The following is a 243793-nucleotide window of genomic DNA, read 5'->3' on the forward strand; positions in this document are numbered from 1 at the left end:
CTCCTCCTGTCCTCCTGATGGTAACTCTTCCTGGCCTGCCTCGTGAGCTGGACTACTACAGTACCGTTACCGTACTGTAACGACATCGCAAGGAGAACTACTGAGGTGAGTGAGTCACAATGGTGGTGATTACCGCCCTTTTGAATTGTATTTGAAACCCCCACCCGTTACGTGTTACCCATGATCCCACAGCTGTACCCCCCTGAGAGTGCCATGACGGGTTTGGGTAACTGGCATCGGTCGGTCTGTACGTTTTTTTTTGTAATTACAGCGCTTCCTATGGCAGCCGGTTTGATGTTTTGTACTGCCACTGCCGCGACTTTTGTTCCCCCCAGGACAGAATCGCCATGGCTGCTTTGTATTCTCAGCCCAGCCCTGTACATACAGAGACTCTCACGCGCGCTTACAAATGAGGCACGTGAGGTTCCCCAGTCGGCATTTTGTTGCATAATAATGTGGCCGGGGCTGGGAGGGGGGCGCGCGCGTATAAACAGGTCTGGAGTCTGGACACCCAGGTATTGGTTACCGTCTTCGTCCTTAAGGCACCACAAGTCAGCGAATCGATCAACTGGTCAAGTTGGAGTAACATTAAAAACGCGAGTGAAAATCGTGATTTCATTTATTGAAACAAAAATATACTCGGAAAGCCATGAACTGGCACATATTTGAATTTAGCAATCGATGAAAAGAACACACCGACATAATTTCTGTTAACACAAAGCCCTACTTCCTCTTACCAGTCCTTACTTACTACGAGATGTTTCCAACTAGTATAAAAAAGTTAAATTACAGAAATGAAGCTATCAACGAATAAATGAATTAATTAAGCATTCTATTTTTAGAAGTAATCTCAAAAGCATAAAATAGGAGGATTTTAAAATAAGATAATCATCGCCGTCATTTAAAATGTCCCTGCTCTTTTCCCGCTCGTCATCTCCTTTCATCGGTAGCCAACCTTTTGATTCAGTTGATTCATCCTTGCTTGGGCTGGCGGCTGAGCCTTCTGTGTACAGGCTGCTCGTCGCATCTTTGGTCTTTCCTTATGTTCCAATTCAGAAGGACTTTGGAAATTTAGCTGCACAGCCTCTAATTCACCCACTTCAGGAATATCTCCACCGTCTGGCCCCGTAGGCACTGGCCTACGGGGCCCACTTCTTTTAGGGGCCATGCAACAAAGGGTCGAAATGCAACTTTAAATACATAAAGCAGAGAAATAAATCAGATTCACAGAGCAGTTTGTCTCTTAAAAGCTCATACTGTGGCAGCTGTCAGTTTGTAAGAAAAATAACAGTGCATCGGATTTTAGGAGATAATTTGTGAGGAGGCCCTGAAATTTCGACTGCTTAGGGGCCCCCAGAAGATTTAATCCGAGCAGGCCAGGTGCCATTGCTCTGTGCGCTAAGGCCGAGGGGGAGCCATTTGAATGACAGGCTGAGGAGAGATAAGAACAGCCTGTGAATATGTTTTTATTTACTGCCTTTTTCAGGGAATAATAACAGCACGCGTACTCTGGTGATTGATGCACTTTGATGTTGAGAGCTGTGATCAATCTAGTGATAATTTTGACTCCTGCTAAAACAGCTTAGAGTGTTAATGTTCATGATGCAAAGCACAAAGTGTAGCATGCCTATCACAGATTTCTTTTTGTAGATAGCTCAGTGGGTTGCTGCTTTTGCCACAGAGATCAGTTTCTTGAACTTCATAGGTTACCATCCTTCGGACATAGCTCAGTGAATCATGACTGGCATCAAAGTGCTGCATGTAAACTGAAAGGCATTGTTTGAGAGGGGGGGGGGGGGGGTTGGGTGCGGGTGTTCGGGCACGCGCGCCGCGCTCGCGAGCTACAGTGTGGAAATCATTTTCCGCCCCACCAGGTTCAAATGTCACCAGCCGCCACTGAACACGAAACGTTACTGCATTTGATGTTATGCCATTTCATCGGTTGAATTGCGACATTTTCTTCATGCTTGATAGGGCATTATACTGGTTTTGGGCAGATTTCTAGACCAGCATCCCGCATGAAACCATCTATTCATTGCGTCACACAGTGCTAGTGAGCACAAGTTGGGTTATTGAAATTTTGTTCGGCTCTTTTTTTTATTATTGGGTGTCAGTTTGGCACTGTGTGGAAACATGCTGTAATGCTGCAGTGCAGCAGTACTGCTGCATGCTTAGCAGTCGAACGGGGGGAGTGTTACCTCCTCCTCCCAAGACCCACCTGCGCACTTCCGAATACAACAGTTCTATTACCGCATCGAGTTATTCCTCACTCAATTTGCGCTCGAATCTGAAAGAGAGTGCATTGAATATATAAATTGGCACGTCTTGCTTTAGCATAGAGGGCTGGAATGAGGGCAGGGGGAGGCGTCCATGTAAGCCTATCCCCCCAGCGGCCTTGCGTTCCTGGAACTCAGACCTTGGGCGCACAATGGCCGTGGGCGGTACCCCCAGGGGCCCCGGGCTCTCAGAAGGATCCAACGGCAGTCGCATTGTGCGCGAGGCTGACGTCACAGACAGGTGCTGTTCCCACCTCCCGCCATTGTCTAGTCGGTGCTGTGAATAGTATCAGTGACACGGTTCTCCTAATTTTTTCTCACCTTCGCATTTATAGAGCTGGTCGAAGACCCCGCTCCTCCCCCCCCAAATCCCGCACACCCCAAAGTGGGTCGAAGGGAGAGGTCAACATGGCCGTTTAACAGAGGGTCTTCTGAATGGTACGTGGCCAGTGCCTAATTAAAAAAAAAAACATATCTGGCTTTTATGCCACTTGAATACGTGTTGTTCAGATTAGTGTGGTGTCTGTAGTTGCATTAACGTAGCGGTTCATTCTCCTAAAGAGGCGTGAGGCACATTTCTTAAGGCATAGCCATACCTGTTTAAAAATGCGAGTGACGCCAGGCGCCTAAAAGTGTGGTCACATTAAGGTGAATGGCAATAAACCCGAAATAAAAGCACGTGCCCCTCACCAAATGCGGGTGAGTTGGCAGGTAAGGATAGCATGCGACTGTGAAAGTTCTTTGGATAAAAGAGTGTTTGTCTTGTGGCCTACAACTGGTTCTGATGTGATTTTGTGCAGGACCAGACTTTGCACCTATCGTGTTATGGATTGAGATATAGGATGCTGAAGCAATAAAGGTGGACGTCCATTACTTACCCCATTGGACAACCTACTTCTCCAGATATGTCCGTGGTAAGTGCCATATACTTAACCTTATAAATAAGGTCCAAAGGTGGGTTTTGGAAGCACCACTGGAAACAACCTATTCCTTGTGGGAATCTGTTAATTATCGGGAGTTTCGGACAAATGCCAGGCTGTAATATGCCACGGTTAGTGTAACCCCATCTTGCCCACCTCCAAATTGCCAACAGCCGCCCGAGATATGTTCTGAAGAGTGTACTTGAGAGCTGCATAGATCTACCTAGGAATGGAATTTATAAACCCACCATAAGGATTGATCCGGGAGGTTCACACATGAACGGCAGAGGAGCACCCCCCTCAAGTGTGCATTATACAAACAGCCCATTGGCATGGGCACTTGAAGACCAGATTAAACATATTTTTTGGGGAATACAACCAGGAGCGGCATTGGAGAAGGTGCTATTGTGTAAGCAGCAATAATATGTGCCTGATGAATCTACCCAGGGGCAGCAAAGGGGCAACCAGATACACGTCATTCTCGAGATATGGCTGAGGAACCCAGTTAGGAGCTGCTGGGAGCAGCAGTAGGGATGGGCTGTATACAAACCAGACAGGGCAGAGCCCAACCCTTACAAATGCAGCCCAGGTTTATATTATTATCAAGTCCACCCAGGAACAACCACTGTTTATCTCTTCTAGTAGAGGTTGGGCGTTACAGTAATTCATTGTGGCATTATCTTCGGAAGATCCAAGTGTTTATGGCCTACCTGATCTCCAAGTGGTCTTCTATGTTTCTTCCCTCTGCTGGAAAAGAGATCCACAGTTTTGCCCCTTGCATAGTGAGGGAGATTCAGTCGACGTGTTTTGGCATCATCTTGGGAAGAACCAATTATTTTCTGCCTTCCTTAATTCCGTGTGGTCTTTAATGTTGCAAATCTATGCTAAAAGAGTGTTGTCGGAGGTTGCTGAATGTCCAGCGGATGGGAGCCCCGCAATAGATTTCTTCTACGATGGAGGGAGAGCTAGATGAAGTGCATTTTGAGCGGAGATTTCTCATCAGTGAATATCTTATGAGCTATAATTGGATGTAAGCAGAGACTTTGCCATAAATAATACCCATACGGGTGATGCACAGAGTCTTGAAAGTTGAGGGCCTGACAGTGGTAAGCCAGTCAAATACTTGACAAGCCAGTCGCATAGAAAAACATTCAGAAGTTATCTTACCATGGCAAAGTGGATCATTTGTACTCATCGCATCAGTGAGAGCATGACCCACTGCAGGGGACATGCTTGGTTGTTGACTCAGAAGCAGTTGTATAAACTTGAGTTGTCAAGTTCTCCACAGGAATTTCCAATTTTAGGATATGTGTTGTCAGTGTAGCTGATGAATATCCGGTTAAAGGTTTTGCTACAATGTATAATGTAGTGGAGAGCGGAGGGAAGCCCTGAACAAGAATCAAGCAGTGATTGAGACTTGAGATATGCCTCCCTCAATGCTCAAAGAAGGCATGAAAATTATGCTTGATATTTTAGTGAGGTAACTGGAGATCCAGTCAATAATGCTTCGCTTGATCTCAAGTTACTGTGTCAAGGCCACTAACTTGTTACTTGATTCCAGAGCTACAGGAGTGGCATGGATCTGCCTATCCCCCACCAAGTAACACCCACCAGTCTTTGGTTCTTGAGATGTGTGTGCATGTGTGTGTGTGCTTGTGTGTGTTTGTGTGAGTGTCTGTCTGTGTGCAGGGGCGTAACACAGGCCCCGCAGCCCAAGCGGTGCGGGGGGGGGGGGGCCGAAGCTCCAGGGGGCCCCCTCGGCACTGCACTCTGTCCGGAGAGATCCTAATTGAGCCCGGAGGGGGCCCCTCTACATACCTTGCAGGGAGGCCCCCTCAATTTTCGTTACACCAGTGTCTGTGTGTGCACTCACAACCAGCTAGGGGGATGTGGGGTTTGGATAAGAAGGAAGTAGCAGAAGACTAGATGGCTTCAGGATTTACTTTCTGTGCTTAATCATAGTTCTCAACGTTTCCTCCAACAAGGTATCAAATACCTCTTTGATTATCCGTGAATGTTTTCTGCATGACAAAAAACTGAAGATGAATTACACTCTTAGCCATTTGCGCTTTTCATATTACAAAAACAATAAAAAGACACACAATTGATGGACAGAATGCAGAGCAAATCAAAAACATTCACCTCCAGTCAAGACATCTGGGTTAAATTCATCATTCTTTTGCTCACCATGCCACCCCAGTTTAGACCTGGCCAAATGCAAATCAGTCTTGACCCTGTGCCTCATGGGAACAGTCCAGCCCGAACGGCCAAGCCAGGTCCTCCCTGGAACGGACACAAGCATCCTAGGAACGGTTTCGGGGTTTCACCCCTCTTCAGCCAGGCTGGCTTGATTCCAATGGCACAGTGAGCCCAGGACCCATGTCTGGGCATACCTGGCGCACTTAGGGCGAGAAAGCAAAAGACTCACAATTGATGAACGGAATGCAGAACAAATCAAAACATTTACCCCCAGTCAAGATACCTGGGTTAAATCCATAATTTTTTTGCTCACCATGCCACTCCAGTTTAGACCTGGCCAAAGACAAATCAGTCTTGACCCTGTGCCTCATGGGAACAGTCCAGCCTGAACTGCCAAGCCTGGTCCTCCCTTGACCGGAAACAAACATCCTAGGACTGGATTCGGGGTTTCACCCCTCTTCAGCCAGGATATCTTGATTCCAGTGGCACAGTGAGCCCAGGACCCACGTCTGGGCATACCTGGTGCACTTAGGGCGAAAAAGCAAAAGACAAACAATTGATGGACGGAATCCAGAACAAATCAAAAAATTCACCCCCATTCAAGAGATCTGGGTTAAACCCATCATTCTTTTGCTCACTATGCCACTCCAGTTTAGACCGGGCCAAATGCAAATCAGTCTTGACCCTGTGCCTCATGGGAACAGTCCAGCCCGAACTGCCAAGCCCGGTCCTCCCTGGACCGGACACAAGCATCCTTGGACCAGTTTCGTGGTTTCACACTTCTTCAGTCAGGCTGGCTTGATTACAGTGGCACAGTGAGCCCAAGACCCATGTCTGGGCATACCTGGTGCTCTTAGGGCGAAAAAGCAAAAGACACACACCGAAAACAAACATCCTAGGACCGGTTTTGGGGTTTCTGTCATAGTTGCGGTTTTCTGCCGTTCCGGCGCCTCCCCTACAGACTTACAGAATTCCGCATCCTCACTTCCGCGCGGAAGTCGAGGTGCGGTCTAGTCGTTCAGAGGGACCGCCTCCTCTCCTGATGCGCTTCCGGGGGAATACGCTTATCCACCGCGGTTCCCGCCGGATCGGCGCTTCGTATCCTGGTTGGATCTACACTGAAGCTGCCTGCCGTGAGTCTCCGACTAGCAGGTATTTCGGAGGACTACTGCCCGTAGCGTCCTCTTACTTGTTTCCTGTTCAGATTTCACGACGCTGGAATACCTTCATCTGTTCCGCGTCCTGCTTACTCAGCGTTTCCTGCCTTGTTTTCCCCCACGCTGGAGCGCTGAGATTGTGTTCGCTGGGTAGAACACTCCGCGCTGTGGCGATATCTTTGGAGGGTTCTTGGTCATTTCCTAGGGGTAGGCATATCGCGCAGGAGCGCTTTCATTGCAGATTACACTGGGGGTTATTTGCATATCGTGCAGGAGCGCTATCATTGCCAATTACACTGTGGGTTATTTGCATATCGCGCAGGAGCGCTATCATTGCCAATTACACTGGGGGTTTTGCATATCGCACAGGAGCGCTATCATTGCCAATTACACTGGGGGTTTTGCACATCGCGCAGGAGCGCTATCATTGCCAATTACACTAGGGGTTATTTGCATATCGCGCAGGAGCGCTTTCTTTTTGTTTCCTTTTTCTGCGCAGGAGCGCTTTTCTTTCTTGTTACATAACCACGCAGGAGCGCATACTTTGGGGGGTTACACCGCGCTGGAGCGCATACAATAAGGGGTTACAAGACGTCTACATCCATAGTGCCAACCTCACAAGAACACCTATTCTAAGCCAGAGTAGACGGCTTCGGAGTCTGGACACTCCTCTACCAGGTAGTTGCCTTTCTGTATGTGTGTAGAGGCGTACGCTGGATTGGGAGGAATGAGTCTTCTCCTAACTGGGTGTCCCTTTTTTCCCACTTCAGTTGGTGTCCACGGTCCTACCCCTGCCCAGAGACGTTCCATAGCTACACCCAAGACACCAACCCATCAGTCTTGGCTCCCTTCCCCTGGTTCCATCTCATCCCTGTTGGGTACATCTTTAACTCCCACGGGGTCAGGTGGGTACAGGGGCGGTAGCTCTTGTCGTCCCTGCGAGAACACTCCGCAAGCAAAGGTAAGCCTTGTGGGGTACCTGACAGTTTCACCCCTCTTCAGCCAGGATATCTTTATTCCAGTGGCAGAGTGAGCCCAGGACCCACTTTTGGGCATACCTGGCGCACTTAGGGCGAGAAAGCAAAAGACACACAATTGATGAACGGAATGCAGAACAAATCAAAACATTTACCCCCAGTCAAGATACCTGGGTTAAATCCATAATTTTTTTGCTCACCATGCCACTCCAGTTTAGACCTGGCCAAAGACAAATCAGTCTTGACCCTGTGCCTCATGGGAACAGTCCAGCCTGAACTGCCAAGCCTGGTCCTCCCTTGACCGGAAACAAACATCCTAGGACTGGATTCGGGGTTTCACCCCTCTTCAGCCAGGATATCTTGATTCCAGTGGCACAGTGAGCCCAGGACCCACGTCTGGGCATACCTGGTGCACTTAGGGCGAAAAAGCAAAAGACAAACAATTGATGGACGGAATCCAGAACAAATCAAAAAATTCACCCCCATTCAAGAGATCTGGGTTAAACCCATCATTCTTTTGCTCACTATGCCACTCCAGTTTAGACCGGGCCAAATGCAAATCAGTCTTGACCCTGTGCCTCATGGGAACAGTCCAGCCCGAACTGCCAAGCCCGGTCCTCCCTGGACCGGACACAAGCATCCTTGGACCAGTTTCGTGGTTTCACACTTCTTCAGTCAGGCTGGCTTGATTACAGTGGCACAGTGAGCCCAAGACCCATGTCTGGGCATACCTGGCGCTCTTAGGGCGAAAAAGCAAAAGACACACACCGGAAACAAACATCCTAGGACCGGTTTCGGGGTTTCTGTCATAGTTGCGGTTTTCTGCCGTTCCGGCGCCTCCCCTACAGACTTACAGAATTCCGCATCCTCACTTCTGCGCGGAAGTCGAGGTGTGGTCTAGTCGTTCAGAGGGACCGCCTCCTCTCCTGATGCGCTTCCGGGGGAATACGCTTATCCACCGCGGTTCCCGCCGGATCGGCGCTTCGTATCCTGGTTGGATCTACACTGAAGCTGCCTGCCGTGAGTCTCCGACTAGCAGGTATTTCGGAGGACTACTGCCCGTAGCGTCCTCTTACTTGTTTCCTGTTCAGATTTCACGACGCTGGAATACCTTCATCTGTTCCGCGTCCTGCTTACTCAGCGTTTCCTGCCTTGTTTTCCCCCACGCTGGAGCGCTGAGATTGTGTTCGCTGGGTAGAACACTCCGCGCTGTGGCGATATCTTTGGAGGGTTCTTGGTCATTTCCTAGGGGTAGGCATATCGCGCAGGAGCGCTTTCATTGCAGATTACACTGGGGGTTATTTGCATATCGCGCAGGAGCGCTATCATTGCCAATTACACTGTGGGTTATTTGCATATCGCGCAGGAGCGCTATCATTGCCAATTACACTGGGGGTTTTGCATATCGCACAGGAGCGCTATCATTGCCAATTACACTGGGGGTTTTGCACATCGCGCAGGAGCGCTATCATTGCCAATTACACTAGGGGTTATTTGCATATCGCGCAGGAGCGCTTTCCTTTTGTTTCCTTTTTCTGCGCAGGAGCACCTTTCTTTCTTGTTACATAACCATGCAGGAGCGCATACTTTGGGGGGTTACACCACGCTGGAGCGCATACAATAAGGGGTTACAAGACGTCTACATCCATAGTGCCAACCTCACAAGAACACCTATTCTAAGCCAGAGTAGACGGCTTCGGAGTCTGGACACACCTCTACCAGGTAGTTGCCTTTCTGTATGTGTGTAGAGGCGTACGCTGGATTGGGAGGAATGAGTCTTCTCCTAACTGGGTGTCCCTTTTTTCCCACTTCAGTTGGTGTCCATGGTCCTACCCCTGCCCAGAGACGTTCCATAGCTACACCCAAGACACCAACCCATCAGTCTTGGCTCCCTTCCCCTGGTTCCATCTCATCCCTGTTGGGTACATCTTTAACTCCCACGGGGTCAGGTGGGTACAGGGGCAGTAGCTCTTGTCGTCCCTGCGAGAACACTCCACAAGCAAAGGTAAGCCTTGTGGGGTACCTGACAGTTTCACCCCTCTTCAGCCAGGATATCTTTATTCCAGTGGCAGAGTGAGCCCAGGACCCACTTTTGGGCATACCTGGCGCACTTAGGGCGAGAAAGCAAAAGACACACAATTGATGGACGGAAGGCAGAACAAATCAAAACATTCACCCCCAGTCAAGAGATCTGGGTTAAATCCATAATTTTTTTGCTCACCATGCTACCCCAGTTTAGACCTGGCCAAATGCAAATAAGTCTTGACCCTGTGCCTCATGGGAAGAGTCCAAGCCGAACTGCCAAGACAGGTCCTCCTTGGAACGGAAACAAGCATCCTAGGACCGGTTTCGGGGTTTCACCCCTCTTCAGCAAGGGTAGCTAGATTCTAGTGGCACCGTGAGCCCAGGACCCACGTCTGGGCATACCTGGCGCACTTAGGGCGAGAAAGCAAAAGACACACAATTGATGGACGGAATGCATAACAAATCAAAACATTCACCCCCAGTCAAGAGATCTGGGTTAAATCAATCATTCTTTTGCTCACCATGCCACCCCAGTTTAGACCTGGCCAAATGCAAATCAGTTGTGACCCTGTGCCTCATGGCAACGGGTATGCCCAGACGTGGGTCCCATGCTCTCCATGCCCCTGGAATCAAGCTATCCTGGCTGAAGAGGGGTGAAACCCCGAAACCGATCCTAGGATGCTTGTTTCCAGTCCAGGGAAGACTTGGCTTGAGTGTTCGGGCTGGACTGTTCCCATGAGGCACAGGGTCAAGACTGATTTGCATATGGCTGAATTCAAACTGGAATGGCATGGTGAGCAAAAAAAACAATGGATTTAGGCCCATATCTCTGGGGTGAATGTATGACAATGTTCTGTATTCTGTCCTTCAACTGTTGTTTTTGCATTTGTCAACCTGAGAGGGATGGGTATGCCCAGACGTGGGTCCCGTGCTCTCCATGCCCATGGAATCAAGCTATCCTGGCTGAAGAGGGGTGAAATCCCCAAACCGGTCCTTGGATGCTTCTTTCCAGTCCAGGGAGGACCTGGTTAGGCAGTTCAGACTGGATTGTTCCCATGAGGCACAGGGGCAAGACTGATTTGCATATGGCTCAGTTCAAACTGGAGTGGCATGATGAGCAAAAAACGATGGATTCAGGCCTAGATCTCTGGGGTGAATGTATGACAATGTTCTGAATTCTGTCCATCAACTTTTGTTTTTGCATTTGTCCCCCCGAGTGGGACGGGTATGCCCAGACGTGGGTCTCGTGCTCTCCATGCCCCTTGAATCAAGCTATCCTGGCTGAAGAGGGGTGAAACCCTAAAACTTGTCCTAGGATGCTTGTTTCCAGTCCATGGAGGACCTGGCTTGGCAGTTCAGGCTGTACTGTTCCCATGAGGCACAGGGTCAAGACTGATTTGTGTATGGCTGAGTTCAAATTGGAATGGCATGGTGAGCAAAAAAACGATGGATTTAGGCCCAGATCTCTGTACTGGGCCGAATGTATGACAATGTTCTGCATTCTGTCCATCAACTGTTGTTTTTGCATTTGTCACCCGAGTGGGACAGGTATGCCCAGACGTGGGTCTCGTGCTCTCCATGCCCCTTGAATCAAGCTATCCTGGCTGAAGAAGGGTGAAACCCTGAAATTGGTCCTAGGATGCTTGTTTCCAGTCCAGGGAGGACCTGGCTTGGCAGTTCGGGCTGGACTGTTCCCATGAGGCACAGGGTCAAGACTGATTTGCATATGGCTGAGTTCAAACTGGAATGGCAGGGTGAGCAAAACAATGATGGATTTAGGCCCAGATCTCTGTACTGGGGTGAATGTATGACAATGTTCTGCATTCCGTCCATCAACTGTTGTTATTTGCATTTGTCACCCTGAGTGGGGCGGGTATGCCCAGACGCGGGTGCCGTGCTCTCCATGCCCCTGGAATCAAGCTATCCTGGCTGAAGAGGTGTGAAACCCCGAAACCGGTCCTAGGATGCTTTTTTCCAGTCCAGGGAGGACCTGGCTTGGCAGTTTGGGCTGGACTGTTCCAATGAAGCACAGGGTCAAGACTGATTTGCATATGGCAGATTTCGAACTGCAATGGCATGGTGAGCAAAAAACGATGGATTTAGGCCCAGATCTCTGTACTGGGGTAAATGTATGACAATGTTCTGCATTCTGTCCATCAACTGTTGTTTTTGCACTTATTACAATAACAATGTCAAGGACTTCACTCAAAGTCTGATCATCTATTACTTACAGTTTGAAATTGATCTGTTATCCCTGTTGGTGCAAGGTCATGCAATTCTTCTTGGCTGGAGGGAGATTATCCAAATATGATCTCCACTCCTGGTAAGTTCCCAAAATGTTTTTTGAATAATGATCACGGTTTCCAAAACCCTACTTTGGGGGTTCTCCTTCACTTCTGCATATTTTATCTTTACAACGTAAGTACTTTAAGATTTGTTTGTTTTTGGCTTAGAATTGCTAACCGTCCTGAGCCGTGGCCCATGCAGGTAAGAGGGGTTGACGGTGGGGCTGGGTTGGGGGGGAGGCGGGATTTGAAAGACAACCACAAGGGAAAATTAAATAAATAATACATATTTCCTCATCGTTGTCTTTTGAGATCCTCCCACCCGGCCCCAAAGCTCTTACCTGCCGTCGTCGCGGCAGCCAACATTCCAATGTTCTAATTGGCTAGCACTTTTGCCATAGTCTAAAAGCATCTTTTAAGCACAATTGTGTTGCTCATAATAATGCTTTTCTTGTCAGTATTTTTAGTGGACTGTATCCATAGCGCGGGGACACACTGTATTAGTGTAACCAGGAGCTTTATAAATGGTTTTATTATTATTATTATTATTATTATTATTATTGTCTGTTTTATTTGCCGAACCACAATAGTAATTCATTCAGCTTGGTGTTCTTGGTCTATTACAGGGCGTTGACTTGACTGGGGAAGATGCAAGCCAATGCTGAAGAAACCGGAATCCAGTGTTCAAGAATCAGGTACGTTTTCACTGAAGACCTCCTTTCAGGAAGGAACGAGAAAGTCAAGCGACTAGCACGTGGAAGGGGGTGACTTTTATAGCCTCCTATTTCCAAGATGGCCAGTCAGTCAATGATCTAGGAAATCCTGCTGAAATTGCGCTAGCGCAATTAAACATTTTGTTTTCTTTTTTAACTTTCAAATGTTTTTTTTTGATCATACAATAATGATTGTTATTATGAAAAGTTTGAAAGTTGGGGAAATTACGGATGCAAATGGCAATACAAGTACTGTCTTCCTTTTAAAAACCCTATGGAAAGCAATTATGGCACCTTTTACGAGGAAGACAGGGCCCAGGAACCCATAAAAGTTGCGGTCATAGTTTTTAAGGATCAGTATACATTGCACGTCGAAACAGCACTCCCCCCGCCAAAGGTGAAACCATGGGTCTGGGCTAGTAGCATTCTTGATGCTGAAGGCACAAGCAAATCTAGGAGCATGCATATGTCCCAGAGATTCAATGCATTGCTCCTTGGGATCGTGACCCTCTCAAATAAATAAATAGAATAACTTTCCTGTGAAATATTTTGCATCAAGAATTGCCTCTGCTTCATGAGGCAAAATGGCGGCTGAGCAGTCGGCTGTTTATGCTTTCCAACTTGGCCAACACCTCCTGCCATGTCTCATACAGTTTTTGGAGTTGGACGTCCTGTCTTATGGCTGTAGAACACGATCTGATCTGTCTATAGCATTTATTTTCACCAGTGTCTGTTCCTACTATCCTGGCTTACCTGGTGCCTCCCACACAGCTTTTGATCTTTGCTCGATACATCCGGGCGCAGGGCGGCCTCCAACAAAGTCCTAATGCTGGGGAGGACCGCAAGAGGAGCCACGGTTCGCGGCTCGGCTGATGCTTCCTAGTCAGCGAAGGTTGACGGCAGAGTTCAGCATGCTGGAGCAGCGGCTGCATGCAATTCTGACCCAGCCTCCGAGAAAATGTGAGGCACTGGGCCCAGGAAGAAGTCCACCCTGACGTTCTTTCTCCCCATCAAAAAAGTAAGGAGGCAACTATCTATGATGGACAGTGGGGCTGCCGGTGATGTAGCTGAAAGTCGATCTGCCAGAATATGTGTTTATGAGAATTGGCTAGTGGAGGTCAGTGTTACCGGTCAGCACACCGAGGTGAGCCTATCTATTGGGGATAATTTGAACAAAGTTGCTGAGCACGAAACAGTGCCGAAGGGGTATATGGGGATCTCTGGTGGTGCAGTGCTAGGGCCTAAACTTGTATCCTCAACAATACTGGGCATACATGCAATTGACGAGTGTGAGTATTCAAAGGCAGCCCTGATAAAGGACATAGCCTTAAAAGCAACATCCACAAAGAGGTTGAAGAAGCCCAAGATGGGGGACTATAAAGGTCAGAGTTGGGTGGAGCAAGCTGGCATTCCTGATGTCATTCTAGGGAGAAATGTTTCTCCCTTTCGGATTCGTCTAACTCTTCCAGGGACGACTTCTCTTATGCCAGAAAGCGGTGTTCAGAGAAGAGACACAGGTAGTGGATAGAGCGAATCGACAGCCTACATTTGGAGGAAGAATACATTGGCAGTATAAATGCTAAATCGTGCACTGTACGAAAGAAGAAGGAAATACCTAATGCAGTGGAACAAAGAGACTTTGCTGGGGCACTTTCGTGGGACTACTCATTTTCTTCTGCACTTCGTGCTGAGGAGGCTTGCGTGCCAGTGCAGACTATTCCTGGTGCGTTTGAGAGATCAGAGGAAGTTTCACTCTCCGTTACCTATCAAAGCATTATGGCACACAGGAAAGAGACCAGGAGAGAGAGCCAAAAAACTCAAGTGGCTTGCCACACAATTTAGAGTTCTATTCATCGAGTTGCCAAGTAGTGCTCAGAATTTGCTGAGAGGATCAGTGAAATGGAAAACTGAATCTTAACACTAGAAGATGAGCTTGCAGCCCAGGAAACTTTAACTGATACACTAAGGTCTCAGAAGGACGATACGTAAGGGAAACTGGCGGATTTGGAGAATCGACTTAGGCAAAACAACCTCAGAGTTCTTGGCATACAAGACTGCGTGGAAGGATCGGATATTCATAAATTTATTGTCGAACTATTTACAGAAGCATTCCCCGAGCTTATGCAATTTTCCTGGGATCTGGAATTCTGAAAGCTCATCAGTTTCCATTCAAACAATACGATCGCTCAGGACAGACAAAACATAAACACAGGACAATTTTAATTTATTTGAAAAACTCTCTGGCTCGGCTTCCTCCTCATACCGACCCCTGACCATGATAAATTTAAACATAAAAATACTGTGCAAATTTTAGCGGGTAGGTTAGCCCCTCACATGGTGCACAAACACCACTGCGGATTCATACCCACCCGCAACACAGGCATGAACATTAAGCGGTTAATGCGCATTCTACATGAAGTACGGGGTAGAGATGATGATCTAGCCTTGGTCTCCATATATTTGGAGAAGGCCTCTGACTCGGTGGACTGGGGGTATCTGTTGGAGGTGCTCAGGATGGTGGGCTTTGGACCGCGGTTTAGACGCTGGGTACAGATTCTGTATACAGCCCCCACCTCCAGGGTAGGAGTGGGACATAGCAGGTCGAGCGAGTGGCCCCTGGGGAGGGGGATGTGTCAGGGCTGCCCGCTCTCTTCATTATTATTTGCACTGGTAATAGAGCCACTGGCAATTTTGATGCATAAAGACATGGGTCATTGGGGCATCAAAGTAGGTGCGACTTCTCACATCATATCTTTATATGCCGATGACGCTCTATTCTATGTCTCTACTCCACAGGAGTTGGGCCCAAAGCTCCTAAAGGTGTTGGAAGAGTTTGGTGGTTGCTCGGGATTGCGGCTCAACAAAACGAAATCATTGATATTCCCCCTCGCTCGCTTGCCGGGCGGGCCCGCAGATTCTCTCCTCAGTGTAGGTTTACGTTGGGAAACGGAGGACTTCAGGTACCTGGGCGTGCAGGTGGCAAGTAGGGACCCACAGGTATTGCAGCTTAACGCTAACAAGCTGATAGGTGCCTTAAAGGGGTCTGTGGGCTTCTGGAAAACACTTCCACTCTCCATACTAGATAGATTGGCAATAGTCAAGATGGTGGTGTTGCCCTGTTGTGTATATATGTTACAGAATGCTCTGTGTCCCATCGCTAGGCGAATATTTGGGGCGCTGGACTCTATACTGATAGACCTGTATTGGGAAGGCCGACGTAGTAGAGTGGTGCTTGCCACTCTCAATCGCACTTATGAGAGAGGTGGTCTTGAGGCATCTAGAATGGAGCTCTATTATTACGCCGCCCAACTACAACATGCAGCAAGATGGTTCACTGAGGAGGACAACTGGGAAAAAAGCTGCTCCGGAATAGAGTACCAATTGCGGACTTGCCATCCCTCCTCTTACAGGGCTCTGGTACTTCCGGTACAGTAATGCAAAGCTCCCCCCGCTTGGAAGAAGACTCCCTGGTGCACAGCACTGAAAGACCCGATGTGCCTTATAAACAGTTCATCAAATTAAATCCAAATGTTCAACTCGAAGTATCAAAGAGGTTCCATGATTATTTAATTCATATCATTTGAAGCGTTCATCAATATTCTGAGGCAACGTATACATCATCCAACTTAAAGGGTCATCCAGCAATTAATTGTCCCAATGCATTTTGGGCAGATGACTAGCCCTTCCTCAGGGGACAGCTCTACACATACAAAAAGAAAAAATAACCTAATGTAATAGAGATTCAATTACAGTTAATCTATCACATAGACAAGATCTAAAGTCATACGTGATAAAACACATGCGCGTGAAAAAACTGAATCGTGGGGTCACAAGAACCAGAATAGGTAAATAAAAGTTAGAAACCTTGATAACAGCAATGCAACTGATAAAAAATAACCAAGTACAGCCAAAGCGTATAAAGAGTGATTTGTGAAAAGAATTCAGAACCCAACCGCGTGCACTGACAAGAAAGCGAGTTAGAAAAATAAGTGCCAAATCAGATCTCATCACCCAGACTGCCAAAAGATTTCGAATCAACAAGGGATTCGTATTAGCCAACATACAATACTCACGGAGCTAAAACATCCGTGATATGATTTTCCGCCCAGTCTGTAAATAAAGCGCAAGTACATGCGGGTCATATAAAGAGAGTAAAGACGCTCGATTGAATGTTAGAGGTGGTCCCCCGTGAAGGAGTACTTACAAGTTAGCCGCAATGCGCTCCGTATCATAAAGACGCGATAACCAGGAACCCCGAGTGCTCTGATACCGGGTGAGTTAAAACGAAGGCGTGTCGCGAGAGTGAGGCAATAGAAAGAGGACTACGGGTATCATAAAGCTGTGAGTGCCATGTTGGAATGGTAAGAAAATGAAGCTGAGTGCTCAGGTGAAGATAGGGAATCGAGTAGACCACAAACAAATAAAGATAAAGTACAAAGGAGACCATGTATGGAAAATCTAGGAAATATTAACCAAAAATCCACAATAAACAAAATCACACGAATGTTCACATATGTCATCAGCATCAAATGTAAACAGAAATACAGATCATAGGTAACACAAAAATTCCATCCGGTCATTTAAACCGTGTGGTTGCATCGTCGCCATGTAGCGGATCCAAAAGTTTTCCCTTTTCAACAGAGTCTGTTTGTTGTTGTGTGTGGGTGTCACTTTTTCCAGTACTAGAAACTTGAGCTGGGCTACTGAATGTTTATATTCCATGAAGTGTACAGCAATCGTGGATTTTGTGTTCCCAGTCCTTATATTACTCTTATGCTCAAGTAAGGGGGTTCTGATTTTTCTCTCCGTGTGGCCGATGTAGCATTTGCCACAGGGACATTTCAACATATAAATCAAGTTGTTGGAATTGCAGGTCGCGTTCACTCGCAGTTTAATGGGATGACCCTTCATGGGATGGTTTGTGGTGTTGCCCTGGATGCAGTTATTACAATTGCTACAGTTGTAGCACGGTCTCAGGCCTTTGTAAGATTCAGATTCAATCTGTGCACTGGGTTTGGACAAGATTTCCTTGAGATTGCGACCCCTAGTATAGGCAAACATCGGTGGTTGTGTAAAAATTCCTTGAAAATCCGGTTCAAGACTGAGTAATGACCAATGTTTAGTGATGATATTCCTAAATCGGTTACTCATAATAGAATATTTAGACACTACAACCATCCGAGTATTGTCAGTTTTAACTCGTGTTTGTAACAGATCTTCACGTTTCATTGCATCAATGCGGTTAACAGCGTTCTCCAAGGTTGGTTGAGGATAGCCCCTGGATTTAAACCTTTCCAACATGTTGGTTATTTCAAATTGACACGTCTGCTCTGATGATACAATCCGTTTGACCCGCATAAGTTGTGACAAGGGTAAATTGCGTTTCAACCCTGGCCTGTGAAAACTTCGGTGGTGTAGCAGAGAATTGCGATAAGTTGGTTTGCGAAATATGGTGGTGTTCCACTTATCCATGTTCAGCTGAATTTCCACATCTAGAAAATGAATGCAATCTCTGTCAAAGTTCCATGTGAATTGGACTCGATCATTCATAGAGTTCCAAGTGCGCAAAAAGTCAGTTAAATCATGTTCAGTGCCCTTCCACAGGATAAAAATGTCATCAATGAATCTCAAATAGAGTTTCTCATGTTCCTGCCACGCTGTCCAATTCAAGATATGTTGTTCTTCAAAGGACTTCATGAAGATATTCGCGTACGACGGAGCCGCACAATTTCCCATAGCAGTTCCTCATAGTTGGTGAAACCATTTGTTGAATACAGTGAAGTAACTATGATAAAGTGTGAACGCCATGAGTTCCATCAACAAAAGCTGCAGATCCGCGTCAATGTCAGAATGGGATAGTTCATGTTCAATGGCCAACAGGCCCATGTCATGGGGTATGGAGGTATACAGTGAACATACGTCCACTGTACAAAGTAAGAGATCCTCTTCATCCAATTCGTTGGTAGCTGCTTGGAATTTGATCAGAAAGTCTGTGGTGTCTCGGACATGTGATCTGGTATTAGTCACAAAAGGTTGAAGATATTTATCCAAAAATTTTCCTATATGCTCGTGCATGCTTCCTTTGGTGGAGACAATAGGTCTTAGGGGAGGTTTGGTTGGGTGCTTATGCACTTTTGGTAACATGTATAGTCTTGGTGGTTTAGGGTTGTCAGGCATTAAGTACCGTTTAGCACGTTCATTGATAGTTCCATTGTCAAATGCCACCTTGATGATTCCAGCCAAAACAGTCATGAATTCATTAGTGGGGTCAGCCGGTAAAGCTGCATAGGTGTTGGGATCAGATGTATGTATTGATACTTGTTCTTCATAGAATGTTGCGTCCATGATCACAAGGGCGCCTCCCTTGTCCGCAGTTTGACAGACTATCGAAGAATTGTTGGCTATTTTATGTAAGGTGTTCTTCTCTTTTTTACTGAGATTCTCACGTTTCGCTCTCATTTGAAATGGTAATTTCGCAATGTCTTTCTTGACTAAGTTCTCAAACAGGTCGATGATCTTATGACTCACTGGAGCTAAGAAATTACTGGAGGGACGAAGGCCTCTCAATATGTCATCTTCGGATGTGGTGGCAGTTACAACATTCTGAAAATAGTGTCTTAATCTAATGTTGCGAACCAGTTTAAATGTACTCACTTCCAATTCAAGGGTATTAGTTCTTGTAGTGGGCACAAAAGATTGCCCTTTTTGCAAAACCTGTGTTTCTTCCATGGTGAGTTGCGTAGAAGAAATGTTGATCATTAGATCAGTAAAAAAGAGAAGAACACCTTACATAAAATAGCCAACAATTCTTCGATAGTCTGTCAAACTGCGGACAAGGGAGGCGCCCATGTGATCATGGACGCAACATTCTATGAAGAACAAGTATCAATACATACATCTGATCCCAACACCTATGCAGCTTTACCGGCTGACCCCACTAATGAATTCATGACTGTTTTGGCTGGAATCATCAAGGTGGCATTTGACAATCAATGAACGTGCTAAACGGTACTTAATGCCTGACAACCCTAAACCACCAAGACTATACATGTTACCAAAAGTGCATAAGCACCCAACCAAACCTCCCCTAAGACCTATTGTCTCCACCAAAGGAAGCATGCACGAGCATATAGGAAAATTTTTGGATAAATATCTTCAACCTTTTGTGACTAATACCAGATCACATGTCAGAGACACCACAGACTTTCTGATCAAATTCCAAGCAGCTACCAACGAATTGGATGAAGAGGATCTCTTACTTTGTACAGTGGACGTATGTTCACTGTATACCTCCATACCCCATGACATGGGCCTGTTGGCCATTGAACATGAACTATCCCATTCTGACATTGACGCGGATCTGCAGCTTTTGTTGATGGAACTCATGGTGTTCACACTTTATCATAGTTACTTCACTGTATTCAACAAATGGTTTCACCAACTGTGTGGAACTGCTATGGGAAATTGTGCGGCTCCGTCGTACGCGAATATCTTCATGAAGTCCTTTGAAGAACAACATATCTTGAATCGGACAGCATGGCAGGAACATGGGAAACTCTATTTGAGATTCATTGATGACATTTTTATCCTGTGGAAGGGCACTGAACATGATTTAACTGACTTTTTGCGCACTTGGAACTCTATCAATGATCGAGTCCAATTCACATGGAACTTTGACAGAGATTGCATTCATTTTCTAGATGTGGAAATTCAGCGGAACATGGATAAGTGGAACACCACCATATTTCGCAAACCAACTGATCGCAATTCTCTGCTACACCACCGAAGTTTTCACAGGCCAGGGTTGAAACGCAATTTACTCTTGTCACAACTTATGCGGGTCAAACGGATTGTATCATCAGAGCAGACGTGTCAATTTGAAATAACCAACATGTTGGAAAGGTTTAAATCCAGGGGCTATCCTCAACCAACCTTGGAGAACGCTGTTAACCACATTGATGCAATGAAACGTGAAGATCTGTTACAAACACGAGTTAAAACTGACAATACTCGGATGGTTGTAGTGTCTAAATATTCTATTATGAGTAACCGATTTAGGAATATCATCACTAAACATTGGTCATTACTCAGTCTTGAACCGGATTTTCAAGGAATTTTTACACAACCACCGATGTTTGCCTATACTAGGGGTCGCAATCTCAAGGAAATCTTGTCCAAACCCAGTGCACAGATTGAATCTGAATCTTACAAAGGCCTGAGACCGTGCTACAACTGTAGCAATTGTAATAACTGCATCCAGGGCAACACCACCAACCATCCCATGAAGGGTCATCCCATTAAACTGCGAGTGAACGCGACCTGCAATTCCAACAACTTGATTTATATGTTGAAATGTCCCTGTGGCAAATGCTACATCGGCCACACGGAGAGAAAAATCAGAACCCGCTTACTTGAGCATAAGAGTAATATAAGGACTGGGAACACAAAATCCACGATTGCTGTACACTTCATGGAATATAAAAATTCAGTAGCCCAGCTCAAGTTTCTAGTACTGGAACAAGTGACACCCACACACAACAACAAACAGACTCTGTTGAAAAGGGAAAACTTTTGGATCCGCTACATGGCGACGATGCAACCACACGGTTTGAATATTTTTCTAACTCGCTTTCTTGTCAGTGCACGCGGTTGGGTTCTGAATTCTTTTCACGAATCACTCTTTACACGCTTTGGCTGTACTTGGTTTTTTTTTATCAGTTGCATTGCTGTTATCAAGGTTTCTAACTTTTATTTACCTATTCTGGTTCTTGTGACCCCACGATTCAGTTTTTTCACGCGCATGTGTTTTATCACGTATGACTTTAGATCTTGCCTATGTGATAGATTAACTTCTTTGAATCTCTATTACATTAGGTTATTTTTTCTTTTTGTATTTGTAGAGCTGTCCCCTGAGGAAGGGCTAGTCATCTGCCCGAAATGCATTGGGACAATTAATTGCTGGATGACCCTTTAAGTTGGATGATGTATACGTTGCCTCAGAATATTGATGAACTGTTCAAATGATATGAATTAAATAATCATGGAACCTCTTTGATACTTCGAGTTGAACATTTGGATTTAATTTGATGAACTGTTTATAAGGCACATCGGGTCTTTCAGTGCTGTGCACCATGGAGTCTTCTTCCAAGCGGGGGGAGCTTTGCATTAGTGTTACTATTCACGCTGTATTGGTTCAGACAGCGTCCATCCCAGGTAGCACGCCACAAACTAATCAAAAAGTTCATAGCTTGTGTATACCCGGCTGTGCAAGTCCGATTTTCATTGATTTAGTTTATCACTTCCGGTACAGTGTCATACGTGGCCCGACAGACTGTGCATGTGTGGCAATTGTTTGTAGTGCGAATCTTGAAAGGTGCTCTGTGTCATCGGGAGCTGTCGGTGTGGTACATTGCGTTGGTTAGGAGTGTGATGTCCAATATGTAATTTCGGGTATGGAGGAAGTGGGGCTGTGACGTGCTTGCAGATCTATATCCATACAAGAGCTTTATTGCATTTGAACAAGCATATGATGTTTTTGAATTAGGGCATGGACAATATATTCAATATGCCGCTTTAGTTAATATATTCATAGAAATATGGCCCATGTACCCAGCGATACCTCAGCTCACGCAGCCGTGGACATCATACTCACATGTAGTGCGGGTAAATTCATGGTATCATTGCCATATAGAGCTATGCGGGAGGACTCCAGCGCCCCTCCCACTTAGGCTGTTACCATCTGGCATGCGGATCTGGGTCCACCTTTGGAGGACAAGGACTGAAGTGTGGTGGGCCAACTCACTCGCACGGTCTCCTGCAATGCCCGTTTTCGATTAATTGATTGTAATTATATGCACTGCACTTACATGATCCCGGAGAGACTACATCGCATGACCCATAACAGATCCAACTCCTGCCCTAGGTGCCACAAGAAGGGCGCTAGTTTCTTGCACCTGTCTTGGGATTGCCCTGAAGTCAGTAGCTTTTGGACAGAGGTGGTTGAGCGGATTAGAGGGAGCGTGAATAGGCGAGTGCAGCTGACACTCTCACATTGCCTGCTGGGCTTAATTCAGAAGCCCAAAAAGCAAAACAAGATAGCATACAGACTTCAGCAGTTGCTCTTATTCCTAGCAAGGCACAGAATAGCTAACGTGTGGATGGGGCTGCGTGCACCAGAGGTCTTGGCTTCAATAAGAGATTTGCACGAATGGACATTAGCTGAGGAGGTATATATATAGAGCAGCCACAAAGATGAAAAATTAGAGGATGACTTAAGACTCTAACCAGGGGTTAGAGGGGGCAGACCCGGAAGCTGAGATCGGCCCTGGACCAGGGTTCAATTCCCCGCCTCGGCGGGTCTTGGGCTCAAAAATTCCACGGACTCGATAATTCTCGCTCCGATGCCTTCTCGACTCACGGGTTCACACTCTGCGACTCTGGGCAATAGCTTGCTTAATCTCCACAACGGCCCCTCGCGGCGGGATGCCTGGCTTTCACCTTGTGGATACCCTGCCGGGGTTATCTCACAGGGGAATACCAGGACGGGTTCCCTAAGCAAGTGCCGGGAAACCCTTTGTGGGTAGCTGTGCGCTATATAAGCTCAAATACATTACATTTACATTACATTTTACTTTGGAGGGACCTCTGTCATTATCTACTTTCTAATGACCTGCAGTGTGGGTTGCAGAACGTTATCACCAGGGTGCACCCAGGCTGGATATGATGAAGATGAAGGGGAATAAATGTTTATTGTGCTGGTTAAATACTTGCCACAGGGGGGGGGGGGGCTGCGGCTGGGCCAATCCTTTAAAACTGCACCACAATGTTTTTTATGATTATATGTCTTATTTTTACTGGCATTGATTGCGCACCTGTTTTGTGTTATTCCATAAATCTTTAAATAAAGTTAAAAAAAAGCTTTCTGGCTCTGCAAGCCCTGTATGATTTAGCAAGGCCAGATAGGAAAAGGGTTGGGATGGGGAATGAGTTCTTCATCAGGCCAGATTATTGTCATATGGCAGTTGAAAAACACTGTCAATTTCTGCAATTGATTCCATTGTTTCGAAGTAAAGGGGCCCGGCTTTCCTGCTCAATCCTGCAAAACTCAAGGTTATACATAAAGATCAAACCCAGTTTTTCTCTTCCGAGGTGAAAGCCAAGGACTTTCTGCAGTCAATAAATGGTTACAGCTGAGATTCTGGGGCGGGGGAGGTAATGGCTCTGAATTTTGGCATTCGGTAGGATGACAGGAATGTATAAGACTTTATGATGGGTCTCCACGAGGTGGCATACTTTTAGTTTACCTCCCTCCCCCTTTCTTTTCCTTGTTTCTCTCTCTCTCCCTCTCTCTCTCTTTCTCTTTCTTCATCTTTTTTTCTTAATAGCTTGGTGTGGGATTCCCATCATATCAATCAATCCCTTGGGTATTATTGTCTCGGTGGTTGGGTTGGGGCGGTGGCCTCGCTAAAGGGTGGCGGGATTGGGGGGATTATGACGGGCAATGTGAGGGGGAAGTGTTGGAGTCACAGTGGTAGGGGACATGTGGTATTCATTGGTGGGGTGAAAAAATAAGCCATGTTGTGGTAAGGTTGAAGCAAGACCGCTTTATTTGGGCTCCTACATTAATTATGTTAAATTCATCAGTAGGGAGCATCCACGCTTTGGTAAGCTGGAGATGCAGTGATGTCTATTAGGCTTCGCATATGCGCCTTTAATGTTTGTGGTCTTAACAATTGGGCCAAAAGACAGAGAGTTGCTCCGGAGTTAAGAGTAATGCAGACTGATGTGGTGTGTGTTCAAGAGACTCATATCCCTTTGAGGAGGTGTAAAATAATCTCAGAATTGGGCTATACTCTACTAGCTTGCATGCAGCAGGGCACTACAACCCGAGGTGTGGCCATTCTCGCAAAGCAAACTATAAGTATTTGTCGGCAGGACATTTGTGGATATGTACGGGTGCTGGGTGATTGTGGTGATTGTGGAATGTGCTGCTGGTCTACTAAATTTGTAATATGCTCGGTCTATGGATCCAGTACTGACGAAGCACAGATCCTGGATTTTCTTAACATGGAACTTGCATCATGGCTCACACCACTGGTTTTATGTGGGGATTTTAATATCCATCTAGATGGTTCATTGGCATGAATAGGCAGGAGCAGGTACACGGGGAGGAAACCTAAGGTATTTAGGGCTTTACAGTGGATGTTGTCTGATCATGGTCTAATAGATGTTTGGTCAAAATGTAAGCATCCTAACCCTGGCATTACATACATACTACTGCTGCTCACATACTAAACTTGTTAGATTAGATTATTTGTTTATATCTATGACATATGCAGCAGAGCTTAAAATACACTTTTTCCTAGAGTCTCATCTGATCACAATCCTTTGTTGTTAGACATTCTGGTTCGGGGCTTCTCCCGGGCCAAGGATCTTTCTCTTTTTACAAGAAACCCCTGTTAGATGTTTCATTTGTTAGTAATATCAGGCAATGGATAGTACAATTATTGGAAATCAACCACAATACAGCTGCTTGTGCGGTGGTATGGGATGCCATAAAAGCATGTCTTAGGGGGAAGTTCTTAGCTTCGGTCTGCATATACAGAGACAGCATAAGCTCAGGGCTTATACGATGATCTCAGAAAGGCTGAGCTGAATTTAGTACAATGTTTGCAGGGGAAATTGGAACACAAATAGAGGTTGCCGCCTGTAGGGCCAGAATTAATCTACAGTGGTCTAAGGAAAATACTTGTAAATACCATTTGTTTAAAAGATAATGTTACGAATACAGTGAGGCCACAGGTAAATGCTTGGCAAAATTGATTAGTTGTAAGGAGGTTGAGTATGTGATAGCCTCCATTGAAGATCCTTTTGGCAGGCTAGTGGAGACACATTCTGAGATTCTCACAGTGTTTAGTACCTTTTATGAAGATTTGATTACATAGGGTGCAAAAAACGGGAACTTGGAGTACGATGCATTGATACAAGTTTGGTGTATAAAGAGTCTTAACAGTGAAGACTGTGAGCATTTGGATGCCCCTATCACACTTGAAGAGCTTGGGATGTACATTGTTACCACGCGATGTATTACATCGCGGTACTTTACAACGCGTCTTTTACAACGCAAGTCGTTACCACGACTTGCGCTGTAGGAGTGCTGGACTTAGGAATAGTTAAATTTACTATTCCAACACCAGCCTACGTACAGTAGGGAAGGTGTTGGAATAGTAAATTTACTATTCCTTAGCCTAGAGTGCCCTCCAGCGCAAGTCGTGGTTACGACTTGCGTTGTAAAAGACGCGTCGTAACTGCACTGCGGGGTAACATCCGTGTTGTAAAGGATGTTCCCCAGAGCTTGCGCATGCTATTAATTCATTAGCTATAGGTAAGGGTGCCTGGCCCGACAAGCTGCCTTTAGAATTTTACAAAACTTTCTTTCAAGAGTTAAAAATAGACATGCTGATAACTTTTCAGACAAAACAGGTGATGGACCGAATGTGGATCAATGTCACACATTCACCCCAGTCCAAAGATCTGGGCCCAAATCCATCGTTTTTTTGCACTCCACACCACCCTGGGTTAGACAATGGCGATATGCAAATCAGCTCTGACCCTGTGCCCCATGGGAACAGTCCAGTCCGAACTACAAAAGCCATGTCCTTCCCAGAACGGAATCAAGCATCCGAGGTGGCACAGAAGGGGCAGGCTATATCATCCTGGGATTTGGCGAATATTGTTATCTTAAAAAAAAGGGATTAACCATCTACATTCATATAGATCCATTTCCCTATTGAATTGTGATGATAAAATCTATGCAAAGATTCTGGCTATGCGTTTAGCTAGGATTATTACACCTTTGGTCTTGTTCGGGCAACATGGCTTCATCCAAGGAAGAGTCACTGTCAATCATAGTAGGGTGGTTACCTTACTTGATCCGCCTAATGCACATCAAGCTCTGCTTTGATTGGTGTTACTCGATGCCGAAAAGGCATTTGACCATGTCTCCTGGGAATTTTTGTGGGCAATTATGAGCCGGCAAGAATTTTGGCCACGTTTCATTAATGCAATAAGGGCTATGTACAGAACACCTCCTGCCCGAATCTGTGCTATGGGTTTAGAATCAGAGCTAGCACCTATCTCTAGGGGGGCAAGACACGTGTGGCAATTGTTTGTAGTGCGAATCTTGAAACGTGCTCCGTGTCATCGGGAGCTGTCGGTGTGGTACATTGCGTTGGTTAGGAGTGTGATGTCCAATATGTAATTTCGGGTATGGAGGAAGTGGGGCTGTGACGTGCTTGCAGATCTATATCCATACAAGAACTTTATTGCATTCGAACAAGCATATGATGTTTTTGAATTAGGGCAGGGACAATATATTCAATATGCTGCTTTAGTTAATATATTCATAGAAATATTGCCCATGTACCCAGCGATACCTCAGCTCACGCAGCCGTGGACATCATACTCACATGTAGTGCGGGTAAATTCATGGTATCATTGCCATATAGAGCTATGCGGGAGGACTCCAGCGCCCCTCCCATTCAGGCTGTTACCATCTGGCATGCGGATCTGGGGGCACCTCTGGAGGACAAGGACTGAAGTGTGGTGGGCGAACTCACTCGCACGGTCTCCTGCAATGCCCGTTTTTGATTAATTAATTGTAATTATATGCACTGCACTTACATGATCCCGGAGAGACTACATCGCATGACCCATAACAGATCCAACTCCTGCCCTAGGTGCCACAAGAAGGGCGCTAGTTTCTTGCACCTGTCTTGGGATTGCCCTGAAGTCAGTAGCTTTTGCACAGAGGTGGTTGAGCGGATCAGAGGGAGCGTGAATAGGCGAGTGCAGCTGACACTCTCACATTGCCTGCTGGGCTTAATTCAGAAGCCCAAAAAGCAAAACAAGATAGCATACAGACTTCAGCATTTGCTCTTATTCCTAGCAAGGCACAGAATAGCTATTGTGTGGATGGGGCTGTGTGCACCAGAGGTCTTGGCTTTGATAAGAGATTTGCACAAATGGACATTAGCCGAGGAGGTATATATATAGAGCAGCCACAAAGATGAAAAATTAGAGGATGACTTAAGACTTTGGAGGGTCCTCTGTCATTATATACTTTCTAATGACCTGCAGTGTGGGTTGAAGAACGTTATCACCAGGGTGCACCCAGGCTGGATATGAAGAAGATGAAGGGGAATAAATGTTTATTGTGCTGGTTAAATACTTGCCAGGGGGGGGGGGGCTGCGGCTGGGCCAATCCTTTAAAACTGCACCACAATGTTTTTATGTTTATATGTCTTATTTTTACTGGCATTGATTGCGCACCTGTTTTGTGTTATTCCATAAATGTAAATAAAGTTTAAAAAAAAAAGCTTTCTGGCTCTGCAAGCCCTGTATGATTTAGCAAGGCCAGATAGGAAAAGGGTTGGGAAGGGGAATGAGTTCTTCATCAGGCCAGATTATTGTCATATGACAGTTGAAAAACACTGTCAATTTCTGCAATTGATTCCATTGTTTCAAAGTAAAGGGGCCCGGCTTTCCTGCTCAATCCTGCAAAACTCAAGGTTATACATAAAGATCAACCCCAGTTTTTCTCTTCTGAGGTGAAAGCCAAGGACTTCCTGCAGTCAATAAAGGGTTAAAGCGAGATTCTGGGGCGGGGGAGGTAATGGTTCTGAATTTTGGCCCTCTGCAGGATGACAGGAATGTATAAGACTTTATGATGGGTCTCCACGAGGTGGCATACTTTTAGTTTACCTCCCTCCCCCTTTCTTTTCCTTGTTTCTCTCTCTCTCCCTCTCTCTCTCTTTCTCTTTCTTCATCTTTTTTTCTTAATAGCTTGGTGTGGGATTCCCATCATATCAATCAATCCCTTGGGTATTATTGTCTCGGTGGTTGGGTTGGGGCGGTGGCCTCGCTAAAGGGTGGCGGGATTGGGGGGATTATGACGGGCAATGTGAGGGGGAAGTGTTGGAGTCACAGTGGTAGGGGACATGTGGTATTCATTGGTGGGGTGAAAAAATAAGCCATGTTGTGGTAAGGTTGAAGCAAGACCGCTTTATTTGGGCTCCTACATTAATTATGTTAAATTCATCAGTAGGGAGCGTCCACGCTTTGGTAAGCTGGAGATGCAGTGATGTCTATTAGGCTTCGCATATGCGCCTTTAATGTTTGTGGTCTTAACAATTGGGCCAAAAGACAGAGAGTTGCTCCGGAGTTAAGAGTAATGCAGACTGATGTGGTGTGTGTTCAAGAGACTCATATCCCTTGGAGGAGGTGTAAAATAATCTCAGAATTGGGCTATACTCTACTAGCTTGCATGCAGCAGGGCACTACAACCCGAGGTGTGGCCATTCTCGCAAAGCAAACTATAAGTATTTGTCGGCAGGACATTTGTGGATATGTACGGGTGCTGGGTGATTGTGGTGATTGTGGAATGTGCTGCTGGTCTACTAAATTTGTAATATGCTCGGTCTATGGATCCAGTACTGACGAAGCACAGATCCTGGATTTTCTTAACATGGAACTTGCATCATGGCTCACACCACTGGTTTTATGTGGGGATTTTAATATCCATCTAGATGGTTCATTGGCATGAATAGGCAGGAGCAGGTACACGGGGAGGAAACCTAAGGTATTTAGGGCTTTACAGTGGATGTTGTCTGATCATGGTCTAATAGATGTTTGGTCAAAATGTAAGCATCCTAACCCTGGCATTACATACATACTACTGCTGCTCACATACTAAACTTGTTAGATTAGATTAATTGTTTATATCTATGACATATGCAGCAGAGCCTAAAATACACTTTTTCCTAGAGTCTCATCTGATCACAATCCTTTGTTGTTAGACATTCTGGTTCGGGGCTTCTCCCGGGCCAAGGATCTTTCTCTTTTTACAAGAAACCCCTGTTAGATGTTTCATTTGTTAGTAATATCAGGCAATGGATAGTACAATTATTGGAAATCAACCACAATACAGCTGCTTGTGCGGTGGTATGGGATGCCATAAAAGCATGTCTTAGGGGGAAGTTCTTAGCTTCGGTCTGCATATACAGAGACAGCATAAGCTCAGGGCTTATACGATGATCTCAGAAAGGCTGAGCTGAATTTAGTACAATGTTTGCAGGGGAAATTGGAACACAAATAGAGGTTGCCGCCTGTAGGGCCAGAATTAATCTACAGTGGTCTAAGGAAAATACTTGTAAATACCATTTGTTTAAAAGATAATGTTACGAATACAGTGAGGCCACAGGTAAATGCTTGGCAAAATTGATTAGTTGTAAGGAGGTTGAGTATGTGATAGCCTCCATTGAAGATCCTTTAGGCAGGCGAGTGGAGACACATTCTGAGATTCTCACAGTGTTTAGTACCTTTTATGAAGATTTGATTACATAGGGTGCAAAAAACGGGAACTTGGAGTATGATGCATTGATACAAGTTTGGTGTATAAAGAGTCTTAACAGTGAAGACTGTGAGCATTTGGATGCCCCTATCACACTTGAAGAGCTTGGGATGTACATTGTTACCACGCGATGTATTACATCGCGGTACTTTACAACGCGTCTTTTACAACGCAAGTCGTTACCACGACTTGCGCTGTAGGAGTGCTGGACTTAGGAATAGTTAAATTTACTATTCCAACACCAGCCTACGTACAGTAGGGAAGGTGTTGGAATAGTAAATTTACTATTCCTTAGCCTAGAGTGCCCTCCAGCGCAAGTCGTGGTTACGACTTGCGTTGTAAAAGACGCGTCGTAACGGCACTGCGGGGTAACATCCGTGTTGTAAAGGATGTTCCCCAGAGCTTGCGCATGCTATTAATTCATTAGCTATAGGTAAGGGTGCCTGGCCCGACAAGCTGCCTTTAGAATTTTACAAAACTTTCTTTCAAGAGTTAAAAATAGACATGCTGATAACTTTTCAGGTGGCACAGAAGGGGCAGGCTATATCATCCTGGGATTTGGCGAATATTGTTATCTTAAAAAAAAGGGATTAACCATCTACATTCATATAGATCCATTTCCCTATTGAATTGTGATGATAAAATCTATGCAAAGATTCTGGCTATGCGTTTAGCTAGGGTTATTACACCTTTGGTCTTGTTCGGGCAACATGGCTTCATCCAAGGAAGAGTCACTGTCAATCATAGTAGGGTGGTTACCTTACTTGATCCGCCTAATGCACATCAAGCTCTGCTTTGATTGGTGTTACTCGATGCCGAAAAGGCGTTTGACCATGTCTCCTGGGAATTTTTGTGGGCAATTATGAGCCGGCAAGAATTTTAGCCACGTTTCATTAATGCAATAAGGGCTATGTACAGAACACCTCCTGCCCGAATCTGTGCTATGGGTTTAGAATCAGAGCTAGCACCTATCTCTAGGGGTGCAAGACACGTGTGGCAATTGTTTGTAGTGCGAATCTTGAAACGTGCTCCGTGTCATCGGGAGCTGTCGGTGTGGTACATTGCGTTGGTTAGGAGTGTGATGTCCAATATGTAATTTCGGGTATGGAGGAAGTGGGGCTGTGACGTGCTTGCAGATCTATATCCATACAAGAACTTTATTGCATTAGAACAAGCATATGATGTTTTTGAATTAGGGCAGGGACAATATATTCAATATGCCGCTTTAGTTAATATATTCATAGAAATATTGCCCATGTACCCAGCGATACCTCAGCTCACGCAGCCGTGGACATCATACTCACATGTAGTGCGGGTAAATTCATGGTATCATTGCCATATAGAGCTATGCGGGAGGACTCCAGCGCCCCTCCCATTCAGGCTGTTACCATCTGGCATGCGGATCTGGGGGCACCTCTGGAGGACAAGGACTGAAGTGTGGTGGGCGAACTCACTCGCACGGTCTCCTGCAATGCCCGTTTTTGATTAATTAATTGTAATTATATGCACTGCACTTACATGATCCCGGAGAGACTACATCGCATGACCCATAACAGATCCAACTCCTGCCCTTGGTGCCACAAGAAGGGCGCTAGTTTCTTGCACCTGTCTTGGGATTGCCCTGAAGTCAGTAGCTTTTGCACAGAGGTGGTTGAGCGGATCAGAGGGAGCGTGAATAGGCGAGTGCAGCTGACACTCTCACATTGCCTGCTGGGCTTAATTCAGAAGCCCAAAAAGCAAAACAAGATAGCATACAGACTTCAGCAGTTGCTCTTATTCCTAGCAAGGCACAGAATAGCTATTGTGTGGATGGGGCTGCGTGCACCAGAGGTCTTGGCTTTGATAAGAGATTTGCACGAATGGACATTAGCCGAGGAGGTATATATATAGAGCAGCCACAAAGATGAAAAATTAGAGGATGACTTAAGACTTTGGAGGGTCCTCTGTCATTATCTACTTTCTAATGACCTGCAGTGTGGGTTGAAGAACGTTATCACCAGGGTGCACCCAGGCTGGATATGAAGAAGATGAAGGGGAATAAATGTTTATTGTGCTGGTTAAATACTTGCCAGGGGGGGGGGGCTGCGGCTGGGCCAATCCTTTAAAACTGCACCACAATGTTTTTATGATTATATGTCTTATTTTTACTGGCATTGATTGCGCACCTGTTTTGTGTTATTCCATAAATTTAAATAAAGTTTTTAAAAAAAAGCTTTCCGGCTCTGCAAGCCCTGTATGATTTAGCAAGGCCAGATAGGAAACGGGTTGGGAAGGGGAATGAGTTCTTCATCCGGCCAGATTATTGTCATATGACAGTTGAAAAACACTGTCAATTTCTGCAATTGATTCCATTGTTTCAAAGTAAAGGGGCCCGGCTTTCCTGCTCAATCCTGCAAAACTCAAGGTTATACATAAAGATCAACCCCAGTTTTTCTCTTCTGAGGTGAAAGCCAAGGACTTCCTGCAGTCAATAAAGGGTTAAAGCGAGATTCTGGGGCGGGGGAGGTAATGGTTCTGAATTTTGGCCCTCAGCAGGATGACAGGAATGTATAAGACTTTATGATGGGTCTCCACGAGGTGGCATACTTTTAGTTTACCTCCCTCCCCCTTTCTTTTCCTTGTTTCTCTCTCTCTCTCTCTCTCTCTCTCTCTCTCTCTCTTTCTCTTTCTTCATCTTTTTTTCTTAATAGCTTGGTGTGGGATTCCCATCATATCAATCAATCCCTTGGGTATTATTGTCTCGGTGGTTGGGTTGGGGCGGTGGCCTCGCTAATGGGCAGCGGGATTGGGGGGATTATGACGAGCAATGTGAGGGGGGAGTGTTGGAGTCACAGTGGTAGGGGACAGGTGGTATTTATTGGGGGGGTGAAAAAATAAGCCATGTTGTGGTAAGGTTGAAGCAAGACCGCTTTATTTGGGCTCCTACATTAATTATGTTAAATTCATCAGTAGGGAGCGTCCACGCTTTGTTAAGCTGGAGATGCAGTGATGTCTATTAGGCTTCACATATGCGCCTTTAATGTTTGTGGTCTTAACAATTGGGCCAAAAGACAGAGAGTTGCTCCGGAGTTAAGAGTAATGCAGCCTGATGTGGTGTGTGTTCAAGAGACTCATATCCCTTGGGGGAGGTGTAGAATAATCTCAGAATTGGCCTATACTCTACTAGCTTGCATGCAGCAGGGCACTACAACCAGAGGTGTGGCCATTCTCGCAAAGCAAACTATAAGTATTAGTCGGCAGGACATTTGTGGATAAGTTCGGGTGCTGGGTGATTGTGGTGATTGTGGAATGTGCTGCTGGTCTACTAAATTTGTAATATGCTCGGTCTATGGATCCAGTACTGACGAAGCACAGATCCTGGATTTTCTCAACATGGAACTTGCATCATGGCCCACACCACTGGTTTTATGTGGGGATTTTAATATCCATCTAGATGGTTCATTGGCATGAATAGGCAGGAGCAGGTACACGGGGAGGAAACCTAAGGTATTTAGGGCATTACAGTGAATTTTATCTGATCATGGTCTAATAGATGTTTGGTCAAAATGTAAGCATCCTAACCCTGGCATTACATACATACTACTGCTGCCCACATACTAAACTTGTTAGATTAGATTATTTGTTTATATCTATGACATATGCAGCAGAGCTTAAAATACAGCTTTTTCCTAGAGTCTCATCTGATCACAATCCTTTTTTGTTAGACATTCTGGTTCGGGGCTTCTCCCGGGCCAAGGATCTTTTTTTTTTTACAAGAAACCCCTGTTAGATGTTTCATTTGTTAGTCATATCAGGCAACGGATAGTACAATTCTTGGAAATCAACCACAATACAGCTGCTTGTGCGGTGGTATGGGATGCCATAAAAGCATGTCTTTAGGGGGAAGTTCTTAGCTTCGGTCTGCATATACAGAGACAGCATAAGCTCAGGGCTAATACGATGATCTCAGGAAGGCTGAGCTGAATTTAGTACAATGTTTGCAGGGGAAATTGGAACACAAATAGAGGTTGCCGCCTGTAGGGCCAGAATTAATCTACACTGGTCTTAGGAAAATACTTGTAAATACCATTTGTATAAAAGATAATGTTACGAATACAGTGAGGCCACAGGTAAATGCTTGGCAAAATGGATTAGTTGTAAGGAGGTTGAGCATGTGATAGCCTCCATTGAAGATCCTTTAGGCAGGCTAGTGGAGACACATTCTGAGATTCTCACAGTGTTTAGTACCTTTTATGAAGATTTGAATACATAGGGTGCAAAAAAAGGGAACTTGGAGTTCGATGCATTGATACAAGTTTGGTGTATAAAGAGTCTTAACAGTGAAGACTGTGAGCATTTGGATGCCCCTATCACACTAGAAGAGCTTGCGGACGCTATTCATTCATTAGCTATAGGTAAGGGTGCCTGGCCCGACAAGCTGCCTTTAGAATTTTACAAAACTTTCTTTCAAGAGTTAAAATCAGACATGCTGATAACTTTTCAGGTGGCACAGAAGGGGCAGGCTATATCATCCTGGGATTTGGCGAATATTGTTATCTTAAAAAAAAGGGATTAACCATCTACATTCCCAGGGTCATATAGATCCATTTCCCTATTAAATTGTGATGATAAAATCTATGCAAAGATTCTGGCTATGTGTTTAGCTAGGGCTATTACACCTTTGGTCTTGTTCCGGCAACATGGCTTCATCCCAGGAAGATTAAATTTAAGGTACGGGTTACGCACTCCACGTTTGGTTATTTGGTGAAAAAACTGTGGTGTGCATCAAAGATATCACTCCCCGACTGGAAAGTGTGGCAATCAATGAAATGTCCCTGGCACTTAGGCTAAGTGCCAACTCTCTGAGCACAACCTCTGAGAAAATGAATAACGTTTTTATCCAATTTAATTCCAATAAAGTTTAAACCAAAATTGCGTGGAATTATCTCATTGTTTATTTCATGTTGTTTTCACAAAGAGTTTCCAGGAAGAGTCACTGTGTTGTGTGTTTATCTAGGAACCATAATCAATATTACCTTTTTATGCCCGTACATGACTATACTTGATAATATCCATATAATGGCATAAGAAGCAGATCCAAAGCACGGCAAAAGCTACTTCCTTAGATTCCTAGAAAGCACAACGAGTTCTTTCAACATACCAAATCTCTAGCAACCTGGGAAATCCCCGTTAGCTTTGTTTTGATTTCGTCCTAGAACTCCTGCGAAGCACTGTAAGAACGGCCAGTTCTTAGTGACATCTTTATTGACGTCTTATGTCCAACCTTACGTCAAACCCGGCACCTTTCAGGTATAAATATGCCAACGTTGCCTTAAGAAAACACACGGTGGTGGTTTCGGAGCAGAGCAGCTAATCTACTTGCCGAGAGCCCAGCAGATGCGGAGAGCCCACGGACGCTGCCCCTCCTCTTTGACGCGCTGAGAAAGACGCTGTCTTTTCTCCTGCCGAGAAAATCCAGCTCCGGGGGTTCCAGCCTACCCTTGCGGGTGACTGGGATATCGAGTCCTGAGAGAGAGATACCAGACCTCCTACATTCTATTCCCAGGTACAGTGCTGACTAAACCCTTAGAGAGAATTCTTGAACAGATCCTTGGCAACAAACCTACTTTAACTTAAACTGCTACTTACTTACTCCTTCCCACGTATTAGGCTTAGGTCAGGTACACCGGGGTAGGCGTAGTTTAGAAGCACCAGTTGAGGACGTTAGCCTTTGTATATATGTATATATATTTTATCCATTTTTAAGTGTCTTATGGCTAAGAAACCATATCAATGCTTTTACAGTATTATTTCATAATACTCCTTTTACTGTACGTACTTTACTTTACATTAAGTATTGCAATTGTGGCAATTCATTTCTCTTGCATGAGAAGGAAGACTGCTCAATAAATAATACCTTTTATTGAAAACGCCCGTCTCTCTATTCTCTGCACCCTGGTGAAACTAAGTATGCACATCTGACTGAGTGAAATAACTGTCTATTGTTTCACACGACTCTAGAGATTGACTCTTATTCTGAGGGAGCAAAGTTGTCATGTTTATGCGGTTGTCGGAAGCTGAATCCCTTCTTGTCTGAGCCAGGGAAGCTGATCACTTCCTATTCAGTCAAAAAAGTTTCCAGTGACCTCTGAGCTAGCTGGCGCAAACCTAAATTAAGTCTCACATAGTCAGTAGAGACCTAGAAGACCTCAGTCCTACGTCTACACTGCTGTTTATGTTATTCCAATGCGCAGAGCCTATAGGGAAAATAGGAACTACACTACATGGCGCCCAACGTTTGGTAAGGCGATAAAACTAACGCAAGACGTTAGAGTAACTCAGTCGTGCTTTTTCACACAGACCCTTTTTCCCGTACATACTCCAATAGACGTCTGGAGTGGGTGAAAGGTTAAAATCCGCCGGAACTTAGTAGGAAGAGATCCCTATGTAGAGTTTCTGGTTTAGTCAACGTTGAAGGATACAGTGTTCCAAAATATTGTGCACCTAATCTTTTGTTTCCTTGAAACTTGATCTGCAACAACAAAAACCTTTCTGACAGTAAAATGCCAGACAGTGAAGACGACAGGGAGGCATTGAGATTAGCAAATCAACTCCTAGAGGACGACACAAGTCTCCTACAGAATGACCGGAATGCTATCCTCATTCCGGTCAACATAAGAAAAACTATAACTTTAAAACGTATAAAAAACGGACTGACAGCACGAGGTGGTACAGTCATTTTCATGATAGAGGCACACGAATATCGGCAGACAGAGGTATTCTATTCATGGATAAATTTTCCAGCGGCAAACTCTACAACACACGAATTCCACTATTACAAAATAGAGGAACCTCCGGAAGAATATACACCTTTCGAGGATATTGAAATACCACTAAATTACCAAGAGCACCTGCTCTGGTTTAAAGGCACCCTAAAACATACTGATCACATCACCAGGCTCAGTCCACTAGGTAGACCAGGAGCAACGTGGCCGGTTCTAGCCAGCTACACACCACATCCAGACATTGATAAAATGTCACGCGAAGAACTTTTAGCACAGCTAAAATTACTAATTAAAATTCACAGACAGTTAGTCCAATATGTAATGCGGACTGCAACAGTCCAACCAGCTGTTAATATTCCACAGCTGACCCCTCATCAGGGGAACACAAATAAAATTACCCCACAGAACATACATTCATGTCTAGGAAAAACACCCGCAAAACAGGAACAAATTCCATTCTAGCTGGCACAGAAAATAACTCAAATAGAGGCAGTCTTCCCGAATACTACCCCTATTGAGAAACACAGGATTCTGACCATCTGCCTTCCAATGGGGGTCGCACCACATGTGGAGGACTGTGACACTTGGGGCACAGTCTTTGCTCCATTTACACGAAAACACATGGTGTTCCGTCTCTGGCGGTAATACCAGATGTGCTAAAACAAATTCAGAATGAATACGGTCCAGAACCTGCTTTAACTCTTGGTATGAAATTACTGAAAGACTTCAAGGAGGTCTCAGCTATATTATTAGCCAACATAAAAGGAGAAGCAGCATCTGTGGCGATCCGCCAAAAATTGAAAGAAACAGATATAACAGATCAACCAATTGAACTTGCCAGAATCATAGAACAATCCTATGTAAAAAAAAAATGTAAAATGTAAATTGATACTTGTATAGCGCACTACTCACCCGCAAGGGTCTCAAGGCGCTTGTACGAATACCGCTGTGGAACCCATCCTGGCTTTCCCTGTGAGGCGTCCACTCCTGGGCACCCCCAAGGGGGAGGCCAGGCATCCTTAGCGTTGTGGGGGCCGTTGTGGAGATTAAGCAAGCTATTGCCCAGAGTTGCAAAGTGGGACTCCATGACTGGAATAGGCACAGAGGCGAGAATTATCAGGTCCGTGTAATTTTTGATCCCAAGATCCACCGAGGCGGGGAATTGAACCCTGGTCCCGGGTTAGACCTCTGCATCGAAGAACTATGTAGAGATAGTTTGGGTGGGAAACCGGTAAAACCCCAACTACTTGAAAATCCAGAAAAGATATTTATTAAAAATAATCAAAACACTCCAAAAAAGAGCTGGGATGGAAATAAACAATCCAGTCCCAAAGAAAAAAGATTCCAGTCCAGAGGAAGGTCTCCTCGGCGGAGGGAAAGAACTCCGAACCGAGAACACCAGTCTCCCCAGAGGGAGCGCTCTGAGAAAAGATATAACCTTAGAAATAGGGATAACTTGAAAAAGCCTGATAGATATCAAAGTAATGATACACGTCCCTCTCGATCTTTTTCGCAGAAATCGGAAAGAAGAGGACGGTCAGAACAAAGGGAAGACCACACCAAGTCCAAAGACAAGGAACCTGCTCAAAGTAAAAAATTACAATTTCCAAGTAAGAAGGTAGCCAGTATTAAAGTAATCGAACATGCCGAGAATACTGAGGACACAGCTGAAAAACGGAGAGTGGGCACAGACAATGCTAGACAGCGCAGCAGAAATCAGCATAGCTCGCAAGATCCTGATGAATCATCTGGAGACAGTGGACACGAATGAATACATTCAAGTGGAAACTGCAGATACCAGAGTTAGCAAACCTCATAAAATATACGAAAAACCACTGCGTATAGAGGGAGATAAGACTAGGAAAATAAGGGGTCTGTTTTGGGATAACCTCTCAAAAGGCTATGATATCCTATTAGCTGAAAAGGACTGGCCTCCAGAGTTTGTCAGGGAGTGCCCTCATGGCGAAGAAATTATTATGCCTGCCTTCTCAAATCATATTCCAATTCATAGAAAATATATATATGCTAGAAAATGGGCAGTACCTCAATCACCTGCATTATATAAGAATCATGTAGGATGGGATTAGGACTCTCCTCCTCACAAAATCCAGTTAAAATGTCAACCAACTGCACAAAGGCAGTACCCAATTAAGCAAGAAGCTAAAAAACAGGTCAGGGAGATTTTAGATCAACTTGAATACCAAGGGGTGATTGAAACATGCACCTCTCAAATGAACAATCCTTTGTTTCCAGTCTCCAAACCAGACGATTCATATCGTCTAGTCTTGGACTACAGACACCTTAACTCATGTTGCAAAACATTTGCGGTACAAAATTCGCACAGTGCGGCACTGATGAATAACATAATTCGCAAAAAATACAAAACAGCATTAGACATCTCTAATGGATTCTTTTGTCAAAATATTGCACAGGAAAGCAGATACTTGACCGCTTTCTCAATAATGGGATCACAGAAAAATTTCTGTCGACTCCCACAGGGATTCAAGAATAGCCCAGGATTATTCTCAGCAAGAGTAACAGAGTTACTACAAATGTATGATGATGAGGCATTATCTTATGTCGATGACATCTATCTCACAGACAACAACTTGGATACTCACTTGAAAAGAGTGACCACCATAATACTTGGGTTCGCGGCAGAGGGTTACAAATTCAACTTTAAAAAGTCACGAATTGCCCATCTGACGGTCCTGTTTTTAGGATACGAGTTATCAAGTGAAGGAAAAAGCCTAGCAGACAACTTTTTAGAGAAGTGCGCTGTACTCCAAGCACCAAAAACGCTGATGAACTTACAATCAATACTAGGCTTCCTGAATTTCGGAAGAACTTATATTCTAAATTATGCGGAGAGGGTTAAACCTCTCTACGAATTAATAAAACCTGATTTCAAACCAGTAAATTGGACTCAGAAACACACAGAAATTTTGAGATCATTGCAAACAGACATGTTAGCTAAAACATAATTGGAAACATGTGACAATACACGCAACCTTGTAATCCGAGTCATCCCAGGAAGATGCGGATTCACGTACCTGACCTCTAATGAGGGAGAAACGGTACCAATACCATACAAATCACATTTGTACACACAAACGGAAAAAACTTTCAGTCTTAAAGAAAATACTGTGAAGGCGGTACAGACTGTCATAGCAAAAGAAAGAGCCCTAGCCCAAGGCAAAAGGATAACAGTTTTTACAGCAGAATCAGCCTTTGAGCCGTTATTCAGCCCAGTTAATCTAAAAACGGTGGCACTAGATCCTAAATGGATACAGTGGGAAAATTCTCTTGCGGCAGAAGACGTGAAATACTATTTTGTCCCGGACATGAAAAAACGGAATGATTTGAAATATGAAGAAGAATATCCTTTGCCAATCGAAATTCTGCCTCTCCAACAGTACTCTTGTATAATCTATACGGACAGATTTGTACAACATTACAATGTAGATGATAACTCCTACAATGCAGCCTGCGCGATTGTTAAAGGTCGCTGGCTCTGCGGTAAATTCAGACCAAAAATAACAAAAACTGAATCACTGAGAAACTGTTCGGCTCAGCGAGCTGAAATCAGATCTTTAAAGATGGCGCTTGAGAATGCCGATCGTGAATTCCCGACACTAATAGTGTGCGATTCGCATTCCTGCATCAAATCTTACAATAATGATTTTCAGAAATGGGTTCAAAACAGTTACAAAGATGACACAGGTGCCACAATCAAGCATAAATTGCTTTGGGAACAGGTAGTTCTTTTACAGAAAGAACTACAAATGACTCACGTGATACACACATTGAGTCATCAACGTGATGGCGTTCACGTTGCAGGGAATTCATTGGCTAATGCAGCCACAGCGGAAGCAACTCAACCGGCTTCCGTAGCCACAAAAAAGCATTCAGAAAAATACATAGACGGGGAAACCATGCTGGCGCTAAAAACGTCTTCAAAAGGCAACTGTGCAGCACTACCCGTGAACTATCCACTCAATTATACATACATAATTGACGCAAATTCCGTTCCTTTTGCTCGAATCCCTGGAGTGGGGGATAGGGTGATTCCAAACACGAACCGGAGAGTCTTATTAATAGCGGATGCACATATGGGTGATGGTCCGAGGCACAACCAGATTAAGGAATCTCTGATAGAATTACAATCAGAATACTGGTGGCCGGGGATGAGCCTGCAACATTATACATTTGCAAAAAGCTGTCCAGACTGCAACAGAGACCGCAGTAACGAGCCAACCGGAGTATTGCCATGTCCATTTCTGTAGTTAGCATAAGGCTATCTATACGTAAAATCCAGCGTCTCATTAATTCCTTCTAAGACAAAAATACACTAAAAATGTAGAACACCAGCGCTCGGCTAACGCCAGAACTGTTATAAAAGATTTGCGAGTCTTTATCGGCACATACGCAATTGCCATGCTTCATTCTGACCAGGACCCTGCTTTTAGCTCTCAAGCTTATAAGGAGGCCATGACCAGCATGGGCATTGGGTTGCGGTACTCTTGTCCCTTCCATCCTGAGGGAAACGGGGGTGTGGAAAGAAAAAACCGAGACATAAAGCAATCTATAACGGCAAAGGTATTAGGTTCGGGTGATGGGTGGGTCCAGCATTTAACAAGTGTCCAACGTAGTCTTAATATTCTGCCAAGAAATTCTCTAAAAGGTTTCAGCTCGTACAAACTATTGTTCAGAACTAGAATGTATGTTCAGGACTTAGATAGTCATGCTTCAGTGGTAGAAGATAAGAAAAAATGCTTTGACATCAAAGATCGTTTGGCTGTTTTACAGGACTTAAATGAAACAAGAAAAGCCCTGAGCAACGTAAAATTAAAACAGCAGCAAACAACCACTGAAGACACACCACCTGTCCCAGCAAGAACTGTCTGGATTCCAAAGATTGGGGATCTGGTCAGAGAAAAGATCGCAGTGAAGAAGGAATTTGGGCCTTCTTACAGAAAAGCAGTACCGGTCTTAGCAATCAACGGAACAAGATCAGTGGTACTACCGCCCCTTGCTGGTAAAAAGGAGAACCGAGTTGTATCCATCGACCTGGTAAAACCACAATCATGTGGCCAATAATAAACAGTAGGCCCAGTGGACTCCCAAGAAATAGCAGAATACCCAAATTTGCTACAATCCAAGAGGTTCAAACTGAAAGACTAATCACATTTGATAAACCTGCAGTGAATAAAAAAGGACTATGCAACAATGCCATGGAACTTGTACCTCTTGAAACTCAAATTGAAACAGTTCGTCAAGAAACACCAGTCTACAATGAGGTAGCCTCAAAATGTGCTGATGAAAGACAAATTGGAAAAACAATCCCAACAATTGACAGAACTGCATCTGGCTACTTCATCAATTTCGATAACTTCTCTGAAGACCCAAGCGAACCAGAAGTAACGCCAGCAACAACATTTTTTAAAGACAAAGCCAAAGAACTCTGTCATCAACTCAAAGAAACATATCTGGTTTCCCCATGGATTGAATTCTGGACTGCGTTAGGTGTACTGTTCCTCATCATTTGGCTCATCATGGTACTTTGTTTGGGGAAATTCATTGAAGGAAAATACAGTACAATGGACACAGCAAGTCAGAACATCAACTTGGCCCTAAAGCCACACAGGTCATCTCACATCGAGAAAAGAGAACTATCATCAGTGAATGTCACAGCCATTCCAATACCCGGCGGGGTAGTTTGGGACAAAACGGATTACGAAATATATGGCCCGGTCGAGCTATTGAAATGTCCACATCAATTCAAGGTTTCATTAAGTGACTTTGTAAAGCCAAGTACATTTTCAGATGATTGGGACTTTGAAAGCATTAATAATATGATGTCAGATCTAGCATTATTAGCAAAATTTACAGAACATGATTATTTACAGGGGTCATCGAACTATGACCAGATGTATTGCTACAACCATTATGCACACCACTACTTGCATAAATCTGCACAACCTAAACATTTTTTTAAATATAATCAATGGGAACATTGTGCAACACCACCCAAAAGCATCTCAAAAACATTTTATGAGAAATTTCTATACTTCTCAGGGTTTAACACAAGTGATGCAGAAACATTTTATTATAAACTGTTAGATAAAACAGGGACAAAAAACATGCTGACAAATACTAAACTGATTTATTCGGAAATGTTTTATGAAAAAATGATTACTTATGGTTTTGATTTCTGGAAAAATAACATTGAAACAAAAACTATCTGGGGTACAAAGGAATGGCAGGTACAAGGCCTAGAAGCTTTATTTTGAGCTTGCATGATCCCAGAACAAATAATGTTCCTGAATGACACAATTCAACAGACTACCTGCCTTGGCCTAGCCAAGATCAAAGACTTAAACTAACAGTCTATTCCAAAGCCAATACCTGATAATACAACCACAGATATTGAGATAGACGTATCCAAAATTTTACAGCAAAATAGAACACATCCTGATTGGAAAAAGTGGTTAATCTGGCCAACAGACACAAATAAATGTCAAGATAGATTCCTGAACAAAATACAGGGGTTAAAAATGACCAGACCAGACCCTAGATACTCCCAGAGACAACATCCAGGGATAGTAACAACATACAGTGTAGGGAAACTATGCCTTGAATGGCTACAAACATCCACACTGGCAGAAATTAAGCAACACTTATCTTTACTTAAAGATGGTGCTGACTTGCGCGATTTCATAATGGGACCACGCAAACAGCGTCAAAAACGTTTCATAGCGGCCAGTATATATGCTGCATACAACGAAGCTTGGAAAGTGACTCAAATTGAGACAGCAGAGAAAATACGAGAAATTGATCGTATTCATTTGGAAAAATCACTTTCTGTTGTGGACAACGGGTTAATGACTCTGTCCTCCAGAATATATTCACTGGACAGTATTGTATCATCTGCAATCGATATAATAGATCAGGACTTACTAATGTTACAACATGGCCAGTCCCAGTTACGTTCTATTGTACAGCTAGGCTGGACGTTGCAAAACCTGCGTTCAGGCTATGTGCCATGGCGTTTAATCAACACAACGTCATTGTTTTCTATCTTTAACCTTACTGATAAACAAATCAGTTTGGCACAGAAAGGAGCAGACTATACAATCTTGAGCATTGAAAAACTTGAGAGATTACCCTTGACAATGTCAGAAAGACCTGTCATTGAATGGATAATACACGGAATAATCACAATTCCGATAACAACTTTCCAATTTAAAAATTGTCAAGAGTATATACCAGCAGGCCAATATGAAAGGTTGGGTAAAGGATACATTAAGTCATCATGGAAATTACCTTATACACACACATGTTATAGTGATAATAACAAAAATGTATTTCTTAGTGGTAATGAGTGTAAACAATCACTAAGCGGTATACTTTTGTGCCAAGGTATTAACTTGCATTGTGCCTGTGAGGGGACTTCAAATAACCTTTCATGCCACCAGCATGGCACACCTGCAACACATATAGAGCCATTCTTTAGACAACTTTCTAACGGGAGTTACGTTCTAATAACGGACCACAGCTGTTGTGGCATGGTGCCAGGGAAAGCATATCTCGTAAGCGTTACTTCCATGGTCACTTGCTGTATGCAAGCATTGTATCCAAACGGCCCTGGAGACTCAGAGGCTCTGATTTGGCCTCCGTTGAATATCTCTTCTATACAAATTGATATTTTAAGCAGAATGAAGTCTGTGCTTTTACAGACAACAGTGCCCATCACGTCATCAAAAGAGACGTATGATCTCCAAGTTGCAAGGACAACTGCAGAGATACATACACTTTTATCAACAAATTGCCCCGTGCATTTCGTAGAAATGTTAAGCCAAATCCTAAATATGTCAGATGCCAGTGGTATCTCACATGCATTTAAGACAATTTTTTCGGGACTGTTAACACCCTTCGAAGCAGTCCTGGGCATCTTTCCCAATTTTGTCCATTCAGTCTTTGGCGGCCTACCACTACTTTTGGGACTCGTAGCAGGAATATTATTTTTGACCCTTCTGCTCCGATATGGCAAGCCAAAACGCAGACATGACTCCAGCAACAATGGAAGAAACGATCCTAGCAATACGCTACCGGGACCGCATAACTAAAGTCCTTGGATTAGCCCGGCTAAGAGATCTGAATATGACCTGGTTTCTTTCATTCAGACCTATATGGCAGAACTGCATCTTACCTGTGCTTCAATGTATGCTATGCGGAGAAGAATGCGTGTTAGACACCTGTCTTACACTACAATCAGCAGTACCAATGGATATCGATACTTTGCTAAGTCCTGTAACGGCTCATGCATCGTGTTGTCCCCAGCGGTTACCAATCCTGATGAAGGCATTCGTTGAGACTTCTGCACTACGATTAGGTGGTGGCAGTGAAGCAAGAAATGAGAGCATCATCACCCAGGTACGACCTTCTGTGAGCATTACTGATCCCGACACCGATGATAGCAATCATTCTCACGACTGCCAGGTTACAGCATTATCAAACTTGGTCAAACTCTCACCTGAATATGTAGACCAATTTTTTGCAAGTCTGTCTGAAATGATGTTCTCCCCTGAACAGAAACAATAACTTTCTAACTAAAAAGGAAAAAATCCGGCACGCAGCGTTCCCCAGAACTCTGAATTTGGCCTTCGGCTTTGATAAACAAAAGCTACTGAAAAACATTTGGATCTATTTTTTCCCCTGAAAAAATTTTTTTTTTCTCCAAAAATTCCAAAATATTTACCTTTTTTTTGGCACTTGTACTCTGCTTACAGTAGAACTATTCATAAAGAACAGAGCTTCTATTTTTAGTAGATCTAGAGACAATATATTACCTCAGCCTCTAGCACATTTAAAGCAACTGCATTTATATGTGATGAAATGGTCTCAACCTTTTTATTTTCTGTATTAAGAGCCATTTCATGTGTAATTTTTGCAAATCGTTCAGTTGATATATATAAGCAATTTTTTCTGAATGATTATACTGCTTGAAAGCGTACAGTACCTATTATCATTTTCATGTATTTTCGTATACACCATTTCGAATGCAAAATGTATTTTGGGGTGGGTTGAAATACACATGCACCTTTATTGCATAGTTTTAGTAATCGATGGACATAAAATCGTGGAGTGGGTGTTGTGTGTTTATCTAGGAACCATAATCAATATTACCTTTTTATGCCCGTACATGACTATACTTGATAATATCCATATAATGGCATAAGAACCAGATCCATATTTTAGTAAATCGTCCTTGCAGTCCAAAGCACGGCAAAAGCTACTTCCTTAGATTCCTAGAAAGCACAACGAGTTCTTTCAACATACCAAACCTCTAGCAACCTGGGAAATCCCTGTTAGCTTTGTTTTGATTTCGTCCTAGAACTCCTGCGAAGCACTGTAAGAACGGCCAGTTCTTAGTGACATCTTTATTGACGTCTTATGTCCAACCTTACGTCAAACCCGGCACCTTTCAGGTATAAATATGCCAACGTTGCCTTAAGCAAACACACGGTGGTGGTTTCGGAGCAGAGCAGCTAATCTACTTGCCGAGAGCCCAGCAGATGCGGAGAGCCCACGGACGCTGCCCCTCCTCTTTGACGTGCTTAGAAAGACGCTTTCTTTTCTCCTGCCGAGAAAATCCAGCTCTGGCGTTTCCAGCCTACCCTTGCAGGTGACTGGGATATCGAGTCCTGAGAGAGAGATACCAGACCTCCTACATTCTATTCCCAGGTACAGTGCTGACTAAACCCTTAGAGAGAATTCTTGAACAGATCCTTGGCAACAAACCTACTTAAACTTAAACTGCTACTTACTTACTCCTTCCCACGTATTAGGCTTAGGTCAGGTACACCGGGGTAGGCGTAGTTTAGAAGCACCAGTTGAGGACGTTAGCCTTTGTATATATGTATATATATTTTATCCATTTTTAAGTGTCTTATGGCTAAGAAACCATATCAATGCTTTTACAGTATTATTTCATAATACTCCTTTTACTGTATGTACTTTACTTTACATTAAGTATTGCAATTGTGGCAATTCATTTCTCTTGCATGAGAAGGAAGACTGCTCAATAAATAATACCTTTTATTGAAAACGCCCATCTCTGTATTCTTTGCACCCTGGTGAAACTAAGTATGCACATCTGACTGAGTGAAATAACTGTCTATTGTTTCACACGACTCTAGAGATTGACTCTTATTCTGAGGGAGCAAAGTTGTCATGTTTATGTGGTTGTCGGAAGCTGAATCCCTTCTTGTCTGAGCCAGGGAAGCTGATCACTTTCTATTCAGTCAAGAAAGTTTCCAGTGACCTCTGAGCTAGCTGGCGCAAACCTAAATTAAGTCTAACATAGTCAGTAGAGACCTAGAAGACCTCAGTCCTACGTCTACACTGCTGTTTATGTTATTCCAATGCGCAGAGCCTATAGGGAAAATAGGAACTACACTACAACTGTCAATCATAGTAGGGTGGTTACCTTACTTGATCTGCCTAATGCACATCAAGCTCTGCTTGGATTGGTGTTACTCGATGCCGAAAAGGCGTTTGACCATGTCTCCTGGGAATTTTTGTGGGCAATTATGAGCCGGCAAGAATTTTGGCCAGGTTTCATTAATGCAATAAGGGCTATGTACAGAACACCTCCTGCCCGAATTTGTGCTATGGGTTTAGAATCAGAGCTAGCACCTATCTCTAGGGGGACAAGACAAGGTTGCCCTTGCTCCCCCTTATTGTTCGCTTCATATATCAACCCATTTTTGATAATGCTGGAACGTAGCCTGATTATTAAATCGGTTCAGGATGGACAGGTTGAGTATCAGGTGTTTGCCTATGCCAACAATGTTGCTATTGTCACTCCAAGACGAGCAGTGGCAATGGCGGAAATTGAGTGTTTGGCCCACCAATTCAGGCAGTGTTCTGGGTATAAATTAAATGTAGCCAAAACCCTGAACATTTGCACTAATCAAGCCCTTTTTAATGACCCAAGGATTACTGAGATAGTAGTATACCTCTGTATCAAAATCTGAATTTGCTTGGACAAATTGGTAGCTGCGAACTGGGTTCCTCTGTTGGTTTGAATTAAAAGTGAACTCAACAGGATTGAATGTTTTCATCTTTCGTTGGTCGGAAGCTGCAATGTTTTAAAAAGGAATGTACAACCTAAAGTACTTTATTATTTTAGGTTGGTACCGCTGGAGCTTAGCAAAATCCAGCTACATGAATTACAGTCGGTCTGTGGTAGTTTCTTTTGGGGCCAGAGGAAACCCCGCAGGGTGATGAAATATAGGATAGAAACCAGTGGGGTTAGACGATGTCCAATTTCACATTTTATCATTGGGTTTCTCACAGGTGAGGAAAATATAGATGTGGCAGAAGCCCCATTTATATATCAAATGCTATTAGGCTTGGAGGCAAAGAGGTGTTTATTAAAGATTGTCGAACCAAGTTATGACAGGAAGACCCGATTTAAGTTTCTTATGTCTCCCTATGAAGTCTGGAAGCAGGTTCGAAGATGTCTCCAGCTCGGCAGGATCTGCTAATATACACCCACTTCTGCATCATTATTAATACCTCTTATCTTCTGGGATATCATTACGGTTAGATGGCGACTAAAGGGGATAAGGAAATTAAGGGATTTCATTAATAAAGATTATATTTTGCCATTCTTCACACTGGCTGAAAAATATTCACTGCCAAAAACAGAATTTTTAAAGTTTTTACAGATCCGGGACTTTTTGGTGAGAAAGCTAAATAAGGCCACAATATCTATAAAACATCTTGATTGAGGCTATTAGACAGAGATACAGAATTGGTAGCCTATATAACTGGCTTATTGAAACTCAGGCTGATGATTTGGATGTTCAAAACCTTAAATGGAATTCCAGCATGAGTCAAGGCGGCAAACTTTCACAGGAATCTATTGTAATGGGGGAGAAGATTTTGATCTCTTCCAATTTGAAGGCACATCATTTTAAAACCATTTTTAATCTCTACTATACTCCAGCCAAAATATTTAAATGGGATGGGACCAATGATGGCAAATGCACCCTTTATGGGGCCGATCAAGCTGACACTCTCCACATGTTTTTTATGTGTCCTAAATTAAGACAGCTAATCTGGGGGATGGAGATTTTTTGACCAACATAATTGATGCAGAGATTATCATCAAACCCACAGCCATGCTTTTAGGTCTGTTAGATGAGTCTCTGACTAATCGGGCGGTGCAGCATGGCGGGTACTTGATCTTTATAGCAACTGCGGTGGCTCAGTTATGCATAGCCTCAATTTGGCTACAGAAGGAACCCCCGTCCTTTGAAATGTGGAGAGCAAGATTCTATTCCATTTGTAATCTTGAGCATAGTTTATACTCCCTCAAAGGGCCAACTAAATGCAAACTAGGTGTAAGGATTTTGGGTTTCGATGTTAGATCATATGAATTTTTACATGTGTAGCCAGTATAGAGGTTTAAGGCAAAGTAGTAAGACTTATGGTTGTGAATGAAATCTGAGTCTCTTTTTCTTGATCTACCCTCTCGTTGTGATGATTTTTAAAATTATGTACTCTATGAATTTTTAAGAATTTCTGCTATAATGTAATCTTGATGATTTTTTCTTGCTCCAAGCAGAATGTTTCGCATAACTGTGCTATTTATTGGCTTAAATGAAAATATTTAAAAAAATTAAAAAAGAATTGCTTCTGCTTCATATTGCTAATGTCCTCCCATCATAATTAGTGGAAGTGGGGGTTCTGTCCTGGTGTCAATGACAATAGACTTTAGTACTGAAACATGAAAGAGCAGGTGAAATTTAAAATCATCGCATTTGAGGTTAAGAAGTTACTATGTTAATCATCGGAAGCATTTTAAAGAGAAAAACAAATCGGGGATGCACTTTATGCAGTCCTTTCAGTCTTAGATATTTTTGAGAATAACCAAACTTGGTCTCCAATTTAACAGGAAGGTTTTTCTTGTCTATATCAGTTTTCTTTCATTATAACTCTCTCCGGTGTGGTACACAATTGCTGAATAGATTTTTGTTGAATATTTGTAAATTGTGAGGATGATCATTCACAGCTAGAATGTAACCAGACTTTTAGAGTTCCAAAGCAACAACGGCGGACCCCCTATGCCGCACCTCTTGCCAGTTCCTAAATGTATAATCGCTGTGCAGACTACCCCTACGCCAGCCGTTTAGTGGCATCACTGTGCTCCAGATTAAATAGTCATGTAACAAAGTGGGGGTGCGCAGCTTCAAAAAGTCCACTGAATCAATGTAGGTAGGAAAAAAGATTCTTTGTTCAAAAAATTACGTCCACGGCCTGAATACCGTGGATGTGGATGTGGACCCGTTAGGTTCATATGCGGGCAGTCGCCGGGACACAAATGCTCCTGGCGTGATTTCCCCCTGCCACGAGCCTAAGAGGCGTTTCTCACTTCTAACACTAATTCTGCATCGTTCACAAAGTGCAGGGAATACATGAAGAAGTCCCTGCACACCGATTACTTACAAGTTTGTAATTGTTTGTCCCGCCTTATTTGTTTGTGACGCCTTAGCGTGCGCCACCTATGAGGTGAGGCCTTTTTGGTCCTGAAGAATGCTGAGCTGAATTTGGGCTCCATATAGCAGAAACATGTCGACCTTTTTTTGTATGTTTATTTGGATAGGACATTTTGGTTTACATTAATTTAACCTTTGTGATGTCCGTCTTTCACCATTGTTTTTAATGGAGTCAGAGCTACCCCTTCATTAAAAGGATTTGGGGAGTAGCCTGTGCTCCTTTTAATTCACTGTTGGATATAATTTTTCCAAATAAGAACCCAATGAAGACAACTGGCAACCGACTTTCAGTTGGTGCCTGAGGGTTCTTTTGTCTACACTGTGTATGTACAACCCACTATAGTACTGTTCTTTTGGGTCTGTCATTTGGGCCTATCTTGTAGTAATCTCTTTAATTTTTGACTTTACTACTTTCTTTGTTTCTTCCTCTTTTTGTTGTTTCTAGTCACTCTTTTGTTGATTTGTATCATTATTTATAGCAGCCCAGGAGGGCGTGAGCGAAAATCTCATTTCTGGCTTAAGTTGCACAGGTCTAGATACATTTATGGGCAACTTCCCACCAGAATATTATTTGGCAATTTTAAATGATATGGTTGATACCAGGAGGAACAGTTACAGGGTAGAATGACACTAAAGTAATACACAATACTATAAATCATAGGTTAGAAGATATATATCAAATTTCTTTCATTTAATATTATCACATTTGAATTTTCTTTTTCTTTTAACCCTTCTAGAGAATTTAACTTGCTAATGCTGATCTCAGCCTACAATGGAATGCTGCAGAATCGATTGAAGCTATTACTCAGTCTTCAATTATTATTTAGAGAGGATTTTTTTTCTCCAGTTTTGTCATCCTCAGAAATCTTAATTTGGGATAAGGAATCTGCTTTTAGATTCATGTTCCTAGTAGTAAGGTAATTACAAAATCCAATTAACTAAAAAAAACATCCACCACATCCATCTGAGAATGTGAGCACTAGCCAATCTTAAAAACTGCTCATTCTTATGGTCAGAATAGATTGTGACATTATGGCAGTTCATCAACTAGTAATGCCACCATTTTTGGAACACCTGTTTGATGTCTAACAATTCCCACCAGGCAATGGTATAATTGTGTTCTGTCGCTAAAACTTTTTTTCCAAGGCAACACTTGGGCGCACTTTCCTGACTCAAGATTTCTTTAAATAGCACCCACACCACTGAATATTAGGAAACATTGGCCACTACTAGAAAAGGGAGAACTGGGTCTTGGTGATGCAAAATTAGTCCGCAGGTAAAGCTTCACTTCAGAGAAATGCATTCTTTTTTCTCTCAAATTCTTTTTATTGAGGTACTTTATCAGTACAACGTAATATGGCAGTATGATGACAACTTAACACATTCATCAGGATTGAGATAATACAGTAAAGACACAACAATCTGAGGGCGAATCCGTTGTGGAACACAGAATGAGTATGAGGTGGGAATGAAGGTAGGGGCAAACCACATACAGACCACCATTGGAAGTGTAAGAGTGTGAAGTGACTGTGTGGTCTGGGCCAAACATGAGAAGGAGGGTAGTGTTTCTTCATGGTGTTGATATGTACTCTTACCCACCCACAGCCCGTGCAAGTAAGAGCGGTGCGGCCAGGTAAGGGGGATTTCGATGGATGATGACGTGGGAAAAATAAATAAATACATAATTTCCCACGTCATCGTCCATCAAAATCCCCCCCACTCCCACCGCTCTTACCTACACAGGCCGCAGCTGCAGTTACCTCTAGAACAGTGAACTAGGGGAGGGGGAATAAGCACGAGTGTCGGTATAGTATTGCACCAGGGGAGGAGTCAAGACAAGGGGGTGGACAACCAATGAGGTGTCCGAGCAGGGAGTGTGATCCATGTCAAAGGTAAATGGAGGAGGGCATCATGGGCATCGCCTGGGGGTGCTGTGAGGGCTGTATTAAGTGGGTGCCGGGGCAGCGAAAATATGCAATATGTCAATCATGGGGAGGAGCGGAAGAAGGGAGGGGGCAGGGGGAAGGAGTGGGGGAGAGGTCCATTTCCTGGCTAGGAGTGAGGGTGGTTTATTCGCCTCCCACAATATTTCATGGAATTGCGTGAGCATGGTATCCCATGCATCTGCTATAGTCCTCTTTCGGAGGTGGCTGGCCTCCTCATGATGTAGGTTTGTGCTCTCTGCATCTTCCCATCGGAGAAGGGCACTCTGCCATTTAATCAGTGGTGGTGGCTGGGAAGCCCTCCGATGTAGGGTAAGTACTCGCTTGGTAAGCAGTAGTGCCAAATTGGCAAATCGGGCCTTGACTATATGTTGTGGCTCTCTCTTATAGACCCCTAAAGAAGTTGCCTCCCATGTATTGAGATATGTAAGTTCTGTAATAGATGTTAGTGCATTGTGGACCGCCTGCCAATATGTGGCAAGAGCAGGGCATTTTCACGGCATATGCCAGAGGTCCGCGGCATCCAAGTTACATCTGGGGCATGTAAGGCTAACAGTGGGGAAAAAGTGATTGAGTCTGGCCATGGACGAGTAAGCTTGTTACAAGATTGTATACTGAGTACATTTTAATTGTGCATTGCGAGAAATTACATCGTTGTGAGTCAAGTGCCTGTGCCCACTCCGAGTTGTGTAGTGGTCGTTCAATGTCACCTTCCCATTTCTGTCATAGGCGCGCCACGGAGATCCCGGTATGTTCTCTGATAGCTTTGTATAGCCAAGTGATCAGATGGCACCCAGTCCCCAGAGTGTGTAGTGAGTGGAAGAATGCATGTTTTCGGGGTCCTCATCCACAGTGTGCCATAACCTGCAGCACATCGCCAATAGCTGGCCATTTAGGAAGAAGTGGGCCAGGGGATAACATTATCTTGACATAGTTGGTCGTACGTTAATAGGTCATGATCCTGGAATAGGTCTCCTAATGTGTTGATCGACCTGTTATGCCAGGGGGATAGATCTGCAAGTGCAAATGCTCCTGGAAAGTGAAGGGGAATCCCGGGGACACAAGGCAAGATATGATGTGAATTGGAACATCCGTGCCAGGCGTTTGCGAGCTACCCATGTCAGCAATGACCAGGATCGGTGTAGTTCAATGGAGGGGAGCAGGAGCTCGTGGAGAACAATGCTTGGCAAGACATGCATGGTAACATTACATAAGCATGACATACCACCCTGAAAGCACATTGTAATTGCAACAGTGAATGATATATTTCTGTAGAAAATCCTATTATTATAATTTCCAAAAGTACAACCTAACGGAAGCACATAACATTGTACATTTTACCAAAATGTGAATATCTCGGTTTTTACACCTCAAATCCCATATTGGTCCTATCAAGTTAATTTACGACGTGTCACATTACCACAATGTTGGAATAACATATTATAGGTCTATCTGGGTAAATACATATTGGGTTAATAGCCAGACACTTATAAGAAATAGTGTTGTTACATGTTGCTGTGACATGCCATACAGTTGAATATAGTGGGTCAGGATCTCATCAGTAGGGATCTCCAACTTATCTGGTATGAAGTTAGGGGCCCTGACTCCAGTACTTTCCACTACAGCTTCCAACAGTTCAGGTGGAGCAGGTTTTTTGTGTATTCCGACTTGCCATCCCAATCGTAGCGTAGCTGTAGCCGCGGAAACTGACTGACGACGGAAGTGCCCGGAGAGAGTGTGAGCGCAAGACACAGGTGGGCGAGGTTACGACTGAGGGGAGGAGTTGGTGCACAGAGTGCAGACCGAGGCGCGGGCGGTGAGCACGGAAGCACCGGCTGCGTTTGTGTAACGGGCCAAGGTGCCGAGTTCTGGCTGCGTGAGTCCTGCGAGTTCTGCGGGGGTCGAGACCGAGGAGCAGGGGCGCTGACCGCTGTGACCTGCAACCCGACGAGGAAGAGTGGAGGTGGTGATTAAGGCATGGACGGTAAGGTTGGGGCCAGCAAGTACTTTAAGTGAGGGGAGAGTGGAGGTGGCTGCTTGTCTGTACGCATTTTAAAGTGCGCGCTCTGATTAAAGCGAGCCCCGGTGTAAACTCTTCTCCCGCAGGACGTTTCTGTGCTCCGCCTGCAAAACCGCCTTAGCCGCCTCCGAACCACTTTGAGTCTCTTTTACCTCGACTGGTACTGGTGCAGGTGCAGGCACCCTGCTTGGTTGCCCTGCAGTGCACCACTCAGCGATCGTCCCTCGGTATCTGACCCTAGCCGGGCTATCTTGCGCCCCTGTTCCTTGTTTCTGCTCTGTTTTGCCCTCGCCCCTCCCTGCTGACCTCCCCCCCTTGTCGCCTAGTCGCTTAAGGGCCTCCGCTGGCAAAAAACCTCTCAGTTTGGGTCCTGCTCCCCCCGCCCCCCCCCCATCACCCTCAGCCTGCCTCCATCACTGTTGGCACCATAGCCTCGGTCGCAACTGGGCGGCGTCGGCTCTTCTCCCCCATCATGTGACCCCTCTGGCAGTGGGGCTGCATCAGGGGGGAGTGCTTATCGCGGGCCAGAGGCGAGGGAGTAACAGGGACCAACGGATAGGTGCCCGCAGGTGGGGGACTGGGTAGGGACTAAGTTTGCGGGGGGTGCCCTTGCTTAAACTTGCTTAAACTCTGGCAACGCAACCTGGTTGGCTATGTTCATGTTTATGGCAACATAACTCCAAGACAAGTCAAGACCAGCAGCCCTTCTTGGAGTTACTCTATCCCTTTACGACCATTCAGGTCTTTTGACTAAGCATACATTAAGCAATTACATCTAAACGCTGCCGATAATACAGAGAGTGCCCTGAAGAAGCCTCCTCCCGTTCAAGCCTACATCCTTACTTACTTTGATCAGCCCCTTGAACTGCCCGTCCAACAATAAGAAGATGAGATCAGGGAAAACAAGAAAACCCCTGTCCATAACAAAACGGAAGAAACTCAAACATTCGGAAACCGCTGCCGACCACCCCCCTGTTGACCTTATGAGTCCACTGATCGCCAAGGCTGCAATGAAGGCCTCCAAATCTCCACAAAATGGATGACAATATTCTAATAACACGAGTACGGTCTCTTTATGTGCTCCATTCTCGAATGGCCCAAAATCCTCCACTCTTCTGGATTATTTTAAAAAAGCTCCGGGTGGGGCCAAGTCGACTTCTCCCCTTCAACCCTCAGAGGCAAACAAACCTTGCGATATTGAGCGATCTACAGATTCAAATCCGCACCAGTTTCAACGACAGTCAATATAAATCAATAAGCGTGCTCCTGCAATGGATGTGTATATTTCTGGCTCTCCACTCGTCGACCAGAACATCATCTCGGAGGACTTGGGGAAAGCCCTTCAAAATTCATCACCAGGTTACCAACCTGCTCCAACTCAGCTTCCTCCCCAATATGACCCCCACAAGCAAGAGGTTTGCCCTAGTCAATTACCCCCTCTGACTCTAACCCTCAACCAAAGCCCCCAAGCACGGCAACCCCAGCAATCAGAGATGTTTCCAACTTCTTTATCTCAAACCCATGGCGTGCTCAGGGAGGTTCCCCCAGTGCCACATTCGCACTTAATCTTTCCACAAATACATGCACAAAAGGATCCTGTATCCAACTTTGATATATTCAGTTCTCCCACTTGTCATGCCCCAAGCCCCCCAGAGGGAAGTTCACATTTGACAAATCCTCAACAACATTCTTGCGCACCATTAGCGGCAATAACAAGCCCTCCAAAATTGTCTCAAAAAACAGACTCTAATGACCAACTGTTAGCGGACCTGTCTTTCTTTTTTAAAAACCCTCAGAACTCGCCTAATTCAACACCAAAAATAGAGCCACAGCCAGACGTATCCACAAAATCGAGTATCTGGCCCCAATTACTACATACTTTCTAATCGCCCTAAATTACCATTTGGACAAATTGGACATGCAGGTTGACCTGCTGAACACTTTAGCACTGTTCACAGCAGGGATTGACAATAAATTGGACAAATTAAATAACCTAATTATAGGAGCACAATCATCCTCCAAATTAGTTCAATCGGTTTGCTGCTGCTCGCCCATCATCGACTCGCTGTCCTCGCTTCCAGCCTTTTTATCCATCGTTATAAGCAAGGTTAAGCAACTGAAGGGAGGCAATCAACCTGAATGTTTATACCAGTTACCCCAAAAGTCCTCAACTGTGAATTCTGAACCATTCAACCCCCTGCATGGCTCAGTGGCCGCGCCACAGCCGAGCGGGGTGTTGGAATCTTTGGAAATTGAGACTGACCATCAAGTAGTCCCCCACTGTTCCAGGCACCCCCCCCCAACAGGGCTGACCGCGCCACCGGTCATAAACATCGAGTCAGCAAACGGGCATTCGCACTCTATCAGTGCCAATGTGGCAACGGTGCTTGCGGACCAAGCCACTGCGGCCACTCCCACTTTAGATACACTGCCAGTTCCCCACCCCCTCATTAGTACGAGAGAGCGCAGCGCAAACACCAGCGTAAACAGAGAAACAAATTAAGATTAAATCTAACAACTGACCCCCCTAAATTATTCCCGTTATTTGTAAACGCCATCAATAAAAAAGTCCTAAGTGCCCCTCAATCAACATCTAGGGCAGTAACTCCTAGTAAAAACCCTCCCAAGGAAGATTCAACCCCGAGTGTCTGTCAACAGACTTTGGGCTGCAGACATGACTGTATTATCACATCTGCAGAAGCAGCAGTATCTGACCCTCAATCGTTCACTGATCCATTGAGGGTCAAATCTAGTGATCGAATTCAAGCAACGACCACAGTCATGATAACACAACCTCAACCTGCCCTTACTTCAAGCTCATCTTGGCAGGGTAAACCAAACATTGGACCCAGTTTTTCAAAAATAATCCATAATAACAAATCAATCTCACTTTCAAACACCCAGACATTGAGCAGAGGCCCACCAAACTTTTTTCAGCCTCGACTGGGCCCAGATGTAGGTTCTTTAATCGACACAACTCCCCACCTCAATGCAAGCCCAAGTAGTAAGGGAGTCAAATCCCACACTCAGGGTGCTAAAATACTCTTTGCCCCCGAATACACCTCAAAGGGCCGGCACAACACCCTTAATAGGTCAAATATAATAAAACTAGTGAATGGAGTACCGGGTTTTGAGGCCCTCACATCGGATGACATCGAGTCTATTGAGTTCCTCCCACCAAGAGGCACACAACCCTCTGAGGTAACTGTGGTGTCACTCAAATCAGGAACCTGGGCACGAGCATTCCTTGAACACAGGGCAATCTTTCGGGAATGGGGCATTAAAATTTATTCCCATAACCCCCCAGGCTATCCTACATTGCTATTAAACCACCTGGATACCTTGCAAAAAGGCGAATCAACTGAATCATGAGTCAAAATTAGGCCTTATTCAATTTTAAAAAACGCTCTAGGTATAACAGAAGCGAACTCAATTCCCTTGATTATAAATCCTAATCCGGATAAAACTCAAGATTGGGGATGGCTTCCGGCAGTCTTGTCCCGCAAAAAAATGGCCTGACCACCTGAAGTTCCTCCTCTAAATTCAAACTGTAAGGCCCCGGTCCAACCAACACCTCAAGCATTTTCATTCGTAAAGTCCTCAATCCCTGAGCGAGATTCTTCATTTACTCTGTGCTCATGGAACATTAGTGGTCTCCAAAACAAAAGCACCAACTTGGAGACACAATCCTTTGTATTTGGGCACACTGTAATAGCACTCCAAGAGACATGGGCTATTCAAAACAGCCCTGTGACCCGCTTCATTGAATTTTGGAAACCAGCAACTAGAGACTGTCACTACGGCCACCCTAAAGGGGGCCTGTCGATTTATGTTTCCAACAATCTAAAAGGTCCGATTGTCCCGCTAAACTTAGACGAAGACTGGCTACTGGGTGTCAAAATCAACTCTTGGAGTAAACAACGTCCACTCCTACTGCTCAATATCTACATCAACCCCAGCACCCACACAAAAAGAATCCATCTAACCCGCCTAATGAAAATTGTGCGTGGTCTGGCTGTGGAACAATCTCACGCTGACTGCATAGTCACAGGGGACTTTAATACCAATCTTTTTCAGGGCAACACTGAAGATTACGAAGGGCTAATTCCATTTGCACTCGCAGATGTAGAGGCGCAGTCTAAACCACCAAACCAAGCCTACTGTGGTCTGGGAGAATTTTGTGTGTTGTAACTTCACAGCGCAGGATTTCTGGTAATGAACGGAAGATCGACGAATGACACTCCACCAAACTGGTCCTGGACAAACGGGCGCAAGGAATCCTATTTAGACTACACCATCTGCAACTCGGCCCTGCTGAAACACCTGGGCAATTTTAGTATTCACCCGCAAACCGAAAGTGACTACCGTCCTCAGTCCGTAATTCTCAAAGTAAAGCCAGAGTTCCATAAATCTGCTCAAACTACATGCATAGGAACGCACTGTGACAACTTGAAACGCCTTAGATGGAGTGAAGACATAAGACCCTCTGTTACGGAGGCAACCCTGGCTCTCATTTCAGACTGCTCTGACTCGGGGTTCTCTCCAGTTGCGACATGGTCGACGCTCTGCGTTCAACTGATAACTCTTTTACCAACCAAACAGTATTCACAGACGGACTTTGCCAGTCGCCAGTGCACAATCTCAACAGAGACGAGGGCACTGAAGAAGTCCAGAAACAGTGCCCTGCGGTCCCTAATGAAATTTTCAGGAAACACCGAGCTCCTTAAGGCATATAAATCCGCTCAAAAATCGTTTAGGCAGGCAATACAAAAACAAAAGCAAATCCAACAAAACGAATTCTGGTGCAAATTAATATGGGAGAGTAAAAATCGCAATGCAAGAAAATTTTGGGCCTTAATTAACCGGCAAAATTCCAGCCAGTCCAGCTCTGGGTCAGCCAACATTCAAGAAGCCAGCTGGTTCGCTTTTCTGTCAGATCATTTCAGGTCCCCAGAAGGAATATTGCTTACAGACGCATGTACCTCCAGGCTGACGCAAACAAGCCCGAGCGAGAGCCGGAGTAGGTCTACTGGTTGCTTGGCCCCCTGTACTGACGATCTGCAGACCACTCAAGAAATGGTTACTAAAGCATTGTTAAAAGCAAGATCGGACGGAGCCCCCGGTCCAAATGGCCTACCACAGAATTTATTTAAATCAAATATAGTACTTTGGTCGGGTCATCTAACCAACCTTTTTAACTACTCCCTCAGAACCTCCACCATACCGGACTCCTGGCGTGGAGCAATAATCCATCCAATTTACAAATCAGGTTCCCACTCATCACCAAACAATTACAGATTAATTGCCCTCTTGGATATTGAGGCTAAACATTATGCAGGCATTCTCCTGGGGGAGCTGAGAGCATGGGCGGACGAGAACAACCTTATTACAATGAACCAAACAGGCTTCACTGCTAAATCCGGGACAATTACCAATTTATTGACACTGTCTATAATTGTCGACAAAGTCTGTCTTACATCTAGGTCTGTTTTTTGCTGCTTTGTTGACTTTAAGGCCGCCTTCGACCAGGTCCCCAGGGCTGCCTTATGGGAAAACTTAAAGAAATGGGGGATCCCGCGAAAACTTTTGGAGGCAATTATGCAGTTACATTCAGGCACATGGGTCCAAGTGAAGTTGGGGTCCGGCACACATCTCTCTCGGAAAATCATGACAACCAGAGGTGTTAAACAGGGATGTGTGCTGGCCCCACTTCTCTTTAACCTGTTTATAGCAGACTTGCCTACAGTCCTAGAAGAAATTAATAGTCACCCACCAAAGATGGGAGGCGTTCCCATAAGCAACTTGCTCTACGCCGACGATCTAGTGCTCTTTAGTCTTACACGAGTAGGTTTGCAAAGGCTTCTGGCTAAACTACACAATTATACCACTGTGAATCAATTAGAGGTTAACCTAAAGAAAACCCAAGTGGTTACCTTTGGAAGAAAAAGTAAAGTTGGGGGAGGATGGTCGTACAACAACATGAGTATTGCAGTAGGAAGCACATACAAATACTTAGGGGTCAACCTTGACTCAAGGGGTAATTTCGTTAAACAGCGCAAGGAGATATCAGCCAAAGCTGTGACCCTACAGGTGACCCTCTCCAAGCTTTCAAAAAAACTGTCTGGCCCAAGCTTATCACCTTTATTAGAGGTCATGAGAGCAAAAATCGGTCAGACACTGTCATACGGCATAGAGATCTTTAGGGGTAAATTAAACAGAATCCTAAATCAACATGTGACTAAAATCTATAAAAAAGCTCTCCACTTGCCTAAAAACGCCTCTGCTGCCCAGATCAGGCTAGAACTGGGCCTACTAAACTATGAAGTCTGAAGCATTGGCACATATTTAATTATTTGCCACAAGCTCAGACAAGCAGACATAGGCTAATTAGAGTCACTAGTTTGGTTAGATATCACTGAGAAAAATCCAAGGGGCTCGTATGGTCGCCTTTTTAAGGATTCTATTCAAGAATTGTTCGCGGGTGACCTATGGGCCCTCAACCCCAGTACGACAGCATTTAAAACTACCATTAAGAAATGTGTTAGAATGAGTTCCCTCATCATTGATAAAAAACATTTTTCCAAACGCAGACACGCATGGGCAATCATGAACTCGTACGGGCGGTTAGCTCCTGCAACCTATCTGTCCTGCACCTACTCCCTGCATCTAAAACTTAGCTTTATGGCCATTAGACTTGGTGACTGGCAATTTTTAAAAGATCTGCCAGGCTGGTGTCGTACGTCAGAAGTTTTATGGTGCAGAGGGTGCGGCAGGACGGTTGAAACTATGGAGCACGTGGTCTGTCTCTGCCCAGCGCTCATGTCACAGCGTAGACGCAAATTGAAAGCGGAGTGGAGCAGGCTGGGTATCCGGTCCTGTAGACAGACAATCATTGCGGCCTTAAGCCCTGAAAACACAGCTTTAAATATCGGCCTCACAACCTATATACGCCTTGCATATCGTAATTTTACACATGCACCCCTGTTGTTGGCAACAGTCTAAACCAAATCGCATCACTTTTAAGCTGCTAAAAAAAGTTTCCTTTTACTTTTCTGTATTTTTTCACAATTTGCTGCTATTGAACTGTGCTGCTATTTTTAACTGACTCACTTTTTTATATCTGTAACTATTTGTCGATCATCAGATCGTTTTATAAGCCTAATATGGCTAATCAACGGTACCACAACCTTCTTACTTTTTAAACCTCCGTTTAACGCTTTGTGGATTGTTCACAATAGGATGTTGCACAACGTAATGTGGAAAACCTGTATTTATCCACCGCAGTTTATTTGACGTTTGTTTTTAGCTTTTATAATGTGTATTGCCGTTGGTGCTCCTTTTAAGGATGTTATTTTATATCCAAATAAAGAATATTATTATTATTATTATTATTATTATTAGGTGGAGCAGCAACCTTTGAGGTAGTCAGGGCACTACCAAAGCTAGGAGGCAAGTGAAAACTGTAACTGAATGCGAACATCACTGCGATGTATACCCCATTTGATATTGACAAATCTCACCGACCCAAGCTCACCTATGGGTGTGTACTTTGTAGCTGAATGACGCATCGACTTGATGTATTCTGTCTTTCTATCATGACGTAGAGGTCAGGTAGTCGTCATTTGCTGAGGAACCATTTAGAAAAAAAATAGAAACCTCCCTAACAACTAAAAGGGTGGCTTATATGGCGAAAACACCATTAACATCGTAAATGCATTTCTTATAATGTCAGATGTTATATGTGCAATAGCATAAGTGAATTGTATTCCTAGATTGTACACTGTGCAATTTCAACCTCTGTTGACAGATGTACTTAAATTTAATTAAAAAATAAAAACACATATTTCAGAAGTTAATTTGCTCCATGCCTGATGCCCTTTTATAGAGTTTTTTTCATTATTGCCTTCTGGAAGCAGTAGTTCATTATCCCTTTCACTATATTGGAGTGTGCATTACAGAATGTGCAATGAAACACTATTTTGGCCCAAGGACATCAAAGATGTAGGTGAAAAACTCTACTCCTACGTATTTGTTGTAATGTCTCTACTCCTACGTATTTGTTGTAATGTGAGCGTAGATAGTAAGAACTTTATTATGCTTTTTCATGTTATAATTGTGGAAGTAAAAGTACAAGTGATTTTATTTATTTACTGTACATGTATAATTTTCTTTTTAAATGTTGTTTATCAGACACATTCTCCAACTTCCACAGAACAACCCTGCCAGAGTGCAAAGACGCCAACTTAGAATGTTCTGTCCTTTTCCTGGCACCGCCACCAGGCAAGAACATGAAGTCATAAAGAAAAATAGAATAAATGGGCAAACAATATTGGATTTCTGCCATTAACTTGACCCACAACTTCTGCCTCTGAACCTAAATTAATAAATCAATCAGGATTTTTACAGCACGCTACTAAGCACCTGATAGTGTATCCAGGTGCTTGCAGGTCCTGGAGTCTTAATTGAACAGTCAGGTCTTGAGAGCCATTTGGAATTCCGGAAGTGAGATGATGGTCTGGAGGAATGTGGGGAGGCTGTTCCAGGTCTTTGTTGCGATGTGGGAGAATGAGCGTCCTCCACTTCTACTTCGGTAGATGCAGGGAGTATGAGCAAGTGAAAGGGAGGTGGTGCATAGTCTTGGCGATGGTTGGTGGAAGTTGAGGCAATTGTTAATGTATGCGGGTCCTTGGTTGTGTAGAGCCTTGTGTGCATGGGTCTGCAGCTTAAATTGGGATCTCTTCTTTATGGGGAGCCAGCGGAGTTGCCTCAACTGGGGTGGGATGTGGGCTCATCGGGGAAGGCACAGGATGAGTCCAGCTGCGATGTTTTGTATGGTCCGAAAGTCTCTGGAGGAGGTGTGCGGCGATTCCTAAGTAGAGGGCGTTGCCGTAGTCGAGTAGGCTTGTGATGAGGGCCCGTGTCACGGTGCGTCTCAATGTGTAGGGTAGCCACTTGTAGATCTTCCGTTGCATGCGCAGAGTAAGAATGCAGGTGAAGGAGACGGAATTGATCTGTGATGTCATGGTGAGCTTGTTGTCAATGATGATTCCGAGGTTTCTAGTGCGGTCTGAGGGAGTCCTATGCCTGATGGCCACCAGGAGTCATTTCAAGTATTGCAGCTGTTGCTAAAGATCAGTACTTCCATCTTGTCTGTGTTCAGCTGCAAGCAGTTGTTCTTCCTCTACTTGACGATGTTTGTCATTCATCTGTGGAAGTTGGTTCTGGTGGTGGTGGGATCATCAGTGAGAGATAGGATGAGTTGGGTGTTGTCTGCGTAGGATATTATATTGAGACCATTGGATCTGACGATGATGGGCAGTGGGGTCATATCTGTATTGAAGAGCGTGGGGCTGAGGGATGAGACTTAGCAGACACCGCAGGTGATCTCCTTGAGTTCAGAGGTGAAAGGTGGAAGGTGGATTTTCTGGGTTCTTCCAGTGAGGAAGGAGGGGATCCATCTGAGAGTTTCTCTTTGGATGCCAATGTGGTGGAGTCTTTTGATCAGCGTGTGGTGGGATGCGGTGTCAAAGGCTGTCGAGAGGTTGAGGAGGATCAAAGCTGCTGTTTCTCCTCGGTTAAGGAGGGTTCGAATGTCGGTGGTTGTGATCAGCGCAGTTTCTGTGCTGTCCTACTGCAACCACACCGCTGGTGAAAACTATGGCTGTTCTCCTTTTTGCTGCCACTGAATCATTCCAACATAGTGTAGAAGACTTCAATCGGATGTCCCAAGTGACTTTTAGTAGTGTCCTACAAAAATGTATGGCAGTGATGATGGCCAACAGGAACAGCTTCATCCAGTTCCCAAGTACTGTTGATAAATTGAACAATATGAATGTTGAATTTGATGCTTTGGGCAGCATTCCACGTGTCTTAGGTGCAATTGATAGGACACATATTGCCTTGATACCACCATACACCAGAGAACAAGGGTACTACAAAAGGAAAAACTTTAATTTAATAAATGTGGATATGATTTGCGTACCTGATCTGTATATCACAAGGGCCTGTGCATACTTCCCTGGATCCACCCATGATTCTTTTGTGCTACGTAATAGTAGCATAAACAACAAATGGCACAACTTAGAAATCTGAGGACCTGGCTTGTTCGTAAGTGCTTTGAGTGAACATAAGTGAAAATGCCATCATATTGTTAAGTAAACCTTGCAAACTATTTTATATCTTATATGTTGTTCATATTTGATATTTTGTAGGAGATTCAGCTTTTCCTATTAGACTATGGGCTGTTGCCACTTCTGAAAAGTCCAACAATACCAGTGGAAGTCTGTTTCAATGAGGCATATGGTAGAACTCAGAAACCTGTGGATCATGTTTTTTAGGGCTCCTGAAAGCAAGATTCCATTGTCTGGATAAGCCTGGTAGAGCCCTCCTCTACTCACATGATAAGGTGTGCAAAATTACTATGCTCTGTTTATTGAATGGGTAGGATACCTTATTTGTATTATACAGATGTAATGTCTCCTCAATCTTATTTTTGTTGTGGTTCTAACAATAAAAAAATGCTGTCACTGCTGACATATATATATTTTTTACAGAGTTTTATATTGCGCAAACTTGACCCAAATGGGGTATCAGAGTGCTTTACATAGCACCAGTTGCATTACATGAGGACACATTCATTTTTGTTAGGCACAGGGAGATTAAGTGATTTGCCCAGAATCACAGGATGTTCAGCGTCATTGCCGAGACTCGAACCCAGTTTCCCAGATTCGAGGTCGACCACCTTGCAGTGTGTGTTTCTAGCAATTGCTAATACTCCTGTTTGTGAATGTACATATTTAATGTGATGGCAATTGTATATACCTAAAATCTGCTAATTTCACATTTTAGTATATACAGTTCTTCTAATGTATGAAGAATGTAACAGGATGATTTTGTCAAATTTAATAACATATTTTTTCTTTTCAGGAACATCAAAGTTTTTTTTTTGAGATAGGACCTAAACATGTATTTGAATATGACTATTTAATAATTGTAAAATGCTGTATGTGGAGTACCTGGAACATTCTGACAGTATAAGAACATTCTTTAAAACACAACATTTTGAAAATCCAGCAAAGAGTAGAAAACACACGGTTTAAGTGTAGTAATTTTTCTTTTATTCAGATTAAAACATATAATGATCAAGGTGGTATAAGATGTCAAGGAAAAATTTTGATTATTCCAAACAAACTGTTATATCTATCAAACACAGAATTCGTAGTGATGATGCATGAAATGTTTATGGGTAGAGCCACAATTATTTGGAGAACACGCCCAAAATACAAATTATCCTCAGAAGACAAATGAGTCGTACAATGTGTCCCCAGAGTTACTGTTTCGCAGAAGGAAATTACTTGTGCCTCTTAGTGATGGTTTTAGTGCGATCCTCTCCGACTGGCCCTGATGAACGACCGGTCCTCAGGTTGACTGCTGGTTCCACATTTGCCGGGTTGGAGGTGATGGTAGGTTGGGCATGGGGTTGCATTGTTGGCAACATCACACTGGGTCCTTGCACACCTGCAGATATTATTGTTGCCGCCAATACAGGAATCAGGACTAGGGTGTGCACTGCAGAGGTTGTTTTGGAAGTTGGGCTACAGAAAGCAGTGACAATTAAGGCCTGTTGTGGTGAGGGAGATACAAATGGGTGGTATTACGTCTGGTAGGCACAGTGAAGGTCACCCTAGTAGCCTGCCTAGACACACTTAATGGACCAGGCTGCTCTTCATCAGGACCATCAGGAGTTGTGTTGTCACTTAAGGCTTTTGCAGGAGTTGGAACAGTTGTAGAAGTTGTAAGTGCTGTTCCTGACCTTTTACTGTGGGAGCTGGTCTTACTATATGAAATTACATGATCATTGTTAGGACATCTGTGTGTAATAGTATACGGTTAATGGTAAGTGTCAGCCTTTTACACTCATAATGCATATTAAAAGAACGTGAATGTTGAAAACAGCATTGATAAACATGCAAAATTATTGGATGCTAAGATGGGCGAGTGTAAAATACACCTTTGATTATAGTAGACATTTATATTCCTTCAGTCAGACTTGTGATCCATCTGCCGAGAGTCATAACCAGTCCTTTATCATAATGAGTTTCCTTACTCAATCAGATATTGCAATACAAACTGATCAATTGCACATCGCAAAAAGTCCTCTTTTAGTCATTTGCTGTAAGCACATATAGAACCGATTTCTTTGTCCAAAGGAATCACGTAGTGTTTATCCAAAATCCAAGCTTTATTTCTTTTTTAAGACACAGTTCTTGACAGCCGACGCGCGTTTCGCCCCCTATGGGCTTTCTCAAGGCAAATCTTCAATTTATACAGAACTTTGTCTTCCAGTGCTAGAGTATGATCTGTTCCCTTTGAAGGGCGTCCGCCCAATCAACAATCTCCAATGCTCATAGTGCTCTAATAAAGGTTGAAGTAGTCCTTGTTTTCACTGTGGAGCCTTGATAAGTTCCAACTTGAATTTCAAACAACGTCTTCCACCGAAATCACTTTTCAAACCAGGTTTGAAAAGTGATTTCGGTGGAAGACGTTGTTTGAAATTCAAGAACTGTGTCTTAAAAAAGAAATAAAGCTTGGATTTTGGATAAACACTACGTGATTCCTTTGGACAAAGAAATCGGTTCTATATGTGCTTACAGCAAATGACTAAAAGAGGACATTTTGCGATGTGCAATTGATGAGTTTGTATTGTATATGAATGTAGCAACCTGCAACACGGCTGTGGGGCAGTTTGTACATGGGTAGTGCTTGAAGAGGAAAGGCACTGTTCATCAAGGTTGCACTCGAGAAACAAATATATACTCATTACGACATGTTCTAGAGTTACAAAGAGACTAATGTTGATGTGCATATCAAATATAGCAAATTCCTCTTTCTTTTTGAAAAATGCATATGTCAATCAGATATTGCCATTGGTATTTAATATTTGATAAGAACATCATATTAATTTCACATTTATATGACCGGAGACATAACTTGAAAGGGAAGAGACCACATTTAAATACTTCAGATTGTTAAATACACAATAACCCCCGTGGAACACATAGTAATACATAGGTTACACATTGTAAGTGTAAAACCACAGGCCCAATTAACCCTTTCTTAAACAATGTATGTTTTGTAAAGTGTGAACATGGCTTTTCAAAGTATATGACATTTAAGTAGGTGTTTTATGAGTGCAATATAAGGTATCATGAGAGTGACACCACATAAAGCAATAGTATATTTTTAAAGCATTATGGCAGCTGTAGTCATTGACAACTAACAGGGTAGCAGCTGTTGCGTACTGCACTAAAGAATGATTCCATGTAGGTCATGTAATTACTTAGAAACTTTCTTACAAAAATATAGTAATTGTTATGGTTTTGAAAGATAATGATGTGGACAAAGCCATGCAAAGCAAAGAACATGCATTTTATTGCTTTATATTTATGTGCAGGAAAGCAACCCTTACACACAACGGTTACTTGTTATATATAACAAATGTATGCATGAACTAAATATATATATATGGGTATTTTGATAACATTCTGAAAAGGAAATGAGGGTAATACATTTTGAGACATTATAGTTTAGCAAGAAAGGGTGCCTCAACAAGCATTTATCAGAACATTTGCCATACATTTATGGAACCATACAGGTGAAAAATAAATCTTTGGGTTTACAGGATACAATTCCATCTAGTATGATGCAAAGAAAAAATTAATAGTTAATGTATAATATACTGTAATTGTATGTACCCGTCTACACTCCACCTGGAATTCCTGAAAAGCCTTCAATATTTAGGATCTCATACACCTTTTCCTCTCGGGGCAAGAGGTGTATAAGCCTAGGAAAACCACCACCATTCTGCTGGGCAACTAGATGGGCTTTGTCAGCCAGGATCGTACCCTTCCCCACAGATCATTACAGTGCCTGTAAATTTCCTTCTGTGAATGCTTGCTCTTATATACAGCATTCACTCTTGAGACAAATCTCTCCCACGTTTACCTTTTATGAGTAATAGTAGAACTTTGGACAAGGAGTCCAAACAAATGTTGCTCTACCCTAATGATGTCATGCACCATGATTGTCAATTCAAATTCAATGTCTGTGAATCTGGGGTTTCTTCTGCAAGCTATGGTTTCAAAATTAGAAATTAAGAAACTAAGACTGAACAGTAAATGAAAAACGAAACCCAGGGAAAATAATTTAGAGTTAAAACATACTAGCTGCTGCTGGTTGCTTATAAGAAAGGCAAAGGATCATGGTGTGGCATAGGGGGTGTTTTTTGTGTGGTCCACATTTGCGATTGCCTGGCACACTCATCTCAGCGTGTGACTTATGCGTCTGTCATCAAGATGCCTCGATATACCATGCCCAAAGAAATTGGTGACGTATTTACTCCAACAGAACACAGTTGCGAGCCGACCCCGATGATGAACATACATAAATTTGGTGAGCGGAATGCCGCCGCGCCAACAAAGACGGAATGTTATCTGATGTCAGGTGCTTGATTCCCGTCTATGTGGTAGAACCACTAGTAGGATAGATCTACCTCTGCCAATACTGACAGTGGTCTCCTGTTCAATATATAAATTGAACATAAGTTATTGTGCCAGCCCAACAGATAGATGTATACCTCCGTCACAGGGGACGGACTGCCCGACTGCCAATATATACATAGGGCACATAGTCAGTTGTGAGCCCCAGACATTAATGGACATCTTACTTTATGTTAAAAGAAAACATGAAAATTCACTGAAAAAACAAAGGTTAAAGTATTAGGAATTTTAATAATATTTTACTTTTATATTTAAAAAAAATCATAGAACTTCAGTGAAAAAAACAAAGGTTAAAGGGACAATATAGTTAGCTGAAAATGTCAGTTAAAACATATTGTTTTCAACTAATAAAACTTCTAAAATTCACCTGTTATAGTTGCCTCAAGTAACTATAACTCGTGCCCTAAAGTATCCTACTCATGGTTTTCTGGACTAAATATACATATTTTCTTCTCTTCCGGTAAAAGTCAGACATGTTGAATAATAAGATGACCAAATTTGAGATGAGAGTCAAGGTAAAGTCAGAGATCTTTTAAAACCCAAGAGTTGGCAGACTGAGCAACATTCACTGGCATTGATTTAGCTAAAGGCCAATAAAGCATAACTCCCAAGGCAACTAGAAACATGTGTCCTGAATGAGTGCCTAAACACTGAAAAAAGCAAGTTTAGCTAAGCTCCTTTAATCTACCTTTTAAATATTTCAGCAAACTTTAAACATCCTGAATCACTTGTTTCCAATACAGAATAGAATGCTTTGTTTTTCCAAGTAAGTGATAAACACAAGCAGAGCAGTTCTCACAATCTTCAATGACAGTTGCGTAATTAAGGTTTAGGGATATTTGGCATCTGGTTTTTTTCAGAAAATGGCAGTGTCCACATGCGTTTCCTCATTGCAAAGCCTATGGTAGACCGGAAAGCTTAATTAGTTGTCTTTGTTTGTCACCACACCAAAGTGGCAGTGCCCTTGATTATCTGTCTGTGCTTTGGACAGTGAACAATCGAATCCATTTTTTTATTTACATCTCTTGGCACACTGAATATAATACAAACGAGTTCTGTTTAGTTGAAGGCATATTTTTTTATAGCAGATATGGTCTTGTTGGTTCAGCGTGTAAAGTTCATCTTGATATTCAGTAGCTTACTCTGAAAGATCAGTCATCACAACAATGCCTAAGGAATCTTCTTCATCTTCTGGACTCTTATAAACTTTAGGGATGAAATGCTTGTTCATAGAGATTCTTGTTGGAACTTTTGCACTTTGCACTTTTCCACAGTTATTTTCAGTTGCAAAACAAAAGGTATTTACAATGCAACTGCACATCCATGGGCTTTCCACGAGCTTCATCGTATGCCAATATCTTTATGGCAAAATTTGAGAATGATCATGTATTGCACCAGGGGCAGTGGCAACAACATATAGTAAGGACCAAAAGATTCATAGATAACATATTTCTAGTTTAATAATGCAATCGAAGCGCGCGTGAACAGAATAGAACCAGATGAAATCAATGCAACAATTACATACAATTCACACACCAGATTGATAAACAATGCTTTTATTTCCTGGGTGCATTAATACAAATCACTCCAACAGGGATCAAGAACAACGAATACACCAAAATCACAGATAGAAACAAAAGTTTACATTCTCAAAGTTTCCCCCAACCAACCATCAAACAACATCTATCTTACGTTCATCAGACTAAAGACAATTGTTTCAGATCCCCCAGATTTAGCCATTGCAAACACAAAATTCACCAGGAGATTTCAACAACAGGATTATCCACCGAGAGTGATCCAAGCATCATTGAATCGAGTAGTGCAATTGGACAGAACACAATTGTTAACTAAAACCATGAGAAAGGAAACCAAAGCCATGGTGTGCGTACTGAAATACTCAACCAAAGCCAACAGCATAAAAAAATAATCAATAAGCATTGGGATAATATTAAAAATTAACCAGATCTAAAAGATTTATTTCCCAGAAACCAATGTTTGTTTATAACCGTACCTTAGGGTTTATATTTGTAAAATAATGAGATGATTATTGTTGTATTCTTTTTTTATAGGAGTTAATCGTTAAAACATGATTTTTTATCATTTTGGTTTTTGTTTAGAGTCCCTATGGGGGTTAAACATTTTAGCATGAGGAATCTATCCCTTATTTAGATGTATATCTTTATGTGGAAGACGCTGCACATGGAAGTCATGTCCGCACTTTTTAAAATATGAGTACGTTTACCGGTATCCGTTCTCGACACTTGAGAGGGAATGCCACTCGCCTCACAGCGGCTTACACTGATGTTGGAGGCAAAACATGGGAGACGCCAATTGATTGACATTCAAAAATTAGTAAGCTTTGTTTGGGTTCTTACACGGAATACTACGCGTCACTATAAAGATGTTTGCATGAAACAGCAGGGGAGAGCGTGCAGGGTAACACACCACTCGCGTTTTCATTTATGTTGCAAAACATGACAGGATGAATATTGGCCAATATTGGTGATTCATGTTTCTGAAAATGTGGGGGCACGAGGTGCATGAGGATCACTTGGGGGTCACTTCTGATTTCGGTAAAATCCCCTACGAATCGCCGTACGGAGCGTTTTTCCCGTACGAATCATACACTTTCAACGTCCCCGTACGTACGATCAAGTACGATCCGAACCCAAAGCAGATCTCCATACGAATCGCACGAAAGACCATACAACTTCAAAATACGTATGAATCGCATTCGGAACACGCAGTACGCGACGTCCGTATGGATCGAAGCAGTTTTTTACGAACCAGCAAGTACGATTCGTTAGGACGACACTCCGTACAATTCTTTTTCAACAGGAGTTTAAAACGTCCATAAAAGCGTAGGGGTACGGTGCATTGGGGTACGGTGCATAAGTGTACGGTGCATAGGTGTACGGTGTGTAGGTGTACGGTGTGTAGGGGTACAGAGCATAGGGGTACAGAGCATAGGGGTACAGTGCGTACCCCCATGATTGCAGGGGTATGGTGCATATGTGAATGTGTGGATCTCCGTACGAATTGCTCATTCGACGTTTTCTGTACGAATCGCGTTCTCGGTCCCCGGTCCGGATCATACTTGTCGGGTCTTACAGCATGTTTACGATTCGTATGGTTCATCGTGAGGGTCCTGTGTCTTACGGATTTTCCCTTGCTTTTCGCACGGTTCACACACATTCGTACGTATTCTTTTACTACGGATTGTACTACGCGATTTGGATGGGTTTGTACGATTCGTTCGGAAATGGCTACAAATACGAATCGTTGTACGGATTTCACTCCCGAATCGGAATCGACCCCTTAATGTCACAAGGGCCATTTTGTTTGCTCTGGTTATTACAATTTCTTTACATACCTTGAACTCACCTTTGGGTATACATTGATTGCGGAACACAGAGTCGCAGTCTGTTCTAACATTAGAGATTCACTTAGCACAGAGGGTACCAATATGAACACCGATATGGACACATTGAGGTTGTTATTGACTATATATTTCTATGTGCAAGAGCTGTGTTGACCTGACATTCTTAACATTTGATTTTTTGGCATAGATGCCCCTGATCTAGGATCCATGACCTGAAATGCATTGGGCAGGTTTTGAACATTTGAATATCAATGAGAAAAGTTGAATAATCATTGGAAAATTTGATGGAAATAACCACAAAGGATTGAAAGCTTATGAAGAAGTGTGAATAAACACGGATATCAATAAGGAAAACTCATAGAGGAATGTTTTCGTTTCAAAAGAAATTTATGAAGTTATGATGAACAAGACCTTGCAGTTTTTAAGTGAAGTGGGATCAGGAGCAGAAAGTGGGGTTCCACTTCCAGCACACAGTTCCATACAAATCATCTCCTTCACACACACCACCATACCCTTGGATGGATAAGCACTTTTTTTCATCTTTACACACCCGCTCAAAATATCCGATACACCTGCATTTTGTTGCACTCTTCCACAATGGCAGGACATTGATCCGATGACGCTAAATTACTAAAACTGCCCCATCTACAACAAGTAATGGTTCTGTATATAATACGAAACAATTAATGACGCAAAAAAGAAGGACCCTCAGAGATTTCTTTAAGAAACGTGGAACCAAAGCCCAAACCTTAATTAACCCCAACAAAACACCGTCCCTATCAGTCCAGCCCCTTCAAACACCTCTTAATACAGACCCAGTTCAAATTAAAGTGCAGGCCTTGATTCACGAACAGCCCTACAACCAGGTCACCACCACGTCCCCAGATGGCCACCTTACTAGGGACAGATTTTTTACTTTTAGAAAAAATAGGCTAAGATCAGTTATTCGGTCAGGAGACACGCTTTTTCCTTCGCAACAAGTCCGGCAATCAAATATGGAAAAAAGCTCATTGCCAATAACTATTTCAAGCGACAAATTTCCCATCAACCTGAGATCACATTCACAGCAGAAAACCAACTTTCACATTAACAACATAGGTTCTCCTGGAAACAAGATAAACTCTACCCCTCAAGCTGCACAGTGGACCAGGACCTCCCCCAGTTAACATCAAACCACTGACGGCAACAACTCCTCTTGCCTTGGCCCATCATGAATCCCCCGAAACAAAGTCAGGAGAGCCTAATGATCGCTCTCTTTTGGATTTATCGTTCTTTAGGACAGAATTTAACAGGACACGATTGAAGGTCACGACTCAGCAGCGTTTGAACCCACTACTGTCTGGCCCCAGCTTTTACAAACCTTACAATATACAGTGTCTGCGCTAAACTATCATTCAGATAAACTTGACCTACAAGTCGATCTTTTATATACACTAGGAGTATATACAGCAGGGATCGACAACAAATTGGAAGGCTTGAACACCTCAATTAAAAAAGCTCAATCCAACGTCAACTTGACCCAAGCGATATTTTTCTGTTCGCCAATAGTCGATAGCCTGTCTTCGCTTCCCCAGTTCCTCACCTTGGTCCTGACAGAAATCAGGAAATTACCATCAGGTTCGCAAGGCCAACCACATCTCTTATGCTCACATTCAACCAATTTAACCACTCAGAAAGCCAAAGATCAAATCATAAATCATAACAAAACTAGTGAAGGACACAAGGTTTCACCAGTAAAAATTGACATTCGATCGACCGATGCTCCAGCTTCAGTACCGTCCCCAGACAATCAAGCAGCACCCAAGGAGTACGGTATTTTCCAAACTACTAAACCAAATAAAAGGAATAAAATTATGTCAAAAATAGAACTATTGTTTACGTAAGAGACAACGCAAAGTACCGACATCAGAGACGTTGGCCCAAGTATGGGATTAACAAATAAATCCCCTCAAAATCAACATCTGAGCAAAAGGGAAAGAAAGAGATTATGAAAAAAACACAATAAACGCGGCACAGTGACTCAAAACATGACCAGTGATCTCCCCCACACTGAAAAGGGTAACATACGACTTGGCTCAATCAGCTCTGCAAGTTCTGACAGCAATTCCCCTACCATCACAAAAATCACTTTCACAATCAATAATAGAGCCAATTAGCAAGGCGCCATTGGCATCCACCCACTGCAAAGACCACAAGGATCCACTCGGGGCCAGGGGAGAGGTTTCAGCAAAGACTCCAGAGCCCTTGATTTTAGGCGAGCCGGAAAAGGTCACTAAGTCAAAGCCATTACCTTATACCGTCAAGACCGGACTAGAAGATTCGACAACCCCAAAAAATATGGCAAATACATCAAAGGAGAGGAAAAACAGAGAAGCCACAGAACAGTATGAGGACGAATACAGGTCAAGAGGCAAGAAGAATTTTCAGATAACACTGCTAAAGAATCCGGACATAACACAAATGGGTAAACACCCCCCCCCCCAATACAGTGGACTACCAACCTCGAGGTGAACAAGAGGGACACAAGCAACAACTATCATACATTCAAAGGAGAACCGACCTACCCCAGACAACAGATAAAAGTAACCATATGATCTCCGGCCAGGATTCTACTACAACAAACCCAAAAGCTAAATTGTTATTTATCCCCGAATACCTTACTCAAGCACCACACGATATCTTGAACAAAGGGAACATCCTGAAACTTTTCAAATCTACCTCTGAACTGCGTCATATTGTATCTAGTAATATAATTTGAATTGAATTTAATTACATCAGAAGTAACCAACCCATCGAGTCAAAGTTAATTACCTTTTCAACTGTAGCAAATAAGGAGTAGGCATTATTAAGGTCTGACCTATTTAACAAATGGGGCATTAAAGTAGTTCCCCAAACTGAACCACGGTATCCATCGGTTTTTGCAAAATCCCCGGCCTCACTAAATAAATCTGGACCACCATCTTTTTCAATATTAAGATGAGCTAAAGACCGATCCCCCGGAAGGGCTATCCACCCTGAAATAAAGGAGTCCAAAACCACGGCGTTTGATTGGGCATGGCTGCCAGCGGCCCTGGATGGGGGAAACCACAATTGAACTGGTATTCAACCCGGTCTCTCAGTATGTTCGTGGAATATCAACGACCTTACCCCAAAACTTCAATCTTCAGATGTGATAACATTTTTAAATCACCATGAGGTCATACAATTGCAGGAAACATGGTCCCTGGCTAGCCTTCCAATAGAAGGATATTTGGAATATAGAACTCCGGTCCACAGGCTGCACAAGTCTGGCCGACCCAGCGATGGCCTTTCAATCTACTTTTCAGCCAAGTTAAAGGCTAATATAGTTCAACTGACATTCGAGGAAGACTGGATTTCCGGCATAAGGATTGATAACCCCAAACAGACTGAACAACTGATTTTGATTAACGTCTACATTTCACCAAGTGTCAGGAAGAAAAAATCCAAGTTCAACCATCTAATCCAGATTTTGTGTAACCCTACAAATTAATCACAGAAGAACAGCCTGCTTAATATCTTGCGACTATAATACAAACCTTTTTCAAGAACTTCCTGAAGAGGATGAGGCAACATGGCCAGATATTTTGGAATAAACAAAACCTACTGGTAACAAACATAGAAAACTCAGTGAATACATGGTGCTACAACTCAGTGTTCTGGGCTACACAATTCGGAACGGTCGCTTACCCATGGATAGTCCACCAAACTGGACAAGATATAATGGTCTTACTCATGCTTTTCTAGATTACACCATCTGCAACAAGGATATTCTCCCTTTGATCGAGAATTACACCATAGCTGCACGAGGAAACAGCGATCATCGTCCTCAAGTGATTACTATGTCATTCCACATAGCACGGCATGCCGCGACAAGCCTGACCTCAAAAGGTTGAAATGGTCAGATCATATTCTACCAACAATAATGACCAAATGCAGAGCCCTGCAAGGTTCAAGGAGCATCAACGTATTCCTGCCTACTACAGCATGGGAACTCTTCTCCCGGGAACTGCTTAAAAACTTCCCACGTACCACACGAAAAACAAAAAAAGGTAATTCAACAATGACAACAGTTGAAATTAAGAAATAAAAATCAATATGCAATAGTGCGCTAAGACAAGCACGTAGGCACCAGGGGGATGATCACATATTCAATACATATAAGCAAGCTCAAAAAGCACTTCGACAAGCAATATTCCTAGAGAAAATCAAGCACTCTGAGCAGTTCTGCCTAAAACTGATACATGCAAGTAAAAACCACAACCCAAAATCTTTCTGGTCGCTTGTTAATTCAAAAACACATAAACAAGGAGGACAAAGTATTGCTAACATCTCTGAAGCCGAATGGGTATCCTTTCTAACAACCCATTTTGAAAAACCAGAAAAGGAAGAAGGTCTACTGATCAAACCTCCAGCTATGGCCCGCAACGTAACTTATGCCAATTGCTAGGTACAACACATGTTGGGACACCCGAGGAACCTGCTGAATTGAACATAAGGATGCCATTGGCAACTGATACCAATGTGTTGCTCCAGCATTAAGAACCGCCTCAATGAGCACCCACAACACTAGAAATTCTAACGGAAAGAACAGCACAAATTATAACTGAGGGTCGCTCATATGGAGCTCCTGCACCAAATGGTTTACCCCAAGCTCTATATAAATAGGACACAGAATTCTGGGCCAAACAACTGCCGCCCTTATTTTCCTACTGCTGGACTAACCAGGTATTACTGGAATCTTGGCACAGCACCATTTTGCACCCTATTTACAAAGGCGGCAAGAGATCAGATCTGAAAAATTACAGGATGATTACTCTAGTGGATGTGGAATCGAAATACTACGCTAAAGTGCTCCTTCAAGATCCGGCGTCTTGGGCTACAAAAAAAATCTTATATCCTTTAACTAGACAGGATTTGTGCCAAAATCAGGTACTATAACCAACTTGCTTGCAATATCTGTCCTGTTGGACAAAGAGGCAGCGTCAGGAATGCTAATGCATGGCAGTTTTGTTGACTTCAAGGCCGCTTTTGACCGTGTACCCCGAAGCCGATTATGGCTCAAACTGCGGAAATTGGGGATTTCACCAGTACTCCTACAAGCCATAATTGCACTACACACTAATCCATATAAAACTTGGGGAAGGATCGTATAGCTACGAAAAATACAAACATCTTGTGGAGTAAAACAAGGTTGTGTGCTGGCACCCCTTCTTTTCAATCGCTTCATATCCGACCTGTCGGAGTCACTCGACAAAGTCAACTCTCATCCTCCAAAACTTGCCGGGGTAAGAGTTAGCAATTTACTGTATGTGGATGACCTTGTCCTGCTCAGCCACACCAGGGTCGGCTTGCAGAGACTACTCAATCGGTTGTCTCCTTACACCACTGAAAAAGAACTGGAACTGAACCTATCAAAGACAAGAGCAATCACCTTTGGGTTAAGGAAATACCAAGGTGGCGGTTGGCAGTTCAAGGGTAAAAGCATTGATAGGGCTGCTTCATATAAGTTTCTGGGGGTCCACATGGATAGAAGGGGTTCATTCTCCAAACATAGAGATGAGGTAGAAGCCACAGCTTTAACAATCGAGGTGGCATTTAAGAACCTCGCAAGGCAATTGTCCGGCCCAAACCTGACCCCTCTTATAAGTGTCATGAAGGCAAAAACCCTCAATTTCCTCACCTACAGCTAGGAGATCATGCAAGGGAAAGACAACAACCTCATGAACAAAACAATAACAAGAATTTTTAACAAGATCACCGAGCAGTAGGGGCTGGAGCATTCATCAGTCTGTGTAACAAGTTACGCACCTCCAGAGAAGGAAGCCTGGAGGTCCTTTTGTGTCAGGAAATCTCAGGCCATTCCTGTATCACTTGCCAAGTTGGCCCTGCACAAATACCAACATAATGTGCAGAGGGTGTGGGAGCAGCAAGGATCCAATCAAGCATGTGGTATGTCTTTGTCCTGCACTCCTTGACGATCAAAATATTTTGCTAAAGAGCGAATGAACAAACTTGGCATCTGCACTTGTCGACAAGCTATCCTTGCATCAATGAATCCAGACAACCCACTGCTTGATATCCGGTTCACCAAGTTCATCACAAGAACAGTAAAAAGACTTATAAACAGCAGGCTAACAATTGTTAACCATAACAGGAAGGAATAAGTCTGATGTTGTTTCGTCGATTTACTCACCTCACCGTACCACTTAACAGCAGTGGATTACGGCTTTTTGCACATTGTTTACTTGCTGTTCTCTGTCTTGTGCGACCCTGGAATTTTTAAATTATTGCATGTAGGGATTTTACTTTACAAATGGAATTGCACTATTAGTGGTTTAGCCATCAGCTTTTAATAATGACTAATGTCTTGTCTTGTGGCCTTAGCTGATGCCAAATTAGAATGGACCACCACGGCTCTCAACCATTTCTTAACTCTTTCTTTAAAAGTCTCAATTGTCTTGATGAAGTTTATATTTTAATACCATGAACAAATATAGATTTTAATTATTTATTGATGAACTTTACATTTTTCTATTTGCTTGCGAAGGTATCAGTGCACTAAATGGATGTATTTAGGCGGATCCTAAAAAAACTAGGAGGAAATAATGTAAGTGTAGGAGAGTAGGGTCTGCTATCCTATGGTCACCCCAAATTTTTGCTTTTGGCTTCACTGGTTTCTGACTTAATGTGGCTGTGGGCCTGCTAATCAGACCCACAGCCTGCTGTTCTCTCTCTAAATTACTGCCAATGCACTCTAGGTGCATTACGAATTGGAACTGGTTCACCTTATGAGCCCCTGTATAAGTGCACCCTAGGTGCCCAGGGCATAGGTGCATCCAAGGCCTACCAGGGGCTGCAGCATGTATTGTGCCACCCCTGGCCTGGCCTCCATATTTGACACAACTGGCTGATCACTCAGCTGGGGTAAGTCGGTGTAACCACCTCTTACTTAGGTACAGTATGTCTGTGCCTAACCCTAAACTGGACACATATGTTCCTATCAGCCACTCCTATGGAAGGCCTCATCAATCCAGGAGGCAGAGTGCTTGGAAATATGTGAGATGGTGCTCTGGCATGAGCTGAGCCTGTCTGCAGCTGTCGGGAACCACTCCCTAAGCTGTTCCGGGATATTGCCATACCATATACTCTTAAGTGCATTATAATCCTCGCGGTTAAATGCTATCTTTGGTTTGGCTTTATCAAAACATGTCGAGTAAGGTGTCATACGAATTGGAATACTATCCCCTCGCCAATTCTGGCGACGGGGATAGCATTCCACCCTTCTAGAGGGACACGACATGTGTGTAGCCTTAACCCCGGTTAAAGTTAAACAGAGCCTCAGCATCACAAAATGGACGCTGCCACCACAGACACAAGCCTGGCCTCCTGCTGCTGACCGAAACTCGGCAGATGGTGGCCTGGACAAAGGGTTTCCTGCCTTGGGAGGTGCGAGCACCACCCCAGACAGGATTTTGTGTATTGGGTAGGACAGGGCTGAATAGAATCAGACATGCCCGGGGCACACAAGGTGTCCCCGTGCATAGGCCAGTCCAAACCGGTTCTGGGGCCTTCCAGCCCCAGTCCTGGCGAGGAGCTGGACAAAGGAAAGGGGGTGTAACCGCCCCCCTTCCTGGTTCCTCCCAGAGGAGGGACCTAGTAGGTGATCCTCCCCTCAGATTGGGAATAAGAGTGGGAGCCGTGCCAGTGCACATCAGATCATCCTGAATCAACTTAAAACTAAGAAGACGACTGGACTTCGACATTCTGCTGCACAGAAGACTGAAGAAGAATCTCCCTTGTGGCCTAGGAGTGGCCACCCTGTGAACACAGGTACCAACCAGCGACCCAACGTCTGCTTTGCCGCCGCCTCCCGCCAGAGCCCGAGCCCAGAGCCCGACAAGAACCAGACTCCCAGACCTCTCAGAGCCCGATCCACAGTCCCTGCAAAGAAGGGACCCGTGGAGGCACCGAGTGACGTGGGACCGGACCTCTTGGAAGACACTCGAAAAGCTGACTGCGCAGCTTCTGAGGCATCCTCGACGTTGTGCTTTGGGGATTGAGAACCCCCACCACCGAGCAGCCCTTGCACCGAAGAGCAGCCCTCCAGCATCTCCACGATCTGCGTGGGGCCCTTTTGCATTGTGCCACTCGACGCGCCATCCCGGCCACTAGCCACGTGGTCAGTGGCCATCTTGGCGACGAACCCGAAGATTTACACAGCAGGTCTGGTTGATCCAGACCTACCCAAGCTCCTGTGAAAAGGAGCACCCGCTCTGACCTTGCTGGTCCGAGTGTTAAGCATCTTTCAACTTCTGCCTGGCTTGCCTTTGCCAAGGCCTGTTTGCTCCGATCGAGGTGCCGACACCGCCAACAGCGAGAAGCCTGCGTGGGACAGCTCGTGACCGACTCCTGGACGTCCTTGACCCCGGGTATCCACGTGGCTGCAGAAAGAAGCTACCCAACAACGCCTGTTTGCACCCGACATCGCCTGGTTCCAATCTGGTTCCACGGTAGTCACTGGCTAGTGACTTTGAACATTGTCCCCTCTGCTTTCAGGTCTTCACATCTTCAGATCCACCCTTGGATCCACCGGAACTCTTCTCATCGAGCCGCCTGCAGCATCTTCAGCTCCAAGCACCATCGACCAGCGTGACGAAACCCGACACTACTTCGACCCTGTGCACCCGCTTCCTGTGGGTGAGGTAACTCAGCTCCGCCGGTGCTCCTGCACTGGTACACATCCCAAGGGCCTGTGTTTTAAGTTTCAGCTCCGTAGGTCACTCGGAAGGTTCCTAACTTTCTAACTTTGTGCTTTTTACGCACCATAGACTTTGTATTGAAAAGTACGTGCACTTTGAACACTGCACCCGAGTCCCGTGGGCCTTTCCCGACTTAGTTATTTCCAGTCTCGAATAGCTCCAGCGATTCCCAAGGCCCTAGGCCTCTTCACTTTCCTATTGGTATCTCTTATACCACTTTCTTAGTATATGGTTTAGGTGGCCCCTAGGGCTCATCCATATTGTGCAACTTTTGTGTATTTTAAACTGTCTTGTGATTTAACGCTTGTGCTTCTGTGCTCATAAAGAGTCCAGGGGATTTTAATAGTTAATAAATCAATATATATTTTCAATATATATCTGTGTGGTGTCCCTTTCATTTGGTATTCAAGGGGGTTGTGTATGGTATAACAGCTGGCTTCACATGCCTTTCAGAGTTTAGCCTAAGACTGCTTTGTCCACGTTACCACTAGGATAACTGGTCTACAAGGTTGAATTACAACCATCATCATAAGGGTTGCTTGGCATGGTACAAAGTGATCACTAAGAATTAGTGAGCATTATATACCAGGCCAACTTCTCACATTGGTGAGCAGCGGATTGGGATCTGAGCTTGCTGTTGTTTTACCATTACAATCTTTGAGATTATCATTTGAAAGATCATACAGGTACCTGCTAGGTACATATAAAACAAGACTAGTATACTTAAGTTCTACTGAACTTAGTTGTTGTAGAGCAAAGGGAGTAGCACACCCTAGCTACAACTACTAGATAGGGTTAGTAGGTAAACACCAGTGTAGGTAGATTGCAACACATCCACCCACACTAGAGCAATGTCTGGAGCAGAGGGGTCCAGTGGACTTACTCCTGTTGAGAGTGACCCTCCAAGGGCACCATCCAAATTTGCTATTTTTTCCTTTAAGGAATTAAGACAGCTTTGTGTCTTAAGGGGTCTGAAGACAGGGCCTTCCCCTACTACAGACCACCTAAGAGAGCTCTTAGACCAGTCTGAGACTCTAAAGCCCTCTAAGGCAAACCCCACAGGGAATGCTGAAGGAGGCCATCCTTCAGAGGATGACACTGTAGACACCCCTGCCCCTATCATCCTGGTAGATGAGGAAGCCTCCACCACTGGAGCTCCTCAGGTAGATGTAGAGGAAGAAGAAGAGGAGGAGGAGGTGGAAAGCAGTGAGTCAGATGATGACAGAGATAGTCAGGTGCTGGTCAGTAGGCTGAACCAGGCTAACTTAAGCTTACTTGGGAATGAATCAGGTAACAACCCATTCAGACCCCCAGGTGGACTTAACCAGGGGCATAGGAGGAGGAGGAGTCACTCAGGTGAATCCAATACCTCCCATGTCTCTAGAGGCTCTCATGGTCACTCCAGGAAGGAGATGACTAGCCCTCAGAGAAGGGAACATGAGGCCAAGCTGAGAGAGGCTGAGCTTAGGATCCAGAGGCAAGAGTTAGAGGTTGCCCTGGCCAAGGAGAAACTTGCTAGAGCAAGACAGCCTAGAGAGAGTGGGGTAATAGAACCCACTGGTGGCAGCAATATCCACAAGGATAAAGACAGGTCTTTTGATAATAGAAACCTGAGTAAGATTGTGCCCCCCTACAAAGCTGGGGATGATATCCATAAATGGATTACTGCAATGGAGAGAGCCTGCAGAGTACAGCAGATCCCTCAGGAGCAGTGGGCAGCAATCTTGTGGCTCTCCTTTGAAGGTAGAGGCCGAGACAGACTCCTCACAGTTAGTGATGGGGATTCTAGAAACTACCTGGTCCTGAAGAATGCTCTGATTGATGGGTTAGGCTTAACCACTGAACAGTACAGGTTAATGTTCAGAGATACCCAGAAGACACAGACTCAGGACTGGTCTGAATTTGTTGAGTGTGCCACTAAGGCTCTGGAGGGATGGTTGCTGGGAAGCAAGGTTACAGACTATGAAGGATTGTATAATTTGCTGATGAGAGAACAAATTTTAAATAATTGTCAGAACCAGCAGTTGCATCAACATTTGGTTGACTCAGATTTGACCTCTCCCCAAGAATTGGGAAAGAGGGCAGATAAATGGGTAAGAACCAGAGTTAAGCAAAAGAACCAGAACCAGAACCAGGGTGGTGACCAGAAGAAAACAGACCAGAAGGGTGGGGAGCAGAAAGCTAAAGACCAGAAGTCTTCAACAGGGCCCCAAACTGAGACAGAGGGTGGGTCCCAAACTTCCAAGAAGAAGAAGAAAGAAGGTCAGAAGAAACCCTGGTGTAAAACTTGTAAAAACACCTCTCACTGGACAAGTGAGTGTAAAAAGGGTGGAGCCCCCAGCACTGCAGCCCCTAAGGCACCTGCACCCACTAGTACAGTTAGCAGTGCTGGTCCTCAAGCCAAAGGATTAGTGGGTATCACTTTGGGAACTGAAGGAGATTCTGACCTAGTCAGAACCCTTACACAGGCTGTTCTGGTTTGTGAAGGGGACATAGATTTGACCCCTGACATAAGTCCCAGTAACCTGGGCAAATACAGACAGACACCTTTGATCAACAACAAAGTGGCTCAAGCTTACAGGGACACGTGTGCCAGTGTCACTATGGTGACACCTAACTTTGTGGACCCTGGACAATACATGCCAGGCGATGATTACCTGGTGACCAATGCCAGCAATGTCACTACTACACATAGTGTGGCACTTGTTAACTTTTCCTGGGGAGGGGTAACTGGCCTAAAGAAAGTTGTGGTTAGTGCTGATCTCCCAGTAGAATGTTTGTTGGGCAATGACCTGGAGAACTCTCTATGGTCAGAAGTTGAGTACAGGACTCATGCAGAGATGTTAGGGATATCATCACATGTCCTTGCTGTGACCAGGTCACAGGCCAAAAAGTGCCTCTCTGAACCTCAGGTCTTGGATCCTGGAACAATGGACCAAGTACCTCCCAAGAAGAAGAACAGGAGGGTTAAGGCTGCGCCTTCCCAACTGCCTACAAGTGAGGATCAGGCTTCACAGGAAACTGATCTTGAGACCCCTGAAGGAACTGTCTCTGAAGAACTTGAACCTGATCAGGTTGAGTTTCTGGGGACAGGGGGACCTTCTAGGGCAGACTTGGGGCAGGCTCAGTTAACCTGTCCTTCTCTTGAACCCCTCAGACAGCAGGCTGCTGCTGAGGCTGCTGGGAATGCTCTAGGTGCCCATAAAGTATATTTGGACGATGGACTCCTTTATTCAGAGGCTAGAGACCCCAAGCCTGGTGCTACCAGGAGGTTGGTTATACCTCTGCAATTTAGGGGCTTCCTACTCACCTTGGCCCATGATATTCCTTTAGCAGGACACCTAGGCCAGAACAAGACTTGGGACAGGCTTGTCCCTCACTTTCACTGGCCTCACATGTCTGAAGACACCAAGGAGTTTTGTCGCTCCTGTGAAACCTGCCAAGCCAGTGGTAAAGCAGGTGGAACAACAAAGGCCCCCCTGATACCACTACCTGTGGTGGGGGTTCCCTTTGAAAGAGTGGGGATAGATATTGTTGGTCCAATGGATCCCCCTACAGCATCTGGGCACAGATTCATACTGGTGGTAGTGGATCATGCCACCAGGTACCCAGAGGCAATTCCACTTAGGACCACAACAGCTCCTGTTGTGGCCAGGGCCTTACTTGGAGTTTTCTCCAGAGTGGGGTTTCCTAAGGAGGTAATATCAGATAGAGGTGCCAACTTCATGTCTGGATATTTGACAGCTATGTGGAAGGAATGTGGTGTCAACTACAAGTTCACCACTCCTTATCACCCACAATGCAATGGGCTTGTTGAGAGATTTAACAAGACCCTAAAGGGCATGATTAAAGGATTACCTGAAAAGCTCAGGCGAAGATGGGACATCCTTCTGCCCTGCCTTTTGTTCGCTTACAGAGAGGTCCCTCAAAAGGGGGTTGGCTTCAGCCCCTTTGAATTGTTGTTTGGGCACCCTGTAAGAGGACCCCTGTGTCTAGTGAAGGAAGGATGGGAGTTACCTCTCAAAAAGCCTAAACAGGACATAGTGGACTATGTACTTGGTCTCCGCTCCAGGATGGCAGAGTACATGGAAAAGGCATCTAAAAACCTTGAGGCTAGCCAAGAATTACAAAAAGCTTGGCATGACCAAAAGGCTGTCCTTGTTGAATTTCAGCCTGGACAGAAGGTATGGGTGTTGGAGCCAGTGGCCCCAGCAGCACTCCAAGACAAATGGTCTGGACCCCATACAATTCTGGAAAAGAAGGGAGAGGTTACCTACTTGGTGGACCTAGGAACTCCCAGGAGCCCCCACAGGGTGCTCCATGTGAACAGATTGAAGGCATATGTCAGCAGGGCAGACATGGGCTTGCTCATGGCTACAGATGAGGGACAGGAGGAAGAGAGTGACCCTCTCCCAGACCTGCTCACTCAGAACCCTGAGGATGGCTCAGTTGATGGTGTGGCCTTAGGTGGCAGCCTCACTGAACATCAGCAACATGACTGCAGACAAGTTCTACAGGCATACAGGCATATGTTCTCATTGACACCCAGTCAGACTAACTGGTGTACACATGTGGTGGACACTGGTGACAGTCTTCCTGTAAAGAGCAAGATTTACAGGCAACCTGACCACGTCAGGGACTGTATAAAGACTGAGGTGCAAAAGATGCTGGAATTAGGTGTCATTGAGCCTTCAGAGAGCCCCTGGGCTAGCCCAGTGGTTCTGGTCCCCAAACCTCACACCAAAGATGGCAAGAGAGAGATGAGGTTCTGTGTGGATTACAGAGGACTCAATGCTGTCACCAGGACAGATGCACACCCTATTCCAAGGGCAGATGAGCTCATTGACAAGTTGGCTTCTGCCAAATATTTGAGCACATTTGACTTGACAGCTGGCTACTGGCAAATCAGGTTAGCTGAGGAGTCTAAAGCCAAGACAGCATTTTCTACCCCTAGTGGGCATTATCAGTTTGTGGTGATGCCCTTTGGTTTGAAAAATGCACCTGCCACCTTCCAAAGGTTGGTGAATCAAGTCCTCACTGGGTTGGATGACTTTTGTGCAGCTTATCTGGACGATATTGCTGTCTTTAGCTCCACCTGGGAGGATCACCTGGTCCACCTGAAGGAAGTGCTTGAGGCTCTGCAGAAGGCAGGCCTCACTATCAAGGCAACAAAGTGCCAGATAGGGCAGAGCAAGGTTGTATACCTGGGCCACCTTGTAGGTGGAGGCCAAGTTCAACCACTGGAGAGTAAGATCCAGACCATCAAGGACTGGTCCCCTCCAACCACCCAGACTCAGGTCAGAGCTTTCTTGGGCCTGACTGGGTACTACAGGAAGTTTGTTAAGAACTATGGGTCCATTGTGACTCCTCTTAATGATCTGACATCCAAGAAGATGCCCAAAAAGGTTCAGTGGACAGAAATCTGTCAAAAGGCATTTGATGACCTGAAGAAGGCCATGTGCTCTGCACCTATCCTGAAGAGTCCTGACTACTCAAGAGAGTTCATTGTCCAAACAGATGCTTCTGAGTTGGGAGTGGGAGCAGTGCTTTCACAGCTTAATGTAGATGGCCAGGACCAGCCCATTGCTTTCATTAGCAGAAGGCTGACCCCCAGAGAGAAACGTTGGTCAGCTATAGAGAGGGAGGCCTTTGCTGTGGTGTGGGCCCTGAAGAAGTTGAGGCCATACTTATTTGGTACTCACTTCAAGATTCAGACCGACCATAAGCCCCTCCTATGGCTTAATCAGATGAAGGGTGAAAACCCCAAACTACTCAGGTGGTCCATTTCCCTACAGGGGATGGACTTTACAGTGGAGCACCGCCCAGGGACTGACCATGGCAACGCAGATGGTCTCTCCAGGTACTTCCACTTAGAACATGAAGACACAACTGGTCAAGGTTAGTCTAATGTCCCTGCGTTTGGGGGGGGTTATGTAGGAGAGTAGGGTCTGCTATCCTATGGTCACCCCAAATTTTTGCTTTTGGCTTCACTGGTTTCTGACTTAATGTGGCTGTGGGCCTGCTAATCAGACCCACAGCCTGCTGTTCTCTCTCTAAATTACTGCCAATGCACTCTAGGTGCATTACGAATTGGAACTGGTTCACCTTATGAGCCCCTGTATAAGTGCACCCTAGGTGCCCAGGGCATAGGTGCATCCAAGGCCTACCAGGGGCTGCAGCATGTATTGTGCCACCCCTGGCCTGGCCTCCATATTTGACACAACTGGCTGATCACTCAGCTGGGGTAAGTCGGTGTAACCACCTCTTACTTAGGTACAGTATGTCTGTGCCTAACCCTAAACTGGACACATATGTTCCTATCAGCCACTCCTATGGAAGGCCTCATCAATCCAGGAGGCAGAGTGCTTGGAAATATGTGAGATGGTGCTCTGGCATGAGCTGAGCCTGTCTGCAGCTGTCGGGAACCACTCCCTAAGCTGTTCCGGGATATTGCCATACCATATACTCTTAAGTGCATTATAATCCTCGCGGTTAAATGCTATCTTTGGTTTGGCTTTATCAAAACATGTCGAGTAAGGTGTCATACGAATTGGAATACTATCCCCTCGCCAATTCTGGCGACGGGGATAGCATTCCACCCTTCTAGAGGGACACGACATGTGTGTAGCCTTAACCCCGGTTAAAGTTAAACAGAGCCTCAGCATCACAAAATGGACGCTGCCACCACAGACACAAGCCTGGCCTCCTGCTGCTGACCGAAACTCGGCAGATGGTGGCCTGGACAAAGGGTTTCCTGCCTTGGGAGGTGCGAGCACCACCCCAGACAGGATTTTGTGTATTGGGTAGGACAGGGCTGAATAGAATCAGACATGCCCGGGGCACACAAGGTGTCCCCGTGCATAGGCCAGTCCAAACCGGTTCTGGGGCCTTCCAGCCCCAGTCCTGGCGAGGAGCTGGACAAAGGAAAGGGGGTGTAACCGCCCCCCTTCCTGGTTCCTCCCAGAGGAGGGACCTAGTAGGTGATCCTCCCCTCAGATTGGGAATAAGAGTGGGAGCCGTGCCAGTGCACATCAGATCATCCTGAATCAACTTAAAACTAAGAAGACGACTGGACTTCGACATTCTGCTGCACAGAAGACTGAAGAAGAATCTCCCTTGTGGCCTAGGAGTGGCCACCCTGTGAACACAGGTACCAACCAGCGACCCAACGTCTGCTTTGCCGCCGCCTCCCGCCAGAGCCCGAGCCCAGAGCCCGACAAGAACCAGACTCCCAGACCTCTCAGAGCCCGATCCACAGTCCCTGCAAAGAAGGGACCCGTGGAGGCACCGAGTGACGTGGGACCGGACCTCTTGGAAGACACTCGAAAAGCTGACTGCGCAGCTTCTGAGGCATCCTCGACGTTGTGCTTTGGGGATTGAGAACCCCCACCACCGAGCAGCCCTTGCACCGAAGAGCAGCCCTCCAGCATCTCCACGATCTGCGTGGGGCCCTTTTGCATTGTGCCACTCGACGCGCCATCCCGGCCACTAGCCACGTGGTCAGCGGCCATCTTGGCGACGAACCCGAAGATTTACACAGCAGGTCTGGTTGATCCAGACCTACCCAAGCTCCTGTGAAAAGGAGCACCTGCTCTGACCTTGCTGGTCCGAGTGTTAAGCATCTTTCAACTTCTGCCTGGCTTCCCTTTGCCAAGGCCTGTTTGCTCCGATCGAGGTGCCGACACCGCCAACAGCGAGAAGCCTGCGTGGGACAGCTCGTGACCGACTCCTGGACGTCCTCGACCCCGGGTATCCACGTGGCTGCAGAAAGAAGCTACCCGACAACGCCTGTTTGCACCCGACATCGCCTGGTTCCAATCTGGTTCCACGGTAGTCACTGGCTAGTGACTTTGAACATTGTCCCCTCTGCTTTCAGGTCTTCACATCTTCAGATCCACCCTTGGATCCACCGGAACTCTTCTCATCGAGCCGCCTGCAGCATCTTCAGCTCCAAGCACCATCGACCAGCGTGACGAAACCCGACACTACTTCGACCCTGTGCACCCGCTTCCTGTGGGTGAGGTAACTCAGCTCCGCCGGTGCTCCTGCACTGGTACACATCCCAAGGGCCTGTGTTTTAAGTTTCAGCTCCGTAGGTCACTCGGAAGGTTCCTAACTTTCTAACTTTGTGCTTTTTACGCACCATAGACTTTGTATTGAAAAGTGCGTGCACTTTGAACACTGCACCCGAGTCCCGTGGGCCTTTCCCGACTTAGTTATTTCCAGTCTCGAATAGCTCCAGCGATTCCCAAGGCCCTAGGCCTCTTCACTTTCCTATTGGTATCTCTTATACCACTTTCTTAGTATATGGTTTAGGTGGCCCCTAGGGCTCATCCATATTGTGCAACTTTTGTGTATTTTAAACTGTCTTGTGATTTAACGCTTGTGCTTCTGTGCTCATAAAGAGTCCAGGGGATTTTAATAGTTAATAAATCAATATATATTTTCAATATATATCTGTGTGGTGTCCCTTTCATTTGGTATTCAAGGGGGTTGTGTATGGTATAACAGCTGGCTTCACATGCCTTTCAGAGTTTAGCCTAAGACTGCTTTGTCCACGTTACCACTAGGATAACTGGTCTACAAGGTTGAATTACAACCATCATCATAAGGGTTGCTTGGCATGGTACAAAGTGATCACTAAGAATTAGTGAGCATTATATACCAGGCCAACTTCTCACAGTAAGCAAAAACACAGGATTTAGATAACGCCTCCTTACTGTTCTACTTGTAAATATTTTAGCTATTGTTTGACATATGACTGATACATGCTCACCATTGTAATGATTTCCATTAATCAAACAATAACGTATTCTTCTTCTTCAAATTTTCTTCCGGCCTGCACATTTTTATGCACAGAACCATCCCCAACAACACACACTTCATCTGTCACATTTACACTTTTCACTATACCATCCTGCACAGACTTCATCCATTTCTCTCACTGCTCAATTGCTTTAGCAATAGTAATGGATCTTGTAATTTTGGTTCTCCCATTACCCGCAACTGTTCTTGTATATTCTCACTTTTTATATTTGCAATTATTTGGTTACTGATCATTTCCTCAGTAATATCTCCAAAATTACAGTGTATGGAAAGTGCCCTCAAGGCTGTGATGAAGTCATCAAAAGATTCTCCTTCACATTGAGCCCTTGTATAGAACTTGAATCTATTCAAGGCCACCCTGGAAGTAGGTTTAAACCTATGTTCCATTTGCAATAAAGCTTCCTCAAATGCATTAAGATTGCTTTCTCACTGAGAAACAACCTGTGGTAAAGTCCTAAAAGTCAGTTGCCCTTCCGAGCCTAAGCCATAAAGTAAAATGTTTTTCTTTCTTTCGGCCCCCATCCTATCCCTATTAAAGGGCTTCATAAAAGTTCAGAAACTCCTCCTTCCATTGTGCCCAAGGAATAGGTGATCACCCTTGTTTTGTAAAAACGTAGTGGGGGTTCATTGGGTAACAATAAAATCAAACCCCAAAATAAATTAAAGTCACCATATACCACAGTTCTTCAAACTGTGGGGCGCGCCCCCCTGGGGGGCGTGGATGGGTTCCCAGGGGGCGCAAAGGCCTCTGCCAGCACATATAAATGAAGACGCCTGGAATTGCAGCGATGTTTATTTGCTGCATTTCCAGGCTATCTCCAGTTACTCCAATGGCATCAGAGTGTCCCGGGGCCAGAGGTCAGTGGTTGTGCTGCTGGGGGCTCGACTGGGCAGTGTCTGGAGTCTTATTAAGACTCCAGAACTGCCAAGTTTTTCACAGGTCTTTAAAGACCATTTGCATACATTTGGAAACTGGTTACTTAAGCTTAGTTTTTTTTCTTTTTCGAGTACCCTGTGGGCCCTGACTCTGCCTATTCCTTACATTTGCATTTTAAACTTACTGCTGTAGTGTGAAAATGTATTTCATGAAAAGGAATACGAAAATGGGTTGCCACTAGAAAAAATGCCAGCCATGTATGTTTAAAGAGCCTGCAAAGACCTTGCTTTGACACTAAATAGGGTCTTAAATAAAAAGTATGTATTCATTTGTAATGTGACTTTCTGTCTGTTCCTTTTATTTTCAGCCATGATTCATTCAGGCAGCCCTAGAACACATTTAAAAGTACTTTATATTTGCTTTTCGAAGTACGCACAGATAAGTGCTGAAAATAGGGTTTTAGGTGACTGTTTATTTTTGTGCCGTCTGCAACGTCAAAATAAAATGAGCTGGCAACCCTAATAATAAGACTGGAAGTTTGTTGCAGGATCACCACATTATTTATTTCCTTCACCCTCGATTCCTCGATTAATTCCATAATAGTAATAGTTTAACTTATATCTGAAACCCTGCGGCCCGCCAATAACATGCTGATTAACTTCCAGTGTCTGGGAATTCACCCTGCATTCAGACACCTCATTCCTCATTCTCACCCTTCACTTTCATGCTCACCCTGCACTCACAGCGTATAGCTATGGTTTTCCCGCATTTGCCACATAATCCATCGTCTGCTGCATAATTTGCAGATTAAAAAATGCAGCGACACATGTTACCTCACAGTGAAAGGCCCTTTCTAAAGGTTGACTGGTCACCTTTCTGTTGCTTATTGCTATATGTGGGTGTTAATGTGGTACTTATGAGATGCAATAAAGGCCAGGACAATGTTAACATGTGTAAAAATAGCAAAATAGTGCAGTAATGCTATCACAAAATATGCAGCATAATTCGCCTTTGCTTGCTGCAGAATTTAGTCAACCATGCTGCATAATGTGGCCTTCTCCTGCCGCATAATTCCAATGGCCCTGTTTATAGTGCTATGAAGTCCCAGCCTGTGGCAGAAAGCACTGTGAATATGTAAGTCATTATTTTAAAACAGTATTTACATACTCTAAGCTAGACTGCTACAAAATGATGCAGTGATTGAGATAAAACAAGTTCTTACAAAATATACTTTTTAGTAACAAGTAATCAAACTGTATCTAATTCATAAACTTTTTTAAGTGTCTCCACTATTCCAGATCCCAGCTGATAACTCTGTTACATTACATCTTAAAAAGAAAAGATCTTTGGCACCATAAAGCTTTGAGCAGATCCACTGGAATTATTCAGCAGAAGAGAACAAAATTATGCGGCAGGTCTGACTAACTTATCCAGCAAGAAAAGGTACATTATGCGGCACAATGCGCCACATTTTGTAGTTGGCATTACTTCATTATTTTGTCATTTTAACTCACGGCAATGCTGTCAGGGGAAATATTTCACCTCATTAGTACCAGTTTAACACCCAAATACAGCAGTAAGCAAGTACAAGATTACCAGTCTTTGCAAAGGGCCTTCGACTGCTCCAGAACACTTTGTCACGCTTTAAGTAACTTTTGTTCCGTTTGAGCTAGACTCAAGTTTTTTGTCATTGAAATCTGCAGATTATGTAGCAAATGCAGTAAACTGATAATTATGTGGAAAGCGCTGCTGCTGCAGAAACTCATAATTCCAGTGGCCCTGGCTTTAAGGGACTCAATCAATTAATGGCTGGTAAGAAGGCCGGTTTCTTTTTTAACTTTCTGCACTACCACCACCCACTTCGATTTCAGGCACAGACATGTCAAAGTAAGTATTTACCATTCAGGGGAAGTTTTTTGTGTGAAAGCTGAGTCCATGGGGTGGCTGATAGAAGGCCAGCAGGGTTGCATTCAGATGCAGAGCCCTAATCCTCTTGATCCTCGGGCCTCACAGAAATGGTCTAGGAGACAGAGGAAAGGATCGAGATTCGTAAATATTGTCACAGAGAAGGCCCAGAATAGGGAGCACTCTATGCAAACTCATTTTTATGTTTACAAATGGCGGAGACCGCTTCTTTAGAGAGATACCCCAAAGAAGGGGACAATATAAGTGTTTTTTTTTTAAAGGGACATTAGTGAAGCTGCTACTGCTGCCAAGTTTGTAAGTGGCCACTGCTGGTTATCATAAAGGAGCAGATGCAGAAGGACTGGGTCCCAGGAATTTCGGGGGCCCACTGCATCACAATTATGACTGTCTACCTTTAAAAAAAGGGGCATCCAGGCGTATTGTCCTTTCAAGCATTAGGACAGAGGTGATGATCCATCATGGTGGGGCAGAGGTAAAAGAGGCAGAGGAGATAGCCTGCTACTCAGGACTGCAGTTATCATTAGTGCAGCAAGTATAGTTGCATTGGGGTCAAAGAGTGTGAGGGGCTCTCAACACCCCAATTATGTGGAGCAGTTTGTTTGGGATATCTGTTTTTGTTTGATGCATTTGCTGTTTTATAAGTCTCATATTAAGTCTCATATTTGGTGCGGTTCATCAGCTATAGAAAAAGTATTCCTGAAATCATCTCATAAGCCCTGCTCCCTGCACGCAGCCATGTCCCTCCCGCTCTCCCAATTCTTGCCATAAAGCTTTGGAGGGGGGCCCGACCTCAAAACATTTTGCTTAGGGGGGGCTCAGAGTAAAAAAAGTTTGAAGACCTCTGCCTTATACCATGGTCCTTGTGGTTCTTACAAATGTTGCACAGCCATGACAGAACTTTACTCATGTCAGTATCGATGTCAGGGAATATTTAGGCAAAGAACAGCCAGACCAGCAGCACTAAGATATAACACATTTGCGCAGCCATGTGCATCTGCATGATGAATAATCCAATGTCAGCCATGCACAATGATATTCCAAACCAGCCGTGCACATCAGCGTCGTGATGCAAAGCGATAAAGGAGTTGGGCGAATCAGTGTTGAAATTCTGGATTGCCCCCGATCAAAGATGGTGCGCCAGGTTGATATGGATACAGGCATCAGCGTTGCCCTGCGTAGCAGTGCGTGAGCGCGTCCTCGCCCTATGCCATTCCTTGAGCTTAAGATATCCTGGACAGCTTTGTTCTTTAGTTGCCGCTCCGCCGCAACGGCTTCTCGGACGTATCCCTCGACGTTGCCACAACAAATGCTACACTTCTTGGCAACGCATCCCTGAGCTTGCCAGGAACTCTTCATTTACTGATCAGCTCAGGACAGAGAGTGTGTAGCTTGGGACAAAGAGTGTGCCTCTCCTCAGCTTGAAAAATGCACAAGTTGTGGTAAGCCTTGTGAGAAGTTAGCCTGGCATATGATCTCCACTTAATCTAGTGGGCAGCTAGCACCAGTCTAATCGACCCCTATTGATGGTGGTTGTAAAGTCAACCTAATAGAAAGCTATCCTAGTGGTAGCATGGACCAGCAGTCATCAGGCTAAGACTTCAGAGAGCGTATTAAGCAAGTTCTTTTACAAATTATAATCCCTGAGTATTAAATGAAAGGACACCACACAAGGTATATATCAAATATATATGTATTTATTCTAAACACAACCCCTCTGCACTCTTTATGAGGTCAGAGGTAAAAATACAATACAAGTCACTTAGTTAATATACGATAAGTTGCACAGTATACGTTATGCCCAAGGGGCCTCACAAACCATATACTAAAATAGTGGTATAAGAACCACGAGAGAATTAGAAAGCAGGCCTGGGGCCTGTGGAATTGCTGGGGCTACTCTAAACAACTAAAGGTTACGAAGTAGGAGGCCCACGGGAGATGTGTGCAGAGTCTAAACACAGCCGCGGGTTACCATTGACTTTCTATGGGAAACGTAGAAGTTACAAATATACAATTTAAGGACACTTCCGGATGGACTACGATGGAACCCGTTTAAACTAGGACACTTTGAGAGTCAAGACCAATGGGAGCACCGGAGTACTCGTGTTACCTCACCCAGGGAAACCGGGTGCATAATTGTCTTTTCATGTCGGGTTTCGTCATCGTTTTCAATGGAGAGCTGCAAAGAAGTGCTGCAGGCGACCAGAGGAAAAATGTCCGGGTGGATCCAAGGGTGGATCGAATATCTGTAGAACCTGAAAGCAGAAGGGACAGAGTCTGGGTCACTTGCCAGTGACCAGGGCGGAGATAGGAAGATGCCACCAGATGTCAGATGATTTCAGGTGAAGAAGTGAAGTTTGTCTCTACAGCCACGAGGACCAGGAGACGTCGACGACAACCAGGAGCGGGATTCGAACTGTCCCACAAAGGATCTAGTTGACTGCGGTGTCGGTATCCAGACTGGACCCAACAAGCCTTGGCAAACGCAACCCACGCAGGATGTCGAGATTGGCTTTGGTGCAGATCCGCAAGGTCTGAGGAACTTCTCCTTTGTAGAGAAGTTGAAACAAGCCTGGAGCAACCAGAAAAGCGAGTTAGATGTAAAGGAAAGTCTTCAGGGGGCTCACTAGCCAATGGACTAGGAACCACAAAGACGTGTCGAGCTGAAATGCAAAAGAGGGGCCCACGGATCACTCGTGGAGTGGGGGCCTTTGAGCTTTGGTGCAAATTATGCTCGGGTCTGGGGCTTCAAGCACCCCAATGCATGACTTCGAGTAACCTCGTGAATGCAGCTTGCAAAATGCAGGATGTCCAGGAGTTCAGGTCCTACGTCTCTCATATCCACCACGGATCTCAGCTTTGCAATGAGCGAAGGTCGGGTCAGAGATGTCTGGAAGTCTGTGTCCTGTGTCACAGATTCTTCGGGTTCAGGCGGGAGCCTCGAAAATGCAGACCGGCAAAGTTGCTGTTGGTGCCTGTTTGAACAGGGTGGTCACTCCTTGACCACAAGGGATATGTCTTCCCTCTTCCAGTTGAAATGGAATGTCGAAGGTCCAGGATTTATGTTTCAGAGTTTCGTCCAGGGTAATCTAAAGTCCTAGGGACACAGCTCCTATACTTATACTGAGTTTAGGGGCTGGACTACCCTTAAGGTCCCTCCTATGGGTGGACCTGGGAAGGGGGTGGTTACACCCCTTTCCCTTTGTCCAGTTTCGCGCCAGAGCTGGGGCAGAGTGCCCCAGCAACCGGTTTGAACTGGGAAAAGCATGGAGCACCTTGTGTGCCCCAGGCAGTGTCTGGAAAGCATTTACTGAATGCAGCCCTCCCTGCCCTAATACACTCAATCCTGTCTGGGGAGGTGCCAGCACCTCCCTGGAGAGGAAACCTATTGTCCAGGCCTCCCCTGCCGGAGTTTTGTCCAGCAACACGAGGTCAGACTCGTGTCTGTGGCAGCAGCATCCATTTTGTGATGCGGAGGCTCTGTTTAACTTTAACCCTGGTAAACCAGTAACTACATGTCTTCTCCCTCTACAAGGGTGGAATGCTACCCCCGCCGCCAGGACTGGCGGGGGGCAGGGTAGTATTCCAAAGTGTTTGACACCTTACATGACATGTTTTGATAAAGCCAAACCAAAGTTAGCATTAACCGCGAGGATTATAATGCACTTAAGAGTATATTGTATGGCTATATCCTAGAACAGCTATGAGGAGATGGTTCCGAAAGCTACAGAGGGGCTCAGCTCATGCTAGGGCACCCTCTCACATAAAACCAAGCACTCTGCCTCCAGGATTGTTAAGACCTGCCATAGGAGTGATTTATAGGTGTATATGTGTCTATATGTATATAAAGATATAGGTATACTATATCTAAGTAAGGGGTGATTACACCACCCTTACCCAGGCTGGGTGAACAGACCTGTGGTGTCAGTTTGGAAGGCAATCCAGGGGTGGCACAGTACATGCTACAGCCCCTGGTAGGCCTAAGGTGCACCTATGCCCTGGACCCAGTAACCAATCTGGTATTTACCTAAAGTACATGGTATCAATTTAGGGAGAGAACAGCTGGGCTGTGGGCCTGATTAGCAGGTCCACAGCCACACTAAAGTCGAAAAACCAGAGAATCACAGCAAAAAGTGGGGGTAACCATAGGAAGCAGACCCTACTCTCCAACAAGCCTGGCTTGATATTCCCAATGCTTTTAATACCAAGTATTAATACAAGCACCTCAGTGGCTCAGCTTTCCAGAAATGAAGCAACTTCTTTTTCAAACGGCAACGGTTGAGCAGAGATAATCTTAAATGTGTTAAAAGAAATCCAAGAAAGCTGCACCATTCCTGTGCTGCGTAAATAGGTAGGAAGTTCCTCTTCTCCTCGTTGCCAGGGTTAAAATCCAAAATACAGAGTATAACTAGGTTTTCCAAGAGTTTATTGGAGAACTGCACAGTACCTACCTACCTACAGTCCAGTAAGACAACTCTCAACTTCCCATCATTCTAGAGCCAGAACCTATATAGCAGACACTCGCATGAGCTGAGAGTTGGAACAAAAATAATTCCTTAAAGTAACATGCATAAAGTATATATATATATAAAAAACATGCCTATATATTTCATATTGTAGGGGCACCTAAAGAGGTATGTCACATTGAATTACAGTTAGTGTTGCCCATTGTTCCCATGTGGTGTCAAGGCCTAGGTGAATAGTTTTTTTTGATGTGGCAAAACAGAATACAGAGCAGTTTCTGCATGAGCTGTAACGTTTGGGAGGACACACAAAGTGAGTTGCACCATATCTTCTTGTTCAGGTATTGTGTGGACAAGCATATCCATAAGGCTTAAATTTCTTTTGAAGGCAAATAATGTGTTTTCATAGTGTAGCTTTCAACTTTTCTAGATCTGTCAATGTTTTGTAACAATCTTTTTGACTGCATTTGAATTGATGTTATAAGTACTAACACAGGACAGTTGCGTCTTATCCAATGTCTGTCTATACTTTATTGATGTCTCTCTCTATGGTTATTGTGTGCTTGCATGTTTGGGTAATGTTGAACCATATGTTTTTCTGTTAGGATATTTGCCTCTGTCTTGTAATCTGTAAGGTCAGAATGATTTCTGCAGATTCTTAGGAACTTTCCTTTAGTTAAGTTTTCCTTAAGTGGCCATGGGTGTGAGCTCTCAAAGTCAAGGAGTCTGTTCCTATCAGTAGCTCTTTTTATACATGCATGTTTTCAGTTTGCCTCCTGTTGCAGTTATTTTGATGTCAAGAAATGGTGTTTCATTGTGATTTCTAGTCATTCTATATTTTAAGAAGCAGTTGCAATTATTTAGCCAACTGAGAAATTGCACTGCTTTTTCATCACTGCCCTGCAAGATGAATAGTATGTCATCAACGTAGCACCACCAAATGATCACATGCTCCTCAAATGGGCTGTTAGACCAAAAGTGATCTTTCACAAACTGATGAACATACAGACATGCTACGCTGGGAGTGAATGTGCTGCCCATCAATGACCCATGTTGTTGTTAGTTGATGGTACCTTTAAAGTCAAAATTTGTTTTTGCATCGGGCTAACTATGCAATTTATAGGAACTTTGAAATGCCTCTCACCCTCAGAGAGTAAATCCGTAATAACACATATGCTTTCCTCTTGGGATATACTTGTATAAAGTGATTCTATCTCCAGAGTTATAAGTAGCTATTGGTTACAGTCAAAATCAATACCTTCTAAGATTTTAAGTTAGTGATTAGTATCTTTAATATAGGATGGCAGCTGAGATACCAATGGGTGAAGAAACCAATCCACAAACTCTAACAATGGTTCTAGGATAGAACCTATCCACAAGACAATTTGTCTCCCCGGGACTGGTATTTGATGTTTGTGTATCTTCGGTAAGGTGTACAAATATGGGGTCTTAGGGTTTGGAAACATCAGAAATTCACTCCTTTTTGTGTCATCCATCAATTTTTCGTGGCTGTTTCAACTAGTGTTTTAATAACTTTTTGTTAAACCGGTGTGGGGTCAGAGCTCAAAACTTTGTAATTATGCTCTACTGTCAGTAAGGTCATACAAGCTTCATGATAGTCATCTTTTGTTTGGATCATTATTGTCCCACCTTCATCTGCTTGTTTTATAATGCAGTTTGTTCTTGTTTTTAGATGTACAAGACCTGTCATTTCCTCTTCAGAGAGGTGATAGCAATCCATTTTTTTAAGGTCTTGAGATTCAATATCTTTGGTAACCGCTTCCTCAAATGTGATTTTATCTGGCGGTATGGTAGTTTTTGAGGGGGTTAAAGAAGGACTTCTGTATCAACCATGTCTATCTTAGTTCTGTGTCTCCTGGTGGACTATTTTAGAAAAACGTTTTAGTCAAATATTACTGAAGAGTTCTGCCATCTTGCAGCAGTGTAATCCAAACGTATATGTGTAGGCTGTGGGAACGAAGGCAAGGCTTCTATTCAGAACTTTGATCTCTCCTTTCATCAAAGTTCCAATGGGCCCACCACCTCTGCCTTTCTTTCGGGGGGGAGGAGAACAGACTGATAGGTCCAATGGGAAAAACCAGAAACAGAGGGAATAAGAACGAGGAATAAAACACAGGAACCACAGCCAGGAACGAGCACTAAACGAGCATAGTGGTAAACTTTCAACAGAGACATTTACTGATAGGAGAGATCAAAGTTCAAAATTGTTTACCATAACATGTCTACAGAGGAAATTACAGTTTTCGCATGTCTAAAATCAAGAAGAAACTGCATTTTAGCTTGCTGACGACGTATTCTCGCCTTAGTACGCGCAGTTAGTGGTTTCCCCATCGTGTAACTGTTGGAGACTATGGACTTAAAGAGGCCCCAAAAAAAGCAATCCACGAACTAATTATGGCAATACTCGGCAGTTTCTAGCGAAAAAAAATAATGTGTCCAATGCAAAACTCACCAAGGAGTATTTTAGATGATTTCGGGCTTTTGGAGACAGGCAATTGAGAGCCCAGCCAGGAAAAAATCCTCCAGCTGCAGAGCACCAGACCCTCAGACGGTATCCGCACCTGCCGAGCTTGCCGCAAGGAATCCTGGAGCTTGGAGTCCCTCCCGCACTGCGACCGCTGCCAGATGTCCAAAAGGCTGCGGCGGCGGGGAGGGACTCACGCCAAAGCAGTAAAGCAGCGAGGACCCAGACAGGCGACAAGACAAAGCACGAAGCAACCGATCCAGATTCCGATCCAGGCCAGTCTCCGAATCTCCGAGTCGCACCTCCGCCTGCAGCTGATCTGGCTGCGAGTCAGCTCCCCGCTCCACTCCGACCACTACGCAGTCAATTCCATCTTCAGCATCCTCAGCCCTCGCCGTCCCCCACAGCTCCAAACGCCAATGTATATGTCCCTTCAAACCACACCAAAAACTCAGCAACTCAGCAGAACGCTGCCATCTCGCCGCCGCCGCCATCTGCCTCGTGGGAGGGGAGGAGCAAGGGAGGGGGAAGCCCAGGTGCTACGTGGAGGTGTGGAACTCCACCGTAGCGAGCGACGGGTCCGTGTCTTGTTACAGTTTGTCTGCCAAACTGCAGGTTGGAGATAGGCAAGGAGGAGACACCCGACGATATCTCTGAGAGCTCTGTGGAGGAGGATGAAGAGTCTCTCGAGGACTTGCCTGTTATGCTTATACAGCCTAATTCAGGAAATATCCACCCCAATTTGGGAAATAATTTCGTGCAAGAGCAAGTGTCATCTGAGGGGACTATGGACAATTCTAAGGTACTTAAAGACCTGAAGACCCCAGTGGCGGTTTTTAAAGCTCCTAAACAATTTCCCCTATTTGAGAACAAATCCGGTATGTCAGTGCTTAATAGTCCAACCCAGCCTGCCATGGTATTAATATCTTTATGCTATGTCAGAAAAACCAGCTACATCTACTGCTATGCTCCTTTTGGAAAATGTGGGCTCTGCCGTAAAATCTATTGATATCACCGAAGCTAATCTCTTACCTTCTCATGAAAAAAGCTCAATATCTGCTGTGAAAGAAACAGACGTTTCTGTAAACCCTAAAGATTCACAAGTTGATCTCAGATCTTCAGCTGCCATCGATCTAAATAGTCCAATCTTAGCGATGGATACTGAGACGACTGGGGATTTTCAGATATCCGTTAAAGATATGTTAAATCTGATTTTGGACGAGGTAAGAGAAATGAAGCAATTTCAAAAAGCCGAGCTAGCAGCTATTCATCAACGTTGGATAAAATCGAGGATTCTGTGTCCTCTTTTCCTGCTCGCCTACAAGAGGCAGAGACTAGAATTTCGGGTCTGGAAGACCAAATGGTTGAAGTCAAGAAAGAGGTCCAAATCATTTCCAAAACTTCAAAAGAACTAGAGACTAAACTGGACGATTTGGAAAACTATGATCGAAGATCGAATCTTAGAATTGTAGGAGTCCCGGAAAAAATTGAGCGGTCTGACATGATGCAATGGGTAACCTCTTTTCTTTGGCATGAAGTAATACCTGAGTTTAAAGGGGATTTAACGATCACCCGAGCTCATCGGGTTCCAGCTCAACCGTTCCCTAACTCCACACTTCCCCGTACTATTTTACTTAACTTTTCCGATGTTCGAGTTAAAGAGACAATTCTGTCTAAAGCCTTTAAACAAAGACAAGTCGCTGCTAATGCACTACGAAATGCCGAATCTATTCAGATATGTCTGCTGCAGCAGCCCGGAGGAGGAAGGAGTTCGTTAAAATCTTGCACCTATTCAAGGCCAAAGGGGCCCAAGCTATGATTGCCCAACAATCTAAACTCAAAGTTCTGGCCAAGGGCAAATTCTATATGCTGTCAGACGTGAATGAAGCACAGGATCTACTTAATCGGATCTCACAAAATTAGGAAGATTAGGAAGACCCTAATGATTTGACTTACCCTTGTCTTGCTACTATATTTCTGTTCGGAAAGACTTATTTGGCAACTATCTTATTTTCGCTTTCTTTGCCTTTTCTTTCTGGCTAACCTGGGCTTTTTTCCTTACTAGGAAACTACGAATAGATCTTACAAGTTCTTGTGAAAAGAGGAGGGGTAGGGTTAAGGGGGGGACCCAGAGGGTTAAGGGGTGCCATAACAAGGCACCTCTATGATAGGGGTTAGTACCTTGTGGCCAGAATGGGGGGGAGGTAAAGGAGTAGAGAAGGGCCATGGGGTAAGGAGTAGGAGGGTGGGGTGGGAGACACGGGTGGTGGGGGTGAAAAAATAAAAAAATATTGAAGTCGTTGGAGGCGGTGTTTTTCTTTGTGGAATTGAAGGTTTTCGCTATTATATGTTAGTAGTAAGAGAAAAACTGTTACGACAGAATCTGTTTATAATTGTTGAAATGTGTGTTTTTAATGATTATAATTTCAAATGTCTTTTAGTAAGGGCCTTAAAATAATTTCTTTCAATGTTAACGGTCTAAATAATAGGAAAGAAATGCGAGCAATTGAGTCATGGATTAAAACTGAAAATCCTGCGGTAATTATGTTACAAGAGACCCATATTTCTGCATCCAAAATGGATGAGTTCTCAATGTTTAAGATATGGGCCTCATTCCGGGGGTTTTCGTCCTCTGCATTGTCCCAACAGGGGGTTGCACTCTTCATAAATAATTTGGAGGCTGAAATTATACAATCAGAAGAAGGTGGCTCAGGCAGGTGGTGCTCGGCTACATGTCTAGTGAAGAATAGACATAGGCCGATTACCTTTGTTTGTTTCTATGCTCCAGTGGACGATAACCCTCAGCCTTATGAGGATTTGTTTCAATCATTGTTAATGGTGGGAGGGGATATCGTCATCGGTGGGGATTTCAATATTCTTATGCATACTAAATTAGATTCTACTACGTCCTCAAAAAAACAGCTTAAACCTAAATCTCGGAGATCAATCTCTAATAATATGACAATACTCGGTTTGTGTGACCTCTGGCGTCTACAAAATCCACAAAAAAAAGATTTCACCCGCTGGTCGGGTAGGTTTAAGTCCTCCTCCCGAATCGATTTTTTTTTTGTGCCTCAAGGCAGTTAGATTTTTCTTATCAGCAGGTTTTCCACAATGGTTTTTCGGATCATGCGATGTTAGCCATTGAGTTCAAATTGGGAGGGGAGTTGAGAGCCCCTAAGAGATGGATATTTAATAAGATGCACTTACAGAATGAAAACTTGGTCACTTTACTTAAACTGGAGATTACAGATTTTATTGCTTGTAATTCTGGTACAGCCCCTCTTCATAATATTTGGGATTCACTGAAAACTTTTATTCGAGGAATCATGATAAGTAAGGATGCAGCTGAACGGTCGGCCGCCAAGGAATCTAGGAATCTATTACAACAAAAAATTCAGGCCCTAACTTTGCAAAGGCAATCTAATCCCTCTGGTATTATCCAAAAGCAATTAAATGAAGCTAAACGAGAACTTAGCTCTGATCTATTCGCACAAAGCGAAGACATTTTTCGTAGACAATCTCAAAAAATCTATGAGGAAAGTAATTTTACTGGTAAATTCTTAGCCTGGCAGGTTAAAGAGCATGCAGCTGCAAATCAGATCCATTCTTTAAAATGCCCAATCACACATAACGAGATGTCACAGCCGGAGGAAATTGGTTCCATTATGTTGTCTCACTATCAAAAAATTTATAGCAAAGATCCCGTTATAGATCATCAAAAGCTTTCCAATTTTTTGGGTAGATATGTGATGCCCTCTCTTTCACAAATAGACCAAGAGACAATGATTAGTCCATTTTCTAAGGAAGAATTAGAGTTGATAGTTAAAGACCTTCCAACTGACAAGGCTTGTGGCCCGGACGGGCTCCCAGCTGAATTTTTTAAGGTTTTTTTCAGTTCTTCTTCTGATTTATTTTTGCAATTGTTAAATTCTATGCTCAATGGTGGGCAAGCTCCAGAGTCTTTTCGTGAAGGTACGGTGGTTAGCTTTCTGAAGAAGGGGAAAGAATCAAATGATCCCAATTCATACAGACCCATAACATTATTAAATTCGGATTATAAAATCACTACAAAATTACTATCAATTTGTTTTAATACTATTGCTGCTGATTTGATTCATCCGGACCAAAACGGTTTTATTGCGGGTCGTCAATTAATTACAAACACACATTATTTGACTGAGGCGTTAGATTATTTTGCTACACGAGGTGTTTCTGCTTTAATTTTACTATTAGATGCAGAAAAAGCTTTTGATTTGGTGGTTTGGGCAACACTTTTTACTATTTTAGCGCACTTTAAAATACCGCGACAAATCATTAAATTAATTCAGAATTCATACACCGGAGCCAAAGCCAATGTGATCATTAATTCTGTTGTGGTGGGATCAGTTCTAGTTAAACGAGGCACACGGCAGGGATGCCCTCCGTCTCCTATTCTTTTTGCTTTTTTTATTGAGCCACTAGCCATTGCTATTCGGAATTGTGCGAATGTGGCTCCCCCGATTATTTTTATGGCCAAAATTAAATTATACGCGGACGACATCATGTTATTAATTAAACCAGATCTACAATCTCAAACTAATGCTTTACAGATTTTTGAAGAATATGAGGCTTTAAGGGGATATCGCATTAATAAAAAAAAGACTGACATTTTGGTCTGTGGGGGCGGAGAGCCAGAATTACATCCAGATTTAAGTGGCTGTATTAATTCAAGGCCCAAACGATATTTGGGGGTCCTGTTTTCTGCCTCAGAACTAGATTTATATATACTTAACTTTGACCCTCTTCTTCAGAAAAGTTCGCTCTATGTTTGCTGGGTGGAACCCATTGCCATTATCCATCTTAGGCTGTCCGTACTTCCGCTTTTTAATTTCTTATTTTCCACCATTCCCTGTTTTTTGCCCGGCATCTTTTTCTCAAAAGTAGAATCGTTGTTTTCAGGTTTTGTGTGGCGTAACAAAACTCCTCGTATCTCAATAGGTACACTTTATGCAGATACAGATCAGGGCGGTCTCTCGTTACCAAATCTTAAAGATTACTACAATGCATATTTTGCACAATATCTAGAAAGATTTAAAAATGGATCTCATAGGCAGGATATATTTATAAATTTTTTTTTTGATCGAATCAGTCATGAGGCTCAAATTCCTTCCCCCCTCCAGGTACCTAAATCACCTAAACTTGTTTGATTTAAGATTATGAACTGGTTGTTTAAAAGACGGGAAGCCATGCTCAATAGATATTCTCTCCCCCAGAATAATTTAACGACCCCTTTAATGAATGTTTTTGTCCTAACAGGGATTAAAATGGGATTAGAAATAATTCAAAATTGGGAACGCGCTGGGTTCAATATACTATTAGATTTTTTAAGGGATCGAATGTGGATATCTCAGGGAGAGATGGCAAGATTAATCCCGGAAATTTTTTTGTTAATAAATTCTTACAGTTTGATTTATAAAACCTTGACGCAATTGGACCCAAGATACATGAGCCTTCCTACTCAGCTATGGAACGATCTCTTCCTGACTATAAGAGCTAGAAAACCCGGGGAATGGAAACGGTGCTAAGCACAGAGTAGGGAGGAAGACTTGAGCATAAAAGTAATTAAAAAATGGCAGGAACAAGAGAACCATCTATTATCCATCTACACCTGGAAGACTATTAATAAACTCAACTTTAGTGTATTGAGAGGCGCAAATTGGCGTAGAATGTTATTTTCTAGCAAATGGTTATTATATCGTACTCCGGCTGTTATCGCCAAAATGTATATTAACACTTCAGCTAACTGTTTCAGATGTTTGCAAGCCGCTCCGGCCAATTGGTCTCATATAATTGTACACTGTTGTAAAATCAAGCCATTTTGGAATGAGGTTTTTTTCTTTCTTCAAACTTATTTTAAGATCACGATCGAATCCAATGTTAAATTAATTTTGTATGGCTTTGACCCTGACCTTAAATTAGTAGACCATCTTGTAAAATTGATATATATAGCAATGGCAGTGGCAAGATCATTGATATTACAGAATTGGCGCTCAACACAGGTCCCCTTGTTCCAGGAATGGCTGCAAAAGATGAAGAGAGTTAGGAAGAGTGAATTACTATATGCACAACGAATTGGAGGGGTGAGAAAGTCCGATAAAACTTGGAGATTTTATTTTGATTGATTTAGGACAATATGTGTAATCTTACAAAGAATTTGTAAATCCTGTTATGTGTCTATATCCTGCAGTATATGTTGGTATGTTTTGCTTTAATGACCCCAAGAACTTCAATGAAATTTTTTTTTTTTAAATGAAACTGCATTATAAAACAGGCAGGTTAAGGTGGGGCTAAAGTGATCCAAACAAAAGATGACTATCAGGAAACCTTTATGACCTTACTGAGAGATGAGCGTAATTACAACGTTTTAAGCTCTGACTGCACACCCGCTTTGCAAAAAGAGTTTAAAAGTCTAGTTGAAAACCAAGGAAAACAGGTAAATAACACAAAAAGAGAGTGATTTTCTGATGGTTCCCTACCCTAACACCCCATATTTTTACATATACAAACAACCAGTCCCGGGGAGACTATTTGTCTCAGGGATAGGTTCTATCCTAGAACCATTGGCAGAGTTTGTAGATTGGTTTGTTAGCCCATTAGCACCTCATGGGCCATCCTATATTGAAGATACTAAACACTTACCTAAAATCCTGGAAGGCACTGATTTTGACTCTTAGCAACAGCTACTTATAACTCTGGATGTGGAATCACTTTACACGAGTATATCCCAAGAGAAAAGTATATGCATGATTGAGGATTTACTCTCTGAGGGTGAGTGGCATTTCAAAGCTTGGTTGAATTGGATACTGAGCCTGATGCGGTTGGCATTGACAAAACATTTTTTTAAATATGAAGGTACCATCTACCTACAACAACATGGGACATAGATGTGCAGCATCTACACTCCCAGTGTAGCATGACTGTATGTTAATCAGTTTGAGAAAGAACATATTTGGTCTAGCAACCCATTTAAGGTGCATGTGATCATTTGGCGGAACTAAATTGATCAAACACAAGGAGATGATGGACGGAGTGCTGAAACTTTTCAGACACTCATCCCCAGTCACAGATCTGGGTTGGATCCATCATCGTTCTTTAGCTCACTTTACCACTTCAGTTCAGACTAAGGGTGGGCATAGTGTGCGTAGTGGGGCTACGGGGAGTGCCACGGAGGGAGACGCAATCTCCGCACATGCCGCACACTCCGCGTAGCCCCACTATGTGCCACCCGCCTTCCTCCCGCCCTAATAACAATTAAACATAAACCTTGAAAAACAATATAAAAGTAAGTAAAACTGCTTACCTTAGCTGCGGTGTCCCGGGGCTCCCTCTTCCTCCTTCATCGCGACTTCTTCAGCAAAACTGCGCATGCGCGGACCTGCGCATGTGCAGTTTTCATGAAGAATCTGCGATGGAGGAGGAAGAGGGTGCATCAAAACTGCGCATGGGCGGGCCCGCACATGCGCAGTTTTCATTTTGAAGTTGCGATGAAGGCGGAAGAGGGAGTCCCAGGACGCCGCAGTTAATGTAAGACTTTCCTTACTTTTATATTGTTTTTCAAGCTTCTTATTTAATTGTTACTAGGGCGGGAGGGAGGCGGGGGCTGGTGGCAACTCCACTCCGCCGTGGAGTGTGTGGGATGCTGCCTATTACGCGAAACGCGGAGTAGGCACCACTCCGCACATTCTGTGGGTGGAGTGGAACTCTCCGCCCACCCCTAGTTCACACCCAGCTATATGAAAATCAGTCTTTACCCTGTGCCTCATGAGAACAGTAACACGAGGGAACCATCTTAGGATCCACCAGGCTGCATAGCCACATGTCTGCCTGAATCCAATGAATTAAATTCATATGATTTCATCTGCTTTCTTCATTTTTTCACCATTAATTTTCAACCTTTGTTTTGCTTAGTGTTCAATTCATTTTATTCAATCCATATTTAACCTCTATGTTCAGAAAAGGCTCAGAAGCGTATAATGGGTTCCATGTCATGATTTATTTTAACAAACCCAATGCATTTCGGGAATAGATTCCCTTCGTCGGGGGCATCTGAAAATACAAGCAAATATATACTTTTAACCAGGTCTTTCAATAAAGCATTTCACTGAAATCTAAACTAGCAGATAAACATGATGTTAGCAATGAGCCTGTCAATAAAACACGGAAAATTCGTCTACCATATACACAAAAAATTGTCACTTTCAAACTGTACCCCATCCTTTCTAAACCCACATTATTCATATATATTCAGCATGACACGATGACATCATAGTTTTAAGTGCATCAACCCCTTATCAATGATGAAAGCAGTACCTACTTCTAAGAACACACAAAAACGTATTTAAACTTCTTGGCGCTTACCATGACATGCTGTTACATCCTAATATATAAAAACGTGGTTCCAAAGTAACCAAATCCAATTTAAAATCCGTAGCTTCATATTTCTGCTATCCAGCGCACCGAGGCACGCTTGTCTCGTTTCAAAATGAACTGAATCTGATGCTCAGGAAACCACTGTGAAGTGTTTCCGCCCTTCTTAACACCCTGCAGGTGATTAATTGTGTATGCTGTGTCACACCCCACTTAACATCAAACCATATGCACAGCACTTTTGACTTGGATCTCCGTGGTTCTATCAGTACTACTACAAATCCCACAATTCACTATACCCATACTCTTCCACCTCGTGTAGATCGCAAAACCCACTGTTGCCGATTTTCCCCCCAAATTCATGTTAATAAAAGTAAAGCCACTCCTTTCCAAACTGCTATATGTCCGTTTTTATATTGTCCTTGTGAGCCCTCCAGGAAATGCTTCTGTGCGAAATATTTCCAACGTTACTCTTTCCATGAAAATGCTTGTGCTCTTTGCTTGTTCATAATAATCCAACACAGCAGGGAACCCGGCCTCTGGGTCATTCGTCATCAACTTGTTTATCAAATTCTTAGCTTGTCCTGTTGTTCGTTACATTTTAAACTTTTTATGGGTGCAATCTCATTGGAGACGAAAAGAATTCATACAATGAGCTAAATTGAGATGAGATGCACACCTTTGATAAATTTAGCACCTCATGAGAACAGCCCAGCCCGAACTGCCAAGCCAGGTCTTCCCTGAACAGGAAACAAGCACCCCTCATCAGCCAGGCTAGCTTGAATCAAGTGGCAAAGTGAGCAAGGGACCACGTCTGGGCATACCCTGCCAACTTAGGGAGAACAAAGTAAACACAAGGAGATGATTGACGGAGCGCTGAAACTTTTCAGACGCTCCCCCCCTGTCACAGATCTGGGTTGAATCCATCATCGTTCTTTAGCTCATTTCGCCACCTCAGTTCAGACCCAGCAATATGCAAATCAGTCTTGACCTTATGCCTCATGGGAACAGTCCAGCCCGAACTGCCAAACCAGGTCTTCCCTGAACCGGAAACAAGCATCCCAGGACCGGTTTCGGGGTAACACCACTCATCAGCCAGGCTAGCTTGAATCCAGTTGCAAAGTGGGCAAGGGACCCACATCTTGGCGTACCCTGCCAACTCGGGGTGAACAAAGCAAACACAAGAAGATGATGGACGGAGCGCAGCAACTTTTCAGACACACACCCCCAGTCACAGATCTGGATTGAATCCATCATTGTGCTTTAGCTCACTTCGCCAACAGCACTGGGAGGGGTAAACGATAGTGCTCGTAAATATCTATATACCGCTAAAGCTACAAACAAATACACTGCAATATTTGGGTCACATACTCACATAACTGCCTCAGACTCTGACTATAATAGAAGGGGATTTTCACATGGCGCTGGACAAACACTTAGACAGAACCACTGTCAAATCCCTAGCGGGGAAATTGACTCTTTCATGGAAGCAAGGGGCATGGGGACATCAGGTGAACGTTACATAAGACACGCATGGGCTACTCCTACTATTCATGAACACAAAATATGCCCTCTCTTATAGATTACTTATTTACTACAACCTCAACTGTACACAGGTTCACGGCGGCAGAGTACAAAGGCAACGGGAATATCTGATCACTCATCACTAAGCATCCAATTAGAAACTCGGAAGCCATGGAGGAAGGCAGAATGGGAAATGGCTGCATGGTGCTTGACCAACAAGAAAGAAATGGAGCGTCTGCACAAGGCCACCAAACATTATTTCAAAGACAAAACTGATACAGTGCAGGGCGCGTCCACTCAATGGCAGGCCACAATCTTGGGGGTGTTAATACCGGCGGAAGTGAGATATAAATGAAAGAGAGAAAGGCAATGCACAGTGGTGAAAAGGGAACTCTTTAATTTAGAGGTGGAATATATTCAACAACCCTCAGCGATAACGAAAGCCCACATTACACTACAAAGGAGGAATGTCATTCAATAGCAACCAACAAGGTTAAATTGACCTGTGTTCGAGAACACCAGTATGATTAAACGTGATCCGTTTTAATGCTGGCTTTTTAACTGTGAACTGTTTTTTAATCTTGTATAACAGTTATTTGTTACCACATGTGTATTAATGGTACCTCGAGTTGTTTTATTTTTTACGTCTGAATACATTTTAAATCTTGTAATGTTTTTTAGGCCGCCCAATTTATTAGTGAATTATATTGAAAGAGGTTTTTATTGTGTTGTGTAATATGGTGTATGTGTTGTACTTTTATGGTTTTTATTAACCAAATAAAGTGGTTTGACTGACTGACCTGTGTTGCAAAACAAAAATGCATCTATGAAGCTGGGGATAAGGCAGGGAAAATCCTAGCATGGCTTAGTAGCAGGGAACAAGATAGGACTCACATCTGAGAAATAATAGTCCCAGACAGCTCGACAATTCAGGCCAGTGAAACCTTAGCGACTGCAATGACAGATCATATGCAGAAATTCTATACAGAGAGGCTGCACCTATCTGAAATAAACCTTTTGTCCATGACTGCTCCTGCAGGCGGTTGATCAGTCATAGTGTACTGGCCCTAGAAGATGACCTAACAAGGGAGGAAGTGCAGTTGACACTCACACAATTTTAATCGGGAAAAGCCCAGAGTCCCAGTGGCTTCCCAGGAGAATTCTTGAAAAGGATATCAAGTGAGAAAATTGCACCACCATACAAGTTGTACATCTAGGCATACCATAAACGAATGCTCCCTAGAGACCTTGAAACTACGGCAATCATATTCATACGCAAAATAGGGAAACTCAGGGACCGATAGGATTCCTAGCAGGCAATATCGCTCCTCAACTTAGACACCAAAATACTAGCAAAGTTTTTAGCAAACCAACTGAGACGCATAATCCTAAAACTGGAGCACCCAGATCTGAACGGATTCATGCCCCATAGATCCACAAAATGTAACCTCCGCTGCCAAAACCAAAAACAACATCACAGCTGTGACAGGACTGAGCGCGCCATTGGCCGTAGTATCGTTAGACGTGAAGAAGCACCTCAGTGGCAGGGCCCTTCTTATTTGAGACCCTGAACAAAATAGGATTCGGGACAAAATTCTTTAAATGAGTCAAACTGCTATAAATGAACCCCAGGCCATGACTCAAAGGAAATTGGAACCTTTCTCTTTCATTCCCGATAAAGAGGGGCACAAGACAGGGCTGCCCCCTATCTCTGATGTTGTCAGCCCTCGCCATAGGGGCCCTAGCAGAATAGATAAGGGGGGACGCCAAGATATGGGGATTGAGATGGGAAACCACTTGGTAGGAACAGATATTGCTATATGTGGACGATATCCTTCTGTGTCTGGTGGACCTAGAGATATCCCAGACAAGAGTAGGCGAGATTTGTGTGATATACGGGAGATACTTGGAACTGAGTACAAATTTGGAGAAATCCCTGGTATTCCCAATGGATAGTTAGACCCTGCCAGAGCACCTACCCATGTCACTAAAGATTGCAGTCCATCATTTTAAATACCTGGGACAGTGGACATCCAAAGATGAAAGAACATATTATAATGACAATCTGGCCCCTACTACTTAGCAGGCTAGAAAAGGATATAAAACACTGTAGAGCACTACCAATCTCGCCGATGGGCCGGTTGCGATTTTTTAAATGATTACATTACCCAAATTCATGTATTTACTACAGAACAGTCCATATGCACTACCAAATTCTTTCTTCCAAATTCTAAATAGGTTTATAAGATCCCTGATATGACTTGATGATTCATCACGAATAGTGTTCCCCACACTCCAACGCTCAGTATACGTAGGGAGTATAGCACTGCAGAATATTCGAAAATATTATGAGGCAGCCCAAAGTCAGTATAAAGAACAAATGGGCATATGCCCCACTGGGCGACCCTGTACTTAGATTAGAATGAGCAGCCCTAGTTGAGAAAGGTTACCTCCACATCCTCTATGGCGGTAAGCTGGTCACGGATGCACCGCCAATGACAGCAACAGTGATGTACATCTGGCATAAGCTACAGAGAGAAATGGGATGAGAAAAAAGATTGACACCGAAGACCCCCTTATGGTTAGGTACCAAATTGGGTCCAGTGAATAAACTACTGGGTTCCAGAAAGTGGGACATGATTGACCTCTCCACACTTGAGAATGTATGGGACGTAAACAGCATACTACCATTCAAACACCTCAGGGATAAATATTACATGGCACCCACACAAATATTTAAATATCTACAACTGCTAGCAAGTATTCTCCATGGGAGGAAACCAAAGAGGATTCCCCCGGATGAGGGTTACTGGATGGGCATATAATCACAAAGGCAGTTTCCCTAACATGCAGTACATTGATGAGAAACACACAGCGTGAACCGGATATATTGCAGTCACAATGGCCAAACATCTAGGGGGGCTAGATGATGATGACTGAAGATTCACTGCAATTCCCACGAGAATTGGCGATCCAGGTGTGTTTCTGTCTAATCCAATTAAAAATATTACACAGGGTGTACTATGAATGAACGACTGACTGAGTTATTTGATAATGCTCATGAATCACTGTAGGAAAGTGGCTCTATATATACTGGACCAAAGTAAGGTACAGTGTGTATAGAGCCCCCAGTCCCCAGAGGTTTGGCAGAGGCTAAAGTTAGATATAACCTTACTCTCTAAAGTGGTAGCTTGGTCGAGCAGTAAGGCAGTATCAGAGGACAGTGTAAAGCATTTGTTGTACACAATCAGTCAGCAAATAGTCTCACACACTCAAGAACTGAACTCTAAGCCAATTGTTTTGTATCAAAAGATAGAGTCGTTTTATTTTAGAACCAACAAGGTATCAAAATATACTTTCTCAGGATGAGTTACTTTAGTTAAATACTTTTCAAATAGGCAATAGACTTTTTGAATGCAATAGTTACAATTTGTTGCAATAGGCAACACAATGCAACATTGAGCTCAATGGGAATTTCTAGTTAAATGCAATTAGTTACTTTGTAGATTACTTTTCTAACCACAGGACTGGATCCTAGATTCAGTCCCGGGACAGGAGCTGTAAACAGTTAAGTAAAAGCGTTATGGTTACAGTAGTGATTTTTATGGAATATTATTGTATTTTAAAAGATGACACTTTTTGCAGGGAAAGTATGCTCACATTACTTTTGTAATCCAGTGCTGGACTCCTAGGTTCAGCACTGGGACGTCTATCTAAAACAGGCAAGTAATTACGTTTTTATCGTTGGCACGATTTTTTGAGAATATTTGTAAGTTTCAAAAAATCGATACTTAGAAACTTTTTCAGCAAAAAGCAGGCAATAATATCCTATGGAAGGAAATTCAAGTTACTGGTAAGTACGGTTAGAATTACTTTTCAGGGTCAGTACTGGGCTCAAAGATGCAGCACTGAGGTCTCTCCTGATAACAGGTGAGTAAATCGCAATTCGTAGTTCGGCTGATTTTAGATGAATATTTTAAAGTTCCAAAATTCCAGACTTAAAAGAATGTCCAAGTGAAACCAGTCAATGTTAGCCTATGGAAGAAAAGTGAGTTATTGTCCTTTAGGTAAGTACCCGACTAGCAGAGTTAAGGTTCTGGGCATAGACTGAGGGGTCTACCAGGGTCAGATAGGTACAGTTGGTACACCCTCAGCGGCACAGGGGCAGCCGGGTGCAGAAGTAGTTAGGCATAATGTTATCCAATGAGAGGCAGGGGGCCTTCGGTTGGTGGCTGCTGGCTAGCAGGCCATGTGGCTGTGGGAGCTGGGCTCCTGGTCACTTGTTCAGGGCAAATGGGGAAGTAGGATAGGACAAAGGTTGACTGCCAGGGGCACTCGGGCGGCTGGATGCAGGGTGCTTTTGAGCCGTCCTGCGCTTGGAAACAAAGGATGCAGGCTCGGGGACAGAGGATCTTCTGGAGCGACCAACACTTCGAGGGGTAAGTTGAGATCTTGGAGGATAGGTAGGCACCCCCGAGTTGGGCACAGGCGGCCGAGGGGCACCGGGTGCAGGGGTGTCTTTGGACGTCGGGAAATCTCACCCTCTGCTGGTCACGGGTGGAGGGGTCCCTGGTTCTGAGTCTGCAGGCGTCATCTGAGTCGTCGAGGAGGGTCCTTGGGCACTGGATTCCAGGGCAGAATCGCCGGGGGGACATCCTCAAGTACAGGCCAGACTCGGCGGGTGCAGAGTGGGCTGGATTTGCGGTTCCTGGCTGGCACCAGGGGTATTGCTGTCTGAGCAGAACCACTGCTCGTGGGAGTCCCAGTCTCTAAGAGGGTCAAGACAGGCAGGTCCTCCGGGGTTCTTGAGGTGGATGTCCGCAGGAGATGCCGGAATTCAGCAGGAGCAGGTTCAAGGATCAACAGCCCTTTAGGGCTGGGGCCAAGTCAGTTGGTGTTGTCCTCTTGTTAGCAGCTGCACCGCAGGTCTTCTTCTTCTTGGTCTTCTTTCTTATTTCAAAATTGGGATCCGAGGAAGGATGGTTCAGGGTGCCCCTAAATACTAAATTTAGGGGCATTACAGGTAGGGTGAGGACAGAGACCAATAGGTCCCTTTTCCTGGGGTGGGTACACCCCTAACCTGCTCCTCTTCTGTGGGAGGGGGGCAGGAGCCTAGCTGTGAGTGGGTAGGGCTCCCCATCCTCAAAATGGCAGTATCTTGGAGTCGTGCTTCACCTCGCCTCTCCAACCTGAGGGGTGGAGTTGGCATAGGCTAGCATACCCCCTTTCCTGACGTAGGGTTTCCCGCCAGTCTTCCTGCCAGGGTCAGAACTGGTGGGGGCCGGTTGCTCCGTACAGCAAGTGGCCTGGAGAAGCTCACAAAGGCGGCATGCCTTTGAAGCTTCCCCCTGCCCATCCTGGGGGAGGAGACCTAGCGCCTCACCCAGGATGTGCATTGTTGCAGGCCCAGGAGAGCGGGTGCTCTCCACCCAGGGGTCCAGCAACATGTCTGCTGTGTGGCAGTGATGGAGCGGTAATTTCTTCTGGTAATTTCTCAATGCAAAACCCTCATGCTACCTCTAATTTACCGCTCAAAAGGTGTTGGGCCCTTCACACCATGTATTACCTTCAGGAGACTTAAATAATCCTGAACAGTCAAAAATGCAATTATTATTGTAAGCCAATAAAGAGAGTTGTTGAGTATTTAAAGGGTTTTATTTTCTAATCAAAAGTTAGGTTTTTCTGACCCTTTATTCATCAGTAACATCAATCAGGTTACAGAATTTGGAAAACAGGTAAAATAGCATTAGTACAGAACTTATTACAGTCTGCATATAAGCATTACATGTAGGAAGGAAAAATGTGGCGTAGAATGTCATACAAAACTTTTAATGAGTCTCTAAGAAAATAGTTTTGTAAGGGTAATCAATAGTCTCCCTTTAAGAAAAAATAAATGCATAAGTTGGACAACTCTTTTAAACCTAATTCTATCTATTCACTGCTCTTCTGCATTCTGTCCGTTTCCAAAGAGCAAGCAGCACGCCCTTCGCAGAGAGGAATGTGGCCTATTGTGCCAAAATATGACGTGCCAGGATTTTGAAATAATCAACAGGGAAACCCTCTTATCTGACCCTCCTCGGAACGCCTAAAAAAAATACCCGCCACGATCTCGTGCCTAACCCACAGAGATGCCTGTTCTAATCTGCGTCTCCTGTCAAGGCTCACACGCCCCCTCCTCCCTAATGTGCCCAGTGCCAGCTGGGTTAAAAGGAGCCGGTGGGGGAAAAAAAATGACAAAGAGCTTTGTAGCACTTCTCCTTATCTGGGTGCTATACTTAGAAAATTTGGCAGAGTGCTCCGCAGCACTTAGGCTCAGAGACCTCGTCCCGGGTCCTCTGGCAGGGTGACAGAGTGCTTCGCAGCATCTATCTATGGGGCCTATTGTAGAGCGGTGGGTCAGTGTCTGGTCAGCTAGTCAGCCCAGACGGACAATTTCTTTAAGCTAAGCTAGGCTATTTATACTCTACTGGGACCCCTAGACCACCCACAAATGTTGCAAGTGACAAGGTCCCATCTTTTGATTGGTCAAGGGAGGTGGTTAAGTCATTGTCACCACCTATAATTCTTCGTTCCCATAGTACGTGTTCACGTGACAGTACCCTCCCCTTAGAGTTTGGGTTCCCAGGCATACGTGTGGGAAAGGACAATAGAGCATGCAAAAGAGTGCAACATTGTATCATTATTAGACGTAAAAACAGCATCTTTTCAGGGGCGAAGGTGAGCGTTCCAGGAGAGTCCCAGCTTCGGTAGCCAACTGGCTAGGTTCCAATGCTGCAAGGCCCAGTTCTTAGGTCACGTGGGTTGGTCATGTGATGTAAACACATAATAAAAATAAAAAGAGGACATACTCTAGATACAGCACTAATGTGTACAATGTATACCATTTAATACTATAATGTTTACCTAACCCAGCTACTAATTTTAAAGCAGCTTTTTCTATTATTTATAATAACATGCAAAATAAATGTGCAATGTATAATAAAGCATATTATGCTTTAGTGTAAAATTTAAAAGCCCATACAGTTAATGTAACACACACAGAAACATGTTATCAATGTTATAGATACTTTTTCATGTACAAAGCATTTTAGCACCATGTGTAGTGTTTGGTGCATTATTATTTTCACACATTATAAAAAGAGGTGTTTTAAACTAAACACGTTTATTAAATATGTAACAAGCTAAAGTCTTTTAAAACAGGAAATAGTGAATTCAGATTGCAATAGATGAGCTGGAAAGAGAGAGAAACACATTTTATTAATCTTTAAAGCTAAAAAAGCCACTTTTCTTTATACTGTAAAAACACATGTTAATTCAGCACAAGCATTTCAGAAAGACTAGGTGTCACTTTTATATTTTTCATGTGCCTTTGGTTTTAACTTGCACCAAAAGGTGCGTGGCAATTTAAATGCAGTTTGTCTGAAGCACAAAAATAAAACAATGCCTGACTGCAGATGAAATCTGCTCCATCAATCCACCCTTCTGATAATTCAAATCATAATAAAATGATTTATAATTCATCACACATTTCCGTATTTCATTTTCAAAAGTGACTTTAAATTGCAAAAGCTGAGCATATAACAATTTTACTTCTATTTCTAAGGCAAACACAAGTCTATCTGTAATCAGATCATATATAGCCAACCTCAAATGTTTTAGTGCAGAGTTCTGTAAGTAGCACCTTGGAACAGTTAGTCTTCTTTAAAATAAGTAACTAAAATAAAAAAAAAGGAATTCAACAGGACAGTTTCAGCATTTCTTTGCTCTTTGTCATCAGCTTGCCATCAGAATGGCTCATTGGCATTCTGTACCTTTTTCAATGCAAATTAGACTACTTAGGTGCTGAGAAACTCGGACAGAGCACCATCAATCCTTTGCACTTTTTCAACCAATGCCTTTCACTCTTATCTTCACTTTGATCAGATTCAGATGATTCACCACAGCATCTCTAAAATCAAACTGTTGCACCATCCATTATGCAGATCTTGTGTAGCAGCTGCAATCTGGTGAGAAACTGCACACTGTACATCAACCAGACCTACACAGCCATGGCTAGTGTTCTCCTCAGTGTTTTCCACAAGTGCATTTGCATATGCATTTTCAAGCCACTTTGGTGTTGGTGAGACACCGTCTTTTGCAAAAGGTAACTCAGTGCTGCCATTGTGTTGCTTTATCATGCTTGACACTTCAGGCAGATAGCTGCAATCCATTCCTTGTCCAATCTGTTGTTCTGCACTCATTATCTTTGTGACCACATTATGATCTGATTTCAGAGAAACTGGCAATCTATACCCGGGCATCAGTCTTTGCAATAACACTTTTGCCACTTTGCATTTGTCACTTTTCCCAAAAATAGTTCTGATACAACCCTGTTGTGCTGCTTCAAAAACATTTTCTTGAGCCTCTTTTAATTCACCTGTGAAGATTCCATAGAATGTACATGCTAACAGAACACACATGTGTGCAACTGAATAAGCATTTCTCTCTCCCATGACAACAGTGACTCTCATTTGAGCAGATATACTGCATGTTATGGTAAGGGCAATCAATTTCGAATTTTGGACTGGGGCAACTACTGAAAGCCATGAAGCTTTGACAACATAATGTACAAGGAGCACAGCATGTGCTGCTTTTGATGTGTCACCTTTCAAACATGGGCCATCTACAAAATGGACATTGTTGGGCTGACTCAGACATTCATCATTAAAGTCTGAATTTGGCTTTATGCATATTTTCATGATATTTAGACACTCATATTCAGTTTCATCACAAACCAAATCATTTGCTGACATTTCTGTGAAGTTAGGGTCAAAGGTCATTGGGCAATACATCACAGACCTTTGAACACATTCATCTTTTTGAATAGGCAATGAGAGAGTGCAGCCCTCCCTCTCACTGCAAATTGGTATATTTTCTTTTAAATAAACTTTCATTCCTAGTGCTGGGGCACAACATTCTTTCTTTTTCAACTCTAGGAATGTTTTTGTGCAATTGTTGTCCAATGGAAGCGGATCAGACACACCTTTGTGTGTCAGCCTCAGTAAAGGCTTAGCCACTAGGGAAAGGTTTAGTAACCACTCTCTACAGCAGCTAACCATTCCCAAAAATTTCCTGACTTCTTTCTGAATTTGAGGTGGATTTTTCTTGGAAACCATTTCCACCCTTTCTGGTGACACCTTTCTACCTCCCTTTCCAATTTTGTGTCCCAGATATTCATCTTCTTTTTGACAGTACTCCTGACTATTCTCATGCAATGGCACTGTTACATGGACTTTGCAAAAATCAATAAAAGTAAGCCATTCTTCAGCACATGGAATGTGAAAAAATATATTGGCTGGATTCGGTACCACAGGACAACATGAAAAAAATATGCTTTTAATCTCCTGCACTATTCTGTTCTTTTCATTTATTTTCTGTGAGCCTGTGATCAGAAAGTTATACAAACTTCCAATCAAATCCATCAAAAATCCTTTTATTGGTAAAATTCCTGCAACTGATGGTGTTCCTGAATACATGTCATTTAGTTCTAATTTTAATAAGACATGTTCTGCAAATTTTTTTTAATCTGACATCCTTCTCTGTGAACTCTCTTATTTCTGTGTTTATTTTTTCCAAAGCAGAAGGTAATTTTTCAACTGTCTTTTCTGAAGATAATGCTACAGCTGTTTCTTGTTGGGCCATTTTAAAATGTACATCGTCATCAGGAATCTGAAAAATAACACTATCTGATATACAGTAATCTGTGCTGTTTAATTTGCTAAATAATTGTTTTCCTGCTAGGCCAGAGTCACAGACAACAGTTTTGCAATCTTCCTTAAATGGGCCTAATTTTGGTGCAAATTTTTCTAAAACTGGGTTTGTAATTTCTTTGTTTAAAACTCCTGCATTTAAATCTGGACTTTCCACTGCCTTCACAATGGACTTGGTAAATTCAGAATTGTGAGGGTTAAAACTCTCATTTTCAAACACAGCAACCTGTTGGACTGGGTTCTGTTTTTGTCTCTGGAAATAATTCACATTTGCTTCGGACAACTTATTTAAATTAATGTTAGCATTTTCCATATTTTGTGGGACCATCTTTGCTTGGAAAAATCCTGCCATAGGTACCTGTTTCTGAACTGACATTTGCATTTGCTTAGCTTGCATATTTCGCATCTGCATTTCTCCATGTTTTTGTGCATCATGTTTAAATTTATATTTCCTCTTCCAATGCTCAAATCTGCTAGAAAGATGGCAAAATGACGCATTTTCCAGCAGTACAACATCCATACCTGAATTTGCACAAACCAAACCAACTTTACTTCCATCCTGTGTTCTTTTAATCTGTACCCAATCAACATCCTTTACTGGCACTCCACCCTTCAGGAAAATAATCACTGCTATATTTTCCTCCATATCAACAGAAAATGATGGTGCATTCATGCAAACCCTTTTCATTGTCTCCTCACCTGGCCCTTGAACAACTTTAGATTCAAACCACAATTCATTCTGCATGACAATGTAAAAGAACATTTCCAAATTAATGCACAGCTCTTTTGAAATCTCAACAAAGCCATCAACTTGTGGGTACCACAGCATAAATTTGTCTCTCAATTGTGGGATTATGTTCAGAAATGCTGCAAGTTCACTGGTATTCTGTGGCATAGGAACATGTACTTCTCCCACTATTTCTCCCAATGAGTAAGCAAAAGCTTCTCCCTCATTCTGCTTATTATTTTTCTCAACTAAATCTGGTGGCTTCTTTTCCTTATCCAGTTTCCTAGCTAGGTCTGGTGGTTTCTTTTTCTTCTCATGTTTTCTTGCCCATTTGTCTCCTAATTTCTCAAACCCATTGCATTTAAAAATATATTTTATTTCTGCAATGTGCAATTGCATTCCTAAAGAACACATTTTCTCAATTGCTTCATCATCCATATGTACCCTGACACTTTTCTGAAATGGGAAACTTCCTGAAACATCAAATTCATAATTTTGAGCCAAATCTGTCAGGCCATTATGGGTAGTTAATGCACATGCAACTGTTTCCTTACTCAGGGAAATTAGTTCTTTTTCCTGACACTTGTTCACATTTTCATTATTTAAACAGCATGGACTGTTATTTTCTCCATGTTCAAGTGCTGAATTTAAAACACTACGCTGTCTCTCTTTTTCAGGGCCTGTGTTAATATGTTCTCCCATGTTTTCTATCTTTTTAATCACTGCTGCTTCCTCTAAGCAGGTTTGAAAAATAACATTTTCAATTACATTTATTTTATTCTGAGCTGCAGATGTTGTAAATACCATTTTTCCCTCACCTTTCAGTGCTTGGGGTAATTTCTGTTCAATAATCTGTGAATTCTGAGTTTCTGAAATAAACTCTGCCATAATCACTCCTTCTGCAGCTCTTTGAACCTTTTCAGTAGGGACCATATTAATTGGGACAGTCATAATTTTTCTATGCATCATCTGTGCATCTGCAGTTAGCAATTCTTGGACTGAATCAGGCACATTTGAAGCAGTAACACCTGGAGGTATCACTGTAAGTGCTGAATCAACAGGTAATGGGTCAATCTGAAATGTTTGCACAGTTTCCTCAATCTGTGTTTTTCTCTGTTCAACAGAAGCAGTAGCCACTGTAGTGCTTACTGGTACACTATTTTCAGTATTTTTAATGGGAACCACATAAAGTGGTGGACACTCAGTTAACAATGCATCCATTATTTTATCCCCTGAATCATTACTTATTTGAAGCACTTTATCATCATTAATTCTCTTCTCCTGCATTTGGTGCTTTACCTTTTTATCCTCACTTACTTTCTCTCTTGCTGTCTTTTCCCACATGCTTAAGGCCTCACATTGTGCAGCTTTAGATGGTGTCTTTATTTCACATAACACTTCCCTTAATTTGTCAATAATTTGCAATTCAAAAGTACCATCTTTTGGAAACCTCAAAGCACCCTCTTTTTCAGTAATCTTGCACCATTGGTGAACCCACATACATGTATTTTGTCCCAAATTGTTAGACATAAAATGCACAGGTGTTCCTTCAGGAGCATCACCAATAAAAAACGAATTTTTCACTTTACCTCCTAACAGCTTCTTTAAGCCTTCAAACAATTTCATTTTTGCAATAGTTCAATGCAATTTCTTTTCTCCAAAGCTGTCAATCTCAATTTTAGTCAGTTTCACTCCTACTACTGAACCTCCACAAAATCTTACTGCAATATTTCTCTGAATCAATACCTCTGTTAGTAACAACATAAATACATTCGCTACTCTGTCTGTTGTGCTAAATAAAGGATAGATTTATATTCACTGCGAGTAACACATTCCGCTTACCCTTCACAAAGTAAGACCTTCCGTTTACTCTTCAAACACTACAGGTAAATCCCTTCCGCTTACCTGTCACACAAGCTCAGAAGAACCTGCTACTCCTTTGGACTTATCCTTCAGGATATATCTTAGTCCAAAGTTTCACCAGCGAACCCTTTTGCTGTCACTCAAGCTCAGAAGAACCTGCTACTCCTTTGGTGTGACCCTTTCTAGGTGATATCAGACCAAAGTTTCACCAGCGAACTCTTTGCTACAATCACTCACACAGAAAATAGTCCCTAATTTAACACTGCCAGCCCTACCTAGCTTCTCAGTGTTATTCCCACAGACAAGTAACCTCAGTGCAGTGTGGCTTCCATTTACCACCCGCTATTCCTTCCCGGGATTCCACAGGTGTGCATACCTGCGTGTTCAGACAACATAGAACAAGACACTAACTTAACATAAAGAGTTAAAACATGTAATCAATAACCAAAAATGATGTCCTATGAAATTACCAATATAATCAATAACACCATCAATTCAAAATGAGCAAAATGTCACCAACAGTAAAAAAAAATCCTTACTATTTTCAACACTTCAAAAATACATACATGCTAGCATATTAACAACATTTCACAACCCTATTGATACTCACACCACTTCTTGCATCACCTGCCAGTACTGCTTTGCCAGTCTTCAGGTTCTGAGCATTGGAGTCAGGAATCAGGACTTGGACATTTATCTAACTTGGGCAATTATTTTATTTCCCTTCTTAAGGTCAATGATCCATTAGTTGAGTAGTTGATGGTGAAATCAATAATCATTAATCACCAAACTAATCAATAATAACCATCCTCTGCTACCAAAAACTGATGGAGCGGTAATTTCTTCTGGTAATTTCTCAATGCAAAACCCTCATGCTACCTCTAATTTACCGCTCAAAAGGTGTTGGGCCCATCACACCATGTATTACCTTCAGGAGACTTAAATAATCCTGAACAGTCAAAAATACAATTATTATTGTAAGCCAATAAAGAGAGTTGTTGAGTATTTAAAGGGTTTTATTTTCTAATCAAAAGTTAGGTTTTTCTGACCCTTTATTCATCAGTAACATCAATCAGGTTACAGAATTTGGAAAACAGGTAAAATAGCATTAGTACAGAACTTATTACAGTCTGCATATAAGCATTACACGTAGGAAGGAAAAATGTGGCGTAGAATGTCATACAAAACTTTTAATGAGTCTCTAAGAAAATAGTTTTGTAAGGGTAATCAATAGTCTCCCTTTAAGAAAAAATAAATGCATAAGTTGGACAACTCTTTTAAACCTAATTCTATCTATTCACTGCTCTTCTGAATTCTGTCCGTTTCCAAAGAGCAAGCAGCCCGCCCTTCTCAGAGAGGAATGTGGCCTATTGTGCCAAAATATGACGTGCCAGGATTTTGAAATAATCAACAGGGAAACCCTCTTATCAGACCCTCCTCGGAACGCCCCAAAAAAATACCCGCCACGATCCCGTGCCTAACCCACAGAGATGCCTGTTCTAATCTGCGTCTCCTGTCAAGGCTCACACGCCCCCTCCTCCCTAATGTGCCCAGTGCCAGCTGGGTTAAAAAGAGCCGGTGGGGGAAAAAAAATGACAAAGAGCTTTGTAGCACTTCTCCTTATCTGGGTGCTATACTTAGAAAATTTGGCAGAGTGCTCCGCAGCACTTAGGCTCAGAGACCTCGTACCGGGTCCTCTGGCAGGGTGACAGAGTGCTTCGCAGCATCTATCTATGGGGCCTATTGTAGAGCGGTGGGTCAGTGTCTGGTCAGCTAGTCAGCCCAGACGGACAATTTCTTTAAGCTAAGCTAGGCTATTTATACTCTACTGGGACCCCTAGACCACCCACAAATGTTGCAAGTGACAAGGTCCCATCTTTTGATTGGTCAAGGGAGGTGGTTAAGTCATTGTCACCACCTATAATTCTTCGTTCCCATAGTACGTGTTCAAGTGACAGTACCCTCCCCTTAGAGTTTGGGTTCCCAGGCATACGTGTGGGAAAGGACAATAGAGCATGCAAAAGAGTGCAACATTGTATCATTATTAGACGTAAAAACAGCATCTTTTCAGGGGCGAAGGTGAGCGTTCCAGGAGAGTCCCAGCTTCGGTAGCCAACTGGCTAGGTTCCAATGCTGCAAGGCCCAGTTCTTAGGTCACGTGGGTTGGTCATGTGATGTAAACACATAATAAAAATAAAAAGAGGACATACTCTAGATACAGCACTAATGTGTACAATGTATACCATTTAATACTATAATGTTTACCTAACCCAGCTACTAATTTTAAAGCAGCTTTTTCTATTATTTATAATAACATGCAAAATAAATGTGCAATGTATAATAAAGCATATTATGCTTTAGTGTAAAATTTAAAAGCACATACAGTTAATGTAACACACACAGAAACATGTTATCAATGTTATAGATACTTTTTCATGTACAAAGCATTTTAGCACCATGTGTAGTGTTTGGTGCATTATTATTTTCACACATTATAAAAAGAGGTGTTTTAAACTAAACACGTTTATTAAATATGTAACAAGCTAAAGTCTTTTAAAACAGGAAATAGTGAATTCAGATTGCAATAGATGAGCTGGGAAGAGAGAGAAACACATTTTATTCATCTTTAAAGCTAAAAAAGCCACTTTTCTTTATACTGTAAAAACACATGTTAATTCAGCACAAGCATTTCAGAAAGACTAGGTGTCACTTTTATATTTTTCATGTGCCTTTGGTTTTAACTTGCACCAAAAGGTGCGTGGCAATTTAAATGCAGTTTGTCTGAAGCACAAAAATAAAACAATGCCTGACTGCAGATGAAATCTGCTCCATCAGCAGCCTAGGCAGCCTCTCAGACATGACGCGGATTGTAGGTTAGGTTTCAGGGGGCATCTCTAAGATGCCCTCAGTAGTGCATTTTACTTTAAATCTCACACTGGCATCGGTGTGGGTTTAATGTGCTGAGAAGTTTGATATCAAACTTGTCACTCTTCAGTGTAGCCATTATGGTGCTGTGGAGTTCGTAATGACAACCTCCCAGCACCATATACTCTTAATGGCATCACTGCACTTAACAGTGCCCAGGAATGGCCCTAGGTACTGTAGGTTCTGTTGGGTAAAACAAAATTGCTTTAGGAATGCTATAAAATGCACTGTAGGACAGATGCTCTCAGATACACATTATTTAAAATAAAAGTTTAACAAAATAAATCAAAAGATCATTTGCTTGGCTGTACTGTATTACTTTATCAGAATTAAGTCATTCAATGATATTTCAACAATACATGGGTAGACTATCAGCATATGTGACATAAGTGTAATTTAGTGACAGTTGTGTTTTAAGAGCTCAATATGGTGAAAGATATGTACAGTGTAGACAATGTCATATATGCAAGAATTTAAGCGGCCAGCTAGTAATTTTTGACCAAGGTTTCCTATTTTTCTTGTTGGAATCCTGCCTGTGCTGGACCCCAAGAAAAGCGTCGATGTTTCGACCCTATGGTGCCTCAGTCGGTGGTCACGGCAGATCTTTATCAAGACAGGAGTGGGAATGAATGTTTAGGAATCATGGCCGGAGTGTCTCAGCCTGATCCTTTATAAGCACAGGGGCTTGTGTACCCGAAATCAAGGATAAAGTCGGGACGGTGGTTCAGTGACACATCCGTCAGGAGCTTTACAAATTCTTGTATATATCTGTATATATGACATTGTCTACACTGTACATATCTTTCACCATATTGAGCGCTAAAAACACAACTGTCACTAAATTACACTTATGTCACATATGCTGATAGTCTACCCATGTATTGTTGAAATATCATTGAATTACTTAATTCTGATAAAGTAATACAGTACAGCCAAACAAACGTTTTTTTCATTTATTTTGTTAAACTTTTATTTTAAATAATGTGTATCTGAGATCATCCGTCCTACAGTGCATTTTATAGCAGTCCTAAAGCAATTTTGTTTTACCCAACAGAACCATTTTCTTGTTTAACCATATACTACCCAGGTTCTAAGGGACACAGGGTTACCCCTTTTTCTTTAATCCTGGGTACTGTAGGGGCACAGGGATCATGCACCAGTGACCACACCACTGGCATAGGGCACCCAGCTATAGGAGTGACTGATAGATGCCAGGGCAGTGGGTTTGTGGGCATGGCACACAGGGATGTGTGCCAGGTCGACTCTTTGTTTAGTTCTGCACCAGGGCACTCAGTCTGCAAACGCAGAGTGTGGGTGTCAGGGTGCAGGGCCCCTAAGGGTGGCACAATAAGTGCTGCAGCTTTTAGGGGTCTTCTCCGGTCACAATGCCCTGGGTACCTAGGGTACCATTTACCAGGGGCTGACACGTGGCCAGAGATGCCAATTAGATTTTAGCTTCAATACAGTTTTAGGGAAGGAACACAGGCCCTGGGTACCTGATTGGCAGGAGCCCAGGGCACACTCCGTCAAAGCACATCAGCAATTCAGCAAAAAGTGGGGGCATGCCATGCAAGAAAGATGGCACTTTCTCACAATCACCCCCACATGGGTATCTCAGCGCACTATCCCAGGGTACTCTTACACAAATAGGCAGGGCAAGAGTCTACACACCTGTGGTCTGAAGGGCTTTCATACACACGTTATGGGATTGCAGGAATCTCCAACCATTCTGGGAGGGGGTATGGAACAGACTAGAGGAAGCAGCGGGCACATGAATAGAGAGGCAGGCACCCTTAGTGCTGCTTGGAATATGAGGGAATTTAGTTTTAGCTTTGGACAAGAACCTCCTTATCAACCTGGGTTTTCTATTAGCGAAAAGAAGAATTGTACATAAAAGGGGCAGTGCAATGCATCCATGAATAGAGGTTTGGATGTATATATGCCATGCTAAAGAAAAACTGGTATAGAAGGGAAGAGGATGCCCCAAGAGATAGGGAAAATATGGATGGTTGGTCCAAAGAAGATTAGAGATGTGGATTTAAGGGGAGGGAATACCTGGACTGATGAAGGAATCTAGGACACCTGAACTAGGCCAAGGTTCAACAGGGACAGACTGCAGGCACTAGGCTGCATAGAACAGATAATCAGAGTTGACAAGACCTAACCCTAATGGGATAAATGTGCAGGTACCATACTCAATAAGTTGTTGCGGGGTGGAGAGAATGAAGGGGTTGGAATGCACAGGTATCATAATGTATGTTTTTTTCTGTTTTCTTTGTTGTATATAAAAACTCAATAAAATATTATGCAAACATAATAATAACCATGCCCTTACAGACCCTTTTACCATGGAAGACAATTTAAAAATAATTTCTGTAAAATGAGCAATAATATCTGGTGTCCCTCCTATGCCCAGTAGATCCATGAGAGCTTGAGCGAGGCTGAGAAAAAATGATTACATTAATTACAAATAATTATCATAGTCTACAGATGGCAAAGAGTCCAAAAGCACAGTAACAGAAATTTTAGTCCGATAAATGAGCTATAACATCTGGTCTCCTAAAAGGCCCTAATTTACAATGTTCCCAGTATGAGGGGTTTAAAGGGTCACACTCAGACATACTCACACAAGCTAACACACACACAGACACTTGTTTTTAAAACATGGTAGACAAACTCTAGGGTTGGAAAGGAAGGAGAAGGCACGGAGTACAAAAGGGAACTGTCTGCCTAGGAGGCACTCATATGCTAGCTTCACAAAAGGGCTCAAGAGCACATGGCATCGAAAAGGGAGGCATTACCGGGCTATCTGCCCTTGAGTGTCTCCCAACCACCACCAACAACAAACAAATTCAGCTTTGCAGGGAAGGTTTACCCATGTGTACATACCCAAAATGTAGTTAGGGTCATCCAAGTAACCCTCCATCAGCCAACAGAGCTGCAGTGAGAATGTGTAAAAACAACTACACTTTAGTCAATATTACAAGCCAATACAATACCACTGGGCCTTCTAAGGGAGGCAAAAGAACGTAGAAACTTGCAAGAAAACATTAGAATTATTAATGCCCTCAGCAATAACAGTGCTAGCCAATGCCCTCAGTCAAAGAAATTTCCAAGTTGCGGAAAATACTCCTTATTCAACCATTTTCATACACACCTCACACGTTTAACAAAATGGTGCATGTACACACTGCAAAAGAGAGGAAGGCTGAGAACAAAACAAAACTGCTGTGTGTCTGGGGCTGGAGCCCCTCCTTTCACCATCATGCACATGCAGACAAATATACCCCAAACTCGGCATGTATTTGAGACCATCCACAGGCCTAAAACATCTCTAATACAGAGCAGTGATGCTGTGAAAGGGTGATTAAAATAACTTAGAAAAACAAACATGTTATACAGCAGACTATCATACGACAGTACAAAAACAATACATTTGGGTAAAAGCTAAGGAAACAAGAAGAAATATGTCCTCAGGTCTCCACCACCCCACAGGGGCGGCTCTAGGGTCATAGCGGCCCTGGGCAGGGCCCCGGAAGAGGGGGTTCGGGCGGGGCGGAGCGCGGAGGCCAGTGAAAAGGGGGAGGGGGGAGGGTCAGGGTGTTTGGAAGTGGAACAGAGCCAGAGGCCGCCAAATCCCTGCCAGGGGCCGCCACGCAAATATGTATCATCCTCAGAGGATTAATATATTAAGGATATATATTGGCGTGGTGGCCCCTGGGGTTTGGTGGCCCTGTGCAGGTGCACAGCTTGCACATGCCTAAGGCCGCCCTTGCACCCCAAAATGATCACTCTAGTTCCACCCTATCTTTTTCACCCCGGTTGACCTGGCCTTCATTCCCTAGTCCAGAATACAGGTCCTTGGGACACAAACAAAAAGAGGGACACTTTGTGATGCCTGCCCTTCCTCAAACCAAAATAAATATTTTCTGAAGAGCTGAACTGAGTTTACTTGATTTTCCCCAAACATCCAAAGGTGGATTATGAAGCAGAGATTGCAGTCAGAGGATGAATGATGCTTGATTGCAGTATCCAGTTCCAAAATGATGGAAGATTCAACAAATAACAGGGCCTTCAGAGCAGAACGTAGGAGTCAGTACTATCTGTACAGAGGTCACTCTCTACCACACTTACACTGTCAAAAATATGAATATCACCCTAAAAAATGTTGCTGGAACGATGCTTTTAAGCACAAAACCCCAATTAAAATGCATTTGGCTCAATATTTGGTGCCTGGCGGTGATACAAAAATGCACTGTACTTATTGTCCCGAATGAACTCCCTGATCAAGCAGTGTGCTCTAATGGCATTACATTGAGGATTTCTCAGCAGGTCTTTTGCTACACAAGTCTACACCATCATAATAATAATTGAAGAAAAGCGACCAGCCTGAGGTTCATATTGAGCCCCTTGATGAAGCTAATATTAGATATTCTAAGAGAGCAGATATCCTCTCCACTGATGCCTTTTCGGTTGTGATATTTCATTACAATAGATTAGTGCACCTGACTGCCGGTTTTAAGAAGTCTCGATACACTGGGCTTAACAGAACCAACCTTTACTGTCTCTAATTACATCTGGATAGGACACATTAATTGATTTCAGTTCTTGGGTTTCTAAGTTGACATCAGCTGTTTGTGACATACATTGGACAACATGAAGGTACCCTCCAATGACCCCAAATGTTACTTCTCTGGACATCAAATAGATAATTGTTCTATGTAAGTGGCTGACTTTTTATATATGTCTGCAGTTACCAACTCCCTCATCTTGTACTTTATAGATGAATGACAATATTACTGATGTGCATTTTTCGTTATGAATGGGTAATATTGCATATCCTATTTAATACTCCTTAATTCACGTTCAGTTTCCCTTCGATGTTTGTTCAATATGGGCACACTGCCTCTTAGAGCTCATGGCTGCTTTGAATATAATCTCATAAATGATCACATTGCCTTTATATGTTAACAGGATGGTATATAAATGCCTATTGAGAAATTATAATTTGAGTCTTATAAATTGGAGTTAGGTTAATGGACTGAGTTTTTTATGACTCAAAGCATAACAGTGTGAAAAAAAACTAGCGGGAGTCATTTCATTTCATTTGTTTACTTTATTTTGGTAAAACACCATTAAAGTAATACACAAACAGATTTTCCATGCAAATAAATAAAACATTGTTAAAAAACATCATACAAATCTCTAATGACAACATTAAGATTAAATCATAATTGAAGCATAAAAAAACATACTAAATAAAAACAAAAATAACTAAAACACCCTACGAAGGGGCAACTATTTTTTCCTCTTGATTCAGGGACAACATAATTTTCCAATGTATAGGCCACATACTTTCAAGGAACTTTGCAAAAGAAAAAAACTATTGTGGATGACATACTAGATCTACAAATCCTCAGGACTACTTTATGTTGGCGAACACCCAACAGTCGACACAAGCGGCATAGCATTTTTGCTGTTTGAGGTAAATAGGACAAAAAAACAATAAATGGCTGTCCGTTTCTTCAACCCCACCAGAGGCTAAACAGCTCTTACTACCCCCCATTGCACCATTCCACTTGGCGGTAAACTCTGCAAGTGGGAGGGTACCCACGGTGAAACGGATATAAAGAGAAGTTGTAAAGGGAGGATCTATTTATCTAGGGAGGAAAATGGCTTAAACTCAAAAAAAATTTGGTCATATGACCTCAATCAGGCAGATTAAGTGGTCTTTCCTCACCCTGTTTCCAATAGGTCACCTTCAAATGTTTTGCTGCGATGGGTGTGATGGTGTTCACATCAAGCCAATATTCTTGAACGCCTAAAGACTTATGGGCCTAATTACAATGTTGCTCTGAAAGCCTTCGATCACTGGTCGAAGGCTTTCCAACCGACATTGTAGGTTTAAACTCCAACCGCTGCATTAGGATGACAGCGGTCGAGGTTTAAACTGGTGGGGGACTGCGACTCGGTTCCAACTGGCTCAAGGAGCCTGTCGGTCAATCAGAACTGCACTATAATCTCTTTTTGCCGTCAAGATTATGATGCTGGTTTCCGACAGCTAATCCAAGTAGGCCTTTGTGACATGGACTGGCTGTTGGAAACTGACTTTGAGGGTCCCCAGCAGGCCCCCCTACCCACTGGCCCTCTGAATTTGGGCCTGGGGGGCACCTATGGTGTCCCCAGAAACATCCCTGCATCATGTGGCAGGCACCTCATGCCTTGGGCGTTTTCAGCCCGCCACACAAGCTCCCATTGAAAATGGAAGTTTGCGACTGCACCATGTGCGGTCGCATCCTAATGGGGTCGGGCGGTCCCTTCCCTGAAAAGGTGTCGGTCGGAGGCAATTAGGCCTAAAGTGTTTGTTTCACACATTTCAACCACAGTACCATATCCCTGCTTTGCTGCCCTGCTAGAACGTCTTTCAGGCCTTCCCTGTAATGGGCTTGTTCGGGGATCCACCAAAGTCACAACCAGAATAAAAATCGGTTTAAGGAGAATTAAGGGAACTATTGATTGGAATCCCAAATCTTGCCTAAAAACCAATGGGGATCTTAAGGGAAGTTTGAGTGCTGATCTAATAAAGGTATTTTCTGCACTCTATAAGACATTAAATTCAGTGTGACCCAACTATTCAGCACTATACACAGCAGCAGCAACAGCTTTAGCCCTCCAGACTTTGAGTAGGGGACAAATAGGATGGAAAGAGGTCTTAGAGGCAAAGTTAAAGAAAGTAGCACCCTTTGGTTTAATATGAGAACACTTTTTGTACCCTGGTCAGACCAGGCATTAGACCAAGATAAACGTATACCAAGGTAGTCAAAGCTGGGCACTTTCTCCAACATCTCCCCATCAAAGGTAAAAAAATAATTAAATTCTCTATAGAGATGAATGACCATGCACTTTGTTTTACTTGCATTGATTTTCAGACTGTGATCAAGACAATTTTTGTAAAAAAAACTTCAAGAGGGTTTTAAGGCCTTTCGTGGTTTTTGATAATAGCACTGTGTCATTGGCGGATAATAAGACTGGGCTTAAAACCCCAAAGTACTGGACAGTCATTGTCACAATCAGCTAAATAATCTATGCACTTGTTAATAAACAACAAGAACAATGTTGGGGCAAGTACACAACCCTGCCTAACCCTCTTTCTGACTCTAATGGGGTCAGTAATTTCCCCATTAGGGACCCAGCGGACTTGGGCAAAAGAGTCACAATGAAGCCAAACCATGATGTCAAGTAGGGGGCCTGGAAGCCCTAGCTCGCTAAGGGTGCTCCAGAGTTTAATCCTAGGTACCATTTCAAAGGCTGATTTTAGGTCCACAAGGGTGGAGTAGAGGCTTTCCCTCTTAAGGTCAATTTCCTTCCACCTAATTAACTTGAATCTAAAAACCTGGTCTACGGAACTGACCTTTGCTCGAAATCCTGTTTGAAACTGGGTCAAAATCCTATTTTCACTAACCCAGGTCATGAAATGATCCAGTACCAATTGCTGAATATTTTTGGGCTACAATCTAGCAAGTAAATTGGCCGATAACTAACAGGATCAGCTTTAGAGCCTTTATGGATAAGAATTACTTCAGCACCCTTCCATGATGCAGGGATATCAGCTCCCACCTTTAGTGCATTTGCTACCTAAGTAAGAAATGAGTCGAAATGTCAGATTTCAAAGTAAAGCGATATGCCGGAATTCGATCCAGCTTTACCAGATTTCTGAGAAGTGATGGCAAGTTTAACTTTTGTTACAGCAAGAAAATAGCAAGATGGAAAACGGGCTCGGTAGAAATTGAATTAGAAATATCAACCAACTGAGAAGCATAGTTAGTAAGGGCTTCTGTGGGGGTTTAATAAGGGGGACCGCTAGATAGATTCTCAAAATGAGATGCCCATTCTTGTTTAGATATAATAGATTCTGGCTTTTTCCTGGACATGGAGGACCCATGAGAAATAACATGCCAAAAAGCTGACTGATTTTTGGAATGCACCGCTGCCAAAATATCACACCAGATAGCAGTATCCAAGATAGTTTTAGCTTAATTTTGTAATATTTTATAGGTGGCTCTGGCAGATTGAATATGCTAATAACATTTATTAGGCGCAACAGCTGCCCCAGCAAAGGGGCGTCCTGGCGCCAGATCATGTACACAACACAACAGATCAAAGCTGAAAAGAAGAGAGATCAGATAACAGGGGAAAACAAGTGGGTTTTGATGGCACGTCTAAAAAGAGTCAGGCTATTGAGGGCGCGAATGTGCACAGGAAGGGAATTCCACAAATCAGCCGCCAGAACACGGAAGGAACGTCCACCCATCCTACTCAGCCTGAACCTAGGCTTACTCGCCAGATGAAGTGATTCAGATCTGAGGGACCGATCAAATCGATGGCCACTCTTGAGAGCATTGTTAAGGTGATTCGTTGCTAACCTGCATCTCTGATTAAACCATGTAGGATCCGGTTTCAGGGCAGGGTTCTTTAGTGCAGGTGGCTTAGTAAAAAATTGCATTTTCATTTCATATATCTACTTAGAATGTATATACATAATTAATTTGGGATGCAGCTCCTGGTCAGCAATTTGTGGAAGAATGGAGCACAAACCATGATATAATTTTTGCATGAGCATCCCTGTCTTTCACCGCACTGTCCCATTTAACCTTCCTACGATTATTGCTAACCATAAATCACCACAGGGCAGCTGCTGCTGGTTGCCTGCATTGACAGCATTACTACATAAAGTTAAAAGCAAGGGGAAATGGTCACTCTAAAATCTGGGGAGTACTTTCATATCCATAATCTTTTCACTAGATTGAAGGTCCACCATGATATAATCAATACGACTTTGATACAAGTTCTTTCTAAAGGTAAATCCCCCTTCTAGGTCTGACTTAGTTCTACCAATGCAGGTTCTCAATTGGAGACTTAAGCAGAGGTCCATCACAAGGGCCAGAAATTTGTGGATTACCTTGATATGGATTGTTCTCACCTGCAATTTCCTTCATCATTGTGGAAGGTTTGAAGGATACATTAAAGTCCCCTGCCACAATTACAATTGCCTTCTTCCTGGGCATCGCTAAGATAAAATCTTTCAACATACTTAGGGCGGTGGACACTACTGATTTAGGGCTGCTCCTACAATATACATTACAAAGAAGAATATTTATATCTTCCCCTACAGATAGCTCAAGCCCTAAGATATCAGAGGAATCAATTAGAAGTTGTTTCGCAAGGCAGCCCATCAAGATTTTTACCCAAACAGTTAAGGCACCTGAGGGTCTACTAAGCGTTGCCTTAAAGGCTGGGACATAATATGCCTGAAACCCTTGCCTACGGGAAGGTTCAATCTCCCAAGTCTCCCGGAATAAAAGAATATCAAGTGTATTTATGAATGCCCCCCAGTCAGTTTGAACAAATTTACTTGCTAGTCCTGCTATATTCCCCGAACACAACAAGAGGTTATTCCTATTAATAAACGTGGGCTGGACTAGACTTACCCAGTGGTGGTATAAGGGCAGTATTCTGACATGTAGTTGGATAAACACTAGAAATGTTATTATGATACAGAACTCCAACGGAAGTCCACATAATTATACGACTGCAGATAATACATTGCTAATATATAACATAATTCTTAAAAGAATATACATTCTCAGTCCATTTCCTCCTTTATACAATACAAAAATAACTTTCCTTTGTAAAGTGCAGCCTACTTAACACTAACTACAAAAACTACTATACAAAATACTGAGAAAAATGAAAGCAATTTTGTAACAGAGCAAAGTGCAAAAAACAATGAGCAAAGTGCACAGAAAATTGAGACAGTCCTAAAAATTATACATCACATATGCGCCCGTTTGAAAGCTAAAAATAAGAAAACAGTAGGTAACAATAAAATTCCTAATAAATATCCCAAAAAGTTTTTCAAAATTGATAGATCCTATTGCAAACCATTTCATTTGGGGGGCAAAATAAATAAACGGGTCTCCAAAGTGGAGTGAATAATACATTTGATGAACATCGGTCATAAAAAATAATGTCTACCATTTTGCAGCGCCGAACACAGAAACACATGATTGATATCTTTAATATGTTGGTGACACCACTCACAGATTCTATACTTTTTCTGTATTTTGTCCCAATTGCCAGTAATTTCTTGTAAGGGCAACAGGTGCACTTTCAAGGAGAGGATCAACCTTCTGATCCAATTGGGTAAATTCCTAAGGAAATAACCCCCAGATTCACTAAAGTGCAGTTTTGCGAGTCCTTAATAGCGATTATTAAGGAATCGCTATTAAAGACTCGCAAAACGGGATGCATGTAGAAATCGCAATATTTTTTGCGATTTCTACTGCTTCCTTATTTGCGATTCGGTAATTGCTAATCTCAAATAAGGAATGGCTTTCCCATTCATTCCTATGGGGAGTCATTCCTTATTTGCGATTAGCAATTAGCGAATCGCAAATAAGGAAGCGATTTTAAGGGTGCCAGGGTGTCCAAAGGACACCCTGTAGCACCCCTGAAATGCAAATGTACACTGGTGTTGCGCACACACATGTCCAAAGGACATGTGTGTGTGTAACATACAACTTAGAAAAATGCACTAAAGTGCATTTTTCTAATTTTTCGCTCTTTACCACGAAGTTACACTTCGCGGTAAATAGCGGCCCCATATTGCAAATTCGCATTTTTATAAAGGTTCATGAATAGCATTTAAGGAATCTCTAATTGAGATTCCTTAAATGCGATTTTTCGCAATTTAGCGATTTCTATAATTGTGATTTTTGCATTTGGGATGATGAATCCCTAATGCAAAAATAGCGCTCGCAAAGGGCCAGATTCTCAGAATCTGGCCCTTTGCGAGCCGATTTCAGCTTGATGAATCTGGCTGTAAGGCTGCTGTTTGTTCCCCAAAGTACTTCCACAAACAAACTCACTACGCACCTTTGACTGACTTAAAACAATATCTCTGGCCAAGCTAATGGTGGACACAGGGCTCTTTCTGCACATCTTCAAATTAAACTTTGACATAAAGGAGTCAGTATTCAAACCACTCCCAAACACTTCATTTGCTCACTCAAAGGACCTAAAAAACAGCTGACCGTTCTTTCAACATAAAAAAGATTTCAGCTCTCAAGGCTGCCCTAAGTGTCCCCTCATCCCCTCTAAGGAGTGAGTTAAACACTAGAATGGGAATCACATGTTTCTGAGTAAGATAAAGGGATTGAATTACACTGTGCCACCACAGATCACAATAGATCATTACAGCTAGGGTCAGGGAAGGTGCTTGCAGATGTTTGGAAAGAGTAGAATGAGGCTCTAAGGAGCCCAGTCAATCCACATTGGAAAGGACCGATAAATCTTGAGTTTGCTCATCACTCTGGGTTGTTGGAACTCTAGTTTTCAACTGGTTCTGCGATTCTGAAGGAATAAGGGCTTGCACCATCAAAAATAACAGGCCATCGACAATCGCAGGTGAGAGAATTGAAGTCTAATAAAGTCAGCGCTCTCTGAATTGGATACACGAGCAGCCCCAACTAAATCTGAGTGAGTAACACTAAATCATTACCTCACATGCCGCAGTAGCGGCTCCTGATGGGGAGTGCTGCGGGGCGGTGAGGCAGGGTGGGGGAGGGGCAGGGTGGGGGGTAGTGAACGCTGACATATGGACGAACTGAGTAAGTAAATCTGGTTAGTATTTTTTGAGAATTGAGAGTAAAATACTAGTTCACTAGCGTTTCTTGTTTACAGGTACATCATGTTGGATAATATTGGCAGTAGAAAAATTCTGTTTTTATGTTCCTAAAGAATATTTGGAAGATATTGTGCTTGTGCTATTTTTCAATCAGAATATTTTGCTTCCTAACTTTGGTGCAAGTATATAGAATTTGGCCGAGGCTTATTAAGGATTCAGTAATCAGATTTCAGATTCAGTAATTTATCAACCATAACTGCAAATGCATACACTAAGAGGAATCCCCCCCACCCCGTTAGGTGATTGCCTGGTTTATGATGACTCAAGATCTGTATTTTATTACAGAAGAAAAGGTGTGAACCAGGTATATGTCCAAGATCCTTTCCTCCTACAAGGTAGTGCAGATTGGACATATTCTTTAATGTTGGAAGACTACTGTCCATGTTTACCACCAAATCCGAACCATTTTACCTTAACTCCAGAACAATCCAGATACGTTGCTAAGTTATGCTTGGCAGTATGCTGGTCTACCTACTAGAATAGTATCATCTTGGGATCCACACCTCAGAACTGTAGTAAGTCATCCTCATGGTTCAAGCAACACAGTTCAAGCAAAATGTCACCTTCACTCACTATCGCCACTTGTGGGATATAAGAGACCATGGTTGAGGATAATATTATACCATTAATCATTATCTTTAACACTAGAGCACAGTGTAGCTCGAAAGATGTTGCAACCACAGATGCAGTGCCATTCAAGTCATATGAACAACTGTTAGTGGGCACAGAAGAACCCTCTTCACCCAGCTCCACCATCTGTACACTTATGGGGCTGCAACAGAAGTAGAAGTTCTTTCACCATCCTTTCCTCCCACAGTACGATGTGGCTGTTCAAAACCATCATAGGTATGGACAATCCTCCCACCACTTTGAAAATGTAAATGCATCCTTCGAGATATACCCTCCCAATGCTATGACTGTATGTGTTGCGGTATAGGTGTCATGCCTAAATGGCATACAGTCATGTTACTATGACTTAACATATCACCACATATACTGCATGCAAAATCTTTCACCAGTCAGCGTTCAACACATATGCATGACGTAAAAATTGTCACTATTTTCAATCCAGTAGTATCTTGTTACTCAGCTTCCAGAAACAGAATTGAACTCTAAAAGCCCCTGGGGTACAATTGTCAGGAGGGCACCTGTTAAACATGAATTACATAGTTTGGTGATCTTGGACTTGAAGAGTATGGCTAAAGCCCAGAACAGCCTGGTCTGTTGCCTGTCTCCCCAGTGTGGAGTAACTCTAAGTTGGTAGTGGAACAATAACACTGTACAGAACTTTGAGGAAATGTCCCCTTGATGCTGAATCACTTTTTGCACGAAATGGGAAACATTGCTGAGGGCCAGTCGCCGAGTGCCCCTCCTGGGGAGTTTGGGGGGAGGAAGCTGGGTACACACAGATTGACCAGCACAGTTTGTGCTGCAGTCCATGGTCCAGGGTTTCCAAGTATATATATTTGTGGGGCTTTCCTGGGGGTTGAGTGATGGCTTGGTTACTGGTGGGCAGAACCATGCATTTTGAATGAAGAGATCCTACTGACCAAATACCTGTTAGAAGCCTAGTGTTGTGCCCATTTATTAAGAAAAGGAATCTTATGCACAAACCTTTTACAGAGATGGCATCAAAACAAAAAGAAGCTCCGTTGGCTTGAAGAATAAAAGTGGAATGGATCTAGCGAGGTGACGATAAAATCAGGGTTTTGTTTAATCCAATTAAACAATCTATGTAGGGTGTACTACCCTGGCGTACTGAGGCTGATGACTGGGAGAGTCAGTACTGCCGACTTCCTCAAAGAATGCGAACAGAGGGGCACATTCATACACACTCTATGGGAGTGCCCTGACATATCTTCCTACTTTTCGTGAAGTGGTGGGAACCCTGGCAGCTGTTATGAGGCAGTTGCTACTCAGTAGTGGTGAACTTTGCACACTTGATGTATACGGGGATCAGATTGGCACTAGATACCAGCACCTATTTACAACCTGGGTTTAGTTTTAGCTAGACGTAATATACACAATTGTGGAGGTCGCTTGAAATACCACGACTGGAGAACTGGACTTTTAATATGGATTGATGTATGGGAGCTAAACGATTTGTGTATGAGGTTGCCCGCATACGTTTTATGCCTGGCAAGAGGGTTTACATGGCAGGTCGACATGACAGTGTAAAACTTTACACACGGGCTCTGTAGTGGAGGGTCTGTACGTGGTTATGGGTCTACTTATGTAGGTGGCAAAGTCAGTGCTAGACCCACTGGCAGCATTTAATTTACACTCCTAGAACACATGTAGTGCACTTTACTAGGGCCATATCAGTAAATTAAATATGCCAATTGGGGATGAACCAATATTATCATGTTTAGGGGAGAGAGCACAGATACTGTAGCACTGTTTAGAAGTGGAAAAGTATACATAGTCCTAAAGGCAACAAAAACTAGATCAGAAAAATGAAGGGAAGCAGGCAAAAAGTTGGGAGAAGACCACCCTAATGCTGTCAGGTCTAACAAGGTGCATATATAGTGGTACTCCATAAACAAGGTAGGTTTGTGGCCTGCATCCTGTCCTACTTTTTCCTTACAGTATTGATTATTCATATCAAAATATATCTGAAAATTGTGTCCAGTAGATTAAAGCCGATACCCAAACCAAGGCAGACAGACCTTTGATAATACAAAAGAGTTTGGTCTAGCAGGAAATGTTTGCGAACATTGACACACAATTAGGAAAATGTTGGATTAAAATTGCATAATAAAGAAGTAAAGAAAATGGTAAGTCTTATAAGATTTTAGGGGCTAGTGGACAGATGTAAGTGGAGATGATTCATTGGCATGTCTGACAGCACTTTTCCATTTATCTAAAAAAGCAACATAACCAACATCAGTAAGATGTGAAACAGATTTGGGCTGTCTAGCTGATAGTGCCTTGATAAAGACTGTCTAAATAGCAATCAGCAAAATGTGGGGTCATGTTGTGCCAGGCTAGTCCCATCTTTGGGTTGAAGTCGGTAGTGGACAACCACTTTGGACAATGGACAATGTATGATAACATAAAGTGTGGTTTGGGAAATATGTTATACAAAGAGGCAAGATCTTCCTTCATTATAAAATAAAGCTGGAATATGTCCAAGATCATTCCCTCTTACATGAAAAATAATTACACTAGAATAGTGTGGACTTGTCATGTTATGTTACATTGGGACCTCTGCTCTCCATCCCATGCCATGAAATCCAAACCCCTTTAACTTAACTCCTGCCCAGCCCCAATCCATTATTAAGTTATGATCAACTGCATACTGCCCTGCCCCTTACCTTAAGGAATCTCCAAAGATGCGAACTTCATGACATCTGTGGACTGACCAGTTCAATCTCAATACGGTCCGATTGAAAATAGTCGACATTTCAACCCCTATGCGTTAGATGGGGTCTTCATCAGGACAAAGTGGATGCCTCCACTAGCTACGGAAAAATAATAATATGAAAGGGAATTTGCAAAGGAAGGGTGTCACATAAATGTAAATATTTGCATTCCCATACATAAGGACATACTTTAGGTAGAAGCTGCAAGGTGGTCTACAACAAAGAAAAGGTCTGCGGTCACACTAAAGAAGGTACTCAAAGAAAAAAAGTGCAGTGATGAAAGTGGCAAAAATTGCTTAGATTAAAAATTTTCACCATGCATCTAAGAGCACAAACGCTGTGTGGTAGTCTACTCCAGGGCAAAGGAGGCATTAATTTACAAAAAATACAATAGACAAAGATAAGGGCAGTGAAGCTAGCTCAGAAAAAACAATACAGATCATCACGCACATGCTAAATATACTCACTGCCTTTCCGGTAATATGCTGGTTTCCTTTCACAGACTTCAGTCAACAGATGGATCCCCATAGCTTTTCAAAAAGAAGTTAGATTTGTTCATAAAAGTAGTTGTTCACAATGGAACAGGACGTCGTGGCAAGACTTTGAGTGGCCCGTCGATGGCGTATGATATGATAATCAACTGTCAGTGAATTGCGTTACAGCCTATCTTTACAGAAAGAAATATTGTCGAGGCACAGTAGGTGTACAATGAGCCTGCATGTGATGCAGTACATCCTTCATAATTACAACAGGTAACCAAACATGTTTACATTTGGAAAAAAACAAAATGGGCTACTCCATTGTAATTTAGGATTGCCATGACATGACGTGGTAAATATTGATTTATTTGCATTTTTAAATAGCGCGGACATGGCCCGGAGGCATCAGAGCACTTTCAAACAGACAGGTTGCAGGGTTACAGCGGGTTACAGTAATAGTAGGTAAACTCGGACATTTACATCAGTGGACAGGTACAAAAGTTCCCACATGAGACAGTTACATCAGTTGGGCCGAGGACATACACAGTTACACAAAGTCAGATCAGGACACAGTGGGGAAAGTACTTAACCCCTTGGGCGCGGCTGCGATTCTGCGCCTGTGCGGCAGAATCGCGAGTGGGCGGGTTCATGACGTGATGCCCCGTGATGCATGACGGCTGGGGGACGTCATCAGCATCGAAGGGGTTAAGTCTGGTCAAGGGCGAATTAACCAAGATGTGTGTCATACAAGAGGAACTTGAGGTTCTTTTTTTTAAGGTTGCTAGGTAGGTGGTAAGATGAAGTGAGGGAGGAAGAATGTTACAGATTCTAGCGGGGCTAACATAGAAAGACTAGTTCATGTATCGTTTTCAACTAAGGGTAGAAGGTTCCAGGAGAGGTGATTGGGCATTTCCGGAAACTCTATCTGTTCCAGAGATTTTCAATTTCTCGTTTAGGTAGGGAGGTGAGAAAAAGTGTAGCGCTCTGTGGGTAATGCAAGCATATTTGAATTGGGCCCGCGCTTAAGTGGGAAGCCAGTGGAGGGTTAGGATGGCAAGGGAAATGTGGTCACATTTCTTTATACCTAAGACTGTACGAAATAGGGCTGGAACAAACATAAATTTAATAGAAAAGTAAAAGGATGGTAGGTCAAGAATGTCCAATCATACTTGGAAGCACATAGCTGGATTTCTAGCTTTATGCATTGATATGATGCCTCAAGCAACTAATAAGAAGCAAAAAATGCTGCAAAGAATGCTTACTGAGGATACTTGCTCCAATTCTACTGGGTAAACACTTGTCACTGTGGGGGTGCAGACTTAATGATGATGCAAACAGCGGGGTATTCTGTCAGCCAAACTTCTGTGTCGTAAATAAATAACGAAAACTGCAAGATCATTTTCACCTCAGTTCGGAGACTGGCAACGCTGATGATACAGCCCTTATCAAGAGAATACTTGATTTAAGAAGTGTTTTTTTAAGCCCGTCGTACACCAGGTCATGATAGAGTACAGGGGGCGGCTTGTGGCATAGTAAGTTGATAATGGTTGGCAGATCTCAGACATCTGGTTGCTCTGTGTCGAGAGAGGATGATGACAATGTATGGGGGAGGCTGCAGAAGTCTGAGGACACGGCCCCTACAAAAGAGTCAAAAAGTAAGTTCTTTATTTCATGTTAGGCCTTTTGGTTAAAGAAAGAGCAGGTAGGTCCTGTTAGGGCTCCACCCTCCCTCCATCTGTCTCTATCTCCTGGCTTTCCCTCCGGACCACAGAGCAACATTCTATAACTTCATTCACTCTCAGCATTCCAGACACCTCTCATCGGAGTGATATACAGGGAATGGGAACACACAGGTTACTACATACTTCCCTTTCTTACACCCAAAAAACACAAAGCACAGACGTCCACTTGCATATAAAGTACAGAAACAATTATTTACAATTACCTAATCTCCAACATAAATATCTTAACCCCTTCGGTGCTGATGATGGCCCCCAGCCGTCATGCATCACGGTGCTCGTGTGCTGATGACAGCTGGGGGCCGTCATGAACCCGCCCGCTCATTAGAAGTGCCGCACAGGCGCAGAATCGCGGCCGCGCCCAGGGAGTTAAACACCCAAGAACAACCTTTCAAACTCTCCAAAAGCCCAAAAAGATACACAATGACAACAAATAGCAGTAATAGAAACTCTGCAACAGGTCAAAACATGAGGCTACTCATACCTCCTGGCAAGCAAAGAAACGAGACAACAACTAGGTTGTGACTACCATTGCACAATGGTCCAAGACATGCAAGACATCATTCACTCTCAGCATTCCAGATACCAACTCAGACAACCAGAGAATGAAGACACACAGGATACTACAAGGGCATGCCACTGATTATATAAAAACAAGGGTAATCCCGTTCTGTGTCCATCTCCCAGACCATCCATCATGTCACCCAGCCACCTATTCATCATCCACCCATCATACTTCACTCTACCCCTCCATTCATACACCCATCCAAACCAGTGTACGGCTCTCCATTTCAGCATGCCTTCCTTCATCAATCCCTCTATGTATCCATTCATCCAAATATTCATCATCCTTCTGCCCAATTGTCTCTTCGTTCTTCACTTCATCTACCATCCAACCATGTTTGTCAGTGTTGATTTCTCATCAGTTGTGCCTTCCATCCAGGCGCACACACACACCTATCTCCCTGAAAGTAGTTCCATCATCCACAGTTATCTATTCACTCATTAATCATCTGCTTTGTTATTTATAGATCCATGCATCTAACTGTTCATTCTTCCAGCCATCCAAGAATCCATCCATCCTCCTATTAATCCTTTAAGTTCATGTGCATTGATGCATATATATAGGCAGCCATTCTTTTCTCCATTCATGTCCACCTACCCTTCATCATCCATCCGTCTCACTGCCTGTACATCCCTAAATCATCCCATACACTAATCCATCTTGCTGTCCACCTTCCACCCGTCCATCCATCTGTTTATCTCTCCATCCTCTTTTCCACCCACTCAACTTTCATTATCCTTCTCTACATTGGTCTGTCAATCCATCTGTTTAGTCATTCACATTCACCCACACATTCATTCTCTCACCTATCAATCCCACCCGTCCATTCATCTCTCCATCCACTCATCTGAATTCCATGTGTCCATCCATGCATTTCTCCATCCATCCATCCATTCATTTGGCCGCACCATCTGTCTACTCCCCCACTGATCCACTTAATCAACAGTCCATCCCTCATCTTACATCTAATCATTCAAGCAACTTTACATCCTTTCATCTGCCCATCCACTCAATCACCTATCTCCTTGTCAATCTACCTATCCATTCATCTTCTTACCCATCTACCTAACACTCCCCCATCACGACCTCCGGCCCCCTTCCATTCATCCATCCATATACTTTTCTGCCACCCTTCTCATCCCCTCAATGGTCTGTTTATTTGCAGCCCAGCCATCCATCCATACACTGATCTATCTTACTGTCTTGGTATGCACGTCCATCCATCCAATAATCCATCCATCAATCCATTCGTCCAACAACCCATCCATCCATCCGCTTATGTATCCTTTCATACATCTACTCATCAAACTTTTCACCATTCTTTTCTCCAGTTATGTCTCTATATAACACTTCATCTGCCCCTCCTTCCTCCCACCATCCTTTCATACATCTATCCATCCCTCCATCGAACAATCCATCCATTCAGCAAACCCTCTCTCTCTCTGTCATCTACATTCTCTCTATTGATCTCACCAGCAGCCTGTGCGTCTCTCTGCCGACTTTTCTACCTTTCCTCCCACCCATCTATATAACAATTGTTTTCTTCATTTCTTGCTCTCCATCCACCGCCTCTCAATCTAGCCATCTTTCTCCTCCCATCAGTCTTTCCACCCATCCGTCTCTCCATCCACCCATTTCTTCCATCCCCCTGTGCCTCTAAATGTGATTGTCTGTCGTCTGCAGATACCTTAGAACTGTTCATCAGAGGCTGAGAATTTAGTCCTCGCCTCTCTGCAAGACTCTCCAAACTCTCCACTTAAAATTACATTTCTTGGTCGGAATTACTTCAATTCTAACCAGTGCATTATCCTCTGAAGATAGTAAATACTGCATGTGGTACAGCTTTTATTCAGAAAAAAGATTCAGAAATGTGGCTGCACTCAATAAAGGACTCAAATATCAACTCTGTCGGTTTGTCTACCCATCTGTCGTGTCGGTCTGTCTGTCTCAGTAGCAACCTGGATGGATTCCGTCTATATATAGATATATGCCAGAGCGTCGGTGGGCCACTTTGAGATAAGTCACCAGGGAGCGGCGAGTGGGGAGTTCTATGAAAGGGTGGGGTGCTTACTTTCTTTCTGGGGTGCTTGTGATCTGTGTGTGAATTCGGGCCGCACAAAGGAAAGCTTGCTGGGCCGGTCGGTTCCCAGCAGTGGGATGAAAGGAGCCGCTCGAGTCCAGGCCTCCGCTGGGGTTCGGGCGGGCCCGCGAAGCCACAAGCCCTTTTATCAGTGGAATGGGGTCAGCCTGTATAGCTATCATAACTCCCGGGTGGTGGGAGGCATTCACCTCGACGCATATAAGAGCAGCCATCAGATCGGGCAGGTCAAACCTCTCAGGCATTCTCCAGCAACAGCAAGGTAAAGCCTCCTCTGTCTCTGCACGCGGAACAGCTGAACTAAGGCAGGGGGAACGTCTGGTGCACGAGACGGGGGCTCGTGGAAGCACGCGCTGACGTGTGAGGGAGCGGGGAGAAGCCTGCGTGGCCATGCGCGTTAGGAAGAAAATCATGCGCAGGCTTAATTCCGAGGTCAAAGGGGAAGCGTGCGGGTATGCGCGTCTCACAGGTGGTCTGTGTAAGGTTGTGGACTGATTTGTGTACACGGTACGGGTGTGAGGTTGAACTGAGCCCGCGCTCACATGCACAACACAAATATTGGTAAGAACTGTGGAGCAAGAATACCAACTACAGATGTTGGTTGGTGGGACGGACATGCTTTAAGTTACAAATTAGACCTTTTGGTAACACAATGGTGATGCTGGTTTTAAAATAGTTGTATGTTGGTTTTCTGATGTCAACAATATCGATATATAATAATATTACATCCGAGAAATAGCCTACCATTACATCACCAAGGTAAGTATATACTTACTATTCTTAAATCCACCAATTCTTATCTTTGGAGGCAAGTATAGGTGGGTTCTAAACTTCCCTTACATTTCCATTACACACAATCTAAGTATAGATGGAGTTAATAATATTAGTTATATACTTACTTGCAATGCAGCAGCAGTTAAGGCGATGTAATTATGCAATATTATTGTCAGGATTTTATAGCGCATTTTAGTGACCCAGCAACTTTAGAACAGAACATAGAACTCTGCCTGCTGTTTTTAGAGTTTGAGTTCTCCCATTGCATGCCGCCATCTTGGTTCTTCTCAACATGCTCCCTGCATTAAATATTGTGCGTCCTTGTATTGGAATCCTGCATTCGCTTCTTCCAACAGTTGATTGTCCTCGAGATTGTCTTTGGCTTGTTTTTTACCACACTTTCTTCAGTGTTTGCTGGTAGAGGTAGGGTGTATGTGGGCTGCTTGTTGTCCTTTAGTGGAATCAGATCCAGGTTTGTGACAGATCAGGTGAAGGTTGTTATGTTTTGGTAAGTGAGATCTTTATAGAGTCTGTAATGTTAGAGCTTGGGACTTGGATACAGCACTGGTCAAGGCTGCTCTGCACTGGTCCATCGGTGACAGCTTAATTAAAGTCTCACTATCCATTTGGAGGACTTTATCTCAGCTGAATAGCGGAAGGTCTGATTAAAGTAAGAGGTGGCTTGAAGTGCACATCGAGGTTCTACATCTGAGACAGATCCCAACTGTATAGATGGCATTGTGCCCGAGCAAATTTTGTCATAAACATTTTCACCTTGTGAGAAACACAAAATTGAAATGTGTACCTGCTGTCCAAGGGGAAAGTGACCCTTTGTACTAGTCACCAGTCCAGATGTTAAATTGTCACCAGTCCAGATGATAAAGTCTAGTTGTTAAAGTCACGATCCAGATGTAAAATCCAGATGTAAAAATTCACCAGCACTCCCGAAATGTATGTAATCCAGATAGTTAAGAGCCCCGAAACAGTTTTGACTGATGTGACTCACCTGTAGCACCCTGAAAATGGGATTGATTCTTTGGGATTGGACCAGAACATGCATTACATATAAGATTCTTTGGGACTGAACCCCATGCCAGGCTTTACATCTAAGATTCTTTCGAATTGAACCAAAACATGCATTACATTTAAGATTATTTGGGACTGAACCATGCCATGCATTACATTTAAGATTCTTTTGACTGAGATTCATTTTGGGATTGTTTAGGTTGAAGAATGAACTGGAGTTGTAAATTAAGTGATACATTAATGTATTATTTGTCTTGGGGGAGTTGAAAGCCACTATGTATAGTTGTCTTCACAATATCGTGGTAGTCGTTATTCTCGATATAATATTTTGTCTGGACAATATTTAAAATTCAGTATAGTGGTAGAATACCAGGGAAAATTCATAATGGTGTGGTAATCACACCTCCAGTAAGTGGTATACTAGCTGCTAGATAAGTATTTTTCACCCAGGATTGGCGGCCTATTTGAATGGCTAGGTCTCACTAGCTGTTTGGGCATTCATTTGTCTGGTGCTTTCTTTTATTCAGGTTGGGGTGTTCCATGTACTTTGTCGAACTGGCTTTAGGCATCTGTATTGGTGGAGCAATATTAAGAGATTTCTCTGTATTTGAGAAGTTTACTTTGTTCAGGTTCACTCCTTGCGGTAATCTTTGGTTTGAGCATCACAGATTGTAAATAATTTTGAAGAGGCCAGTTTGAAGTTCCTGATTGACCTAGCCCTCAGTGTGGTATTTAAAAAAAAAAGATGTATGCATTGTAACAAATGCCACTGAAATTGTGCGGGAATCGAGGACCAAATTGTATGGCTTGGCTGTCTAAGCTATGCAGAAAGAAAGCGAACTATGCAGAATAATGCACTAGATTCTGTGTTGGTATTATTTCACGATTTTCAAATTTTTAAACCTGTTGATACTATCTGGCGGAAGATTTCAACTCATAAAGATTAGTTCAATGACTCAATTCAGCAATCACTGTCTTACTGAAAGGTAACTAGTGAACCTTTACAAAGGGCCTGTCACAGCACTGCACCTCGAGTGTTCTTTTATTTTTTAGAAACGTCCCATCCGTTTGAGGTAGAATTTTTTTTTTATTCAAATCTTAAACTTATGCAGCTGATGGTTGATGATGTGGCAAGGCCACAAAAACTATAGGTATGCAGAAAACACAGCAGCTTCAAAATCGGAGTGACGTCTCCTTTGTTGTGGGTGATGTGATCTCTGAGACCCAGGATCCGTGTGTATATGTGATGCTACTAGTGAGCAGTTGAGGGACTGAGGGCGAGAGAACTTGATGTCACTGAATTCCAAAGACTCAGAGTGTTTGATATCACTTACTCTGCTTCTCGAATTTGCTGAAAATACATTTGTGGCTAGAACCCACTTAGAGCTGTATCAGAGTGCAGGTTTATCACTGGTGAGGCGTGTCCCAACACCGCCGAAATGCAGCTATCCAGCCGAATTAAGACATGCAGAAGTTGCAATTAAGTTATACAGAAAGTTCGTAACATATATTGTTTTAAAAGAAAATACACATGCGTGCATTTTTTTTCAGTAGAGCTATTAAATATATAGCGCCTTATAAGGTTATGATGTGGCACAGTATGGACCCACCCCATGCATATTTTTCCACTGTTAGTATATGTTACTTTTATTGTTGTGGTGGATTATGGGAGGTGTAGTATCAGAATATCGTGAACTAAATATCTTCCGACCAAAATATTATGTTCTAAAGATCACTTAATGACCGCAAAAGAGTAAGATCCTTTTGCATTTATCCAAGAAAAACATGTGTGTTGTTTCTCCCTTTTGTCTGCTCTTGCATTTCTCATCCAAATCCCTTCCCTTCATTTTGTTTTAAACCTCTTTATTGAAAGGGTTTCTCACTGCATATACCTAGACCGATATTCGGCACATTTACAGTAGAATTTAGTGGGTGCACGTGCGGAAATATGTACAATGTACTCTGTATAAAATGTACCTTGGCAAATGCAACATATTCATTCCTTTCCACAGGTAGATCACATGATGGATAGGTGGGTGTTTGGTGGTGTCCAGCTTCTCCTGGCCTTTGCCTGTGTTGGAAATGCTTTGCCAAGTACCCCCGTTAGTGTGCTGGACCAAGCAGCCATGTGCCAGGAAGTGCTAAGCAGCAGTCCGACCCCGATGTCTGTGCCCTGGAGCTGCCTGTGCTACTCCTGCAAGGGAACGCAGGGTATCCCAGGGTTAAAGGGAGCCCCAGGAGCTGCAGGTAAGGTGATGAAAGGCACAATAGCCTAACGCTATCTAAACACATTAAATCACGAAAAAAGCCCCAGAAATTCACTGAAAAAACAAACTCATAAAGATTACTAACAATTCCGTGAATACTAACAGGAAAACCCCCCGAAATTCGCAGGTTTTTGTGTGCAATGCACAGTGTACACTATTGGCATATTTATAAGCCCCTATCGCTACCAGAACGTCACTTTTTTGACGTTGTGGTGGCGATATGGCCTTTGCCTTATTTACAAGGTCGCTTTAAGCCACTTCAAGTGGTTTAATGCTGCCTTGTAAATAAGGCACCCTTTCACGCTATACTTAGAGTGAACGGGGTGGGCAAGGGGTGTTGAAGTGGGTGTTCTGCCGCAACACCCATTGATTCTGACGCTGCCCCATATTTTCAAGAGTGACATAAATATGGGACAGCGCCAAAATTAAGACCAGGGAAAACCTGGTCTTAACAGGGCGCAACGAGGCGTAATGCTTTATTTCTCCTCAATGTTTGCTCTTTTTATGTGTGCTGCATTGTGCAGCACACATGAAAACAGCAAAATGCCATGCATAATTGTTTATGTACAGGAAGGTGCCCCTTCCTGTACATAAACATAAAGAATGCCCGTGTTGGCGCTAGGCAGCTGAAATTATTGCCAATGTAGGGGGAAATGCAGGGCTGCACCGTATTGTTGTAAATATGGTGCAGCCCTGCCTTTCAGAAGTGACAGAGTATGGTGTTAAGCCAAGAAGGTTAACGCCGCGCTCCGTCACTTCTTTGTAAATATGCCCCTGTATCTCATGCCATGCTCAGTACACCACTTTGCCAATACTATATGAACACAAACCAGTTTTCCAAGAGCAGTATATGGCGGGTGGAGATGTTTACATTTCTGTTTTCTAACCATATCAAACCTTTAACAGTTTTTTGTCAGTGAATATATATAATGAAAAAAGCACTTAAAAGTTAATTATGGTTCACAAAGCATAAAAGAGTAATAGCCATAACATTCTCCAGATGTGTCATGCAGTGCAAAATATATCCATAACTCACACCACCTGCCAGGTAGCGCATTTTATAAATTAGCTTTTTTTCACATGACATCGATACAAAGGTGTACTGAGAATGGCAGAGGAAGTGAGCCATAGTGTGTGCTATGCATTGCATACTATAAATGGAGAATTTCTGTATTTTGGGGTTTGTCTTCACTGAGCCATACCAAACCTTTATTGAATCAATTGCACTTTTTAAATAATATCTACATGAAATACCAGTATTTGTAAAGCACACAGCTACCTCCGAAGTGGTGTCCCAGCCCTGGGGGCTCTAGGGAAGATTAGGCAAGCTATTGCCCAGGGTCACATGGTGCTGGGCCAACCTACCGCCGGCACCGGGGATTGAACCGTGAACCCCGTAGTCTGGAGTCAGGCACCATGGCCGCTGTGCCGCACCTCTTCCTCATTCACCTACTATATACCCATTCTGCTCTGCTTAAGTTTGTCAGCCACACCCCTTCAGCATGTGCAATGGGGGCCGGCCACATCACCTGCCTGGCCTTGCAGTGGGCTTAATTTGCTGTCTATCAAATGCCATGCACATTTGGTATACAACATCAAAGCTATTAGTGAATTCAACCTTTATTGCCCCTCATTTAGATTTGACTCCCCAACAGATCTCCTCAAAACTTGACATAACCAGCACAAAGCTAAACATCTGTCAAATTTTGAATGAATTAGTCAGTTGAAGACAAAATTGTGATTAATTGACCTCTTCTTTGACCACTGTTTTAAATCTGCCCTCCTTTACGGACCTGCATGAAACTGAGAAAGCGAAGACTAGGCTAAACATGCTAAGTCTCTGCCAAATTTTGTGAGGATATGTCAAATTGTGCCAAAGGTATTTAGGGGCATATTAGCAAGAACCTAGTTAAAATTATCGCCATTTTAGCGGCAGGAAACAGCCGCTAAAACGGCGATAATGGGCTTGCTAATATGCGTTATAGATTTCCAACAGAAGCCCAGGTTAGATGTCCTACACATCTAACCTGGGCTTCTATTTGAATTCTATAACGCATATTAGCAGGCACATTATCGCCGTTTTAGCTGCAGTTTCCTGCCGCTAAAATGGCGATAATTTTAACGAGATTCTTGCTAATATGCCCCATGTAACTAAAAAATGGTTTTACTTTCCGTTTACCTCTTGGCCCTTCCCCTTGTTGGATTAGCATGAAACATTAAATACCTGCACTGAATGTAACTGCCTGACAAATTTGATGCAGATTCACGAAACAGCGGTAAGGTTAAAAGCAATTCAATATTTGATAGGCCCCTCCATTTAATTTTGTTGATCCCACTTTGATAGAGTGGTACAAAATGTGACCTCAATATAAGAACAATACCCCTAAACTTCTAATGAGTTTTGTGCAGATTTGACATACATTGCCAATGTTATTAGCAAATAAACACTTTGTTGCCCCCCCTCTCTTTTGAAGAGAACACCCTTGATGGATCTGCATGGATTTAAAAGTGCCTTTTAGCAGATTAAACATGCTAAATATCTGCCAAATTCCATGAAGATCCAGAAAACGGTGCCAACATTCTTAAAAAATCAAATATATTTTGGAACCCCCCTCCCCTTTAACTTTCGTCTTCGGTGGATCTGTACAAAACCTGAAATAACTGTACTCCCTGCCTCTTGTTAACTGCCTGCCACATTGATGAAGATTCATCAAAGAAAGCCAAAATTATACCCAAATGAACTTTTATCACCACTTCTTTGATTTCCCCTGAAGTTGATGGAATCTTGATAGATTTGCACAAAAGCTTACGAATCAATAGACAACTAATCCTTCCAAGTTTCTGCCAAATTTTGTGTAGGTTTACCGCACAGTACCAAGGTCATTTGAAAATTAACACTTTTACGCTTGATCCTTTTTAACTGCCTCATTTGTTAGTAGAGGTACACCAATCTGGAATGACTAAAAGTAACACAACATACTAAGAGTCTATATTTGTCAAACAGTGCAAAAGTTATCAGAAAAATCAAAAATTGATTTTCAACTGACAAGATATACAAGTGTTAACCCTTTCAAGCTCACTTGGCACCTTTCTCAAACTATAATATTTCAAAAACTGCTGAACGGATTTACACCAAACCACGAAAAGCACACTTCCTGGACAAAGTTCTACTTCTATGCTAAGTATAGTGTAAATATTTTAATCAATTTTCCTGTAGTTGTGCGCAAAACTTCATATAAGAGCTAAAATCAGGAAATGTCTTTTTTGACAACCCATTTAACTTTTTTCTTCTGCACAGAAGTGCACGGAAATTGGCATGCTGGGCCTTACTTCAGTACTCAAAGGTATAGGCTAATCAAAAAGTGCCCTTTCAATGGAAAGTGCACGTGAACCAAAAATACTCAGTGTCAGCTGCCACTATGAAATATATATTTCCAGAGGGATCATCTCCCTATGATTCACTAACCATCCCCCTGTATATCTTTTAATAGAGTTTACCGTCCTTGGATTCAGCTATAAACTCATTGTCAGTGCTCTCAAGAGATTTAAACCCATAGAACTCCTCACCTAGTCCCACTATGTATATCTTCAGAGGATAACACCCTTGTGACTCAACTCAGCAGTTACGCTGAAGTCATCCTAAAAGAGAAACAAGCCCGTGGCTGACATCTCAGGTCCAAATGTATGCATTCCCAGGGGGAAAATACATGGAATTTGCCTAGCAACCCTCAAGCCGAGCCACAGAAAGGAACAGACCCATTGAAGTTACAAACCATCCCAACCGATACCGCTTCAGATGATTTACAATCTTATCAGAGGCACCACAGCCATCCTGAACATACAAAAAATCATGAACTTACCTCCCCGTCCCACTCCAGTTATCCCGCTATTTCCTGAAACTTACTTTATAGTTCTAGTGCATATATACACCTAATGAAAACACTCTGGAACTCAAGTGTAATTTAAGACATAGTGAGTTTGAAAAGAACTCACCTATTCAACCACACTACAAGTATATAAAAAAGAAAAATACTCCTGCATTGAAACCATCATTGGAAGGACACGAATTCAAACAACACACCTCATTTCAGATAGCATGCTGCACACTGCCTAGAAGGAAATCACATTAGAACTCACCATATCAGCAAAAACCACAGTTATTCCCAGAAGGAAAATACCCTAAGTGTGTTATCAGCCGCCCCACTGGGGGATGACATGCATATGATTCACCTCAACGACACTGCTTCCTACACCCCCAAAAGGAAAACACCCCATTATATCAATTAGTCAATCTCATAACAAGTACCACCCAGGAAGAAAACACTCAATTCTAAGATCAGACTTTAAGACTCTGCAAAGGAGACTTGGGGATCATTATGAAATAATAGTAAGCAGATCTCTAGCCACACCTAAGGGATCCCCATGGGGAACATATAGAGGCAGATTTGCAAACAGATAAGAGCAACCTCGCACATGCAGTCTGTCAATTTCTTGACTGATCTTCACATTTAAACTGCGTGTGGTCTAGATAGCAGGCTGGGTTCTCTATACGCGGGACATATGCTTTTGGTCTCAGCAGGTTTTCTCCAAGGCTTATCCTAATAAATGAATTTCATAGCTTCACCTCCATCCTCATCACCCTATGGGAACTCCTTTGAGAGAGCACCCTTCTCCCTCTGAAGTGTGTATCATTGCTTCATGCCCCTCATTGTCCTTGCCATTGTTGCTTTTGCTGCATGTGTTAGGTCACTGTCTTACTCTCCTATTCCCCTTACAGGTAGTCCTGGAAGGCCTGGCTTGAGAGGTGCGAAAGGAAGCCCAGGAGTAGCAGGTCTACAAGGACTGCAAGGACCAAGAGGTAAGAAAACAAATTATTCTCTTCTACAATTCTATAGCCAACTCTTTCATGGGCACAATCACCACCAAATATTATAGTAATTCTTTAATTTCATGTATAAATTGTGCCACTATTCCAAAGGCCTGTTGCTGATTAATGGCTAAAATTGGAGAGCTCTCTCGGTCTACTGCATAAACAACAGAGCATTTCAAAACTTGCATTGATCTGCCACAACACATAGATGCTCCGTGAGCGAGTACCAGAGGACAGTGGTTGGGCTGGTAAAGCTTTTTTCCAAACTGCACTTGTCTGAAGGAGAAAACTTCAAGAGTACTCCTGAATGCAACTTCCAGGCTTGTTGTTATATGAATTTTCATGTTGTATCGTCCATTTCTTATAACCAATGGTAGCTTAATCGCGGAATAACAGAGAGGCTTACAACTTCTTTAGCCATGAACAAATTAGTGATGGGGACAGAAAATGTCCTCTATCCCTTCTATATGAGTGCTGCAGATTTTTGGGGAGAATTGCATGAATTACATCACCTTGGGCCATGGGCATAGAGTAGCCTGCATCTCCTCTAATCAAGGATTCTATCCATAGGAATAGGGCATGACATACATCATTCTCATTATCCTTTTGACCAAGGGCAGACCAGAGATGAAAAAGACATCGGCTGCATCTCCTGCAAGCGACAACAAGTAAGACATAGGAATAGAAAGCAGCCTATGTCTTCTCTAATAAGAGACACCCTGAGCATGCACTCTGGGAAGGACCTGTACATTCACTCCTAGTACATTTTGATTTGGGCATGACTAGTGACTAGTCAGTCTCTTCCTAAAAAGCCCTTCCTCTCTGTATACAAAGAAGGATCTGTACCACTTATGTTAATTAGCCCAGTCCAGAACAAATGTAGTGAACTGTATTCCTGATCTTAACTAACCTTCTACTGGGAAGGGAAGGAAGAGACATCTCTATATTTACTCCAAGGTTAGAGTACTCTGGGTGGGAGATGGTGGCCTCGCCACCTGAAACTAGCTGATGTCAGCTTGAACAAATAAACACTGGGGTATCTCACTCATCTCACCCTCCCATGTTCATAAGCAATGACATCCCCACCCTCAGTGGACTGCTCATCAGGCATAACATATGACTTGAGCAGCTGATCTTGGCTGAATTTGGAATCAGGAACAGAGATCAACCTGTGTATCAAATACTTGCAAACCTTTTCCTCTTCACAAAAAAGATCTTGGTATCCGATTCTCACTGGCCAGAGGACCTGTGCCTCTAACAATGCCATGGGCGGATTCTCCATTAGGGCTCTGGAGCAGGGCCCTACTCAATTTTTTCCTTCACATTCCTGTACAAATATTAAATAGACAGATTTATTTAGAGATATGATCGTATCTCCAAACAAATCAATGTATTTAAGTCTGGACTGTGTGCCCCAGGCTGGTTTCCCCACCCTGCTCTAATTCAGGAGACAGAAGCCAGGCAGTTAATCAACTTTCTGAACTGGGACCCGGGCTCACTGTTCTAAAGCCCTTCATAAAGAATCATTGCCTTTGTAGTGTATGGCAGTATTTCCTAAAGGCAGGCGACGTTGTCAGCATCATGGTTTGAGGAGTTGGAGTTTTCCTCCCTGTGTGAGAGCAGCTGTCCGTCATTTACAGACATAGATCCCACCCTTTCCTAGTCATCACACATAGGAGTGGATGCAAGCACTGGTGCATGTGTGTTTTGGTGCCTTGTTGCTGGTAATGGTAAGCGTTTCAATGCTAATCGTCTGTTATGAATGTTGTTCTGAGACCCCTCGCCAGTCTAACATCCCCCACTGTGACACCCCAAGCCCTGGCTGCACGTCACTTGCCCCGTTAGAAGTGGAGCTGCAGAAATTGTTCCCCCATGAAATATATGCAAAAGATGAGCAGGCCAGGGTTCTTGTTCCCTTGTGAAGTTGATACAAATATTCGAGTCAAAGACGAGATATGTGCTTACAGTAGACTGTTATCTGCTGTATGACAATAAAACTGGCACGATCTTCATGCTCTTAACAACATTAATGCCAAAAACATGGATTGATTTATGAACAAAAGAGTGTTATAAATGTTGAAGCAATGCATGTCAGCGATCTAGTTCCTCTCTTATTTCAACTTTTACTTAATCTTACCTCCCTCGAGAGTTAGCTATTTAATCATGTTGTTTCTTTCTGTATTTTCTCTGTGCATACTTTGAGCAGTGCAGGTGTTTATGAGGGGCTTTGATTAAGACCCTGAAGACAAAGCAAAGTGCCTTTCAGTGGGTTAGCCTCTCTGCAGAGCACACAGAACAATGGACATGTATGCCAGTTGTAATTGCAATTTTGTGAAAATATGTGTGAAAGGGTGAACAGATGGCAAAATATTTACAGGGCAAAAGCAAAGTAAAATAAATTGCTTAAATGTGAGTGAGTATATGTTTGGACGTGGTGAAGTGAGGGAGACACAATGATGTGCATTAAGTGAAGAGAAAAAAGAGGGTACTGAAGAGGAAAGAGAGGTGGTTAAAGATGTGCATATATATATTTTTTAATTCTTCTGGAGGAGGATACAGACTGGACCCACGTTTGTCCATTAAGCTTGCCTGGGTCACTCACTACATAAAAGTCATTCCAAACTTTTACACCTCACGACTTTTAAATATCACCAGCCGCCACTGGTTGGTGGCGGCTGGTGAAATTGTCTTTTTTGCCTCCCCATGACCGTATTTCTACATGAATTTCCTAACGATCATGCTCCAACAGTGCACCTCATCTCTCCATAGCCTCTCTCTGACATACATTTTATTTTTTTATATTGCTAATCATAGTTCACTCATACTCAGTGCTGTGATCTTCATGGTACACATTCTTTGCAGCAGGCACATTTAGCCTCTGCCATACTTTATGATGAGTCAAAACTGCTACAAGACATAGCACAGATCTCTCACCAGTAGGAACATTAATCACCGGAGTTATCTTCAAATTTTTATCGTTGCCTGAAAACTGCTGCACAAAGAAGAGGACGTTCAGGTGCTTTTAAACCCATGAGCTATTTTTAAACGCAGCCCCCCTGCACCAAAGTCAGTGTGTTGGGTGGCTGCACCGGTTGCATCACCCTAAAGCCGGCCCTGTGGGTCTTCTTTGGGTATTGTAACCTGCACGTCTAACTGACCTTTTCCGGAGAAAAAACAACAGGTTATTTCCATCACAGTATGTGTTGTTAACATGGAAAATATTGAACTTTAGTTTATGTTCTGCAGGCATGGGGTGGCCATTACTTCATGAATCAGAAACGTAATCATTATAAATTCTTCCTAAAAATGTTCAAAAAAATCGTCACTCTCTACTTTTTCTTCTCGCTTTGTGTTTCAGGCTTCAAAGGAGCTGCAGGAGATGCAGGAGAACAGGGACCACCAGGAACCATAGGATTGAAAGGCAATACTGGAGCGAAAGGTGAGCTAAGGTGAAGTAAGAAAAGGGTGGTTGCAGTTGTTAGTGTAACCAATGTCCTAGGATGTATTTGACTACTTCAAAGGAAGCTCCCACACCAGTGAAACACAGTGCCACTTCTTCATTCACAGGACAGCATCAAAAATAAAGTGCAGGGACCCAAGGTTTTTATTAGGTGCCTGCCACTAGTGCTGACTAATGGCAGGGTCACCAAATATCAAAGCTACGTAGTCTTGATTCTACCTCATGCCTCTTTCTTCCTCTGCAATACACTTCCTGCCTTATCTTGCTTGCAGTTCCTTTTCAATATTTCCATCTGAACATTTCCCATCTTTCTGTTCTTCCTGCTTTCTCCCTGTTCCGTTTTTCTCTATATATCTCAGGGCCAAAGTCAGATAATAAAAAAACTAGTCTGGATACCTAAAATGAGTGTTGGTGCCTACCACCACCTGCACAGACTAAACACTGTCAATATCAAATCTCAACTGTGACTGGCCACTTTTTAGTCTGTTTGTCTTTTACCCCAAAGTCAATAGCTTTATTTTCTGCTTGATTCACCCATATAATTCTGCCAGATTTGCTTGGGTTCCACATGGCTCTATCAGCCTTCAGTTACACCATTTGCGCCTTGGGGCAGGTAGGCTCCAAGCTAAAATCCCCCTGTTCACATAACTAACCTTACTTAATTTATATCAGTCCCAATGTTTGTTTTGTCCATTCTGCTTTAGTTATGGTATGTCTTAATCAGACTTAATGGTTGACCAATGCAAATATCACTTTTAGGGCTCAAGGGTTGCCTGGGCTTGTGATCACCACGCAAATCTGTTTTGTGCCAAGCCGTCTGTCCAAGCATTGAACTAGAATTTGCTCAGAAGCCATCCATGTTCCTTCATTTTGAGGCTCATACAATATTATCTTGGCTGCTTCTGCCATTTTTGGCTTTCTTGCGAGTCTAAAGGACTCTGTCGGACTGAATTCAGGTTTTCAATAACCTCAGGCAATGCCCCCTCTTCTTTTCCACCTAGGTTTACAGTTTACTCTTGAGTTTCAAGATACCAGCTTTTAGTTCATCAATCCTCTTTCTGGTCTCACCCATAGCAGAGAAAATGACCCTTAAATGCGGTTTGCGCCCTGAATATCAAGTCGGAAACATCATAGGGTTTTTATATAATCAACAATATTGAGGAAAAAAATATTGAAAGGGAAGTACGTATAGATTTTCAATATCTATATCCAATGTCAGATATATGTTTCTTGAAAATATAGATATATCTTCAAGGTAGATGTGGAGTTAAGAACAGTAAATCTATACTTCCTCTGTATGCACTATCTTCTGTTATTTCATCCCTCAATATTTTGTCTATGATATTAGTGTATCAGGGTATATTAATTCCCAATATTAAGTATTAGAACATTTGAATGTTGGTAGCTCCATTGAAAACAATGGAGTTCTCCAGGCTTATAATGGCTGGTATAAGCCCGGAGCTCCAACATTCCAATGTTTCTTTGTTCACACCTCTGACTATGAACAAAGGCTTCAGGGAGCCTGAGGGGATTTCAATCCCCTTGTGCTCCCTGAAGGCTTTGTTATATTTGTTAGAACATTCTGCCCTCTAGTGGCAGAATGTTCTAATAGCCTTATAGCCCTTCGTAGCAGGGCTGGACCGGCAATTAAAGACCCGCTGCTTTGTTAAAGAACCCTCGCCTTCGGCTCGGGCCTTTAACACTGGAGCGGGCCTTTAATAGCCGGTATAGCCCGCTACGGCAGGCTATAAGGCTGTAGTAAAATCTTACGTAAAAGATTCCCTATCATAAAAGCTAGAAAAAAACTGAATATTTTTCCCAGGACTAACTGTAACTCTCATATTATTTTCTCATATGTACTTTCTCATCTTTTTATTTGTATGGATTATTTATCATTCCTGCTTCCATTGTACTCCTTCCTCCACACTTATTGTAACTTTTACATATTTTGGATTCCATACCAAAATATAAAACATACTTATAAAATATGCAGATGTTCACCTATCCACCAGATACTTAATTGAATTCAGCATGATATCATGACTCATTCTTGGCAAAGTCTAATTACATTATTGAAAATTTAAAAATTATATAAATATAAAACTGGACTTTCTACAGAACGTAATATCATGTCCCCTGAGTATTGGAGTAATGCAATTGATGTAAATCATATGTCATGCCATCAAAAATTTGCTTTTAAGTCTGTTCCTTAGTGCACATCCCTATTTTAGGCGATAAACGTTTTCATAATGTGAAGCCACATTGCAAATTCTGGCAGTCGATCAGACTTCCTGAGCGCAGTAATCAGTGATCACTGACCAGCAATGAGCATTTTAAAAATATATATTTACAATCTCCTAGAACCCAAGCTGCCTCAGAAGTAGTTCCTAATATAGTCAATAGTTGAGGAGCACTCACCCATTCCAAACAAGATATACTATATAGAAAAATAATATTTCAAAATGTTTCTATAACTGGGCAGAATCAAGTTATACGTAAGGCCCTATCTCAATACTGATCTGATCACTTTATTTTAATCTGCTTTCTAATGCTATAGCACGAGGGGGGAGATACCTTATTCATGGAGAGAGGCGGAGATGAATATAGCGTTTACAATGCATGCAAGTACAATGTGGTTGTTACAACAACGCGTTGTTACATTGCAGTATATTACAATGCAAGTTGTTACATCGACTTGCTGTAGGGAGCGCGCTGGATTTAGGAATAGTATAATTTACTATTCCAACTTCAGTGTTCACAACAGTAGGGAAGGTGTTGCAATAGTAAATTATACTATTCCTTAGGTTAGCCCGCCCTCTACAGCAAGTCGATGTAACGACTTGGTTTGTAATGTACTGCGATGGTGCAACGTGGTCATTGTAATGACTGCGTTGTAATCGCATGCGTTGTAACGCATGTGATGTAATGGCTGTTTCCCGGCCGAGATTGTTACCATATACAAGAAGGGCGATGCATGCACACCCTCGAATTATAAGCCAATCAACCTAATTGACAATGCCCAGAAGAACTTTGCTAAACAAATCCTTAAAAAATTGCTCCACTGGATAGACGCAAATAATATTATGTCAGATCTTCAAGCTGGGTTTCGCTCTAATATGAGCACTATAGATCACATTTTTTAGATTCACCACGTTGCACTGGAAAGGTACCCCATTACAACAGCAGAATCTTAACATGGCATTTGTTGATCTCAGGGCTGCCTTTGATCTCATTCCCCGTACTAATCTATGGTCTGTCTTAAATATAATCTCATGTCCCAGCTGTATAGTAACAACTTTGCCCAGGTACGGTGTGGGCATGCGGGAGAGCTAACTAAGGGCATCACTATACAGCGGGGTGTACGACAAGAGTGTGTCCTTGCTCCTACGCTCTTTACCCTCTATATAAATGAAATGGCTGATATCTTGAAGAACTGTGGAAATGACTACCCTTCACAAAACAGCAATAAGGTACTGATTCTTTTATTTGCAGACGACTCCCTTCTCATTTTTAAAACTCCAATGGGTCTCCAGCTCCTTGTTGATAAATTTACAGATTTCTGCGTGTCAAGGGGCTTTGAACTCAATGTTAATAAAACCAAATATATGGCTTTTGGGAAGGGAGTGGTCAAAAATTCAATCATACGGGCTGGGGGAGAAGCGCTAGAAAGGGTGAGGAACTTCGATTATCTAGGAGTTAAGGTAATGGAGAGCCTGAAGTGGAATGATCAGCTAAGGAAAAACACACTATTACTTGAGCACAGAGCAAATGCTATTAATAGGCTGCATAGGCAAACAAGCTCCCATGCCGTTTCGCCAGCCCCAGAAGTTTACCGTGGCAAGGTGCAAGGGGCAGCGCTATATGGAGCAGAGACTTGGGGATCTACTGACGTCTCTCAACTTTCTGGTGCAGAAAATAGATTTGCTAGACGGATGGTCTCTGTCCCCAGTAGTACACCGCTAATCCCCCTGTTCTTCGATTTAGGGCTTAAAAGAATTGCAGATTTGGCCGCCCTTAGACCACTTGTTTACTGGGTTCAATTATGGGTTACTCTGTAGTTAAAGGGATTTAGAGATTGCCTCGCTGCATTGCTATGTTTTAGGGGTGCCAAGTCAATACCTTGGTCAAATTTGTTTCTGACTGATTTAACCCACAGGTTATGGATTAACCCAGAAAGAATGTGTAAAATTGATCTTAATATCATAAAAATCTAGTTATTGAATTTACATACAAGATACTCCTTTAAATAACCAATTAACTGGCACACTAACAAATAGATTTTTAGATATTGAACTGTTTTCCCGTTATGAGGAATTTTTAGATTTTGTTTCTTCCTCTCAAACCAAAAGTCTTTATATACGCTTTCGACTTGGCACTCACCCCTGAGATGAATAGCTAGCCAATGGCATAAGGCCCTTGACCCTAGCATCTGTCTGGTGTGTGGCTTAGCAGACGAAGATGAGGTACACATATTATTATTCTGTCCTAGTTATCATGGCCCGTGTCGGAAATTGATTATTCCCATATGTCAAAACTTGAAACTGACATGTCTTCCATATTGATAGACAGTGCTTGGTCTTTAGAAGCACAAACTCAGGATAAGAAACATAAACAGTGGTTGGGGTTGGCTTTACTAATAAGAATGTCCTTTTTAGCAACATTTTAGAATGAAAGACTGGGGCTAAAACATAACTTTGCAGCCTGTATCTTGCAGTTTGCTTGCAGCTCTCTGGTGATAGTTCATAACTCACCGTGCTGCAGTTTGATTGTAACTTATAAAATGCAAGTAACAAAAGCATCTCTGTGACACAACTAGTAACCCACTGAGCTCTCCACATTATAAAGAATTCTGTGATCTGCATGGCATAGGTGCTTTTCAGCAGCCATATTAACCCTCTGTGTGACAGTATGCTGAATCAAAACTGCCAGTAGACTCTGATATCTCTCAAGCAGGAACTTTAATCACCAGAGTTATCTTGACATTTTTTTTGTTCCCTGAAAATTGCTGGACACCCAAGGAATTCTGCAGCAGGGGTTTTAAATCCATAATATATTTCCAAACACAGCGCCCAAAATTGCCCCAGGAGGCATGCGGCCCCCACACTTAAAAAAAAAAAAACATTTAAAAAAAGGGTAGGCCCTGGGGGAGGAGGTCCCAGGGGCCAAAATCATCCGAGGGAAGGGATGCCACGCGGCCTCCCTTCCATTATAATTCTTTTACTTTTTAAATAAAGTAAAAGCCGAGGGTTGTGGTCCCTAAGGCTGTAATCAGCTGGGGGAGGAGTCACTTGGATCCCTCCCCTTTCTAAAGCGACCTGGCCACTGGGGATTGTGTCCACGAGGCAAAATCGTCCCAGGGAAGGGGGCCATGCGCCCCCCCCCCTTACTTTATAATAATAAAAAAAAAGAAAATGCTACAGGGAGGACGCCGGAGGTCCCACTCCTTTCTGTGCCACTCTGCAAATCGCACCTCCTGGCACATTGCTGGTTGGGGGATGAAGTCCCCTTGGCTGCCGGGGGCCAACAACCTCCTGTTACCTCTAGTAAGTCCCACACAGTAGGATCCCTGAGCGGTGGTCAGAGGCCACGCCCCCTTTCTCCACTACTCAACAAATGTGCCTCTCGGCGCACTGCTGGTGGGGGGGACAACCTCTCAGCAACCTCGCTATGTGGGGGTTACTGGAGTTAAAAGGAGGGGTAGGGTACTGGGGGCTTTCCCTGATTAACATTTTGAAACAATTGAACCAGAAAATGCATTTTAAAGTAAGGTTTTCAAATACATTTGCTAAAAAGCCACACGCTCTGCTTTTATTGAATTTTAAAGTCTTTAATGAAGTGCCATGCCAGTTTTACCTGATGCTCCCAAGAGTTTACCTAATTTTTCCCAAAATGTGCTAGAGGTGCTCCCATACGTCAACAATTCCCTCTATGCTGCCAGATCTAGCATGTTGTCATGTTATCATGGCTGTCCAACATATACCATGAGTGCTCCTTTAGTAGGTGGAGCCGGCACAGGTAAAAGTGGTGGGGTGGGGCAAGGGGGTAAAGGGGGAAGTCAACAGACGGTGGGATAGGTAAAATTAAAGAAAACATTTTTCAAATCACTTACTTTGCACTCAAGAGCAAGGTAAGTCGTTTTATTTAATTTTCCAAGGGTGCCCCAGGCCGCAAATTCTGTCCCGTATGCCAGTGCCAATATTTTTTCATCAGTGTACCTATATGCCAGGTATAATGTCTAGTGCGCCCTGGTTTGCTAGCCCTTTGTCTCAGGTGCTTGTCATGCTAAAAACTGCCTCCAGTATGCCAGTGCTAAAATTTGCCATGGGTGCCTGTTTAAGGCAAGAATTGCCTTCAGTATGCTGGGTTTGAGGGCTCACTCACAAGCATAACATCACATTCTCACTCATACTCACTTATATTCACTCATTCACAATCACACTCTCGCACATCATTCTCACAGTTGCACTCACCTATGGTCATCCACTCTCACTCATTCTTGCTTCCACTCACTCTCACACATTCTCATTCATTCTCACCCACATACTCCCACTTTTTTGCCGTCACTCATTTTCTCACTCACTTATTCATGCTCACTGACTCAATTCAATTCATGAAGCTTTATTCGGTGCATACAAGATGACCATAAAAGCACAACAGCAAATGATAAAAACAGGTAAAACATGATTACAATCAAAGATTAAAACATGATTCTTAAAATAACATACTTTTACGTGCCCTAATAGACTGGTTTAAAAATGTAGCAGTAAAAAAACAAATATTGGCAGTTTCCAGATTAAATAACAAACTCATTGCCTGGTTCACTGTACATACACCATGTTTTATAAACAAGGGCTTCAGGTAATCTATCCTAAAATTCATATACAATTTACAGATCAATAAAAACTGCAAGGTGCTTTGTTTGGTGATGCCATCACATTGTCACTCATTCACAATCACACTCTCGCACATCAATTCTCACTAAATTGCATTCATTCATTCTCACAGTTGCACTCACCTTTTGTCATCCACCCTCACTCATTCTTGCTTCCACTCACTCTCACACATTCTCATTCATTCTCACCCACATACTCCCACTTTTTTGCAGGCACTCATTTTCTCACTCACTTATTCATGCTCACTGACTCACTCATACTCACTGACACATAGGGCACATTTGCTAAAAAAACAGGCAGCACAACCAAAGTTGCTTCGCTGCATTGCGTGCTAGGAGCAGAGAGTATTGTAGAACCATATCTACTAGGATATGGCACTGGTGCTTTCCCCAGCACTGGTGCACAAACAGGCTGCCTAGAACTATATACAGATTCCTTTGCACCACGCTGCAAAGGTGTGCACATGATATCCAGCATAGGTGTTGTAATTGCAGGTTAACCTGCCAGTGCAAAGTAAAAAATACTTTTCTTAGACAAACTTTAAAACGTTTTACACATTGGATGGGCATTATATTGTGCAGCACATGTGCAGTGTGTAAAAAGGAATAAAAACATTTCTCCAACTTAAAACCTGCCTTAAGAAGGTGTTAATCTTTTGGTACAAAGCAGTGTCTAACATTTTTAGTAGACTGGATTTTGTGTCAAAAATCCCTGGGTTGGAGCGTGAGAATGCCCATATAGCACCCATGTCATGCCCCATGGTGCAAAAGTAATGCTGACCAGCACAAAGGATTATTTGTGCTACTTTGAAGCTATTTTCCAATTAAAAAAAAAACGTTCTACTGGACTGCAAATTATTTAAAAGACTTTGTATCAGTTTGCATCACTTTGTGTAAAACTGCCCCTGAACTGAATCTCTGTCATTCCACTGCCTATTACTCACTTTCATGAGCAAACACGGATACATTCTCACACATGCACACTCTTCTCTCATATAAACCAAATGTTACTTACCCACATACACACAACGTGCACAGCTGTAAGCAAAGGTTTTATTCCAGCTCCTGCTGCTTCATCTAATATGCCAATAGTGAATAAAAAACTATTTTACATTGCTATGGTTCAATATCTATAGAAAACAGCATGACTTAATTTCAGTCAACTCAGATAGAGCTTTAGTGGCCACCAGATTGTGTGTGGGCTTTTGGAAGGAATTGCCCCTCTCGCCCCTTGGGAAGAGTTGCCATATTCCAAATGATTCTTCTACTTTGTCTACTTTTGTTCTCCCAATTTGCATCTCCCTATAGATGAAGGAGTCCTGAGTGTGCCTGATTTTGAGACATACTACATTACTGAGGATCTCAACAGATTGTGCCAAGGTTAACATAAAATCAAACACATTAATCACAATATATCGACCCACATTGAGAGAAGATATAGCTGAACTTCTTTTTCGAGTGTGAAATCTCATGGATGGAACACCTTGCTTGTTGGTAGCAGCAAGACATTGTTAGCATAGGTACCTTAAAAAAATAAGGCATTTTACCAAATCAAGTAAACAACTAACTTAGCGATATGGAATACTACCAGTGTCAGATTTAGCCACAAAACAGGCTACGGCATCAAATTTAAAGTGGTCCGCATTAGTGAATTAGAAAGCTTAATAGGCTGTCCATGTTTTCAAATTGGGCCAGTTTTGAACCTGTAAAGACATTCTGTATAGATGTTTTGCAAAGTAAGGAAGATTTAAACTTGATGCAGGCAATGTTTGTTTTAATATCAGGGAAATCAACAGCAGCCGCGGTGCGTCCATTGGGGCGTAGGGGCGTAGCCCCACTAAGCCCTGGACGCACCGTGGCACTGCATTTATAAACAAACATACCGGCACGAATTCTTCAAATTAGCGCAGGAGGGACAGACGATCAGATGATCATGTCGATGCCTGTAATTGGTGCGGTCCGGAGTGCGCAGGGGGTGGGGGGGGGGACGGGTCTGCTGGTCTGCTGCAGCTGCGCATGAGGATTCCGGGCTGAGACTTGCCCGCGCCTGCGCCTTTGTGCGAAAAACACTTTCGCCATAGAGAAGGGGCCGGGGATGCGGCTTCAGCCGGCCGGGTGTACAAGGCTGCCCAGGGCGAGTGCACAGTGTGCCCCCTAGCCAATCCTGGTGCTGCATGCAGCACCAGGATTGGCTGGTCCACCGCGCATCCAATAATGGATGTTGCGCGGTGGACCAGCCAATCCTGGCGCTGCATGCAGCACCAGGATTGGCTAGGGGGGCGCGGCGTGGGTGGGGGCAGAGTGGCGCGACCCCGGGCAGGAGGAGAAGCAGACGGCGGTGAGAGCCCCTCATGTGCCATCGCCGGGAGGCGTGATGCTGCGGGTGAGCGGGTGATAAGGTAAGGCAGACTCATCTGTCTATAATTAAGTAGAAGGTCCGTTTAGCTAACAGCAAGCGTCATCCATGTCCAGCCAGCATCTTGCGCCCTCTCGCGCTGCTTGCTGTCTCCCAGACGCCCCCTTCACGCTCCCATGCAACCAAACTACCACGCTTTCATCTCTGCCCTCACCTGTGACAGGTCTGAAGGTCTGCAACCGAGGGTGCCGCTTCTGGCGGGAAGGTGTGACCGCAGCGCTGTTAATTAACACTGAGGTGCCATCTTTTTGTTGTCCTAGCGTAGCTAATCCACAAAGCACAAGAAAACTTGGAAAATACATCCTGGCCAAATGGGGATGTTTAACATGCACCCGGAAATGTGAAGGGCTTCCTACACCCCACGTGTAATCCCGGCCACCCCTGTTGGCGCGTAACGTGTCACAAATCTCCCTGTGTTCATTAGGCCGTGATTGATGAAAAGTAATGGGTTTCACGCTGCTAGAAATGCAAACGCGTTGAACTGGGACAAATGTGCTTGTGAGGACAGAAGGGCATCCCTTCCTAAAATTCTGACGTGTTATTTCTTGTCACGATCACTTGATTCCTCTAGTGCCTTTGAAGGCGGTTTATTCAAGCCACGAAAAGAAAGCCTCATTCAACTCCCCTGTCCAAACCTTAAGGCTTAAACTGACAGAGTAACACAAAACATATCAGGATTTCTGGTCTGACCTCTCGAAGGTCTCTTATTCTAGTTATTACCACCAGTGACCTAGCTAAATGGAGGAGACTACACCCCACCAGCAAGAGGACAGGTCATGTTCAGGTCTACCTTCACAAAATAAATGTGTAATTGTGCTTAAGTGCGTACTATAAAGCATAACTAAGACACAAAAAACTTAGTATAACAAGTGTGCTTACAGACACCTTACTTGAAAACTTCCTACTCCGACCTGTCTAAACTTCCAGTTGATCAGAACTGAATTTCACTAGAACATATCAGGTTTGGAAAATTGGCTGATATATGGCTTATTTCGACTTAAATATGTCAGTATCAATGGGATTTGGGGCCCACAGTACCAATGGCACTCAATTGAGTTCTGTTCACTCTTAAAACCCGCTGTGAGAGGATGGTAATGGCAAGTGCAAAATGGAGAAAAATGTCATAATACCTCACTCAAAATGGGCAGCAAGGTAGTTTGCTGTTAATATTGCACCTATCACTGAATCATTCAAAAAAAACTTGAGAGGATAGCTTGCGCCACCAAGGAGCTTTTGGACTCAATTTGTACCAGCTACCACAAAAAGAGTACTAGTTGGTAAATATCAATTTAAAACAGGGTTCGCCACATATTATGGGGGGGGGCGGTCTCTGATGTCTTGTTTCTTCTCTTTCTTATTGTATTTTGTCTTGTACCGACTCATGGAATTTGGGAGTTGTATTGCCTTTGTGGTGTGTATTTTGTGCAGTGTTTGCCTTTATTCCCTGAGTAACAGAGATGCCTTATACTCAGTGTCTGTGCAGCGATGGGGTACTATGATGCGTGCCGTCTTCCGTTTGGAATGTGAATATTTCTGTAGAATTTACTTTTCATATTACTGCCAGTTGCAGGAGGAGTCCTGCGTTATGAGCATGTTCTTGCTGCACCTGCTGCAGCCTCGGTGTGCGTGAGACTATAACATGAATATAATCTTACTTCAGCCTCCTTTGAGTACATAATAGACAAGATGATGACAAGAAATTACATACAAATCTGAAAAAACAGGTGTGAGAAGTGAAAGACAACTTTAATGGAATGTAACATTGCCTGAACCACAACAATGCAGTAGCAAAATACACACTACACTTGTTTTTCTCCTGACTTCCAGTAGCTGAGCTGTTTTTTTTGCTGTCTGTGGACTTCTGTCAGTACTGTTCCAGTTTCGGTTTTGATTTGGCCTAGTTTTAAACTTTCCTTTATTATCTCTGTTAGGGGCCCCCTTCCAGTGTTTTTACCCAGGGAAAGTGAGTGTGAAGAAGTGGCCATGGTCCTTGTGAGTGCAAAAATAGGATTATTACACGTGGAGCTGGTCAATAACGCTAGTATTGGGCTACACCCCACTTATGGGCTCAGATCTTTATCGAAGGATAATAAATATTGGTATTGACCAACTCAGAAGTCATTAATACTATTGCTACAGCAATGTGATAACAGTGCCTGACACACTGCTTTCCCTACCCCATGTCCAGGCCTTCAACCTCTGCTCTTTGACAGATCTTAAAATGAACAGTGGAAGGAGAGATCCCAAATCAGCCCAATGATAGCAGTTATTGACTGATTTCAGAAAAATCTGATTGGCTGGCTTGCTCTCAACATTGATTCCCCTGCTAGCATAGGTTTTTCTAGTCTTGTGCGCTTTATGCTTTAAACTGGGCTTCTCTCTACCGCTCAAGATCACAGCACTGTGGCTTCAGGTTTTATCCATGGCTGCATGCACACTGTGTATGTTTTGTTTTATGAATGCCTGTGATATTTGTTTTCTGCAGCCTTTGCTTTCGCTCTTTGAAACTTGCTCGGCAGGTTGTGTTTGCTCGGATGTCATCACTGCTGGCTATATTTGAAGCTACGAAAGCCAAGGTCTACCACTGAGCGGACATTCTGACACTCTAGCTACTGGTCTTCACGAGGAAGAGGGGAGGGGAGTGGGCATGGGGATGCCGTTGAGGTTGGCTGTGCTGTGCTGTGCCTAGGAGCTGGAATCTGTTACCCAAAATGCGAGCTGGGCCTAACAAGGATGGAACAGTGAACAGGAGGAAGAGGGGAGGGGAGTGGGCATGGGGATGCCGTTGAGGTTGGCTGTGGCTGTGCTGTGCCTAGGAGCTGGAATCTGTTACCCAAAATGCGAGCTGGGCCTAACAAGGATGGAACAGTGAACAGGAGGAAGAGGGGAGGGGAGTGGGCATGGGGATGCCGTTGAGGTTGGCTGTGGCTGTGGTTGTGCATGTAGTGTGAGTACATGACAAACGCCTGTAGGTAAACTATGTTTCCCAACTGCTGTGCAACTTCTTCTACTCTTATAGCTGAGATTTCCATGAAAGTCTTATAGTCTGAATTCAGCACCTGAGCATAATAGGACGGAATGTATGAAGCTCTGTGGTTATACTGAATAAGCAGCTACCTATGTTATGCCATCTATTAATTTAATAACTGCACTTTCACAATTGCTTTATTAACCTTCCTGCTTTCTCAAATTTGCTTCAAAATGCACGATTTTTCTTCTCTTTTTTCAAAATTTTCTCGGGGGGGGGGGGGTTCGGGGTCGCTCGCTCGCTACGGTGCTGTATACAAATCACTTTGCGCCCCACCACTTTCAAATGTCACCCACCGCAAAAACAGGCCCACAAACAGAGCTTTTACACCAGCCCTTTGGGTACTGCCTGTCCTGAAGGTCAGTCCGACCCTGAACACTACTACCATTATACACTTAGAACAGCTTTATTACTCTTTATAGTATGAAGGCAAGCATATAACATACCAGCTGGCCAGTTCTTAACACATTAACACAAGTAGAGTTAGAAAGGGTGGTTCAATTGCTCAAGGGCACATCCGATGAGAAACCTTCAACAAATCGAACTGTGCAGATACTCTTGGCATGAGGGGGAGTTCGCCGTGGTATCTCCAATATCTACTAATTCCCGGGCTTACACAAACCATAGACCCACCTAGGGTTCCTAAAGGGCTGTTGGGAGGGCGACCTAGTGACAGACATCATGGACATAAAATAGGTGGCCTCGCTCAGATATGTAATGCCAGTAAAAGGTCCAGGAATGTCCATCTGAAATTTCTACCATTCATCTACCTGCACCACACTTTTCTCACTCCCTTTAAATTGCACAGAATGTCTGCATCTAAACTACAGAATGAGATTTAGGGTGCTATGCACTAAAGCATTTTTCCATAGACACAGAATGGTTAAAAACCTTTGACACATCTGGAATTTAGATTTATTGATTTAGATTTCTTGATAGCTAAGCAGGCAATCACAGCCTGCAACGGAAATTACCAAATGGAGATCTAAGCTTTATAAATGGGCTCAAGCAGAGAATCTCTAACTAGAATTTTGCGATACTGTGCGAAGAAGCCGGATGAGTTTACTGTCTGGGACTCTCTTCTACTGGAAGTTAACCCACAATGATAGGATATGCTGCCATAGCTAGTCTATGGCACCTTGATGCCGTCAGTATCTCCAGTCATCCCAGCTGACTTACTTTTGGTCTGACATAATTTTGTTTACCGCAGCTCATGGTCATAACATTATGCCTACATGTAAGCCTCTCGTATTTGCTTGGTCTCCTTCCTTTGACTGCTAATGATTTATGTTGTACCACAACACTTCTCTTGCACATGCACACCTCCCGATTTGTAGGGCTAAACGTGTCTTTTTGCATCTGGTACTGCTCATATTTCTAATAAAGTAACAGATTTTTAAACAGATAATCTTAACAGCTAATCCTTTAACTTTTTCCGCTAAAAACACAATTTGGTGTGGATAAATTAAGTAGTAGTTGTTCTACAATAATCAATTTGTCATTTTGGCTCAGCCAGGTTCTGAGGAATGTAGGTAGGTTTCCTTGGTGTTTATATACTCTGTTGTGGTATAACAGAGATTTCGAAATCTTTATTCTGCTATCAGAAAAAAACAGCCTTAAAAGTACAAAGAAAATAGCACGTCTAAAACAGTTAAAACATTTGATACAGCATACAATTACAATTATAAAATTAATTCCATTTGTTGCACTTGTAGCATAATACTTTTCCTCGCATTAATCGATTTCAAAATAAATAGAGCAACATTATAGCATATAAAATGTCCTTGCTACTTTGTGTGACCTAATTTTTTGTGCAACAAACTGTGGTTTAAGGTAAAAACACTTACAATTCTGATAACATTTACAAAACAATAGACAGTGCAATGTGCATTGTTTACTTCTATTGTCACAGGGGCAAGGAGCCATACCGGGTGGGCGGAACTTCATAGTTGGGAAGGCAACTAGAAAGTGTACAATACCACATCTCATTCTTATCAGTAAAAAACGGTGCTGCACGTTGGTGACATATGACAAATAATCATTTCCTCCCTCCTCCAAATTCAAGGATATATACAAGGCAACCGTTGATTTATTCCGTTGTCCATCGATCGACAATCCAGTCTATGCTGGAGAAAGGTTTCTTTGATACTTTTCCTGGTAAGTAAAGATCCTTAATGGGGTCCGACCAAATAGGTATATTAAACAACCTTACAAAGGAGGAATTAATATACAATGGGGAATACTTAATACATCATTCAATAATAAATAAAAACAGTTTCTTTCTTGTTCCATAATGAGCCCCACAATAGCAATGGTCTAACCAATAAAAAATCCTCTAAAAACTTTAGTCCTACCCCATGATGTACAATAGTGTTTGATGCAGAGGACGGTAGATATAATAAGCGTTTTAAAAACAGAGGTAATGCATTCAGATGCTGTGCTATGAAGATGTATCTCAGCGCTGTCATGCGCTCTGTCTGTCATGTAACGCAGACATGAAGCAGTCACATCTTTGAAATATTATCAAAGGTGATATTTCCTCAGAATTGAAGCGGTCATGTCTTTTTGTTGTATCACCGCTGATGCAATACGGTTTTGTCTCCTTGATGTAATCTCGCAGCAGTAAAGCAGTATTGTCTCTGAATGGTATTAAAGCAGAAGTGATACAGTTGTGTCTGTGTATTGTGATCTATCGGATATAACGTAGTCTTGTGCTTTTTTTGTTTTTTATATAGCCCGAACTTGGCCCAAAGGCATCCAGAGCATATTAAATGAGCATCAAATTACTTTACACAAGGTCAGATTTATTCTTTAAGACACAGGGTGATTAAATGAGTTGCCCAGAAATCACAGACTGGTGAGCAGATGCCAGGACTCGAACCTGGGGCCAAATGTACTAACATTAGGAATATCGATTTTCTAATTACAATTTTCTGCAAATCGCAATTAGGAAATTGCTATTCCTACTGAATTAAAGTTTTTTATTTAAACTAGCAATTCCTAGTGGGTCGCATGTCGACCCAAATCATGAATATTATTGAGGTAGCTCACAATTTGTGAACCTTTAGGAATGATAGCCATTTCAGGGATAGTGGCCTGCTGGACCATGCCGGTGATTGCTTTTATATAAATACATCTTTTTGTCTTTGAAATAAAGCCCATTTCCCTTAAAGGGAAACTGGATGTGTTTCAAAAGAAAATATTGAAACGTTTAATATTCAGTTTCTAAGAGTGGCAGTGGTCTATGGCATCACTGCCTGCTCTTATAATTATTTGGGCCTCATTTACCACGAAATGATGCAGATTGGAGCAGCACACCATCTTGCTGCGCCACGCTGCGTCATTTTCAAAGCACAGGGATGCGTCATATTAACAAAAATAGGCGTCGCATTTCTGTGCTTTCCGCTGCACTCGCACACAATTGGCGGCCATGTGCCAGGCGAGGCACACTTGCATCATGTTGCCAGTGTGCCTACATTGCAGGTATGATTGTTTTCATGCAAGAAGAGACATCTTCCTGCACAAAAACAATAATTGATGGTGTTTTTGTTTTTCTATGCATGCTGCAGAATATAGCACACGTAGAAATAGGAAAAAACAAGGAGAAATAAAGGTATTTCCCCTCAGTGTATCTCCTTTCGCCCCCCTGGGGAGACATAGGATTGTGACGCATTCCCTGGTTTATGAAATGTTGGAAATGTGGGAATGAGGCAGAATCCATGGGTGCTGTGGGGGAACACCCACAGCAACACCCACGGGATGCCCCTTTCACTCAAAGTGATGCGCAAAGTGATGCGTGCCATATTTACAAAGTCATGAAAAGCCACGCAGGGTGGCTCTGAGTGGCCTTGTAAATATAATCCAGTGCTTCAAAAAAAGTGCTGCATCGATATCACTAGGGCCTTGTAAATAAGTCCCTTTGTTTTTACATTCTCAAAATGGAAAGGGGTCTGATGGAGACCCTTTCCACTTTAAGAAAATGTACCACTACGTTTTAGTAGTCGGTAAAATATTAATGTTTTGCTACCATAATTCTGTGTCAAAACATTAATGCATAGTACTTTAAATCAGTATTTGGAAGGGCTGTCCTAAACATGCCCCTTCCAAATATTGATTCAGAGCCTAAACTGCATTGACAATTTGGAGTTTGTACACACCAAAAAGCTCTTTTTGTGGTTGCAAACGTCCCGATTCTGCAATCCAGGTCATTTGCAACTGCAATGCTTTGTACATCTGCCCTGGTTCCCCAGTTCTGAAGTTAGTAACTGAGGTCGCTAGGCCACAGTACTTCCCCAATGTCTCCCTTTAATATCTTGTTGCTGATGTAGTCATGCCAAGTTGTAATTTAGCGAAGGTGGGGTGGTTTTATGCCTCTCCTTTAATTAGCAGAGCATATTCAGTGATGACATGCTATAATAAATCAGAGGTCCTCTGGACTTGGCACTATGCTGTAAAATACCATAGGTGACGCAGTCTTGTTTACGTGCTGTAGTACAGCTCAAGTGAAGCAGTTGTATTTCTGTGCTGCAATTTAACCCCTTCGATGCGGATGACAAAGCCAGCTCGTCATGGGCGTTACCTGCGCTGCGCGCATGACGAGCTGGCTTTGTCACGTAACCCGCGATGTTTAAATTTCAGCGCGCAGCGGGAAAACCCGCTAGCGCACATGCGGATAACAAAGATGATGAGGTGCTGTGCAATAACGATATGTCAACAGTTCTGAAATCGAAGCAGATGTCATCAGCAATCAACACCCTGTTTATCTTTAGCATCTGTAAAAAAATAATTAAAATACCTTGAAACTAAAAAAAAATGAAGGGACTGGTTATGGACTGGTCACCTGAATAAATATAACCACACTACTTTGCTGCTCAAGTACAGGGCAGCCTGCAAATTGTCTCTTTCTTCTCAGAAGGGGTGAGGAACCTGATGGGGACACAGAGTGGGGGAAGTCTGCCCTGAAATGTGTTTTATGTAAACAGCTCATCTTCTGCGCATAAAAAGATTTTTCTGCGAACTGTTCTGAGACCTGATGGATGAGAAAACGCAATAGGCCCACTAGCAGAAGAAAAGGTTATACGATAAACATGTTTTAATGTTTACGTATATATTTAAAATCATAGCTAGAATCAAAATAAGCAAGCAGAAACTTTTGGACCACTAAACATTTACATTGTAAGGCTACACACTCAGGACCATTTACAATTCTGCTGCTGCTGGTTTCATGACAGTGGCACAGGTGCATTTGTTACAAAATTGCAACATCCTATGAATACAATGCCTGCGGTGCTCTCTTTCATGGGTCATGTCACCTTGCTTAATGATGGAAGACTCACCTAGACCAAAGGCTCTACACTACAGTGTCTCTATACAGCCCAGTCAGAGACAGTCTCACATAGGAGTGTGGTAAATAGGGACCACACTGGAGTGATGTAGTCAACGTAGGTTTATTCAGGTAGCCGGTAGGCAGGTGATCAGGTAGAATAAATCCACGTATAATGCCACAGCAGCCCCACCGGGAGCAGCCTGCTAGCTGCTCAGCCCCATCCATCAACTGTCATTCCTCATTCAGTCATCCAAGCATTCCACTCAAAGCCCACACACCAAACATTCAATTCAGAACACTCACACAGGATGAACAGCCAGGGACTGGGAAACATTGGAGAGGCAATCCATAACATCAGGATACTACATACCTCTTCCCTAATGAACAGAAGGAAGATGTAACGTAAGCAAAGCATAAAAGATAAAAACAGCATTTAACTATAAACTTAAAATTACAGCAACAGTAAATAGGGAAAAAAAACATTGCAAGGAGAATATAACTAATCAAGATTAATCTAGAGCCCAGAACCAGGGATGGCGGGAAACACGCATCACTAGAGGGAAAGGAACAGAAGACTTTAGAGAAAGACGGATAAACAATAATACCCATCCCCCTCCTCTTATGAAGAAAAAAATGAGAAAACGCACAAATGTAACATCTCCATGTAAGGAGTGAAGTCAATGTGGACAGAAGGGATTAGTACCCTATGTCCTGCCCTTACCCTAAGCAAAGGACAACGTGTACGTGAATGAAGACTAGAGGGACTAATACCCAATGTCCTGCCCCCGTCGACCAATAGGGACAACCAGTACATTTGAAAAATGTTAAACCCCGTGCAGCGCAAGGCGTCTTATGCACGCAGGGACCCATCCCTGCAACAAAAGCCTGTGCAGCGCAAGGCGTCTTATGCACGCAGGGAACAACCCCTGCAACAAGTCAAATAAATTCCTAAAAGAGACCACCCTCACGTAAGGGTACAATGTAAACTGGCATACAATGGGACTGAAAAAAAAACCAAACCTTCAAATGAAGTACTAAATGTGTATATGGGAGAAAACTACAAAAACTTACACCCACATAGGGCCAACCCTCATGTAAGGGATAGCGTGAACACCATACAAATGCAAACCCAATACACAATTTACAAGGTAATGCTGCAAAACACGGTAACAATATGTATAACAAAACCCCATAAAAGGCTTTTGTCAGCATAGCTCTCACGCAACAGTGAATCTGCTACAATCATATATCAGGGTTATAGGCAACACCTGTGAGCGAAAACTCCGTAAATTAGAGAACATTCTGTGAAGATGATGTCTGGAGTTTCCAGTGTCCAACAGCTGTTTCGCCACAAGAACATACAGCTAACAGAATTTTACCAGACATCCTCCAAAAACTGCTCTTAGTAGCGAGAGTGTGTACTGACAAAGACAATGCCCAAACGAAGAAAATAACTTTTTCTTTTTCAAACACTTCGTAACGACAGCGTGCACTGAGAAGAGTAATGGCCAAATGAAGAACAAAACCTTCACTCTCACAAACACAAACCTCAGGGAAGCAGGAAGCGATGAAACAGCATGCTCGTTCAATCCTTAAAAGATATTCCTGTCAGTCTTCAAGCATCAATAAACTTTATTGAAACCACCGCACTTTTAAAATGGACGTGGTTGGCAGATTGTTGCCAAAGAAATGAGTGAAACAGCAGGCTCTACCAACTCCAAGATGGCGCCACGCTGGATCATATCATGCCGGGTGGCTGACGCCATGAGCGTGCTCCAAAGTCATGAAGGCATCCCGGTAGCAGAGGAGAAGAGTGCGTCACAGCCAAGACTCAGAGACAGCTCATGACTGTTAGATTTGGGGGTCTCTAGTTGACACAGGTAGGTACTTTTGACAAATAGAGACACTTGCCTGTAGTCAAGGTAAGGGGTACAATCCTAAAATAACCCCTGCTCACCCCCTTGGTAGCTTGGCACGAGCAGACACGCTTATCTCAGAGGCAGTGTGTAAAGCATTTGTGAACACATACAGTAATCAAGTGACAACACTACAGGTGAACACCACACAAGTTGTATAGCAAAAATAAGTATTCTTTATATAGACTTATCACAAGACCACAAACGACAAAATCCACAATACTGTACTTAAAATGGTAGTTTTAGCTTAGTTCTCTTTAGTTCTTAAAATGTGACACTTTGAGTCAATGTACCTTAAAATGCGACACACAGGGCAACAAAAGTGTTGCAAAGATGGAAATGCGGCAAAGATCCTGTCCAAAGAAATAGAGACGTCAAGTTCTTCCTGATGTGGCACGCTTCTCCGATGTTACGAGAAGTCTCAACTGGATGCGTCAGCTGCAGCGGCGACACCCTTGTTCAGTGATGCAACAACAGCAGCTTTGGCGGAGACCCTCTTCTCCAACGATGTGAGACACTTCCGCTCGATGCGAAAACTGCAGCGGCGACACCTTTGTTCAGTGATGCGACGGCAGCACGCTCTCTGTGGATGCGAGGTGCTCTTCTTGATGCGGTGCAATGTAACAGCTACAGCGGCGACATCCACGATGCGACGGCATGGCTGTGACGGCGACAAACTTCTTCCTGAAGAAAATAACTTTTTCTTTTACAAAGACTTCGTAACGACAGCGTGCACTGAGAAGAGTAATGGCCAAATGAAGAACAGAACTTCACTCTCACAAAGACAAACAGCAGGGAAGCAGGAAGCAATGAAACGGCATGCTCGTTCAATCCTTAAAAGATATTCCTGTCAGTCTTTAAGCATCAATAAACTTTATTGAAACCCCCGCTCTTGCAAAATGAACGTGGTTGGCAGATTGTTGCCAAATAAATGAGTGAAACAGCATGCTCTACCAACTCCAACATGGCGGCACGCTGGATCACATCATACCGGGTAGCTGACGGCATGAGCGTGCTCCAAAGTCATGAAGGCATCCCCGCAGCAGAGGAGAAGAGTGCGTCACATCCAAGACTCGGAGACAGCTCGTGACAATGAACAGGACTGAGGCAGGTAAGCACATGCAAAGTTAATTTATTTTTAAATTCAAAACGTTGTTTGGGCGCTGCAGATCCTAGGCCTCAGCCCAACCCAACAATGCAGGACAAAGTAATGTCCAACCTGACTTTGCCCATAGGGGCTTGCAAAATATCATCACCAAATAGGCAAGTTCACCCTCAAACATGTCCTCAGTCCGCTTGGCACTGTCATATGTTGAAGACACGTTCTGCCACCTGCAATCGCTCCTCCAAATACTGTCGATGCAATCTTGCCAACGCAGCTCCACACATGTCTCCAGACAAGTGCCAGTGCCTGACCCAAAGCATAGGGAGCACGGGTACTACACCGGCAGTTAACTGGCAGCCATATGAACAGTTTGTACTTCTGTGCGTAGCGTTATTAAAATGAAAGAAGTGGCTTACTGTACTTGAAGGTTGTATGATTAAACAACTACCACTGAAATCACAAGTGCCTAAACCACGAAGGCTAAACAATGACCAAATGCTAACCACTAAATATTGAACCACGACTTAACTGAACCACGAAAAAAAATATTTTGACATACAAACCGAATCTACCCATATTTTTAAACTGGTGTAAATGAAAACCTGCTATATTTGAAAATGCCATTCTTACAGTGTTTTTCTTTTTTAACAATGCTAATTTTTACACGTAGACGCTTACCTCATTTTTTAAAGACATTTTCTACTTTGCTACTGAGTGTTAATCTCCAGCCTTGAATTAAATAAAAAAATATTTCTGGCTTTGGCGTTTGATTTAGGAAAATCTATTTTTGCTTTGCGAACTGGGCCACACTGTTTTAGGATGTTGTCATTAAACATGAAAATACTCGTAGCGGAGCCATTCCTATACCTACAGAAATAATTGCAGAAAAGAGAAGAATGGAGGAAAATAAATTAATGAAACCTCACGAAAAGGGCAATCGTAGTGATGAAAAAAAACCTGCTAGTATCGGATAAAGAAAGCTGAAGTGCTGGGTGGTCTGTTCTTCAAATGATTATATATATTCCAACCTACTTTTTTTTTTTTTTGCACCAAGCAATAGAATCTGAATTAAAAAAGTGCAAATTGACAGACATCACACAGAATGACACTGTGAATCTGGGATGTGAAAGTGGTCACAACTAGAATGCTAACTTAATTGGCGGCATATCAAACGTAAAATAAAACCAAATGCACTATTTAAAGCGATTTTTTAAAAAACTTGTCAGCATAAAAACATCTGAAAACAATCCGACAGTGCCATCTATTGGTCGTACAAGGTAAATTAAAACCTATTACATTTTTGCCCGTGTTTAAAAGTCGTTGTTAAGGCCACTCGTTGTTTAATGTAGTAGTTGTTGAGGTGGTCGTTGTTCAGTTGCAGGTCGTTGTTTATGAGTCGTTGTTAAGGCCACTCGTTGTTAAAAAATCGTTGTTCAGGCTGTTTCCCGTACTTGAAGGTTCAGTCTGCGCAACATCATTTTCATGGATGAGAGGGTTCAATGTACTTGTAGATTCTCTCTGCGCAGCATTTCTGAAGTACCTTGTAGTAGTAAACTCTTGAGACCAGGTACAGCACGCTTGAGTGGGGGCTGTCCGATGTTTTTTTTAGCTCTCTTAAATCTATTCTTGTCGTTTTAGTCACAGCCGGGATTAGCAGGGGCGGTGGGTGACATTTGAAAGCGGTGGCGTAGTGAGCGCAGCGAGCGAGCCTGAAACCCAAAAGGGGGGTTTGGGGCGATGCTCCCCCCGAGAAAATTTTGAAAAAAAAGAAGAAAAATCGTGCATTTTCAAGCAAATTTGAGAAAGCAGGAAGGTTAACTAAGCAATTGTGAAAGTGCAGTTATTACATTAATAGATGGCATAACATAGGTAGCTGCCACTGGTTGCTTAATAGAGTCATATAGTGTGCCCATAAATCAAAACAGTGTGTGGTGCTGATATACAGGACCACAGGGGATTAAGAGAGTCATCTGTAAGAGATTCACTGTCAGCAATGAAGATTAAGGTGAAGCCTGACATATTCTTTCCATGAAAAACAGCCATCCTGTGTGTGTCATGATTCCAAAAAATGATCTTATAGTCTGGAGGGCTTGCTTTATATAAGATTGGGTGGGTTGTCCTTTATCAGCCAGACTTTTTTCAACTTTTCTATCAGGTTAACTAGTCAGTTGAAGCCATAGATAATTGAAGTAAATGTTAAAAGCAGGAGCAATGGTCAGTCTGGCCCATACACACAATGAGCGCAGTGTATTCCAAAATGACTTTTCAATACGCCAATCTACATTTACAATACAAATAATTTCTGTTTCAATATCTTGTTTTGAGTCGTGAGATATTACTAATATTATCTTGCAAATAAACTGAAGTTGCACTGTATTGTAACCGAATACTGCCATTTAAATCCCTGATGATATTGCAAAGAAACCAGAATGTATTATATCATTTCATGGATATCCCATGTATTAGATGGGGTTTTGCAAGCACTCTCAATTCATAAATAACTTTTTTTTTATTTAACATACAGTTCGCCATCACAGTCCGAACTGCAATTCCAAGCTCTGAGCAACCAATACTTCAAGAGCAACAGTGTATCTTTCTTCATCTATATTTAGAAAAGTATTAAATATTGAGCCTGGCAGGCTCAGCAGATTTCCTCAGGAACATCTTATGTACATACCCTGTAAGAGTAGCCAATTTGGATTGGGGCACAAACTTGGCATTGTATAAAATCTCACAGAGATTTGTGTCTTCCACTACTACCACCTGACCAAGCACACAGCATGGATGATGATGCGTAGGTCATATTGGTAGACTCATCACAAAATAGGAGGTCCGTCCATGGCCAGAAATAGACCAACCAGGTAACACACTTTCTGCTCATATAAGGCCACCAAAATCCATGTACTAATTTGACACACCTTTTGGTCAATGTCCTTCCATTCCCAACTACCATAGGCCACATTTCCCCAAAAATGTATTCCAGAAATAAGGTGAATATTGAGTCTCAGTCCACCATTAAAGTAATGTCCCTGCCATTAATGCAGAAGTCTGACTTGGGCAGTTCCTTCCTCATTATGCCCCAACTCATCCCTCAGACATAGTACCCATTTGGGGCTATTGTCTACATCCTCAACTGAACTCACTCTGCTCTTGCCACCATCTTGCAATCCTGCTCCTGCACACAAAAGTGAAATCCCCTACCACAGTCCTATATTATTCGCCTATTGCAAAGCAATTCTTTGAGTTTGTGGAATGGTAAATAGTATTGTACTTTAATTAGTATCTGGGCCCTCCTTTGCTCTCAGAATTGGCATATCTCACTAGCAGTCAACAACTGGCAACACTCTTCTTACCTTAGTCCTGTATGTTTGTTAACTGCTAGAGGTCACTACAGCCAACCGTGTTTTGCAGTTATGAGCTGTTTCTGCAGGGCAAGATCTTAAATTATTGATGCCTTACTCTTGGTGATGAAAAGCTCAAACAAGACCTCAATCTGCGAGACAGGCCTATGTTATGGCCATCATGGATCCGTGTTTACTCGTAAATAAACAAATATGCACCAGCGATCCAGATATTATTGCAGTTGGGTCACGCTGGGCAATGTTGTGCATCCATCACCATGCAAGGGACTTTTCCGTTCAAAGATTAATACTCTAACTTTTTTTTTTACATTTAAAATAAATATATTGAATTAATTTACATCAGTATTTAAGCCATTCTTATAGCTTTGGGGGCTTCGAACTGACTGAATTGTACCACTTATAGCAGTGTGACGGCTAGTATTTGTGTAAGTACCGTCATTGGCAACGCTGGCAGTGGCAATTTGTGGGGCATGCTGCGGTGGCCTCTGATGAGGGCCCTGGCACTTTGTTTTTGCAAATTAGGCGCTGGATGGCGCCCAGCCCTGATTTGTGAGGTGTGGACACATCCCCTTCGCCCTCAGCAGAGCCCAGCGCCTGAGGTCTGCCCTTTTAACTCTCACCAGGGACAGTCTCCGTGACCGGAAATCAGCGCAGAAGCCAAATCAGCCTTCGATAACAGACTGCTTTTCAAACACCCTTTGAAATCCTGTTTGGGCAGATCCGGCCTGGGCCTCACTTAAAGGAATCGCACGCACAGCCAGGTCTGGCCTGGAAACCACAATCAACCCAGGCCAAAACTCGTCAAACAAGCGTCTAAAGTCAGGAGACCGGGGGTAGACGGGGCACGGGGCATGGCTGGGTCACAACAGGGCCTCCAGCTCTGGAAGCAGACCCCTGGCCTGTGGTCTAGCTGGAAATTTTCAGAGTGGCAGAATGGCCAGAGCGGTTCTGCAGACAGATTTCCAAAACTATTCGCACTTTTTTTTACAGGAGTGTACCCACTATGAATTGAAAGCGACTGCACGTGCAATATTGACCAGAGAATACCAATGACAAGCAGGTCCCAAAATAAGTGACCCCAGAGCAAATGTGCAGGCTCCTCACATTCGCCCAGCATGGAATGAGCCCAGTCACAGCACAGTGCTAAGCAGTGAGGCCACTTTCAACTTTATACCAGCACAAGGAAGCCCTCGCACAGGGGAACCCCAGAAAAGATGCATCAGAAAACAGAGGGCATCTTAACTCATTACAGAATCGAAATGCTTGGCTACATTTACGGCCTGTAGTTTATTAGCCTGCTGTCAGATTTCATTACAATGTCACTTTATTTCTAATATTGCTATTTATTTTTCAATCTGAACCATAATTGAAGTATACCTAATTATCTTCCAGACAGGCAGTTTTCTCTCTTCATACTCTTTACCGAAGGCTCTCTTAGTCTTTTTTTGGTCTTCATCAACATCATCCCATGCCCACAGCCCATAACCCCTCCATTGAACTCTATATTGAACTGTTCCGCCCCCCCCCCCAGGCTTTCTCAAAATCAGTAAGTGGCAGTGATATATTTACCTTGAGAGGCTCCTCACAAGCACGCCCCGGAGGCCTTTGGCGGTATCCTTGTGTGGTGACCGGGGCTCTCTGCTGCTGCCTGTGTGCACGTGGAGAGAGTCACTCTAGAAGTGCTGTGCGACTCGTTCAACACCAGGACAACGTCACGGCCCGCGCGCCGTCCAGAATGACCAATCACTGCATGGCTTCACAATGAAGTCACACAGTGATTGGCCATGTAGTGCTGAGCCTGAGCCAGTGTGCCACCAGCCAATCCTGGCATTGCATGCAGCGCCAGAATTGGCTAGGGGGGCACACTGACTCCTCGCCCTGGAGCCTTCCATACCACGGGGCCCGGCTACAGCAGCACCCCTCCCCCGGCCCCTTCATTCCCAGCGAGCATCTCTGGCCAGCGCGCATGCTTGGGCTAGGTGCAGCCCTAAGTTTCATATGCGCACACTGTACTGCTGCTGGCCTGCTGACGTCTGCACTCTGCAGACTGTCATTCAGCAGACCAGCCAGCCCCACCCCCTGCGCACTGAATGACTCCCTATTCAATCGGGTGGGTCCCGCCGCAACCCAGATTGAAGCGCTGCTAAAAATTAAATTCAATATATTCATTTATTTGTGTATGCTATGCGGTGCGTCCAGGCTTAGTGGGGCTACGCCCCTACATCCCTATGGACGCACAGCGGCTGTGCACGTGGAGAGAGTCACTCTAGAAGTCCTGTGCGACTCGTTCAACACCAGGACAACGTCACGGCCCGCGCGCAGTCCAGAATGACCAATCACTGCATGGCTTCACAATGAAGTCACACAGTGATTGGCCATGCAGTGCTGAGCCTGAGCCAGTGTGCCACCAGCCAATCCTGGCATTGCATGCAGCACCAGGATTGGCTAGGGGGGCACACTGACTCCTTGCCCTGGCGCCTTCCATACCACGGGGCCCGGCTACAGCAGCACCCCTCCCCCGGCCCCTTCATTCCCAGCGAGCATCTCTGGCCAGCGCGCATGCTCGGGCTAGGTGCAGCCCTAAGTTTCATATGCGCACACCGTACTGCTGCTGGCCTGCTGACGTATGCACTCTGCAGACTGTCACTCAGCAGACCAGCCAGCCCCACCCCCTGCGCACTGACTGACTCCCTATTCAATCGGGTGGGTCCCGCCGCAACCCGATTGAAGCGCTGCTCAAAATTAAATTCAATATATTAATTTATTTGTGTATGCTATGCGGTGCGTCCAGGCTTAGTGGGACTACGCCCCTACGCCCCTATGGACGCACCGCGCCTGGAGAGTTGCTGTTCAGCAAGTGGCCTTTACTGTGGAGCATGGCAGCTGCAAGCCCTAGCTTGCTCCTTGTGCCCCCTGGCTTCATAGGTGGCAAAATGAGTACCAAGAAAACAGGAACGACACTGCATTACTTACTTTCTGCCCGCTTTTCATCATACATTGGTTATTAAACCAGGAGGAATAAAAACATTTCTCCTTGTTCCTCCTGCCGCTGGTGGTTGCAAGGGAATGCCCATGCACCACCAAAAGAATGCCCCCTTGACACAAAGTAATGCAAAGCAGAGCAGCTTTGCATGCTTTAGTATGCTAACCAATACACATTCTGATTTGTATGGTAAATGTTAAATCCCACCCTAACACTTCGCGCTAGATTTATATCACAAAAATGATGCAAACCTGTGGCAAAGCATCAGTAGACCTGGCATAAGTGTCAGTAAGTATGGGTGTGTGTTCCTCATTATATTCCGACCTGTGTGTGAACCCCTGTTACGCACAGGTTGGAAATACAAGTTAAATACGTCAACCTTCATTAAATTTCAGCAGCTCAAACCTGCCAAAATGTAACAGCAGAAATATGTATGTCATTTACTGTACCATGCGGATTTTGGTGTGTTAAACACCAAAATCTGCATGTTATTCCCCAATAACTCATAATAGGTGCTATTTATCACACCCTATAATTAACGAACGCCAGGGTATCGTTAATTACTACGAGCAATAAATGGCACCTTTACTTATAATCACGCCCTAACAGTGAATACGAATGAGTAAGAATGAGTTTAGAAGGGTGTAAGGGAGTGTCATTGAAAATTAATGAGTGAGAGTGTGTGTTAGTAGAGGATGAGTGAATGTGAGTGTGAATGGAGCAAGAATGTGATGTGATGCTTGTGAGTTTGTCATAGGCTCTGGTATACTGAAGGTAATTATTGTCTTATTGAGACGCCCAAGGCAAAATGCTGGCACTGTAATTTTTTAGACATTCTTAGCATGCCAGGCAACTGTGGCAAAATACTGGCACTGGCACACTAGGGGCAATTCTTGGCATAAAAGGCACCATCCGTACAATACTGGTATTAGTACACTAGAGGTAATTCGTGGCATATTGGGCTCCTGTAGAACAATAGTGGCATACTTGAAGAAAGTCTTGGCATGTGGACATCAGTGGCAGAATGCTGGTATTACCATAATATAGGTAGTTCTTGGCACAAAGGTGGACAACCTGGCATATGTGAGGGTGGCAACATGGCAAAATGCTGGCCCTGACATACCAAGGAAATTGTTTTACATAACGGTCACCTATGGCCATGGCAAAATGCTGAACGGTACAATGGAGGTCGTTTTTTGACATATGGGGGCAGCCATAGCTCATTTTGGAAAAAATGGGGCCAACTCCTGGGGAACGTCTAGTTTTAATGGCTTGGCACACCCTGAAAGGATTTAGATAAAATTGTGCTTTAAAAAGCACTGTTTCATACCATTCTTTTTTTAAATGGTCAGGGAGTGAAATGCCTTAGAAATGGTCTGGTTTGCTCTCTCACTACAGATCAGGGCAAGTATTATGCCCCAGGCCTTTCAAACATCGAGTCTGCACCTTAACATAAGTGGCATCTAAAATGGACATTGGTCTGTGTTAGGTTATTCTACTAAGCATGCAGTTATAATGGATCTTCAGTGATGTAATTTGTGTGATTTCAGGGTCATGTAACATAGCTTCTTGGGAAAAAAACAGGATCAAGAGTCATATGATGCCACTTCTTGTGATGTTGTTAAGGTCAAAGGAATGTGATGTCACTTCTGCTACCCTCAATATTTTGGTAAATCAACACCCATGCCTTGAATGTATATCCTTCATTCAGAACAGTCTGTAAAAGTCTTTGATCTTCTCTGAGGAACATTGACATTAATTTTTTTGTAAGATGTGAAAACACAAATCTATTCACGTGTGACAATGGAAAGTCTCTGTAAAGAAGTAGTTTGAAGCCTAACTTGCCTTATGTTACGTAGAGTACGCACTTTCATTACTACTAAGCATTAAAACAAGGCAGCTGTCATCAGCTTTGGACTCTTTTGTCTGATTTACTCTAGCTCTTTCAGTTCAATTTACAGGTCACTTTATAATTCCTGAAATTTCACATCCGTCCATTTTCTTTTTTTTCAGTCCGTTGCTGGCAAGTTCTTTCCCTCATGATGAAATTATTCTACAGTCCTTAAAGAAAAGAAAAACATATACAGCTCTAATTAGTGTGAACTGTATAGGAGTCAAAAGCAATTTTAGGAATCCTCCATCCATGCTTTCAAACCACTATCCTAGAAAATCCTCAACAAATGGAACTAGCTAGATAAACTATCCCCTCACAAGCACCATTTTCTTCAAACTCTTTAGGTTCATGAGTAACATTAGCAATGTGCATGACAAAGTTATTAATCTGGTTACCTATTCTAGGGATGTATGCACAGCATTCTGTAGTACATATGACCTTGCAAACTCTGCCTTCCTTTTCTAAAAGCATATCTATAGCATGTCTGTTCTGGATGATCATAGCCCTTATTGCAAGAAGCTCCTTGTTAATCGCGGTTAGTGCACCAGTCGTACTGGTGACTAATTTATCTACCAAGGTTGACACCCTTCTAATCTTGACATCATTTAAGGACACTCCTACCGAAGGTATTATTGCACAAAATATATCACCCAGAATTTGTGCAAACCTATGTCTGCTTCTTCTCAGGTGAGTGTTATTCCTTTCTTCTAGATTGTTAGTATGATAAATGCTTGGAAAGACCAAGGCTGCATAACTGTTTCTCATCCAGTTATGAGCTAACACACAATATATATTCCTTCATGTCCTGACAATACATTTTCCTTCACTAAATAATTCTGGTCCATTCACTCCAATCAACCATTTACACTGTTTCATTTCCTTCTTGCTCTCGAGCAATACATTGCTTGCCTTTCTTTGCCAAATCCATATTTAAATTTGGATGAAAATATTTCTTTCCACCTTTGTCCTTCCCCTCTTCCAGTCCTTCCTTGACTCCCTCTACCGCAACTTCCTTTTCCTTTCTTAGCCTTTCGTTAAGCTCTTCAGAAATTCTCTCTGCATTGCTAATTTTGTATGAAAGCTAATGTGCATCTGGGGAAGTTAAATTGGAATGTGCAAGAGGCAAGAAAGAGTTTTCCATATGTTCTAGTTTACATACCCACTTATGAAAGTTTGAAAATAAAAAAAATGTGATTAGTCATCCGTATGTGTATATTGAAAAAATTGGTAATAGGTACTACATTCTCTAAAGACTACTTATGATCAGAATAAGGCAGCTTGATTGAGTCTTGATGATATAACAGATTCAAGAACACACTCAAAGAAAATTTCTAGGACAAAGGGAGACGCTGGCATGAAGAACCTTCAGCTGCAGAAGTAGGAAGATAAGAACAAACAAACAATTTTCTACATGCATCAAATTTACATATTCAACAAGCATCTGAAAATAAACATTACGATCAAAAATACATCCAGCATACAAACTTGCAAAACTTTAATCACTGGCTTTTCTTGGTTAATAACTATAGTTTGCTTCTTTCTATTATGATTAGGTGAAGCATTTCCCTTCAACACATTAGAAATCCAAAAGCAAGCCAACTACAGAAACTGCTTTGGGAATACCAAAAACAGTCAGACAATTTTGCAGCAAATCTGCAACATGGTAATGTTGTTATAGATCAAGGTAGAAAAAATTATCAGTCTTTTGCTTCAGTTTGGCTCTTGCTAGTTATCTTTTTCTACCCTACTGTCTCTACACTATCTTGAAATCTACAGTGAGAGTCGACTATGTCAACTGGATACTTCTGAGCTCTGAGGTCCTTTAACCAAAGGACTAAGGTAAATTGTCTCAAATCTTTCTACAGCAATGTTCCTCATGTCTTTTGTCTCCTTAACTGCTGCCTCTGTTTTCATGGAGGCTCGACAACATACAACCGAAAATCACTTCACTCCTTAATAATTAAGTCCAGTCAAGATCAGAGTACTTTAGCTTCAGTTATCGTGGTCTCTTTGATATCTTTGGTTCGGGATGATCCAAGTCGCTGTCACTACATACTCCTTGTTCTTTGTCTTCTTGTTACTCTAGCTCGCTATCTTCTTTAACCTTCTCTGGCCTCCTTGCTTTTGTAAGTATTCTTCTTGTTTTCAGTCTTTTACCATTTGTCTCAGGTACTAGTCACTTCTGACTCAAGAGCCACAGTTTTGCTCTCGGATTCAGAGCTTTCTCTCACAGCTTCTCCTGCATTATTGTCGGTCAGCTGTGCACTTGTACCTGATTACTATTTCTCAGTTCACCAGGAGTCAACAGTGTTTCAACAGATGCAGTGTCAAACTTAATTCTTGAGCTGCTTTTTGTGCTGAAGGTTCTCTAATTATGTTAAAATTATTATTCTGGTTGTATTTCAGATGAGTGGTGCTCCAAACCTTCAGGTTGGACCTCGTCTTTTTCTTCCAAAGCTTTGGAAATTCCAAATTGATATAGGCCCAGAGAATTAGTGGATGTTGACTCCACCTCTCCCTCTGCTTGTCTCACTCTCTTTGTGTGTGAAGCATGGATTCAGTTTAGATGACATGCACATTTCACAGCAGTGTTGGTTATTAGAATATCCTAGTATGGGTCTTTCCAACGCTCCGCCAAGCATGACTTGCGAGCATACTTTTTCATATGAGCCCAGTCAGTCTCCAGGTTTCAAAACATGACAAGGAGCAGTTCTCAAAGCTGGTGTCACCAAGTCAACCTGATTAGAGCTAGAATGCACCAGATTAACCAATTATCTGCAATAGTTGAGAACTATGTCATCTGTAATATTCACAAGTGCAGGAGCAGAAGAAATTCTCATAACTCTCTCCATCAGTGTCTCGTTGAGGGAGAGTCATATTTACCTGAATGGAGTGCTTTGAATGCTCATGGGTATCATTGGTAGTGCATTTGGCCATTTGAGAGATGTCGGGGGCACATAGTTTTGCTAGCTTTGCTTTGTTTGTCCTGTTTACCAGCCATAGCACTCCTGATGCTTCTGGTCATTAATTGCAGTGAAATCTTTGTCATTGCCTAAGGTGGTCACAGTAGCTGTGTCAGTTATTTCTTGAAGGGATTCTCTTGATCTAATTCAAGGTAAACTGCCATTCCAAAGCTTGGGATCAACTCCAGCAAAAGTATTTTTGCTACATTAGACTGCCACATTTTAGAGTGATACCCGAAAGGAATACTTCATACATCCAGTTTCCTCCCATTTTGCATTTTTACTTTCAGGAGCCTCCTGCTGTAATTATTTTAGCTTGTTGAAGGTCTGTACAGTGTTCAACAGCATATTTGAGACTGTCACGTTTTCTTCACGCCATTGTTCATCTAAGTCAGTGATACTCAAAGGATGGCCTGGGATCTGTATGCGGCCCGCCTGACCTTTACATGTGGCCCCCAGGTCAAGAGAATGACTGGGCTTCTGTTTACCTGACTCAGCACTAACAGTGAAAAATAAGTTAAATAAACAGGCATGCCTTTATGTAAAGGTTAATTGAAGTTAAGGAGAGGAAGTAACTAGGCTACTCATCATTAGAAACACATTTATTTTTAAAGACATCTTGCCGCAAAAGTATAAAAATACAAAAGTATAAAAATATAATGTGATGCACCGTAGCGCATCACATTATAGCTGTGCATTGAGAAATATTTTTTTTAAAGTGATAGTTTTCAAACATGAATTTACATTAATTCTTCCCCCACCCTGGCAACAATGTCAAAAGTGAACTCAGATGCAAGTCAGTTGTGAAGTGCACTCTTTGGGCTGGTTTCCTATAAAACACGAACAATATTATAGATTACTAAATCAAAAATAAGAGAAGATTTTTTGCACATTACACATCCTGATGTCACGTATTTTGACATTATTTTATATGTGATAATGAAGAAAAAGGAGGGGAAAGTGAAAAAAACCTATTGTCTAGGATCACACTATTTTGTAAAGTGGGGAAGTTGGGATCAATTCCAGGTTTTCTGGTTTCACATTGTGCAATTCAGCAGACGTGTATGTTTTGCTTCCAGTTCACTCACCTTACTGACACCACCCCCTGGAGCACCTTCCTACTGACCAAGCATCCTGCTGGCATCAATACGTCCCTCAGTCACATCACAGACAAAACTTTGTGGTATCCGGGAAAATGTTTGTGAGTACCCATGATCTAAGTGAAGTGTGCTGGACTCAAAAGCGCAATTTCTAGCAATCTTGTCAGCATCTCTGTTATCTGCGGTATCAAAATTATCACCAGTCCTCTGGACAGCACACTTCATAGCAGCTATTTCCTGTGGCAACTAGAGTGATGTCAACCAACTCATAATGTTCAGATAGTTCTGAATAGGGGGCCCAGAGAAAGTCAAAAACCCTCTCTGACCACAACTGTCCAAAGTCAAGGACGACACCAAATCCATACAGGCGGTCGGTGTAAATGGTAACTCTCAACCTATCGGATGTACAGCATGGCTTTGTCAGAGCTATCAGTTTAGTAACTTGTGCAAAAGTTACATGAAACCAGTAGGATTCTTCCATAACCCCATTTGTGGTATAAAAGGTGTAAGCTGTTCTTAAAACACCATGTCTTTGGGGGCGTGGCTTGGCCAGCGAAGATGGTGGACTCAGCTTGAGTGCCCTCCGGCCGGCCCTGAAATATCCTATATAATATCCTGCCCTTCGGACAAGGGACCTTGATGTGCCCTCTGCCGCAGGACTAGCTATTGTCCCGGCGATAATTTCAGCGAGCTGGGGAGCTGAAGGAGGCACTCAGGGGGAGACTGGAGCACTGCGAGAGGGGGCGGCCTGGTGTGGAGATGGCCCGGAAGAAGCCAGGGACTCCAGTGCTTCACCTGGCCCGGGAAGGGTCCTGAGCGACGGCACCGCCGGTGGAGGTGTGGCGGGAGAGCTACGATCGAGGTCCCTCTTTGAGCTGGGAACTCTTCCCTCCCCCCTGTGCTGACGGACCTACCGACGTCCCGGCAGACTGCTGCGGTGAGCGGGGGAGCTGGAGGAGGCACCGAGGGGGCGACTGGTGTGCCGTGCGTGGAGGTGGCCTGGTGTGGGGATGGCCCGTGAGGAGCTGAGGGCTCAAGTGCTTCGCCCAGTCTGCGAAGGGCCTGTGGTGTAACATGACCGGCAGAGGTGCAGCGGACAACTGGAGATTGTGCCTTATCTCCTGTGCTGGGTTGCCTTTGCCGAGGAGACGAGGTGGGAGTCGGTGGCAGGCTTGAGCTGCAATATCGACTCAAAACCACCGTGGTCGGACTGCAGGAAGAAACTGGCGCACATCTTGTGGAGCCTCTGGACGGCTGTGGGCGACGGCGCTGATTTGAGTGCGGGACGTAGGCTCTGGGAAACTGGCATGAACCCTGGGGAGTGAGTTCCTGCAGTCCCTGGAGGGGCCTCTCAGCCCGACGGCTGAACCGAGTAGCAGTGGTGGTGGTGGAGGTGAGGCGGCGCCCCGGTCCCTAGAGCGTGGGGACCGTGCTGCCATCTTGAGGACGCCTGCAGCGAGTGGCCTACTGTGGTGCTGGGCCTCCGGTGGAGCGCCGACAGGTGGTGCCTCAGGTATGGTGGAGGGCGGTGTGGCATGGCTCCAAGACATTGATGCCCAGGAATCACCGGTGGTGTACTGAAGGTGGAGCGGGGCACTCCTGGACCTGGACACCCGGTACCTCGCCCTGGGCGGTAGGTTGAAGATCAGGTTCCCAGGCGCGCAGTGTGGCAGGTGCACGGGAACCCACCGCGGAGCAGCATGGTGTAGCCCCCAGGAAGGGGAGAGGTCGTCCAGAACCGGCCTTCCCCATATCGACTGTGGCGCACTTGGGCCTGGCTGGCCTTGGGGTCATCGGCCGAGCCCGGGAGGAGCTAGTGTCGGCGGCGCTAGTCGGTGGTCGGGTCGGGCCACGGAGTGGAATCTCAGGGCCCCTTGGGGTGAAGGCGTTGGCGTTTTGTTGGACGTTGGGGGTATCCGTGAAGAGGTGGCCAACCGCAGGTGGGTTTGGAGTGGGACAGATCCTGCTTTGGGCCTGTGGTCTGGGCTTTGGGCTGTGTCGGTGCTCAGCTGGTCCGACAACCGTTCTTGAGGATCTTGTGGCAAGACACCCCCTGAGACTATGACGCGGGACAAAGGTGGTGGGGGCTCTACCAAGCAGGGCACCCTGTATAAATTTACTGGAACGGGAGCGGTTGCTAGAGCGCAGAGCCAGGTGCCGGACAATGCGGCGTTAATGGCTGCCTTCACTCAATCTCGGGATATGCTACATGCGGAGATCGGGCGGTTAGATCCGATGTTATGCTATTGCGGCAGGATTTGTGCAACGCAGTTGATCGCATAGCAGGGACTGAGGCCCGCGTATCGGGGGTAGAAGACGATGTTAGGACTCTTAAAAAGAAAGTGGCGGCAATGGAGAAGATCCAGAAGGGGTTGGCGCTGCGGGCAGGAGATGCTGAAGGGAGGGCCCGGCACAACAATCTCCGCTTCGTGGGATTTCCGGAGGGTTGCGAGGGAGATAGCGTGGAGCGCTTTCTGACACAGTGGCTGGAGGGCTGGCTCCCCCAGATACCCTCTCCCGATGCTTTGTGGTGTAGTGCGCTCACAGGGCCCTTATACAGAAGCCCCCACAAGGGGCGCGTCCCCGGCCGATCATGGCCAAATTCTTGAACTACATGGACCGCGATACTATCCTGAAGCAGGCCAGGGCTAAGGAGTCTCTCACATGCGACAACGCCAAGATCCTCATTTTTCCGGACTACACGCGTCTGGTGCAGCAGCAGAGGCAATCCTTCTTAGCGGCCAAGGCTCATCTTCGAAAGTTGAAGATTCAGTATGCGCTGCTGTACCCATCCCGCCTGAAAGTGATATATTGGGCCCGCACTTTGTTCTTTGATTCGCCGGAGGAGGTCTTTACGTGGACGGATGAAACTCGGATTCGTCCTCAAATGAAGTGGCACGGAAAGGACAGCAGGGTCAGCGGCAGGGAGGTCCAGGCGGCGATCACGGTCTGGATCTTGCCCTCCGGCGAGTTGACAGGTCGTCGGAGATACAGGCTTCAGCGGACTGATTAACCAGCGCTCTGGGTTCTGCTATCCTTGTGATTAAACCGTGTTGTCTGAATGGGCACATGTGGGGGGGCTGGGTACCCGGTCACGTAGGGGTGGGAGGGCAGGGGTGAGGCCCAGCGGGGTATGGGTGGTCAGTTGGGGATCCATTGGAAGGGTTGACACCGGTCCCCCTGTAAGGGATTAGGCTCCTATCTGACCGCGACAGATGCTTCCACGTTTAGGAGGTATGGGGTGGGGGTGGGGGAGGGGGTTTGTTCAGGTTGTTTGACTGCGCATTCACATTCCTTGACTGGAACGCGGGCAGTAGCTGGGAGATTACGAATATATGCTACAAGAATGTCTGTTTTTTTGCCATGCCTGACACGGAGGTGGAATGTCATATGACCCCTGGGTCCATACATGTGGTTAGTTGGAACGTCGGGGGGGCCTTAGATAAGGTTAAGCGGGAAGCTCTTCTTCAGTATGCTAAGAGGGCTGTGGTAAATAAATTTACCGGACTATTTTTCTATACCTTACATGACAATAAAGATAGCTCAAAAAATGAGAGGCAGAGTCCGTGGTATCTGAGTCATACGGGCTTTAATTAAGTATCCCGGGATACTGGACATCGAGTTCCATCACCACTAAGGTTCAGGAAGGGATATACAACATTTTATTAACATCACACAATATATATAGTAAAACTGTATAATTGAAATTAATGCAGTAGGCGTAACAGGTGAAAAGAGAGAGATAAGAACACATGTGCGTAACAGGAGGCGTGTAAAAGGGCGTACACATAGGCGTGTACTTGACGAGTCAGAGAAACGTCACAAGTGGGTGGATGCTTAGAGAAAGTTTGCAGGATCAGCAGAAACCTTTGATACAGATGCGCGCGCAATTGAGCATGACGTGGTGTAGACGTGTAACTGGGGAGAACTAGGGCTTGACTTTAGCACTAGTAGAGGAGACTGATGTCTGAGATGTCAGAACGACCTGTACCTATAGCATATCTGGTATCTTGTGTTTAGAGGATGTGTTGTCTGAAGTAAAAGGTCTCTCGGGCAGAGGCCGTTCAATACTGAATGCTAGTGCGTGCATATGGTTCTTCATGTAATGCGCGGGGGCCATGGGCCTACCATGGTAACGGGTGCAGTAAATTACGTGCAAGGAGACAGGAAAGCTGGGCCCTTTGCTCTGCAGGCTGGAATATGTTTACCTATTTCACTAGACTGGAATGTGTTTTTGCGGAGGCTGAGCAGATAACTTGTAGGCAAAATACCGTCTTGGCAGGCAGGCCAGGCCGAGCCGGGCACCGCTTGTCTGGGCAGGATGTAAGGTAGAGGTCAGGGATGCATACCTAAACTGCAGCTTTCAGAGACAGAAAAGACTCGGAGCCTTAATTTAAGGGCCTGGCTCGGCTGAGCCAGAGAAAACATGCAAAACGTGTGCGATATTCAAAAGTGCACCATGTAAAGAGTTGGCACCATAGGCCTAAAAGCCATTTTAACATGGTTTTCTTAGTGAACTGAATAACTGACATGTTAACGATGGACGCAAACGCATATGCGTCTTCATGGCAAGCACGGGAAAGGAATTACACAACATACATGGAACGTGGGTGCATGGGTAGGGTGCGAGTGGGGGACACATTGGCTACCTTAAAATTTCTATTTCCTCATTCCCTCCTTGGCCCCTACTTCACCCTTCAGGATATATCTATTTTCATGAGACCATCTATCTGTTCATATAACATCATTTGCTCATCTTTCTTCATTCGGGAACGTGAACTTGGACGGGGAATACAAGCTGTGGCGCACAAGCCGCAAATCGCTGGCCCACATTGCAGACAGAGACAACAACTGAATACTAAGAGCAGTATTATTCCTAGGAATGACAATACTTTCCATCCCCAGGCTGATATCACACTCCAGAGCCAACCGGACCATGTCCAGGTGCCTGGATTCTGGTGCATCTGATGAGCTATCTCATGAAGCCTTGTAATCGCTTTATACACTGACGGTGCGTTATTAGGAATGAAAATACAACAACTGGATCCGATCACTCTACAAGCCCCGCCCCTATCGGCCAGGATGACGTCAAGGACAAGGCGGTTTTGAAGAACAACAAGTCTCATAGCAGACTGCTCTTCGGTCAGGTTACCTAAAGCAAAAGTAGTCTCATTCACTACTGCTTCAAGAGTTCTGGTCAATCTTCGTATTATCTTACTATTTTGGACGGGACCTATGAACCAGAAGTATCCTTTAATATAATCCTTATACTGGTCCCATGCTGACTCAGAATAGTCGATAACAGGAGGAAGGTCTCTTTTATGTCTTACATGCACAAGATGTGAATTTCGATGATAATCCGGTGGGGCCAGAAAAACAGGTGGTAAAAGGAACGCGATATAACACGTTCTATCCCAATCCAAGGGCAGACGTACATAAGCCGTCTGACCACAAATAAAATAAGAATGGCGGGAAGCTTTGAAAGTAGACTTTCCTTTATCACTGAATTCGACCACAGTATTACAATCACTGTGTCCTAGATGTACTGAACCATTCTTTCTAACACATAATTCGCCTGTTACTGGTAAAACTGTTATAAACGGCAAATCCGTCTCGGACTGAACGTTCAGAATCATGAGATTGAGGGTAAAATTACCTAATCCATACACTTCATTTTCTAGATCAGTCCCTGTCCTTTGGGGAAGACCGTCCTTGTCTGGGAAACATGCTTGATTCATAACTGTATTCAGATTTCCCCATATCCAATCGCCTTGGGAAACTTGGGACTTACTGTCTAAAGATGACATTAATGTAAACCATGCACCACACGAACCATTATGTGTAAATGGGTAGGGAAAAAGAGGCAAAGCTCCCTTGTATTTCTGATAGGGAGGGAGTCGGCCACATACCCAGCAATTCGTGGCATTGCTGGTTTGATGAGAATGGTGTAACATACGAATGAAAGTGTTATTGCGCATTGCTAATCGATAGGACAGTTCGTGTGGAGGCAGGTCACTGAAAGTGTGCTCTACGGTGTCATTAGAAAAAGTATGTACATGTGAGTCAAGAGGAGGAAAGAAAACATGTAGCATCAAGCTTATGCATATAATCGAGATACTCAGAATAAACATAACAATTAACGTAATAACGCATCTGCTGTGCAGGTTTTTGCAATATTTGTCTCTCTTTTCGATTCGTCTATCTCTCTGACTACTTGGGTCTATCTTATACATGTCAGAAACCTGTCTAACCGCTTCACCCAGGGGGGGACTTAAACAATTAAACGCTGTCTGACTTACTAGACCTCAACTTTAATTTATACTCCTGTTGCGGAGTTTTCTCTAACAGGGGGAGTTTAGAGTCAGTATCTGAAACGGGGCAGTCCTTGGAAACAGTCTCTGGACACAATCCATGAAAGCGTTTTATGTGGCTGGAATGGAGCCACCCTTTTCTTCCCTCCACCTTCACCGCGGTCCTCGTGGTCATCAACACCAGTTTCGGTTGCTTCCACCTGGGCTCCAGAGGGCTTGTGCGATCAAAATTGCGGACGTACACCAATTCACCTGGAACGATTTCATGCGGTTTCACTTGGGTGTTGTCCGGGAAGGCAGCCGCGACCTGTGAACGACAAGAGTGTAGTGCAGACATCAAGGAAGCCAGGTAATCTGTCAGCATATTACTATCGACATCGGTAATTTTACGAGGCATAGGCGTACCCCACATGTTTGGAGGTCGGCCGAAGACTACCTCATAAGGAGATAGTCCGGTTCTGGAATGAGCTACCATACGCATGTAAAAGAGGGCAACTGGCAGGGCTACTATCCAATCTACACCTTTTTCTGCACAGACCTTCGCTAATCGTGTTTTCAGGGTCTGATTATGTCTCTCGACCAGGCCGGCTGCTTCGGGGTGTCGTACACAGTGAAATTTCCACTGGTAACCTAACAGGAGTGATACCTGTTTCATGAGTTCGGACGAGAATGGCTGACCATTGTCTGAGTATACGACACGGGGCAAACCGTATCGCGGGAAAAATTCACGAACCAGCTGCTTGGCAGTGGTTACAGCAGTGTAATCTGGGACTGGGTAAGCTTCTGTCCATCTGGAAAGAGCACATACAACTACGAGGACGTACTTGAATCCTCGGCATCTGTCCATCTGGATATAATCCATCTGGAGGACTTCAAAAGGATGGTCAGGAGGATGGAATCCCCCTTGTTCCACGGGAATACCTTTGCCTGGATTGAACTGACAACAGATCATGCAGGTACGCACTTTCTGTTTCGCTGCTGCACGTAAATGCTTGTTGAACCAGAGATTCTGAATACTGTCTAACATGGCTTTTTCTCCTAAGTGTGCTGGACTATGTGCTGTATTAATGATAACTTGAACCATAGAGTCGGGGAGAAACCATGTGGCTTTTCCCTTCGTCATCCATTCCTGATCTGTCTGGATCCCTCCTTGTTCAGTCCATTTCTTGATTTCGTCAGGAGTTGCATGTGTCTGTATGTCGAGCACATCTAGAATGGGATCCTTAACTGTCATACAATGTGTCTGTGGAGTTACGTCAGTCTGTGTCATGTCAGTCGGTATGTCTGTTTGAGTCTGAGCTGTGAGTTTGGCTGTTCGATCTGCCAGGTCTTTACCCTGGGAAATAGTGTCTGTGACTTTAGTATGTGCTTTGCACTTCATGATAGCAATGGATGCAGGTAAGTGTATTGCTTCTAACAGAGCTTGAATGAGGGGACCATGCTGTATCTTGGCGCCATGAGAAGTAAAAAAAACCTCTTTCTTGCCAGAGGATACCGAAGTCGTGAACGACTCCAAATGCATACTGTGAATCTGTGTATATGTTTACTTTCAGGTTCTTGGCTCGTATACAGGCTTGGGTCAGAGCAATGAGCTCTGCTGCTTGAGCAGACAGTGTGTCAATACGATGTGTTTCTATGACTTCAGTTTCAGTGGTCACTGCATATGCGGCCACTAGCTCTCCTGTACTTGTTCTCATACATGAACCATCCACATAAAGTGTCAGGTCTGGATCGGGTAAGGCAATGTCTGTCAAGTCTTGTCTGGGCTTGGTTACAGTATTAATGACTTCCACACAGTCATGTGGTGTAGGGTCAATTGTGCTCGAGGGTAACAATGTGGCAGGGTTTAGAGTGTTGCAACGTCTGATCTCTATGTGTGGCTGAAACAGTGTCAATTAATATCCTGTCAGTCGTGCTATGGTCAAGTGCTGAGTCTGTGTTCTGTTTAGGAGAACTTCCACAGAGTGTGGAACTTGTACTGTCAGGGGATGTCCTAACACTATTGAGTCGCTTTGTCTGATTGCTAGAGCTGTTGCTGCAACTGATTTTAAGCACGCAGGCAAAGCCTGGGCTACTGGATCCAATGTACTAGAAAAATAAGCACAAGGCTTGTGTTTTCCTGTTTGATCTTGTGTCAGAACAGATAATGCTGTGCCATCGCGTTCAGTAACAAAAAGTGTAAAAGGTTTGCTGTAACATGGTGTCGCTAAAACAGGTGCTTGACATAAGGCTTTCTTTAGTTCATCAAAAGCTTGTGTATGTTCCTGAGTCCAAGGGAGGACAGTCGAAGTCGCTGCCTCCTGTGTTGTCAACTGTATGAGTGGCTTTGCTAGAAATGCGTACTGAGGAATCGATTGTCTGCAGTAAGAAGTGAGGCCAATGAAGGCCCGTACTTCCTTTTGTGTCTTGGGTTGTGGAAGATGTGCAATTAACTGGATACGGTCAGGTGTCAACTGTCTACCCCTCTTGGACAGCAAGTGTCCAAGGTATACCACTTGCTGGGCACAGAATTGTAGCTTCGAAGGGGACACTTTATGCCCCTTTTCGGCCAAGAAATACAAGACAGTCAGTGATGCGCGTTCACAGTCACGTTCGGTCCGTGCTGTAATTAACAGATCGTCAACATATTGGAGTAGGGCAGTGTCAGTAGGCATGTGAATACTGTCTAGTTGTCTTTTTAAAGCTTGACTGTAAATACTAGGGCTTTCTGTGAATCCTTGAGGAGCACGTGCAAATTTGAAGCTTCGGCCATTTAAACAGAATCCGAAAAGATATTGGCTTTCCGGGTGAATGGGGACACTAAAGAAGGCGTTCTTGAGATCGATAACAGTGAAGAACACTGCTTCTGAGTCAATAGCAGTCAATAGTGACGAAATGTCTGGGACCACAGGGTACTGCGGTATGATGCATTTATTTAATTCTCGAAGATCAATCACTAGTCTGTAGACCGGTGGTGCATTCGGATCAGTTCGTTTAAGAATCGGAATGATAGGGGAATTACATACATTAGAGTCAGTTTCTACAACTACTCCTTGTGCAATAAGCTCGTCAACAATTTTCAGTAAGGCTGCTACAGCCTCAGGTGGTAACTTGTATTGTCGGATTCGAGGCAGTACAACTCCTTGTTTGAGAGTAACACGGTAAGGTGTAATGTGCATACAACCTACATCAGTCGGACCTTGGGCCCATAAATGCTGTGGTACATTCTGCAACCTTGGATCGAAATCTCTCAACACATAATGACCTTTAAAATCACGTAAAAACAATCTCACTCCTTCCGGAGAACAACAAATCACTGCTCCTAGTGCTTTCAATGTTTTAATACCAAGCAGATTTTCAGGGCATGATTTCGTAAGCAACAAGTCTGTAGTACGGGATAATGGACCAATTTCTAGGGGAACTGGTTTTGACACTTCATTAACAATAGGCTTTCCTGAAATTCCCAGGGAAACATTCTGTGAGCCTGAGAGGGGTGCCCCTGGAACCTCGTCATGACTGATGGTAGTTCTGCTCGCCCCTGTGTCAATCAAAAATTTTCTGTCTTTCCCTAATACCTGACTATGTACATAGGGACCCTCTTGATCTACAGGAACCTCAATAAGGGGCAAGCCAACCTCCCTCTCTAGGCTGTTTCATGAGTACTGCTGATGATCGGGGTAATCTGACTGTGCATACTGGTACATTTGTTGCGTGACATGTTGTGTGGCAGCAATAGGTTGGGGCTGGGGTACAGCTACTGTCTGTTGTGGATTCTGTGGAGGTTGCGTGTTCTGTGGAATATTTTGTGGAACATGTTCTTGTCTAGGTGGACGCGGTCTTTCTTTCGTTTTACCTGTAGCGATATTGTATTTTAGAATGGCACATTTGTTTATATAGTGACCTGGCTGCTTACAATAGTTGCAATTCCCTTTAACAGGAACTGCAGAGTGACCTGGCGGTACCGTACCCTTCTTCTGACCGTCAGTTGGGACAGACTGAGCAACTAGTACTTTCATTTTCGTGTCTTTAATACGTCTCTGTTCATGATCGTGTTCTTCTCGAATTCGGTTCTGGTGGTACTGTAACATTTGTAACATTTGGGAAGGGGTATTAGCTTGCCATGTACTTTCGACTTTCAGTACTCTATTTTTAACTTGTGGTAATGAATTCTCCACTAATTTAGTCACGAAAAGATGCGGGTATGATTCACTACTTGTCTTTAGGCCGCTATTAATAATGAAACATTTCTCGAATCTGGAATAAAAATCACTAGTATCTTCGTCTTGTTTCTGTTTGCAGGCTGAGATTGCATCCCAGTCTTCCTTTTTAGTAGCTAGTAATCTTGGCAAAACCTGAACTAATAATCCTGGTAATGCTTTGGCTTTGTCCCCAAGACCAGTACCAGGAACTCGCGTATTTTCCTCGTCTTCTAATTCTGCCCAAACTATCTTTTTCTCTCCCACCTCCCATTCTTTTTCTTTACGTTTTTCGTAAATGCCAGCAGGCAACAATACCTTTAACATTTTAAGGATATCGGGATACGTATACTCTCCCATGAGGAGCATGTCTTTTAATTCACGGTGGAACCCTGCTTGATCTTTATCATGACAGGGTACTAATTTTTTCATTTCCAATAATTCCATTTTCGTCAAGGGTGTGTATACGAATACTCGTTCAAGCGTATCATCTGCCCTCCGGACTGGATGAACTTCTCGTAAGGGGTTCTGTCTGTCTATGTAAAATGTTTTCCTTACTGGGGGTGGAACGGGAACAAAATGTGGAGTCAGGAAAGTTCTGTACTTGTGTCGCTGTTCTAGAATGACATTGATTAAATCGGTACCTAGGCCTCTCCATCTACCTAGGAGTAACTCGTCCAGTATATTATATAGGGGACCTGGATCAGAATGCTGACTTTCATACAATGTAATGAGATGTTGAATCATGTACATACCAGCTAATCGCTGCTCGTCTGGGGAAAGATTCAAAAATGTTTGTGCTACTGAATCATCTTTGTATACGTTAGTATTGCCAGCCCATTGTACTGCTGACCGGGCTAGTTCCTGTTCATGCATGGAGCTAAGCTCACTATAACCTATTCGCTGTTTTAGTACTTTATCAGTGGCTTGGAATAAATGCTCAAGAGAACATTGTTCTGGTATGGGAGAAAGAAAACGTTTCTTGTTTTCTAGACGTATGGGTTTGTCAAAGGGTCTTGTTCTACCTACGTATGCTATTCTATCTGGGTTATCTGGGTTTTGAATCTGTATATCATCGTCTTCTGAAACTTCATCATCCTCTTTATCGGCTTCTCGCTCTGCTCTTTCCCTTTCGTGTATGTCTATAATTACCTTACGAATCTTTCTGTACATGGCTTCTATACAAGCCTGTCTACTATGTTTGCCATCGGCTATGTTGTCACTCCATTTTGTCAGAACTCTCATCTCTTCTTTATTATAACCGGGCTGGTCTCGTTCCCTTATTAAACAATTTATCAAAAACTGTAAGATCATATTTTGAGTCTCCACCTTCCTGTGTGCCATGGCCTCTTGAATACTGTCTGGTCTCTCCCCCGTTCTAATAAAATGGTATATGTTATCTAAATGTTCTTTCATATCTGGGAAAATAGTCAAGTAGTTTGTAACCTGTCGTAAACGTATTGAATATAGGATCATCTGGTCTTCGCCAGGTACTGCATCATATCTACAATCAGTAAGATACTGTTTAAGGGCTGCGTATGTAGTTACTTTCGGTGTGCGTTGTAATGCTGCTTCTCTGAGTGTAGTTCGTTTTACTTGGGGCGGGGTGATAGGGAGACCTCCTGTAGCTCCTCCTGGAGTGTGATCGTCAACTAATACTGGTTGTGCTTGTTAGGAATCGGGTAGTCCCTTGTTTATGATCATGCCTTGTGATCACATGACAGGGGAGTAGTATAAAAGATGGTCCTACCTTTAGCTCGATGCTTGATATCTGCCAGTGTTTGGATTTCTACCCTGGTTGTTGGCTGTCGTTTTGCTGCTGGATCGAGTTTTTCCCTGCTGATTTGAATCCCCATTCATTTTGTTCTTTGACCATCCTCCTTTCTCACGGGCTCGTGAGAAAGCTTGCCGTTTTTTCCTCACTTGAAATTGTTCATCCCTGGCTTAGTTAGAGAGGTGTGTGGGTTCTCCTGGGTTCCCTTCCCGTCTTGTTTTATTTCCGTTTTTGTCATCTGCCTTCTTTTCCTTTTATCTGTTTTGCAGTGTGTCCGGGGGCCCCCGCTCACACGAGCGTTGCACTGAGATATTTTCTCTCGTTTAGAGAAAAGCAACGCGGAGTTTACACGGAGCGCCGGCTGTTCCAGCGCGTCTTTGCTGGTACTGCTCTCCGCTTCGTTTTGAGCGGAAGTGACGTTTCGGGTCACTCCGCGAAGGCAGCGCTGGGTTTGTTTTGGACTCTGCGCGAGTCTGTATTGTCTCCGCTGTTCCTGGGAGAAGAAACGAAGGGTTTTTTTAGGCGGTGACCTTTTTCCCCTCATTTGCCACTGTTCTTTTGTTTATTTTTTGGCTTTGCGACGACAGCGTCCTCTCCTCCCCTGCAAGTCACATTACCATTATTGCAGGAACTGGAGTGCTGCGCACATTAACTGAACTCCTATTCTTTACGAAGCAAAGCCTGCACATTAAAGCGGTAAGAGGGGATTGTCTGTCTTCCAAGGCATGATCATGGAGGGTTGGTGGTTTTTCTGTCAGCAGTGATATATGAAGGGATTGTTTTGTCTCCCCTTTACAGTGTGGTGCAGAAGCGTAAAGCAGGAGGGAGCTGTTTTCTTTTCGTCGCCAAGAGTGGAAGACTTGGTGTCTTCTCAACACTACCACCCTCTTTTCAGGTCCCCTGGTGCCCACATAGTGTTTGACCTGTGGGGGTCCACGGGGCTAGTAAAGGGGATTGGTGCATGCTACGTTCCTGCAGTGCTTGGGCCAGTTGGAATCTAACAGTGCTGTCGGTGGTAGTAATGGAGCTGGTACAGTAGGTGCAGGTAACGTAGGTTGGCCCTGGGTTGCTGGCGTAAAGGGATTGCCAGGACCAGTGGCAGCGGGAACAGTAAGGGGAATTGTGTCATGAACAGGATTGGGAGGATTATTAATATTAGGTGGTACACGTGCATTAGTATACTCTGGAGCAACGTCGTCTAAATAGGAAGAAAGGAAAATGTCCGCTGCGGTCTGTCTATGACGGAGTTTAGTCGGGACCAATGGTGGCGGCAAGTTACTGGGTACTTCCGGGGTCGCCTTGGGTAGGCCCTCGGCGAGAACAGGATACAGACCTGTAATAAGGGCATTTCTTTGTCGGTCTAATTGTTCTGCTCTAACTCGTTCACCTTCTTCTAGTAATTCTTTTTCTTGGGCTTTTTCGGATTCCTCTCTACTTTTCTCTGCTTTTCTAAGTTCTTTCTCTGTTCTTTTATGCAATTCTTTACGCCATAATTCTATGGCATCTTTCTGGCTTTCCTTTTCCATAGTGCTTCTTCTACTCTCATGATGCATTCAGCATCCCATGTCCCTGAGACAGGCCATCTATCCTTCTCTTCTAGATTCTTCGTATACTCAATCCATAAGTCTAAATACAGTATGGCAGCTAAGCCATGCTTATGGTACATAAAATGTCCGGGAGTGTCCCTAGGCGGGACGGGAACTGCTTCTTCTAGTATCCCTTTCCTAGTTCCTATCTGACGTAATTTCGAAAACAGTGGCATAATTGAACCTTACTTGAACATGAACACAATGAACACAGTAATGAAAAGCAAACAATCACTCATACCACGACATTTAACACATTAAAACATTTTCAGACTGAACCTGGTACATAAAAAACATTAATTCTGAGAATCTCGAGAAACAATACTAGAAAACTGGATTACTAGAATACTGAATCACTAGATGCACTGCTAAAACAGTACAGACATACCGGTCCCATAAAGAGACACGTCATACCGTATCCACCTAAGTGAACACGTCTTGACCGGATCTGTGTACCCAGACCCGTCTTGACCGGGCACAAATTAATGAACCCGTCTAGATGCTCCCCCAGCAACGGTACTCACCGGGAAACAGAACTGAAGGCCTCGGAAACTCGACACTGGACTGGACTGGACTGCTACGGCGTCTGGCTGCCACTACTACTTCGCATGCGCTTCGGAACAGGTGGGCCTCCGGATACCTCGGACCTTGCTCTCTCGGCTTGGGCTCTGGTCGGGACTCTCCGCATTCCTCACCGCCTCGTCTGGATGCCGGACCGAAGTCTCCGTCTCCTCCGTGGGCCTGAGGGAGATAGCAGGAAGACCCGCAGGTGTGCACAGGAGTCCGTCACGGCTGTAGAAGGGGTCAGGGGCTGCGCTACATCGCCAGCGCGTGGGGAAGGGGAGGGGTCCCTGTTCGGGCGCCAGATTATGTGGTAAATAAATTTACCGGACTATTTTTCTATACCTTACATGACAATAAAGATAGCTCAAAAAATGAGAGGCAGAGTCCGTGGTATCTGAGTCATACGGGCTTTAATTAAGTATCCCGGGATACTGGACATCGAGTTCCATCACCACTAAGGTTCAGGAAGGGATATACAACATTTTATTAACATCACACAATATATATAGTAAAACTGTATAATTGAAATGAATACAGTAGGCGTAACAGGTGAAAAGAGAGAGATAAGAACACATGTGCGTAACAGGAGGCGTGTAAAAGGGCGTACACATAGGCGTGTACTTGACGAGTCAGAGAAACGTCACAAGTGGGTGGATGCTTAGAGAAAGTTTGCAGAAACCTTTGATACAGATGCGCGCGCAATTGAGCATGACGTGGTGTAGACGTGTAACTGGGGAGAACTAGGGCTTGACTTTAGCACTAGTAGAGGAGACTGATGTCTGAGATGTCAGAACGACCTGTACCTATAGCATATCTGGTATCTTGTGTTTAGAGGATGTGTTGTCTGAAGTAAAAGGTCTCTCGGGCAGAGGCCGTTCAATACTGAATGCTAGTGCGTGCATATGGTTCTTCATGTAATGCGCGGGGGCCATGGGCCTACCATGGTAACGGGTGCAGTAAATTACGTGCAAGGAGACAGGAAAGCTGGGCCCTTTGCTCTGCAGGCTGGAATATGTTTACCTATTTCACTAGACTGGAATGTGTTTTTGCGGAGGCTGAGCAGATAACTTGTAGGCAAAATACCGTCTTGGCAGGCAGGCCAAGCCGAGCCGGGCACCGCTCGTCTGGGCAGGATGTAAGGTAGAGGTCAGGGATGCATACCTAAACTGCAGCTTTCAGAGACAGAAAAGACTCGGAGCCTTAATTTAAGGGCCTGGCTCGGCTGAGCCAGAGAAAACATGGAAAACGTGTGCGATATTCAAAAGTGCACCATGTAAAGACGTTGGCACCATAGGCCTAAAAGCCATTTTAACGTGGTTTTCTTAGTGAACTGAATAACTGACATGTTAACGATGGACGCAAACGCATGTGCGTCTTCATGGCAAGCACGGGAAAGGAATTACACAACATACATGGAACATGGGTGCATGGGTAGGGTGCGAGTGGGGGACACATTGGCTACCTTAAAATTTCTATTTCCTCAGGGCGGGGGCCGACGTGCTCCTGCTTCAGGAAGCACACCTTGTGGGTACCAAAGCCTTATGCCTCCATTGATATGGATATGTCCAGGTGTTTCATTTGGGTTCACGAGAGGCTCGCATTGAGTGGCTGTGTTGATTCATCGCAGGGTCCAGTTTGAGCATGAGAGAATTTGGTCTGACATGCAGGGACAGTATGTGTTCATACAGGGCAAGCTCAGGAGAGAGGTGGTGATCCTGGGCAGTGTTTGTGCACTGCCGTCATTACAGTGGTCCCTAGTGGAACGGCTACTTACACTGTGGGGAGATATGCCAGATGTGCTTTCCTAGATAGGGGGCGACTGGAATGACGTCATGGACCGGGATTGGGATAGATGGAGGAGTGAAGGGGATGCGGGAGTGGGAGTGGGAGGTACCCCCACCAAGTTGCATTCCCTGGCTGCCGGGTTAGACTGGACAGATGTCTGGAGACACATTCAGGGTCCCTGCAGGGAATTCACATACTTCTCCTCAACACATGATTCCTTCTCGAGACTTGATTATATATTTCTCCCTAGGAGTATGGTCCACAGGGCAATGTCAGCACTCATTCTGCCTAGAGCCCTGTCTGATCATTCGCCCGTTGCACTCAAAGTCCGGATAGGCCCAGGGAGGCACCCACTTAGATGGTTCATGACGGGGTGGCAGCTGCAGACAGAGGAATATAGGGAACACCTGGTCAAGGAGATAGATAACTACCTGGTAGTGAATGTAGGTTCGGTCTAGTCACCTGCAGTTTTATGGGAGGCGATGAAACCCACGTTGCGGGGGGTGGATATTTCTTGGTGCGTGGCCGAGCGGAGGGAGAGGCAGAGGGACCAGGTGCGTAGGGAGGCGGATATTGAGGCGCTGGAGCGAAGGGGCAGGGAGGTGGATGGGGGACCGGCCAGGAGACGGTTGGTGTTAGCTCAGCAGCAGTACACTGCACTCTTGCTAGATGAGGCTCATCAGGCGTGGCTGGCGACGCGCAGTAGGGTCTGTCAATGGGGGGACCAATCGAGCAAAATGCTTCACCGTCTGTGCCAAGGCACGTTTCATGCCCAGCCCTTACCACGGGTCGTGGACCCAGTGGGGGTACCAATTTTAGAACCATCTGCTATTGCTGCGAGCTTTGCGGCGTACTTTGATGATCTATACTCTCCCAAAGAGTGCCTAGAGGAAGCGGTTATCACGAAATTCATAGACGATCTCCCACCTAAGACGGTTTCGGATGAGGTGCGTTAGCAACTGGACAGGCCCCTGTCGGATGAGGAACTTGGTGTGGCCCTGGGAAAATTGAACCTGGGGAAGGCTCCGGGCCCGAATGGGTTTCCCTGCAAATTTTTCAAAACGTTTTTTACGCAGTTGGCCTCACACTTTCGGCCGGTGGTGGAGGAGGCGCGGGAGGGTGGATTGCTTCCCCCGGACTGGAGACACGCAGAGATAGTGGTGTTCCACAAACTGGGTAGGCCTCCGGAACAGCATGCATCATATCGCCTCATCTCTCTCCTCAACACCGAGGCAAAGATCTTGGCCAAGGCTTTGGCCAACCGACTCAAGCCACATATGAGGACTCTAGCCCATCCGGACCAGGCAGGGTTCATGCCTCAGGGGGCGACCCACCACAATATTAGGCGTGCACATGTGGCCATATCTGCCCATGGGCAGCTGGGGGAGTCGGCGGCATTACTGCTGGCGGATATGGACAGGGCCTTCGATCCCCTGAGTTGGGTATACCTGTTCGCTTTGTTGCGGAGGCATAATCTGGAACTGCGGTTTTCAGCTTATTTGCAGCTGTTGTATTCTACCTTAACGGCTGCAGCTTCAGTGCGGGGGGGGGTGATTTCTTGTTCCTTCCCTATCCGGAGGGGTACTCGCCAGGGATGCTCTCTTTCCCCCTACTTACTTGCGTTCGCTATGGAGCCCTTAGCGGCCTGGGTGCGATTAGATGCTCAACTTACGGGGTTTCGATGGGCACCAGGACTTACTGATAAGATAGCATTGTACGCGGACGACGTGCTGTTCTTTCTAACAGATCTGGATGGATCGGGCCGCGATTATTGCGCATTCTCCAGATTTTTGGCGAGATCTCGGGGCTGTATATGAATCCACGTAAATCCACACTCTGGGTCCTGGGGGGTGGTTCCAGGATGAGGGAATGGGCATCGGCCTTACAAATGGCGACGGGGAAGATGAAGTACCTGGGAGTTTATTTATCCAATGTCCCGGCGGTAGCCAGGGAGCGTAATTTGGCCCCGGTCTGGGATCGTACTAAAGAAGATCTCAAGGTGTGGTCGCGCATGCCCTTGACGATCTATGGTCGGTCAGCTATATTTAAGATGGTGGCGCTCCCTCGTCTTCTTTATCAGCTACAAAATCATCGCTACCAGATTCCACCCCTATGGTTCCGCCAAATTAACTCGGCACTGGGTGGGTTTTTATGGGGGGGAGGCGCTCTTAGGGTGGCTCTGCGCACATGCTTCCTATCTACGTACACCGGGGGACTAGCAACATCGGATGTTCTCTCCTACTACCAAGCTGCATACTTGCTGGTTCTTAACGAATGGTGGTATGGAGATAGGGATGACCCGGCCTATGCGGTTGAGCGGTAGCTCATGGGCAGTCACTCTTTACACACGTTATTGTACTCCGCACCGCGTCGGAAGACTCTGCACCCAGCTACACAGGCGTTGTTTCATGTATGGAGGCAGGCACTGCGCAGGATGGGGTGATGGAATGTCCTGACTAGAGAGACTCCTCTTTGGGACAATGGACGTTTGCCCCAGCTTGTTATCTGCAGGGTTTTAGGGGCTGGGATTCCATTGGCATCTCGGTTCTGGGGGGATGTGATGTCTGATGTAATGCTTAAATCATTTCAAGACTTGCAATATGAATATGCCATTCCACGCTCCCAGTTCTTTAGGTATCTCCAGTTTCGGCATGCGCTGGCGCCTTGCTTGGAGGGCCTGGAGTCCCTCCCCGACTTCAGTCCAATAGAAACTAAGGTCTTTATGGGGGAACTGCCGGACCGCAAGATTTCCCGTATATACCAGACCTTGATCATCCACTGCTCCACAACCTTACAGCGACTCAAGACAGGTTGGGAGGAGGATGTAGGTGACCTAGAGGAGGAGGATTGGGCTGAGGCACTAGCGAGTCCACGGGGGCGGCAATAGCCACGCAATTGCGCCTGATTCAATTAAAATACCTACATCGGGTGTACTTCACTAGGGTGCGATTGTGGAGAGCAGGAATGATTGTATCCCCCGAGTGTCTTCGATGTGGTTCAGAAGAGGGCACCTTCTTGCATACGGTCTGGAACTGTCTTTCGTTACACAGGTTCTGGGGTGGGGTGTTTTCCTGCTTATCAGAAGTGCTGGGTTGGGAGCTTCCTTGTTCGCCGCGCCTGGCGCTGTTACATGTCCTGGAGGGGGTGGGGGTAATAGATATAAGCGACACCTACTGTTGCTTGGTCTCACCTTGGCAAAGAGAGATTTAGCGAGGGCGTGGAAAGCACCCCAAGTCCTGTCGCTGACCGCGTGGAGAAACTGGTTAGATTTCTGCATGGGTCTAGAACTGCCAATCTTTACTGCTAGGGGGTGTCCCCGTAAACATTATAAGACATGGAAACGATGGGCAGATTACCGGGGACTAGATTTGGATCCGCCGGCGGAGCAAGGTGACCCGCTGATGGACTAATGTGTGTGCTGAAGATGGGACCTTGTAAGGGGGAGGGGGGGTTTATATGTGTTCCAGTGTCCTGCTACGTGTTTCAGGGGGGGGGGTGAGTGCGACTGGGGGGAGGTGGGGGGTGTTCCTGTTGTTTTCTTTAATATAAAAAGTCATTGTCATGGGCTACTGTGATTTTGATGTATGCAGCTGTCTTTGGGGCTTCGGAGCTCTGCAATGTATATGAAACATGACAAATAAAGATTGTTTTAAAAAAACAAAAAACACCATGTCTTTTAAGCAAGAATCATCACCAAATAATATGTGATCAGTTTCCAAAAGAGGTACATCCAAAATGTCTGGTCTCGGTTTTGTGTATAACTTGGTTACATCAATGCAACTGTTCTCATACTCATAATCATCACCTTCTTCAAGAGTGGGCAAAAGAATTGCAGGGTTCAGTTGCAGATCCACAGATAGACATTTTAGCAACCAAAATGACTCTTTTATTACATGTAAGAAAACTATTTATTAGGTCTTGTGCTTGAGTACAAGTCATGAGACTCTCAGTTGAGTGGGAGACCATTACAATAAGCATTTGGTCTAATACAATGCCCTCACTCTGCTGTGTGCTCAAACTGACTGCTGCAACTGCTTTTAGGAAATCAGAAGGTGCATAGGCTACAGAATCAAGAGTGGCTGAGATATAAGCCACAGTCGCTTCACCTCAGCATGTGTCCGTGTCAAAATAGGCAGCATACACCCATCACGTTTACAGGAAAAAAGCACACATTATTTGTTGTAGTCTGACATCCCAGGGTGCACTGCAGGGTAAATGTTTGAGCTCTTGGAATGCTTCCATGCTTTCTTAATCCATTGCTACTGGACTATTGACACAATTATGTGTGAGCCTCTTTAGGGGCTTCCCACAAGGGAAAGTTTGGAATCGACTGACGACAGTAGCCCACTATTCCCAAGAGCATTGGTGACAAATCTGTTTTCTCTCCAAATTTCTCCTTTGCCCTGTGCTTAGGCCTGTGTGCTCAAACAGTGCACCCCCAGCCACCATTTTGTGTTCACAAGCCAGTGAGGCCAGCCCCCCTTCCCCCCCCCGACCCCCCCCCCCCCCCCCCAGCAACAGGGATTTTCTACATCAGAGGGTGCTTCTGTGAGCTGGTTAAACTGTATTTACTGGGGCCTGTGCAGTTCGTTTTTTGGCCAGCAGGGGGAATAAAGCTTTATTCAAACAGTATTGTTAGATTTCGAGTTAGTGAAGCCTTTACCTGCTGAAGTCCAAAGTTGTGGATTGAGCCTGTCTGTCTCCTAGGAGATTCTGAACAGGAGCAAGCAGCTGCCCCGACCCCACCCCCAGACCAGCAGACCATTGGCTATTCAGCTACCAGGCAAGTCTGAGCCCTCCTCTCACACCTGCCCAGGCCCCTGAAGGCCTTGCTGGGTGCACCCCAAATCATTCTCCTCCATCTTGTGAGTTGCAGCCCACATGTGCCCCAGATTGCAGTGAGCAGAGTCCAGGAAGTGGTAAGGAGACAGACTAGTGTTATCTCTTCCGAAGACAAAAAGTTGTTTAAATAACGATTTTCACTTTCTGTGTTTACTGTCTATGCCTGTGGTTGTTACAGTTTAAAATTGTAGTTTTAGCCTGCCGGTAATTGCATATTTTATCACCTGTGTTGTGTTTTAAATGTGTGGTTTTCCCTGCCCATGATTGCCTTCATTTAGTGTGTTGAATTGTGGGATTTGCAGTTCAACCTCTGTAGTTTGTCCCTCTCATTCCTTGGTGACAAATCTGTTTGCCCTCCAAATTTCTCCTTTGCCCTGTGCTTAGGCCTGTGTGCTCAAACAGTGCACCCCCAGCCACCATTTTGTGTTCACAAGCAACTTAGGCCAGCCCCCGCCCCCCCCCCCCCCAAGCAACAGGGATTTTCTACATCAGAGGGTGCTTATGTGAGCTGTTCAAACTGTATTTACTGGGGCCTGTGCACTTCGTTTTTTGGCCAGCAGGGGGAATAAAGCTTTATTCAAACAGTATTGTTAGATTTCGGGTTAGTGAAGCCTTTACCTGCTGAAGTCCAAAGTTGTGGATTGAGCCTGTCTGTTTCCTAGGAGATTCTGAACAGGAGAAAGCAGCTGCCCAAACCCCACCCCCAGGCCAGCAAACCATTGGCTATTCAGCTACCAGGCAAGTCTGAGCCCTCCTCTCACACCTGCCCAGGCCCCTGAAGGCCTTGCTGGGTGCACCCCAAATCATTCTCCTCCATCTTGTGAGTTGCAGCCCACATGTGCCCCAGATTGCAGTGATCAGAGTCCAGGAAGTGGTAAGGAGACAGACTAGTGCTGTCTCTTCCCAAGACAAAAAGTTGTTTAAAAAACAATTTTCACTTTCTGTGTTTACTGTCTATGCCTGTGGTTGTTACAGTTAAAAATTGTAGTTTTAGCCTGCCTGTAATTGCATATTTTATCACCTGTGTTGTGTTTTAAATGTGTGGTTTTCCATGCCCATGATTGCCTTCATTTAGTGTGTTGAATTGTGGGATTTGCAGTCCAACCTCTGTAGTTTGTCCCTCTCCTTCCTTGGTGACAAATCTGTTTTCCCTCCAAATTTCTCCTTTGCCCTGTGCTTAGGCCTGTGTGCTCAAACAGTGCACCCCCAGCCACCATTTTGTGTTCACAAGCCAGTGAGGCTAGCCCCCCTGCCCCCCCAGCAACATGGATTTTCTACATCAGAGGGTGCTTCTGTGAGCTGTTTAAACTGTATTTACTGGGGCCTGTGCACTTTGTTTTTTGGCCAGCAGGGGGGGGTAAAGCTTTATTCAAACAGTATTGTTAGATTTCGAGTTAGGGAAGCCTTTACCAGCTGAAGTCCAAAGTTGTGGATTGAGCCTGTCTGTCTCCTAGGAGATTCTGAACAGGAGCAAGCAGCTGCCCAAACCCCACCCCCAGGCCAGCAAACCATTGGCTATTCAGCTACCAGGCAAGTCTGAGCCCTCCTCTCACACCTGCCCAGGCCCCTGAAGGCCTTGCTGGGTGCACCCCAAATCATTCTCCTCCATCTTGTGAGTTACAGCCCACATGTGCCCCAGATTGCAGTTAGCAGAGTCCAGGAAGTGGTAAGGAGACAGACTAGTGCTGTCTCTTCCCAAGACAAAAAGTTGTTTAAAAAACGATTTTCACTTTCTGTGTTTACTGTCTATGCCTGTGGTTGTTACAGTTAAAAAAAATTGTTTTAGCCTGCCTGTAATTGCATATTTTATCACCTGTGTTGTGTTTTAAATGTGTGGTTTTCCCTGCCCATGATTGCCTTCATTTAGTGTGTTGAATTGTGGGATTTGCAGTCCAACCTCTGTAGTTTGTCCCTCTCATTTCTTGGTGACAAATCTTTTTTCCCTCCAAATTTCTCCTTTGGCCTGTGCTTAGGCCTGTGTGCTCAAACAGTGCACCCTCAGCCACCATTTTGTGTTCACAAGCCAGTGAGGCCAGCCCCCTGCACCCCCCCCCCCAAGCAACAGGGATTTTCTACATCAGAGGGTGCTTATGTGAGCTGTTCAAACTGTATTTACTGGGGCCTGTGCACTTCGTTTTTTGGCCAGCAGGGGGAGTAAAGCTTTACTCAAACAGTATTTTTAGATTTCGAGTTAGTGAAGCCTTTACCTGCTGAAATCCAAAGTTGTGGATTGAGCCTGTCTGTCTCCTAGGAGATTCTGAACAGGAGCAAGCAGCTGCCCCGACCCCACCCCCAGGCCAGCAGATCATTGGCTATTCAGCTACCAGGCAAGTCTGAGCCCTCCTCTCACAACTGCCCAGGCCCCTGAAGGCCTTGCTGGGTGCACCCCAAATCATTCTCCTCCATCTTGTGAGTTACAGCCCACATGTGCCCCAGATTGCAGTTAGCAGAGTCCAGGAAGTGGTAAGGAGACAGACTTGTGCTGTCTCTTCCCAAGACAAAAAGTTGTTTAAAAAACGATTTTCACTTTCTGTGTTTACTGTCTATGCCTGTGATTGTTACAGTTAAAAATTGTAGTTTTAGCCTCCCTGTAATTGCATATTTTATCACCTGTGTTGTGTTTTAAATGTGTTGTTTTCCCTGCCCATGATTGCCTTCATTTAGTGTGTTGAATTGTGGGATTTGCAGTCCAACCTCTGTAGTTTGTCCCTCTCATTCCTTGGTGACAAATCTGTTTGCCCTCCAAATTTCTCCTTTGCCCTGTGCTTAGGCCTATGTGCTCAAATAGTGCACCCCCAGCCACCATTTTGTGTTCACAAGCCAGTGAGGCCAGCCCCCCTGCCCCCCGCTCCATATCCACCATCACCCACAAAAAGTACACAACTCTATCCCATACCACTAACCAATACACTCATTACTAACACAACGGCAATCAACACCATAAATAACTACATCCCACTCAGACACACTCTCCCTGCTGAAATTACACCTAACAGTCCACCTTTTATCACTAACAAATATATAATGATCCTTCCATCAGTTGACTTAAAAAAATAAATTAAAAAAATAAAAATCCTTCACTCTTTTATCCCTCCACTATCCTTTTTCTATCAAAATTAACAGACTAACATGTTCACTTCTCAAATTCCATATTCCATATTCAACTATACTAATATACTGCCTAAATAACTGAATAACATATTTACTACTCAAATGACTTCATATTTATACTATACTAATTTTCAACACTAATCCTTTATGGGTTCCGGAGTGGCGTGCTACTCGCCAAAAAAGCGCTTCAACACCCATCAGGGGTAACAAGTGCTATATGAATGCAACTCTTCTTCCCCTTTTATCCATCCGCTATCCTTCTCACTCCAAGTAACAGACTAATATCCACCACTGAAATTACCTCATATTTCACCATATTAATTCACCACTAATCCTTTATAGGCTCCCTGAATAGCATGCGTCAACACGCGAGCGATAAATAAATACAAACCTTTGTCCTCCTCTATCCTTCTGCTATCATTCCAAATCCAAATAACTGACTAACCTATCCACCACTTAAAATGTACTTGCATGTTTCACTATACTAATTCAACACTAATCCTCTTTGGGTCCCGGAGTAGCGTGCTACCCGCCGAAAAAGCGCTTCGACGCCTCGTCAGGGTTAGTAAGCGCTATATAAATGCAATTACAATACAATTACAATACAATGTCCTAGATACCAAACTTTTCTCTTGCAGTACTGCAATTTGTTGTAGGAAACCCTGTGCCCATTCTCAGCAAGGTGGCCAAGTACGGCAATTGTGTCTTGTCTGCATATCCCTTTTGTCACAGATGCTACAATCAGATCATTGATATATTGCACCATTTTCAAACTGCAAGGCAACTATAGGAGCTCTAGATTTTCTTCAGTATATGCTTTAAGTATGAGGGACTTTCTGTATACCCTTGGAAATCTCCACACCACACAAGAGTCTTATCTTGGAATCTGAACACGAAGAGACACTGGTTCTCTTCGTGGAGGGGAATGAAAAAGATTGCCTGACACAGCCATTCAGCCTCAGTGGGAATTTGGAAAAGGAGTACAGCAGGGATTGGTACCATTGAACAGCACAGAGCCACTAGTTTATTCATTTTCCTAAGGTCTTGTAGTATTTGTCATTTATTTTATTCGATTTCTTCAAAGCCATAATCAGGGAGTTACATTAATTCCCAAGGACCTCTTTCAGAATGTCCTTTTCTATCATATTTTCAATGATTGGTGTTATACCAGCTATTGCTTCTGGTCAGAGCCTTTATGGGGGCATATGAGGGAAAGCAGCATCTATTCTTAAGGTAATCTAAGGGGTTTGGTACTTTTGATCAGGCCAGTCTCTTCCCCAGTATAATTCCACCTTTCCTCTTGCACTGTTTCTTTTATATCAGGAGTAAGTATTTTTGGGTATGGACAGGGTGCTGCCCTTCTTTGGACTTTAAATTGAATTCTGCATAAGGTGCCTGCAGTAAATCACGCAGTTGAATTTGCAAAGTGGGTCCCTTCCCCGTAGGTTCAAGGGACTCAAATTGCAAATTGCAAACTGGTGATTGTCCCTGACTGAAAACATGTTTACTGAAACTGGGGCTGAAAGTTTATTTGTGCACTGCTGATTGATGATGCCTACAGCTTAGATTTCTATTACAAGAGGTGCTGGTTCGGAACCACAACAGTTCTGACAGCTGAACGAGTGGCTTCTTTATCAATCAAAAATGATACGGAGCACATTCACTTCACCTTCAACATATGGACAACTCTGATCCACTTCCAGAATTGCAACAAGCATGCAATTCTCCTCACCCTTCTGGCACCTTCACTGTGACTAGCATAACATGTGTATTTGTAAAGAGCATGTTCATCCTGAAAGGCCACTCGTTTTGAATAACAGGTGTTTTTTGTTACCCGAACCAATGGTACTAATTTTTTCAACCTAAAAAGGATGAAGGGCTGAGTGGACCCGCCGGAATTTGAACCTGTGACCAAGAGGTCATACCAGGCTCCTACAGTGGACACATTAGTCCAGTAAGCCACCAGACCCGGAATTGTTTGACGATTCTAATGGCACTCAAGGACATCATGGGGACCTGGGACATGTGATTTGTGTATGGATTCTGAGGGACTCTGGGGCAGGGTTGGAAGTAAGAGCCTCTATCCTGCATTTGTGGCTGCATCATGGGAGCCTGAGGCACATTCGGAATTATGCTTTTCTGGTTAATTATAGGAGGCTTAGGCATCAGCGTTGCTCCTTCTTGTGACATGGGATTATGTACCTGAGCATAAATGTCCCCTCTATCAGGATAGTGCCACATTCCGTTTTCTGGTGTCAGACTTTGTTGCATATGTGGCAAGGAGTAACTTTCTTCAAAGCACCAATATTTGAACCACCAATATGTCCTCTACCTTTCCCTTGTGGGACTACATTCCATCCTTGTGAATACTCCATGGAAACTTTATTCATGTTTCGCCATCAGCAAGATCCAAACCTGAATCTATCAAGACTGAACCACTTGAGGGAGGAGCCAAGCAGGCATCCGAAATGGCCGCATAGTCGCTCGGCTCCGTGAGCCCTTTCGCCCCACACATATATCCTGGTATTTATCCTGAGCCACGAAGGCATACTTTAATAGGAGAAGGAGAACGATCACTTACCGTCTGCTCCTGAGGCTCCTGCATGCGGCAGACCCTGAGAATTGTCCCCGACTGCTCTGCGGCCCACGTGGTGACGAGACCGGGGCGTTGACCTGGACGTGCATCCGGCCGCGACTGCAACAACAACGGCCGTTGGTGGCGGTGAGGAGCCGGTCGGAGGGTGCCGTTGACTTGAAGGGCCGCTGATAGCGGTGACGGCCCGGTCCACTTGGCGGTGACCCTTGAGGGGCAGTGTGGCGAAGCAGGGTCGGAGGGGGCGCAAGACTCCTGCCCCCTCCCCAATCTCTCTGCCCGGGCATAACCAAGGATTGCCCTCGAAATAGGCGGGCGGCTGCCGGGGAGCGGCAGGGATTTTAGCCTTTTGGTGACTCTCCCTCGGGGAGCCCCCCTCACAGTTTTAAGCCCCAGTTGTGCATCCCGTGGCGCCCCGCATTGGGGCCTGATGCCTGAATGAGGTGAAGAGGGACGAGACCGAATTGGCTAAGATGGCGGCTGGCGCCCTCCTCTACGGACCATGTCCAGATCGGACGGTTGTCACACGGATGGGGCCGGGATGCTGGCAGCGTATGCAGGAGCCCACATCTAAGGACGTATTGGCTGCCCTAACGATTTTGCACAAGACCCTGATCTGTCATGCTCGGGACCTGGATAGAAGAATGGCCCCCATTGCTGTCTCGCCGTCCCTAACGGCCACAGTCCGATCCCAAGGGAGTGCCGACGAACCCGCAGCTGTGTCCACGGAGGGAGTCCCAGCTCCGCCTAGGTACCGGGAGCCGCCGAAGGACCCGGTTCCTGTGACCGCTCTGGCCGACATGGTTGTACACGTGGGTGTCTCTTCGGGTCACATGTTCAACTGGCGGCTGGGGACAAAACACCATTTTCCTTATTGGGCTGTCCCGGCGATGTCGTGGTGCTTGCCGGACTGTGTGACTCTCCTTTCTTGGATGGTACTACTGGTTATGAACTCTGGGAAGCTCCCGGGGTCAACGTCGACATTACCGGATCTCCGCTGTCTATACTCGGATGGGTTTGGATTGTTGTACTTTTCTGTGGCTACGCTCCGGCCTGACCCGCCCAGATCGTTTGGACCTTCCAGGCTGCTCTGTAAACCAATTGATAAGTGGACTTCTGGCGGTACCATTGCCAGACAGGGTCAGGGATGATGTGGTTCAGAGTCTATTGGCTTTATTGTAGACTGACGGTGCATTGGGTATGTTTGACCGGGATTTCATCGCTGTTGTGGCCGGGGCTTGATGTTCTTCCTTAATATCCTACTTCGTTTCTGGGATTTTCCTGGGTGTAGGGGTGAAGGGCGGGGTCGGGCGGCAAGACCGAGGGCCCTCCTCCGCTTATATTCTTTCTCTTTTTCTCTCTCTCTCTACATTTCGGGTCTCTAATAGGGCGACAGGCACGCTGCTGGGGGGGTAGGCCATGGCCTTCTGCGGGTGTGCAGGGTGGGGGGTAGGGGGGGTGGTGTTTATTCAGTATTTGTTTCTATGGCTCTTTAGTCTTTCTTCCCTTTTTAGTGTCGTCGTCGTTCATGGTCCCTGCAATATGTTCCGTTTTGAGGGGTGGGGTTTGGACTCGCTACGTACCGGGTTTGTGCCTGCCTTTCTCCTGCCTTGTCTATCTTACCCCTGATATTTCATTCGTATCTGAAATGTTTGTGGATATCCTGATTTGTGTGTAGTATTGTAGGACCGTGTACGACTGTGCGGCACCCCTTTTTAGTTCCTTATTTGAAAATGAACCTCTCAAATCCTGATTTCAAGTCTGTACCTCTGATTACAAGATATGTCCTGGTATTTTCTGACCCCGGCTTTCGAACTGCTATAACTTTCCATATTGCTTGCTGTACTCTTGCTCTGATTAGCGGCCGGCCGGGATGGTTGTAGGCCCATACTTGTAAATGCTTGTACTACTAATAAAGGTTCACAAAAAAAAAAAAAAGACTGAACATCTTGCACCACCATTTTGCGTGAACTTGGACTGTGAAATCATGAATTTCTCTTTTAGTTTCCCCTGTTTTGCTTCTAACTGGTCTCTACAGTATTTTGCATATTGCTAAATCTCATTAAGAGGCTTTGTCTGCCAACTGATCACATTCTGCTGTATCTGAGAGCAAATCTCTGGATACAAACCTAGAACAAAAGTTAAAAGGACCCACCCATATTCTCACAAATTCACATTCAATCCACTCTGTTCTCAATACACTTGCATCAACTGCTCAAAAATAGTATGCACTGACTCCTTCATCGCTTGTGTCATCCTGAATATCTTGGACCAATTCATCTCTTTTTGCTGGACCTTTGTTTTTGGATGTGCAATGACTGCATCATACTTGGCTTTTACTATAGGAGAAGGGCATTTTTTTGTGGTACCTTCGGGGGCTTTAATGATAGCCAGTCTACTACTTACTTATACTCATCCCACAAATCTTTCAGAACTTCCACTTCAAGCAACATGTCTAGATCTTCCTATAAAATCTTTGAAATGGTCACAATTTGGTCTACCCGGGTATACCATTTATTTGGGTTCTTTCTTATCTTTGGGAGACTGTGAAATGGAAAAGGTCTCGAGTCCATGGGACATGCACATATGCTCCTCCCTTCGTCCCTCTTAAGGGGTATTCTCTTGCTGCTGCCACAGTGTTATCACCTTTCTTGCCTCTTCCACCCCCCTTTTTTTCCTTTTTACCTTTGACCTCTCTTTCTTTGACCACAGCTATTTGACCTTTTCCAAATCACCCCATTCTCTGATAAACTCTACCAGCTCCTTAACATGGGTTTTCAGTCCCCTCAGCTTCATTGCCTTCATATTCTTATCACATATAGTCATTCTGAAATTCTTTCATAACTCTTTCCTTTGAGACAAATCAAATTCACAGTTATCTGCCAACCATGCCATTTTAGAATACACCTCACGTGCTACTCTGCCAGCTTCCATTCTCATGTACACTAATTCATTCTAACCATAGTGTCTCGGAAATGCGATTCCCAAGTTTCCCTTTGTGACCTGCCCAAACGTTTTTCAACTGCGTGACATATAATTTCTAAGGAATGATTCCCGTAGGTGGGAGGGAGGTTTCAGGAGCTACAGCTGCTGTAGCCCCTTCAGTGGTGGTAGGTAAATCAGTGGTTCCTCCTTCTAGAATCCTGGAGGGTAAGGGGATATTCGTGCCAACTGAGGTCTGCAGGATACTTGCAGTTACATGAACCTGTGGAGGGCTTGTAACCATGGGTGTGAGGAGAAGACTCATGCATGTCAAAGTCTGAAATTGATCGAGGTAACTGGCGTGTGTGGAATGCTTTGGAACACTGGGGTCTGGGGAGTGCTGGTGTCTGCGTAACTTGGGGCGTCACTCGCCTCTGCAGAGGAGCAGGTCGTTATTACTTCTTCTGGGGAATTCTGCAGTGTTTGCCCTATGTTTAAAACGGGAGTGGTACAGGAGGGTCTTGATCTTAACAGGCCATCTAGAAAAAGAACATCCTCATCATCATCCTCACTCTCAGCTCCTGCATCATTCTCGTGGTATTTTTTTGGGGTGGGGGGTTTCTCCTTTCCTGGGGCTTCACTTGCTATTGCATCTTATATCTTTGCACCAGGTCTTTTGCCTCTCATCATCTTGAAAACCTAACCATGTACAGATTTGTTTTAGGTTTGAATATTATATCTTTCATGGTTCTTCGTGTTCGCTAACTGTTCCCAAGGGATGAATGCCTCAGACTGTGTGGGTCTGGGTTGGGGCTTCATGTCATATATCCTCTTTCTCAGATTTTCAAGTTTTACTATGCTGAAAGTACCTGATAATGAAAATGTTAAGTCCCCATCTTTCTCTGTATACCAATGCCATTGTTTGAGCCATACACACGTATATAAAAAAAAAATTGCCACCACATACCAGCATTTGTACCCTCTGGTGGTAATTTCTTTACCTTGGTCAAGGATTTTGGAACTTTTAAGGAAATGATCCCCATGTTTCGTCAAGCATTACCAAACTCTCAAGTTGCTCCTATCCTCGTGCAAGCCTCTAATGCAATTTATCCAGTCACAACGCGGTTTCTATTATCTTTCCGCCAATCCCACCATGACCTGGACAAAGGTCAACCAATCACAGCGTGGCTCCGATACCAACCAACCAATCTCAAGAGAGGTACCTTCTGACACAATAAGCACACTGTACAGCAAAATTTCAATGAACATAATCAGTACATTTCTCTAAACTATTATTGTCTGCTTTCCTAAATAGAAAGGAAAATTACAGTTCAAAGATACGAAACAGATTTTGCTTTCACAGTACTCGTAATCTCCACTTACAGAAGCTCACTTCTAACTGATATGTTCATTCCAGTGCACTAATGAATGAACACGTGGCAATCCAAGTAAATACTTTCATACACTATGATATTATGTCCCTATCTTGATGTGACTGATAGATCTTCACAGAGCACACCTCAATCCTAGCAGACAATTCAACAAAACAACTAGATCTCGAGATGATGTACTTCGAAGAGTAATACCAATTTAAACCACAACTTTATATCTCAACTTTATTAAGCGTCTCAAACACAAGTAAAATCACACGTTTTTTCAAAAGACAAAGACAAAACATCACCAAGACAATATTCAGTGTCCCTAAAAGTCCACAAATCAAAGCCACTTTATACGTAAATTCAAAATCCGACCATTACGTGACACTGCACTCGCTCAACTACAAATCCCAACATGCACCACTTTGGTTCCTGTTCACACACCTTTACACATGCACAATGCTTTTCCTTACTGATACTCACAAAGTTCCTTTAGGTATCTCAAGACAGCTGCCACATCTCCTCCCGGTCAACAGGATTCGGGATGTAGTTTGGGGCAGAGTATATTTTAATTTCAGGGGTAAACCGTCTGAACCATGGAGATGCAGTTCTCAATTTCTGAAGATCAACTTACCTATACTGGTCCTATCAGTACCAGACAGGACCAGTCAAAATCATCAACTCTGCTACCAGATCTGACGGCGCCCAAGAACCATTCAATCATTCCCCCAAGTGAGCCTTGATGGATCGGGAGCGGAGTAGTCCCTAGATCGGCTCTGATAAAGGTAGCAATCTCAAAATACAGAAATGTAGAACACATTTGGTCCTACAGGAATGACAGGCAATGAAGACTCACCTTAAAGGCTTTATTTTAAGAATTGTAGTCGTAAAGGAATTAATTCAATGTAGTCAAAATTAATTCGTTTAGAGTACAAAGCTCAGTTAATGTACAGAATCAATCACAAAATCAATAATAAGTGATCCGCAAAATATGTATATAGATATATAAAAACGAAAGTATGTCTGTCTGTTTGTCCATTATGCATTACTACACCATTCATCCGATCGCCATGAAACTTTAGGAAGTTGTTGAGTACACTCCCGCAAAGGTTTCTGGCATAAATGTTTTTTAAATATCGGCCCCCCAGGGCCCTCATAATCTTTCAAATACTGATGTACGCACCAGACGGAAAAACAACAAATAGTGTATCCACAAGCACTCGAATAAATAAATAGAATTAAAACACCATTCATCCGATCGCCATGAAACTTTGGGAAGTTGCTGAGTACACTCCCTTGAAGGTTTCTGGCATAATTCTTTTTAAATATCGGCCCCCAGGGACCTCATAATCTTTCGAATACAGATGTACGCACCAGACGGAAAAACAACAAATCGTGTATCCACAAGCACTCGAATAAATAAATAGAATTAAAACACCATTCATCCGATCGCCATGAAAGTTTGGGAAGTTGTTGAGTACACTCTCGTGAGGGTTTCTGGCATAATTTGTTTTAAATATCAGCCCCCCAGGGCGCTCATAATCTTTTGAATACTAATGTACGCACAAGACGGAAAAACAAAAAAACGTGTATCCACAAGCACTCGAATAAATAAATAGAATTAAAACAGCATTCATCCGATCGCCAGGAAACTTTGGGAAGTTGTTGAGTATACTCCTGCGAAGGTTTCTGGCATAACATTTTTTAAATATCGGCCCCCCAGGGCCCTCATAATCTTCACAAAAAATCATGTATCCGCAAGCACTCTAATAAATAAATTGAATTAAAACGACACTTTGAAATGTTTTCCATATTAAAATGAATACGTTTCAATAAAAATGACACAATGCAAATTGAATGTTATCATAACGAGTTTCCTTGAATTTCCTTTCTTCGGAGATCGCAGCAACGTGCGACGGGTAAGCTAGTAGGGAATCAAAAAATGGGGAGAAATTCCAGCATAGAACTTGCCTTCTAACCTAAGGGGTAAGGACTTCCTTTTACATTAACAAATCACACTATATAGGATTCAGAACAAATGATTTCATACATCTACTACAGTAATGCATGCTTCACAGGTTCCTAAACAATCAAAATAAAGCAAAAAACAAACATTTGCAACTGAATGCATTCAACAAGATTCTTATAAGTCAACTACATAGACCTTTTCAAGGGCAGAGTCTGCACATTGAACAGAAAGTTACATTATATATGATTCTCCCTGGGACAGCTAGTTTTAACTTTGAATGTGTAGCCTTTGTTCAGATCACATTTTCATCATTACAAAGCATTCAAATATAGCAAAACAGTTATACCACAACAGGGTTATTAATACTTAAATTGTACCAGCATTTGCGGGGGATGGCAGTGCCAATCATTTTTGAGGATCAGACTTGTTTTTCGTCATTGGACTTTGATCCAAAGCAAGAGAAAGAAATGCAGAAACGGGAAAAAGAGAGAGGAAGACAAAGATAGGACACCCATGAGAAAAGGGGAAAGAAGGGTTCAAAAAGAACCCACAAGAGTAAGATAAAGGCCTAGAAATTGTAGGGTGGTGGAAGAAAGAAGCATGAGGTGGAATCAAAACTAGTCATTCTGGATATTTGGTAACCATTCATCAATTCTTTCTTTCGACAGCACTAACAGAGGGCTCCTGTGATAAACTTTGGGCTTCTGCACCTATTATTTGAGCAAATTAGGCACTAGCGGTTTGGTAAAGTGGGCTTGGGAAAGGCTTCTTCTGTTAATGGGAACTTGTTCTAGCAGAAAGATTATTGGATGCAGTGGCAAAAAAAGATCTTAACAGTTTTATATTAATTGCACAATAACATGTCTTCTTCCTTTCTACACAGGTGATAAAGGGGATTCAGGAAATGATGGAGCTCCAGGAGATGTGGGGCCACCAGGTCTACAGGGCGTCTGCCCACCCTGCACGGGTCAGAAAGGGGCTCCTGGTGCCACTGGACCCGCCGGAGCCCCCGGCACTCCCGGGAACAATGGACAGCCAGGTGTGAATGGCAGCAATGGAAGCAAGGGGGACAAAGGAGATGTTGGCTCACCCGGAGTAGGAGGACCACCAGGAGCCAAGGGAGACTTAGGGCCTCAGGGAATCTGCAACTGCGTCAATGGTGCCCCCGGGCCAGCAGGAGCAGTGGGTCCTCAGGGCCCTCAGGGGCCAGTGGGTGCAGTGGGTCCTAAAGGGAGTGCAGGGGCAAAAGGTGACCAGGGATTGCAGGGGGACAAAGGGAGCCAAGGGGAGCAGGGGTATCAGGGGATTCCAGGCCCTTGCACCGCACCTGTGCAGTCTTCCTTCTCTGCCATGCTCACCGTTTCCTACCCCAAATCCACCCTCCCTATCCCATTTACTAAGATTCTCCATAATCCTCAGAACCACTTTGACGCAGTGAACTCCATCTACATTGTCCCCACCAATGGCACCTATCTTCTGAGCTTCCAGCTCTCCGTCTATGGGAGGGTCCTTGTGGTCGGCCTGTTCAGGAACGGAAAGCTTGTTTCTAGAGCAGCCCAGGATGCCAACCGGGGGGTCTGCTCGCAGACTCTGGTGATGCGTCTCTCTGCCGGAGACACCATCTGGCTGCAGACTAAGAATGACCAAAGCAATGGGGTCTACTTTGATACGAACAGCGACAGCACCTTCACTGGGTACCTGATCTACCCTGACGCCTGCGATGGTTCGCTGACTCGCAGCTACGCACCTCCTTCAGTGCCCACCGGTTATCCAGGATTTGCAGGAGAACCAGAGAGCCTCTTTACCACTCCGCCACCATCACCTTCAGGCTAAGATGGCTTGCTTTGAATCCCTCCCCTACCGGCTGGATGTTTTAGTCGTTGTGTCCCTATACCACACTTTGTCTGTCTATGTGCACCTGTCACAGTTCATCCTGCTCTACACCACAACCACCGGAAACAGAGCCCATTAGGGTTACATCAGTTGCTACAACCCCTCCCATTGTGCCCAGTGATCATCACCCTTTTTGAGCTAATGGGCGTAGTGTAAACTTAGCGACAGGGTCCCAAATACTTGTCCAAAAAGCTGAAAAATGTCTCTAAAGTCTGGTTTGAATAATCTTTTTCTGCTGCCGCCCTCTCACCCCTCTCCGTAACAACGTTTGCACGCGACCTCCTGCCAGATGAAGCAGAGTTGAGATTGAGCAAGGGGGGCGGATGGGCTGGGGCCGCCGCCTGATCCTCCCTCCTATGATTGGACAGCCTGAAATAGATGCCCATGTCTGCTGAATAGAAGCTGTGAGTCTCTCAAACTTAGTAAAGCAGTCCATTACATCATGAAGAGATTTTGTGAGTGTCTCCTTCATAGCAAAGTTGTGAATACAGGCATGAAATGACTCAGAGAGGAAGGAGACTTTTGGGTGGTTGGAAGCAGAGATCCTCTTCCAGGTCAAAGTGCAAAGGTTGCGGTATGAGGCCTTCTAGTTTGATGCATTGATTGCCGAGCCCAGTTGATGGTACGATCAGGCTCTGTGAAAGGTGAAGAGGTCTCGTACAAAGACGGCACACACATAAACCAGGGTGCCGCATGCATCCTCTGGCCACAGGGACTATGACGGATATTTGCCCCCTGTGTGTGAATTGTATCATGAGGTGCACCCAGTTACGATCCCTTTTACCTCTTCCCACCTTTTCCTAATGGGGTCTGTTTTATTCATCCTTCTGCAGCATTCTTTCTCAATAAAAATGAATTTATAGAAAATATTTCTAAATGTGTTTTGGGCTGTGTTTTATTCAGTTTTTGATTTATTTCAAATGAGAAACAATTTCTAAAATAAATGATGTACAGAGAAACAAAATAAAAATAAGAAAATCTTTTTAAATTCAAGAACCATTTTATTGGGATTTATAAAGAAAGAAAACAAGGCAAATCAACAAATCAATCATAAGCTGGAGTGAATATCAATATCAGGGAGAAATATATATACAATCCAGAAATGGCTGTAACAAGGTTGAATCCAATGCACAAAGTTCCATAAAGTAAAAGAGAAACGCTAGAGTAAGCAAGGGAAGAAGGAGGGAGGGGAAGGTATAGAAATGCGGGCCGCCACTTCAGTATTCCTAGAATGGCATGCAGGGCACTTACATCCTATGTGGAATCTTTCACTTTGTTTCAAATGTACCGCAGAGAAAGAAAACAGACCTGATGCCCAAACCCCATTTCGATCGTCGGCAAACCCTTTGATTCACAGAGTTTGCAACAGCAAAAGGACTTTTTTGCATTACACAAAAAAAGCTTTTTTTAGGATGATTTCCAAATTTCAAATAGGAGGACGTGCGACAGGAGAATCTCTCTTATTTGCGATTTGGGAAAGGATTTATGGATGGTTTGTAACTGAAGTTGCAGTCATACACCATTAATTGGTTACCAATGCCCGGATACGGGTGGTAAGGAATCAAGGTGGCGGCCTCTGTAGTGCTGGCAGTGGCCCAAAGGACTGATAGTCCCGCTGTATCTCAAAAGTAAATCATGCTTATTAAAAGCAGCACCCATCCCCTTTATGGACATAGGCTGCGCTTTAAAAAATATAGGGGCAGATTTACAAGCCCCATGCGTCACTTTTGCGTCACTTTTAACATGAAAAAAGTGACGCAAAAGTGGCGCAAGGGGCTTGTATATAAGCCCCATAATTCCCATTTGAGGATGAAATGCACTGATGCAGACAGTTCATTTTTCGACTCACAAACACTGGGCAATTTGCGATGCAAACTGTTAGTACACTGGAAGCATTGCATATTGCATTCCCATTTGTAAACAAGTCATTGTGCAAACTTGGCATCCCTTGAAATAATACACCAGTCTGTAAGGGTAGCTAGCCATGTTCCATATCATTCCATTAGGTTTGGAATCTGAGGGGGAAAGACATGGCTTGGTAGTTCGGGCTGGACTGTTCCCATGAGGCACAGGGTCAAGGCTGATTTGCATATAGCCATTGTCTGGCCTAGGGTGGTGTGGAGTGCAAAAAACGATGGATTTAGGCCCAGATCTTTCTACTGGGGTGAATGTAAGACATTGTTCTGCATTCTGTCCATCAACTGTGTTTTTTGCAATTTTCACCCCGAGTGGGCTGGGTATGCTCAGACGTGAGTCCCAGGCTCTCCACATCACTGGAGTCAAGCTATCTAGGCTGAAGAAGGCTGATAGCCAGAAACCGGTCCTTGGATGCTTGATTCCGGTCTAGGAAAGAAATGGCTTGGTAGTTCGGGCTGGACTGTTCCCATGAGGCACAGGGTCAAGGCTGATTTGCATATAGCCATTGTCTGGCCTATGGTGGTGTGGAGTGCAAAAAAACGAAGGATTTAGGCCCAGATCTTTGTACTGGGGTGAATGTAAGACATTGTTCTGCATTCTGTTCATCAACTGTGTTTTTTGCAATTAAAAAATATAGGGGCATATTTACAAGCCCCATGCGTCACTTTTGCGTCAATTTTAACATGAAAAAAGTGACGCAAAAGTGGCGCAAGGGGCTTGTATATAAGCCCCATAATTCCCATTTGAGGATGAAATGCACTGATGCAGACAGTTCATTTTTCGACTCACAAACACTGGGCAATTTGCGATGCAACCTGTTAGTACACTGGAAGCATTGCATATTGCATTCCCATTTGTAAACAAGTCATTGTGCAAACTTGGCATCCCTTGAAATAATACACCAGTCTGTAAGGGTAGCTAGCCATGTTCCATATCATTCCATTAGGTTTGGAATCTGAGGGGGTGGTAAGCGACGGGAGGCAGGTAGACTGATCAATGCAAGCAGACCAGTCTTTGATGATCAGTCAACAAAAGTTGGATTTTTAAGGTAGTGTTGTTTAGCATTTTATTATGCATTATGCAATTCAGCAGAAAGGGAGTTCTAGTTTTGAGTCTCAGGAAAAGGTTCACAATCAAGGTGCAGGGCGAGGTAGGTTTGGGTCCCAGAGTAGGTTCTTAATTGTGGAGTGCAAATTGTAAGCAGGGTTTGTCCAGCAGCGAGGGAAGGGTTTCTCAGGATCTGTTGAATAAAATGGGAATCTCTCTTGCCCTGGGAGTTGGAGCATACCGGAAAATGCCATCAGTCGTCCTGAATGTCCAGTTTGGTGTTGTATCCAGAATTTCAGCGCAAACATCAACACCAGAAGCCTATGTTTTGCAGGTGGTGAAAGAAGTGTACAGCATTACATTTTCAACTCTTCAGCTGTTTCTCAGACTCTGGAACTATTCCTATCCCCTGGCCTCATTCCTGACTGGAGAGACCAGCCATATTCAAAGCTGTTCCAGCCTTATTGCAAAAGTGAGCAATGATGACAGTACAGTGGGGACAGAAGAGATCTGAAACTTCATTTTATTCTGGTACCCACAGGGGATTCTGGCTTTCAAGAAAACATGGGGCTTATTTACAAGCCTCTTGCGCAGCAGGTGCGTCACTTTTTGTGACGCACCTGCGGCGCAACCTGCTGCTGCATATGTGCAAGAAAAGGTAAAGCCACCCTGCGTGGCTATTTGTGTCCTTGTAAACATGGCCCCTTTACACGCAACACTTTGCATTAAAGGGACGTGCTATGGGTGTTGCTGTGGGTGTTCCCATGCACACCCATGGCTTCTGCCACATTTCCAGATTCACGAGAATCATAAACCTGGAAATGCATCTGAATGCTATGTCTCCCCAGGGAAAGCGTAGGGAGGCACAATAAGGATAAATGTTTTCATTTCTCCTCGTTTTTTTCCTCTTTCTATGCATGCTGCATTCTGCAGCACACATAGAACGAGGAAATCACCTGTTGTGATTGTTTATTTGCAGGAATGTGTCCCTTCCTGCACTTAAACAATCATTGAAAAAAATTACGTTTTTCAACTTCTATGTGTGCTGCATTAAGCAGCACACATAGAAGTTTCAAAACGCCATTTCAGATTGTTCATGTGCAGGGACACCTTCCTGCACATAAACAATCATCCCTGTGAAGCAGACACCCTTGCACCATGGTGCAATGGTGCCTGCATCTGCGCATGGCAGCTAATTGTGCAACAGCGCGGGGGAGAGCAGAGGGATCCGTCATTTATTTGAAAGGTTTTATATAGCGCTGGTTAGACCCGAGGGTATCAGAGCACTTTACATGAACAAGGAAATTGAGGAAGACAGTTGCGCAGGATAACACATAAAGCAAGCAAATACATCACAAAATAAAGTTATAAGTGGGCAAAAATTATTTTGGCGATTTTTCAGGGAAATAAAAACATACTGGTACACTTCAAATATTAAGAAAAGGGGGATTAGGAATACCCGGTGGTTAGAGGTTAATGCACATAACAATAATATACATGGTAGTAGCAATTAACGTCAGAGAAGAGAGGGTAATATGTGAAGATGGAGAGTGAAGAGAGGATTAGGAAAAGAAACTGAAGATAACCGCAGCAGGGTAAATAGAATGTATGGTCAAAGGAGAGATTAAGGATGCAGTATAAGTTGAGAGGTGATGTTTTAGATCTTTTTTAAAGTTGAGGTAGGAGGGGTTACAGGGCAGGTCGAGTGGGAGGGCATTCCAGATGTTCCAGGCGTTCCCGGAGAAGGAGCGAGATTGGGTGGATTTCTTTTATAGATGTGGGGGGATGAGGAGGAGCAGATTGGTGCTTCTCATCAGTCTGGTACAGCCCGCCTTATTGAGTTTGTTTGTTAGGTATAGTGGGGTTTGTTGGTGAAGAGCTTTGTACGTGATGCAGGCAGTCTTATAAAAGCATCTTCCTTCAATTTGGAGCCAATTTAGGGCTTTAAGGGCAGGGGAGATGTGGTCAGATCATTTACAATCCGTGATGAGTCTTGCCGCCAAGTTAAGTACAGCTCTAAGTGGAGCTAGTTGAACTTTGGGGGTTCCTGTGGGGATAGCATTGCCAAAGTCCAATTTCGACTAGAGACTGGACCACCGATTTGAAGTCATCAGAAGGAATGAAGGGTTTGATTTTCTCAAGGTGACGGAGAGTGAAGAGTGCTCCTTTTGCGGAGGTTTTTATGTGGTCTTTAAAGTCCATGTTTTTGTCAAGGGTGAAATCTAGGGATGTCGCCGAGTAATATAGTGAGAGTGTGAAATTGAGGGCATTTATGTCCGTGATCCAGCCTTGGATGGGGAGCCGATTATTTTTTGGAGAGAAGAGAATAATTTCAGTTTTTTAGGGTTCAGTTTAAGATGGTTGGAGTAGAACCAGGATTGGATCTTACTCAGGGTATTGTTTAAATGTAGAATATCAGAGTGGGATTTAATTTTGTAGTAGAGTTGGGTGTTGTCAATATAGAGGTGATAGTTGATTCCAGCTTGTTTCAGAATGAGGGTAAGGGGTTCCATGAAGAGGTTAAAGAGAGAGGGGGAGAGGATAAAGCCCTGGGGTATGCTCAGGGAGACGGGTGTAAGGTTAGAGAGGCAAGTTTTGATTTTAATTTGTTGAGTTCTGTGTTGGAGAAAAGAGGTGAACCACTTGAGGACCACACCATTAAGGCCAAAGAGAGTTTGAAGCAAACAAACGCTGCGCACCGCCAGCCAAATGGCTAGCAGCACTGCGCTGTGTTAATTCCTTGTAAATTTGGCCCTATATTTTTACTGGCATCTCTTACATTTTATGACATAGTACATAACGGGGTATTCTGATTAATCATTGACCCCAGGGTGACCAAACTGGATGTTGAGAGGATGCCTTGAGCTGGCTAGACATTCTCAATTCCTGTCTGGCTCTACACTGTTTTCTTCCCAACCTTTCCCAATGTCAGCTTGTTCCACAGCATCTTCAGAATTGCACATTTCTGTACCAAAATGGATGTGATGTTTTTGCTTGTGGACCTATCTTAATGTTCAGGTTGTCTCTGTCCTCCGCAATGTCTCTTCATCATGCCACAGTACCCCTATGGTTGAAGGTTAGGAAGCACATGACCTTTTTAATCTTCACCGTTCCTTGGGCTCTTCTACACCTTTGACCACTTGTTACAGGTCTCCTTCTATACTCGAGCCTTTGGAATTTACCTTTAGTCTCAAAGCCTTTCAAGTCCTCCATTTTGATCTAATCGTTATCTATATCTAACATTTTTTACCATGGATTCTGCCTTTCTTGTAGAAATTCCCCTAGCTTCTTGCGCTGGTGACTTTTGTGTAGAGACCCCTGTTAATTATGACTCTTGAGGATGGGGTAGTGCTATGGCCTCATCCTGAATTCCCTTCTATGGTTGCTACTGAGGCTCACAGGGATTGAGGGAATATTTTACCTGTGTTCCCCTTCTTTTTCGGAGGATTTAATTCTGGATTTGGATAGTAAGAAGGTATTCCTAGTTTATCTGGACTGTTCTAGGCCCTTTCACACTTACAGTTATCTCTATGTTACTCTTAGAGTAAAGGGGTAAGGGTCAAACCAACTTCTGTAAGGATCAGCCATTGGATACGATTTACTGTTGAATTCTTGCATACTCCTCGGCTGGGAGTCCTCTTCCTGAGGGCATTCAGGGTAGGTCCACTTGGAGGTTGGCTGCTTTCGGGTGGGATCGGGGACTTTCTTTGCCTGAAATGTGTAGGTCAGCATCTTGGGATTTGTCTTGTATCTCTGTACAAAATTACTGTCATGCTGGTATAGATATGGTCTTCATTTGTACAGGGGTACTTAGTTTCAACCTGTTTTTAATTTGTTCTGTTTTTAGTCACTACAAATATTACTGGGCGTTGCAGCATTAGCGAGTCATTGGTGTGTTTTCTTTGTTTTCAAAGGCCTGTTTTTGCTTTGGTACAGCTCACAAGTAACGAGTGAGACACATATATGGGATGAGGGATATCAATTACTTAGCGGTAATCTTCATCACTCATCATCCTACTCATCCTCATCACCATTATTATGACCCTCTCTTTAATTATCCAGCCATCGATGTTGGTTGGATAGGTCTGGAAGAATGTTGGGGAAGCTAGCCTATTGTGATCCTGAACTGCATAGGTGGGCCAGTGCTTTCCAGCATGCTCCCGAGTGTCCTCCCGTCATGAGGTAGGAATACCGTGTAAGTGATGAGTTTGTGATGTAATGTTGCAGACAGTATTACATTATTTTGGTAATCTCCTGAGTTGGATCCTACAGAATTTTTTAAGGAATTGAGCATGCTACGCTAAATGAGGAGTGCAGAAAGAACAATTGATGGACAGAATGCAGAGCGAATGATGGATTAAACCCAGATCCTTGTGACTGGGGGTGAATGTTTGCATTGTCCAGCATTCCGTCCATCAATTGTTTCTTTTGCATATGTCACGGTAAATGAGGAGAGCAGACTTTCTGTACAGTGAGAAGAGTACTCTGTCGCAGTGGCAGCTGGTGACTTTTGAAAGTGGTGAACGTAAAAGTTCTTTCCAACTTTCACAGAACGAGCAAGGCAGTCACACGGTCCCAAGGTCTGAACGGCACAATGTAAATGCAGAAATCCTGGGAGAAATTCTGTCTTCCTCGCTTGACCAAACTGTGCGATCTTAGGCAAATATTTTATTTAACCCTGCCTCCTTATAATACACAGGTTCAGGATGTGCTCTGTAGAAAGACATCTTATGTTTGATTTCATCAAAAATAATGTTGCTTCATGTTAATGTTGCATCATGTAGCATTAGAAACTAGGCTACATATAGGGTGAACATGACAAATGACTAATAGCATTGTCACTAGGGTAGGGACACAGAAATGTTTCTAAATTCATGTTTAAACAAATCATATTTAAAAGACAGAGCAGGCACACATACTTTCATACACACGCTACACAGTCACACACATCAGCGCCAGTCAGCACTTATTATTGTGTTTTGAGGCAGTTAACACCAGGGGTAAAACTGCTGTGCTAATCACTATGAGTCACAGAGCAGTGTCACCCCTGGCATTGAGCTCCATGCAGCAGTCATAAAGGGGAAGGGAATTTGAGGTGCAGAATATTGGTCACTGCAGAAATGCCGGAAGTTCAGAGCAGCAGTAAACCCTCATGAGCCCCTCGCAGGTCCAGTAAGTGCGATGTACAGATTTAAGGGAGGACACAACACCTATATGTAGCCTACGAATGTCACCCCTCTCAGCTCAACTAAGCCAGCTCTCTGTGATCACTCAGCCGTGGCTGCTCTGTCGCCTTTGAGACGGCGTACACCTTCCACTGCACTCTAAATCAGCTCCTTAGATATTGCCTTTAGATTCTTGCCTCTCCAGAAGCAGGGGACAGGAACAATCAAAGCTTAGACTAGGCAGTGGATGAGGTATGGATTTGAAACTCAGATATGGCATGGCACAGCATGCAACTCAATGATCATGCCAAGTTGGATGTCACTTATAAAAGAAGTTGGTCTCTCATTAAAAAGGTCAAATAAAGAATACAAAATAAGGCATACAAACGAAAAACAGAAGATCCTAACAACTTCTAAGGCAAAGCTGTGACCCGAAAAACTACTACAATGTTCATAAGCTAGAATACAAATAAGCTGTTATCCTGTGGGTGGTCCTTTGACCAGGTTCCATATGTTGAATTTCAGGCGCCAAGGATCCAAGTTGTTTGATACTTTACTATTTTAATTGTTTAATAAATGAAGTCAATTAGAGGTATGAGACAAGAAGATATAAATTTTTTGGAAATGGACACATCCTGATTGCTGGTTTGCGGCTTCCAGTCCCGTCCCGCTCTCAAGAAATCAGAGCCGCGTAGTAGCCCTGCAGGCGCCTTGTGGCTTTGCGACTGCCTCGGTATTCGCGGCCCCTATTCAAAAATATCTTCCCTCTTGCCGAGGCTTCTCTCATCCTGTGCCCACCGCTTGCTGCCAACATTGCCGCTGGACTAGCCTTGGGTTTGAAGCACCGGTTACCTCCGCCCTCATTGTGCCTGGCTGGCCCTACACAGCAAATTGGACTGCTCTGGCGCCCTCCTCCATATTGTTGTTTTTGTGCAAGCATCAGGCCCGGCTTTGGCGTCCTTTCTTTGGCTCAGCTGAAGTCAAGTCAATAAAAACTTTATTCGGCCACATTTTGGCCATAAAAGCACATTTACACAGGGACTAACAAATACATATAGATTATGAAAAGCTACTGTACATGTGCAGTTGTCAATACTCAGCTCATTTTCTTCTCATACAGTCCAGCTTGCCCCATGGTTACAAAAGCATAAATCAAGGTGGAGATCTGTGTGGCCAGGGGAGAACACCGCACAAACCATTCAACATTGGGAGAGAGGTGAGAGGGGAGTGAGAGAAGAGAGAGGAGGAGTGTGTTGGCTCATGTCTTGTTGGTTGTCATAATTTGGACTAAGTGCATTGGCATTTTATGAACAGAAGATCAGCACTGGTTCTCTAGGGTGCTCTGTCCCGAGGGTGGAGCCATTAGCGCGCCAAAGTGGCCCAGCTAGATCTGTGGTTACATATGCAAACAGTTCCAGAGTATAATATCCACAGCGCTGTTCTGTGAATTTAGGATGACTGCCGGGAGACTATGCTCAGGCAGACTGAGCCTTATGAAAGCCTGTAAAAAAATAAAATCCAATCCACTCAGAAATAAGGCTGCACGTTCAAATTTAAAGAAACGTTCGAACTCCATCTTCTCCTTCTTTCAAAAAGCGAATGGCCAACATGTTGCTAAGTGTGATGACCCGTCTCCTAGTATGGAGGCCCTTACTGATCCTGGAGCAGCAGGGTCACATTCAAACTCGGTGTCTGGGGAGTCCAATAATCCTTACATTGAAGATTTTCCTTTATAGGATGTAGACATTAACTTGAGAAAGCCGTACTCCAATGGCCAGCGGCTCCCCTAGGAGGTCTTTGGTTTAAAGCTATCCAGTAGCACTCTGTCAGAACAGTCATCAGTAGTACTATGGACTTCTGTGACACACGACTTAGAAATGCTTGGGAACTTATCCTGCGAACTTCCTGGTCAAATTGTGAAAATCTCTGAGTCTCTTAGGTGTATGCAAAGAATCATGTTGTCTGTCTTAGCACTCCTAGAAAAATCTGTGAATAAGTCGGAGCACATCCAATATATCTTTCCGGTCACTGTGAAAAGTGATGATGGGTTCAAAGGAGGAGGGGGTGCGTCTCAATAAGGTACTTCAAGCAGCAACAAATGAGGCTTGTGGAAAGCTGGGTCTCATGGATTGTTGGGGCCCCTAAGTGCTAGGAGACTGACAGCACGCTCCAATCACCCCATACTCTTTACCGGGTAACACAAGCTGGTAAACCCCAAGTTATGTTGGTGGCGGTTTCCAATAAGAAGCTACACAACGTATAGTCCCACCCTTTCTTAAAATAAAATTTGACTCAGGTTCCCCAAGCCTTGCATCTCCCAGCTCATTGGTAAAGACCTCTTGTCCCAGGTTTGAGGCTTTTCCTATTTTCAGACCTCATGACCGGAGTACAACACGCTTGGCCGTCCCTGTGGAATCTGTTTAATCTAAAGGAAAAACCAAAGTAAAGAAACAGAGCCGGCAAAAAAAAATAACAAACAAAAAAAGAACAAACCGAGATTCTCTAAGAAAAAATAAGTCAAATTTCACTTTCAAGAATCGGGCAACACCGGAGCCTCCACTCCTAAGGCCTCAGTGGGGATTTCAACTAATTCCTATTGTAGCATGAGCCTCCCTGGAGCTCAGCTGTAAAGATGGATTATTGCTCCATAATAAACCCTCTGGCGGATAGAGAGATAGAATTACCCAGAGCTAAACTAGATTCCACAGAACAGGTGGCTAAGGACCTAAACTCCAGGGCTGAACCTTTTTTGTGTCGTGCAAAAGGTGAAAGCATTCTCCCACTCTCCCATGTCCCTTTTAGGTTAGATTTTGTGGCCTTATTTGATTCAAATTTAACAATGAACTGTTCATTTCTATTAACCTGTTTTGCAGAGATTGAAAAGCTGAAGACTATACAAAGCAATGACATCTCTCTTGTATCCTTGATGCACTGTCGTGCAGCGCTGAAAACAAGGGTTTAGTTCCATTCCAAAATTCTTCTAAATCTGATTCTCCTAAATAGTGAATTCCTCCAATGGGATGTATGACGTTACAACGCATGCTTTTACCACGCATGCCTTTACAACGCGGTTTTTACAACGCATGCCTTTACAAGGCATATTGCTTTGGGGCGCTGGATAGTGAATAGTTTAATTTACTATTCCAACTCCAGTCCCCGTGGATAGTAGGGAAGGTGTTGGATAGTAAATTAAACCTATTCCCTATCCTAGAGCGCCCCCCAGCGCAATGCGTTGTAATGGTTTGCATTGTAAAAGTTGCGTCGTAAAGGCACTGCGTGGTAAAAGTTGTGTTGTAAAGGATGTTTCCCCTCCAATGTAAAGGCATTGATGTAGTCCCTGTCCTTGGGGAAAATATAATACCCACTCGGCACCATGTCACCCAGAAACCTTCAATTTATGAGTATTATTGGATGCCCTTAAATGAGCTAACGGCTGATGACTTTAAAAGCCTGCATGTCTCTGTAGTGAATGGAGGGAGATCAGTAAGACATTGTGCGAGTCTAGTGTGCCCGTAATCCCTACCACCCCAGTAGAGGATGAGTGCATGAAATGTAATTGACTAGCTGGTACACTTAATTGTGCACCTATTATTAGCAATAACATAAAAGTGGTTTCCTGGATAAAGACTGTCTGCTGAATACTCCTGGGAAAAAAGGAACTCCCAAAAAGCTTAAAAACAAATATGATCTGCATCCAGGAAATGTGGTGCTGGGCAGATTTTTTGTGTGATGGCTATTTTGTCACGCTCTCCTTTCCAAGAAAGGGCATAGCCATTCTGTTGAGGAATTATTTTAATTGGGAATATAATAGTTTTTCAAGTTATAAAGATGGTTCCAATTGTAGATGAGAGTGTGAGAGAACCACTGTTAGTGGTGAATGCATATATTCTCAAGATAAAAGTTATAGCAATATGCTTTTTGATATTTTCTCCTTCTTATCAAAAATTGTGAACTATGAGGGGAAACATCAAGGGGCATATTATCAAGGGCCTGATCTCCGCTTTTTTGGCTTTAAAAGCCAAAAAAGCAGACATAATGTTTTTGCCCTATTACCAAGAGGGTGATAACATGCATTAGCGCATGTTAGCAGCCTTTTACCCAACGCTTCCCTATGCATCTCTAATGAGATGCAAAGTGGGCTTCACTGGGCAGAACAACCTTGTAATTATCTCTGATGTGCACATCGCAATATTTACAAGGAGGCCCAGGCATCTTTGCAGACGTTAGTTTTTGGCGAAAACCGCAAATTTTCGCCAAAAACTAACGTCTGCAAAAATGCTGACTTACCTATACTTTATATTGGAGGTGGATTATGCTGATACGATCACAGGGTTGTATCAGCCTTGGAAAACCAGCGATGTTCCATGGAAACCAAGCTATCGCTGGAATAATTATCGCCATTGCGCTATGCGTTGTTAATACAGCGCTAGCATGGCGAAAATTATCAGCGATAGCCGGCGATAACAATTCTCACGCTAAGAACAGCCAGCGATAATTATCGCTGACCGTTGATAAAATGCCCCCAAGTTATGTTGGTTGAAGACTGCAAATATATATATATATATATATATGTTTCACTTACCTTATATATACTTACCTTGCATTGTAAAAGCGTGTGTGGTAAAGGTATACGCGTGGTAAAATATTGTGTTGCTAAGGCAATGAGAGGGAAAGGCATTGCTTGGTAATGGATGTTTGGTGAAAGCATGTGGCATGTGTTGTAAATGAATGTGTGGTTCTGTCACTCAACCCATACTACACACATGCACCCTGCCACTCTGCATCAAAGGGGACCCTTTGGAAACTGTGGATGTTAAAGCTCTCTGGCTGCTTCATAGCAAATAAGTACATGTGCCCAGAAACAAAGAAATCTCTGCAACTTCTTTCGAAACCTACAGAAATATTCCAGTCCTTGCTAAACAGGCATGGATGATGATTTTGGTGTAGGCGCAGTGGGCCGATATGGTTGTTTGAGTCTGTCCTCCACTGACCCCAGCAAGAACGTCAGAGGAATTAGTTGCCGTATTAGCATTGGGTTGATACCCTAGAACCCCTCTATAATATTATATCTGTATCACAGGAATGCCTGCAGCTCTGGGAGCAAACATGGAAGCTCAAAGGTCCTAAGGAAGTGTTGCATCAACTGTTCTCAGGAACCAAGAGCTCATCACCCAAAAAGGAGCTTTATCACAACTCACACGAATATGAATGTTACAGGTTATTACAAAGGAAATTAGACAGTTACTATTTCTTGAGTGTTAAGGGTCACTAGACCATCGTAGATCCAATTATTAATATAGGAATGGAGCAAAGAAATTCAGAAAGATACCTTTAATTTAAAAATGTTCAAAAGTCGGTGTTTCAGGAGGCCACTACTGTTACAATATGGATGAGCTCGCCACAAGGGCATCTAAGATGTAAAGGCCTGAAGGGTTTTTCATATTAAAGTTTTTTTGCAATTAATCAACATTAACACACAGAAACACAAATGTTAATTGAAGAAGAGAAATTTAGGCAATTCACTTTTAGATTGACTGCACCCAGGGCCACTGGAATTATGCGGCAGCACAGAGTCAAATTATGCTGCAGTGGTGAGTAAATCATGCGGCAAGAAAAGGCAAATTACGCAGCATAATACGGTACATTTTGTAATAGTGTTATTTCACTATTTCATCATTTTTAAACTTGGTAACACTATCTGGGTATTAGCTGTAATTTATAAATACCAGTTTAACACCCAAATATAGCAATAAGCAATATAAAGGTGACCAGTCCAGCTCTGCCAAGGGCCTTCCACTGCACTTAAACACGTGTCGCGGCAGATGATGGATTGTGCTGGCAAATGTGGCAAATCTATACCTATGCAAAAAATTGCAGCGGCCACACAATTGCATAATTCCTCTGGCCCTACATATAGCTAATGTAGGGCCCATTTTTAAAATGCTAAAGTTAGTTGCTATCTTGCTTTGTGACACGCCAACATTTTATATTAAAAGAAGCTGAAGTCCTAATTATCTAATGACATTTTCTTTTGCTTTCTTTCTTATGCAAAATGTTTTCTTTTCACCGTGATAATCATGAGATGTTATAACTGGTTGCATAGTCATGAAGACACCTGCAGAGTACAGGCTGGTCACTGTAACTCATGTTGTTACAGATAATGTAAGTTGAGGGAAGCTGAGAAAAGCTGTAGTGGGGAAGGTCCTGAGAAGCTACCGAGCACCAGATTGTATCATTTCACTTTAACCTGATTAGATTTTTTGGATGGAACCAGTGCATAGGCATAGCAAATGTTAGAATTGCGTGATTTAAATTGGTGCAGAGTAGATTATGAGGCAGTCTTTTTTAAATACAGCTTAGAGCAGATCAGGAGAATTAGGGTATTCTATAGGATAATTGACTTTCTAAACCTTTCCCCTGAGATGACTTTATGATAGTTCGTTCTCTTTATTTCATAACTTTTATTTGCTATGAACTTCATATTAATTAATGAGTTCATGTATCGATTATTGAGCAATACCTACTTAATGATTTTGTCTCCTCGGAAAACCTTAAAACTTTAATGAACCTTAATGGTTTGAAAACTGAATAATTCTCTGTCATCCTTGTGGATCCAATGTACTTCACGTTATTTAAATGTAGTGGTTTGTTGAACATCCGCAATTTTTTATTTTGATTCATCGGATAGCGCTTTATGGGCCCTGAAATCTGCACAAGGTAAAGCTATCACAGGCCAATATCTCAATGTTTGGTCGAATTTTTCCAGTGATGAGGGATTTAATGGCCCAACTACCTTCACCTGGAACGCACTGTGGTCTGTTTTAGGATTAGAGTGAGTAAAACGTCAAATTCCCATAGTTCTGAACCATGCACTAGGAATCAAATTTTTTATTCGTATCAGGAGAGCAAAATCAGGCAATGGATCAGTAGGCTTTATGGCTAATGGTGTGTGAATTCCTCTGTTCCTCTCAGTTATAGGGAAAGGTGATACTGGTATCAGGGATAAACTGATGACCCTGGGCGTGTCAGCGGTTAATGTTGAGTAGCTGTCGTTTTACAAGATAGCTAACTCTTAGAAATAACATAGACCATATTTACAGATAGGTAAAATCTAGAATAGTAAAAATTGAAGCAGACACTAAAACAATCTTGGGCCAAAATTTGACTCCAAATGTATTTATGCTATTTACAAAGTAAGGATCTATAACATATTGACCATGAAAGTCTACATACGTGTGTGGGCTGGAGTTCGTGAGTCTGTTCTCGCCACCACTTTCTGTGGTTATTCTTGATGGTGGACTCCCCTTCCCCAGGAGAGTAAAGAGCCCTTGTTTATCCAAAGTGAGAGACTTAGGGCCTGAGGCCCTGTGTGGCACCAGTACTAAATTACAGCACCCACTAGGAATGCTGACATTTAGCATCCAAAGAGAGAAGGCCTCAAAAAGGCGGGCATGCATCATGGATTTTTGGATTCTGCACTTCAGAAGTCAGTAATTACATAGCACAAGATGGCATTCAACATATTTACAGTAGAAGACAGGTAAAATATAGCTGACACTCTGCAACTAGTCTAGTCTTTTTCTGCAGATATACTCAGGAGAAGTTCATAGTTATGCTGGAAGCCAGAGAAAAGTGCAGCGGGTGCAAGTCCAGGGGACAGTCATGGATCCCACTTCAGCCAAAGTTCCTTGTACCTCGCCCGTTAATTCTGCTGCTGCATCCATGTTTGAATTGCTGCAAAGTAAATGTCTTAAACTGGGAACGTTAAGAGAAAAAACATGGCGGCATCTTTACAAGAAATTTACGCATCTGTATAGATCCGTCAGTTTCCCGGCGCCTGCATGCGGAATCCTTGTGGCACCACGGATGGGCCGTATTTACAATATGGTGCACCATGGCACAAGGATTGACAGATGCGTCAGAAATTTTAACGCATCTGTCGGCGCATAAGTCACGCAGTGCTAGAGTTGTGTCGCAAGCATGATGCAACTCCAGCAATGTATGGAGAGGCCTTTTCCTAATACACTGAGTTACTCCTTATGCGTGCTTGAAGCAGGCATAGGGTTTTGATGCAGTGGCATCCTAGAAGTGGCGCCGTGAAATCTTGTAGATTTCCCAGCGTCACTTCGAGGCTTTCCCGCGTGGGAACGCCCACCCTGCATACATTATACCTAATGCAGGTATAATGTGGCGCAGGGTTTTACAACGTGACGCATCTCCCTAGATGTGTCATGTTGTAAATGTGCCGCAATGAGGCGCATTGTTTATGCCACCGCTGCATCACGAAGGTGACTCAACGGCGGCAAAAGGGGTTTGTAAATCTGCCACATGGTACTTAATAAGTTCAGAGAGGTAAAAAAAAAAGAAAAGTCCAGGCCTGTGAGCTGACCGATAAGCAAGATGAATAAGGACTGGCATTAAAGTGAATATGAGAGAGAGCAGTGAAGGAGAGGGTTAGGATCCTAGGATATGAAAAGCTTGCAGATGATTTAAAAGATGTTTTTGGAAGCAGCAATTCCAACTCCAGCCTCTATGGTAGCACTTCTTGTTGTCCACTCTACCCTTCCTTGCCTGAATAGCGGCACGGGGTTGCTGTTAACTACACCATTGCATCAGATGTGTTAGTATGGCTACCTGGGTTTGAACTAGCTTGCATCATACAGAAAGTGAGTAGCTGCTTTATTGAGTAGCCTTACTCTTGGGGAGAAAGCTGTTTTAGAACTGATTAAAAGTGATTCTGACTTCGCGAAATATGAATTTATGAAGAATGTGTTGATTATAACCAGCCTGAGAATCGAGGCGGCTAATTTTCGATGTTCGATGAAGAAATGTTGCCTGGCTGACTATCCAGCTCTTAGACGATTGGTCTATGGAGCTGGTGAACCTTTTGGCTGGCCCGCAGATAACTGACCCCAACCACTTGATATATCAGCAGATACCTCAGTAGCCAACAGCATAAGTCGCAAGAGGTAGACATCTGTACCGGAGTAAGCCAGGCAAGATCAAAGTGCAAATGGAATGGTTTCTTACCAGAGTCAAACTGGCCTTTTGAGAAATTTGGAAATGCCTGCAGGGCTGGTCTCACAGCTCAGAATATGGGCTGTTTTTTGGCTATATATGTGCCTGTTTTATGGTCTGGTATGCCAGACATTACTGTTGGTTTTTCTGATATCACCACAAACATGGTCTGCAGCAAGCACAAATACATGCAGTCTCCCATACCTTGCAAATATACTAATAATAATAATAATAATAATAATAATATTAATAATAACAATAATTAGAGACATTTATAGAGCGCGCAGCTACCTCAACTAAGGTGTCCTGGTGCTAACACAGATAACATCGTAGCAGTGCCATCGGACAACTAATCTCTGCGGGTAAACAGCCAGGTCACGGATGCCAATTTGCTTAAGCCGATCAAGCAGGATGGAATGGGACACCATCTCAAATGCTGCCGACAGGTCAAGCAGTACCAGCATGGACGCTGCACCCTCATCCACTGTCCATCGAATGGCATCAGCAATCTCAATCAAAGCCGACTCGGTACTGAAAACACCCATACAGATTGTCTTTACAAGTTTAAACCTGTACTGGTTTGCAAATGAGAGCCACTTTTTTTGCTATCTGATTCACTAATGAGGGACTTTTAATATGATGCCAGGGCCTTTTATTTGTCCCAATGCCACCCTGCTTCTTTCATTAGAGCTGAAAACAAATCAAGAACAAGAATTCCAGGTCCTCCTCAGAAAAAGTTGCTTTGCATACTGTAAGTAGGAACTCACAAAGAATGATAGCCCCAAGCCCACATTGACTCAGAGTCCTCAGAATTCAGATCTGATTGGCTCTCAGATTACCAATATTGGATGGTCTCAGAAGGAGGTTTCCTCTGACGTATCACTTCCAATGACAGCACTGATGAGAACTGTGGCAAAAGGTACGTCAGCCAGCGTACCAGTGCACAGACCAGTGCTACCTCTTTTCATTGAGGAGGAGCCTGAGCGCCTTGAGGAGACCAGGTGCTTCAGTCAGGAAGCTTTCCACAGCTGCATGCTTTGATGGCTGTTGGACTTAGGGACATTTTGGTTCTGCACAGGCAGAGTGTGCTACCCTAGAGGAACTGGATGCAAGGGGAGAGAAACCTCTTGACACTTCAGGAATGCATGGGCAAATGGGTTACTTTATAGTGAAGGCCTCTGATCCTGCTCTGGTGCTAGCTGGAGGCTGCTGATCCCCCCACATGCACAGTGCAGGATTGCCATTCCCTAGTCCAGAAACTCTGTGTCACCTGTTCCTGATATAATTGGCTCTTGCTTACATGGTATGTTGTTATGTTCAGTATGCCTGTGCCATTGTATTCTGGGTGGTGTTCTGCATTATTAGGTAACATTAAAGCACCCCATAAGAAAACTCAATTCTGTTGGAGTTTGGGGTACACTCACAATACCATAATTGATCACCTTTCCCATGCCCATACTGTGGCATAACAGATGATCTGTGGCAGTTTATCAATTTTTGGATGTAAGGAAATACCACTTTTGGTATGGTCGCCTCCACGTTTTTGGGCTCATTTGCTGGTTTTTCGACTCTGAGAGTGAAACGAGGCCTGCTAACAGACCTAAATGACAGTTCTCTGAC

General features: G+C 43.8%; 1 protein-coding gene across 1 annotated transcript; it reads left to right on the forward strand.

Moving 5' to 3' along the window:
• The first annotated feature begins 144902 nt into the window (after positions 1–144902).
• On the forward strand, positions 144903–225895 carry LOC147683406 (uncharacterized). Its single transcript, XM_086943846.1, has 5 exons — positions 144903–145005; positions 148556–148790; positions 153588–153668; positions 157039–157119; positions 224017–225895. The coding sequence occupies exons 2-5, from the start codon at positions 148565–148567 to the stop codon at positions 224964–224966; spliced, it is 1338 nt and encodes a 445-aa protein (XP_086799972.1). The 5' UTR covers positions 144903–145005; positions 148556–148564; the 3' UTR covers positions 224967–225895.
• Positions 225896–243793: the final 17898 nt, after the last annotated feature.

Source organism: Lissotriton vulgaris, chromosome 11, assembly GCF_964263255.1.
Source record: "Lissotriton vulgaris chromosome 11, aLisVul1.2, whole genome shotgun sequence".
In the NCBI taxonomy this organism is placed as follows: Eukaryota; Metazoa; Chordata; class Amphibia; order Caudata; family Salamandridae; genus Lissotriton; species Lissotriton vulgaris.

Bases quoted from the DNA above. Each gene is read 5' to 3' on its own strand.
- LOC147683406 (XM_086943846.1), top strand. From the start codon at position 148,565: ATGATGGATAGGTGGGTGTTTGGTGGTGTCCAGCTTCTCCTGGCCTTT. The intron at 148,791-153,587 runs GTAAGGTGATGA...TTCCCCTTACAG, and splicing joins GGGAGCCCCAGGAGCTGCAG to GTAGTCCTGGAAGGCCTGGC. The intron at 153,669-157,038 runs GTAAGAAAACAA...TTTGTGTTTCAG, and splicing joins AGGACTGCAAGGACCAAGAG to GCTTCAAAGGAGCTGCAGGA.